Below are 243,793 nucleotides of genomic sequence, written 5' to 3'. Positions count from 1 at the left end.
CCATTAGCATATATCCGTGGAGCAACCATTTGTGGCTGCGCTGTGGTGGAAATGGCACCTGTTAGAAAGCAGATGCCTCTCTGGTGGGGTTTTTAGGGAAGCTCAGGGTTTAAGACCTGGGGAGTCCCCCGGCTCGTGAAGTCATCTCATCAGCTGCATTAGTGTAGCTAAATGTTTTCATATTAAGATAGAGAGGCTCACTTTGTAATGCTCCGCTGCTTTCTGTTTTTATGTTTTAATGATCTCAAAATTGAAATGGTTTAGATGGAGATTTCTTTGCTTGGTGCCACATAAAGTAGCGTGGAAGGACGTAAAGGTCTATAGCAACACACAACCTGCTTTTGTTACAGCTGCATCTACAAGAGTTGAAGTGTGTCAAGCAGCTTTGCATGTCTAGACACTTAAATGTTTGCTTATTTCTCTATACAACAGCTCAAGTTCAAGTAGAGATGGAAAGTTTATGCATTAAACCCCAGCCCTTGTGCTAATAATAAAAATTAAAAAAACAACCTAGTGAAATAAATTGCTTTTAATGTTCTCTGTGGAGGTGGCAGAAAACCTTGCACTGATCCTTTAACCCAGCATTGATTTACCTAAAATGGGATCATTGAGCACCTTCTCAGCAATGTTAAAGATGGAAAAAAAAAAAACATTGAAGATTAACAACAATGGCAGGTGAAATGTATTTTGTCTGTAAAATCGGTGGTTGTGTTTTTCCCCTGTCTAAAATCCATGCTTCCTATCCATAATGGCTCTGCAGAGCAGGAGGAAGCAGCAGACAGGTGGTGACCCTGCATGCAGTACCTGGCACACAGTGTGAGTGTGTCGAGCTGCAGCCAAAGCCCAGAGCTGGCGACAAGAATCAGCTTGCCATCGGGGAGGGCAAGAAGCGAAACAAAATATAAATCACAGGATGTACAGTGTATTAGATTTCATACTGTGAACAAATATTCTGTTTTAGGTTTTTTTTGTAGTTGTGTTTTTGTTTTTTCATTGTATGGAGACACATTGAAATGTTTTTGTCACTGCTTGATATTAAATCAGATTAAAGTTTTCCTGTAAAAGGCAAAATAATTTTCATTTGCTAAATGCTAGAATAATTATCATATTACGGCTTTGCAATTTTCAGTAGGTTTATTTACAACATGTGAGTTACCATTTTAAGGAAACCCCTCAAACATGCTTGTTTGTGTGACATTGTGGGAAAATCAAAAGTAATGAATCAAAATACAGAGGACAAAAATTCTGGACCTTTGGAAAATGGATACAATTTCTTTTATTCTTCACTTAAACTTCAACTTTGGGATTGTCAGCTAAAATATGATTTAAAACTAAATGTAACAATAGGAGCTAACTATTATTACATTAAAAGTCAAAACTTCGATCTTATATTTTTGTCATCTTTTAGATTGCCAAACTTTCCCCGGTCTAAGCTAAACCTGATCCAGCACTGCCTATTTTAACTCATTAGCACATCTAATGCAGGGGTTCAGTGTTTTGCAGATATTTCATCCCATGACCTTAAAAGATCTCCTGATGAGCAGATGGTTGGTTTTATCTGTTCCCAGAGATATGACTGCGACTGTATCTGAATGAGGAGTCATGCAGCTGTCTTCAGTATGTTTAAGGCTTTTTATACATAACACCTGGGGGATTCTTTAAATATTTTCCTCTGCAGAGGCTAAAAATATCATCCAGCTTTAATAAACAATTTGATTATCAACATTTTCCATTAAACCCGTTTTTATCCCTTGTCTCTTTGTTGATGAAAAACTCTGGCTTGACATACTGAAGCAACCCAGAAACCCAGAAAGGACACCTTAAAATCCTGTTGCACAATAGGCCTAAAATCACCCCCCATCCCCCACCTACCCATCCTGCAAAGACATCCTCTGATTGGCCACAGTTTCATGGGCTTGAATCCACTTTTGTGACCTTTCCCAAAATGTCATCTCTGCACCGTCTCGACCATGTTCTGCATCACTTTCCATTTTTACATTGCCTATAATAGGAAACCATAAAAATAATCTTTACTATCAGTGCCGGTCATGGAACAGAATCGCCGCCTCATTACCACTCTTGTCTGGGGGACTGATTATTGGATGAGTGGCAAGGAGCTCTGCAACTGAGCCTGGGGCATCATGGGAGACCCAGCGCTTTTAATGCCTCCGTGGAGCTAAACTGCAGCTCCAGCATCTTCTTCGCATCCCTTCCACTCTCCGCTGCACCTGATACCAAAGGGAAGGAAAAACAAGACACTTAAAAGTGGAGGGCACACTCTTATTTTAAATGAAAAGAGCAGCGACGAGTGTAGTCGAATCTCACTCAATTATACCCTGTTACCTCCCTGGATCATTTTAATGATCCCGCACAGACAGAGCGCTGTGATCCCACCCTGTGATGAAACAAACCATTGTGTGTGTCCTCGCCCCAATATGCTAATCCAGGATTAATTATGGACCAACCCTAATGAGTGTCTCTCTGGCCCTCTTAGATATGTAAATGTACCAGCAGTGGACAGCGCTGAGAGGCTTTTGTTAACTCTCTGTGCTGCAGAAAAAAAGGGGACGAATAGGACAAGGACAAAGATTCGACAGTAATAGGTGATTTTAAAATATATCAGCATAGTTCAATTTAATTTATTTCCATTGCAAGAAATGTAATTTTATTGCATTATATAAAAGCATGGTGAAATCTCCTAATGTACAATGAAATTCAACTGAACTCTTAAATTCTGTGCAGCTAAATGTAAATGTACATATAATCAACTTTATTTTATGCAGCAAGATGTAACATTTATTTAGTTAGTTTATTTTTTTTAAAATGAGTTTTAAAAAGTGTCTAAGTAAGTAATCTAAGTAATTGCACTGAGTTGTTGTCACATAGGATATTGATTATTAAATCTAATCTAATAAATCTAAAAAGAGGATGAGATATGGACAAGAGCTTAATAAATATTACTTAAAAAGCTATCAAAATGTTAGATAGGGAGTCGGTCATTAAAAAATAAACTAATATGTATTTTATACTAATGCAAAGGAACCAAATCATACAAATTTTTTATGTATAAATATATAAAATATGACATAGATTTGTACTCAGACCCCTCATTCTACTGAACTTACAGCTGGAAGTGTTTTAGGGCTTGCTTTTACCAGCCTTAGACATTTAGAAAGTTAAATTGTAGCTCGAACTCTGTCAGCTTGGATGGCGAACGAAGGTCACTTAAGTTTTGCCACTTAGTCTTGATTAGAGTCCAGCTTGGACTTTGACTGAACCATTGCAAGACCATTTAGCCTCTTCAAGCTGAGCAACTGCTCACTGCAAGTGAAATGAATGCTCTTGCCAGGCACTTTGCAACAAAAAAAGAAGAAGAAAGAAGCTCTATTGAGTTTTCTGGCGATTCAGCACATCAGTTTTTGCTTTCTGATTTGTATTTCTATGTTTTTGCAATGCTCTAAAAAACTAATCAAGAGAAGAAAAGTACAGTGGGGCTACAAATCTGTGCATCTAATTTCTGTCCAAGGTGCTGAAATCCGCTGCCCCGGGCACGGATCACATGACTGCGCTTCCTCCTGCTTTCTGAGGGCAGGATGCTAAGTGTGTGCGCGCGCGCTCTCGTGCACGCGGGCAGCTCAGTGCCTCATCATGAGCGCTCGGCAGGGCTGTTCTGACACGGCGTCGGGTCCTCCGTAGTATGCCCGCAGCGTGGAGAGCTTCGAGCGGTTTGGATGCGCCTCTGTCACTCTGAGCGCGCATCAGTTTCTCTCCTGTTCCCCCACTTCAGCGCCACAGTTTTTGGGGGAAAGGAGCGATGAGGGGAACTCGGGAGCGGGCTGAAGGTGCCCACCAAGTCTGACTGTGCTTCGGAGGTGCAGAGTCTGAAGAAAGATGTAAGAATCCGCAGGCGAGCCTCACGGATTCCCAGCCAAAATGCAGAAAGGGATGAGACTCAATGATGGCCACATCACCTATTTGGCCCTTTTGGCGAAGAAGGACGGGACGAGGCGAGGCTTCTTGAGTAAGAAAAGCTCAGACAACACAAAATGGCACTCGAAGTGGTTCGCCCTGTTGCAGAATATGATGTTTTATTTCGAGAACGAGTCCAGCTCACGTCCCTCCGGACTGTACCTGTTGGAGGGATGCGTCTGCGACCGGGCTCCGTCACCGAAACCGTCTCTGTCAGCGAAGGAATGCTTAGAGAAGCAGGTAGGAGACTGATCGGAGGAATAAGAGTTTGGATGGGTTTGTTTTGTTACCGTTAAACTTTTTTTTTCTTTTTTTTTTTTTTATCAAATAATTTCAGCAGTTCCAAAGACTAAACCGCAAACACCGTTGTATTTATTATTATACAAACAGTATCACGTAAGCAATTGCAATTTTGGCTCACTTGACGTGGGTTTACGTAACTGCGTCATCCAGACAGATTGTTTGTGTCAATTCTGCACTAAAACAATCTGTTCAAGCAGCAATTTGTTTAAACTTAGCAGTGATGACTCAAACATCCAAGTTGGATGTACATTTCTTTCCAGTTGCATCGTTATCTTTTGCATAATTTTCGTCTTTAAAGCATTCCGAAACACGCAAAAAAAAAAAAAAAAAAAAAAAAACATCTTTAGGAAAATCAACTGTAGTATGAAATGAAAACTTAAGTTGCGTCCAAACGCAACTTAAGTTTTCTCGTCCGGCTTGCGGACTCATTATCATGAGGTGCTAACGACAGCAGGGGACGACAGCCTAACCATGTCGCATTAGGCTCCCTGTTTGCCTCTCAACATGCCCACTTTGAGTTGTTATATTTTCTTCGATTTTTTTTAAATTTTTTTTTTGGAAACAAGTTTCGAAACATTTTTGTTTCATTCAATGGAATCTGACTGTTGATGGAGGAATTAAACACCGGCATCCAATAGAGAAGTGACAAACCTGCTATGCTACGTCAGCAATCACCTGAAATCCAGCTGCGGTCTCTTTAGTTTTCATGTAAAACAGAAGATAAAGACATTAAAAAATATATGTATTTTTCTATTTTCATGTTGTTCGAGGAAATAAGTGATATTTTTCCCATTGCAATGATATATGCACTTTAATTTTTTGCTAACGCGCTCATAATTATATGTGCGTGCTTATAAATAGCTTAGTCAGTCTGCATTTTTAAACACTTCTTACATTAAACGAGCGCAATACAAAGTGCTTTACTTGAGATCAAAAGAAGATAATGAAAAAAATGTTAAAAAAAAGCTAATGCACCAAAGAAGGCATTAATTTGTATTTAAATTTAAGTACAAATTTACAGAAATTTGTACTTAAAACTGAAAAACTAGGAGATACATTAGTAGGTGTATTCATGGACTAGATAGTTTTGGTGTTCTGTCTGCTCCACTTTCACATCAGCTTCAAGGTTTTCAGGTCTTCTCCACTGAAATTTGAAATGATACCTGTTCAGAAAAAATGAAAACTTCCTTGCATCCATTGCAAACTGACTCAAACTGTTTTAGTAAACCAAAACCCAAAGATGGTGGTGTTATGCAGCCTCTTAAAGTTTGCTTTTGTTCTGATTCTCTTGGGGTTGAGGATTAAGTTCATGTTTGTGGAATATCGTGCTCAATATTTAAATATACATAGGTTTTTATTGGCATTTTCCAATTCTACAGTCGTTCTATTCTTTACATGAAAAGCTGTGAAAATCCAGATCATTAATTTAAGAAAACTCTCCTTAATTGACCTTAATATATACACAGAAGTAGAGACAAAAATTTTTCATATGCAGAAGTATGTGTGTCAAAAGTGATGGCTTATGGGTATTTGGATTACACTTTAGAGATATCATAAAACCCTCAAACCATCACTGCCACACACACACACACACAGTTCTGCATAATGGAAACATGAACAAGAACAGTAACTGGAGGAGTCGTGAGTTTTTGTTTCTGTCCGTGGTGCTGAACATCACGTCCTCTTGCTCCTTCTTTCTGATTTATGTCAAATTTGACGTAATGATCCATATGAGCAGTCAGAAGTTGCTACTAAAGAAATATTAGTAGTCTTTTGAGATTATAAATATCTGCAGATAAGCACGTGTTGGCTGTTTGTTGAATATTATTTTTGGCCAAGCATAGCCTGTTGTCATGCATGAAATGTGTACCGAGTGACGTCTATGACAACAACCTTTCATGCAGACTGCTGCAGCGAATTTATTTCAGCATTAGATTAACTCATTTGGAAAGCCTTCAGTTAGCATAACGCAGTTCAGCTTGTGTTTCCTTATATGTTATGTTGGGAATAAATGTACTTCTTTTTGTTTTTTTGGTTTTCTTTCCATCGTGTATTGACAAATCATCCGATCTCATGCAAACATCTTGAAGTCTCTTTGTATAGTACTGCATGTACCAGGGTCAATCTATAAAGCCCACCAGCTCCATGGAACAGGTGAAACAAGGACACAAAAAGACTAATCGATGTTCCATGTGTGCTTGAGCATACAGATTCCCTTTTCCTTTTCCACCTCTGATAAAAACAGAGGGTGACAGAGGAGTCGATGAGCAGACTGCAGAGGTCATCGGAGGGGACGCTACTGTACCCCTCCTGACATTAAACCTGTTAAAGATTAAAGCAGGTTTCACCTTTTTTTTTTTTTTCTTTTGTAGTAAGCCTTGTGTCCACGTATTGTGTGTGCGTGCGTGTCGAAGCTGCAGGAGGGATAGCCGGGAGGGTTGCTGGATCTTATCTGTGTGTGTCAGGGAGAGTGACAATGCAGCGGATAGATGCCAAGCCAACTGCCACTTCGCAGGGCTACGCTGCTTTTTATAGCCCAGCACTCCTTATAAAAGGCAAAATGATCTCTCCCTCCCTCCCTTCCTAGCCGTCTGTCTCTGCGTTCTCATTGTATTCTTTGGAGTGTTCTACTTTTTAAATGTTCTTATTCCTCATTTAGAAGGCGAGCTACGTTTAAGCCCACAGTTACCATGGCAACCTGTATTTGCATCTGAAAAAGTGCATTTGAAGGGGACCAACGAAATGTGCAACAATATTTCTTAGCATTGTGCTCCATTTAGTGAGCATAGAAAACACCGGGGTATGAAAAATAAGATTCAGGTCACCTTCGTTGCTCAAATGGTGGGTTATGTTTTTTTTTTGTTTTTTTTAAACCAATATGTTTACTCTAGATCTTAATGAATATCGTATCATTTATCCCCACCCTCCACCGTCTAATGAACAATCAATCATTTAAATTTTACTTTGACACTTTTCATCAAAGAATATGCTCTCTCGAATTAGAAAAAGTGCTACTGAAGTTTGTGCCTTGTGAACAAGAACTGCTTTGTGCAACAAACAAAACAAGCACAATTTATTTCGAAATAGTACAAAAAATAAACAGATCTGAGTATTCCAAGACGTTTTTCTTTCTTTCTTAGAAAATTCTAACTTTCTATGAGCATTTTCAATAAATACTTCCTTCTTTCAACGTTGTCTCATTTTACCACAACAAACAATAATTTAGCAATGTATAGTTAAATTTATCCACCTAAAAGGTTTGACGCACCAGCTCACAGGAGGCGAGATGGGAAGCGCATTATTGACGAGGGCCTGTTCTGCTGCTCATCAGGAAATATGGAACATTACTTCCCTTCACCAATGAGTGCTCTCTCACATTTTAAAGGGAATGAAAAAAAAACAAAAAACGAAAACAAATCCAATATATTGGATTTGTGGGGGTCTGTTTACGATGCATCACTGTTATATAATTTGATGCTTTTTTGACGCTTTTTGACTCCAGATAGCCTATTTCTAATATTTGTGCTATGACCACCACTTTATCCCATGAGCCTTTTAGAAAACAGTTCAACATAATGCACATTAAAATAATTGCTGTAAGTGAACCTACAAGGTTGCAAATTGCAGTGAAGGATAGTGAGTGTTTATGTCACTGGCAAATCAATAGAACAAACAAAACAAAATGGCTAAAGCCTGAAGGCTGTTAATTCAGAGGTGAGGCTACACAAACAGTACACACATATTTTATTGTGAACCTCCTGTGACCTTTTCCACCTTCTGTTCATTCACACAAACACACACACACATACACACACAGAGGTGGAGGCAAAGTTTGCTAAAAACTTGTATAAAGACTTAAAAGGAATTCAGATTTTAAATGCATATTTATTGTTTTTTTTTTTTTCTTTTTTTGAAATCCAATGTTTAGTTTGAGTAACTTTACTTCAAATCCAATGTTAGGACTTAATGATTTTTAACAAAAGCAATTGCTGCCCTCTTGTTGATACCCGTAACAATCTCTTTGTAACAAATTTAACTGCAGCTTCTTTTTAAAAAAAATTATGCTTAATCTTTTTAAATTGGTCAGTTTTTTTAGGAGCTGTTATTTCATAATAACTGCTTTACTGAACCGAGGCTAGATGTAAATTGCAAAGGAGGTACAAAACATTAAAAAAGAATCATGGCATCATCAGTTCTCCATAACAGAAATCTTATGCAATTTACAGGCCAAGCAGTTGTTTCAGAGGCATGTCAAGAAAACAAAGACATTTTTCTGCCCTACCATCACAAATGTAAAAGTGTGATTTTGAAATATTGAAGCATTCATTAAATGCTTCAAGAATTGTGCTTGTTTCCCAGAGAGCCTGGGAACTTTTCTGGATCACATGAGATTATTAAATCAAAAATTATTTTTTATTCAACGTCTCATTGTGTCTGCCATAATACTGAAAATGAGTCAAGAAAAATCCAAGAAAAATTATCCAACACAATCAGTGAGACAATGATGGAAATGACTTTCCAAACAGAATCAAACATTGTTAGATGTGGGTATTTTACCCACTAAATAAATCTTTTCATCTTGAAAGTTAACTGTTCTCCATTTCAGTAAGTTTCACCGGAGAATAGTTGAATGCAGCTTACTGTTTTTTCATTTTTGCAAGCTAACTTTTTAGCTTTCTGCCATCCTTCGTATTTTCCAGTTCTACTTCACCGTCACTTTCAGTCATGAGAACCAGAAGCCTTTGGAGTTGCGCACAGAAGATGTCAAAGACTGCGACGAATGGGTGGCTGCCATCACACAAGCCAGGTAAGTTACACACACCACCCATCCACCTGTATCAGCAACTTTGAATAAATTACAACAAAACTGAACTCATATGTCGGTGTGTGAAGTTGTGGTCCATCGCTATTTTAGACTCAAAACTGATTGCCAGGAACCTTTCACGTTCTCACATGTCATTTTAAGAGAAAGTGTCTTCCAGTTTGGACAAGTTTGCCAGGAAGAAAACCTTTTCACAAACAACATATGGAATGACTTAAACTTAAAATATTCTGTACCTGCTATAGATAAGTACAAGTGATGAATGTAAACAGTAACCAAATTAAATTGACCACCTTATGCCCTTGTTCTGTAAACCCCAAACCTAAAATATATTTACAAATGAACTTGTCTGCTATTTACCCTCATTTTGGATTACAATTAATTTTTTTTTTACCAGAAATCCTGTGGTGTGTGTCAGGTAAATATTAGTTCAGCTGAACTGTGTATATTTTATGAGCATAGTGCCGAAGGTGCAATACTATTGATGAAGCAATGTAATGAGAGAAACAGCTTTGAATTAGGAACAGCAGTGTAATGAAAGCAGTCCTCAAATGTTGACAGGTAGCATTTGCTGAGCAAAAGGTCAATGGATTGGACTCAGTCAAGATTATATTGATTAGTGGTCAGTGATGCAGCAGCAGTGACTGTAAAGGGGCAAGCTGACCTGTAGTAATATAGTAAACATCAGGGAGAGGAACAAGTGTTTAGTGTAAAAATCTATATCTATATAATTACTGCTTCGGTGTATTCTTTAAAAGATTAATAACTTGTTCTGTGAAAGTGATAAAAAAATTTATGAAGATATAAACCAGTTTTCCTAAATGCAACATCTTCATTTTTCTTTCACATGAAATATAGCATGTAATACATCCTTCTTTGTGTTTGACACTTCTCAGAACATACTATATACTCCCTGTAGCTCGGGTTATGGAGAACCCCCACATATTCCACTAAAGGTTTGCTGATGCTCTCAGCATGACCAACGTCCATTAAGGTCAAAAAAGTAAATAGCATTAACGTATGTAATATTTTACATTGAAATTCTACCACTAGTTAAGTGTGTTTTCCAGGAACATGTGGTCAGAAAGAAACTCGGATTGAGCCAATCAGCTACTCCTCCCACAGAGTCACAGTCACTCCCAGAAGTGTGAACAACACATCACATTTCATCCCAGCTTGATACAGAGACGGCAAAAGTTTATGGTTTTGTTCTTAAATATGCAGGTTTCAACTTACATTCATTTGAATTTGGGTTTTATTTATGTAGCACTTTTAAAACATGAATGCCACTCACCCAATTAGACACAAAAGTAAACCAGAGTGAAGTCAGAGTGAAGAGATACTACTAAAATCAATTCCAAATCTGTGAAATTCAAAAACATTAGGTTCTTTAAATCAGGACTGGAAATGTCACCGTTTACAGCCTCGTTCTCGTAAACAACAAAAGTTTCTGCTTTTGTCTTCAGGAGTATTTAAAAAAATTCCAGTGCAAAATGCATTAATGGCTGGATGTGTGTGCTTTTACAGTTACAGAAATCTGGCCACAGAGCATGAGACCCTCATGCAGAAGTATCTTCATCTGCTCCAGATAGTGGAAACAGAGAAAACTGTAGCCAAGCAACTTCGACAACAGATAGAGGACGGGGAAATCGAGATAGAAAGGCTGAAATCTGAGGTAAGCTGCCTCCTAATTTCATTTGTCAAACGTATGCTTGTGTATGTCTCTATTTGTTTAATTGCACGGTACACAGTGGGCAGAGTGAGAGTAACAATGCGACTAAAAGTAATGAGGCAGAGAGCACAACGTGTTCACAGGACAAAGGTCCTGACACAGATTTCAAACCATAGTGTTATGAATTCATGATGAGTGGTAGCTTGCAGTGCCCCCTAGAGACTCTATTATACTGTTGAATGTTTTGTATCCTCATTATTCAGCCTAAACTAGATCAAATGTGTCTCTCTTTAAAGTGCTAATGGAGGTTTCAATTGAATCCAGCGTTTTCAATATGCATGAGTCAGCTTTTGTTGTTCATGATACTACAGGGTGCACTACAAAATAAAAATCTGCTTTCTCCCTTTTCATGGCCACAGTATTCACCAGTAATGGATGTTGCTTATTATGAGTTCTTTATCAAAAGTTTTCATATTCATATGCTGAGTGCTGAAAGGGTGAATGTAGCAAGCCTAAATAACGTATGCCAAGCGTTATATTTATGCAGTATTTGCATTCCGTAGGCCTCTAAATTAAATAATAAACCAAAACAAAGTTAATCAAAGTTCATTTTGCAGGACAAAAAAAAAATAAAATAATTTTCCCAAATAGTTAGAACATTTTGTATGATTGAAATAAAAACTCACATTCCTTGGGGAAAAAAAAAAAAAAAAAAAAACTTCCCTGGAAATATTTTATTATTTTGGAATAAATTGTTGTATTAAAACCTGACTTTGCTTTTCGACATTTTTATTTTTTTTTCCAGATTATCAAAAGAAATGCAGTATCAGACAAATAACCTGAATAAAAAACAAAAAACCTGAATAATAAAAATGCAAATGGTAAATGGCTTGTTCTTGTTTTGGACTTTATCAATTCCTGAGGACTTCAGAGCAGTCATTCACCCATTCACACTCATTCATTCATCTTGAGGATCTGAAAAGCTCCAGTTGGACAAAAATACAGTCAGAAGAAATCTGTAAAGGCAAAACTACAAAGCAATGTAACTGAGGTTTAGCTTCTTAAAAATGAAGTCAAGAGGTGGCTGCTGATTTTAAAAAGTTAAATAAGTTGAAGTATTTACAAAAAAAGAAAAAAAGCTGCCTTACCCACATTTTTGTAACCATGTCAGAAATGTGGAACAGGACATAAAACATAGACTTCTTCCCAACCTTTTTAAATGAGTTAATGTCTCCCTTAATTTTTAGATTTCTGGGATTCTGAGGGATAATGAGAAGATCCAGTCAAACCCAGAGGTGCCCCCCAGCGAGGATGACACAGAGATCAAGAAGATCAAGAAGGTAACATGCAGCTGTTCAGTGATACATTTTTTAAGGCTGAAGAAGATTCATAGTTAATTCATAGATTCAACTTATAACTAAAGTAAAAATGTGAATTTATATATACCAGTGTATCATGTATTTGAAGTTCCATGCCAATCAACCCTTATGCAATACTTTTCCCCCACAGGTGCAGAGTTTTTTGCGAGGCTGGATTTGCCGCAGGAAGTGGAAAACCATCATCCAGGACTACATCCGTTCCCCCCACGCCGAAAGCATGCGGAAGAGAAACCAGGTGGTGTTCAGCATGCTGGAGGCAGAAGCCGAGTACGTCCAGCAGCTCCACATCTTGGTCAACAACTTCCTGCGGCCGCTCCGCATGGCAGCCAGCTCCAAGAAGCCCCCCATCACCCACGACGATGTCAGCAGCATCTTCCTCAACAGGTTGCTCCTAATTCTCTTTTAGTTATTTCTTCACCAAGAGAAAGTGAAATGAAAAGTGGTTTACTTAATAAGCATTTACCTGTTTGCCTGCATCTTTTCTTAGTGAGACCATCATGTTCCTCCACCAGATCTTCTACCAGGGCCTGAAGGCCAGGATAGCCAGCTGGCCAACACTGGTCCTGGGTAAGACACTGAGAGACTCTATGACTCTTTACCTCTATATGGATGTATGCAGATGTATTCTGTCAGTGTTTTTCTTGCCCATTCTTTTAATTTAAGCAGACAGCAACCTGTTGGTTGCAGATGCATCATTGTCTTTCCATATTCAATTTCACTGAAGAGTCTTCAGTGAAATTTTCGAAGCTTATTGTATACTCATCCTAATGCTGCTGTTAATTCTCCGCAACTTTATCTTTAAACTATCTCCTTTGTTCCTAAGTCTTCATAGTGCTCTCTTAGTTAGAGAGTGTATTTATATTGAGATTAAATTAAGAAGTTACTTCTAAGTTATCTTCTGAAGGTAACTGTTTGCACTGGTCTTTATTTATGGGTATCAGAGTGAAGGGAACTGGATAAATAGTGCATGTGTGTGAGATGTGACAAAAAAGTGCTAAAGTTTTAGCAATCTTTGGAACTTCTATTTCCATGTTTTCATTTTCAGCTGACCTGTTTGACATCCTGCTGCCCATGCTGAACATCTATCAAGAGTTTGTGAGGAACCATCAGTACAGTTTGCAGATCCTGGCCCACTGCAAGCAGAACAGAGACTTTGATAAACTGCTGAAGCAGTACGAGTCCAAGCCTGACTGTGAGGAAAGGACGCTGGAGACATTCCTCACTTACCCCATGTTCCAGGTAAAATTCACAATTGCAGCATGAGGGGGGAAAACACGTAAAAAAAAAAAAAAAAAATCCACACAATTTTAAAAAGACTTCAATTGAGTATTAGTGGCAAATTAGATTAATTTTGAAATTAAACACTTGTTGTGTACCCGTTGGAAGACACTAAAAACACAGATCGAGCATTTTCCTGATATTTTGTGCGGTCTACCACAGTTCAAGCAACCAACAGAGCCGTGTAAAAAACCCCCCAAAAAAACCACATCTTTCCTTTTTAATCTGTGACTGTATGCCAGTATGTTAAAAATTAGTGAAGAGATGTTTTCAAACTTCATCACAAGCACATCAATCATTCTGAGATGTACTTTTTTATACACTTGATGGCTGCTTACTTTTTTAAAGCTGGTTAAACTGAGTTACTTGTACTTGAATTGATAGAATGTTTAAATTCAAGGAACATGCTAAAAGTCAGACTAAACTGAAACATTTTTCCTTCGTCTTTTCAGATCCCTCGCTACATCTTGACATTGCATGAGTTACTGGCTCATACTCCTCATGAGCATGTGGAAAGAAACAGTTTAGACTATGCCAAGTCAAAACTGGAAGAATTGTCAAGGTAGAGTTATTTGCTGTCCATCTTCTTTTAAGAAAATCCACAATTCAAATAATAACTGACTCCAGGTGACTACAGATTCATTGAGACAATTCAAAGATGTACAGCGTGTAGACTAAGGTGCCTGTTTTCTAGTTATACCTCGCTAAGTCATATTTTTTACTTAATGAGATGCAACTGGTTTGGGCGCCATGCCAAGGAGGTCAAAGTCACTTAAAAACTCTTTCAATGAGTTTTTGTCACAATCCTTTCAAAGCTGCAACAACCTAATGTTGCTTGTGTATTTTTTCATTTCACTTTTTCCTTCCACTGAATGTTCAGCAGTCTGAACTTAAATAAACAATAGCCTGTGAACAACAATATTCTCCAGCAATAACTTTTTGTGGCTAAGCCTCCTTGTGAAGGGTGTCAATGAATCTGCTGGACAAAATGTCAAGTCAGTCGTTGTCCAAGCCACAATATGGCCATTTTATTACAATTAACATAAATCAATTCCTGTAAAATATCAGTCTTTGTATAATCAATATAATATATGGTGTGAATTTCATTTTTATAAATTTAATTTCTGAAATAAATTAGATTTGGATATTGCAATTCAATGAGATGCATGAGTATTTGTTGTTCCTTTTAGAATCATGCATGATGAGGTGAGTGAAACAGAGAACATCAGGAAGAACCTGGCCATCGAGCGCATGATTGTCGAGGGTTGTGAAGTGTTGCTTGACACCAGCCAAACATTTGTGAGACAAGGTAAGGGAGGTTTGATTGCTAGCTTGAAGCACTGATTCTGATTAATTAATAAATAATCCAAAATAGAAAACATACATACTGCACACAACAACTTGAAACACAGAAAAAAAAAATTTGAAAGCCCGCTAAATCAAATAATAATGAATGAATCGTATCTAATGTAGAAAATGTTAGAATATTTGCATGTTAATGTTGCATAACTTGATGTGTGTGTATGTTTGGACAGGTTCTCTAATTCAGGTGCCAATGAGTGAAAAAGGGAAAATCACAAGAGGCCGCCTGGGTTCTCTGTCTCTGAAGAAGGAAGGGGAGAGGCAGTGCTTCCTGTTCTCCAAACATCTCATCATTTGTACCCGAGGATCAGGAGGAAAACTTCACATCACAAAGGTAAAACATGGTTTGGACTTATAAAGGTCTAAAAATAGAGAAACAAAATGCAGATTAAGTAAGTCTGGCATTGATTTAAAACAAATTTGGAGGTTAAAAAGTGGCTTCCATGTGTTTATAGCACATAGTATAGACCAAAATCTGTTAATGCTGTCAATCAAATTAAGTACTAATTTTAGTACTAATCTTCAGAAAAAGTTAAAAAAATTATGAAAAACTTTTACCTGTGGCCTGTCAATCCTATCTTAGAATGGAGTGGTGTCTCTCATAGACTCTACCCTAATGGAGGAGCCCGAGGGAACAGACGATGAGTGTAAGTTACTATTTCTGGTTTATCCAATCGTATTTTTTTAAGCAAGGTAATCACAATGAACATGCATGGGGAAAACACACAGATGCTATAATTTCCATAAAATCTGTAAATTTTTGGGGCTGCAACGTGACAAAATATGAACAAATTTAAAGTTTAAGTTTATTTCTACAAGAGCTTGCATGTCTATAGTAGAATTGTGCTTATTGCATGCAGGTTTATTCTACATAGTGAAAGCTGAGGGTGCACTAGAAACAAACTATTTTGTGAATTTTAATAGTAGAACATCATGTTCGTCACAACACTTCAGGAGGTTTTTCAAATGTATTGTTCTCTAGCCAAGTTCTAATAGATCAAGTGAGTCATAAAGAGAACAGTCAGTAATTATCCATTGTTGGGACACGCTTAGTTTTCAGGTTAAACCTTTTGCAGCAATAGTTGCCATTGCAAGGTTTCTAACATTTTTTGACCTGCTGGTTTGTTGAACTGCAGCCAAAGGGGAGCGAAGCGGCCAGGATGCAGAGCATCTGGACTTTAAAGTTATGGTGGAGCCCAAGGAAGGCCAGCCTTACACTATCATCCTTGTAGCGTCATCACGACAGGAGAAGTCAGCATGGACAAGTGACATAAGTCAGGTAGGTTTCTCCTCAAGGTCCATAAATATTAATCAACCCAGGGGGGCTAAACAAGGAGAGAGAACAGTTTGCCTGTTCGTGGGCATGTTTAATCAGCATCATCAAAACTCTTTGTTTATGGAGACTAGAAAGTCAAACACAAGGATGCAATCAAGGGAAACAAAGTCCATCATACAACTCGTTTGCATCGTTGGTCAAGAGGAAGCAAAGAGACCTGCAGCATCAAAACGTTTCTGTATTTCTGTCCCTCCTGCATCTTCATGTTGACAGACAGCAACTTTCTGTTTACTTTCTGTCTTGCAGTGCATCGACAACATTCGCTGCAACGGTCTAATGATGAACGCCTTTGAGGAAAACAGTAAAGTCACAGTGCCGCAGATGATTAAGTAAGAGTCATGTGCATGACAATGCACATATATGGTACAAACACAAAGTCAAAGACTGACATTAGGGTTAGATAAAAAATGACCAAAGCACAAATAATTTAACTAGGAGTGCAAAAACTGAACTGCATCAACGGCTGTAAATCACCGTATTTTGAAAATATTCATGTATCTGTTCTTTCATGTTTAATGTCGTCGTACTTTTCTTGGTCAAAAAAACAAATATGACATAAAACTTTATTGTTTCCCAGTTGAACTTTCTAGTTTTCAAGCGCATGCATATATAAATATACAGTAAGTACAATGTTTTTAATTTTTTAAGAGTATATCTTTTTTTTTTTTAATTAAGAGAATTAGCTGGTTCACTTAGGTTTTTCACCAAAGCAATTATATTTTCTCTACGGCTATAAAAGACCTTTATGGTTAAGATGAATTTCATTCGATATCACTTAAGACCTAGGTGCGTTTGTCTTGACTATTACCAATTCATCTTATGCTGTCCAATTTTAACTTAAAGCCCTAAAGTCAAGCATTAAATCAAATACACATACAACAAGAAAATTAAGCTAAATAAAGCACCCCTGCATTTTCCAGAAGCCTTCGGTGATTAAGGTTGTACTTTTAACCAATTAAAATCGTGTTAATTTCTGGTAGAATAAACAGGTAAAAGATCAGTTTTTTCTAAAACTTTAGTAGAAAATGCAGTCTGCTTTTGCATTGTATACAGCAGTGAAATCGCTCTCTCCTTTTTGGGGAAATAAACATCTATGAATAAAAATAGATGTTTATTTCCCCAAATAAACATCTTCTAGATCCTACATGGATCTAGAAGCTCTCCCAAAAATTGGGTAGCATTAATGCAGGGAACGTGAGCCAAGAGAGCAACATTTCCACCCTCTAATAATATCTAATGCTCTATAGGTCAGATACCAGCTTGTACTGTGATGATGTCGACATTCGCTTCAGCAAGATGATGAACTCATGCAAGGTACTGCAGATCCGCTACGCCAGTGTGGAGCGCCTGTTGGAGAGGCTGATCGACTTACGCTTTCTCTCCATTGACTTCCTCAATACCTTCCTTCACTCATACCGCGTCTTCACCAGTGCGGACATAGTCCTGGACAAGCTCATCACCATCTACAAGAAACCAATCAGTGCCATCCCTGCACGGTATGTGGGATTAATCCAAAGTACATTTTAAGTTACTGGCAAAGGTTCTATCATCTTTGCCAGATAATAGAATCTCAGTTTGTGTGTTCACTGCTCAGCTTTAAAGGTACTTAATACATAAAAAAACGGGGAGGCATTGGTTGTGGGTTTCAGGGAACATCAGTGTCTCTGGTGGCCATTTTATAAACAATTTTTAGCAGGTGGCAGGGAGTGCAGCTTACATTGTTACTAAACATAGATTTCTGGGTTGAATCTTTGCTTGGACTTTGAACAATTTGTTCTCTTGGATTTTCCAGAGAATAATTGTGTGTTTTCTGTGTTCCTCAGTGTACGCAAAGTCCACAATACACTAAAACATATTGTAGTGATTATTTGTGTTTCATGTAGAATAAACATTTGACACTAGTGTTCTTTCATCTTCTAGTAATGTGTATCAATACGTGTTTGGTAGAGGAATGCCCAATTGCACCTTTTATAAAAAGTTTGTAACTGACTTTTAGTGTAGCCTCTTAACAATTTTACATATTTTAAATAGATTAAAGAAAAATCTATTGAAGACTATTTCCACTTTCCTCACCCAGCCGACTTTTTTTTTTTTTTTTTTTTTTACCTAAGGAGACTAGTAAAATTTATCCTGGGATTATTTGAGTGAAAGCTACAAGATCAGAGTAATGAAAGTTTCACAAGGAGTGGCACGTTAAACTGGGCGGCAGCAATAAGGAAGGCATAGCCGCAGCTCCCTTTGCCAGACCCCACACCACCCCCTACTGTACATCATTATTAACTTCACAAGATGAATTTCTATTTATCTTATAATCAGGGCAAATAAATCAGACTCAAACTTCACTGCACACTTTTGCATTGTTTGGATTTTTGCATCAGCTTTATACGCGTCGTCTTTTATTTGGTCGAACTTGGAGAAAGTGTACGGTTTGGCTATCTTGAACTCTTACTTGGTTTATTGCTGCCCTTGTTCAACACCGTTTGAGATTCCCTTACTTTTCCACCTGAGGATGCAGTAGCGGCGCTGTAATGCTGCAGTGAAGAGGTGGGACTTCCCCAGTGACTGAATTAGTCTTTCCTCTCTCATGGACTGTCTGTGAGAAACCTCATCATGCTACCATGCCCAGTGAGGAGGGACTGAGGAGGAGGCAGTGAGAGGTCACGGCAGCACACCTTCTCTCCGCCATCACAGTTAATTGGATGCTGTGTCTTCCCGGTTCTTCCCTCTCCTTTCTCCCATTCCTCGTCTTACCCTTTGCTGTTCTCTTGCTTTTATTTTTCTTTCCGTGAGTCTGACCATCCCTCTCACTGCAGCGCTGTCACCATGGCAACCTTCTACTCTGCTGCAGGACCCCACCCTCTCCCCCTCTCTCCTGTCTTCCCCATCATCTGCAACAGCTCCATGGTATTAAATATTGATGTTGGTGTTTTGCACCCTGCTCTCTTCTTCTCCTCCTCCTCTTTCTTCCTTTTTGTCATATTCCCCCTCTTGTTTTCTGGTCAAAAAGCATGCAATCTTTGCCTCGTTTTGCACTCTTTTACGCTCTTGACTTTTTAGTTTTATTTCATCTTCTTTTCAGTTCACCTCTCTCTCACCTTTCCTCTACCCCACTCGGTCTCATTGTTTCAAATGCTTTCTCCTCTAACCTCCTCGTTGAAGTGTTTCTTAAATTTCGACACGGAGACACGCTATGACTGCAGCTAGCATCATACAGAGCTGGAGACTTCCCATTCGCCCACTCGCAGCCAGCAACCTGAGCTGTGGTGGAATCCATATCAACTATGTTGCTCCTCTCTGGTGCCCTCCCTCTCTGTTTTCAGCCTTGCTTGTCTTGTGTTATTACTGAAGCCCAGTCTCTTCCTCTCTCTTTTCCTCTTTGTTTATTTGGCTACCCTTTCTCTCCGCTTCTCTATCCCCATGTCTCTGTGGGCCTCCCCTGGGCTGGTTGCTGTTGGCAGCACCCGTGCCTCCCACACTGTCACTTGACATGCTATTTATAGGCCTTCAAGGGGGTGGCTCTCAGAGCAAGGAGGATGCTGTCTTAAACAAAGTAGCTTAAATAAAAGAGGCAGGAGCTCCCAAGGAGCCTCGCGGTTCCTTGTCTTCTGACACCCAGTCCCGCCCCATTATAGCCATTGTTGTTTCACTCTCCTACTGACATCAACTTGTATTCAAACCGAAGTTTAAAATCTAACAATTCACCCTTTGTCTGTGGTCACTTGTCTCTGCCTCTCCCCGTTTCCTGCAGCTCGTTGGAGCTCTTCTTTGCCAGCAGCCAGAACAGCAAACTCCTTTACGGTGAGCCACCCACGTCGCCACGTGCCAGCCGCAAGTTCTCCTCGCCGCCTCCTCTCTCCATCACCAAGAATTCCTCTCCGAACCGCCGACGCAAACTTTCACTCAACATCCCCATCATCACTGGGGGCAAGGCCCTGGACCTTGCAGCACTCAGCTGCTCTCCCAATGGCTATGCAAGCATGCACACAACCATGTCACCCTTCAGCAAGACCACACTTGACATTAACAAGCTCTACGTGTCCAGCACAATGGCCAGCAAAATCCCTGATGAGGGAGAGCCCAAATCTGAGGGCAAAGCTGAAGAGTCCGCCCCTGGCAAGCAAGGTCAGAACTGCTGCCGGATTCAGTTTTTTGAATGTAGTTTCCCATTTGGGCTGTTTAAGTTCAGGGAGGATTGTTTTTAGATAAATATCAACAGAGTTGTTCAAGGTCATTTTAGTTGTGATTTTATCGTGTTATTTTATTTTCCTCTCTTCACATTTTGTGCTCTTCCTTTTATTTGTACTCCCCTTTGAATTCTGGATCCAGATCGGTCTGTCAGAGAGGAATGCGATGAAGAGCAGAGTCAGAGTGATGAGGCAGAATCAGAAATGTCTCCTCCCAAGTCACCGTCGACACCCAAGAATGTCAAGTCAAAAAACTCAGGTAGACTCATCACTCATCACCGTGTAGCTGTTCCTATTCTTGAGCTTGCCTGACTTTGAAGTCAACCAGTTCAAAAACCAGTTCAGCAGTTCAAAAAGAAAAAAAAAAAAAACAAGATTTCCAAAAATAATGGAGCTGGGAAATTGCTGAGGCTTAGGGATGAATGCGAGTGGCATGTCGCGCTTTACAGTGGTGCTTGTTGACACATGTCTTAAACAACATTCAAGAACGTCAGATTAGATTAACTTGGTAGTAAATGCAAATAATACATGGCTATTTGAAAAAACAAATAGCCATGTAAAAAAAACAGTTGGGATGATACCGAAAGGCACCTGAACTTCAAATTTCTTGATTGTTTGATAATTAAATGCACCTCAACAGAAATATTTTTCTAAAACCATTAATCATTAATTAGATTTGTCTTTACAATGTCCACATATATAGAGAGAACATATAGAAAACTACTCTTCAGCAGATACCTAATTATCAGTCAGATTGGAAATATTGCCACAATTTCTCAATTTTATTTAAGCGTGGGCTTTGACTGGACCATTCTAACACACAAATATGCTTTGATTTACTGTAGAAATACACCAATATCTCAAGTTCTTTGAAGGCGCTAATAGATTTTCTTCCAGAGTAGCCCTAGCTCAGTCCATCTTCCAATTAATTTCTCCTGTGAAGAAAAGTGTTCCCACAGCATGATGTTGCCACCACCCTGTTTCACCGTGGGAATGGTGTTAAATTGTTCTCTCATTTGTCCAGAGAACTTTCTTCCACATGTTTGCAGTATCTCCTGCATGGCTTTTGGCAAACTTTAAAAGATACTTGAGTAGAAGACTAGAAAATTTCAAGGATATAACTGCTTCTGCAAGATAATTTAACTGCAATGTGCAACAGTAAAGGGCTGATTTTTTTCAAAATCTGAGTAAAAAAGTTGAATCAGATTCAGGTAATGCCTCAAGTTTCAGGTTCCTGATTTGATGCACAGTGTAAAAAGTCTCATTTTAATGTCATCTAATGCGACAAGACTAAAAAGGCAACACCACTTTTTCTTGCTGCGCAAAGTAAATAAAGATAGCATCAGCAAACTTAGAACAAACTTCTTTTTGTTTTGGAGAAAGAGAAAGACAGGTACAGCCAAATAAGGCCTTGATAAAAACCACCCACGGCATCCTGGCCCTCCCCATGTCATATAGCGAGGGAGCATCCACCCCGTAGGTAGTCAAGCACAATCCATCCCCAGTGTGTTCTCTTCCCACGTTACTGGATATAAGGGAAGCCAGTGCCTTGTGTGAGTAGGTGGAAGGAAACCTTGTACCTTAGCAACGATGTGCGTGTTCTTCTACACCGCCCCCGGCTGAACGGAGGAAGGCAGAAGGGGGAAGATGTGAGTAATGGAGGGAGGCAGAGAGGCAGGCACAGTGGAGCGTTCACCGTCATTGCCGTGAGATGCAGGACACACTGTTCTACATCAGTTTCAGCTCGTGGTTGCCCTCCAACGGTCAACAGTTTGATTATACAGCCTAAAATTAACGGGGCTAATGTGGAAAAAATTCTCTCCTTAGAGAAAACCTTCTTTGGTGTAATATATTTGTCTCTGTGTGTGTTTTTTTTTATTAATTAAATGTTTGTAATTTTAATGTTTCCATATTTAGAGTTTTCCCTGTTTTCCTTCAACAATGGCATGGTGGTATCATCTTGCCGGGAGCTTGAGAATAACCGCAGTGCCCTATCCGCTGCCTCTGCCTTTGCCATCGCCACAGCTGGTGCCAATGAAGGAACGCCAACCAAGGAAAAGTACCGCCGTATGTCCCTCGCCAGCACAGGTCAGTAACATACCATAATTGGCTGGCAGAGCTGCTTCTACAACACTGTCTGAAGCACTTGGATACTGAAAACGATGCTGGGTGCTGACCAAGAACAAAACCCCCTCTTCTTAAATTTAACAAGAAGCACTTTGGGTAGTCCCACTGAAGAAAAGTTCTATGGTAAAATAAGACAAATATTTTTTAAAACACTAAAAATATTGTATCCTCTTGGTGGTGGTGGTATGATGGTTGGGGCTTTCTTGTTGTCATGGCAACTGGTGCATTGCAAAAAGACAGAAGAGCGACTACCTTCAACTTCTGCACAAACCAACAACTACATGGTTGAACATAAGTGGCATCAAAGCAGTGATTCCAAATAATGGAAAAACAGGTAGAAATTGAGCAATAATGCACAATAAATGTAGTAATTTTACAGAGATGAATACTTTGGTAGAATTATTCCAACAATGTGTAGAATAGCAGACCACAACTTCCTGAAAGACATTTGACTAAATTTAAGAGGAAAATATCTATCAATTTGAGCTCATATGTATAATTTTAACCTGTGTGGAAAAGGCTGAGTCCAGTATATCAAAAATGTTGCAGCTGCTTCTGCTTTTATTTAGAAATAAAACAATATATACTTTATAAAATAAGTGGTTGAGACCCTAAAGTGAATTTTGACACTAAGGTTCATGTTATTGGGGAGTGTGTGAATATCAACTTCTGAGCACAACAAGGAAATTAATTAAATAAATACTGCTGGATTGTTTTGTGAACATTTAAAATCTTTATTTATTTCCAACTATTTTACTTGTAGGGAAACATTTTTCATCTGTTTCACGGTTGTTTTTATTTTCAGTTTCTATGACATTTGGGGTGAATAAATGTATCTGACTTTATTACATTCTTACATTTTGGGAGGTTCAAAAAGTTTGAACCAAAACAATGTTTATATTTCTTGTCCTACAGTTTTCTAGCTGCAGCAGAAGCAAATTAGTGAGGGATTAGTGCAGGAGCAGGCTATTTAAGAAAAATAAATCCAACTGTATTAACCCGGATTCCAGGTTTTCCTACAGATCAGAGGAACGGAGACAAAGAGTTTGTTATTCGCAGAGCTGCTACAAATAGAGTCCTGAATGTGCTGCGTCACTGGGTGTCCAAACACTCACAGGTGAACTTTGACCCCTTTCTTTTCTTTTTTTTTCCCTTCTGTTTTTGAAGCAGTACAATAAGACCTGTGTAATAACACTGTGGTCGTTCTTGTGTGTTTCCACAGGACTTTGAGCTGAACACAGAGCTGAAGATGCGGGTAATTGGCTTCCTGGAGGAGGTGATGCATGACCCAGAGCTCCTGACACAGGAAAGAAAAGCAGCTGCCAACATTATCAGGTTGGTTTTCCTTTCTTCACTGCATGATCAGTTACATAGTCGTATGTGATGCATCTCTGTGAAAGAACGGTGTAGAAAAGAACATTTTTGAAAAACCATAGAAAGATTTGATCACCTAATGAATAGCCTAGTTGGAAATCATGGGTAAAATGTTCCTGGATAGTAACACAGAGAGGAGAAAAAAAGGCAAACCCCATTCTGAAAAAAAGGACAGTGTTAACGAACTGACGGGGTAAAGTCAGTCTTGTTGTTGTGGTGTGACTAAAGCTTTTAACATGCAGGAATGCTGAGTAGCTCTTAAGTTGTTGTATAAAAACTAAATCCTCTTTGAAGAAATCGCTGAAGCAGGCGCCACTTCTATTTGCATGCAGGACTCTCACTCAGGAGGATCCTGGAGACACCCAGGCCAGCATTGAGGAGCTCACCCAGATGGTAGGCGTGAGAAATCTCTTTGAATCCGCCAGACGGTTGTTTAGCTATGATTACTGCTTTAGGATTAATAATGACTTGGTTGTGTGTGTGCGTGTGTGTGCGCGCGTGTGTGTGTGTGTGTGTTTAGGCTATGGAAGAAAGTAAGACTGAACCATTTGAGAACCATTCTGCCTTGGAGATTGCTGAGCAACTCACAATGCTGGACCACCTGGTCTTTAAAGTTATCCCTTATGAGTGAGTAGCCTACATGTAAACCTTTGAATAGAAACAAGACAAGAACTACTTTTAGCAAAGGGAGATTGAAGAACACACAGAGTTCACTTGATGCTGAACAAATATTGTGTTTCAATATTCTTTTTGTGACACGTGTTTCTTTTTCTATAGGGAGTTCTTTGGACAAGGCTGGATGAAGAACGACAAAAATGAGAGAACACCATACATAATGAAAACAACCAAGCATTTTAATGATGTATGTGATAACGTCCTTCTTTATAGATTTATAAGTGATCTTATTAAATTAGAATGTCATTAAAATATGTATTTATGCTAGTAATTTGATTACAAAAAAATAATTACATTATTTAGATTCTGCCACCGCCTTCACAACTACAACTGCCGTGGTGTTAAAAATGCCAAGGTTACTTTAATAGCATCCTTAAGTTTATCTGCAGTTTTGCATATGGTTTATTTTGTCTTTCTCTTAACAATAATCCCTAAATTCTCTACGGGTTTAGGGCAGGTGAGTTCGCTGGTCAATAATACCTTGGTTATTAAAGTAGGCATTAGCACTTTTGGTTGTGTAAGCGGGTGCCAGGAACTGCTAGAATCTGAAATCAGGCTCTCCAGAAAGCTTATCAGCAGCAGATCGAGGCATGAACTTCTCTAAAATTTGAACATCAAGTAACTCAGATTCTGTGCCTCTCCACAGTCACTTCAGACTCACATTTTGATTTCCACTGACTCTGGCCACAGTCTACAATCTTGTGTGTCTTTTCTTTCACAATCCTGTCAAGACTGTGTGATCACTGTGGCTTGTGCATTTGTGTAATATATTATTTACAATATAAAATTTTTCTGAGACACTGAATTTGCTAATTTCGTTACCCATTAGCCAGAATCAAAAGTATTACTAGATGTGTATGTGTGTGTTTCTTTTTTAGATCAGTAACAGGATCGCCTCAGAGATCCTTCACTGGGATGATGTCAACCTGAGGGTGGCTGTGATTGAGAAGTGGGTGGCTGTGGCGGACATTTGCCGCTGCCTTCACAACTACAATGCCGTTCTGGAGATCACATCCTCGCTCAACCGGAGCTCCATCTTCCGCCTCAAGAGGACCTGGCTAAAAGTGTCCAAACAGGTACAACATGTGTCTCTGTTCAGTATCTTTTGCCTTTTCTTAGTTTTTGGAGACTTTCTGATTCATATCTGATTGTTGTCAGGGGTTCCTCCTAACTTTAGCATATGAATTATTTAAGCTGAAAAATATTCCTCAACTCAGGGAACAAATTAATGTAGTTTTTAATACATCAAGACTTGGCAAGAAGAAAACTTCCAGAAAGAAAACAGTGTAATAAACAGATACAGCATATTAAAAATCATCTCATAAAATAACATTAAAAATATGAGTTCAAAGAGATTTTACAGGTGGCAACAAGTTAACTGTGATTCACTTTCTAGACGAAAACTGTGATCGACAAGCTGCAGAAGCTGGTGTCATCAGAGGGCCGCTTCAAAAACCTAAGGGAGGCTTTGAAAAAGTAAGTATTTGTCTAATTTTTATCACTTTCTTGAACTTTTTTATTTTTTTTTTTTTGGTTTTGTTTTACACCCATCTCTTTCTGTGACTCTTTTCAGCTGTGACCCTCCATGTGTTCCTTACCTGGGAATGTACCTGACTGACTTGGCCTTCATTGAAGAGGGAACACCAAACTACACAGAGGACAACCTGGTCAACTTCTCCAAGATGAGAATGGTAGACAAAAATTGTCATATCATTTACATTTGAGGCGGAGCCCTTTAATTTTACAATAACAGTTCGCTATAAAATGGTTCAATATGACACAAAACTGTTCCATTTGCCTCCAGATTTCGCACATCATCAGAGAGATCCGACAATTTCAGCAAACAGCTTACAAGATAGATTTTCAGCCTAAGGTGAGAAAACTGAAAAATTAAACATAACATTTATCATTATCATTTATCTCTTTTTTTTTTTTTATATTCACCTGAATGACAAAAAAGTAACTGTCACTATTAGGCAGACAATAATTAAAATCATCTAGGCATAAACATTTGTAAGAAACATAGTAACAAAACATAAGTAACAATTTAACAAGTGAAGAAGATAATATGTAAATACATTTTCATATTTAGACTTAATTCTTAAAATATATTTTCAAATATATTTTTACCTGTTTAACTAAGTTTTAAGTTTGCATTTAAACTATTTCTTTAAATATATATATATTCTCTAAAATGGCAACTTTTTCTTCATGTTAATCTTCTTTCTCCTCATCCTTTGACTTTAATCTCAAAATGGGACATCAACATTTTGACACAAATGACACAAATGACTCTACTACTACATTATATAATTCAATGTATGATCATTTCTTCACAAGAAAATTTCAAAGAAATGTTTACTTATAAGCATTTGTCTTCCTAAAGGACTCCTGACATAGATAAGAAAATGCTACCCTTTAGTTTTAGTTTGTGTGACCTTCTGATGCAACTGTCCAAACAGTTGCAAAGAAAAGTGCTTTCTCAATCACAATTATTCTTTCATCAAATGTCCCTTCCAAAGGAAGAGCCTAAAAGTTAAACAAATTCCTTTCAGTGTACTATGTATGTGCTTTTTGTTGCTGCAGGTGGCAAAGTACCTGCTGGACAACAGCACAGTGATGGACGAGGAGAGCCTATATGAAGCTTCTCTGAGAATTGAGCCCAAAACTTCATCGTGAAGAGAAATGATGTCATGATCAGATATAGACTGCAGAGAAGGTTTCAACGTGTACATTTATCATTATTTGTATTAGACACAATAGGCTGTGCCCTCCTTGTATTTGCTTCCTAATGAATTCTGTGTATTATTGTTATTAGAGACTGAATAGAAGCCCACAGAGGTTTTATTTCTATAGTTATAAAGTATTTATATGTTCTATATTGTCTTAAATGCTCATTTATGACCTGTTTATTTTGCACTAGAGAGCAGATAGAAAGGAGAGTTTACAGACTTTATATTTTAGTATATCTAAATGGGCAACTGGAGTGTAACACAAATTTCTCATTAATGAGAAAACGGCACTTTGTAGGAAATCAAGAGTCTGCGGGAACTAGGCTTCAGGAAAGTTCCTGTTACAAAATTATTCAACTTGTCAAAAATCACACAAATGTGATTTTCAAGTGGCTGTACAATCACAGATTGTACATGGATTTTTAAGATAGCAGTCTACGTTGAACGTGACATTGCATAGCAGTCAACAAAGTATCAAACTTAGAGGTTACTTTCCCAGAACTTAAAGATTCATTTTCCAAACTCAATAAACACTTTGTTGGAACTTTGGTCAAACATTATACTGACTTTCCTAAAACTGACCAGGTGCTTTCTAGGACCTTACTACTTACTAAGCCTGAGCTCAAAGGTCACTTTGTGGAAAATACAAGAGGCTTTCCTAGAACTTTGAGGTTACTTCCCTGCAAATACTAGGTACTTTCTCAGAACTTGGCAGTTACTGTCCTTCAGCTTCTTAGAAATTAGAAGCTACTTCCCAGAAATATGTTTCTTGTAACTTAGTAGTTACATTCCTGGGACTTACCAGGCACTTTTCATAGGTTTTTATGAAACTTTCTGGTTATTTCGCCAAAGTTACCACATACTTTCTGGACGATAACTCAAAAGTAATACATATCGTTATAAACACATGATTAATATCAATAGGTAGTACGTCCAATTCAGTGTTCGCTAATTTCACTGCACAGCATTCTGGGGTATGTATGTGGAGGAAAGGCTTTAACTGCTGAACATTTCACTTCCAGCTAAACAAGTTGAGTGGCATCAACTAACTCACTCACTCTTTGGTTACCTAGTAGCAACTCATTCACTTTTTGGTTACCTAGCAACTACCTGTTGTGCAGCAGCAGTTTATGGTTTCACCAATGTTTAAAAGTTCTTAAAAATAACGAAAGACATAAAAAAGGGCATGCCACCAGTTAGGGAGTATTTCACAGACTTAAAACAATAACAAAAAAAACAATCTAATCATTAATTATCAATATTGACTGATGTGAAACTTTCATATTGTGATACATTTTTCAGCCATATTGTCCAACTCTACTTTATGGACATAGACAGGAGTTTCCAAATTTTAAATTTTACCTTCCAGAACATACTTGGTACCTTACTGGAGGTTTTTTGGAACAAACTAATTACTTTCCTTGAACTTTCAAAGTGCTTTCTTGGAACCTCCTTGGAATTTACTGGAAAAAAAAAACTAAAGATTCTGGGTACTTTTCAGAAACTACCAGGTTCATTTTGGGATTTAGACAGTTTACTTTCTGAAACTTACAAGATTTCTTCCTGGAATGTTCATGGAAATTCCAAAGTACTGGATTTTCCCACTTACTTCTTGAAACTTTGGTTACTTTACTAAAGTTCTAGAAAGTTTCTGGTAAGCTTAGGAAAATAATGTTTAGGTACTGGGAAAGGGTTTCTGAGTTCTTGGAAAGTATGTGATGTATTATGTAGTATTAAAACTACTAATGCATGACTGTTAATTTATATTAATTTTGAAACGTTTTAAAGCTGTTGTTCTCAGCTGATTAGAGGGAAAAGTGGGACTAAGGTAGTAGCAAAAGTTGAATCACAATTTGTTTTATGTAACCACTGGCTGTTTAACATGTAAGAAAAGATTACAGAGAAACAGAAAGTTTCTTTATAGTTTTGGATTTTTTTTTTAATGCTTTGCTTACTTTATTCCCCTGGTGGGCAGCGTCATGTATATACAGTATAAGCACCAGGCAATGTATGTAGCAAATGTAACAGATTTTGAGCCACTTACAGAAGTTAAAATTCTCAGCTTCAATATTCAGACACAGAAAGTGCAGTCTTTCTGGTAAAATCCTCTTTTGTTAGTGCATTATGATTTTTGCCTTAATCATGAAATGGATTATATTCCACTAAAGTATTTAAACTTCTTTGTTCTACAATTTGCCAATGAAATAAACTGACTGCATACGATATAATGTACAGACTGATGCATTTCCTAACATGCAATGTGTTCAAAGACACATCCCTGGAAATGTATTATCTTTATGATTGTTAAAAGCTATAATTACTCTCCTGTCTACGCCACTTTGAAACAAATGTTTAAGGCAACATTAGTGTACTACATTCTATTCCAATGTGTTAGCAGGAGCTACACAGTAGTATTATTGTGCTTCTTGAAATATTTATATGTATTTTTTACAGGCTTTATATAGAGAGACACCTAAAGCTTAAGTGGCAGGCATGTACCACTTTTATGTGTTCACATCAAATCTATATATATCTACAGAATGGTATGTGTATTGTATTTAAACCCTACCTTTGCACCCTTCAATCCGCATCCTCCAACAGGAACACCAGATGTTTGCAGTGAGCAATACCCAGTGACATGAGAATTATCTTTCAGTCTATTTCAACAGCTTGAGTAGTATTTCCAGTTTTGTATAAAAGTGTACTCTTTCCTGATTACCTCTTGTTAATAAATCTGTTTTTTCTCAGGGGGCGAAATGTCTCTGGGCTTCTGTTTGTGCATTTAAATTTGACCTCGACATTTGAACTGAACAATAATGTTTTACTTTAGTACACTCACTGGGGGAGTTTGAAAATAGGGTCTATATACTGGAAGCTGGTTTGAGTTTGCATTGTGGTTATTTATCTACAATTAACATAGTTAAAGACAAAATTTGTTACCTTTAAAATGACTGCAGCAGGGAAATGTGCATACAAAAGTGTTTATACTACAAACATTTTATTGTGGCTATAACAATTTGTCATTTTACACCCATAAACTGTAATGTTTATTGGTATAACATGCAATAGCAGAGACGACTAACTTTCTGTCGCACAATTAAAAAGCATTAAAGGCCTAAGATCCAAAATTGATCATTCTTTGATAAGTCAATTGTTTGTTGGGAACATTCCTTTTTTTATTCAATAAGACAGACTCCTAGAAATGGCATACTTTTCTCTGTTACACCTGGATGATGTATATTAATGTATTATTGTATTTTACTCATTTCCTCTGTAATAATGTTTGATATTGTGTCACATTTTTAGCTGTTTTAATCTCAGACTTAGAAAAACAATCTATGTATTATTTGAGTTAATTTCATATCAGAGAGTGAAAAAAAAATATTTGTGAGGAAATTAATGTAAAATAATAATAAAAGTACCCCCGCTGTTAATCAATGTTGTAAAAACCCCATTTCACTTTAGGACAGTTCTTAGCTACAAAAAAATAAATAAAAAAATTCAAAAGATTGTATCATTCGGAGACAGGCATTTTTCCACAATATGTTTTTCCTGTGTAGTGTCTCTTACATATACTTTTTCACATTTCCGAGGATTTTTTTAATTCATGTTTAGTTGAAATTGTGGAGTGTAAGTTAATTTTGGCAGAGAAAGTCCATTGATAAATGCTTACTAACTGTCCCTTTGCTAGCTAATTAAGACTTCATTAAAAGGACACTGAAAAAACAGTACCTCAGCGCTTAACAGAACAAACAAAACTGACAGCGAGATTTAGGCCGAGTCTTCTTCACCCTCCTCATCATATTCTCCCTCCTCAGCAGTGAAATCCTGTTGCTGCTGGTCAGACACCTAATCATTCATTCTCCACTTCAGTGAACTCCATCTCATCCACACCCTCACCAGCGTATCGTCGGATGAAAACTTTGTGCCTGAACATAGCACTGAACGTCTCAGAGATATGCTTGAACAGCTCTTGGAAGGCCACACTGTTGCCAATAAATGTGGCAGCCATCTTGAGCACGAGAAAAGGAATGCCACGACTTCAGTCTTGAAGTTGTCTGGGATCCAGACAAGAAACACAGTCCCTTGAGTTGCTGTTGTCTTTCTCAGTGCCATTCAACACCATCTTCTAAAAGTCAGCTGAACAGTGCACTCACCTCGAAGTTTGGGATGAACTTTGACAGGTTCTGCATCATACTGGAAAACCTTATCAGTGATGCTTTATCCTGTGGGTTTTGGCATTTCTGCAATAGTTATGATCTTTTCTTTGTGTAGCTTTGGGCCTTCTATGCTGAGAGTATGACCAATATACTGAATTTAAGCTATTCCAGTCTTGAATTTGTCTTTGTTAAGCTTGAGGTTGATTGTTCTTATCCTAAGAGCTGTCTCATTCTTTTGCCATGTTGTTTTCTGTCTTTTTCCCACTACAGAATATTGTCCATGATGTTCACAACTCCTTTGAGTTCCTCAGGTCTTTGAGCAATGCACTTCTGAAAAATGTAGTTACTAATGAGATTCCAAAAGGCAGTGTTTTGAGTCTGCATTGACCAGTGTTAAATGTGCACAATTCAGAAATCTCTTCACAGTTGAATTAGTCAAAATCCATGGTTTAGGTCCAACACTGAAAAACTCCTTTCATTTTGCATCTTTGCAATGATGTATTTCACTGCTCAAAGTGGGAGGTCTTACCTCTATGTCTTTCAAAGGGAATAAATAGAAATCCCTTTGTTTTTGTCTTTTATAAGGCTACCACACTGTCAGGCTCTGTTTGTTTTTTAACAAGTGCCTCCATTATTTTCTGTTCAGCTTTGATGTTTTTCTTAATGCTAAATGCTTTCATGGGTGGATGCACTACTGGAGTGACTGTGCGATCAATCTGAATGTGATGTCTTCCAGTACACAGCCTAATCCCAAAAACACATCTAGTTACTCTTGCAGGACATTTGTTTCTCCTTTAAAGTTCACTTTAAATATTATCACTATCAGTCCATAAGTATTCATGAATTTCCTCCCAATATAGCAGGTAGGCTGGCTTCTATCATCTGAAAGTCCAACTCATGTTCTTTACTGTTGTAGTGACATTTCAACTTTACAATGTGCAATAGCACCATCTTGTGACAAGACTATGTCAGAAACCTAAAGCTAGATGATACATTATCTTTAGTTTCTTTTATCAAAATTGTACCAGGGAGAACATTGCGGTCTGTCCTAGTAGCAAGTCTGAAGATTAAATATATTGGCAAACATACAGGAAGATGTGCAAAAAATATAGCAGGTCAGATATAGCAGATTCCTCAGTAGTGATCAGTGCAGACCTGCTGAGAGGTTTTGGAGTGCAGGAGTCGCTTCTGAATACCTTTTTTTGATTCGCTGGTGGCATTTGTCATATTTTATGATTTAGTAAGTAAATTGAAGTAGCAGCCTATCTACAGGTGAGAGGAAACGGTTAGATGAGCTAATCAGGAAGACCATCTCTGTCATATGATGCTGCCTTGATCTATTGCAGGTGGTGGAAGACAGAAGAACTCTTGATAAAGTACTGAATGTCTTCCACTTCATCCATAAATTTGTTACAGAACTGAAGAGCTCCATCAGATAGTTTCAGCATGTTTTTTTTTTTTTTTCACTTAATGTAAATAGTCTGTTGTTTTGAACTTTTATGGTACTAATGACTTTGTATACAGCTCTCTAAAGGACTGCACAATATTATTTTTCTTGTATATTTGTCCTAACTGTATTCTCTTATTCTTCTTTTTGTTTCCCTGTTTTGTGAATATGGACGCTCCCACTGACGTTATATTAACTTGGTGCTGTGACTCTGGAATTTCTCCACTGTGGGACAATAAAGGATATTTCCATTCCATGCAAAAGTCTAATAGTCCCAGAAGAACAAAAGAACAGAACTAATAAAAAAGCCGTTTAAGAAAGTTTCTGTAGATGTGTGGTATTAGATTGTTTTTTTAAATTGTGTTATTTTTCCGAGTTATTCGATGTTAACTAGATTTCAGAATATAGTGTTTCTTTTTAGCTTGCATGCGCTGATTCCTATTCTTAACCGGTAGGTGGTGGTATTGCGTCAAATTGTTGTTTGCTAACACGGCCATTGCAAAGCAAGAAGAAGCAGGCTACTACTCCTCCTCCTCTTGTTGCACAAGAGAAATGGGAGGGATTTGTTACAAAACTTATACACCGTGTGGCGGCAAACAGTTTGCGTCTCCGTCTAGTGTGAATGTTAAAGTCCACAGCTGTGCAATCAGCTTTAACAGCTGGGATTTATTCACCCAATTTACTGAGTGTAAGGACATGTCTACCAGACAAACAAAACGTGAAGCTACTATGAAGGTACAGTAACTGTCTGTTTCTCTTTCTTTGTGACTCTTTTTATGTGATGAACTTTTGTGTAACACATTTCTCTGCTCACCGGTGAACAGCACTTGACTCCAGATACCAATGCAACAGTCCGACGGTCATCTCGGAGGGCTGTCGCCCCTAAACGGCTCGACTTTTCTCCAGACATGGCAGATGAAACGGTGGCGAAAAAAGTAAGTTCAGGCAGGGAATGGTTTAGTCAGTTATGTTGGAAATCTGTTCGGTAATAGGTCCGCATTTTGTCTCGATAGAAAGCAAAAACCAAAAAGGAAATGCCAGAGAAGAAGAGGATAAAGGACGAAGATGAATTGGACCAGACGGTAAGTACACCAAACTTTTTACGTTTATATCAGATGTAATGGTGGACGTATATTCTGTGTGTGAATGTACGGATGATGTCAATATGGTGTCTTTGCATAACAGAATGATGGAGGGCTGTCTGCATACGAACTGGAGCGCCTTGAGAACATCAAGAAGAACCAGGCTTTTCTGTCCTCCATCAACTTACTCCAGGTAGATCGACTGGTTTGTTACTGTCTTGTGATAACATTTCCTCTGTTAAATCATAACGTTCACAAGCAAGCTACTGGGTAATAAAAAGATAAAATTTGAATTTTAAACCTCAAGTGCATCTAAGCCAGATGAAACATGATGCATTACTTTTGAATTCATATCGGTAGTTAAAATGCATAAAATCAAAGGTATTCTTATAGCAAAATAAAGGCATTTATTGTTGGTAAATATGCAACTCTGGTCCAACATGTCTTTAATATTGAACCCCTGAATCAAGGTGCTTTTCATCTTTTATTGAAGATGTCAACAACTTGCTTGCAGCTTTATTTCAGATTTGTTTCACTGTGACAGTTGTAGAGATTGTTCCAGATGTTCTTTTTGACTAGAAATAAAACTGGTGTTTTATTTTTTTCATAAGGCCAGAGAGGATTTGCATCAGACCACACGACCAAAGCCATCGCAGCGAGGTTTGAGGTATGGTCAGCTAAAACTCTGACTGCTCATTTCAGAATTCAACTTTAAATTATTTTCTGGTTGAAAGAAATTTGGGTACATTTTGGTTCAGTCAGCAATGGTTGCTAAAATGCAAACTTTGTTAAATGGCATGATTTGCCAAAGTTCCATGGCCTTTCAAAGTACTATTCATTTATTTATTTTTTTTGATGTAAAAATATTCTCTGGCAAGCTTTTGCATTACGTTTTACCAGTCCTAGCTCTTTTTTTTTTTTTTTTTTTTTACATTTTTAATTTTAACATTTATTTGCAGGCCTCAGTCAGCTGTTAAGGAGGCACTTCCCCCTCGTAAATCCCTACGCCTTCAGAATAAACCAGCAGAGAAGTTGACTCTTCCCAAAGAACCTATTGATTCGCTTCACCCTGATCTGGTATCATGTGATAAATGTTTACTACTGAAATCCCTTCAGTAGTTGTGTATTGCATTCTGGATTTTCTCTTACTTATTTAGTTTTTTCTTGTTCTTCCACTAAAGGCCAGGGTATTAAAGAAGCCCAGTGGCGCTCTTCACATGAATCCCATAAATCAGGAAGGGGGTTTCAAGCTGCCACCAGAGCTTCGACAGCTCTGCTTGGAGGTAAGAATTACATACGTTTCCTTCTTATTGTTCTGATTTAACCTTTTTTGGAATAGAATTATATGTTTTACTCTGATATCAAAACTTTTCTCTTGATTTTCTTTTAAAACTTAAGAAGCAAATGATTTCAGCTTGATATAAAATCTGAAAAGAAAAGTTTTGTCTTGGTTTTTGGTTTGAAACAGTGACTTTTTTTTAACAGGACTCAAAGGAGGAGCAGAGGAAGCTTGATTTAAAAGAGTGAGATTATGTTTAGTTTTTGTTATTTTAAATGTTTAGTGCATTTTTGACAATTTCTCGGGTGACAAAGATGTTCTGCTCCTGGCAGGAAATGATAAATGACTGTAATGTCTGAACACAGGTACATTTCTGCTCTGAAAAGCCTTAAGATGAGGGAGGACGATGTGGTCAAAGTGGTGAAAGATCGCATCTTCTCTGCAGCCTTCCATCCTTGCAGCAGCAGCCTGTTGCTCGCTGCTGGAGGCAAGTGGGGAAAAATAGGACTGTGGAATATGGTAAGTTGCCCTTTTGCCTTGGTAAGATGAAGATTTGCAAATGTTTTCTCACCCCTTTAACATTTTATGTGTCATAATTTGAAATAAAAGCTGGACTTGCAGCTTTCTTTTAACAACAATTTTCTTCTTGCCAATTTCCCACAAAATCCAGACTTACTACTTGCAGGACTAATTTTAGTACCTACAGATTCTCCCAGCTTAGTGTTGATCATTGCAGCTCCCTATGATTTACCTGAGGTCCTTTGGCTACTTGTTTTTTTTTTTTAGCACTTTAAGAGAATGCATTAATTTATTTAATTATTTTAAACCATTTAAAACAATCATAAGCCACTCCCTACCGTGGATCAACAGATTTTTATTTTTACTTTTTTAGAAACTGTACTGCGGCTTTGGGAGATATCTTTCAGGCTTAATTTATTAAATATGTGTGCATATTTGAAACTCCCTCTGACCTTGAAATGATCTATAATTCACTTTCACGGGAAGCATAGCAGAGGGATGTAATTGTTATTAAATCTTGATTTAGTATTCTCGTGACAATGTTTTTTTTTTTAAGATATTTTAACTTCTTCATGTAGTTCACATACACTGAATTAATTTTTTTTTTCTCACTGCTTGAAGTTTAATCAGATCAAACTTCTCTTGTTTTTTGGATCAGTTAGAATTACAACATTTTTATCTATTTGCTAAGTGCCACAATAACAAGAGAAGGAAAATGTGAAGCATTTCTTATCTTCAAATCCAGAAGTTTATTCTTCAGTGTAGCATTGCCTTTGAACTCTGACTTGGGTCAAACCTTCTGGGTTTCCTTCTACAAGCAAAATAAAGATGTGTCCTTTTTGACACATTCATGCATCGCATACAGTCCCAGCTCATACTGTACGTCTTCAGCATAATCCCAACCACACTCTACTCTCTTTATTTCCAGGCCAATATTTAAACAATTTTCTTCATACATGTTTGATGTAATTATTCATTTTTCTGCGCATCAGGGTGCTGAATGGGGCGATGACGGTGTTCTGCTCTTTGAGCCCCACTCTAGACCGGTGGGCAGCATGGCGTTCTCCAGGTGTCACCCTAACCAGCTGCTGAGCGCCAGCTACGACGGATCCTTGCGCTGCATGGATGTAGAGAAGGCCGTATTTGATGATGTACGTACAGTTATAAACCGTCAAGCACATTTGTTCAAAAATATAATGTTGATTCTGAAGTTATCCATCCCTCTGGTAACTCTACCCTCCTTCTGTTGCTAAGATATTCAGACCTTATGTGAAAGGGTTTTTGTTCCAGGTATATGACATTGATGATGGCCTGAAAACGTTTGCCTTCATGTCACATGACTGCTCAACCCTTCTGGTAGGGAACTGGTTTGGAGAGGTTGCCATCGTCGACAGGCGAACTCCAGGGTAAGGCTTCATTGTTCACAATAAGTGTTCATGTTTGTTTCTCTTTTTTATTTACTGTTTTACTCTTGAACATTGTAATTTTTCTCAGTAAATCGTCTTTATAACAACTTCATTGTCCTTGAAGAAACTCCCATGAGTCTCTTCACTCCCTAAACACCAAGGCTGTTCGCTGTGTAGACGTCCATCCTCTCCAGATGCAGTACTTTGTTGCAGCAGAAAGCAGGTAATTATTGCATCACTGATTTCTTCCATCGTTTTGAGTTTCCATTTTGCTTTTTCACATGATCAGATTGTTTTCTTTTTAAACTTTTTTTTTTTGTTTTTTTTGTCTACAGGACAGTAGGTATCTATGACTGCAGATACTTGAAGAAGACCCAAAGCAAGGCAGTGGCTCACCTGAATGGGCACGCTCTAACCATCACCAGTGCTTATTTCTCACCTTGCACTGGAAACCGAGTTCTCACCTCATGTCTGGACAACCACATAAGGTGAAGCAAACAAGCTGTTAAAGCACTGAGGGTTTTCACATCTTCTGTTACAACCACAAACCTCAATGAATTTTTTTGGGTTTTATGTGATGGACCGACACAATTTGGAGCACTTTTGTAATGTGGAAGAAAAAGAATATCTGCTTTTCAAATGTAGTAAAAAATCTGGAAAGCTACTAGTTTGTAGAGCCACGTTTCACTGCAATCACAGCTTTATGTCTTTTGGGTTGGGCATTCCACATTTAGAGAGTGGAGCTTTTACTTATTGTTTTTTTTTTGTTTTACCTGATGGCTCAAACTCAGTCTGATTGAATGGAGAATGTCTGCAAAAAGCAGTTAAGTCTTGACTGATTCTGCCACCACCGTGCTCCAACATAGAGTGGGTGTGTTCAAGGTAACGTGTAGTGTATGTTTTCTCTGAGGTGGTGAAAACTTATTTTTTGTGGAGCCTACCCTAGTTTAGTCTTTGCCACTGAAATGTTTGGTTTGTCACTTGGTCTTTATGCTAATTGATGTCAAATTTCTGAGGCCTTCACAGAACAACTGTACAATATGCACAAATTATTTACCACACTGTTAAACTTTAATAATTCAGGACTTGTCAAGGCTATTGGATACTCTGATTTTCTGGGTTATATTTCTTTAAAACTGAAGGCAGCGTAACATTTTCTTTCTACTTAACATTTTTATTTGGTCTGATGACAGAAAAATCTCTCAAACAATAAAATGCATTGGGGCTATGGGTTGTAACATGCCAGGAAAATGAAGACGTTTAAGGGGTATAAATACTTAAAATATTCCAGAAACTGTCTTTTATATTATTGTGTTCTTATTAAATTTATAGGATATACGACACATCTTCGTTGACTGCTGAAACTCCCTTGATTAAATCAATCAGGTATGTTCAGGATTTATTTGCATTTTAAATATTTTCCTGTATTTCATGTTGGGTCCTGATCTAACTATGCAGCATGTTTCTACCTCTTGGATTTGCAGTCATGACATGCAGACGGGCCGCTGGCTGTCGAAACTCTCGGCAGTGTGGGACCCCAAGCAGGAGGACTGCTTTGTGGTAGGAAGTATGAAAAGACCCCGGCGGGTGGAGGTGTTCCACGAAAGCGGGCGACTACTGCACTCCTTCATGGATGAGAACCTTGGCACGGTGCTGTCCGTCACCGCCTTTCATCCCACAAGAAATGCTCTGCTGGGGGGAAATTCATCAGGACGCATGCACGTCTTCCACAGTTGGAACGAAGGCCAGTGAGTTTTCAACCATGATCCCTGGATGAGATGAGTAATGTAGGAAAGATGCTGCCAAAAATAATTAGAAGGGTCCTAAAATGGGCCAATTTAACAAATAGTATCTATATTCTGTACTTGGTCCATTCCAGATGTGTTGCACCTTTTTAAAAAAACAAGCTTTTTTTTCTTTTCTTTTTTTTTAGATTGTTGCTCAGACTTTCATAGTCTGACTTCTCAGGGTCTTTTTACCCTTTTGTTCACAGTTCACTGAGTTGCCAATGCAACTGCCTGTGTCCTGCTTCTATGCATCTCATACATGGATTCTTGGTGTTAATATATTAATTCCTTTATTGTTCTCTTCAGAACTTTTTTTTAATGTTGTATCCTCTATAAAGAAGATGACTTCCTCATTCTTTGAAACCTGTCTTGTTGATTTAAGGCTTATTTTGGAGGGAGATTTGACCACATGCCTTCTTAGTTTTACAGAAATGTGACTATTGTGGTTTATTTGTTACTTTGAACAAGACCACCATGTACTTCAGCATATTTAAACAAAAAATTTTGCACTTTTTTTTTTAAGTTACGGAAGTTTGAAAATGCAGTAAGTCAGCTGTTTTGTTTGTGGAACTGTTTTGTCTTTTAATGTTTATATCTTTGACGTTTACATAAAAGCAATAAAGTTATGCAGTGAACATAACTGCTGAAGATAATTGTATTCCCAAATTCTGTGTCACTTCAAGGGTGCAGCAGCTTGACAAATTTTAAACAAAAATTTTCTTATGTGGTTGACCTGAATTATTTATTATAAGTTGGTAATCAATGTTTTTATTCAGTTCTCCATGTTCTTGAATGTTTTATTTGTAAAATTTAAACTGCATTTAAATCAACTACGAGATTTAAAGTATGAATATTGTTTATTCACAGATTACACTAGTCTTCAGTCAAAAATAGGAAAAAGCAATCTTGTTTAGAGGAACTGAATGCAGAACATAATGCTTACAGAGACAATGGCGTGTGCTGGACTTCAATACAAGAAGAAAGATTACAGTAGGAACGTGTTTGACACCTAAATCCTGTCGACATGTTTCAGTGAGAAGAAAGCTAGTAGCTTGATAGCTGAACTGATACTCCAGGTAATGTGCCAGCTCAAGTTTGAAACATTCAATTATCCATTTTAACTTCCTGGACAAATCAAACTGCATTGTACAAGTGGACACAGTAATTTTTTTTTTTTTTTTTTGCAATAAAATATATAAAATTTGTACTAAAGGCAAGTGAGAATTCAATGGGTTCTCCTTTTGAACTCTTGAAAACAGACTTTCACAAAAAAAACATTTTGCATTTAATCAAATTGCATAAATGAATCCGATTTATAGAGAAGACAAAGAACAAAAGTGGATTTTACGTTAAAAGGTTTTTCCAAGAACAGGGACCAAAATCTGTTCCAAACATGCCTCTACAGTATTCTTTGATGCACCGTAAATGTTTAGCAAGCCTTGAAGGCAAATATTTGCATTTAACAAGTCGGACATTTTTACTACAGAATCTGAAACATTTAGTCCTGTTTTGTTATAGGACAGGGGTGTCCAAATTTAGTCGCTTACTTTTAAATGCATTCTTTCTCCAACTCAATTTGCTTGACTAGAGAACTAGACTTGGGCACCCCTGATTTAGCACATTTTATTACACATAAACACAAATGTAAGCAAAAAGCAAATGTTCCTGCTTGATTGGCCATTTCTTTGTTTTTATAATCCTGTTTGGTCCAAACTGAATTAAAGCTTCAATACGAGTAGCCTACTGAAATGTGCAGTTGAAACCAGATGTATACATGGACTGTGTAAAAAAAAAAAAACAAAAAAAAAAAAACAGAATAAATCTTTCCTAAAGGCCAGAATGAGATCATTTTCTCACTTTAACTTTCTTCACAGTCAGAAGAACCTTAAAATGTGGTTACATTGCTTTTAAACTGACATGTTTTCCACAAGCTGTAAGCAGCTTGCTGGGATTTTGGCCCATTCCCCCTGATATAATTGGAGCTACTGAGTCGATCTGTAATTCTCAAACATTGGCTTTGTTTTTTCTCCGGTGGGAACAATTGTCATTATGGCCAAACGGTTCAATTTCAGTTTCATCACAGGACATTTTTTTTATACAAATATGGATATTTGCAAGATCCAAACTAGCTCTCTAATGTTGCTTTTTGAGTAAGGTCTTTTCCCTTGCAGAGTGGCCTTTCAGTCCATCGTGGTGCATGACTTGTTTCACTGTGGATATAAACACTCATCAGCTTCAGAGAAGATCCACACAGGAGCTTTAGGTTTTCATCTGACTGCATGTCAGACAAAATTAAAAGTTTTTTTTTATTTTATTTAGTGTATGTAAACATGGTTTCAACTGCACAAATATCACTGTAAGTATGTTACTGAAACTCTCTAGAGCTACAAAGTAAAAAGCAGCAATTTGTTAATATATATATTTTTTAACCATGTAAAAGCAATAAAATTCATACCGCTGTCCCTAGGAAAGGTTGATTTTTCATTTGGAAAAAATGTAAATTACACAGTAACCATCGATCCTATTTACCTGTATATATCTAGAATTTCTCAAACAATAAAATCATATCGTGTCTCTTTTTAAAGCATAATGTTCCACATCTGCTAATACACTTCACTGGCACGCAGCATTTATGTTTTGCTTTTTTTTTTTTTCATCCTGAGGACAAACACTTGACTGTGAACACTGACTTTTGGAGTTTGTTTTTTTTTTGTTTGTTTTTTGGAAAATAAAGACACATTTTAGGTTTGCTTGCAAAAAATCAGAGTAATAAGGCTGAAGACAGTCAGCAGACTAGAAGAGCGTTCATCTGTTGATGCAAACAGGCTGTGAAACAACAGAGGTTTCTTTGGTAGGTGTGGCGATGAACAACGTGTTGGATATAAACAATGACTGCTTTCTAATGAGTGCCTTAAAAACATTTTTTGTTGTAAAAACATGTCGCAGCCACTGTGAGGAGGCGTCCATAGGTTAAACTGACGGCAATTTGTACAAAAATAAACACGATTTAAATGTACTAAACCTTAAAATAAATGCATGATTTTAGGAACAGCAGGGTAACACAAACTTAAATGACTCACTTCTGTAGGGTTCTGACATAAAACTATCTCTTAACACTGTGGGAAAATAGCACAAAGTTTTCAAATTTTACAAAGTCAAATTTCCTTAGGTAGAAAGTATTTTGGATTTGTAACATTATTGCACATCAAAATGAACTTTCTACAGATTTTGAGAGGAGAACTAACCAAAAAACCTGACTACCACAACATTAGTTTTTCCTTCAAACTACAGCAAAGTGGCACCAACTCTTCACACGGAAACTGATTGTGTTATTTGGCTCCTATTTAATAAGCAGTAAACTTATAACTTGGATATCTTATATGTATTCTTATGAAAAGCTTATTTTATTTTGTAGACTTTGATGGTCCAGTATGGTTTGGACTAAAATGATCATGTGAGAACATCTGACGAACACCTGAACATGGACACAGTTAAACTGACAAACATTGTTCAAACCAGCTCACAGGGTAGCACCCGCATCACTCTGAATCATAAAGTGATGATGAATAACTGTATGTAGTTGTTTTAACTGAGTATAAACAGATTATCTGGTTCAAAACTTGTTTAATTAATCACTTTATGATGTTTCTCACCCCTGCACATGTCTTCTACTGGCAGCCTAAACACCACCGTCAACTTTTATGGGGACTGTTGGTAAAAATGCACAAAAAGCCCTGAAACAAATTTATCTTTTAAGTAGCATAATTTCACACTGAATACGTTAGAAAATCATTTTAATTTGAGGACCTGGAAACTATTGATTATAAATTATAGTTTCCAAAACATTAACCAAAAAAAAAAAAAATCTAAAAGTGCTTCTATTACATTTATATTTTGTAGGGATTATGAGAATTGACAATAAGTTTGGCACAGCTGATTTTACAAAAAATAAAAAATAAAACCAAGTACATATTACAAATGAATTTGTTTTACACTGCTAAAAAAGTGAATTAAAACTCGATTAAACGTCTGATCATGTATAAAATTATGCTAATGCAGTGAAAGATTCAAGGCTTTTTGCACATTTTTATGAAGGATTACCAATAATTATCGAGGTGATTATCATTCAGGTCATTATTGGTTTGATCAAACTAATCACCTGTTCTATTTTTTTTAATCTCTCTTCATAACCATTCCTTAAGTCTCAGGTCATCCTCTCTCACAGTAATGATATGAAGTATAAATTAATAGAAAAATAAAGGCAACTATCTCTGGCTGAACAAGCGAAGCCTGAACGACTTTGATCAAAGCTTTGATTCACCCTGCTTTTGTGACTTTGTGTAAAAATAAAATACCTTAAAATGACCTGGATTTCTAAAATAAAGTGTGATTTTTTTTTTCCTACGTATGTAGTGATAGTCATACATTATAATCACGGCAGTCTGTGGCTTGTGACTGGAACTCCTTCCTGGGAGAAGCAGAGCCGATATAAACAAAGCTGTCGCATTCCTCTTATTTTCTCCTGTACTGCCCCGTCTCTGTCCCCGGAGGTCTGTGTTAAGTCATGGACTCTCCTCCGTCACTTCACCTCATTTGCTAACAAGAAAACCGCCCATCCATCGTAGCTTACAGGCGAACCAGCGCCGGAGAGGACAGAAATACTCGAAGTGAAACTGCTGGAACTCTGGTGTCTTGCGGATGTCCCTCAGGAAGGCTATGTCCAGGTCGGACTCGGTCAGCATGATGAGCAGCAGCAACAGGGCGAACAGCAGTCCGATGGTGACCAGGAACAGGCGCAGCACGCTTAACACGAACTTGTTAAGATCCTCTACATCAGCGCCTTGTGAAGGCCTGCTACGGACCGTGCGCGGTGCTTTCCTGCCGGGCCTGAACTCCCCCCCCCGCCCCTCCTTCAGAGCCCTCGCCTCCGACTCCTTCTCCTCGTCGATGCTGCAGGGTGCGCCATTGAGATGGCGAGCTGAAGGAAGCTCCACGCCGTCCTCTGCTACAGGAGTGGGCAGCACGCTGTCCGAGGGGCTGTAGGTCTCGTCGGAGATCACTCCTGACGTGCTGGCCTCGCTCCCGTCCTCCAGGTGGCCCCGGCTGGACATGAAGGAGTCACCATGGGAGACGGAGCGCACCGGCGTGGAGTGGGCGCTGTCTCGAAGAGACTCTAATCCTGAAAACACGGATTCAGAGATTATCCAATTAAACTCGGTGGTGAGATTTCAATCAAGGATGTAAAGTCAAAATTTCTAACCCTCCTATTTGTTTTTAATTCTTTCACTATGTCCATTAAGAACGGCATAAGATCTGCCATTGCACCACCATTGATGCACCAAATTCTAGCCATGCCGTTTACATGAAAGCTCAAATTAATACCCATCAGACAAGCAAAACTTTTCCAATAGTGCTGGTATGTTTTTGGCTGATTCACTATTTAATAAGAAATTAAACAAATGTATCACATAAAGTTCCTGATAAGTGTACACATGTAGTCTTCTTTTAGTGGTAACTAAAATGAAAAGAAAACACAAAAAGTTGGGTGATTGTTATTTTAGATGATCATGTATGTGGTAATAATGGACTGGTTCTATTGTTTTGCTGATGTGACAAATTTTGATGGCTTAGAAATGCAAAGGAAGTGTTTTATTAACACTTTGGTGTAATTAAAAAGTTATCAACCTGATAATTACAGTGTAATTAATAAAAACAAGGCAAGACAAGGTTGACTTCAACGCTCTGATTTCTTGTAAGTTAGAACATTTTAGCCAGCCTGCAGAGAAACTAATTGCTCATTACAAACCGCTGACAATATTTCCCTTATGAATATGATTACACTTTTTTGTATATTTCTGTGAACATATTCCATCGGTATATAAGTGACATTCTTCTAAAGCACTGATTTTCATCGTTTGTTTAATTTCCGATATTGAATCAAGTGACTTGCTGCAGTTATTGTAAAATATGACTGTAAATGTATTAGAAGGGTTTATTAGCATTTGATAAAAATCACATTTGTATTAGGTGGTTAAATTTTTTCACTGCCTTTAAACTCAACTGCTGCTTTGCACATGGATGATTTCAGATGTGCAGCAGTCCTTTGTCATGACACCAAGTCTGAATCAGATTTGCTTTAGAGCTATAATTAGGCAGTTTTCAGACATGTTTATATTTGCCATTTAAAAACTTGAATGCTCTTATTGTTGGAATAATTGGTCATTTAAAAGATACCAATCTAAACTCTTCCTTTTGGCCTTTTCCTTGTCTGTGGGGAGTTATTTCTTTTTGTAGAAACCCGTTTATCCAAGCAATTTAAAGTTTAAAGTAGCCCCATGGTAACAACTGACTCTGCTGTGTGGCTTTAACACTCCTTTATGGTTACCCTTGACTCCTTTCCCTCCTCTATAATTAATCTTTTTTGCGGTTGCAGTTTTGGCCCAATGTCCTTTTGTGACAGGTTTGTTGTGGTTTCATTTTTCACTTTCTAATGACTTTGATGAAACTCTAGGCATAGGCATTGTGCTTTATTATAACGTATTATTTTTTGTCAAATTAACAGTTTGCCGAGCCTCTTGCTCTTCATGTTATGTCTTTCATATTTCTCATTTTGTTTTTTTAGACAGTGTTGGTATTTAAATTCAGACAGTTGAGATGGAGAATAACCTTATGCATTTGGATCCAAACAGCCTTCAGTTTTTGATTTTTTTCTTAATTTATTTGTCTGTTTATTCTTGTAAATGCTTTGCAGATTATTTGATTTTCTGTCTGAGAAAATCAAATACTGTCTGTCGTGTAATTTAGAGCATTTGAAATTGCGATACAAATACATTTCTGGTTTCATCACAACGTAACATAGTATCTTACAAGGTTTTGAATATTTTAGCTAGATTTTTTTTTTTGAAGAAGAAAATACATCTTTTTAAGCCAACTGCTTATTTGAGATACAAATAACAGGACATTTTTGTCACATCTAGAGTCAGTAGTAAACATACATTTCTGTAGCTTCTAAAGTTCATTTTTTGTCACTCTCCAGGACCAGTTGTATTTTTGGAAACTCCCATTTTCTTTTTTAAATGTTACTGTTCTTCTATACATTCTCCAATAATTAATAACTATTTTCACAGTGCAGTTAATTCTGTGTCTTTTTTTGTAATCTGTTTCCTGATACATGAAATAGATTTATTATAATTTTACTGAAAACATTTCACATCAAATTAGAAAAAAAAATGCAATTTTAAAGTGGGTGTATTTACTTTAAACAGCATCACCAGCATCAGCAACAGTTTTGACTGTTCTTTGTGCATTTGGATTCTAAGATGAGTGTGTTCCCTCAGTTTTTAGTTTCTTTCTGTCTTTGTGTTTATTATTCAGCTCGCTTCAGGCCGCCTGTTTGCTCTCTGCCGCTGCTGTTCTCAGTCCTCTGATCGGCTCAGCTGCATCCAGTGTCATTCTCCATTTTTTTTGTCCCCAGTGGAAAAAGTTTGGACACCACTGCATTGTGCAAAACTTATTTTTCCCTCATTTTAATTTTTGACATGATCAGATCAATCACTGAATTAGTCTTCTTTCATCAGAAAAAAACAATCCATAGAAAACACAACCAGCTGGGTTTTTACCTGCAGCGTTGGCTTGTGGCTGACTGTAGCCATGAAAGGAGGGTGGGACAGCTAGCCTGGACGGAGATTTGGAGTTATGTCCTGACCCAGAACCAGACCCTGAGGTGGAAGATCCTCCAGGGAGGGCTGGGAAGAGTGGCAGCACCCCCAGAGCTTTGCCCAGGAGTCTGGGTCCCATAGAGAGCACACGCACCTTAACTTCCCGATAACAATGGTTGATCATACGCAGGTGAACGTTCACCTTGGTCTTGATCTGGATAAGACACTTCACCATGATTTTACTCAAAGAAAGAACCTCAGTGCAGCTCCTCAGGCCTTCTTTTAACCTTGTCTTTCTTCTTGTTGCCTCTGCTGATTTTATCCTCCTGCAGTCAGACTGTACCTCCGAGTGTAGATGGGAAAGTGAACAGCCTTCCCCCGTCTCTGCTCGGTTGGTCACACAAATTGCCCAGCAAGCTGGGAGAGATAGACGAATCGTAGAGCGGTCAGATAGTGACAGACAAGGCCAAGGAATGCTCCCCGCTTGTTCCACAGTCCCCCTTCCCTCCTCCCTGCTGTCAGCTGGGACATAGACAGCATGACCCCTGACAGCAGGAGCTATTTTCAAGTTGTGATATTATTACCAGCTGAAATACCAGAGCAACAAAACACAGGCGGGTCATTGTAGGAATATTTAGGTGATTGGTGAAACCCTGTAGTCTCTGACAAGAGGAAGGCTTGTTTGATAAAAGACTCAGCACTGCAAATAGACTTAGCTAAAAGTTTATTAACCTGAACAAGCTGATCAACAAACGGAAAACTCTCAATGGAAGCATTAACCAAAGGTTAATAGCCAGTTGGATGGGAGAGGGGGCAGTAAATGGCCTTTATAAAGTGACTGCAAGAGTTTCTCATGGCAAAAACAATGCTTGAGGGAGTAGGTTGATCGGTGCCATTCAGGGTTTTTTTTATGTTTCAGAATGTATTCACAGAGAAAGAATACACACCATGTGTGTGTGGTTTAAAAGGTTGTGTTAAAAAGACCCTATGCTTGATGTAGACGTGTATTACCAAAAGCATTCATCACAAAAGAAGCCAAGAGGCCCAGAGTAACTATGGCGGAGATGCATAAATTAACAGCTCAGGTGAGAGGTTCTGTCAACATTGCCACTATTAGTTGGGTCAGTCCATAAATGGAAGAGCAGTGGGAGGAATGCCATTGCTAAAAGAAACCCAATATTAGTCCTATTTAAAGGCTTATTACAAGCCTTGTGAGGGAAACACTAAACATGCAGAAGAAGGTGACATGAGGAGGATGAAATTTGGCCATCACACATTACGCTGCTTGAGAAAACCAACACTTCGCATCGTCCTGAACACACCAGACCCATGCTTTTCTTCAGCAACAGCAGGGAAGCTGGAGACTATTCAGAAGACAAATTAAGCTAGAAATTTATTTAGCATGTCAACGGGCCTCATCAGTATATACAGCCTCAGCTACAACACAATGAGTTCAGTCAAAGACTACCTATGTGGTCTAGTCTAAAATCTGTGGCAAGACCTGAAAATTGCTGTGCACAGGTGATCTTCATCCAATGTGACCTCAAACTGTTTTGTGAAGAACACTGTGAAAAGTAGTTACAAGTATTAATCAGGCAAACATGATGTTGAAGATTTTAACACAGTAACCAATAGAACTAAACTATCCCTCACATGTTCAATCCTGTTGTTGTGATGCTGTCTGAAGTGTCACTAACTAGTCTATAACCTTTGTAATACTTTAAGTGGTGACTCCTTTTATTTCGTACCACTGCTATGTTTTCCCTCTAGCCTCATGCATGCATGTGTGTGTGTGTGTGTGTGTGTGCGTGTGCGTGTGCGTGTAATTACCTTCCATGATGGAGATGTGTACAGCTCTCCTTCGGGTTCGGGGCACACTGGTCAGACGAGGACCGTGAGTGATAGATGGACAGCTCCTGCTGGGAACCATACCAGCCCTGAGGTCAAAAACAAGCAAACAAAACAATAAATACATACACATAAATATACAAAATCCCATTTACACAAACACAATTAAAGCAACAATACAAATAAAAATGTGACCTGTGGATCTCAGGGGGGTCCCTCTTGATTCTGGCACTTTGTTCCATCACTTCTTTTGCAACCTTTCCACTACAAACAGAGATTAAAATATTGGTTCCATATTATCCTCTCCAGACAGTCAAATGCATGGAGAAGATAATATGCTAATGTAATTATGCTTTTTATGAGTATTTTATTCATAATTACTGTGTGTTTACCTGTATCTAAAGCGACTACCCTTGAAGAAGAGATTGCTACTGGACACAGTACGAACTTGACTTGACTTCTCCAACCTGTGAGCCAATGGAAAAAATGAATCCAATATACAGAGCTCTACAAATGTATTCACACCACTTCCACAGTTTTTTCATATCCAGACAAAATATAATTTTTTTCATATCTTGTCTGGTTGTAACCAGATCAAAGTGCAACATAATTATGCCAGGGAAGAAACAGGATATCTGGTATTTCTTACAAATCGTATTGTAGTGATTCAATAAGATGTGGGGTGCACAATCACCAATTGGTCTGTCGTTAAATTCTCTAAACTGAGGTGTTAATGTCTGCAGCTCCTCCAGAGTTGGTTCCATGGCCTGTTTTGCTAGTTTAAGAGAATAAGTATGTTTGCAGTTGTACTTCTTTCCATCTTTGAATGGTGGGTTGAACAGTGCTCAGTGAGATGTTGAAAGTTTGAAATATTATTTTGTAACCTAACTAACCTCTTTAATGTCTGTCAAGAACTTGTTTCCGTAAGGTTTTTGAAAACAGGGGACTATTTTACTTTACATTTCACAACCGTGTGCTACTTTGTATTGGGCTGTATTATTTAATCTTTCTGCATTATCTTACATGTCTATAACTTGTCACTTACTTATAGAAGGCCTGGTTCTCCACTCCACACTTCCACAGATGCTTGCAGGCTTCTGGTGTGGGTGCGAAGTACGTAAGTATAATCTTTCTGTCCTGTAGCAAAACAAAATTACAATATTTTCCTTCATATCTGTATTTTTAAAGGAAGCACAAGTGAGAAGGGGTGTTTTTAAAAATCTAACTCATTTGACTTTCGGTGTTGCACAGATTGTGTGGATACATTTTCATGGAGAATTTTCATACCTCATTCTGAGTTGCATATATATGGAATGTCTTTGCTTCAAATTTAAGTTTGGTTACCTCCTCCCTGAGGTAGAGACAGAATAAATAAGGGATGAATGGGTAGATAAATAAAGAATAGCAAATTAGGAAGAGCAGACAAAAGCTGAAATGTCAGGGAATAACAGTAACTGTTAAAAGCAACTTTGACGCATGCTACTTTTATTTGACTCCTTATTTATTTGTTGCCTTTTTCTTCTTGAAAAAGGCAACAGTGTAATGCAGCTGAGGAATATAAACTGATTCAAAGTCAGAGTCTAAATGCAATAGTTTCTGTTCGCAGAATTTTAAATAGTGGCTCAGCTGTACTCACCATTTCAGAAAATGGACCCTCCTGTTTCCTTGTAGCACAGTGAATCCAAACGGAGTGAAAGCCAGAAAAGCAGGATTCCCAGACACATCCTGAGGGGAAAACAATCCGTGGTTTAGTTTAAGCAAGAAAACAGAGTGACCGAACCAGTATGAGAGTAAAGAAGAACACAATTTTGAGAAGGAAGCCTGAATAGTTTCATATTTCATCTTTTTTTTTTCTGTAAAGATTACTTTGCATGGATGAGGGTCTACTCCATACGTCTCAAGAGTCTGGGCTTTTTGCAAGAAGTTGAGCTCTGATGTTTCAGGAGTCTGACCTCTGAGAAAAACAAACCACAAAAAAGGGGAAAAGCATGTATGGATGCAATCATGATACTTTTACCAGGACTGATCCTCATAGTAGATACTAGACTATAACCAGCACAGCTAGCAACAAACCACATAAACAACCCTAAATATACCAAAGCTATACATTTAAGTTATAAATAAGCTATATTTTTACTGAACAAGTCTGTTTAAATGTTTACAGTACAGTTTGTGTTCACATTTTGTGTATATTCACCGTCTCTACTTCATTGCTGCTGATGGATGCTGATAGTAGAATCAACTTGGGTTATATTATAAAAATAAAAATAAAAAAACACTCAAATGTCACAACTACTGTATATACTTGAGGAAAAAGAAATAAGGCTTAACCTGCTGCCTTGGAGGTTTCACCTTTGATTTTAGTCTGCTTATTTTGAATCTTGGCAAAATAACACTGAGGAGATTGATGAGACTGTAGGCCTTGTTTTTCCATTTTATGCATCGCTTTTGCTTGAATAGTCATCCGTATATGTTTTTTCCACAATTGTGTTTACAAAGGCAACCAAGGGAAAATGCATTTTATTAATGAACGAAAACTGCAACCATAAATGATCAATAGAGGGCAGCGTAGGACTAAATCCATACCCAGTATTTGTATTCGTCCCCTGGGATAAGCATACTGCATACGGTGTAGTGTGAGTACAGGACTGTGCAAAGCTTTGGACAGCTTAATGCCGTCAGCAGGTGCAGAATGAAACTTATTCCAGAAATATGAACAAATTCAGAATGCTATTTTGGAATGAGGCAATCAGTCCTAAAAGAGTTATATTATAACCAAGTCTTTGTAGAAAAATCTGCCAGTTTCAACTTGTAAGATTAGGAGATTTACATATACAATATAATAAAATGAAACTGTAACATTTCTAAGAATATGTTTCTTTGGGCTTTTAGAGCAATGGGAGGTCATGCAATTTTAGTACATTAATGTCTACCAATATGTAATTGCAGCAGCAAACATTAAAGTGAAGAAATAATAGATAAGGAATTGGTCAGGTGGAAGCTGTGAACTCTGGGTCCCCATGTGATTTCTCTTTTGTGATACAGAGAAGAGAAAGTGGGAACCCAGGTGCACAGGGATCTCGACTGGTGTCACCTTACATCAGCTCAGTCTTGTGAATCTCAGCAATTCGCCGCTCTAATTTCTCCGAGTGCTTGGGGAAGAACTGGAACTTGGAGCTATAGCCTTCAGGGTGTTTCCCAGGATCGTAATCACCGATTTCAGCTGAAGAAAATAAGAAAGGTAATGATAATAACTGTGAACATGCAGCTAATTTATTTTATTTTGAGACACTTAGGTAATATGTTATATCTAACATTATCAATATTAGCTATGTGGTAACTATGTAATTATATTTTGTAAAATCTAACTTGTGTAAAATCAGTCAGCTATCAGAAGTCATTTCAACTATGAAAAAAAAATCTGTATCTCTTCTAAATATTTTCCTTTTTCCTGTGCAATTGTTATGTTCACAGCTGTTTACAGTCAGCTGAAATTAACTGGCACCTTTTGGAAAAATGATGGTGATAATTTGACTTTTTTTTTTTTTTACTATGAGCCAGCTTCAGTTATTAAAAGAGTGCTGAAGCTCTACTGATAATCTACATCTATATCAGTCATGGGCATAAAAGACAGTGAAAGTTGATCCAGATGCCAAAACTAAGATTGGAAAACACAGTTTAATTTTTTCATAAGATGTTGCACCTTATAAAATGTCACTTTGTAACTGTCCTTTGCAATTGTGAAACTGCACATACTGACTTAATATACTGTGGAGCTTTACCTCAAACAATTAAAAATTCAGACCTGAAATATGGCAAGTTAAGGAAAAACAACAAAAGACCCAATGTAGGATGCCACTGTAATGGTAAAAGATTCAGAAAATTGTTCTAATATTTAAAATCTTAATTACTTATACAACTGACATCAAATATCAAATGGTCTCATGCGTTAAAAGCAGTACTAAGATTCAGAAACAATAAAACATATGTTTATTAATACATATTTTGTTTTGTCTTTCCCATTTTTGCTCAGCTGAAAGGCCTGGTAAATAATAATTTGCCTTTGCTACCTAAAATATGTGGGACTACTGGCTGGTAACTTCAGCTGCATTGACACATCTTGAGCTAGCTGCTAAATATGGACACAATGGAAGCGTTCGAGTTGGAGAGAGGCTGAGAGATAAAATCCTGACAGGACAGTTAGTTAGTGAGTGACTATTTCTAAATGTATTCTGACTGTCTGCATTTTAATAACTATGTGCTACATCAGCAAACTACCCTAGTCAGTTCTTTGGGGGTTTTTTGGTGAGTGAATCTTGGGTCTTTATTAAATTTTTTTTCCAGGATGATATTTTTATGTAACTATAAATTAAAAAATGCTGTTTTTTTTAGCAAGTTCACCATAAAACTAAGCAGAGGAAATTCAACACATTTACATATATATTCATTTTATATATGCATGGAGAATTTAGCAATGTAAGATTTTCAAGTAAAAATAAACTGGCTTTATGACAGTTCTACCAATTTATCACACCTTGTAATATGTAGGCAGCTAGCAGAGCCGCATCTGATGTCTTGCAAAGTAGGCGGCCGTGGTAGAGGTCCCGCTTAACCTGCAGGAAGACTAGATATCTGCGGGGCAAAATGAAAACACACATGACTAGATTTATGTTGTCATAGATGCAAAATCTGCTGCAGACACTAAATGTTTATAACTTCAAATGAAAATATTGTTAGGGAGTTTCAAGACGGGAAATTCTGAGGAAAATAGTCTCCATATTGTTTCTGTAACATTCAAGCAAAGCATATGTGTCAATGGTGATTTCTAATTAGGTTGGGTGATTATCTGTTTTTAGATTCAATCTGCAACATATTTTAATGTTTATCTTTTTCCTGGCAAAGATTAATTTATACACCTGAGATTCATCGTCTCTTAAGGCCAAAGCAATAAAACGTGGAGCCGTGAAAATGTAACTGGAAAGGAGCCGGTGTCCCCTGTGGGTTTTAAGAATCTTTAATTCCTGAATATCTATGATGCAACTTGAGGTAATTACCTGCTACAAGGTAATGTGTGTGTATCACCCAAGGAGCTTACCTCAACGCATACCTGACATGCCGAGTAAGTTATAAATGTCAATATAAAACTGGCCGTGGCTGGTATTGTAGATGTCTTTAAAAGCGAACAAAAACAGCTGTAAAATTTAAAGTGGCATTTATCTGCTTCGTGATCCTACGTCGTTGAGAGCCTCCAGTCAGAACAGATGGGTGGAGAAAAAGTGGGGATGTCGCTCTTGCCAGCCTTCTGCTCCATCAAGAAGAGCTCAACTGTGAGGGAGAGATTTTATTGCGTGGCAACGAGTCGAGGGATGTGCTTTTGCGGGGATCTGTGCGCTCGGTATTGCTCTGGCTCACTCCTCACAGCAGTTTGCTTAGCTGTCAGAGATGCCACACGGTGCAACAGCGAAAAGGAGCTCCATCACTACGCAACGTAAAGACTTTAAATCCACTGCACACAGGCTCACTTTGCTGTTCTTAGGACATTCTTAGGATCTAATTTTATACATCTGTAATAAATGTGAGAGTTTTTGCACTTTTAACTCACTACTTAGTAAATAATAATGCCCAAAATTACATCATAATGTAGTCACAGCCTACAATTCTGCCCAGGTGTATGCAAAACAGCCATGCATTATTTATTATTACTCTGCTGACATGCAGGGCTTTTTGATCTCTAAAGTGGGCAAAAATAAGCAACAAATTACCGTCCTGCTTATCACGATGTTCTTGAACAAAGATCCTGCCAGCAGTTAAAGCAGTAGCTTCAGATATGGTCAACCATGAAGCCTTAAGGTGATCTCTAACATGGGCAATAAAAGCAGGGCGATATGTGGCAATGTTAACATATTTATACCCTTTGTAGGTTTTTCTTTGTGACGGATCAACACAAAGTAGTGAATACCTATCTAAGGGAAATGCATGACCTTCAGTATTTATTTCCAAATAAATTCTGGAAAGAGTGACATCAGCTGTTTGAACGTTCAAATACTTTAATCTAAGTCAGTTCAATTTTCTGACCAGAGTTTCTGCAGTTTTCTCTTCATGACTTGTGACAAACTAGAAACAGAGATTTTTTGTGGCTTTTCTCCCAACAATCACTTCCTTCTGATCATTTCTTTATGAGCACCAAATTTGTAAACTGCTCAACTAATAGCTGTCCTGTCAGCCAATTTTCCCACCTGAGCTGTGAGCATCTTCGCTAGAGTATTGATTAAGGCTCTCCTTACCCAATCCATGCGTGTAGACGGATGACCGAGTGTTGCTTGTTTATGCTTCACTATGCTCTTTCCTCCATCAGATGATGGATTAAACATCATCTGATGAATGAATATTTTTGAATGAATATTTTTATAACCTAAACCTGCTTTTAACTCAGCATCAACCGATTCAACTAAGCAAGCCACACTTTTCAAATAATGTAATGCTTGGTTTCCTTTTAGTTCACTTTTGTACTGCAGTCTGTTGGTCCGTCACATGAAACAACAATAAAATACATTGAAGTTTGTGGTTGTAATAACACAAACTGTCAAAGATTTTAATCTAAATGAGCACTCTTGAAATATACTCTATATTTCTATCTGCTTATATATTAAGAAAACCTGCAATGGATCAGTTTCAATGGGTTTCAATGGGTCACAATGCCACACCAGTAATGTGAAAAGCTATATGGACAATCTTTTATTTTCAAAACCTTTTTTCACCTTTTATTCCCCCATGTTTGGTGCTCCTCTGAAGTCCAAATGGACAAGTTTGTGGCGTGGGAGGATATGAGGTCTTTGAAGATTTGTTTTGATCTTTAAGCCTTTCTCTCTCTACTTTTAAATTTATTAAGCTGCAGTCGGCATCAGTCAGGGTCTTAATTTGGGTTGAAGATCTGCCTGTGTCTTCTGGCACCCCGCTAGACCCTTCAGCTCTACACAGGCCACATCATTTCTGGTCTTCCACTTGACTTTCTTGTTCTGGCGCCTTCAGGATCTTTTAACTAATTTTAAATGACTGTCCTGATGTGCCCAAACTTAGCAGCAATGAAGAACTCTCAAAATTCCTTGCAAAGTTCAAAGACAGAAAGCCTTTTTTTATTTTGCCATCAGGGAGTCTTGAGTGTGAATGTTGGATAGAAAACGACACCAAAGCCAGATGTGTGAGCACATTTTGACTTTTTAAGACCAGTGGTCTTAAAAATGTGATGAACAGCCTTTTAAAAAGAAATGAATTACAGTCAAGGCAATAATTGTCTTATAATTTCCTTAATTTTTGAAATTTCTTACTACATCTTGAATTGAAAACGTGTGTATTTTTTTTCGTTTCATGATCAAACGCCTCCTCCAGATAGGCAAAAACCTTTGTAATTGATTTTGTGTATCAACATGTAAACATCACAGATGAACTAACCTCACTGCCCCCTAATTGTTGCACAGCAAGCCGTGCTAGATCCTACCTGGTGATTTCCTCTTTCAGAGCAGCGGGGTCTGGTGGATAAAACTTCACACGCAAACACATGGTGAAAGGTGGCTGGGCTGAAAGAACAGGCCAAAAATAATCTACCGTTACCTCAACATCTGTTTTCTGCATGGACGAATGATAAATTATTACTCTCATCAGTCCTTATTCAGTTTTTTTTTTCCCCCATGGTGGTAAAAATAAAACATGAGAACGCAAACATGAATAAAATACTCACACTTCATTTGTTTGGCAATAGACTTTGTAAACTCCAACCAGTGCTGCAAAGATAGAGAGAAAAAATATAAAAACAGAGTAAACATAGAGTTTAACTGCCTAACTTTCTTTCTTTACATTACATTGCTCAGCAGTCGATTGTGATTTTTATGCCAGCTGGAAGCTACATCAAAATTACTTTTAGTTCCCTGCCTTCTGTTTATGAAGACCTCCTAAAACACCAGCCTGTATGCAGACAGCAGGTCATTCAGAGAAAGCTATCTAAAAAGTAATTAGATGAGCAAGTCTTTTCACACTGCTGAGCCTAATGAGTTGGTAATCAGTAGGGCATTGCGTCGTGAGGTTATTTTCAAAAAACAAACATGCTATATCTTTTACTAGCATTCTACTGATAGTCTTTTTTTTCTTTAAATCTCTGCTGGCTGATGTTCAAACAGGTGAAAGAGAAGCCTCAGAGCGCAAATAGTTCAAGCTCTTACGATCTATTCACATTTCAACAGTAAAGAATAAACTGATAATCAGCAACCCTGCAATTTTATATGAGTCTGTTTATTTTTCTGACTGATTTGTCTATCAGTCAAAGGAGATGACCTTTCTCTGCCATCGAAAATTAACCTGCAGATCTGCCAGCCTGCCCTGCATGTTTATGTGGTGGAAAAATTGTCATTAAACCACTGAAAGCAAGCTGTTAGAGTAATTTATTTATTTATTTATTTTTAGAAGGGACCATTTCTACAGCCAAAACAGACACTATGCGGCTACTTCAGAACATGATATTTTAAAGGAATTTCAAATGCAGGGAATAAAAATAAAGATAAAGAAAAAATAGAAATCGAATTGCCATAGTAGTGTAATGACAACACACCTCTTAAATTTGAGTCGAAAGGGAAAAAAGGCAGAAGACACACAAATTCTTCAATTTATTTTAACTCAGCATACAAAAGAGTCGATATGAAAGAGTTAAAAAGAAAAAATAGCGGGGAGGAAAAAAATAATTGACCATAAGCACACAACTCAGCCAAATGTTATGTAATTTGCATCAACATAGGCAAAATTATACAAGAAAAAAATAATAACACACACCCGCATAAACAAAGACTCTTAATATTTTTCATAAAATAACAGTCCAAAATGAGCCAGGTATGTCTTTTCACTGCATGTGTAGCAATGTGATTGAACTGACAACTAGACTGAATCTGACATCCACAAATTAAACAGCATTTTTTTGTCGTTTGGATCCGGTTTTTATTTAAGATTATGTACCAATCTTTTTAACATTTAGCATCAACAGATGTTTCTCAGAGTAACTTGCATCTCTGCACCGAGACAGATCAGACCATGCACAGGATGGAACACAGTTAGAGGTCTGCACCAGAGTGCTGACATAGGAAATGAAAATTTTTTTTTTTAATGCAAAAAACTAATTTTTCAAAATACAAGCAGCTCTCTTCCAATTTGCACACAGAAATAACACTTTTTAATTGACAACAAACAGACTTTGTAGATGAAGATGTTTCCAAAAAATATGTTTTCTGTTTACATGTTAGCAGGAGGCTTTTTAAAAATCATTTTTAGCCTTTCAATTGAAAAAAAAGCACAAAAATAGAAAAGTACTTACTCTTTGTTTGTCTGGATCGACATATCTGATGCCAAAGTAATCTTTCTCCAGGAGGTTGAGGTGGTGGCAGATGAGGTCAAACAGGTACTGTCCTTTGGCGTCTCGCTGAAAAGAAACATTTCAAGAAATTCATACACTGTTCTTACAAGGGTGCTGTCAAAGAAGCAAAGGCTGATCAATATTATCGAGCTATGTCAACATTTTAAAAAGTTACATTTTCAGACACAGTAAAACTCTGTGAGTCACTATTTCAGCTGTTCAAAGTCTTTTTACTCAAACACCAAAACATGGTTACCAGAGTTTTCCCTAAGCATAGTGTAACAAAGTGCAGCCCTTCCCCCACCTATTGCTGTGTGGTGCCAGTCGACCTGGAATAGACATGGCTTATTGTTGCCAAAATTGCAGAGTCCTTGGGTGGAAAGGAAAGGAGTGCCATGTTTGGCTCTTGTTTTGGTAACACTGTTTTAAAACTACAGTTGGCATGCTAACTATAGCTACCCCCCAAAAATGGTCACATATTTACTTAGATTTTATTTATTATTTATTATCTATTCATGTTATTCTAACTAATTAAACAGCTAATGCCACATTGTTATACTCGTGTCCCTCTATTAAGAGCAAAATGGTAAACATCATCTGACTGCCTCATCTGAGCCCCGTCTACACTCATGCAATTTTACACATTCAGAGAAAATTGAAAATGCTTCAAGAACACAAGTAAATCCATTTCGACATTTTTTCATATCTCAGTGTGATGTCTAATTATTTTGTTATTTATCTTGAATGCCTCAGAAATCTAAATGGCCACCAGAAAGCGCTTTAATATTTCACAGCCCTCAAGGGAGATATATAAGGGCCATCAAATATTCATATCAAGGCTGCAGCCATCTGCGAAGGCTCGAAGAAATTTCTGCTCCAGTAAAGGACCTGGAAAACACTGAGACAAGGTGGAGGCAGGCGGATGAGAAGAGGAAGTGCTTGTAATGCAATGAATGCAGCGCAGTCATCTGACCTTTGTGCTATCTGGTTATTCTTTGACCTTAAAAACTCTGTGGAAGCAGAAGCGGATAATAATGGTGTCAGCCATTTAAAATAAAATCTGAAAGAAAAATAGGCATTTTTTTCACCTATATTTATTTTGCAAGCTTGGACAAAAGCTCCTTTTTAGACATGACCTCAGAAAGTCAACTTGCCTTAACTGAAGGCTACTTCTATTTGAATTCTGCTTTCAAATAGAAGATCCAGACCTTGAGTTTTTGACTTTTAGCCCCATTGTATTTTGGTTCTACATGGGACAAAGATCTATAATACATCTGATTCTGAATGACTCAAAAAACAACATAAAATGGTGCTGTCATGATGTGTGTTTTGATGGTGGTCCCAAATGCAAACTTACAAAAATCACAAGGAGCCAGAGCAGAACAAAAAATCATAAATTCAATGAAAAAGTCAGAAGGGAACATAGGGAAGAAACAGAGAAAATAGCAGGGAATAAAAGGAGTAATCAACAAGGAGTGTGAGCAGAAGAAGGATTTAAAAACTGTTAGAAAAAAGCCTGGGCTGATGAGCTAACGAATTGCAGGCTGATGTTATTTTTATTTATCTATTTTTTTTACGAAGTTGGTACGTCTTCAGTTTCAGCAAAGGCAAAGGACATTCGGTAATGTCCCATTTTGCCCTTTGAAAGAGACAGTGGGTTCTCATAAGTGAAACTGCACAGTCAGAAAAACTGGAAACTGATACGTGAGAATGAGAAAATTAAAAAGATGACTGAGGAAAAACAACAGTGTACAACTATTGTGAGGCACTGACCATTATGCTTCACTGCAGAATGGCACAGAACTACATTTAGAAATACTGTTTTTTTTACTGAGGAAGCATCGAATAATGAATAATTTAAAACGGTGACAAAATCTGGTTTTACTTCAGATCTGAACAGAAATTCTTCTGATGACGAGCTTTAACATCGTCAGGGCAGTTGAGACATGAGCTACTGCCCCGTCATGCTGACAACATCAAATTGCAGTTATTGATATTCACAGGAGTCTCACCATCAAGAGCTAACACTCTTAAAAGGCAAACGCAGTCGTGTTCAATAAATTAGAATGTTAATTAAAAGTTAATTTAATAAGTGAAACACATTATATTATATATCTGAGCCTCTTGGTGGCTTGAGTCATAGATCCTCCTGAACAAATGAACCACATTATCTATGCAGAGCTCTGCTTCAAACTCCCCTTTTTCAGTTATTCAGCTCTGTTCTCTTTTCTGTTTTGTATTATTTTTCCCGGATTATTATAAATTACATTCATGAAGTGTAACTCCAGGACATGCTGGAATCTATCACACTGGTTGAAATATGCGTAATCCGTTCTTGTTGAATTATGCCACCCTCTTAAACTGTTTTGGTTTACTCTGCAGTCACTTTGCCTCTAACATTTCCTTCCTTCCAGTCAGTTCCCAGCCTGTCTTTCTCAGAACATCAAAATTTCCTCTCTGGCACTGAATTTGCGGTTTACATGACATTCTTGTAAAAAGCTATGAAAACAGATGACAGTTCTGGCGCCTTGCAGCGAGGGAGCTTTTTAACGACCTTAGCAAAGTTAGTCCTGCTTATAGATTTGACTACCAATGGTGTGCAGATAAAGGGGATTCCTAAAGTGCTCCTTGTACTACCCAAAAATAAAAATAAAGACTTTGATAGCCCTTTACTAGAGAAGCTTTTTTTTTTACAGATCCTTCATATTTGTAAAAGCCTGCTTTTCAAAGCAGACATAAGTTTGATTTGAACAATCTGTCATCTTTTCGTTATAAAGATTTTTAACATTCTACGCTGACACCATTATATTGCTGTTTTATGATTAGATCATTTTCATTTCTCCAAATTAGACAGAGCAAGCATACACAGCACACAATTCAAACCAACATCAGGCAGTAGATAAAAGCTTGTTATAGCCGTGGCAGTGTGGGGGCACACACAGTGTTATCCAAAGTGAAACAAACCTTGAAAAAGAAATATTTCAAAATGTGTTAACAAATTAATACATATATTACAAACATCACATTTACAGCACAAAAAAGGTCTAGTAATTATACACTCATAAAAAATTACTAAAGTAAATACTAACAGAAACTGGATACAGATGGACTCACAATGTCTTTAAGTCTTCTAGGTTAATTTGCAAGAAATATCAATGGTCAATTTGCAACTGATCACAAGTGAGGTTAATATATTGGAGCAGCTACATGCACCAAAGTATCATTCTCACCAGGACACCTCCAGCATCCCATTGCATTATTTATTACACAGCTGGGTAAAACAAAAGTTTGACATTCTGTATGGTGCAGTTCATCACGTGACATCTGGCCCCATGACTTTGCTGTACATCCTCTATATATCTCTGCATGACACTGATGAACGGGCTGGAGTTTGACCGCCACAACCCCGTCTGAACTGATCATGCTTGGTTTTGCCAAGCTGTGCACTGAGCAGACTGCTCCCAGGATGCAGTGGGCTGACCCTCTATCTCCTCCGTCAGTGTGTCTATATGTCACTGTCACGACATCCACCCTGACTCACCAGGACGGGCCTGCTGACCAGCCCGGCAGCAGAAATAGACACGCACACGCTGCATTCTCTCACTGACTGTCTATGATACACACATAAAGTAGCTTAGATTCTTCTTTTTTTTTTTTTTTTTTTGTCATAAAGGTCAGTCGTACACCTGTGAAACTGTCACATAAAGAACCTTGTCACGCTTTAAGTCTCCTGTTTTCTCTTTCTGTTTTGCATCACAAGCATCCCTTATTACTCAGTGTTACACAAATGAATGTGTGTCTGGACTTTCTGGGGCAAGTGAGGAGGAGAATTATTAATGACCCACATCCGTGTTGGTAGTTCTGAAACAACAACAAAGATCCAGGGTGATTCTTCTTTGTTTAGCACATTAGCAAAAAAAAAAAACAAAAAAAAACACAGGGGTATAAAATGCATTTGGAAAATCCATCCATGAAGACTAACAAACTTGTGAGCACAGATTTCCTCTCACATAAATGATTTGCAAAGTCACAGTTACTGTTTGTGATTGATTGAGCAGCCCTTATGTTAGATTTGAAAGAAGACTCAAGAACAAGCTTCTGATTTCGGCTCTGCAGTTCAACGTTTGTACTGACCTTCTTGATCTCAGTAATTTAACCGAAAAGTGAAGGATACTTTGGTGCAGTTTGTAACAAAAGGAATGAATCACATTTTTTATCTTGACTTGATAGCAGTAGCACAAAGCAGCAAGGCACCCTGCTGCTTGGTGTCTTGCATACTAATGAGGCACAGTGAACATCAGTGAGCTGACCAGGCACCACTGGGACACAAAGGCAGGATCAGAGGCAGAAACACTATTGATCTGTGGATAAGTGTTCTTCAACATCCTTATGAACTTTAATCTTAGATCCGAGCTGCAAGATACCGGTGGTTACAGGGAGGAAAACTAAACGCTGCCACTTAAAGCACAGCTTTGTTATTTTAGAGTAGATAAACTATAGATCTTCAATGTGATTTGAAGTCATGTGAAAACCTCAAAAAGTCCTGGGTTAATGCAACATCTCGATGTGGATTGGTTCTTGAAACTGTTTTCTCTCTCTTGGGGTTTTATTGCTTTTTGGAAATGATTAGTTCTGTGCTGTTTTAGGATAAAAATCCAATTTATTGCCAAAGGATCATAAAAATCCTTTGGCAATAAATGGGACATTAAAACAAATGTCTCCTTTCAAGCATTTACGTAAAGCAAATTGTGAAGCTGGACTACGTGCACCATAAGGCCTTACACTGGCAGCAAATTATTAAAACTGCAAAGTTCTAAAAAGCCCTTAAGGTCTGCTGGAATTGATCTTTAAAGCATAAATGATGAGGTGAGTTTTAATCAGCAAAGTACAATACATCGTATAAACTTGGGTATTTGTTTAAGTTAGTAAAATATTTATATGTCGCAAGGCAAAGCTTCAGTAAATATAATAATGTTCTTACTCACTTCATTCACAATTTGTTTTATTCTGATAAGGATTTTTTTCAGGATTCAGAATCAAAAATTATTACACTCCAACAAATATTAAGAAAGATAAAATCAAGTAGTGCAATAAAGCAATTCATTTATTGTTAATAAATTAAGATATACTCAACTTTTGCAATTAAAATGAAAAACACAAAGAAACAAAATTCAGTTTTACAACCTACTCTTCTCTACTGGTACATACTAAAAGCGACTGAATGTTCAACATTGTTCTATTTAAACTGACAGAAGATATTAGGTAAGTATTCATCAGTCTCTCAGGAGTCTAAAGACTGACAGGCTTACTAGTAGGAGTAATAAGAGAGATATGTCATGTGAGACATCCAAACACAAATAAACATCAAGTTGTTTAAACAGTACTTTTAAAAAAAGCAAAACATTATCCTTCCACCAAATAAAAAGCCTGGTTTTCATAAAAGGATCAACACTTTTTATGTGCAAATAAGTATTGAATTTTAGATTTGAATGACAATTCAAATCTACATCTGATTTAGAATCGATTCAAAGCTTTTAGAGTGTCTAGATTAGCAAAATATAATTCATAAACTAGTATCTGAACAACCTATCAACAGACATTCAAAGTTTTTTTTAAGTATAATTCTTGAAAAGTTGTATACCTCAAATAAAATCTGGAGACATCAACTGAATGAGGTTATTTTAATTTATTTACTCCAGCATTTTGAAGGGATCTTAATTGAAAAGCAGTTTTCAATTAAGGGTCAAATCCAAGATGTTTGGGCAACCTTCAAAGTTAAAAGAGCTAATTGCTTCAGATATCCATTACAAAGGTTTTCCACTGTTGCAAGTTGTAAATCAACAAACTACACAGAAAATAGCAATAGCAATAGCTGCAAAACTTGATTAAAATGTAGAAGATGCCCCCTATAGTTGAACTGTGGCAAAAGGGACAAATGGCGAAAAGGAAGCTGAGTTTGTAAAATTTCTCACAGAAGAACCAGCATCGATTTTCAGCCTGAAATTGTTCTGTGCGCATCTCTTCTGTACAAATGTTCTTTGTAAAGTAAAAGTAGTAGTACTGACATTAGTGAGTGTGCGAGGGGCAGCAGCGATATTAGCCACACTGACTCAGGGGTTAATGAGATTATTGTAGGCCTGTCAGAGGGAGAGGAATGTATTAAACAAGCGGAGCCCCATAAGCGCTTCATGGAAGCAGGCGCAGTGTTTCATCATGGCTGTAATAAAAGTGATAAACGGGGAGATGGAAATAACCCAGACCTCGGCCAAATGATCACTGTGGTCCTTAGCAAAGCGGCAGCACGCCACGCTCTCTCAGCCTTGCCAGGCTTTGCGTTGGATAAATTATTGAGAGGGTTTCCATATCAGCTTGGGAAACACCACATCAATAAATGATGGTGTCATTTTAAGCTAGAGAATGAAAATTGCAACAACTGAGCAAATGCTCTTAAACGGCTACAGGTATAAAGTCATAACAGTTTTGTTTAATTATGATTGATATATGTACATATATATATATATTTTAGTGTTGTGGTTGCACATCACACAGCTCTAAGCATCTCTCTCCCATGTAATTTAGTGGAAAAAATATGTTGGTGGGCTTAACATTGAGTTGGTGGGATATCTCGATGCTCCACTGGATGATCTCTATGCTGATTTTCACCATTCTTAACGTTGATGCCTAAAGGCTGTTTGCAGAAAATCCTGTAAATGGTTTACTACAATCCTATGATATGGTAATGTGTCTTTTTCACATTCTGGATACACAAATTGAAAGAGTGAAACATTGATGTTTCTCTCACTGTGTTGCATTTTTGGATTATTAAGTGTATTTGCTAAGCAGACTTACCATGAAAGTAAGGGAAGCAATAAAACAAATATATGATAATTTATGTGGAGAACAAATTTTCTTCATAGAGAAACAGTTTGAAGGTAATAAAACTGTCTGTGCACGAAAAATATGCTCTTCTTTTCAGGATCATAGAACAAATAAACTGTCATGGTGTTGTAATTAACTATTTTTAGAATAACATCCATTATCCAAACAGATTACGATGAATTTATCTCATAACCCACGAGTGAACTCAAGGTGAAAGTCTTGCATTTTTTATATGAGCCTTTTTTTCAGCACCTTCTTCCAAATGCATAAAATTATTCCTTAAACTATGCACAAAAATGTATCAAATTCCCAGAAACAGTAAAGACATGTTCTAATACCGTATGATTACACTGGTTCCGGATTGAAAAAAAAAAGTAAATTAATGAGACTGAAAATCCCTGAAAAACTCTGCATTCGGTACCTTTTTATGGTTTATAGTCAGAATATAACATCCATATGCTCAAGTGTAACTGCAGTGAGAGACGTAAAAAGTATATATAAGTATAAATTTGTTATAAAAGTATTACTGATTGCACTTTAAAAATTAGGTAATTTTATGTTATTAAAGGTAAAGTTTAAACAGTAATGATTTCCTGGTTAATGTCAAGTTGTCATAACAAAGACATTTTGAATAATGTCAACTTTGTATGAAAAGTGTCAATTTACCGAATGATGCTTTATGACAACAGTCATAAATATTCATGAAGACTTATTCATGTTCATGACATGTTATGTCATGTTTATGACGGTATCATGACAGTCTTATTCACCCCCCTTCAAATAAAGTGTTACCAAAGTCTCCATCAAATAGTGCTGCATGAAAACAGAAGGAGCAGGATCTGAACTATTTGTCGAGTGAGCTATACTTCCAGAGGCTGATGAGTGTGCTCAGTGATTGAATCGTCTTCTTGTTTATTGATGAGCGATTTGTCGTGCTGATAAAATGCAGCAGTAACCTCTGAGTTTCCATGAATATGCAAAATAAATAAATAAATAAAAATTGGATGAGTATTTCTTGATTGTAATGATGCTTCCTGGCAAGCAGTCAAACTGTTGTAAAGGCTATTTATTTTTACCTTCAATAAATGTTACAAGAAATATAAGGGAAAGTCATTTGTGGGTTGAGTAACAGAGTCCAGTGTGTGGGCTGCACCCATGAAAAACCTTTTAGTTCCTCACTGTCACTGCCAAAAAGCTTATTCCATAGTGGAAATCTTGCATTTTTTTTATTATTATTTTTTTTACATTTATTGGGTTGAATGATTGAAGACATAGTGGAAATCTAACAATCTATTCACTTTACAAAAGGACGTTTCAGTAGTGTTTGGCAGAACCACAATAGACTGAAACCTCTTTCAGAGCAGAGGTATGGGATTGCTGATTCTGATTTTCTTTTATAAGTCTTGTTTTTTATGTTAAAGTCTCCCTACACCAGAGGTTCCCAAACTGTTTCTAATATTGTCCAGGAGTGTTTATGCATGGCTAATAGTATGTTGTTTTAACTTGAAAGCACAACCATCTCTTCAGACAAAAGCATAGTCATTAGTGATGACATTGTTTTGACTAAATGCAACACACTCCCTTTACTGTCGTTTTAGATCTCCTCATAAAACATACATTTGCTGCAAGACAGAAAGAAAGTGATCCTTTTAAGTGCATTTTTGTGGTAAGCCGTCATTTTGCTGCCCTTAAGGTGGCCCAGGGAGATTCAGCAATGTTGGGATTATTCTTACAATCTGTGTTTAGTTCAGTAAATACTCTGTCATTCATGCAGAGTTTCAGGCTTTAGGGGTTTCCACAACTGATGCTCCAGTGGAGCTGTCCCGAGATCAGGCACCTGCAGAGGTTTTAGCAGCAACTGTGAGCGTTTACCACTGTTTAAAACAAAGAGACAATAAAATGCATAGAAATATGGCTTTTGAGGTATAGGACAAATGCCTTGTTTCTTTTAAACTTCCTGTTTAAAAGAAACAGAAAGTTCTCCAAACTGAAAGGTTTCTCAGATTATCTGTCAGAAAGAGAGCATTAAACCTCTGTCTGAAAGGTTATACTGGCCGTAAATCATCCAGGTAAAACCAGCCAGCTGACATGATAGAGACAGATGTTTCACCCCTCAGGTGATCGTCTACTTTACACCAATTTTTCAATCAAAATATCTTTGGATCTCACTTTTCAGGCACTAAAATACTATATTAGATCTGTTAAATCATATTATTGGACATTTTTAATTGATCAAATTAAATTTTATTTCCATAGCACATTTCAGTTATAAAGCAGTTTGAAGATTATGCAATTATCACTGCAATAAATCTGGAGTTTTCAAAAAAAAAAGATACATTTATAGTTCAGAAATTATTTTTTTATGAAATTGTCTGTTATGTGTACATAAAAGATATACAGTCCCCAAAATTGATTAAAATAACTAAAACTAACTAAAAGAACAAGTGTTTGAGAAGTTATGGATGATTTAGGATTTTTGCACATGAATGTAATGCAGTCCATAAATAATTTTAAAAAGTGTGGACTGAGCTCCACTTATCCAACTGCAGAAAACAATGCAGCCTTAAAAGAAAAAAGTAACTTAAACATCATTTGTCTCACATCACATCTAAAGCTGAGACTTTCTCTTTTTTTTCTTCAAAACTAAAGGAGCACTCTAAATTAGATGTCTAAAACTGTGACAGAAATGTGTAACATTGCTCCTCATCGCAGGGGAGTTTCTGCAAATAGAAAAGCAATGTCCTCCACACTTCATTCATTTCTAGTTCAGACAGGAACGACTGGGGTCAAGCACAGTCGCTGTGTAGAAGAGATTTCTGATTAAACTGCAGTTCATAGTTCTGTGTTGTGTAACAAGCCTATGCTGAAGCACAACAAGAACAAATACTTATTCTCATCTAAACTCATTTTGAATTATGATGCAGATTGCTAAATTCTGTCAACTCTTGTGCAAAACAGTAAAGGTTGTCTGAGTTGGGAAATTTTGGATCTGTTGGAATATCAGCAAAAAACAAGCTCATTTTTCATCTTGAAACTTGTTCTTTCAGAAATGATCCGTGTTTATCTGTAATCTACAGGACAGGGTCAGAATGTAGATGGACTGGTAAGCTGAGAGTTTGGCATTCGAGCTCATCTCTTCTTTTCACCACAGCTGGCTGGAGCAGTGGATTACTGCAGAAGAAGAACCACTCTATCTATGTGCTTCATTTCCAATGGCTGATACAGAAACATATAGAACCTAAAAACGAAACCTAGTAACAAAATTAGGTGAAATATTAGACACAAAAATATTCCCCACAAAAAAGGGAAACATATGATTGTTAAGCACAAAAAAATGATAAGGATATTTATTTATGTTGAGGATTTGCTTGTGCGTTGGCAGTCCGTCAGAGCCTCTAGCTCAGTTCAGGTAAAATTTTAGGGGTCTAGAATTTATCTTGCTCAAATCGTTCCAGAACCTTTTAAGCATTTTTAAATGACTGTTTTGCTGCATCTAATCTCTGCAGTGATAGAAAATGACATGAAAGCTAGATTTCTCCACTGATTTTGACTTTTTGAGGTTAATGTCTGAAAGTTTTGATCTAATAACCAGTTTGAATTAAATGAGTTTTCAGTAAATTGTCTTTTCAAAACACAGAGTTCCTTTAAAAACCCACCTGTTTAGAGTTGTCTTTGATGAATAATAACTGGAACATTAACCAATATATTTGATGATGACTGTTTTTGGTGATTTTGATGCTGGCATTTGACAAAATGTAACGTTTGTTACCGTTTTATGTTTTCAGTCACGTAAAACACTTTGAACTGCCTTGTAGTTGAAATGTCCTCTGAAAATGAACGCGACTTTCACCGAAACAAAACTTTTGGCACTTTGAAGCTCTATTTAGAAACTGTTTATGATCCAGCAGCCCAAATTCAGTTTGTATCGTTCTCCCCCAGTCTTATGATTTTGATCAGGAGTGTTTCCTTTCAAAAGTGACACCACTTTCTCAGACATTGGAAGTGACCGAGGAACAACCAGAAGTCAGAACTTGTTTCATCTGATCGGATGTGTCGACTGTTTGGATGTCTGGTTTATTTCTATCAAACAGAGAATATCCCATGTGACACTTGATATGTAACAGCTGTGTGAAACCACGAACCTTTGAGAGTAATTTACAGAGGCAGAGAAGCTCTATGTGGAGATTTATTTATTTCAGAGTAATTGGATTGCTAAAAATGTATTTGCAAACGAATATCTCAGTAAACTAACAAGGAATGCATAGTTTTTGATTTGCTCTCCAGAGCAGATAATTTAAGAGTTTAATTTTTGCAAACTGGCAGGAGTTAAACGTTTGACTAACCAGAGTAAATACCCAGGGGGTCACTTTTCCCAACAATTACGATGCGTTTTCAACCCCATCGTGGCAGGTTATTTAAGAGGACAGGGAGCATGCAAATATACAGACGTTATTACCTGGATGATTGAGCATCAGTGGGAAAATCTAAATTATGAGCTTCACAGCATGAAAAGGTCGTGCAGTTCTGCACCTAACGGATGCATCACTATAACTACTAAACATCAAGCATGCTGGGTATAAACGAGACGAGACGTCAGCATATAGCTTTATATTTAGCAATTTTACTCGTATATCTCCCTGAGAAGACCTTGACTGCTCTGAGCAGCACACACGCTGGCAGGGCTGTAAGAGAACGCCTGTGCATTGACACCATGTTTGTTCTTTAGAGAGAGAACAGAGCTGATCCTGTTGCCCTGACCGAGCAGTCAGCAGGTCAAACGTGTTACTGATCATTGCCATGATAGAAGGAGGCGCCCTGAATCTGCTGCGCCTGCATCCGCACAAGGATTCAAGATGACAATGAGTGTTTCAGAGCTCACATGCAGGCACAAACCCTGGGCACATCAGCTATCCTAAAAGTGATGTACAGGTAAGGAAATCCATGTAAATGTACTGTGGTTACACTTTTCTTATCAAGATGGTAAAAAGGCACAGTGAAGCATCAGTGCATCTTCTCCACAAAAGGCTTTTTCATTATCTTTTCTCACAGCATCTGAAAACACCAACAGCACACTTGTGTTTTGAATGAATTGGTTTATTTCCTTTGGGGACAATACGACCACCAGTGTGCAGCTCTAACACATGCAGGCAGAGTGATTGTGTGTGTGTGTGTGTGTGTGTGTGTATAAAAGTGAGCAAGAGCAGCAGGAAAACAGTTGCCTTCTGTACTGATTTGTTGATACAGGCAGCTGAACATCTTTCTATAACAAGCACAAGTTCCTGCAAAACCGAATTAACTCTCATGCACATCATATCTAATAGGGGAACTCAGCATAACATTCAGTATGTGGCACTTCAAAGAAGAACTTGATGGACATATTAGTATGCAATAGAAACCGAAGACTATTCTTTTTTCTCTGTTTAATAAGTGAAATGATCACACATGTAATCATCTATCTTTAATTGTGATATACCAGCTAATATAATAATTGATTGGCTGCTACCTTTTCTTCTTTTTTTATGAATTGGTTAAATGGTGTGTCATCTCCAACACGAATTACTCCTTTGGAACTAGATAAAGATGGGTTTAAAAATGTATTTTCAACTTTGATGTAATTTGAAACTAAAAAAAAAATAACTACACTCCCAATGCAAAGTAGAAATAGTATATTTTCATAGAAGAAATCTTCTTGAGCAATAATCTTGACAGAGTTGTATAGATTCTTTCAGCAGCTCAGAAGCTGATCTTTACCACCGTCTCTCTTCACAGGATACAATAATTGGTTTGACACATTTTGACTGCCCACACACTCACAGCTCCATTCAAGCACTTGGTAAATAACTACATCATGAAGACAACTTTTTTTTTTTGAACAGCTATATTTACATAAAAAAGAATCTTTTTCAAGAGCTTAACCCCCACCCCCAATCTGAAGACCTGAATCTGAAGTTTTGTTCATCTGTTTAATGCAATATGTAGCCAAATGTGAATACGGTGCTTTTCTCACACAATCCAAAGGAGAACAACTTACATTTGAGTGAGACTGATAATGAGAAATATTAAGACACTTTTCTGACTACTATGATCTCACTACTTGAATAACTATTCCCAGTGCTTGGCTATTTCTTCACCTACAGCGAAAGTTATTTTAATGAGCTTTTGGATCTTGCTCAGTGTTATGCTTGGCTGATCTTATGTCTGAATGGTTGTAAAGTTCTGCAGATGCTTTGAAACTTTTTATGTCTCTGTACTCATTAGAACCTCTTAGACATTTTTGACAGAAGTACCGCCGCGATATTCTGAACAACACAGCAGAAAACAGGAAAAATGAATTATTAATTCTGACAAAACTGTAAATCTTAATTCCACAAGGACACAGCTGTTTGACCAACGAGTAACAACGTTGGAGGAACTATACGATGACGTCTTAAAATCCCGACGCATGTTTCTACCTTTGGTTGCTATGGCAATCAGGACATAGTAAAACACAAAGTAAAGACTAAAAGAGATAAATAGCCACCATAACCAAATCAAAGGTTGATCTGTGATTCAGTTAGGAAAAACCTGATGTGTTGCATAAAAATTATTTTTCAGTTTGATTTTATTTAATAGTTAGACTATTTGCACACAAGAGGTGCCAGAGGCAATAGGGTGTGGTTACCAGGCTGTCAGGTATGGAGAGGTTTGCTTAGTGTCAGCCATGCAGCTGTTTGTTGCTCAATGTTTGGCAACCACAGAAATGCTTTTGGTAAGCAAGTGTCATGAATTGTGGTTTGTGGTGGTGAGAGAGAACGCTGATGACCCAGGTTGTGATGAAGATGATGAATTTAATAATGAATGTGGCTCAAAACAGTCCAGATCAGGCAGTACGGCAGAGACATTAGCACACAGCTAAATACCGGTAGCGACTGAAAAACTGAGCTAACCAACACAGGACTTTACAGTACGACTGTGATGGCTGGCAGACAAATGACATACGACGAGGATCCGACAACAGACAAAGACAACAGGTGGACTTAAATACACTGATCACAAACCCTGGTGATCAGGGAACGAGACACACCTGGGAAACAATTAACAGGGAGGGCAGGACATCACAGACTCACAGGGAACAGGATCACAAAAAACAGAAAAAAAACAAAAATAAACACAGAACACTCAAATCCTAACAGTAAGTTTTACTTACGTTTGTAAATTAGCAACAGAAATGTGAATTATTTTGTTTTACTTTACATTTTTTTCTTCTTGTACATGATTGTGTGCATAAACATTTGCTTCATCAAGATTAATTTTAAAAAATATGCATAGAATATTAAGTTCATGTGAGCATTTAATAAATTTCATCAAGGTTAAGTTTGTTGAAGCAAAGACTTGCAATTCAGTTTACGTAACTTTGCTTATTGTTTGAAGGTTATCAACCCATGACTCACCAAGCAACCAGAGGAAAAAAAATAAATAAAACACAGGCAAAGACAAAATAATTGAGCAAAACCTTCTTGAGTGTCCATGTGTGCTATGAGATACAGTAATTCACAATCTATGTGCATGTTTGGTTGATTGTGTGAGAAAACTGAATAGCTCTGGTAATTAGGATGATATGCAACAAGATTAAAACCATTTGTTGCAATTTTCTAGTGTGAAAACCTGCATCCAGTCAATCAAATTTAAGTTAATGTGACACTGACTATCTAACACTTTTGAAATCAATTACAGTTCTCATCTGGCAGGTAAAAATAAAAATAAAAAAATCTGCCCATTCCTCTTAGCTGTGTTATAACTTTATTGATAGTAAAATAAATATCCATGACATCATATGACAATGGATTGGTTTTTTACAGAGGCTTAGAGCTGACTTGACTGAAACGACTGCGTCACAAATTTTCAGCCGCAGCTAAAAGCCTACAGTGCACATGAAGGAAGCAGTCCTTTTCTTGGAAAACCTACTTCAACATGTCAGTGATCTGTTGCTCATCTCGGAGTTAAGACCTAAAGCGATACTATGGTTGTGGATTAAACTGGGATTTGCTAATGGCTAAACTCATTGGCCTTTCTGCCTGCTGCCACAAGTGCAAACCAATCCTGCCATAACTCTCTCAGTTCAATGCATCTGAACAGTAAATGAACACAAGTGGTAGTTTCTAGAAGGTGAGAAATTTAATTTCTCTGCTCCACAACCTACGATGTAATAATAGAACAAAGCATAAAATTATCCTTGATCAAATGTCCTTTAATCCCGGAAGAGTTATTTACTACAAAAATGATATCTAGGATATAAGCTAATTAACAAAAATTGAACTATTTCAATGAGTTAAAGACGCACTATTTTCCGGCCCAACATTTTCTTTTTTCTATCTTTGCTGCAACTTGACCTCCAGCTTTGTCACATTACATCTCTGGAGTTAGAATCAGAAATCTCTGATGACAAGACTCGTGGCAAATCAACGTAAGTCTGGTTGGATCATGTCAATAGTTTCCAACTGCTAGGTTGCATTAGTGGAAGAGTTTTTGAGGAGCACATTCTGTGTCTGATGCAAAAGCAAAAGACATAAACGACAAAGTTAAAGAAAAGAGTTGATTAAACTGGACTGTGCGCAGAGAGTCCGTGTGTAAAACAGCTTCAAAAAGATGCTGTTTGCATGCACAGCACACAGTCACAGTGGCTTGTAAATGCCAAGAGGTTTGCAAAGAAGTCCGGAAAGTGAATGTTGCACAGTCATCAGAATGCGGCTCAACTGCAGTACAGCAAGTGTGCCAGCGAGAGACAAACACATTCAGAAATATTCAGAAGAGAAGCCAGCTAATTCAGGGCAAGGCAAATGCGACAACACAGCCTGCAATATAATTAGTTACTTCTGGTATTTCAGCTTTTAGTTTCTTTCTGACTGCATAAAAAGGCAAATGAATATAAAGTGATTCTCATTTGCATTGATAAATGGAGTGTTTCATTATTCCAGAACTGATTTTTCAACAATATTTTTAACAGAAAAATATGAAGAAGTTGCTGACTGCAGGCAACAAGCTCTATGATGAAAAGTTGGTCTCATTGTCTGTCTTCATTCTGAATAAAATCAGGCATTGGGCAATTTTATATAACTGATTTTAAAGGTTTGTTCTACTGTAATATTAATAAAATAGTTTGATACTACAAAAGAATCAATATACATTTGGTGGTGATCTGAAATGGGCAACCTTGGACACATATTTTAGCCATTCTGGTAAAGATGCATAGGTGAAAAATAATGTAGAGACAAGACTAATAAAATGCAGTAGAACACTTTACACTCATTGTACTACTTATTTTCTTATACCAATTGCTTAAATTTCAACATGTTCTCTGTTAATTACAGAGACACACACAGAAGAAATGTTTACCTCTAAGTTGCCCTTGAACCAGCTAGTGATAGTCTCTGGAAAAGGTAATTGCTAAAAGAAAAGGAAGCAGCCTGCTTCCTCAGAGTGTTGTATCCAAGCATAGTAATTGAATATTGAATGAGACAAAATGTCTCTGTTGGAGACAAGTTCAAAACAAAGAAGTTCGAAACAACATTTCACACTATTTGATATCAGTATCAGTATCATCTATATTGTTTTCTCTATAGTGCAGGGGTGTCAAACTCAATTTCACCGAGGGCCACTTCAGCATATTGGCCACCCTCAACGGGCCACATTGACGGTACAAATCAGGAGTGCATCTCTGCTAAAACACACCCCAGACAAAAGGTTCACTTCCCTCATTCAGTTCTGTAGAGGCTTATAATGAGTCAATGGTCCAGGTGTGTTAGAAAAGGAACCATCTAAAGTTGCAGATGGTAGCTCTGGAAAACTAGACTTGGGCAGCCCTAGCATAAATGTATAAAAATACAATGTTAAAAATACATTAAACACCACCTCATATTAAATTACAATATTTAGGTAAGCAAACAAATAATAAAAACAAGTCACATGGGCAGACATTATAGACTTTATGCAAAGATTTAGTCTCAGAGGCAACTGAAATCAATTAATTTAAAAAATCCTTTCTGAATATCATCTCATGGTCTCTGAACTAAATGCATCTTTCTGACCGGGAGCTGACAGCATGTTGAAGAGTTATGGACCGGACGCTTTGGAGCGTCTGGTTAGGAAGCGCATTACAAACATTTGGTTGAAAAGTAGTTTGTAGTCAATTCGTGCTCAAAACCTATTTTAAGTCAATTATTGGCCTATAAAATGATGGGGGGCCACATGTGGCACACGGGCCCTGAGTGTGCCACATGTGCATTACACCATAGAACTGCCAATTGGTAACTGAAGTAAAGTAGCTTCGATTTCAAAGAAGCCTACATTGAAGTCGATTGGCAAATGAACAATCACAAAAGAGGAAGGCTCTTGTTGTCTCACTGCACCCCAAGAGATGCATAACCTACAAAAACCATTTCTGTCTGGTTTGAACCAGAGACCTTTTGCATGTAAAGCAAACGTGATAACCACTACACTACAGGAACTGAACTTCTCTGCTTTGTTTCAGTTTGAGGTTCCAAAGTTGATGATGTGAGATGCAACGCATGAAAATTTCAACTGACGTTTGCACTCAGATGCCTGGATTCAGAGTATAGACCATGACACCACAGAACCCTTGTTGACCTTTAGTAAACACCTGTGATCAATAGAACATGCAAAATCTGTTTCTGTCTGGTTTCGAACCAGAAACCTTTTGCGTGTAAAGCAAACGTGATAACCAGTACACTACAGAAACTCATGCTCTTTGCAGTGTTCCTGGTAGATGATCCACATTTTGTTAGAGACTAATGTCAACGATGGGCATGGAACAATGTCAAATACTTATACCACAGATCCTCTCAGAGAGCACAGTAACTTGGTGAACAAACTGTCAGACTTATACTTGTGCCTAATTTAACATTACAGTCCATAAACTAAGCCTGGGATCAAAAAATTGTATTGAAGATGTCATTAGCAGAGACAAATGGTTCTACAGAGACTTGGCGAAATGGCTATGAAATAAAATCAATACTTACAAATAAAAGATGGTTCAAAAATAAAATTAACACATTAAATTAAAAAATATCTGTGAAATACAATCAACACTTCAAAATACAAAATCTCTGGAAAATAAAATATTATGTATGTTGTTTTGAAAAACATTGGAATATAAGCACTTTTATCAAATCTCCATTGTGGTAAGATCATGTAAGTTCTTAAATCCATGGAAACTCAACAGTTTGTAAGGTAGGTGAGTTAGCTCAGCAGGTTAGAGCACGGTGCTGGTAATGCTGAGGTCATCGGTTCAAACCCCGTATGGGGTATTTCATATGTAAGGTCTTCAACACTTCAAAATAAATAAGGGTTCAAAAATAAAATCAACACTTCAAAAATAAATAAGGGTTCAAAAATAAAATCAACACTTCAAAATAAATAAGGGGTTCAAAAATAACATCAACACTTTACAATTAAAAAAAATGGTTCAAAAATAAAATCAACACTTTAAAATAAAAAATGGTTCAAAAATAACAACACTTTACAATTAAAAAAATGGTTCAAAAATAAAATCAACACTTTAAAATTAAAAAATGGTTCAAAAATAAAATCAACACTTTACAATAAAAAAATGGTTCAAAAATAAAATCAACACTTTAAAATAAAAAATGATTCAAAAATAAAATCAACACTTTAATTTATGTGAAGTCGCTTAATTTAATTTATTAAAAGTTATTGGGGTGGTTTTTGTCACTACGAGAAAATGTAGATACATTTATCTGCTTAATTTGTGATGGGATCTGGATTCACGGTGAATATTAACTAAACCGCATAAAATGCGACTAAATAGTCGATGTTAATATGATTGTAATTTCATGGATAAAATAGTACAGGACCGATTTTTTTTTTGTTGCCGGTAAAGATAACGTCTAGCGCGACCTGCCGCCCTGACACCAACTCACACACATCTTCATTCACAGTCTTACTTGTAAATCGATTTTTCTTTTCTTGGACGTTTTGATGTTAGCTTGTCAATGTCTCAGTTTTATTCGCTGGGAAAATCAATAAGCAGCTTGAGGTGACTCTGCTGCTCTCTAGTGGCGAGAAGCCGTAATGTTAGCTGGTAACAATCGGAATGCATTGTGGGAGATGTAGTTTGTAGTCAATTCGTGCTCAAAACCTATTGTAAGTCAATGTCGGCCTATAAAATGCTGCGGGGGCCACATAAAATGACATGGCGGGCCACATGTGGCCTGCGGGCCTTGAGTTTGACACATGTGCTATAGTGTTTGGCTTTACTTTTGCATTTATTATTACTTCTTGCTAGTTGTTTGTCCAACTGACATTTTTCCTTTACTTTTATACTTTTGTTGAACAGAAAGCCATCAAACTCGGAATCAGATTTGCAACTGACATTTAACATTTTTGCAGTCCAGTAGTATTAATTCAGTAATTAAGGTTGTCCAGCTAAAAACGTCAGCTTTACTGCTGGAGAAAAAAGAGCTATGAAATTTGCAGTGCATTTAGCATATGATGAATATTGACCACCCACATTTCTTATTAAGAGCCTGTTCATTATTCAGCATTGATCAAGAGCTTTTGAGTTCTCAGTGGCCTGATTACTTTTTTTTCCCTGGAGTGCCAGCATTTTTAATAAATGATAATGAACCCTACATTGCATGTTTATTTTTATGCCACGAATAAAAATGAACAAAACTTCTCTGTGCTTCAGAGTATTTAGGCTTTAATTGGTTTCTTTTTCCTTAGTTCTTTGTGTTGTGTTCTGAGCCACTGGATTAGGAGTGGAAATCCCATCGAGACAACTATTTATTTAAGACAGACACTTGCAGTGCAAGCCTTTCAATTAAAAGCTTCCAGTACCTCAGATAATTCTGCCACTTTGGCTGCCCACTGAGGAGCAGAGGAAGGCAGGCTGAAACGGCGGCTAACTGCTGAGCTTTGAAAAATTTCACATCGCCAAACCTCTAGCATGACATTTCCTCTCTCTGTATGCATTTACAGAATATGACCAATACATTTAAACAGATCTTTGTGGCATCAAGTGAGCAGCGCTTTCCTATTTTAAGTAACAAAGAACCCTGTGGCCAACGGAGGCATCCGGAAAACTTACAGAATCCAGTTTGTGGTGTTTGAAGGAAGCCGCAGTGGTTTTAGTAACAGTGTTTTCGGCAACATTCATCTAAAGGAAATGTGTCAAAGAAACCAAGGTTTTGATGTGAGGAGTGAAACAGGCCACCTGACTGGAAGTAAGTCTGTTTAGCATAGATTAATGAAAGGAAAATTGGATTTTGAGGCCATGGAAATAATTATTAGACGCCTTTCTCTGAAAGAACAGAGCAATTATGGGGCCCCGGAGTTGATAATTGACCTTTAGATTCATTCAAGATTACTTCAGCGTGGCATAGTGTGAAAAGAAAAGATGGCATAATTGTATTTGTGACACACTAAACTACATTATTTTACGGAAGAGGATTAGGGCCACTGGAAAAAAAAAATAAAACAGTTTTGACTTTAATCTCAGAATTCTGAGATTAAAGCCAGAATTTTTTATTTCTTTTTCAGTGGCCCTAATCCTCTTCCGTATTATTTACTGTGACTTTGATGGGATAAAAGTAGGAAACATCGCAAGTTGTTTGTCCATTATATGTCAAGTTTTCAGAACGCAGAATTTTACAATTGAGTGGCAATGTCTTTTTAAGATTTGACATCTTGTCTGGCTGTTTGGTAGTGGTCACTTCTGTCTCCATGATGGTCTTCAAACATAGTCCAAATTAATATTAATATGTGAGGATTCTGCGTCAAGACATAGCAGTTGCATTCAATGAACTAATATATCACTGAAAGCCAACTGATAGAAATAGTTCAATTCAAAAAGGATGATCAGGTGTAGATTAAATATGCAAAGAGTGATGTACTTAAATAGTTCCTTTAAATTTGGTTTTAGCTAATAAAAAAAATCCAAAATTTAGTTTCTAAAAGCGTTGGAATATAAAATCAGAATATAAGGGCATTGATACAGGCTGTATTCACGCATATTAATTGAAAATTGAGTAGAAGGAAAAGGTGTGATTTAACAAAAAAGATTTACAAGCAACAGAAAATACTGCATCCCATTCAAATGTTTGGGAGAGATTCACAAGGTGTGAATGGTTTGAAATTTTTTTGCCTTGATGCAACAGACAGGCAGGTGCCTTACCTTCTCTATTTTCTCTCTTTATTTTCATTGTGTTCACAGCTCTCCTCATTCCATCTCGCCCCTTCCTAACTTCCCTCTTAGCAAGACTCTAGGGTCTGTGGCAAGCTGATGTTCAGCGGCCGAGAGACTGAAGTCAGAATGATGAGAATCAGTCAGGCAAGAAGGTCACTCTGACCTCAGCTAAAGCAGGAAGAGCACACTGCCTTCTGGGAAACGCTGTCCTGTTTGAGACAGTGTAGGCTTGATGAATGATGCAGAGGGATAACGTGAATTTATTAAAATCCCTGCATCAAGAAAGCATAACGAAAAAAAACTGTGCCAGCTGAAGACATGCAGCTGATGTGACAAGTCTGATGCTGTGAACGTTTTTTATATCAATCACAACTTCCTGCTCCGAATGTTCATCACACAACCATCTGTAGGTGTGTTGGCTGTAATGTGGCCATTTATTACAGACACCCACAGGGAGCAGACTGAGTGAAAACTAGGCTAACACACACAGTTAACCCCATTTAAGTAGCGTGAAGGCTTTTTAAGGACTAACCTTCCCCAAAGGCAAAAGGCAAATTGGGGTACAGACAACCAAAAGCCTCAGAAGCACTGAGCAATATCAGCTCCGGTTTTAGTCGTCTGTCACTGTGAACATTTCCTTCAAATTCCTTCAACCTGTGCACAGATATGCTTCACAGAGATGTTCAGTCATTCATTTAAACTGTTATCATGCTTTACTTTATGCCACTTTATATCTAGGTCTTAATGTCTTGAGTTTTACTGGCAGTATTTTTTTGATTTGCAGCTTGTTATGTAAGACAAGTGTAATTCTTATCTTTATAAGACTCAGAAAAGCAGATTAAAAACATTTATATTAAATGTTTCTCCACCAAATCACTTCCACTGCTAAACTGGTCCATTACTCTCTTTGTACTTCACGTATGTCTTTTCTATTTTCACCTTCAAAAGAAAAAAAACAAAAAACAGAGCATATCCTGGCACCAACTCATTGCTTCAAGGCAACAGTACTAACAACTGGGCCATAGTATATTCTACTCAATGAATCAAATATGAATGTTACAAAAATTACAGTCTCCACTGTTAAATATTAAATAAATGTTGTAACAGAAATAGACTTTCCTGTGAAGCTGCACTCATAACTAAAATATGCCTTTATTTATATATTTCCAGTTCAGGAAAACTGAAAATATATAAATAAAGAAAAAAATAACAACCCAAATGTTCATAGTTTTATATGTTCAGTACAAAAACATGAATTAAATGGGCTTTACTTTACTTATTTTTGTACTTAAGTATTTACTAAAATTTGTAGAATGTCATAAATGTCAAACGTAGCTATTGAAATTACAATAAAATGTTGGTTCAGAAAATAATTGGCAGATTAATTGAAAAAAAACAAAAATCAGGTATGCTTTTTATTTTCATGGTTCCCCTACCCTGCACTGTTATTTGTACAGGCTTATATATCCTGCCTGATGGAACATGTTTAATTTCAGCTCTCTCCATTCATCTATTATCTAATATGCATCCTTGCAGCAGTTTTAGCGAGATATGTGGGCTACACCCTGAACAAGTCACCAGTTAATCACAGGGCAACAAAGAGACAGAAAAAAAAATGTATCTGACATTGATTCACAAATATAAAATACTGTAGTTTGAGTTAAAATGATAAAAAAGTCTCTCTGCAGTGCGATTCTCTGCAGCTTGCAGTAAATAAAAAAATATTTCCATTAAAAGTTCTTCGCTAACAAATTATAGAAGCATGTAAGTGTTTGAAACTTTATCATTTCAGTTTACTCAGTTTTGAGAGGCTGCAGCTACCATACATTTATATGGTAGCTACCAGATAAACATATGGCATCACTGACAAAAGTTAGAAGAATGTGGTTCCATAAGGTCAGGTGCCTTTCTGCCAACTTGCACTACTTGTGGCGTGTTAGCAAACATAACCAGCCACTCTCAGGGGAATCAAGCAGCGCCACCTTTGCATGTTGGAGCATATGGCCTTGCTGCTGTAGCTGGAAGAGTTCAGACGGAGGATTTTGGCATGCACAGCTCTGTGTGTGTAATGAGTCTGTGGAGTCACCGTCGGGCTACTGCAGAGCTTGGCCAAGCACCAGTTTGACGGCAGCAGCTGGAGAAAAGTGATGTAATAATCCTGTTGCCATGGAGACCCAGTGGTTCCCCCGTATCTCCAAAAATTTCAAGGGCGGTGGAAAGTCACTGGCTGGCTGGGACACAGCAATGCTCTGACGAGATGCGAGCATGACCAAACAAAACCTTCTCTCATATATTGTAAAAGGAATATATGTGCCATCTAAAGTTAATGACGGGCTTCACGTGCAGCACCAGAGTCAGTAGTAAAAAGCACATTGTTTGTGTAAAATATCCTATATTTAAAAAAAAAAAGAAAATAAAAAATATATATCTTTGATTTAAAATCACAAAGACCTTTGAAATATTATTGATTCAGTGTCAAAGCAGCTGCGCTGGGATTAGTCAAATCCTCAGAGAAGTCGGTAAGCTTTCAGTCCGATGGCTTGCAAATCAGAGGGGGTCGTGGCATGAAAGAAAAGAAAAAAATGCATTTCAATTGACTCTACAATATTTTATTTCATAAAAGATTCAACACAGAGAGATAATAGCAGGATTGAAGAACTGTCTAAGACTGTGAAAGGAAAGAAGATAAAAAAAACAACAACAAAAGGAACAAAGGAAGCAGTTTACTAAAGGACCTCCGTGGTCTGGATTTATCAGCCTGGTGGTGATCTGTTTTATAGAATATAGATAAGGTAATGTCAAAGTCATGATGCTTTGCTTCTGCAACTAAATTCAGCATTTTATCTATATGTTCAGATGTTGATTAGAAGGCAGTGATATTTCAAGCAGTTTTTGATTATTTTATTCTTATTTATAAAGTGTAGATGCGCATTAATTTGTCCTCAGTTAAGTTGTTTTGAGTATATAACACAATGCATAATACATTGGAACAAATTTGAACAAATATTCAGACTCCTGAAACTTTTGGGTTAAAAGGTTTTAACCCAAAAGTTCATTATTCGATTAAAGACATATTTAACTGCAGTAACCTGAGCAGACTTTAAGAAGTTTTCATGGACTGTTTTCTTCCTCACTATTGCACATGATCATAACAATAGAGAAAGAGGTAAGTTGTTTATAAGTTGCTGTAATGCACCTGCTCACGAATCCACTTTTACTTTGGTGCAGTGTTCTGTAAGGACACCTGTGATTCATAACAATATTCGCAAATATGAATTGATGCAAAACTGTTTCCTTATTTGAATTTGAACAAACTGCAACAGGACAGAGGTTTGGCTTCCGCACTGATGATGAAAAAGTCGTGCATCACTTTAGTGAAACAGACTGTGAGTCTTTCATTTACCCAGCCCGATTTGGTCAAACCCACACTGATCAGAACTTTGAATAACAAGAGTTAAGTTGTCAGTGAAGCACTGCTAAACGAGTGAAGTCATCTCAGTTGCATTTGAATTTAATTTTGCATTGCATTAAAACACAACTTAATTTCACATATTAAGCATTAACTTCATCAAGGACATTTTGCATAAATGGACATTATTTAAATAAACGATACACACATGTACCCCATTGCAGTGGAGTAGATGTTGCCTATTCCATATGCATCCCAAATATCACTGCAATTTTAGCACAAACCAGCATTAGAAGCTATATGAGGGAGATCAGACCATTTCTGAGTCATTCTCATGCTGTCCTCCTCTCTGGGAGCCATGAGGATGGAAAAAGAGAAGAAGAAGAAAGAGCTTGAACCGCGCAGGAAGACCTGCTCTGCCTCTTCTGGTTTTAAAAAGGAACATAAACACTCTAAGCAAAAGGCAGTACTGCATAACAGCACAGAATCTCTCCCCGAGATGACATGAGATCACAAAGCGGCCTGTTAGCCCTCTGTTAGTCTGACTCCTATGCTCGCCCTTCCAGAGAATGAGAAAGATACCAAGCATTTGCAGAGACACAAAGAGAAGAGATGGATGAAAAGTGGACAAAAGACTGACCCTGTGTTTATGTCTGCAGTGAAATAGTGCAAGACACAAAGGAGGGAGCCGGTAGGAAGCTCTTTGACTGGCACTTGACTACAGTACGCATTATTTCTCAATATGAGAGAGCCACTGATAACTACGGCTACCCACAGTTATAAAGGGGATGAGCAAGAGCGAGCGATTAGTATTCCACGCACACATAGTTGCTCCACTATAGCAAGAGTTTAAAAATAGACCACAGCAGACTTGGTCTGAGTAGCGTAGCTAAAAAGAGAGGTGCAGTCACAAATGAGAAGGGGGATCCAGACTGGTCTGGAGAATATGACAGTGAGATTTTTAATGGCTCTTTATTCTGTAATCATGCTTACTGCCTTTCTTCAAACAAGTATCCCACATTAAAACATTTAATAAAGCAGCAGTTTCCAGTATTACTGGAGACCTTTAGAGGCTCTGATATGAAAATACATGATTCTTACTCTGCTGAACAAGCAGATATTTTTGCTGTATGACATCAGACAGGAGAACACTGTTCATGGAAGTCATAATGGATGGAGCCCAAAATGTCATTTGTCTCTTCAGTGAATACGTGCATATGGCCAATTATGTTAATTAATGAGATCATTTAGCAACTTCTAGTGACTTTTTGACAGTCATTGGCTATTGTCCTTATTGATCATAACTTCTCCACTGAACCTCACTTCAGAAACTCTGTACTGTTCCTGAAAGTTTTGGTATTTTACTTGTGTTGAGAAAATAAATTTAAACTAAGCTAGTTTTAAAACCTAACATGTCTTGATTCAAATGGCCTAATTGTGGTTTTGAAATTAGTAATGTATTCTGGCCTATTGACCTTTATGTTACCTGTAGTTACAGCAGATGGTTTGCTAGGATCATTTGAACTGCCTTTTGTCTGTGTGGGAAAACATTACAGGAGAAGTTCCAGCTTTTCACACTCATCTGTGAAAGGCCGTAAACACGGCAGGAGTTTCTGGCTTGAGAGAGGGTCAGAGATAGCTCCTGGTTGGATGAGCAAAGATACGCCTTATTTGAATAAATTAAAGATAAAAATACGCCTTAACTATAAAACTTTCTACATGGAGTAACAAATCAGATTTGCTCTTGCAACTCTCCAAAGATGTCTTTGCACGTCTTTGCTTTTCTTCTTCTTTCCATTTATGTCAGGTAAATGAATGTATGTCTCCGTTGTTCTGCAGTTTCTGGTGTAAGTTTATGCATTGTCTTATATTGGATTAAACTCTGTAATTCTGTGACGTCAACAGCAAACATTGCTGTTGTTTTCCTTGTGGCTACACGTGGCTCGCCGAGAGGACCTGGGATCCAGAGGAAGAGAGAGCCAAACTTTTTTCCAAAGTTAACTAATTTAGAATTTCTTCCTTAACACTTGCCAGTTTATGTTTACTGGCCAAAATGCTGTTCATTTCTTGGCTATATGATATGCAAAAAAACAATATTTCACCATGCATAGGACACGGTGTGGTTTCGTGGAACAGGATTGCCATCTACAGACACCATCAATCCTGCAATGAGAAGTCCTGGGTTCTATTGGTGAGCAGTTGAATCATTATCTACTCTATTTTCTTTCTAATCAATATCACATAAAGTTCAATAATGCCACAAATCTTAAAAAAAAAAAAAAAAAAAAAAAAAACTATGCATGTTAGTGGGAGTTTAGCCATCCTATTGCCACTGAAAGCCACGCCATTCTGCCTGTTCTCGATTCAGTGGAGCAATCCCATCTGTCAGATGGCAGGAGATAAAAAATAAACTGTAGTGGTGAGAGCCACGATTCTTAGAGAGGGATTTCTTCTCACATCTCTCCCTCACAATGGTCTCCAAGGAGGCATTTCCTTCTCCGAGATTCTTTCTGCTGTTACTGTCACGTGTTAGTCATTCCAAGCAGTCTTTAAAATACATTATTTTTAACATTTATTTCTACATGTATTGCTTCCAAGCATGTTCCATGAACAGCTGCACTTATTTTTCCTCCTCTGTATATTGACGACCTAGAACAGGACAAAGACCGTCACATAATTTGACGAAAGATGTCTGTAATGATGGAATATAGCAAGGTAAAAAGGTTACTGTGGTGGAAAAGAAAAGAAAAATATAAGTTTTACAAAGACCAGCTCAAGGTATAAATGACAAGACATGAAAAAGCATGAAAAAAACAATTGAGGTTTTTCATTTAATATTTAGAAACAGGTGTATGTTTTAGGGTTAAAATCAATACCTAGAAAAACATGAAAAGAATTTGCTGGTAGTGTCTTAATGCAAAACAACAAAGGAAATCTTCAGAGCTGCCGCAGAGTTCACTCTGTGGGAGATTGGAGCTGAAAAATGTGCTTCATCATCCCGTACTGTTAAAATGGCTCCGCGGATTCAACAAGAATACCAGGCCTTTATTACACGTAACAACACGCAGGGAGGCATTTTCCCTGGGGACAGCAAGCGGGACAACTACAACGCAAACACCCACACGCACACACACACACACACACACACACACACACACACACACACACACACACACACACACACACACCACAGACCACAGCACATAACCTCAGACAGTGGAAGCCCCCTTAATTAGTCCATGGTAAACCAGACTCATGAACATCACAAGTTCATACACAGTGTTTGAGTTTCAGTAGTACTCATTATTCTGGAAGTGTAAAATATTATATCCGAAGCAACATTTTTCTTATGCATTTATGCATATTCATTTAGTCTCTGTGATACAAAGTAATTAGAGGACATTGCATTTCCCTTTAGAAAAGTTCTGAAGGTATTCATGTTTCTGGGGTAAAGCTGTCATTTTTCTGAGCCCAGATCTTTTATCTTGAAGGTCTTGCACAAATGCACAACTCACAGAAGTGGGCTTAGACAAAGGACACTGCTGTCTGCAAAGTGCAGAGCCAGCAGGCTCCCAACAGGACATCAGCATCTGAGTGTAATTAAAGCTTTTTGCCTTTTCAAAGAATCCTTGTACCTCAGTGTACATAGGATACTGCAGATTTCCTTGATCCTGTAGGAATTCACACAAACTGTCACAATCACACAAGCACCTACAGCAGTACTTGTCGAAATGCTAGTTTATAGTGATGTAAAAAAAAAAGACCATGATAAACATTTCAAAAAGTTTTACACACATTATGTAACACTGACGATGCACAATAGACAAAATTGGTAAAAAAAAAAAAAAAAAAAAAATGCTAATCCTTCCCTTTATACACTTTTGGAGATTTAATATTGATTTTTCATTTAAAGTTTTAAGAGCCAGTCTAACAGTTTTCTTAGCACTGCTACACAAGAATAACATTAAAAACTACAAACAAAAAGCACAAATAAGGATAATTAAAACTGCCTCGGTGAACTTAATTTGTATGGCGATAAGATGGGAACCAAGAGAGGAAGTGTTCTTAATCGAACATATGAGCCATGGCTGAGTAAAAATCACACTGCCGAGGCTGAAATCGGTAAACACAGAATCACTGCCGTGCCTCGGCTTGTCCTTTCTGGCGACATCCTCGGTGGATCCTTGCCGTTACCCAACAAGCTTTGTCTCCCCTTTAATGTCTGACATGAAAGAGTGCATGAGAAGACTTGAGTGAGAATGAGAGACAGTTCTCATTTCTGTAAAGCCGTACAGATTTCCCAGCAGTGAATCCTGCGCAGGAGTAAGATGGATTTCTCTGCCTGTCTGATATAAACCAGTGTTGCAGCATTAATACACATCCGTTCTGCTAATCTCCAGAGTGTTGCTGCTGCTGAGTGAAGAAGAAGTATACAAAAAAATGTAACACCCTTCTGAAAATAAATGGAGTAGGAACAGTATGCACTATTAGATGTAAAAAGGTGGATAGGAGAGACACAGAAATAGCGAATTACAAACTATGAACCATTCATTAGTAAAACCTGTTCTTTCCAGCTGTCCTGTTCACTACATAATCCCCAATCTAAAGCTGTTAACATACATCCAGAAGGGCAATTTGGTTTGAGCTGTTAAAGTCTGGCTGTTGCTCGGCTCCTAAAATTGTGCTATAATCTTCTCCGTGTCTCCTGTATATGACAAGGAAATTACATAATTATGTTTCATCTGCAAATTTAAAATGAGCCTACTGGGGACATGTTCACACTACACACAACGTCCTCAGTACTGATTATAACGATTTATTGCAACACTGTGTTGCTCTAATGCTTGAGCTTTCCAATTCTCAAAGACGCAAATTGTTCACATGAAAAATAAAGTAACGGCTAAGTGAAGTTGTGTTTTAGTACGCAGCCTCAAATGCTAATGTTCACATGGTAACATCTTCCTGTGCAGGTGAGATGCTATGCAGAGGTAAGTGTTGTTATTACATTTTTATATATGATCTCTTTATATCAATGGGAAAATTGAATTTATGCACTTTGCAGCAAATTGTTTTTGCTTTTCCCTCATTCTCCTTTGAGCAAAAATGCTAAAGAATTGAGGAATGTTTTCAAATGTCGATTGAATGTCCCACTAAAGGAAATGTGCTAAACCTGGAAACAAAATAACATTTTTGTTCTGTAACTTAAAAATCTAAACATATCTCCTATGGTTACAATAAAACCAAGCTAGCTTTTTCAATTAGTCAGATTCCTTAAGTTGTTCTAAGCAAGTTTTACTTGGATAAAAGGCAAAATGTCATCTGGTTCATCACTGAAATAAGAATTGTGATAATATTTGAAATCATATAAATATCATTCATCTTTACATTTGATTCATTTATTGACTCTGCAAGACTATGCAACAGATTCTGAAAACATACATATTATCAAATATTAAATTTTTTACTTCACAGGCGTAACTATATTTTCAGGCATCAAAGAATCGACAAAGTCAGACTTTCTGAAAGGCACTATGAAGTGAGGATGTGTCTTAAAAGGAAAAGTGGATTTGTTGTATTATCAGAACCAACTGCAGCTGTATTGATAAACTAAACAGACTGTGAAAATAAATGGAAATATGATTGCAAATATGGTAAGTATTAGACTTGGAAACAAGATTTGAAGGCTCCCACACTTCCACAAGTCAAGGAGTCTCAGTTTATTATATGCCTGCCAGTTTTTTTTTGTGGTTTTTTTTTGGAAATAATTGATGTCTGACTTCCTAATAGACTTTACTCTGTACCCATGCAGACAACAATATTTCACCATTTCTACAGTTTCTGTTTAGTTCTTTGAGTTTCAGATACTTTAATATGGCAATGAGGATCTTTTCCCAACCAGAGGGAAACTCAGGGTGAAGCAGGCGGGCTTGAGGTCCGACTGCCACGGGTCTATAACTTAGATATAATCACTAGTCTGCATCCTAACAGTGCTAAAGAAAAGCCTCTATACTGGCTGTCTTTTGTTTAAATGTCCTTAGCATCATTACCAGTGTGACATATTGCATGTCTTCATTGTGTTGTCTGCAGGTGTCAAGCTTACTCAGGCAAAGCTCATTAACTCGCTCAGCCACAGAGTTGCCAGCTTATAGAAGGTAGACAGACACTGAGAGGAAAATAAGAGTAATGAAAGTAAAAAAGGGAACAGAGAGATTTTTTTGGGGAGGAATTTGGGGACCAGGAGCATAAAGAAAGAAGACGGCTGCCTGAGACATCAAACAGAAGGGTAGAAGAGAGACAGTTAAAAGGCAAATGAATGAAAAGGAAGAATAAACAGAATTCGGTTTACTTATGAACCTCATTGAGATGCTGCTGAAGCACATTCTTCCACACCCAAGACTTTGAATGTACTGGAAAGTAGGTTGACGTTATTACTCTGTTGCATTGCTGATCATAGCTTGAAGCCTGACATTAATGACAGACATTTGGAAAACAAAAGGTGGCATAATCCTGATCTTGAACAAAGATATTTTTCATACCTGTCAAAGAAAATCTGAAATTCAAGACCTACATCATTGAATTAAGCTAATAAGATGAACTAAACCTACCTATCTGTCTACTGTCTGTCCTTTCCCTTTTACTAAAGCTGATTAATCCTCCCTGTTGTGTCTGTAAGATAAACTCAACATAAGAATTTTGTAAGACTCTACACAAAAATACACAAATGCAACTTTGAACACATTTCATTCTCAAAACTTACGTTTTCTCTCAATCTGAAAAGTCTTATTTTTGATGGCTTTGAAACTTCCCAGTCCCAGAACTCGTCCCTTCCAAAGAAAATCACTAATTTAGTATTTTCTGTTCTAACCAGCGAAAGTGTTTAAAATTGATGGTTTATGTCAATGAGTGCCAGTATCATCAAAATGAAAACCATGTTTATGTATAAGACAGTCAAATGGTTTTGTCATGTTTTCATTATGACAGTTCTCTTGTGAAAAATGTCATATTTTAATTACACTACTTGTGTCATTATTATGTCATTATTGTGTATTGAAAATGCACAATACGGGACCGTACACTATTTTTACACCCATTCGAAATCTAGTTATTTTACACTTGAGTATTTACAGTTTTCTTGGTTGCTTTCATGCAGCCATCAACTCAAACTCTACATCTTCAAAACAGTTAACACATAGATAGTCAAGAAAAGCTGTAGTCAGCCTTCAGCAGTGTAGTTAATTTAGGCACACATGAAATAAGCAAAAAATAAAGTTATTAAACAGCAGCGAATGGTATGTAAGCAATTGCTGCATGTCCAAAAGGATTTGCAATTCATCTGTGATACTGTAATGCGCACAATAACTAAATGTTGTGGAGGCTGAACAGTCAGTTACAAGATCTTTAATTCTAATCAGAAAAAAATGCACCGAAGAAATGAGGAAATATTGTTATGTTAACTAAAATACATTCAAGCTAAATCAGACTCCAATGTTAGATGTAGTATTATGCTGAGAGCCTTGAGGGCTTACCTCAGCATTTCTACACATTAAAGATTTACATATCATCTTGCTGGCTCTACCATAAAAAAGAAAAGTCACTTTCATATTATAGCAGGACTAAGCTGGTGGTGATGCAGCACACAGAGCACTTTTACTGTATGTTAATGCGTTATCTCTGAGAGAAAATAAAAGTGCGAAAGCGCCATCATTCCCAGTTTGTGATGGTTGCCATTGTTGTTCTTACGAACTAATAAGATCTCATGTTGAATTTGGAAAATGTTGGCTTTGTTAGTATATGGTAAATGATGTACACTGAAGCCTTATGAAGTAAGGCAGAAAGAAAACACACACTTCCTCACACTATTAAAGGTGTTACGTGTAGCACCAAGAACTGTGAGCTGCAATCAAGCCTATTAACATTTTCTTTGTTAAGATGCCTAAAATGTAGAGAATGGAGAGTTAGTGAGCTTTTTTACTTGAAAGAAGTAAAGTTGAGTTTGAGCTAAACAGTGAGGGGCTTGCAAGACCGGTTTGACCAAATGAATGAAATTAAACCAACTGTGTATGAGTTTCAGCAGGGCTTTGAGGTAAAGAGTAAAAGAAACAGGCCCTTGAATGGATAAAAACAAAATATGTTCCAACCTCTGTTCCAATTTTAGCAGAGCACACAAGGAGGAAAAAAACATCATGAGAGCAGAGAGACCACTTTGGAGAAAGGAGCAACCTATTTCAATAATGCATTCACATCACAAATGAGACACTCCGCTTCCAAGTTCTGTATTTGGCTTCAAAAGAACGGCCTTAATTTCATTAGTGAGCTATAAAGAAGCTGAGCTAGTGCCAGGTGACTAAACCACTTACTCACACTGATGAAGTGCCACTCTTTGCGTCAGTGGTATTCTATCATTCATTTTGCTTTCAGTCTCTGAAATTCATATTTTGGTCCATGATAAGAATATCAATTAAACAAAAACCTCTAAATGATCTCCGTCTGACTCGGCAGGTGGATGTGATGGCGTGCTGTAATGTGCTTTAATTGTAAAAACAACACAAAAGTCTGCGACTGACTTTCCTTTCCTCCAAAAGACCTCATTCAAACGATATATCTAATATATTTAATTAGAAACTAATGAAAAAAAATAGCTCAAATAATTAGGTGTGTGTTGGGGGGGAGGTGTTCTGCAGTTTCTTTATGCATTGGGATAAGGTTGATTAACAGCACCAGACTTCATCTAATTAAGCTGCTTCCATGACAACAAAATTCAACCAGAACAAAATAAAAAGAAACTCCCAGGCAAAAACATATGAATTAAATCATCGGGGCGTTTGTTTTTCTGTCACTCAGATAAATAGGAAGATATGAAACCGGATGGAATTGTTAACATTATATGATATTTTGATTGTAAATATGTTTCAGGCTAAAAATATCTCAATTCCTAAATCACTAGGACACAGTGGTATAATTTAGTCACAAATCAATTTCAGAAAATATACATGCTGAGTGCCTTAAAAAACACACTAATGATCAACACAATGCATTGCAAAAGTCTACTCCACAAGCTTTAATGTATTTTTTTAGGACTTATGTGAGATAGACCAACAGTTGTGCAGATAAATAGCACAGCAATGCATGAGGTGAAAGGAAATTGATATATGGTTTTCAGATTTATTACAAAGCTCTAAGGAGTGTGGTTTTCCAATTCGTACTGTTTTCCACTGTGATTTTGTTTCTGCCACCTAAACATAATTATAATTACAGGGCTAGAATTAATACTATGGGTTAATAAAACAAAATAAAAAAGAATCAATAAAGTTATGAGAGACCTTTTAAACGTTCCTGCAAACTGCTGGGACGTCAGGATGAGTTCTAGGATTTAAGATCGATTTAAGAAGTTAATTATTTAATATGACTAGCCCAAAACTGAGAGAAGTGGATGTTAATCCTTTAGGTCCTTCATTTCACAGCTTCCACTGTGTCACCCTTGATTTCTTACACTATTTTCAGAAACAAATAAGAGTCCAGAGGACCTCAAAGACTGTGCAGACTGTAGAATACAAAGAGACAAGATGTAGCTGAAAGAAAAACCATCGAGGATCTACAGTGAAATCTTAAAATCAATCCTGAAACACAACAAACTTTGTTGGTACTATTTTTTTGTATTTCTTCACCTCTACAGCTGCATCCTTCTGCTCGCTTCTCCATCAATTAATCATCTGCCTAATTTCCTTCCTGCAAAATCATTTGTGTGCATCAGCAATAGGCTGGATCATACCAGTTTGTTGCATAAATGCAAGCGCCTGTGGATGTCCTGAAGGGTAAAGCCATGATGAAAGAACTTGAAAGATCAATGAGCATGAGTTTCCCCATGTTTTAGGGATTATAGAGTAATCAGCAGCAGTGTCATTAATGGCTGAGGGGACCAAGTGTGCTGGTTGCATGTAATAAATGGATGTTGGTGAAAGAATTTGATTAGGCTTGAAACCTGGCATGCTCATTTGCAAACTGAACAGCGTGGTGCCACAGTTCGTATGAAAAGAAACACGTTTCACCTTTCCGTCAGCTTCTGTGCTGCCTGTAGCTTTTCCTTTAAGGAAGGTCATATCTAGCATCATTCCCACATGATGTGATTTCAGTGTAAAAGTGAAAAAGGCTAATTGAGCTTAAACGTAGCGTTTGCCCGCTCCTGGGCCTCGTGAGGACCCTTTTCTTTTTTCTGGGCCACATCTCTGAGGTCTCCAGGAAAAGACAGGAACCACACGCTCTCATTTTCAATGCACACACACACACAACACACACACACTCACACACACACCTACACACACACACACCCCCACACACACACACAATGTTTTCCTTCACAATAATAACTCGAATGTCCGGACTGAAGGTGAGAAATGAGATCAGCAGTGTTGGCTTGTTTCTACTGACTCTGTAAAACATGATTATCTTAGTTCCCTGAATGTCACGTTCACAAGAAACATTATGGTGGTAAATAAAACAACAATTGATTAAGCTGATTATCCCATTTATGTTTCCTTTGATTCTCAATTAGAGGTCCATAGTGTAAAATAAAAGCGTCTTTCATAATTTCTCATGATGGGAAAAGCGAACAACAAAAGCTAATCCCTCTCACTGGAAGCTGCACAACACAATTAAACATTCTGTCCCTGATGCTTTCATTTGGAAAAGAGTGGGACCTTCATACCTTGACAGCCGACCACTTTGACTCATGTTGGGCTGATGGAGTTGCTCAGGTGGCCTGGGACAACAAGCAGGGCCTACTTCAGTTCACACAACTCATTAAAAAATACGTCATACGTTTTATCCTTCTTTGGCCAGATAATACTGTGCAAAAATATCCAGTTTTGTTTGTGAAGAAATTGAGTTCAAGCGGCTGTCACACTGTTTTTGAGCACACACACACACACATATATATATATATATATATATATATATATATATATATATATATATATATATATATATATATATATATATATATATATATATATATATATAGTTCTGTCATGTATCCTGTCACAGTGCCTTCATACTGAGATCAGTGGTATGGAATTCAATATTCTGTGGGTCATTACTTTGTACGTTGCTTTTAATGAAGTTAATGTGTTAGCTTAAGTTCGGGAGCAGACCTCTTACCACACCTCTAATTTTCCAGGCAGCCTGTTTATACTCTGCTCACCCACTTATCTCAGTCTGTTAGGTTTCGTCAACCCCACTCTCCCAGACCCTCTACCTCTGTCATTTCATCCATCTTCATTCTTTGCTTCTTTTTGCTGCAGGTTTTGTCTAGGGGGCCCTATGAGGTCTTGGGAAAAATAAGAGGAACCGTTTCCCGAAGCCCAAACCCCGATGCAGAGTCTTCACCTCTCAAGCCCTCCATCATTCTCCCCAGATACCCAAATCATTCAGATCATTCATCCCCTTCATCCCTTTCATCCCATCATCCCCTTATCCCTCCATCCTTTCATTAATAAATCTGTAAACCTATATCTTTGTGGCGTGGTCCTTGCTAGTGAACTGTAACATAAAAACAGTGCCTGTAAAAAGTATTAATTCTCTAGAATCTCTAGAATCACAATCAACATAATTGTGTGTTTTGTGACTAAAAAAATTTCACCAAAAAACTTTAAAGTCAAACCATAAACAGAGTTCTACAAAAAATAATTATAATTGGACACAAAAATTCAACATAAAATAAGTAATAGCATAAATATTCAGTCACTTTAAAGAGATTGAGCTAATTCAACAGAGGTCCAGCCAGTTGGTGCTGGCAGTCTCCAAATGAGTGGAATGGAGATCACCTTAGTGTAGTGAGTGTGTCTAAAGTGATAGTAGTGTAAAGACAGCGGTGGCTGGAAGGTCAGTTCGCTGGTTAATCAGTATTCCTGACTACCACTACAACATGAGGACAAAATAACACTCCAAGTAAATCAGAGAAAAGGTTACTGAAAAGTATAAGTCAAAGCTTTATGGGAGAGGTGCAATGAGAAAATAACTGCTGAAGAAACCTCGTGTGAAGGCTTGACTAGAGTTTGCCAAAAGGGAAGGCGGGAGACTTCATATTTATCCTATCCATTCCACGCGCCAAAAATGGTAAATTTTAGTTTTTACAAAAATGGTTAAAACTTAATCTCATTCTCATGATTCTAATATGAATTATGGGATATAAGTCACGTCTCTTTTGCTGAATGTATTGATGCCCCTCAAGAACAGAGTCATTTCTCCAGCTACGCAGAAAACTATTTGTTTAAAAGAAATGTCATGGAAAGTTCATTGAAAAAACATCCACCTTTACCTCCACTTGTGTTCCACTTACCTTCTTAACAATAAAGAGGAGGGCAAGCAGATAAAGATCTGAAACTGTCATGGAGTCACCTCTTTTTAGTCACACACACTCAGTTGTTGTACATGAGAAACTTGCTTTGCTTTTCCTGTCATTTCCTAGAAATATGCAGGTGTTGATGGCCTTTATGTGCCGTCATCTCTGATTCAGCAGCACTGAAATCCCTTTAGAAAATGAGCATCAAACGCGACTGCAGCAGTGATACAGTCACACATCAAACACAGAGAGCCACTTGTTGCATGAAGCACTGAATATGCATTAATCATAATGTCTCTTAAACTTCAGCACTCAAACAAATGGTCTGAAGTCATGTCTCATCTTTATTCATGTCAATGTTGACTTTTAGGACAACCCTAAACTCGTAAAAGGGTTTTGTTTTCACTAAATATTCAAGGATTTACTAAACAGAATGAAAACTCAGAATAAGACTGATGAGTAACAGGACTGATAAGCAGCAAATAACCTCAGAAAACCATAAAGCAGACCTTCAACAAACTCTAACATTATTCATCTTACACAACAACATAGGTCCAAAACAGAACTTGAAAAGTAATAAAACGGCCTAGTCTAGTAGTTTGTCTATTTGAAGCAGCACATAATTTTTGCAATCAGCAGACAATAATATCTATGACAATGGCATTATGTTGCAAAATATGTTTCTTTTCTCATTTTCCATGAATGTGTACAGTTTCACTGAAGACATTTTACTTGTTATTCATGAAACATAAATTTGATTTTGTTTTTATTTGAAGGGTCTTGCAGATTTTTGTAGGCTTAGATACATTTTGACCCAAAAAGCTCTTTGAATTGTCAAGGTTGCCGACTCCGGGTCTTTGTTTTCTCAAAAATGTACTGTTTGGGGCAACTTTTATCCAAAAATGACGTTTGCATTGTTTGCAATAGAAAGTAAAAACCCTAATTAAGTTCAAGAATACACACGGCCTTTTTAGTTATAGTCTCTATATTTTTAATTTAGACATTTATAAACTTTCCTTTTAACATGACAGCAAAGAATTTTCAATATGAGCAATAATCTGATTAATTGGTCCGTCTGGTTTATCCCCAAACTGTGGTTTTGTGGTTGCACACTCATCCTGCCAGTAGATCCAAAAATCTCCACTAAGCCAACTACTGACTTTGCTCAAGAGCAGATTATCTTGATTTTAAATCCAGCGCAATGCAAGCATAAAGCTGCAAAATATAAGCGCTTATGCATAGATGGATTTTTTTGTGTGTGTGTGCGTATTATGTTCCCAGTTGGCGTGTAGTGCTGTCTGATTAATCCTTTAAATTTTCTACGCAGCGCACGCACAACATGCGGTCATGATGATGGCATGTCCTCACAGGTAATTCTCTGACGAAAGCAGCTTCTGCAGCCCTTCTGTCCTGAGAGGCGTCAGAGCACAAAAACGCAGCCACATCCGTCATGAACCAGCCTGCAAAGAGGATGATGCCTTCTTTCATGTGTTTACAACAAGCAGTGAAAGACATGAACGGACAAACGTCATTTCACCTGATCACTCCCTCCTCCCTTAACGCCAAAAAATAATAGCAAAAAAAAAAAAAAGGCAGTGAGGTGAATGGAGAAGGAGCAAACGTTCGTCCCCACTGACCTGGATCGTGCAGGTGTACTCCGAGTCGTCCAGCAGCCTCACCGTGCAGTTGCATTCCCTGTCCAGACTCCTGACGCTGCTGCTCATCAGTCGGCTCAGCATCTTCTCGATCGTCTGCAAACGGGACCAGAGAGAAGCGCGCGCAGCACATAGATACGGGTCGACTTTCTGTCAGGTTAACGGCGTCCCTGCTCCGTGCTCCTGCACCTGGTCGGTGGCGGCGACTGGAGCATCGTTTTATCATCAGCGTGTGAGTGACTCTTATCAGCAGCAGCAGCGTGTCTTCACTCGGACAGGGACTGGAGGATACCGCATCTGCGTCTGCTGCCCGCGATGACAACGACGGTCTGGTTGGCCCGTCACCCCCTCGCCACACCTGCCCAAGCCCTTGCCATGCCGCTCTCGGTGCTGCTGGTTGCTGAATGAGGAGTCTGCCAGCCAGCTGAGCTTTGGCTGAGATGCTGCCTGCGCAGACATAACGACAGGAGGCGAAATTCCGATAGGCTGCTGTACGTCGTGACGGCAGCCACATGGTCGAGCATAATAACACAGCGGGGCCCCTGCTAAACAGGTCAAACTTTAGACAGATGAGAGTCTGAGTACATTTTTCAACAACTGAAATGTCAAAAGAAAAAGACATAGCACAAGTTAATCACCTCTTTTATATTTATATTTTTGATATTTCTAATTTCGGTTTTACAAACAGGAATTGCAGTGGCTCTGAAAATCTACACATGCCTGTTAAAATGTCCATTCCTGTTATTTGATAAGTAATTCCAAAACTTTTATGCCTTTGCCATGGACTGTGCAATTAAAGTGAAAGCTCATTTATTTGAGGACAAACTCAAAGGCTGTAGTAGCCCGGTTGGAAAGATGGGCTGACAAGAAATGTCAGATTTGGAGAATTTCTAAAGTGACTGTCAAGTCAAGATGTAGCATGTTTCAACAGGACGAAGGCTGAATGATGAAATGAAATGAAAATAAAGTTTTATTTAAAAACTTGTAAAATTGGCTAAGAAGATTTTCTTTTCTATTAACAAAGTTGTTTTTCTTCTGTTTAATGATATGGGATAATTGTTGCATAGGATTCCACATTCATCATATTAACAGAAAGGTCTTAATAAACAAGTCAAGAATAACTGACTTCTGTATCAGCTATAATTTGGTACATGACCTGAGCTCTTTCCAGTTTCGGTATCTTGATGACTTGTTCAGAAGACATGTTAGGATAGACAAAACTGGTCTTTGTCTTCAGTAAGGTGGGAACTGCTCAGGCCTATCAAGAAGAAAAATTTGAGTCAAAAAAGTAAAACTCTTAATTTGCAATTCAACTGCCATTTATTGTTGTAAGATATGTATCATGGCTGAAAAAGCATGATTCTGGACACCAGCAGCTGAAATGAGTTTTATCCACAAAGTGCCGGCTCTCCACAGCTATAAGGTCAGGAATTTGTGATGAAAATATTCAGATTTCAACTTATCATATCACTAACTAATTGCACTGGTAAGTATGATTTTCCAAATCTTTGGCTAAAATCTGTTTTTGAGTTTATAGACTAAATGAGAATGGTTGAGTTCTGCATTTTACAGAATATGCAGATTTTCAGTTTCATGAGCAATGTCTCCCCCTAGTGATAATTTGGGATTAACAGAGACAAATGAACGTGTGCAAAAACCTCCGCCTACAACAGAAATGTGAACTTTGTAAAACAGTTTAACTAAGGTTATACCATACTACACTAAAACAGGTGCATGCTTTTAAAATGCTGTCTTCTAAATGCGGTAAACAACACAATGTAAATCATTCTAAACTTTTCGGGTAGTACATACAACTGAAAATACACATCGCATGACGTTTCTGTACAGTACAATTATGTATAAATTATCGTTACAAATACTTCCCAATCATTTTAGCTTCATCAGAAGTGAAAAATAAAAAATGAACTCATCTGCCGTGACATTGTATCGCAATGCCGTGACCCGGATTCGAACCGGGGTTGCTGCGGCCACAACGCAGAGTACTAACCACTATACGATCACGGCGAGCTACGATGAGCTGCTGGTACTGCGAGCTGAAACTTTCAAAGTGTTTCCTGCACATCAAATTTTTTTTACTCATTTTGTGTTAAAGCTTAAGTGATTTGATGAGTTACTCTTTCTTTGTATCAGTTAACTGGAAAGCAAACGGACTGCCACTATATTACTGCTGTTAGCGAGAATAATTAATTGTAAAGATATAACTTTGTTCATTGCACAATACTACCATCTGGTGGTAGATCCGACGAGGTGCTGCAGAGTTTATTTTATTTTCCCTTCTGTTTCTGGTCTCTGTTTCTGATTGGTTGCGCTTGGATACGTAACCGTCCTTTTCCTGTTTTGTAACACAACCAACGTGCATATTACAAAAGAGAAAATTGGTCATTATCCAACGCCACATAGACCGTGTGCGAAGAGATCCCGGTAGGGGTAAGGTAGGTAAAGCTATCTGTCAGATGTACATTAATCTTCTATCTTTGTATAGCATGCATACTACGGTGGCCACCGTAGCACACACTGACTTGGGTCCGTTGTGTTTTTGCAGTACAGTAGTTCAATTCAGTTTACTATGTAGCGTCAATTCACAACAAATGTCGTCTCGAGCCACTTTACCAAAAAACCATTTCAGTTCAGTCACCAGTATTGAATATAACAATTATCATCAAAAATGAGATTCATTATTCAGTGCATAAAGCGAAATAATAATTTGCAGATCTACATGCAATTTATGTTCATTTCACAGGTTGTTGCTGCAGGATCGTTGTTGCAGCAGAAGTTTCAACAGTGCAGGATTTATGCTTTTGTTGAGATTTTTACATGTGCTATTTGACAATGACATTTCCATCTCTCAATTTTTTTAAATGATTTCTCACGTGTCTGCATTCACAGATCACCAGGAAATGGCTCACGTGTGTATACACTGGTTCCGTAAGGGACTCCGGTTACATGACAACCCAGCACTGATGGCTGCACTGAAAGACTGTAAAGAGCTTTACCCTGTGTTCATCCTGGACCCTTACCTTCACCACGCCCAGGTTGGCATCAACCGCCAGAGGTTCCTCATTGGGGCACTCAAAGACCTGGACTGCAGCCTGAGGAAACTCAATTCCAGGTAAAAACATGGACACAACTTTCAAAGAAACATCCTTTTTAGACATTTCTGATTGATATTTACAACTGTTCTTTTATACTGTGTTGTGATTTGGCCAGACTGTTTGTCCTGAGGGGGAAACCAGAAGATGTGTTCCCAAAATTGTTCAACAGGTGGAATGTAACAAAGCTTACTTATGAGTATGACACAGAGCCGTACAGTCTACGTCGTGATGAGAAAGTGGCCAGTCTGGCAAAAGAACACGGAGTCGATGTCATCTACAAAATCTCCCACACGCTTTACAATATAGAAAGGTAAATGTCAATTTGAGTATGTCCAGATAGATTTTACCTGCTGTTATTCTCAATTTCCTGCACAGTAATTTTGTATTCTTTCTGGATTGCTATTCCTCTGAAGAATAATTGAAGAAAACAATGGAAAACCTCCTCTAACTTACAAACGTTTGCAAGCAATAGTGCAAAATCTTGGTCCACCCAAAAAACCAATCCCTGCTCCAACTTTGGAAAACATGAGAGGTGTGTAACAAACAGAACCACAGTTTGGAATACTTTGCATTAACAATGGAATATGTTTTGGGTGTCAAAGTGTGACATCTTTTCATTGTTTATTTGCTGAAGATGTTAAGACTCCTGGCTCACAGAAGTATGAGGACAAATACAGGATTCCGACTTTAGAGGAGCTTCGGCTGGACTCACAGTTTCTGGGAGAGGAGCTGTTTCCTGGAGGAGAACAGGAGGCTCTGAGAAGACTAGATGAACACATGAAAAGAACGGTATAGACCTTTTACTTACCTACCACTACCTGCAAGACTTTGGGTTAATTCTGCAGACTAAAGCTAATTCATCTTTAGGGAAAAAGACGGCGAGGTTTATCTTCTTTGGCCATAGTGTAGTGAGTCAAATCAAGTGATCCTCTTTTAGTACATCAGGAATGCTTGACTGTCAGAGCCTTGCAAAGTAAATCTGAACAACCTTTCACTGAAATGACAGTTGTAATGTGACACAGTGTGAAAAGGTGGCAGGATTCTGTGTCTGTAAATTTTAATCTGCTTAATTCAGGGATGGGTGTGTAGCTTTGAGAAGCCTCAGACCTCTCCAAACTCCCTGAGTCCCAGCACCACAGTCCTGAGTCCTTACGTCACCTTTGGGTGCCTCTCAGTAAGAACGTTCTGGTGGAGGCTCACTGAGGTGTATCGGGGGGTGAGTGTCACATTGTACTTCTGGTTAAATAAAAGCAGTGGCGTTAAAACGGCTAATTCTTTAACCTAATTTGTGCGTAGAGAAAGCATTCGGATCCTCCAGTGTCCCTTCATGGTCAGTTGCTCTGGAGAGAGTTTTTCTACACCTGCAGTGTGGGGATCCCTAATTTTAACAAAATGAACGAGAACCCAGTGTGCACAAAGGTGGATTGGGACACAAACCAGCAATATCTTGCTGCATGGAGAGAGGTACTGCGGGTTGAAAAGTGTTCATATTCTAATTAGGGATCATTTCGATTTATTTTCTCATTACTTTTATGTCATGATGTTGTGTTTCCCTGAAGGCTCGGACTGGTTTCCCCTTCATTGATGCAATCATGACTCAGCTGAGGCAGGAGGGCTGGATCCACCACCTGGCCCGACATGCTGTCGCTTGTTTTCTCACCAGAGGAGACCTGTGGATCAGCTGGGAAGAAGGACAGAAGGTGTGTTAATTTGCTTTTATGTACAAATCCAATCCCGGCCTGTGGGTGATAAGCATCTCGTAATCTGCAAAACGAAAGCTTTGCACAATGTTTCTTCTTTGCAGCAGGGTTTGCAGCACAGTTGTGACTGAAATAGCTTGTTGTCTCTTCCTAAGGTCTTCGAGGATCTCTTACTGGATGGTGACTGGGCTCTGAATGCAGGAAACTGGCAGTGGCTGTCAGCAAGCGCTTTCTTCCACCAGTTTTTCAGGGTTTACTCCCCCATCGCGTTCGGTAAAAAGACGGACAAAAACGGAGACTACATTAAGTAAGATCATTTCCCGACTGAATGCAAATAAATTGTGTAATTTTTAGGGCTGTTGTAAACGAATATTTTAGTAATCGAGTAATCTATCGATTATTCTTACGATTAATCGAGTAATCGGATAAAAAAAAATTATAAAATGAAATATTGGTAAATCTGGCATAATACCGGTGTTACTATCAGATATCAATATCAGTCCAATTTTCCATATTTGAGCATCCCTAACAGTTGCTTTTTTGTAGTTTAGAAAACTAACCTGTAACAATAATAGCTCACTTTCTAAGTTAACCAGAAGAAAAGTTATAGAAAAATCTGAAATTATATTGAATTTAATAACAAAGAGGCAGGCTCACAAATATGCTTATAAAAATTGTCTACAATCCAGCTTTTAGTTTATGTATTCATCTTCAGTGAGTTTAATAGATTAATTAAACTCACCTTGCCACCTAACCTGTCACGCTTTGGGTTTGAAAATACGGGAAATGCCGCCTGGAGTGGGAGGAGAGGGCGAATGAACGAACATGGGGTGGAGGGGAGGAAATAGACCAGCGGACTGACGAACCGTTAGACCGGGGGACGAACACGGGGGGAAGCAATACGGGATATTTACGACACCTTCACTGGTTACACTCAGAAACTCATCTACCAGCCATGTACGATGCGCTCCGCCACCCGTTTCTTCAGACCGGGATATGAAATTTATTGTGCGGTTCGTCGGTAAAGCTACATTTACACGGTAAGCATCAGCTACTCAGCCGCCCGCCCTGTTCAGTCTATCCGCTCACCTCAGCGCTCTTCCCGCCGTTCGCTTTCAACCAGCAGCCCCGGAGGAGAAATGCTGCCGTACTCCAGGCATTCCCCAGTCATTTTAAGGATGCTTATTGGTTCTCCAAAAACGATAAAAAGTCGGGCATTATCATCAATCAATAAAATCCCCACGGGCCAATCTTGAAGATTGGACTTTATGCCGCTGAGACTTAGCTTTTGTCAACAACTCAGAGGCGGAAGTGAGAGCTCCGCGCAACGCAAATGAAGTCCCGGCCGGAACACGGTGCGCTAACTAATAAAACATAAATTAACGAAGCTTCGAGGCAGGTAAATTTTCCTCGAGGAATTTTAGTAATCGAGGTACTCGAATCATTCGAGGAATCGTTTCAGCCCTAGTAATTTTATTGCAACGGAACAACGTTGAATTTAATCTGTATGCAGAAAGTACCTTCCTCTTCTGAAGAAGTTTCCACCAGAGTACATCTACGAGCCTTGGAAGGCTCCCCGCAGTGTCCAGCAAGCAGCAGGATGCATTGTGGGAAAAGACTACCCACATCCAATAGTACAGCACGAACAGGTCAGCAAGAAAAACATTCAGAGAATGAAGGAGGCTTATGCTAAGAGGTCTTCAGACAACAATGAGTCACCTATCAAAAAGCAAGGTATTACAGGAATATACATCTCTGCAGGCCTTTTTACTCCTCCGCCTTAACTCACAGTTGCGGTAAAAACCCGTCTTCCTGACAACTACTTCTTTTTGTGTTTATCATAGGTGTGAAGCGAAAGGCTCCATCTGTCATTGAAATGCTGCAGAAGAAGAGCAGGAAAGAGTAATGGGACACAATGAAGAAAATGTACAAATCACTTAATAATTACCACAAAGCAATCTTCATCATAAGTTACTGAATATATTAAGGATTTTGGGACCTTGTCTAAAAAATGTTCTGTCTGACCTTTTATTTTGCATATCATAAATCATTTTCCCTTTGTGTTAAATGTTTAAAAGGCAAGTACTGGGAGAAAAAAAAGTTACATTTATAGTTAAGCTGATAAGCAGCGGAGAAGTTGATGAGTTGCAAACAGAAAAATCTGAGCAAAGACGTCTTGCACCTAAAAATGTTACTTTTTCCTCAAATTAATATTTAGACTAAGATTACTGGATATCTTATTATTAACCCTAAAAGTATTTGTATCGTTTCTTGCCTTCTAGCTAAAGTAAGTGCCTTTTATATTACATATTGCTGCAAACCTATTTCTGCCTAAATAAAGACAATGCAAAATATAATTGGTGCTAATTATCTCTTGTCTATGATTCCAGGATTGTTGTTTCGATGTTCATTTTTTGTGTAGATCCACGGTGAGGTTTTCTTGCTTTTCCCACTAGAGGTCACTCTAGATCTGCATGTAGACAGGTAGGCTTCAGCTCACAAGAACACAAATGATAAAGTCCTCATAAAAAAAGAAGTTTTGAAGAAAATTCAGAGCCAGCGGATAAGCTCAATCTAATCTACAGTGCTCATCTGTACTTACTTTGCACCTGCTTCTTCATTTATCCCGTTCAGCGGCTCTGACATTCAATATAATTACAAATATGCGCCACATGCACGATTATCAAAGGTCTAATAAAATATGGAAGCAGAATTGTGCATGTTTAAAGTTTTTGTTTCTGATTGACACAGGACAGTGTGAGATGAGCAGGACTACATGAAAGCAGTGTGTGTGCGTGTGTGTGTGTGTGTGTTTCACACAGCTGTTCATGGTGGTCAAGTCTTCTCATGTTTCTCCTTCCTTGGACGTGACACTGGTGAGAATATCGAGAGGATGATGTCACAGCCTCAGCAGCAGCGCAGACGGTCATACAAAGCTGTGCTCAGTTTCCACAGAGACCAGTTAAACATCAAAACAGTCTTCTGGTCAACACTGTATCCTCATCGGAGTTAATATTCTCACGTACTTCGGTTCAGTCAGCCATTTTTTTTTTGTTTTTAGGGAAATAATTTGTGCAATGAGTGAAAACAGAATATCTTTACAATTCTTCAGATAAATTTGATTGTTTTCTAATCGGCTCAAATAGATCCATGAATCTGTGAATAACAGCCCTTCTGTATCTACCTCTTTCTCGTTCCTCCGCCGGCGTGGGCCTGTTCCTGTGCATCCCTGTCATCACTTCACCACTCAAACCATCTTGGAACCGTCAGATCCCACCTGAATTAGAACAGCTTGTCCCCACGCAACTGGGGATCATGTCGCTTTAATTGTAGAAATTTATCTCTAGTGTATGTTGCCAGCAAGTCCAGACATCAAAGAACTGATCTGAACTCCTGACCTTGCCTGTTGAAGAGCGAGACGATTCGGTAAACCTAGTGTGGACTTTTCAAAGCTGAGACCAGAGGTTTGCAAACACTATGAAAAGACGCACAACCTTTTAAGTCTCACTTTCTGATGTTTAATCAGATAAAAATGTTGTCTTGTTTTAGGCCAGTTAGCGCTACCAAAATTATTTAGATTTGTTTTTTTCTAAATCCCAGAATGAGCAAGATCAGTTTTACTCAATTTACTTCAAAGTCAGACATTTTATGCAATTCCGTGAGATTTGGTGAAATTATCTTTAAATTATATAACTTGGTTGAAATGTGTTGGATATCTTTCTTTGAAATTCTCATAATATCGTTAGCTAGAACTTGGACCCATTCTTCCAGACACAGTTGATGTAACTAAGTCAGATCGTAAGCTACTTCCTTACACACACTTCAGCTCCGCCTCGTCTGGGACAGATATCAGGGAACTGTGATGTCCATGAGCCACATAGCTCATGTCTGTACTTGTTTCACTGCGGATAATAACACTCATCAGTTTTGGTCGGCATCTTCACAAAACATTTTGCTTTTATTCTAGGGCTGAGAGAAGCATTTCACACAAAACACATTTTTTCTGGTACACAGAACCTGTCTCCTTTATAAACAGCAAAATGTTTTAATAGTTTTATTAATTCAATCTCCAAGTGTAGTTTTATTAGTTTGCAATAATTATAAATATATTCTAGTCTTCCTACAGTTAAGAAAAGTATGTTGTTTTTTGGGGGGTGGGGGGTGGGGGGGGGGGTTATCCAAGCATAAGGTTGATTTTTATAAACTTGAATGTCAGAGTAAAAAAATAAAAACTTTCTCCCTTAGTTGCAGGAGACACAAAGGACTAGAAGTCTGGAAGTTGTGGCGACTCATCGAAGGGTCACCTTTTATTTCACATGAAAAATAAAATGTCAGTGAAAATGGAGATCTGCGTTTGGCCAGTCTGCTTCGTGCATTTTAGTCGGTCCTCGTCTCCACCAGGCCGTCCCTCACTCTGAACCGATCCGTGTCCATTATCACTCAGGTTCTAATGACCGATTCCAGCCATTTATATTTCCCCCTCTGGACCTGCGTTCTATTTCTAATTGTGGACAATTATGTTTGCAAGAGGCAGATAATGGCATGGAGTCGGAGGTAGTCATCTCAGAAATGATTCTTCCTAGATGTTCTGGACGAAGAGATTTTAGGAAGTGTTTTATTTATAGCAAAAGATGAAGCAATAGACATGCAGGGCTGAAAACCTGCCCGTGCAGTGCCTTTTGGTGATTTCATGTTTGCACATTGATCATTTACTTGGATCAGGATTTGTCCGCCAGAGATCACTTTAGTAATAAATCAATTTTCTAGACTTCCAAAATGCTTTATAATTGTGTTTGTTTTGAGGTTTGTTTGTTTTATTTTTATATTTCTTTATATGTTAGCAGAACAAAATAAGAGTATTCAGCAACCTGAGAAGTTCCCCTTTTGCTATATTTTATAAATATGTCTAAGTTTAATAAAATGAGAAACCCACAATTTTCTGTTAATTCAGTAAATATTACATCAGCTGATGATAAATACAGTGTTAAAATATAATGATGCACTTTATTAAAATTCAGCACACTATGAAAAATTAGCTCTTTGTGTTATGGGAAAATTTAACCCCCTTAATGTTAGAGAAAACTTAGGTTTTCATGACAATGACTCCTCATCAATTAATCATTTGTAGATCTATAAGATCAATCATGCATTGATGAGTTGCATCTGTTGGTCACAAAAAGTCCAGTACTGAAAAGCCCCCGAGTTTGGATGCCTCTCCATCTCAAATGCACAAGGATCTGAGGCAACTGTTTTCTCCAACACCTTTCACAGGATGAGGCTCTGCGTCTCATACATATCTATCATCATGGCATATGCGTGTGCTTGGATGGGGTGAGGCGAGCGTCCTGCATTAAATAACAGAGTCAATTTTTAGAAATCAGTTGCTTTATCCATCTAAACAGTTGAACAGTTACAATATGTATATGCCACATCCAAAAGAAGGTGGTGGAGGAGGGGGGGGCTCCTTAATTTGTAAATTGAAATCCTGCATTTTAGTCAATTTTGCTCATCAAGTTAAGTCTGAATATCAGCTCCCTGGAAATAAAGGTGGAAAAACTTTGGAGTTACAAAAGCGGATGATGGGTCAATGGAGCAAATCAATTTAAATAGATGAAAGGAGAGCACATACGTATGTGTAACCTGATGAGTGGAATCGGACAGACATCTTTAAACTTGATAGGCAGAGCTCAGGAAGGCGTAAGTCATGGGAGAACCAGTGCCAGTCGGTCAGCAGCTGATGTTGTTGTGGAGTCTGTTTGCAGAGTAAGACAGACATAATATAATATAATATAATATAATATAATATAATATAATATAATATAATATAATATAATTTTTTGTTGTGTTTTGTTATAAGATAGCATACAGATCTACAAAACTCACGTAACACTCATCAGAGATATGTATAATGTACTGTGCGAGTGTGTGTGCATGTGTGTGTGTGTGCTTGGTTGCAAAAAGATAAGAGCCCTTAGCTTTTTTGGCGGCGGCATCTGTCTATATAAGGCTGTTCTATTCCTGCTGCTTTTCCTCTGGGAACCAGTGGAATTGTCAACCACTGGACAATGCAAGCTACAAAACATGGTAGGCTCTCTCTATTCTGTTCTATTTTTAAAAGAGGTGAACTTGGAAAGATCACCTAAAACTATAGAATCTCTGACTTCAATTTAACGTGGGTCGAGTTTTCATTTTAACTGAAAAGCTTCAGTGATTTTTTTTTGTTAACTTTAAAAAGTATCAGTGCATAAGGACTAATCACACGTTTCTCTTAGTAAATTATCCACTACCATCAGAACCGAGAAGAAAAAAAAAATGTTTTCATGCATTTTCAATCCTTTCTCTTTTTTCAGGTAATGAAAAATTAGGATGTTAAAACATTTGGTATATAAAACACATCATGTTTGTGGAAGACCTGATTCTTTTTATTTTGCGGTTCAGTACAAGACTTGCTATTTAATTGATGTCATATAGCATTTTCTTTTTGTTGATGAAGGTTTGACCAAGTGTGTTCTGCATTTGTCCCTATTTGCAGGCCGACTATAAATAGTCCAGAAGGCTACGCATGCTCGTGTTTGATTGGAAATTGCAACTCCTTAAGTCAGTGTGGTGGAGTATCTGTCATAGGAGGGAATGACACTCAGAATGGTGAGTTACAAAATAATATATAATTATAAAGTCTTCAGTGACAATAGCAAAAGGAGCAAAGTGTAGAGAAAATATGTATGTTTGACTCCACAGAGCATCTTGTAAGAATGATCAGTTTTTTGCAGCAAACAAAATCTGATGTTTTAATGTTGTTTCATGTTACAACTTGGAGCAATCTAGTTTTTTGGTTTGGGTAGTATAGTCAACGTTTTTTATGTTTTTCTTTTCTTTTCTCACTCAAAAGGTTGAGTTGATGTCTTTTGGAAGCTGCAAGGTGAAGAAATAAACTCCAAAACCTATTCTGGAGGATATTTTCTTTCTGAACAGCATTTTTTATATATATATATATATATATATATATATATGTAATCAGTAATAAGTAATGGGTTCACGGAGGACATCAGCACTTTCCGCTTTTGGGAACGGACGGTCCAGCAATGGGAATAATGTCAGTGGGAGAAGCCGGCCCAGTGGCTGCAGCTACCTCTCCAACGTGAGGCCAGAAAACAGGTACAGATTCTTGACAAGTTCTCAGCGATGCATCGCTGGTGAACTATTTCTGGTCAGATGAGCTAATGCATCCATAATTCAGGATTTTTCTGAGATGAAGTCAGCACTTTTTATTTCACTGTTTGTTGCCATGGTACCTCACAGTTTAAATAAGCTGCAAATTGAGATTGGGATCTCAGTTATGTACCATGGGCCCAAATTCAAGCATTCGCAGTGGCGTAAGCATTGACAGATTGGCTGGTAGCCCCTGTGGAGTTCTACTTTATTTTTGCCAATAGATAAACAGTGTGTTTCAGAAAAAAGTCCTCTCTTTGGGTAATACAAAAACACTTTTTTCACAATTAGAAGCATTATGTTTGCTGCACTTAAAGACTCAGATAAATGTTTATCTCTTTTCCTTGACTAACAGCTGTTAACATGTTATTTTTAGCTACTTCTAGTCATATTTATATTAAATTAATGCAAATGTTTACCAAGATGCATACCTCAATTTGGATATTGTCTATATGAGCTGTATCTTCCATACATCCACATAGCAATAGTGGCCAATATAGAGCACTTATATTTTATTTTCAGTAGTTAACATCAAATGAACTGCTTAGTTCTCGCACAGAAAACACAGCTGCATACTCACAATTGCAATATTAAGGTTTGATGTGGCATGTAGCAGTTTGTATTGGTAATAATTATTTTCTGTAAGGATTTCAGGAAGGTGTGAGGGATTGTATTTTTTACCAAATAAACAAGAAGATAGTTTTTTTTTGTTTTGTTTTTTCCCTATGGGGAGTTTGCCTGTTGTGCCTATTTGCTTAGATTGTTACTCAGATTTCCCCACATGGTCTAAAACATCTGCTACAACTGCATCTCAGTAAGTCAGGACATCACAGCCTGTATCTTTATTTCAGTAATTCAATATAAAATATGTTATAGAAATTAAGTAAACACTGATTGAAATATTTCAAGTGTTCATTTCTGTTAACTTTTATGATTAAGCCAAAGTTCAGTTTCTTAGAAAGTGTTATACGGGACTAGAATAATGTTTTATGACAAACAAGGCATGGTGAAAGATAAGGCCACTATGTAATGTAGAGTGTATCAACCTAACTCTTTGTCCATTTGCATGAATTACTGCACCAATGCAGATAGAAGGGTTCAGACCGATTATCTGCGTTTTCAGCCTGGTGTGTTATCTTCCTCTTTTAAACACTCTAAACATTTCTGCAGGGTTCAGCTGAAGTGAGTTTTCTCCTAGATGACAGCACTGACCCTGGAGTTGATAAAACTCAGTGGGACAACTGTAACAAAAAACAAAAACAAAAAAAACTTTCATTCCTTAGACTCTTTTGATTCAGGGTTGACACACGAGAACGCAATAGCTGTGTCCTAGACAGGTCTTTGTTCTGTGGCTCTCGAACCACTGACTCCAGTTCCACGACTTTTCAGTCTCCCACAAACGTGCTTCCCTCAAAGAAGGAGTTATTCCTGGTGTTTATGCACCTTTTCTAATTGTTTTTCTGCTCCCTCACTTTCCCATTTCTATGCTTAAATATGTCACTTTGTGGACAGCTACTGTCCTTACAATTTACTTTTTGTAGCTCCCCCTCTCTGTGGAGGGTGTTAGTGACAGACTGTTGGAAAACTATTAAGTCAGCTGTCTTATGTATACTCTATCAGTATACTCATACTAAAAATCCTTCATTGCCTTCATGTAAGATTAAAATGTTTTGGGGTTTCCATTAGCTGTAAGCCATGCTAATTAAAAATCAACAAAAATACACATTTGGAATATCAATCAGTGTGTAATGAATCTAAATAACTAGTTTCCTTTTTTACTCGCATTACTGACATAAACTTTCCAATCATGTTCTAATTGATTGAGATGTATTTATTTTTAAGATTAATGGTAATTTGACTGTGGGGGTGAGTTTCTCCCTGAATATTTGTGTATTTTTGTGTCGGACTGGTAAACGGTTCAGGGCGATCTCTTGGCTTTTGCAGGTGTGTTTGGCTGGATCCGCCGCAACCTAAATACTGTAGAGTCAAACAGGTAGAGAAGGAAATATGGAATATAGCTAAATATTGATGGTTCTTTTTGTTCCCTGCAATGAGAACATGTTCCTTCCTTCATCTTTTTCTGCAATTACAGACATGTCACAACAATGACATTTGCACTCCCCCTTAGGGATGTTGCAAAAATGTTTTAATCAAACGTTGTCTCAGATCTGAACTAGTTTTATTGATGAATTTGATGAAACAATATGAATTAATGAGGTCCTGAGATGACACACTTTGTGTTTTAATTTTAGGTTCGCATTCATCTGATTTGACACTAGTGAGTTTGGACAGCTGTGATTTGGTTTAATTGTCAGGGCATTACTTTTAGTTCCTCTGCCTGAAAACAAACATAGAAACATAATAAGCGAGCAATTTCCCATTTCTTGCACAGGAGCACACTCTGCAGCGTAATGGCACAGTTAGCTGAAGAAATGCCGCCCTCCTTCGTGACTACTTTGAAATCAAGAGCCGTGTCTGAAAGCTGCAATGTAAAGTTCACCTGTGTGGTTACAGGTATACATGGCTTCACACAAAGATACAACATAGTAACAGCGTGTTTAAAACACATTGAGCTTAAGGTGACTGAAAAATTTTAAATTATGAAATTTAACTTGCTTTTTGTCTCTTTTCTCAGGACACCCTGTCCCTCAAATTACCTGGTATAAGGATGACAAGCAGATGGATAGATACTGCGGGCTGCCTAAATATGAAATATTCCACAATGGACAAAATCATTCCCTGCACATATACAAGTATTTATATCCAAAAACACTGTTAAAGTTATTTAATTAAGATATTATAAAGGTCAGAATTATATTAAGCTTTCACACAAAGAAATTATAATTACATAGCCACTGCTCTCCAGGTTAATAAGGACCACAGTATTTGTTTCATTTAACAAAAGATGCTGAAGCTAAAAAGGTGAAACTGAATGTCAAGAATAAGAGCTACATAAAAGTGAAATCCAAAGAAAGTGGAAAGAAAAATTAAGCTGAATGAAACTTTACTCAAGCTCCATGTAATTCCTTATGCAGGGGCTTAAATAGTTCATTCACATATTTTTATGTAAATCTCTGTGTTATTATTGGTAATAATAGCAGAAGAAATATCACCATGAGCTAGTTTAACATGTAAATTCATTTTTTAGACATGTTGAAACAAACTGTTAGCGCCCGTCAACAATTTCACACCATTTGATGCATTCAGTGGTGTTTTATTTTGAAGATAATTTACACATATCCTCAGCACTTCTAGTTCTCCTAGTATATTGCAGTCCAAAGTTAATTCTGCCTCTTAAATAAGACGTATGTGTCTGCTTTTGATGTTGATAATAATCTCCTTGTTCATGTGATTTTAATAAATCCGCAGTTGCACTATGGATGATGCAGCTATCTACCAGGCCTCTGCCATCAATAGTAAAGGAATTGTTTCCTGCTCGGGGGTCCTCGAGGTTGGCGAAATGAACGAGTTCAAGATCCACCAGCGGTACTTTGCCAAGCTCAAACAAAAGGTTGAAAACAAATGCAGGGAAACACAAGGAAAAGAAAACCTGGAGCCCCTGCGAACCATCAGCCCAGACCGAACCCAGAGGAAACGCCGCTCAACAATGGAGGCCTTTGTCAGCATGCCGAGCCCCATAGAGGATGGAGGCAGTGAAGAGATCCATCAGGCAGAAGGTCTGGAGACTGAATGTATGTTGCAGAAGGGCACTGTTGAGGAGGTCTATAACAATTCAAACACTGACATAAAGGAAGCTGTGTGTGCTAAGACAACTGGACATATAAACAATGACCCTGGCAATAAGAGTAGAACATACGCGTATGATCCTGATCATAAGAGTTTTACCTCTCAACAACCAAAATCTCCTTTTGTCATGAAGAAGATTAAAATTTCCGACAGTGCAACACCCGTAAAACCAGAAAGTTTTGGTGGAGGGAAGATGATGGAAGACAATACTTCTTCTGCAGCGGCTGTCTGCACAAAGACTGTACGAGCTAGTAGAAATTCAGATGAAGTCATGGAAGTAGAAAGCAGTGTCAGTCCATCTCTTATAAATACTAACTCAAAAAATATAAAAGGGGAACATGGAATATTAGCGAAAGAGGAGGGATTGTTCATTAAGAAACCGTCAAAAGATGTAAACATGTTTAATAAAAGGAAAGTGCCTTCACAACGAGAAATTGTCCCTACATCAGAGATCTCTGTTCCTGCATCTCCAAGCCCTACGGTGTCAGAAAAAGAAGGCAAGAAAATAGCCAAGCACACAAATGAAGGAAGTTACAAAGAAACAGAAAAATGTTTGGAGAAACAGAAACAGGTTCCTCACTTTGTGCCTGCACAAAACAAGTCAAGCAACAAATCAAGACTTCTAAGCATTACTAAGGAGGACACTGATAAAACCGGACCTGTTGGAACACTGGATACCGACGTAAAGTCAAACACATCTCTGGATGGTTCTGGTTTTAGAGAGCCAGTGGACACACCATGTGACACAGGGGCTGTTTCGCTTCAATGCCCGCATGAACGCGCTGAGAGTCTGCTGCCTGAGAAAGAGACAAGCCCCTGCCAAAAAAAGGAGTCTGCGTCTCAACCAGCAGTGCCAAGTGAGGTGAGTTAACATTTTTCGCATGAGGTCATAGCGGCTTTGTGCCGGCAGCACAGACCCCATAAGCAGCACAAGCATCCTGGTGATATTAATAGCTTTTACAAGCATGCCCTGTTCTGGGTAACGAGCTTTAAATGACGCACATGTTGACAGCCGGAGCAGTTGTGTTGATGCAAGACATGGTCTCATGGTTGGCTTTGTGCTCTTATTCTGATAGAAGTTTTAGTTTTTGTAACCCGTATAATCTGGTAGAGCTCATGAAATGGTGACATTTATGTTTGAGTTGTACATTATCCCTTTCTAAAGAAAATGTATTATTATTATTATTATTATTATTATTATTATACACATGCTGGCAAAACATTGCATAATCCCAACATTCATACTCAAGGACCAGTGAAACATACCAAAAATATTGTAAATATTAAATCTATAGTATATGCCTGTACTAAATTTGTCAAAAATATTATTAAAGTATAATTTTGTTTTAGATTTAATTATAATATTTTTAAGATACAGACATGGAACATAACACAATGAGTCTTATAAGGCTCTGTATATTAAAATTAGGTTTTTATTGTCTTCAGTAAGATTCAAGCTAGATGTTTTCCCTTAAATGTAGCCAAATATACATGTTTAGTTTTTCTTTTCCAAATGAAAATGATAAATGTAAGTAAAAGGAACAAAACACAAAGGTTTTCGTTAACTGAGAAGAATGAATGTCTACAGTACACCGCTTATGCAATCGCCTCAACCTCATCTGCATAGTGTGAGCTGAGACAAAGCACCACATGGCAAGACAACTACTTAAAATAATTCACATTCCTTTGTGGCCACCTTACATTTAAAATAGCAACCTTCCTTCTGAATATGCCTCTAGATGTTAGGAGTGGAAAGATAAATGTAAAGGGTAAAAACTTTGACGTCAGTTCAGAGTTTGCTTCTTGGACTTAACTGGATTTAATCCCTTCATGATACATTGAGACAAGGAGAAGTCTTTAAAAAAAGGAAAAATACTAGATAAAAAACAAAATATGTTGTTACTTTTAAACACTGAATTCTTTTATTGCAATGCTTTATTAATACTTGCACTGGCTGAATCAGTATGTTAAAGGTAAATTTACCAACCTGAATTGGTTTACAGTTTAGACCAATGTAGCACATTGTGCAAATTATTTTCCTTCTACGTTGTGGATTGCTGTGTGGCTGTTTTTAAGTTTGCATGTGTTTATTTATGTCAAGCAAAGCCAGGGATAAAGGAATAAGTATTTACGGCTTGTATTATATCCCAAGGTTACAAAGGCCGACGCAGACATGAACTGGAATGATGCACCTGTCAGCCTTAAGCTACCACTCAACCAGCACAACATATACTCAGAGCTGCCACAAAAGACAGATGACATCCTGACCTCCCCTTTGTCCAGTAGTCCTCAAACAATCACTGATGAAACATCACAGGCTACGTCGGATGATTCCAGGAAACCAAATGGAAGCTGTTCAGCCATTTTTACTCGCTTACAGAAGTCTGCACACGAAATCCCTAGTTGTAGTGGAAGCATCCCGCAGTGTAATGTTGCTGTCACCCAGCAAAGCCAAGTGGATACAGCTATAAAAACCTTTGACGGGACAGAAATACAAGAAGAGAAGTTAAAGGTTAGTGAGGTGGGTAAGTTCAAAGTTCAGACTGTCAAGGGGACTCGAAGTGAGAAGATACTGGAAGTGGAGACGAGTTGTCTACACGAAAAAGCTAACTCACAAAAGACCAAAGATGTAGGGAAAAAAGACTCTGGGGAAAAATCTGCACAATCTCCTATCGCTGATGCTAAGAAGACTCAATCCACACACTGTGAGGATTTGAAGGAAGGTCGACTTGAGATTGCTACCCGAAAACAACTTCCTGAAAACACAAATGCACCTAAAGACACAATGACATTCACAAAAATACCCAAAACTGAATCCAAAGTTATTTCTATTGCTGAACTTTTAAGATCTCAAATAAAGGCTCTCGAGTTGACACAAGACAATCCAGTCTCCAACGTGTCTGTCCCCTGCAAATTAACCAAAGACCCTTTGATAAAGGATAAAGAAGTATGTCAGCAAGCAAGAGATGAATCCAAAAAACGTACACCAGAGGTGAATACTATCAAGACTAAAAATGAACCTGAGACAAGCACTGTCAGAGTACCTGAAACGAACCTAAAGGAAACACTCATGAAGGTCTATCAGCAGCTCAATGAAAAGGAACAGGAACATGTTCTGACTTCAAATGAAACTTCAACAACTGTTCAAACTTTATACACACCTGTTGTGGTCCCTTCTACCTTTTTCAAGGAAACTCACACAGCATCAGATATAAACATGATCCACGGAAGAGTGGATAAAACTAATGAAGATGTTATGGACACCAGTCAGGAAACTGTGGTTCCGTTAAAAGATTATTCTATTACTTCTTGGTCTGGGAGTAAAAATGTAAACAACAGTCCCCATTCTTTACCTTCAGAGAATGGATTCATTAAGGAAATTCAGTCAATTTCAAATCCACCAGAAACTAGTCTTCAGAAATCCGGTTCTGTAATTACAGCAGCACATACGGAGAACAACATTCAAAAAGAGCAGGTTACAGTTGTGGAGCACACTAGAGGAGGAACTGTTCCAGATCCCAATATGGTAACATCAATTTCACAAAAACAGCTCAACGACAAATTAGAAAGAGTTTCTGAGCAATGCAAAATGGAGAAACGTATAGCTAATTCATTTCAGACCTTGCAAGCATATCATCAGTCTGAACATGAATTTAGTTTAACTAGGCAAGTAAAGGATATTCTTCCTACAGGGCAGGAGAGCTTAGTGGTTAAAGACGGTATGAGACCTGACCCGTTCAACATTTTAACTCCAGAGTTCACACCACTGTTGAAGAAGATTGATTTTATTTCACCGATTCCCTCTGCTACTCCACAAGAGCTAGCCTCTGGGGCACGTCGCAAAATCCCAACATCGAATGCAAAAACAGAGGAGGCTCAAGAGTCAACATCACCCACTAATGGCCAAACTCAGAAAAGAGAGACGCCTGGTCAGAGCAGCAAGCTCCCAGCAAGCTCTGTGTCTCCAAGCCTGTCACAACGGTCGCCTTTACTGCGCCCCGCAGAAGAGCAAACATCTGTGGAAGAAAGGCAATCTCCACTTTTGACCAGAAGGAAGATGGCTTCTGAAACTCAAATACAAACCCAACTGCGTACTGAGAAGATCCCCACCGAGGGCAAACCTACAGAGAAGGACAAACATAACCCATTCAAAGGTAAAGTGGAAAATGAAATGACCTAATCTCTTTAAAGGCTTCTATAGTTGCTCTTACAGAAAAGGGGATGCCATCAAAGGTAGTTTTGTAATATAGATAGATCTGCTAGAGAAGTAAGTTCTCACATTTTTTTGCTGTTGGGCAAAAAATATTGCACAGGGATAAACGTGCACTAACAACATGCAGATAATGGTGCATGAAGAGAGTGCCAATTTTGATCCTAAGCTAGCAGCAGCAACCACAGGCATTACAGATGTTGTCACATCCCAGTGAACTGCCCAATAAGAGATTCAATCTCCCTCTGCAAATCAGTTTGTTCAATTTAAAAACTGAAATGATTTCGCTGAATTTGTCCACACAAAAAAAATTCCAGATTACAGTATTTTGCTTGCAAAAGAGCAAAACTAAAAACACATTCAAATCTATTGAAATCACTATCAGCCCTATGCAACACACAAAACTGCCTCATAACAAATCATCTTTTAACTACACGACGTTTGTGTAATTGAGTGAAGGTTGTTATAATGTTTTGTTTTCTATTGGCTTTTAATGATAGTCCATCACTGTCAGCTTACTACTTTTGCACAAAATCATTTGAAATCTAGGGTCATTGGATTCTATGCAGGCAATAGACACGGGTCCATTTTGCGTTTAGTTGTCATCTTAATCGGCACATTTTACGTTAAAAGAAAAATCAATATCTCAGTGCATTTTTCTCTAACTACATTAATTCTTGTCTATTTTTTACGGATTACAGTTTTCACACATTTCGTCACGAGATTGTGTTGCTATAGTCCAAAATGTTTTTTCACACATCGTTGGCAGAAAGGCTGCAAAATGGCTGTGGATCTTCTTTCTATCTCTCTCTCTCTTTTTTTTAGCTCGTTTCCATTGTTTATAAACAGATAAACAATCATGGGCTGTCATCATTAGGATATGTGTGTACCTACAGTGTTTTAATATCTCACAGATGCTTGTTACATTAATCATACAAACATTAACTTGGAGCTTTACATGCTTTAAAGAAGTTGCAACACAGTATTCATGGTAGTGCCGAGCTTAACAATAATCCATGAGCTCACTGCTGTCTCCTGCATGGAGTTTGTATACTATTAACATGGATCTAGGGAGTTTTTCAGTGTCCTCAAGTTTCTTCACTGTTCAGAAACAAGGATGAAATTGTAACTGGTAACTAAAAGATTTTGAGTGTTTCTGCGTTGGTTGAAAATTGAACACCGTCTCTCACCTATAGACTGCTATGAGCAAAATTTACTATGAGATCATCCTTGCAAAAACAAAGATTGCATGTTGCAAACATGCCCAACTAAGGGGGGATTTTCACTGTGTGCTCTGTGTCATGGTTCTCTCCAGCTCCTCAGGTTATCCGTAAGATCAGGGCTGAAGTCTTTGCAGATGGCTCTGGACACTTGAAACTGTGGTGCCAGTTCTTCAATGTTCTTAGCGACTCAAACGTCAAGTGGTACAAAGATGAGGAGGAGATTGCACAGGTTAAAAAAATGTAAGTTCATCACAATATGTTTTTTAATTGTTATTTTGTTTCCAATAGTTTAGAAACATTATAAAATGTTTGTTGTGTGTCTTCCAGTGCAGGGGACGAGACCCAGGTCAACCTGGCCATTGTTCAGGCATCGTGTAAAGACTCAGGAGTTTACGGATGCTCAATAACCAATGAATATGGTTCTGACACCACAGACTTTCTACTTAGCGCTGATAGTATGTATACTATCAAAAGTAATATTTCTATGATAGTTTTATTATTTGCTACAAGACACGTTTAATCTGCCTTGTTTTTCAGTTTTGGCTGGAATGTCTCTGCGTGAGGACCTTGGTGGTAAGATCAGACTTAAATATTTATTTTTCTGTTATTTATTTATTTTGTCAATAAACCTCTGTTTATTACTGTTCATACAGTTGGGGAGGAAATTGAAATGACCCCCCTCATATTCAACAAGGGACTGGCGGATTCAGGCATCTGGGGCAACAAGTTCTTTGGACGTATAATAATGACGGAGTCACAAATTGGAGCTAGCTGTTCCAGTAAAATCTGGAGAGCTAAAGTCATTTACGGCCTTGAGCCTGTTTTTGAGTCTGGTAACACATGCATAATTAAAACACGCAGCCCTATCACCTATGCAGGCAAGGAGGAAAGCTCGCTCATAGAAAGGAACCAGCACATCATGAAACAGGTATCTGAAAAAGTGTAATTTTGCGTATTATTCTTACCATCCTAGATTCAAAAACGTCACACAGTATACGAGGAGTTTTAACATTAAAGGAAGCCAGGTGTCATGTCTGCCACCCACACAGGATTACTGTGATACTAATCTACTTAATCTTAAATAAAAAAATTATACAGAAGGTTTTGCTAATCTTTTACTGGCTGTGATACTATGTTTTCCATACAGGAGTGTAGAAATCAGAACTTGGCACGGGAATACTGCAAAATCTTCAGTGCGGAGGCGAGGGTCATAGAAAACTTTGGACCCCCTCTGGAGTGAGCAACATCAATTTTTAGTCTTGATAATAAACCGTCAGATGCTCTAAAAACTTTCCTTAAAAGTTATTCCCACTCTGACCTTATTTATCCTCACTTCCTACACAGGATAAGTCCAGTGTACTTGATGTACAGACCAGCAAACCCAGTCCCCTATGCCACTGTGGAAACTGATCTGCTTGGAGTCTATAAGAAATACTCTGTCCTGGATGATACGGGGAGAATAAACGTCAAGACCGGTTCTGAAGTAGAGCAGAAGTGCTGTGCATTGCAGCACTGGATTTTTCAGTGGACTTCTGGCAATTTGCTTCTCACTCGCCTGGAAGGTGAGCTGACACTCAACGTCAGTGGTGCATTGTGGAGTTTTACATACAGTCACTGGCCACTTTGTTAGGTATACCTTCCTGGTACTGGGTTTGGACCCCATTTTGCCTTCGTTATTTGTGGATATATTCAGCAAGGCGCCTTTATTAAAAATGGATTCTAGATATTATTGACATCATAGCATCATCCATTTACTGCAGATTTATTGACAGCACATTAATTGGATTGAGGTCTGATGACGATGGAGGTTATTGTTGTACAGTAGCTCATTATTTTATTCAATAATTCTGTGACTTGGTGCATTATCCTACATAAAATAACAAGCAGGAGATGGATACACTGTGATCACAGAGTGAGGGCCCGAATCCTCTGGATTGATACAACAGCAGATCCATGTTTTTGTGTTATTCATGCTAAATTTTGACCCCACCATCTAAATGTTGCAGCTGAAATTGAGTGATCAGATTTTAATGTTTTTCCAATCTGCTATGATCCAATTTTGTGAGCTTGTGTGTGGTCTTGGATTTCTATTCATAGCAGATAGTAAACGCATGTGGTGTGCTCTGCTGCTGCTGCTGCAGCCGTCCATCTGTCTCAGGGTTGTTGTGTGTGATTATATTTTGCATCCCTTCGTTACAACATTTGTGTTTTTTGTGTTTTTTTGCTATGTTTTCCTTTCTATGAGTTTGAACCAGTCATCTTTGACCTTTTACTCAAGTCATATTGAGCCACACAGTTACTGCTCACTGGATTTTTTTTCTTCTTTTTCAGACCACTCTCAATAAAATTCAGCCATTTCAAACAAAAGTCATGCATGCACAAATTCCTACTTCTATTATGCATAACAAACCATATCAGAATTCTTGCTAAAGTGTTTTTTCTTTATACAAACAATCGTAAAGCAAGAACTTTAAGAGAAAATTTTCAAATTTTATTTTAGTAATGTTTTTATCCTCTCACTGTAGAGAGACATGTGCCCAGTGTTTTAATCAAATGTATTATGTTCCACATTTTCCAGTATCATGTCGTGTAGCAGTAATATCATGAGCACATCTGTCACATCTAAACATGCTAACAAAACAGCAGAAAAAATCGAGCTTCTGTTTGGTTTCGTTTTGCAGGTGTTGACACCAAGATCACCAATGTCGGTGTTTCAGTCAAATCAACAGGGTAAATATACGTGTGTAATGTTTTTGCAAATTATGCTCCTTGAGCCTCGTTTTTACAGGTAATTTGCATTTGCACAAATCGTCACTGCAGCCTTTCTGTGTTCTGTGTTATGCTGCAGGCACCAGGGTTTATCCGTTGAAGGAAATCCCAAGGTTTTTGATCAGTTTGTCCTGCAGCACAAGTGCAACTACTTCTGCGGCCTGCTTGGGCTGAGGTCTTTGAAGGTCATGGACTCTTTAAGCACCCCAACAAAGCCAAAAGGCTCCAAAAGCCCCTTACTGCAGCGCAAAAAGGCTGTGCCCTCTTCCAGCCCTCAAACCAGCAGAAAAGCTGCTGTTAGCCCCAGGATGCCCAGGAAGGCTGAACCTGAAGGCAACAAGAGTTCTTCGACTCAAAAAGATCCTGACGCTCCCAAGGTAGTGAAAGCAGTGCAGACCTGACAGAGCAGTATCTTCCCAGAGATCTTACGTTACAACTAGTACCACTTCACAAGTCCCCACAAGGAAGTTAGAATAGTTTTAATAATTACATGTAATAATATTTAATTTTACCATGTACCATTCCTTGCCCTATGATACTTGCTGTGGAGAATATTTGTTATATGCTGCATTTTATATTTTTAATTCAGTTATTTAATAAGAAGTGTAGTCCTTTATGAATTTGTTGTTTTGTTAGTTAAACACCAGATTGTAGAAGCCTAACTCAGGTCAGTATCTTTACTACAAAAGTGTAAAATTAATCAAACTGAAGCTGTGTTACATGTTACACGTTCATGACTGTTACTGACAGCTTAAGAAGTAAAAATATAAATATGTATAGCCTACAAAGCATTAGCAAGCATATGAAGCAGACCTGGAGTCAACCATTTTTTTTCTTATAAAAATTTAAGCTTATTCAGCTTTAGATGGTACTGTTTTACAAAATCAGGCGACGTGATTATTGGGTTTTATTTTGCAAGCTGAGATGTTTTCTTGCTACTCTACTTTGCACTTTGTATTTTTAAGAACTGACTCTTGAATGTAACACACTATGCAATAAAATATATGATGAAATCCATTTGCTTAGAGATTGTAAAAAAAAAAAATACATTACATATACATTTCTACATTTTTATGACTTCTGTTATAATTTTATGGATTTCTTTATAAATTAGCAGTACGCAAAGTTAGCTGTGAATAGTTTGCAACAGACAAATTTATCAGAGTATTCAAGTCATGCTGAGTTCTGGTAAACTCAGTTCAGTCATTGTCACCATCAGTTTATCATTAACTTTAAGAAGCTCATTTAGTGAATGCACAGGTTGGAAATAAATGCAAAACTGCTCAGCTAAACTTGACTGCATTGTTAGATAACTAGGATAAAATTGAAATCCACATGAGTGACTTTGAATCAGTCTTAATGATGCGATTGATTTGACTCTTTTTATATAAGGCCTTGAGACAAGATTTATTTTGATTTGGTTCTACATAAATAAGCTCAGTTGTATTCGTCTGAATTCATTTTTCATATTTTAGATAGGCAATCTTTGTCACTCTAATATTTTTCCTTAATTGCGCCATAGTTCTTGGTGTGGAAGGACATCTACTAAAATAGGCACAGATTATCATAGGGAAAGTCACTGTTGATAAGATGGTCACCACTCAAATGTCCTCTGCACAATCACCAAGTAAGCCTGGCAGGTAAGGACACATTAGAAAAGAGAATATATTTTTCACAATTGAAAAATAGTTTTATGTGAGTTTTTTTTTTTTTTTTTTTTTTTTTTATTTGCTGATTTTAACAGGTACAGTTAATTTGGAGAAGTCTGTCTCTCTCGCTAATTCTCATTAAAACTGTTGCTGCAGCATTTTGGTTTTGTGAGAAGTTATTCCAGAGAGGTGGCCAAGATTTTTTGTATTCCAAGAAACAAAGACTATTTCACACATACATATCTGACATTGGTTCTCACTCTTGATCAGAAATAGCCTAGCAGTAAAAACATGTCCAAATGTAACACCTCTTATAGGAGGAAAGTCGTTTTATTTGGTTAATACTTCCCCCAGCTATTTCATCTAAACCTTTCTAAAGTTTTAACTGGCATATTAAAATAGAAAGATTAGCTAGTCCACTAAAACTGTGGAATAATTTGCAGCTAATTTACCTCAGTCATCTATAACATCTCTCTTCAAAACAGCTCACAAATAAAGGACGCAGATGCAGATCTACTGCCACTAAACAATACAGGACAGAAATTAAAATTTACCAATTTCAATGTGAAAACAACTTTCATTGCTGTGAACTAGTCCCTGTGATTGGAACAAATAAAGGATTAGTGAAATAAAGCAGCTTTATAGGGTTTAGCAACACAAAGGGCCAAATCAAATTCCTTCACAAATATTAGAGAATGAATTATCTTGCATGTACAATGTATTTGCAGGGTGACATGAACTTTATCATGTTAATTATATGTGATTTTCAGTCATTAGTGAGTCATCGCTTATGTAAGTGGTGGCCACACACACACACAAACACACACACACTGACACTGGTGCTGGAAAGTAAAATTTATGCAAAGATGGGCGTGTAGTGTCATGCCAGTAGATCGGTGGATTTCTACACATGAAGGAAATCATATTATTTAGGTGTGAAGTTACCAGTGCTCTATCTTTAATGTTATAGCGACACCTCTTCTCATATTACCATGTTTTTGGTAATATGGAAAACATGCTAGTACAAAAATAGTAGTCAGCTTGTTTTATATTCAGCCTGGCGAGAAATTGAGTGAGCTTCAGAATATGCGTTTCACCAAAGTGCGTAATGAAGCGACATGCAATTTTTCTACGCAGCTTTAACTCGTTCGTATTAGTAAAATGCACCGAAGATTTACAAGGCCAACATTAAAACTAATAAAGCCTTAGAAATAAGACGAAATGTCTAGTTTTTCCCTGATACTTATTTTTACATGTGAATTTCATTGAGACACTTTTTCACTCTGCTTGTATGAAGCTGAAGCTTTGTTACTTTACTTCATTTAAATTCAAAACTGTTTAATACCATTCTTGTTTAGATCTCAGACCTACAACAATTTTACTAGCATGGACTATATTTAATTAACTTAATTACTAAAGTACTTAAGGTTCTAACTTAAGTTTAGTTTGCTTGTTTGTTTGCATGCTAAAGCTCAGGCTTTTATAAATAGAACAGAATAGACTAATCCTTTACCTTCATTTGGTAAATTTAACCATATCAGCAGCAAAGTGAAAACACAAAATATTGAAAATGAAATAAGGATTTTACAGTAAAGTCATATATACAACATAAGAAAAAATTGTGCAGAACTTTAATTCACTTTCACAGCATTTAATTAGATTTATTAATGGTTTATTAATGGTTGGTGTAACCAGCTGTTGAACTCTTCTTTAAATAAACAGAGAGATAGATGATAGATGATATAATGGGTGTTTCGATGGTAATTCCCAAACAAACGATAGCACAGCAGCTTCAAGGCTAGCCTTTTCTCATTTTGAGATTTTTTATTTTGAGATTTTTTTTTATTTCAAACTTTAAATGATTAAATTGAATACCTGTTTAGGGCACTAAAGAAAATGTTTTGAGGTGTGGCAACAGTGCTATCACATCCAGATTTGAACTATCCTGACACAACAATCCTGCCACCTACTGTTGGGTCAGTGACTCTGCTGTTGATGAGGCAAGACAAGTAAAGTGGACACTTAAAAGCGAAGTTCCATGAGATCAATTCCTCACGCCGAGACTCAGAGTTCATCTTGGAAATAAACTGAGAGGAACATTTTTAAATTTTCACAGCGTGAGGAGCAACACCACAAATGAAATACCTTATTCTAGATGTTTCCTGCAAGACATAAAAAGCCAAGATTATGAGGAAAGCAGAGAAATTACTGGGAAAAGATGCACCGTCACAGCTCCTCATGAGTAACGACGACTAAATAGATTAAAGAGATCCAACAGGGTGATCTCAGCATTTATGCTCACGATAAGACGAGGAAAATGAAAGAATTGTTAGTCCTCAATGGCAGGAATCTGACAAGCACATCCAGACCAAATTAATTCTTATTAAATTCAACAAGACTAATAATAATGTTGAGTTTGCGGGATTATCTTGTACTCAGCATGCAAGTTATTATCACATTAAACATATTCTACTGGATTCCAACTCAGATTCTGTCCCATTGTGACGCGGCATGTATAACTATGCTCAGAAGGTTTCTTGCAGATGTCGCCATGGATGATAAAAGCACTTAAAGGAGAGGATGAATGGTCTGTTTTAACAGTAAATTGTCATTTTTACTATCAAATCCATAAAATCTGTAAGATCCAAATATATCAAGTAGGAAAAGCATAAAAACAGAAACACATGAAAGGCTAGCGGTGATTGTGACCTCTTGTTGTTGTGACTAAGTGACCTTAATTACAATCAGCAGGCCAGTGCGGTTGTGACCATTTAGGGAGATTATATGAAAAGGATTACGGGTTCCTAAATGCCACAGACTAGCTGGCATTTGAAAAAAAAAAATTATCTCCACTGTTCCAAAAGTCGCAGGCTGCCACTGGTCTCGGGCCATCACTAGTTGACCGCCAGTGCCATATTAGTGTGCCGTATCATGGAAAGCTTTTGCTGACTAGGAAATAATGACTTTCTGATACAGATCTTCATCATTTTTTCTGCCACAGCAGAATATAAAAGCTCAATCTGAATATGATCTGTATGCTGTGTTTTGATGAGGAAAAAGGTGATGATGCCACGCTGAATCAACGGGGGTAAGCAATATACTGCAACAGTCAAAGAAGCTAGTTCCTTGGTTTGACAGCAGCCGCTCCATGGAGGGCATGTCTTAATGTGAATGAATGAGATACAACATCACAATTTTTTATTAGGGTTTTTATTTTAAACATTATCCTGAATAGGTGATAAAAGGCTTCTATTTGTTTATGTTTTGCTGTTTTACTTTTGAAATAGGTAGACATATTTAATAATTAGAATGTCATTGAAAGTCCATTTGTTTCACTAACTCAGTTCACAAAGTGAAACACATACAGAGACTATGTCAAGCCTTTATTTCTAAGATATTTCCCCCATACAACCAATAAAAGCACAGCATTTCATTTATTTACAAGATTGTAATATTACATCAGACTGAATCCAAAAAAACATTTTGATCATAGAAATACAGGACAGATTGAAATATGTGTTAAGTTTGTTTTTCAATGGATATTTTTAGTCTGACAAACAAGCCCCATCAGAACATATTCTAAATTCTTCAATGTGACTATATGATGCAAAACCTGATAAAAACACAGCAGTTAATCCAAAGAGAGACATTGCTTGAAAAATCAACGTTTCAAATTAAATGATATACTCCTCAGCAGAACTCATGCTGCTGATTTCTTTAAGCGAGCTTGTGAAATAGTTCTGCATGTGTCTCAAATGACATTTGAAAGCTCTTCCTTGCAGTAAGGCTCCATCTTGTTCTTATCACTGTCAAAATGATTGCACACCCAGGACCAATGATTGTGCTGCTGTGTTTTCATGTGTTTGGGATTATTGTCATACAATAAAAGAAAGCTGTTACTAATCAAAATCTGATTGGGCTTTTGTGTATTTTTCTTTGATTTAATTTTTCCAACACCCAGAATACAATCTTTACAGATTTCAACAAAGGAAGAACCACCGTCATGCATTTTGACAACTTTAGATGCTCACTCTTTTAAGACACTGTGTGAACTAGCAATGTTTTTAAATCCTACTGCTATATAATTCAATAAGTAAGCTATTCTCATATCTTTCACCATTAATTAAACAATGTAATCATCATTCTGGTGGTATATTTAATACATATATATATATATATATGTATTAAATATGGTGGTATATTTAATACATATATATATATATATACATATTCACACGCATAAATTTGTGACTCTTTTTGACAATTGCAGTCAAAAAGCGTCACATCTTTCACTCTAGTTCTTTCACTCCACAAGTCTACGACTTGATATTGAACCTGTTAAGAACATCTTACATAAAACAGTGAGTGAGGTTGTTTCATAGAGATAGGTGTGGGAGACTTCCTAAGCTTCAAAAGATGATTGAGTAAAAAGATAAGTACACTCGCGCTCAACCAAAGACAGGTTAATGACTAACTCAACCTCGCGGTGTAAGTAAACTTAGCAGCTGCTGCTTTTTCCGACCCTCTGGTTTCTACGCAGTTAGCACACATTGCATCAAACTTAGAAGTTTAGTTGCAAGACTGCATGTTCATAGTTTCCAATAGAAACTAGAAAGAAAAAATAACAGAACAAAAACCTAAATCAGATTTCTGTCATCTAAAATGCTGCTGTAGATGGATAAAACATTGTAAAACAATTCAAATTTCTACTAGGGATGATTAATTGTATTGTTATGTTTAAATTTGCAAACATTAGGTAATGAAGAGTACATAACTTTTGGATTACTTTTTAAAATAATTAAAACGTCATTTTTATTATGTAATTTATGTCTGTACAGATATAAAAGAAAACATGTTTCATTAAAAATGAATGAAGCCAAAGAAGCAAAATCAGTATATCTTGCAACAACAAAGCCCTTTGAAAGGAACAGGTCATGGAAATACTTTTCTAAAACTCTAATAATGCTTCAGACAAATGTGACATTCGTGTTGCTCATCAGCAATAAAGTCAACAGTAGTTGATATTTTAATGAGTTGTGGTAATCAATCAGGGTTTCACTTATTCTGTCCCACTGGCTTCCTCTCTAGAATATTGGATCTAAGCTGCCATAAAGTGAGGAGGTAATAAATGACACCCAATGTTTCTTGTGTGGTTTTACAGTGTTGGATAAGAAAGGTGTCAATAAGGCTTACAGTGGAAATTAATAGTGGAGAGTAAACTTAACATCCATTTGAAAGTGATTATTAATATGTCATAAATTATTAATTTACGCAGTGCTCGTTGGGTTTATGACGTTCATTTTAAATTATTCTAAGAATCACTTGAACTGGGTTTTAATTGCATACAGGAAGGAATAAGTGGTCAGCCCTAAAAGTATTTCAAGCTATAGGTTCAGAACTGAGAACAACCAGATGGGGCCCTTTTTTATCAACGCTCTTTGTGAGAAAAAACATTTAAGATTTTTAATTTGTCTTTTTTTTTTTTATTTGGTAACAACAGTTTTTCTCTGTTACCCTTGACAGAGCAGAACTGTCAAGGGTACTGAACAATGAGCAAATCTGGGGCAAAATTATAGCTACAGAATTTGTTTCAGAAAGTCAACTCTAAAGCCAAAGCATTTTTTGGTGAGTTTGAATTGTTAGGTTTTTTTTTTTGTTTGTTTGTTTGCTTGTTTGTTTAACTTTACTTTCTATCTGAGTTCAACTCATCACGAAATGAAAAAGGGTCTGATTAGAATTGCTCGAGTCAGAAAACCACTTGTATGGGCCAAGCTTCCCTAACTGAAATCTAATACATATTACTAAATAAAAAGTGGCTTAACAAAAACGGCTATCATGCTATAGCAAAGAAGGAAGACAATCTTATATTTTTGTCTTTTGATACAGCACTTTGTGAGCTTAAGAGCTTTATAAATAAAGGTGGTATGACATGGTAAATAGAAAATAAAACAGACAGAAATGTTCAGTCTGAGCATACCTTTCTGTATCATTATTCTGTGTCCCTTTGCTTTGCCAGTCTGTGGTGCAGTGTATTGTAGGGGATTCACCTTTCACTTTGTGTCACATTAAGGACATTTAGCTCATTAAACACTCAGGTCTTAGTTCACCGTGCCACAGGACGGTCACGCACTTGCGGATGCGGAAAACTGAACACTAGATAATGTGCTGCATTAAGTCATTAGAGGTAACCAGAATGAAAAAGCAGCACTCTCCTTAAGTGGAAAATATTACACCATAAAACATCAAATAAAATTCACTGCTCATGCTGCAGCCCTTTGTCTTTGCTTCTTTGTACAAAACACACAGAGGGAACTGAGGACCATGTCAGTGTTTGCTTTCAATAAAACAGCAATTTGGTGGAATCAGAGGAAAAGCTAACAACACATTTGGTTTCTAGAGGGGCATGTCTGCCTTGCTAGCTCACCATCAAGCACAAATCGCTATGGACAAAAAGGACAGCTAACCTTTTTTCCTTGTTGTCTGAAATGAAAGTAAGCTTTGCATATTTTAGGTTTGTTAAGATGACCAAAAATAGAAAAAAAACAACAATAAATTAACATGTTACAAGGTTTGCCGCAATTGTGCCACACTATAAATTTGAGATGTTGGAGTAAACAAGTGATATGTTTAGAGTTTTCATATTAACTAACCTGACCTTTGATTTTATCACTGACCTTTGTGCTATGCTTTTTAATCTTCATGATTCTGCTTCTTTAGTTTGAAGACCTCTGAGACCATCATAGGTCAGCTGATGCAGATATTAACTTAAACACACAGGTGAAATCTTTATTGCTAATTCGGTATCTATTTTTATCAGTTGGTTTCATTGGATTTTTTTAAGCTGTCACAGTAAATGTTGCTAGATACATTTGTGCCTGTTTTATTTGTAATTTTTTTAAAAACTATTTATTTTTTACTTTACAAAAATATACATTGTATGGTGTTAGTCTTGCATAGAAAATCCTGCAGATGTCATTGAGGTTTGTGACTGAAATGCAAGAAAATCAACAGGTAGACCACTTTTGCAAAGTACTGTAAATGGAGATATGTAGAAAATGATGTACCTCAACTTCTACAACTCTCAAAAGTGAGGTCATACTTTAAGCATAATGCACAGAAGCAGCTTACTAACACAATATTTAAGATACATTTTATTCATCTATTTATTTTATTAGATGTATTATTAAATATTTATTTAGCCAGATAAAAACCCATTGAAATCAAAATATCTTTCACAAGGATGACCTGTCAAGAAAGGCAACAGGACACGTCGTATAAAACAAGACAAAATAGACCCCAGTAACAAAAATAAGCAGTAGTTATTACAGCAACAACTTAAGGTTTAAAAACAGTAACAACTCAAAAAATAAAAAAATAAAAAAATATAAAAAAAAAACGATACTGTTGAAAGGATTTGCGTTGTTGGTTTTTTAAAAATGGAATACAGGGCGTTCTGTGAAACAAGTTCTGTCAGTTTCAGCTCAGACTGCAGAAATACTAAACGCTTTCTCTCCCTTTTCTGTTCGCACACGAGGAACAGAGATGCAAACTGCCATTATACCTTAAGGCATAACATGATATCAAGTTTGCATACCTAACAATAAATAGTGAAAGTTGCTTTTAGGAATCATAAATACCCTAACTGTTAGAGCTGCTTCTGTCTATTTTTTTTTCTTTCTTTTTTTTTTTTTTTTTTTTAAAAAAGCCCCTCCGCTTTGAACTCTCGTATCCAGAAGCGACACCTCGACACAGCGATCACAAGTGGGCGGGACTTCCGGTGAGCGGACCCGGAAGATTCGGATACAAGTTTCGCTGTTGCTCCCTGCATCCATATGCTCGCTACTTTAAACGTATTAATGTAATTTAGACGTTTTTTTTACTCTGTAGTATTAGCAACAATGTTATCTTTAGACTTCCTAGACGACGTCCGTCGCATGAATAAGCGGCAGGTAGGTATCGCAGCCTTGGTTTCCGCTCATGTAACGTCTGCCTCTTTGTACGATGACATACCTCAGAGCTAACCACAACTAGCCGCTTCATAATTTCGCTCTAGACTGAGTTTCCGTTATTAACCACCTGCAAAGTTAACTGTTTTCTGTATATGTGTGTTTTAAATAATTTATTTTTAACGTTGCATAAAGCAAATTTCCACATCGAGAGTAAATAACACTCCTAACTACACTATAACGGGCGATTTCCCCTGGTTGTGACACAATACTGTCGATATGGTAGCCAGATGAGGTTCCTAACAAATCTTGTATAAATTAAACTGCCTTTCCGGTTACTGCTTTAGTCATTTGATTGCAGATATTTGTAGATATTGTATATAAAGACTATCTGTTTCACCCTTGTGACTGTTCTCCCCATTGAATGAGATATTTTTGCTTCCAGCTGTATTACCAGGTGCTGAACTTTGGTATGATTGTGTCTTCTGCTCTGATGATCTGGAAAGGACTGATGGTTGTCACCGGCAGCGAAAGCCCTATTGTTGTTGTTCTCAGGTAAATTTAGCATCATTACTTAACAATGTTCAAAGTTAGGCTGCATCACATTTTCACTCCCTGCTTTTCAAATTGAACTCCTAACCATCTGTTTCTAAGGGTGGGGCATCCTTATTGCAAAAGTTAGATCAGGTGTGTTATCATCAGCTATTATACACCAATTATAAGACATGTGATGGTGTTCCTGCCTGCACCATCCCCTCAAAAGCAGAAACCCTCAAAATATAATTTGTTTTCTATTTTGTCACTGTTGTTGAGGATTATTGCTGAAGTTTGAGACATACAAAATTATGCTTTATTTACCAGAAGTTTTTTAATTAAAAAAAATGGTAAGAAAAGGTGTTCAACTTCATATATGTCAAAAAATAACTAAACAAATCCATTGAACGTGTTTTTAATTAGCCCACAACGATGTGGTTTCCAGCAAGAATTGAAGTTCTTACCTAAACAAACTGCATTTTAACTGTTCACATTGAAAGCTGCAGAATATATTCTTTTATCATTTTTAAATGTTACACTCTGAAATTACAAACTTTCCCTTTTTGTCTAATGAAAGGACTGTCAAAACCTAATTAAAATTTATTTTAACCACTAAAAACATTTAAACTGACGAGGATTAGTGTCGTGCAAAAATAATAAAACAAGAATTCTCACTTTAATCTCAGAGTTCTGAGATCTAACTTATTTTCTCAGAATTTTGACTTTAAGTGGCCACATTAAAAAAAAAATACAAAGCACTTTATTGCTATGTGAAACTAAGAAATGCTATCTTTGTTATGCAGGAGAACCAGACACTTAGTTCTCCTGCACAACTTTTGCAGATTACAACAAAATTGAACAATGATAACAAAATTACACAATGATAATCCATCCAACTATCCAAGTATATCATTGGAAAGCAGAGTTTAAGTATATGCTACCTGAAATACTATAAACATCCAGATAGTTCATACTTATTCTGATATTAAACACATTAGAATTGGGATTTGAAATGTGATATTTGGTGTTACTGTTGATTATTTTTGCAAACATGAGCATAACAAAGATAGCATTTCTTAGTTTCACATATTTTACTATCACAGCAAAAATTATAATGTATAGTTTGATGCATGGCAATGCATTTTATTGTTTTCCATCTTTGTCAGCAATCAGTCAGCATTATATGTCTAATCAGAATAAACTGTCACATAACCTTAAAGAACCACTGTAATGTCTGGTGTGATGCATTGTGATAGACTAATCTGGCATTTAATAAATGTGATGGGAATACAGACTGATCATCGATATAAGTATAGGAAAACAACACCTAAAATTTGCTATTTTGGAAGTGTACCAATTTGTACTTTTGCTAGCGAATTGGAAATGCATAAGTGAAGACCCACATATTTTAAGATGTATTGAAACACATTTAGTTTTGACTACATTTGACATTTAAATTTTTCCTGAAGATACATAAAAATGATCTGGGTTAATAAATGTTTACATTTCACATACAGGCATACTAAATCATGCATGTTAGCATAGCTGGAGAGATATGCTAACACGTCTTTGTGGAATATTCTAATCATAACGTAGGGCAATAACATTTAGAAGTTAGTTTCAGTCTCGTGTGAAAACGGAGCCAACATCCTCTCAGTTATAACCTGCAGTACTTAAAATTACACCAATACCTTAAACAGTTTTCTTAGGCAGTTGGTGCAGTTGCTGCTTTATTTATTCCTCTAATATGACTGTAGAGTATTATGTGGATGGATGTTTTGTATCTCTGTTATATGTGTACATAGCGAAGATTGGAGAGACATTGCTTAATGAAAGTATCATTTACATGTGTAGTTTTATAAATAAAATGTCATTTAAAATAAAATGACATGGATCAGCATGCAACCCATACTAAAAGATCAATTCATTGATTTATTAAAAAAAAAAAGCTAGAATTTCTTTACTTATGAATCAATACTGCACACTATAATGAAAATATTTTATTCTGACTAGTATAGATATTTACTTTGTGGTAATCATTCTAATCACTTTTTTTTTTATCTTGTTTAATTTCAGTGGGAGTATGGAGCCGGCTTTTCACAGAGGCGACCTGTTATTTTTGACAAATCGAGTGGAGGACCCCATCAGAGTTGGAGAGATTGTTGTCTTCAGAATAGAAGGCAGAGAGATCCCAATAGTACACAGAGTACTAAAGATCCATGAAAAGTATGAATTCATGTTTTGGTATAATAACTTTTGAGATTCTGTTTATCAGAATTTTCAATTTATAGCCATCAGAATGACTCTCATTTCACACCAGCCATGAATTGAGGTGGAGAAAAACACATTTTGGATTCTCTTTCTGAACATTAAGCTGGTGTTTTGTTCACAGACAAAATGGAGACATAAAGTTCTTGACCAAAGGAGACAACAATGCAGTGGATGATAGAGGGCTGTACAAGCAGGGCCAACATTGGCTGGAGAAAAAAGATGTGGTGGGACGAGCCAGGGGGTGAGTGGTCATTTTAGAAAAAATAACTTGTGATTTAAAGTAGGTTTGTTCTTTAAAAATCACAAATTCTATCAGCTATTGATTTATGACAGAACAGTTCATAGTTCTGATAATGACTAAATATTTTAGACTTACCTGCTTTCTTGTTTTACTTTGATTGCTTGTTCAAAAAAAAGGAACCATTACAACAAAAAAAAGTAGTTTGTTAATTAATAAATGTATCTTGTCATAATCATCACAGTATCCTTTAAAAGAGAACACACATTAGGAGCACGATGGTGCGTTGTTAAAGGATGTGTTTAACAAACAATAGATACTTCATGCTCAAATGAACAGAGACAGAACAGATTGTTAGACTTGAGCCATTGGTCATTTTATTAGAAGTGTGTACATTTGGGTGGATGTGTAAGCAGAGCTGCATAATGGCTTCCAGGACAAAGTTAAGATTGTCCAGCCAATTATTGGCTGGGGAGTTAAAATTAAGCTGACTGAGCAGCCAACCACCTGGACACACAGATTGGTAATATTGTGTCATGCGTAGTAGGTGCTGACCAAAAAAAACAAAAAGGTGACTTTGTTTTCAGGCTTTCTTTTAAATCTATTGGTATACTTTAAACAGAATTGGGTTTCTCAGTTAAGAGGTGGTGTGCTCCTAAACTGTCCTCTGCAGCAGAGTTTAGAAGCCTGCAAAGCAGTGTGCTGAAAAAGATTGTCCTTCATTCTTTCTCATAAGATTGAATAAAGCAATTGTAAACAAATATACAGGATAACGTGGGAATTAACAAGTAAGGTTAGCAGTGCAACACAGTATTTTGCAATGTTCTACACTATAAAATAGATGGGTTAAGCTGGGGTCACACTACATTACTTTTTTTTTTTTTTACCTGAATTTGATCCCCAATTAGTTTGAACTTCTTGAGGTGGATCTGGATGTTATTTGTTACTGTACAACATCATGGATATAAATGCAAAACAGCACTAGGCATAATACAAACCAGATGGTATCCCATTTCTTAACCAGCATTTGTCTCAAGTCAGCCAATGTGATTGTGTTGGTCTTACTAGTGCAAACAGATTGCATAAAATGATCCTATAAGTGATCAATGAGACCGAGGCCAGAACTGCAGGCAAGCCGTTCTATCCTCCTCACCCTGAATGGTGGAACTAGTTTCTGATAAACACGCTTTGTGGGGCGAGCACTGACATTTTGGAGGATGGGGTTTGGGATTGCCACTCCTTCTAGAATCTCATCTCGATATTTCTTTCCATTGAGACTGTCTGCAACCTTTTTTTTTTTTCTTCCAGTGAGGGACATACTGCCCTACTTCGTCGCACTGCCTCCGAGAATAACTGTTTGCGATTAACAGATAGGATTTGGTAAATGGTTTTTGTGGGCACAATACACACACTGACCCGTGCTGTTCAACCCACAAATACATTTTCCTTACATATGTTGCACAAGTCACGGGGAAGTAAACAAGCTTTCCAATGGTGTGAGGTTTATAACCAAGAAGCATCACTGCAACAAGACAATATTTCACCAAACAAAAATGTTCTTACATTTTGTTCCAAGTATATTTTCACATGGAAACCCAGATGGCAGAGCATTATCCCAATTGGCCCTGATATCGTGATCATTATTGCTTTCTTTAGTTTTAACAAGTTATATCCAAGCCATCTTGTTAAGATTATAACATGAGGAAAAGTTGTTTTATGCTAGAATGGAAATCTAATAGGATAAATGTAGAATTTGAAGTTTTATGTCATCCCATTTGACATAATGCTTAGTGCAGTAAATAAACTAAGATGTTTGCACGCTGGGGTGACTGTGGATCAGTCAGTTGAGTGGTGAGCTTGTAGTTTTAATTTCAGCTTCTTCTACATGTGGAAGACCCTGGGCAAGGCACTTAACCCAAAGTTTCCTTCTGATTGGTTTATGAATATGTTTTCCATTCAGTGAATGTTGATCTAGAGTAAAAGCCTGTTGAGTGATTGGCATGATTAGAAGAGTGTGATACAAATTCAGTCCATGTTTAAGACATTAGTACAATTGCCTAACAGCGTTTTTATCATTTCCAGGTTTGTGCCATATATTGGAATTGTCACCATCCTCATGAACGATTACCCCAAGTTCAAAGTAAGTTCACTGTTCCTTTAAATAAGTTACAGCTAATTGCTTTCTTTAGTTTTAATCATAACCATACAACACATTGTGTCTGAGAATTTGCTGTGTTTGTTTCCTGCAGTATGCTGTTCTCTTCATGTTGGGTCTTTTTGTCTTGGTCCACCGGGAGTGAGGCGCTGAAGCTTCAGCACTGATGATGGATAAACTACGTCCAGAAAACCTCAGTCATGCCTTTCAAAATACATTTGCTTTTCGTTGTCAAACCCAGCTTGATATTTTTTTTTTTGTACCATTTGTTCAAGCATTTTGTAGAAATGTGAATAGAGTGTTTACATTTTCAAAAGTCCAAGCTTTAAAAGTATTTTTGTGAGGGAATTCACTAGGATTAACTTTCAAGTCGATTTAGTATGTGGTCTTCAGATTGTTAAATTGCATTCTTTAAGTTAAATTTAAATTAGCTTTTGTTAATTTCCTCCTTATTTGTTGCTTCTGGAAATATGGAAGTGTTAAAATATATTAAATTGAATATAAAATCTGTTTAGCATTCACTTTGGATTACACAACCCGTCTTATTTCATTTGGCCTTTCACAAATGGATCATTTTCTATTAATGTAAAGAGTTCATTCTTGTGGGGAGACAAAAAAAGAATTCACTTCAGTTTGTAGAATTGTAAGAAAATGTTTAGCCAACCTTTTTACAACCCTATATTGGAAATGAAATTTGTGTCTGTCGTTGTTGAGAGACTTGAATAAAAACAAACATTTTAAAGCTTTTTGGCAAATTTATAATTGATTATATATGGTTATAGTTCCCACTCATAAATATTAAAATTTTATGTAATATTCACATTTAAAACATCTTTCATAAATAGTTAAATAAATATTGTAAAACGGCTGTTAATTATGACTAAATTGTATAAAAGGTAACTGTCAGATTCTGGCAGATTCTCCCTGTGCATGCGTGGGTTTTCTCCGGGTTCTCCGGTTTCCTCCCACAGTCCAAAAACATGTCGGGTTAATTGGCCTCTCCAAATTGCCCCTAAGTGTGTGTGTGTATTGTTGTTTGTCTCTGTGTTGCCCTGCGACAGACTGGCGACCTGTCCAGGGTGAACCCCGCCTCTCGCCCGGAACGTTAGCTGGAGATAAGCACCAGCAACCCTCCCGACCCCACTAAGGGACCAGGGTGTAAAGAAGATGGATGGATGGATTTTTTTTTTTTTACGTTACCATCCTACCCACAATCCTTAGAGACAAGCTGAAGTACACAGAAGTGGCCTGTGTATGGAACATTTTTAAAAAGCAAGCATCAAAGCATTACACAAAAGAAATGGATGTTGAAATACAGATAGCACAGATATAAAAGATTTACATACTTTGAACTATTCATTTGTCAGATTCTTTGATTAAATGTTGCTGTAAAACAACTTTTTTCAGTCTTAATGTAAATGAAGAAAAAGTTTCTGCACATCAGAGGTTTTTGGATAGTTTTTGTTCCAGAATTGAGGAGTAAAAAGAAGTACAAGTTGTCTGAACTTGTATAGTTTCGGTCCTGGAAAACCTGACAGATCTCAATGGTTTGTACTTACCAGACACGTCTTTGGGCCCAAGATCATGAAGTGCTTTATAGACCAATATGAGAATTTCAAAATCACTTTTGTCAAGCACCATCCCTACCATGAGACTCAGTGGTGCCATGACCTGGCCGTGAGGGTGCATTTCGGACAGGGAAGCTCACCAGGGATAATGATAAAATTGAGGGTTTTAAATAAAGGGGAATCCTGGAATAAAACCTATTAGAGGTTGCAAAACACTTTAAACTTTAAAATTAGGACAATCTTTACAAGTCCACTTTAACATTATTTCCTTCCTTGTGTTGATCTACCACATATAATTGAAATTGTTGGTTGCAACAATAAAAAAATAATTTAAAAAAAGACATTTAGGGGGAGTTTTGCAGTGCTCTGTTTCTGATCATGTTTCGAAATCAGCCTTACATACTTCGAAACAAAAAGTAGATTTTCCAAATTCAGTGTTAATTTAGACTCTGTTGGTGCCTTATTTGTAAACCAAAGCTGTTTTTAGTAGCTATAAACCAATTGTTTTGTATGAGGGGGGGAGGAAATGAATTATTTTTGGCACCAATGGAGCCCAATAGCTTTGAACCTGGCCAGCCACTACCTTAAGGCAAGTGTTGCGCCTTGGTTCATTTAACTTCTGAGCTTGGGCAGTGTGATGCTGTGATGTTCAGACAGTCTTCTAATTAGACTGACATTCAGCTCTGCAGAATTTACCAAATCTCAATATGCGTGTTAATGTCAAAGGTTATTAAAAGAGCAAGACAGAAGCTGCTGCTCCTCCACAAGACTTTAGCACCCTGAAGTGACGAAGAGGCCATCTGTCCTATCAGCTCTAAATTAGCGGTGAGAATCAGCGGGTTCTCCTGTCCTCGGAGGACTGATGACGAGCGCAGTAGCAAGCCTCGACTGGCCAAATGTCACGCGGCTTATTGCAAAAAGGGCCAAACTGGGCCCCTGGATGATGGGATCTGGCCAGTCGGTTTTGTTCCTCCGTGACACACCCAAAGCCGCAAAACGGAACATTTATGGGACTGGTCCTTGAAATGGAGTTAAATGTTAAGTTTTCTGAGAAACCGAATGGAGTTTCATTTGCTGTGCCATAATGATGAAAATGAAGATTTGAATATAATATATGATCCTGGGTAATGAATATACGTTTTACTTTTGAACTCAACAACTGAGATGAATACATTTATTCAAATACACCTGGAAGTGAGAAAGTTAAGTCTAAAACATTTTTGATGCTTTGCTTTTTGTTTTATAAAATGCTTCACGTTGCCACTTCGTTTGATGCTTAAATTACGCACAAGCATCACAATGAATTGGCTGATGTCATCTTCATTTACGCAGCCTAGTGAATGAAAAGTAAACGCAGCCCATCAGGAGAGCCCACCCCGTCCAGGAGACCCTATAAAAGCAGGACGAGTCTGCAGCGATCCAACACTAACAAAGAACCACTTGGGGGAAAAAAATTGCGCTCAGGAGGACAGATCCGGAGTTCGGGTTAAAATGAGAGGACTCACGCTGACTAATGTTTGCCACTGTGGCTTCTTCACATATCTCGTTTTTATGTCTTTGAGCGCAGGAGACAGTATCTCTCTGACTGATGGGAGGGGTAAAGTTCCGAAATTCAAAGTGACTCCAAAAGGCAATCTTTGGGCAACAGGTAAGAAGAAACTATTTCTTTTGAATGTTTACCTTCAGGTAAAATCCTATGACATAATATCAGGGTTTTAAACCTTTACGCATAAATAAAATCATGTTCTCTATAGGTTTTTCCTTTCCACTTTTTCTCTCAAAAATGAAATTAAGCAGACTAATTTAGTTTTTTGTTGTTGTTGTTTTGATTTTGCAGGGCATTTCATGGGAAAGAAAAGTGTGATGGACACCCCTTTGCTACGCTCACCCGAGGACCAGGGTGGGAACGAGGTGGACGTCAGCCTCCCGGCTGAGCAGACCTCGCTTTTCCAAGAGTTTCTGCGGGTGGCGTTGAAGGCGCAGATGGACACAGAAGAGAGCCGTTTGAAAGATCAGGTGAGGACAGAGGACTCTGTCTTCGCTACCTTATTTTTTTAATGCACATATTTTTCAGTTTTCTTCATCTTAAATCTAACGTGATGTTTTTCAGGAAGCGGAGCTGCTGGCGAAAATCTTAGTAAACTGATGCGGAGGTCGGAAGAGTGGCGCGTATGGACCGAAGACCTCAAGGGATTAAAATATATAAATATAAATAACAACCAGAAACAACCTATAGTTTTTCTGCTGATTCTGATTAAAATCATCTGCAACATTCCAACAATGTCCCATTTGCAACAGGTTTTTTTTTTTTTTTTTTTCTGTTAATTAATGTTGAATTTATTTCGGCTATTTGTATTAAATAATAAAACATAAAATGAAAATGATGTGTAGCAGGTATTTTATGAAAGACTGAGGTGTTTCCATTTTGACCCTCCAGACAAAACATGTTTTTTTTTTTTGTTTGTTTGTTTTATTTTTTTCCCCCACATCACTCTTTTATTCTTCCTCTGGGCAATGTAAAAAATAATGTCCTAAAATCCCCTTTGGTTAAGAGTTTGACTCATGCTCTACTTTTAGCGAAGAGTTAAACAATTTAACAACAGGGTCTGAAATGAACAGAATTAATTCAGTAATTATAGGATGTTTCAGAACATTTCAGAATCCGATGTTAGATTTTCCTCCACATGGGGTTTAATGTGACCTTTAATCTTATTTATAGACCCATTACAAACATCTATTTGTTTCATTATTTTATGATTCTTCATTCTTATATAAATACTTATGTAGGCAGCTTACATAAATCACGTTGCTTATAGCTCCCTAAGCATTTCAACGAGAAATCAATAGCTTTTTTCTTTCCTCTGCATACAAGGATGATCTTTTCTCTCAATCAATAGAAGCAAAGGGAGATGGTTCATGCAACTTCTTTGCCTTGGGCGACCGACTGTTGGATTAAAAACAGCTGGGCTATTTCAGTGTCCTTCCCACAATGCCCTGTCTGTCTTTCTTTTTATATATTCAAAGTGTAGAATTTTTGCTTCATCAGAAACTTTCAGAGGTCTGAGTTCAGGAAACACTCAGCTGTCTTTGGGTGACACTGCAAAGCCAATCAGGAAACTCTGTTGTGTTCTAAACAGTCTCAAACCGCTTTGTTGAGCATCTGCAAAACCGTCGTTTCTGACAAATGTCTGTTAAACTGTCAGAGCCACTTCTAAAAGCTGTATTCATGGTGCTGATGAGATTTATGACATTGCATTTAAAAAGTAGGACAGTGTTAATCTAAATTAAATTTTCTAATGCCGTACTTTATGACTAAAGTATAAACCTTCAAATTTGCAACGCAAACAGCCGATTAATTCAGTTTCTTACAACCAAAGTCTTGGTTGTAAGGTTGTAAGGTACTTAGAGGTGAGTACCTCTAAGTTACACAAATATTGCTTCCCAAATCATCAGCTTTGAGAATCCATCTACAGGTGCAAAACTAGGAGGAAGTAGGTTAGTAGGCTGTAGGAAATGGCATTCGATTTATTTAATGAGAGGACACACAATAGGTAAGAAAAATGATTTAGCAAAAGGTGTCTTTTTTGTATGTTTGGTGTTCCAAGATTTTCTGTTAGCAAACCAGAATTTTCTTCCTGTCAGTAGCAAAATTTCACCCTCGATATAAAATTCAAGGTAATATTTTCTCATTAATCTAAAATGGCAGGCAGTTAGGCTTGTTGCAAAATGCAATTAAATGTGTTGATAGAATAATTATGCTTTGGCTATCAGTGTGATAGAAATGTGTGGAGGGAGGTGGGGTGGGTGTTATAAATGTGTAATTATGTGTCTCATGACTGAAAGTTGCAGATCCAAACATGTTGCAAATTGTTATTTGTTGAGCTGCTGTTTTCACACGATCTGAACACGTCCTTCTTCGCTCCTTTGGGACTGAGAGAGAAACGGTCTGATTCATGACGATTGACTACACATGATCATTTCACATCTATAGCACTGTGAAATATGGAAATATGTATATTAATCCTTACTTCTGCCATCTTTTCTTCATAAATAAATACCAAAAAAAATCATTCTTGCCAAGAGACAATCATCTTTGAACTGATGATCTGTCCATCCAATCATTCTGCTACCTAAGTGGGGAGGAGCATGTGTGAAATATATGAAGTAAATATAAATCAGATGAAAGGAAGAGTTTTTTTTTTCTTTGACACAGTTAAGGTGAGGACAGGGCACAGGTTTTTATCAGAATTCAGTTTTGGCAGCTGTTGATCAGAGAGAGTAGACAAATAAGTAGAACCAGTGGCCACCTGCCTTTCAGGAAGGTTGTCAGTTTGATGTCACCTTTTTTTCCTCCACATGTCAGACGGTGCTTTGTTATCACAGTTAAAACCAGATTTTCTCATCCTGTGCATGAATAGTGATTAGAAAAGCACTCCATGAATGGAGTTTCCATTTGACCAGTTTGCTTATGACTGAAACAGAAAGTCAATATTTTAAAAGTCCTATGTATAAAACAGACATGCAACAAACTGACCTGATAAAAGGAGACATCTTCTCGTGTGGTGCAGTTGCAACTGTAAGTCTTGTTTTTTTGTTTTTTTTCCGTCTGCTGAGCACATTTAGAGGCTGTCGTTTTTTGTTATAGTCCCATTTTCTTTGCAGAATAACACTAGCTCAGATGGATTGGATGGAGATTATCTGTAAACAGTAAACTTTAATATGCAGGCTTGGCTATCCAAGAAGAAAAGAAATCAAGAAAATATGTTAATGTTTTTGGTTGCTGCTTTAATGTAAAGAGAGGAACGTTCATATGTGTTGTCGTCACTCAGTATGCCATTTCAAACACAGTCAAATGGATCTTAAAAGGATAATTTCATGTCATGCAGAATCTCCAGTCCCCATGTACACATGTTGCTGCTTGCTAGTGTGATAAATGACCTCCTCTCCTTCACATTTTAATAAGTAATAAAGTGTAAATCGTATTAGTGCGAGTTTCCTCAACAATTTTGTTTTTGTCTAATCAAACAGATTTTTATTTCACCTGCTTGTGAGGACATGTGTGATAGCCTTTGCTTTTAAATAGTGAGCTGCTTTCTTATAGGTCTGCCTTTATGTTGTTGTGATTGAGTGAACTAAACATCAATGTTAATATATTAACACACAAAACTCTGAATTCTACCTTCTGTGGGTGCTTCGGTGAGACTGACTTTTAAATTTAATTTCAAAGAAGTTGTACTTGTTTGTCTTTGTTTGTGGGATCCCGTTTTATTTCCTTTTATCTAAGCTTGTCTGCTTTTTGCCATTGTTTTAATAATGAATCTCATAGCAGCCTACAGGTACATGTCATGCAATGAGACTCTGTCAGCAGAAAGGCTCGGCTCCTGGTGTTTGTTAGTTTCACTCTTGTTCAGTTTGAACACCAACAGCTGACAGAGACCAATGTGGCAATAAAACCGAAGCTTTGGGCAGCGGCTCAAGTCATTATTGACTTGTGCCACAACTCTTTTACTAATGTGTTAGTCTCAGAAGGGGTGCACGACATGGATGTGCCATGAATGTATTCACATCTAAAAGATTTATGCTATTTAAATGAGAATCCCTGACAGGCTTGTTTTCCCAGCATTCCAAATCTTCATCATTCAGTTTCAACCCTACAGTAAAACTAGTGATGATATACTGCCCCCCTCTGGCATAAAAAAAAAAAAATACTAAACTGCATTGGTGCTGACTTTCTTTGTTGATTTTTGTGGTATAAATATGATGTGACACAGATATTTATTACGTCTTGCTGTATATTCTGTTGAAAATAGGAAGACCAGAAAACCAGCCCAAACAGTTAGTCAGATGTGTATTGATGGTTAGATCATATCCACATATCCAAAGTCATCTCTCTTCCATGGCCATCTCAGTCTGCAGATATATTCCATAGAAAACCCATGGATGATCTGAACAGTGAAATCATAAGACATGATCTTCTAGGAGATCATGCAAAGATGATCGGATGAGTGAAAGAGTAGGACATGGCTAAAATAATCTGTTACAAACTAAGACACTATTCAGGTCTGATTTTGATGAAAACTGGCACTTTAAATTAGGTATTTTACTTTCTGAAAAATGCACTGAAAGGCAAAGGTCGCACTTTAAGTGTTCAGTGTAAGGCTAAGCAACTGGTGCCAATTCATGTCTATGGTGCTATGTGGTAGCTCTCCCCAAACAGGGAAATATATAGTAAAAATAGAAATAAATCTATTTATCCAGGTGCAATAGAGATCTACCCAGGATGTTGCTTTGATATTTTGATCATCCCAGATATTTATAGAGCAATTTTAATATGCCTGAAACTGAAGCAAGATTTTGCAACTTTGAAACAAATAGAACCATTTCTTGCATGTGTTATTATCACAGAAACTTTTAGATTTCTTGTTAAATGTTCTCAGACACACTAAAATTCTTGAATAAATACAGCATAAAAATGTGTCAGGTACAGCTGTTTCTGAATTGATATGGTTAACAGTAATGAGGTTGCACATGATTTTCTGTAAAAATATATAGTACAGTGATCTGCCCCACTGAACAAAAAATATGTGGTCTAATGTAAGGTTTTATTATTTGGGTGTAAAACTTAAAAAAATAAAAGACTAATTTTAAGGCTTTCTACACATTTTCCAGTATATGGTTGTTACCTAGAGTGTACAACCATATATACGTTATATATGGTTGTATATACCATATATTTTATGAAATATTAAATGGAATATTTAATAAAATATTCCATTTTATTAAGTGAAATGGAATATTTTTTCCATCGGGATTTTGAGAAGAAACTTTTAAAACACTCTTTCTGAAATGTTTGAAAGTATGTGTTACAAATTTACAAAGAACTTTTGCAATTATTCCCGACTGCTTGAATACAGCAGACTGAACAGGCAGTGTCTTTACCAATGGCCTGTTCTGAATTTGATTTCTTGTGGAGGATGTTCATGCTGGACAGCGAGTATTCTAGCCATAAGATGACCATAGCATATCATTTCTACAATAAAAAAACATGTTTTATTAATTTATGTAATATTCTAATCTTCTGCGAAAGTGAACATTAGGTTTAAATGAGCTGAGTTCACTAAAAATAATAACTAAAACATGTTTATTGGGATAAACCTGCCCACATTTCAGTGCAGAAAGCCTCCAGGCTGTTTGTTTTGAATGATGATGTCAGCATGAGCACGTGACCTCCAGCCTCTGTTTGCAGCGATTTCATTGGTCGAGCCCGGAGGAATCTGAACGGTGAGGCAGACCGAAGCCATTTTATTATTTTAACGGCAAAGGTGCAGGTGCACCGAAAATTGTCACCCAAACTAACAATAATTACATAGTTCCTGTTTGAAGCGCTCGCGTTACAATGGGACAGTGCGGGATTACGTCGTCCAAAACCGTCCTGGTTTTCCTCAATCTCATATTTTGGGTAAGAAAACGACAGATGGTGGAACAATGTGCAGCATCCCGATGATGAGGCCGGGGATTGGGAGCGTTAGCAGGGCTGCCGACTGCGCCAGAGGAAGCGAGGAACCGCTATTTTATAAGGCGGGGCCCAATTGAAGTGTTGCGAGTTTTAGCGTCACCGTGGGGTCGGTCGGGGTTGATTGGAGGCTCGGTCATGCTTTGGGCAGCTTTGTGTTGTGTTGATGCAGCTCTAGTCTCAGCAGCAGTGATGTAATGCATGCAGCAGTCACCGGCAGGTAGCGACAGCTGACTTCACCTCTAGCATTATGTGATCCACAGAGCATAAAGGAAAATTAAGTGAAATAAGAGAGAAATAATCCCTTTTGTGTTACCTATTTCTCTGAGTAAAATATTGCAGAGTTGCTCAGTTATTGTTCTTTTAGCATATCAACTATTTATCCATCCTCTGTATTAGAGCAAATCTGTTGTCTGATTTATTATAAAATACACGATTGCCCTAGTTTTTTGGCCTGCCTCTGACCCCTGTCCCTTTGTCTCTTTCTCTGCAGGCTGCTGCTGGAATCCTGTGCTACATCGGAGCTTATGTGTTCATCACCTATGACGACTATGACCACTTCTTTGAGGATGTGTACACTCTGATTCCAGCCGTGGTGATCATAGCTGTAGGGACTCTGCTGTTCATCATCGGTGTGATTGGCTGCTGTGCAACAATACGTGAGAGCTCCTGTGGCTTGGCAACAGTGAGTTTCGACAGCTTTGACTTAAAAAAAGAAATGGCAGAAGAGATGTAAATGTTTTCATGTGTATTTTGCGATGCTGATGAATAATACTGATGGACTGAAACGGTAGCCTGCATCTTTTGAGTTTTAATCCTCAAAAAACCCAAATATATTCCTGAAGATGAGAGCTTTATAAGATTTGTTTCCTCATTCAAGGATCTAAAGTCTGAACTCAACTTGACCCAGACCTCAATCTCTAATCACTTCCTCACACTCTTTTCTGCACTCCTTCCCCGACTGCTGATTCCTCACAAATAGGAATTGGGTTTTTGCAACCCAATTCCTATTGTTTCTTGTTGTGGGCATAGACACGTTTACACTAACTCTAAGGCACATTACAGACATTGGGCCACCACTTCCTTCTTTTGTTGGCCTTTATAAGCCTTTCATAAGCCTTTATTTGTCTAAGTTCCAAATTATTGTTGCATTGTGGTAAGTAAGCATTGCATCGGTTGGAGAGCAGTGCAAAAGCGAAACTGCAAACACGTCCTCTCCAATTATCCAGCTACTCCAGCATGAGAAGGTTCTGGAGTAACTAGTTTAGAATATATGATTTGTACCGCTGGTCAGCTGGCTGAAACAACACTGCGAGTTTCTTTTACTTACAGGAACAATAACTTTTCCTGTTTCTGAATATTTCTTTTCACGGAAAATAAACCGGTTCGGAAATTCCATCATATGTCTGCAGGCTCCACTCTAACAGATTGAATAATGCCAGCTTGTTGTCTTATTTTGCGATACTAAATGCAGAATAATGCAATGGTATAATATTCCACTCAATAAGCACTATTAGACTTCAACTCAATTTTAGTGGGAGTTTAGTTGTTGCTTAGTCTACATATCAAACTGCAGATATTTGTAACTTCAGTGACAGATTTAATCAGGTATCCATGTTGGTGATATTAAAAAAAACAACACATTTTTAATTTAAGTTGTCAGTCAACTAAACTTATCCATACTAGAGTTAAATAAATTGACTGTGTTTAATCATTTAAGCCTTTAATGACTAAGAGCAGTTAAGAAGGGAGTTGTTTTTTGTTTTTTTTTGCTGAATTTCAGCTTGTAGTTTTCACTTAAAGAGTGAGAAAAATGACTGGCTGGTAGGATTTAGAGGCGGGGCTGTTGCTGGGTTCTCTTCTGGTAATTCTGTTCCCTGGCAGCATTAAGTACCGCCTGAAGGTGGCGCAGTGGTTGGAGGAGCTCAGGGTCACTTTGCTCAAGCTTAAATGCAGAAATGAGTAAGGTGCATAATGTAAAAAGCCTTTGATTGCTGGGAGACGGCCAGCACCTCTGATTACTGCTGCTGTTGTTTAGTCAACACAATGACTTTTTCACATTTTGCCACATTTGTCACCACAAAGTTCAGTCTAGTTTATTGGAAACCAACAGACCATTGAGTTAAAGCGGAAGACAAATGACACATAGTTTTCAGGGTTTTCTATGTCATTTTATATATATGAATATAAAAAAACAAAAAATCTTAAAAAAAAAAAAAAAGGATGATTAACATCTTTTCAGTCCCAAAATATGATACTTTGTAATACCTTTGGCAGGTATTATATCTTTTTTAGAATGTCTAAAGTAGCTTAAAACATCTTTAACCCATGAACTTTGCTGCACTTGCTGTTCATCTTAGAAAAACCTAACAAATTTGATGTGCAGACATCAACAAAATAAATAAATTAGGAGTCTGTACATACTCCAGTTTTGTGGTGAGAAATAATTTGAAGTTATCTTGAGATTTCCTTCTCCTTTTGTTCAGATTCAGTTGACTAAGACTATTGTTTGCTTCTCGCCGTTTCAGTTCGCGGCGATCCTTCTGCTGGTGTTTGTGACGGAGTGTGTGGTGGTTGTTCTCGGCTACATTTACAGGGCGAAGGTAAGCACGGGCTCGTTCTCCTGCAGACGGGTTTCTATAGGTGAAGGATTGCATTTCTCACTGCTACACTGTGGATACAGTTGAACGATATCTTGCTGATAATTTGTGGCTGTCTGACCACGGCAGGTAGAAGATGAGGTGAATCACTCCATCCAGAAGGTTTACAACGAGTACAGCGGCCCCAACACGGATGCTCCCAGTCGGGCTATTGACTATGTACAGAGGCAGGTGAGGAAATGTGCAAAATTTGGAGGACTTTTTTATTAGTTTATGAGCATTTTATAGACATTGGGGAAGTAAAAATCAAACATTAATGATTTTTTTTCTCTTTTTCTTGATTATTTCTCCATAGCTTCACTGCTGTGGCATCCACAACTACTCTGACTGGAGAAACACACGCTGGTTTAAGGAGTCTAAGAACAACAGCGTCCCAGTGAGCTGTTGCCAGCCCAACATCAACAACTGCACCGGCACTCTGACCCGACCAGCGGATCTCTACCAAGAGGTACAAACAAGAACTAACTACGTTTTCCCTTCAGGATGCTGCTAGGGAAATAGTCCTGCATGTAAAACCTCGTGCCTCGTGTCATTTATGTTCTCTCCTAGGGCTGCGAAGCACTTGTGGTAAAGAAACTGAAGGAGATCATGATGTATGTCATATGGGCAGCATTAACTTTTGCATCAATACAGGTAAGATGCACAATGCTGAAAAGGCAGAAATGTCTAAGAATGACTCCAAAATGTCTGTTTAAATGTTAGTCTTTGTGATGTACAAAAAACAAAACTGCGATAAATCTTTTCAAAATGTTTTCCAGGTACAGTTCATCTACATTTGTGTGTTACAAATGTGTTAGAATACAAAATTTAGCTCAGAGCTCTGGCATGGCCTTTCATCAACTGCTGAAATTGGTCCAGTTCATCCTTTGGTTTAAAGTTACCCTAAACCAAAGGACGATGTTTCAGTGGGGCTGTACAGAGGTTAGGCACCACAACCGCTGAATACTGGAGACTCCCTCTTAAAAAACTCTTCTGACTGCCCATTTTAGTAGTTTAAATACCAAATATGCATTGGTATGCATTAATATGCACAGTGTAAACCATCAAGAACTCTTATTTGTCTCTGCTCTTGGGGATACAGCCAATCCGCTCAAAGGAAAATGAATGGTGCTCTTGGATTAGCTGCTTTGCAAACGCCTGGCAATAGCATGTGAAGTAACATGGCTCCTGAGTATTTCAGCATCCCAAACTGGGATTAACAGCATCTTATATTTTAGATATGCTCTATGAAAAAACATCTATGTCTGGGAAAATTTTCCATGAAGTTGGGTTACACAGAAACAGATTTCTGGAAAATCCAGCGGGGAAAACCGAACAGCAGATTATTGTGGGGGGTTTTTTGTTCGTTTTGTTTAGTTTAGGTGAATTGTGGTGGGTAAGTTCATCTGACAAAATAATTATTTATGGAAAAAGTTTTGAAATGATTTATATTGGTCTCAGTTTTTACATCACAAAGAACCTGGTGTTTCATCAGGGGTGTATACACTTTTGCGAGCTGCCATATATTAGCCATGATGTAGAATGTATTTATGTAAATTTTTTGAGTTGTCCTTTATTTCCTATTCCGTTTTCTTGGATCCATACTTTATGTAATATCTTAAAAATCGCATCTCAGGAACGACATCCTCAGTTCTAAGCACAATTGAATATCGCCTCTTCTAGTCCTCCACCTCTTTTGTGAAATAATAACAACACAAAACATAGTAATTTTTGCCCTCATTTTTTTAAAGTAATCTGAGTCAACAAAAAAAAGAAAAACACAGTCGTAAAATGTGTTTGAACTTCTGCGTTTCCTGTCTGCAGATGCTGGGCATGCTCTGTGCCTGTGTGGTGCTGTGCAGGAGGAGTCATGATCCGGCCTACGAGCTGCTGGTTACCACCAACAGCTACGCTTGAAGGACACGGCCCAACCGCTTTCAGTAAAACAAAACAAAACAAAACAACAAAAAAAATGTCCAGGAGCTTCACCAGACATGTTCACACTAGATTCAGCCGTAGTTACTCAAGCTCAAGCACACCTTGCACAGCTCATGAAACGGTAGCGAACACTGGCGATGAGGTTTCAGTGGGCGATGGCTTCAAAAGAAAAAGTGGTTATTTATTAACATGCTCTCTGAGTTGCAGTTTTGTCTTAGTCTTTTGTATATAAGCCAAAGCTGTAAATGGCTGATAACTCAAATTCATGTTGCAGATATTTTACTTGTGTTGAAATTTCAATTTATTCAGTGATCATGATGATGAAGAGTTCTTAGAGCTCGTCTATAAAGATAATGATTGTGAGTATTGTAAGGGACGTTTGCACAATGACAGGAACCCTTGAGACACTTAGTTGTTTAGTTGCATAAGCTATTTCTCGACTTCTATAACCATACAGTAACTGTTTAAAATCACTGACTGTAAGTAATATTAAAAGCATAGTGATTTTTTTTTTTGTTTGTTTGTTTGTTTTTATCTGTTGTGTTGCAGCTACGTATCCTTATTTGTTCCCAGATATTTAGGTTGTAGCTAACGTATTTTCTGTTTGGGTGTAGATGTTCTCTGAATCAGGCTTCACTAGTGAGCCGTTGCCAGTATAAACTGCAGTGCCATTTGTACCATTCATCAGCAGTGTTACATAAACGCTTCAGTGTGCATTCAGCTTGTTAAATTCACAGGATGACTTCAGTTTGTTTTCCTAGTTAGAAACCTGATGCGAAGAACTTTGACATGTTATTTTATACCATGTTTGTGACGTCGTGTACTGTTATTTTTTTATTGGGCTGCTAAGTTGATCCCGTAGATATGACTAGTGCTACAAGAGAAATGTGAGACACTTAAAAAAGTTGTGTTTGACTTGAGAACACACTAGAAACAAATAAATTCAAATATTTAACCTGGACTGCTTTTATTTGCCACCTCATTCACAATATATTATATACATAGCAAATGCATTTAAATAGGAAATGAACTATGTGTGCAGCAAAACATTGGTTTAAAAGATTTAAATGTTTAAATATCCACATTATTGTTCATATATTCACTTTCCCCACAAGTTATTTTGTATTTCTGTTTTAGACTGTCTAGACAGGCGAAGCTAATTGCTGATAGAAGTGCAACTGCTTGCACTTGTGCTAGCAAACCGATTCAGAGTATGTCTAAGCAGAACACAAAAGAAAACAATACAGCCATTGCAAATGCTCACAAACATTCACCGTCTACTCAAAAGTAATTTAAAATACCACAAGTCAAACCTCACTTCCTTGTACCAAAATATCAGATCTGCCTTTATGAGCTTTTAAAACTTCCCGAACACAGTTTTAAAACCACCTAATAAAAGAAAGTAGTTTGTTTTTCCAGCATTAGTCCAAGCACGTTATTGTTGCTAAACAGAATGAAACCTCTTTAATTAGTGCAGCTAGCAGGATGGAAGTGTTATCTGAACACAGAATGTGCTGCCCAGTCAAGAAATGCATTGTGCCTCATAAGTTGTGTTGCCTAAATGGGAATTGAAACTGTTTAAATACATTTCTTCTGTGATTTCCTCAACCTTCCACTAAACATTTTTTCTAAAATCTGCCTTTTAAAAAGCGGTCACAGTCGTAGAGCCTCTAACCATAAAGCTTAAAGATGTGTCTGAAAAAGAAGACTTAAGAACAGAGCCGGCCAGAGGAATGAGTGAAATATGCGGCTGTCCTGACACGAGGCAGTGGTCTTGTACACGACTGCCAGACTAAATTAGTCACATAAACAACCTTTTTTTTTTTGTTCAGGGATAAATATTTACCTGCAGTGTCTGGGACTTGCCTCCTGTTACAGCCTGTAAACAGGCTTCAGTCACATACATAATCATATTTTTGATTAAACTTATGTCAGAGCTGCAATAAGGTATCTAGAAGCTATCATTGATGGAAACTTGTCTGTATAGTTTGGGTTGGGGTTAGATTTTGTCCAGATAGTTTCCCGGCACCAGCCCACTGTACCCGTTCCTCTCCACTGTCCACCAGCCATCTTCTTCTTTCACCAGGACCTGAACTATGTCCCCTCTGCTCACAGACAGTTCATCTTGCTCCTACAAATCAAACAAAAAAATAAATAGAATTGAGCAACCAGTAATACAAAACTGGTTGCGAATCATTTATGTTTGCGTCCTACGGGGATCACCTGTGCTGTGTACTCATAAAGCACAACATAGAACTGTTCGTCCTCGGGGGCAGAGGGTAATAAAGGAAGGGGCGCATATCCATTATCATTTGTTTGGCCTGAAAAAGAAGAAAGAAATTACAAATGAAAACCAGAAAACTTAACAGAAGTAATTTGCCGTTCTTTGGTTTTTATCACAGGATTTAATTTACCGGTAGATTTCCTAATGCAAACTGACCGATGAGAAATCGGTTTTAAAATGTTTGCATAAAAATAAACTGCACTTACTTTCTGCAACAGACGGCAGGGTGGGCCGTGAAGCTGTGGGGCTTTCGGTATTGCTGCTCACAGACCTTCTGAGTAAAGACTCTGAGCTCCTGTGTGATCCACATAAACACAAAAGACATTTAGGAAACACACAGTGGCTTCCTCAGATTCACCAAACCGCCACCAAAAACCTGGCACTGGATTAAGGCGGTTTCAAAGGGGCCCTGCTTTGCATCTATTAGGTGTCGTACCTTCTTGACATGTCTTCTTGAGGAAAAAAAGCTTGCCCATTGCTGTTCCTCTTCATCCCAGCTGAGTTGCAGCTTTCAAACACTATGGGATCTGTTAGAAGAAAAGGGAAGTTGCCCATTTGAGAAGTGTCGACTGTTTTCTTAGAGTGAACTGAGAGGAAAGAAAAGGTCAGAAGTGGAGCAGCACAGTAACTCCTGCTCAGTTTGTTTTGCTACTTCTCTTTAACTCACCTGGTGGCTTCGATCCCGTCTTTTTCATCTCTATAAAACAGTTGTTGTCCGTGGTGATGTCACACAGCTCCAGAAGCGTCCTCACCGCCTCGTACAGCTGAGTTAGAGCAAGCAGGAAGTAAGGAGTGAGCGATGCATCAGTGTGAACCAACCCGCTCTGTTGGGGTTTTTGTTTGCTAAAACCCCAACAGAGGTTGGGTTTTTTTGTTTTGGCAATGGTCAGAAAGAGTGAATGTTGCAACAGCTCAGTGTATTGTTACACCAAGTGCACAGTAATGAGAATATATCTTTGGCAATTATCCAGACTTAAGGTCAGTGTGTTTTTTAATGAGTCCTCCAACCCATTAGGCCACAGCATTGGTTAAAGAGTCTCCTGCTGTTCCACTGATAAACTTATTCTAGAGACAGAAAGGTTTAAAATGCACTGCTATGTGTCCAGGATTTATCCTGCTCATAAAGCCGTTAAAACAACTGCATTCAGTACCTTTGAAATACTGACAAAAGTTCTATCTCATAGAAATGACTATTAATATTAATAAAATTGTATTTCATTTCATGATGAAAACTTGTCAAGGCCTAGAAATCAAAATTTTGGATCTGAGTGGTAACCTACATGATATTTTGAAACACTAATTGACCATACATGCAATTTTGAGTTTTTAATATTATGAGTTTTTAATATTTCCTCTGTATTTATTTATTTTTTTCACAAAAGCATCATCTTGGTGAATGTGAGATTGAATGGTGGTTTTTGTAAATAAGAATGATTAAAAGTGTGACTTTGAGCCAGCATCATTCAGACACATTGTGGGTAATGGTAAAGTTTGACAGCTCTTCAGACTGAAGCTGTGAGATCTAGGTGCAAAACAGAGCTAATATGACCTTTTATTAAACTTTCACAAATTAAATAAAGGTCTTATGGTTCACAAAATGCGATCATAGCAGTGTTTATGGGAGAGTTTGGTTGTCTTTATGTAAGGGGATGGTTGAGTTAAGAATGGCCTCTCATAAATCTGCTGTAGAGGAGAGACAGAAGTGTTCATACCCCTGAACCTTTCTACATTTAGTTAGGTGACAACCACTAAATTCTATGTTTTTTTTTAGGAGGATTCTCTGCCATTAAACCAACAGTAAATGTGTTATAAGCATGACACGGAAGGAAACTGATGCATGGTTTTCTGAAGTGCTTTTTTTACAGATCTAAATCTGAAATTCTTAGTATCTATTTGCGTTCAGCCCATTTTATTCTGATACCCTTAAATAAAATTCAGGGCACAGAACCTCCTTTAAAAGTCACCTAATTAGTGAGTCGACCTGCGTTTAGGGTAATTTCCGTTTAAATACAGCTATTCTGTGAAGAGTTCAGAGCTTTTAACATCTCAGAGAGCACTCCTCAATCCATCACCCGAAAATGGGAACTGCAAGACTGCAAATCTATGAAGACTTGACAGGCAGGGCAAAGAGGCCAACGCAACTTTGGAGGAGCTGTTTAGGTGGGAGAATATTAATTGCACAGTCTACAAAACCTACAAATTTGGAAGAATGGCAAGAAGGAATCCATTGCAATGAGTGTTTAATGCATTATGCATAATGGGAAATAAGGCAGACTTAATGAAAGCTGCTCTGATCTGATGAGACCAAAATCACACTAGCTGTACATGCATGCTGTGTAACAGAAAACCGACTCTTCACACTACCCTGAGCACACTTTGCCAAAAGTAAAACTTAGTAGTTGGGCCATCCTTTTCTTTGGCAGGGTCAAGAAAACTGATTATTAATGAGAAGATGGTTGGAGCTGAATACAAAGTAAATACAAAAAAGACTTAAGATTGCAGTGGCGCTTCACCGGCTAACAGGACAATGAGTTTAAATAATGCCAAAGCTGCACTGGAATGGTTTTGATTACAGCATAGTCATGTGTTAGAATGGTCCAGTCAAAGTGCAGACCTAAATCTAATGCTGAATCTGCGGTTAGACTTGAAACTTGCTCTTCACTGACATTTTCCATCTATTTTGCCTGAGCTTGAGCTAGATGTGTCCCTTGCCATGCAAAACATTGTGAGATTTTCATCAGTGAGGAATGTTAAAAGCTATGCAGTATTAGTCTTTTTACACAATATCTCCATAAAATGGAATTAAGATTGAAACTGTAGTGAGACAAAATGTGACAACTATATTAGCAAAATCCTTTATACCAGGGGTGTCAAACTCCAGTCTTCAAGGGCCGCTGTAGGTTTTAGATATGCCACAGGTACAAAACACTGGAATGAAATGGCTTAATTACCTCCTTGTGTAGATAAGTTCTCCAGCGCCTTGCTGCAGATCTAATTATTCTATTCAGGTGTGGTGCAGCAGAGGCACATCTAAAAGTTGCAGGCAGTGGCTTTTGGGGACTGGAGTTTGACACCTGTGCTTTATACCAATTACAGTGGTAGAGAACTAATGACTTTGGCCTGTTTTGCAGGCACAGCACTTGGGGTCCATTGATTTACTCATGGCAACTTTGTTAGCCAAAGCAACCAAGAGTTGAGTGAAAGCCCATCTGTGTAACAACTAAAGCTTTGCCCAAATTAGGTCACAGAAAAAAGATCACAATTTCAACAGCAACCCTACCGCAGAATGCCTGAAATAGAAATGAATTAGGGTGCTGCAATGGCCCAGTCAAAGTATATTCCTCAACCCAATGGAAATTAGTTGTACAATATCAGGAGAACTAATGAACAAAGGTGCAGAAAACGAACATAATTCCACCACAAAAATCAGAGACAGATCAGGTTTCGTAGACGTCTTCAAGTCACTGCTACTGAAGGAGGTGCTACAAGCTGCTGAATCATGGAGTAAGTTGTTTTTTTTTTTGTTTGTTTTTTTTGTCAACACCAGCTTCTGCATTTTACTTAAAGAGGTAATGAACCATTTTCTGGTTGAAGATTCAGTAATACGCTATTTGTAAATATCTGTTTTGTGAAATCCAAGCAGGACACCTTTTGGTCATTTATTTTTGATTAAAGTAGAGCAGATTACCTCGTCGTCCTTGACACACTGCATGGAGAAATGGTTGCAGTGATCCCAGATGGCACACCTCAGCATGTTGATGCGGTCTCCCTCCATCTGCTGGAAGACCTGAAATGCAGTGGACATTTTATTTTATTTTTTTTTTATTTTGTAAAACGAGGAACAAGAAATGAGGAACAGGAAACTTAAAGAACATTTTTATAAAACACCCAAGCTACCATATAAAATAATTGTGCAAATAATATAGTTTTTCTATCAGAATAATTCATAACAATTCATTCTGTCACGTTCTGTGCAACATGAAGTAAACTTCCTGTCTGGTCAACACACAGAGTGTTTTATTTCTTCTATAGGATGTGGTTTGAGGTTCGGTCTGGGAGTTAAGATCTTAATGGTGGATTAGGAGAAGGTTAAAGATCTGCTAACAGGAATATGCCGTCTACTGTACCTCACATGTGCTTTTGTGGGTTTCTTCCCAGTCTCGACGAACGGTTTCGAGCTGATCGATGTTGGTGAGGTACATTCTCTCTGCAAGGAAGTCAGAATGTTATGGTGGGTGGTGGTTAAAATCAAAACTATGGAATGAAGCATGCAAGCACACTGAACACATTTTTCTTTTTCTCAAAAAGCTAAATTTCCACTATGTGGAATAGATCCTGAGCTTCCCTCCTTTTAATTATATTTTAGTTTAGTGGAGACTTTCTTGGGAATTAACTGACTTTGTCCAAGGAACAATAAGAGACTGAGATTCAGTGACAAGGCAGCGAAACAATAATGTTACTGCATGTTATGGCCATGTATGGCCTACACAGTCATGATAAAGACTGGGTTGAAGGTTGAGCAGCAGGTGGTCACTGACGAGGAGGATTAGCTACAAAGGTCACTAGTACACAAGCTGGCAGATCCCAGAGTGCTGCATGCAATAATATCAACGGAAAGTGAAGCGAAAGGAAAATGCACAGTAGAGAAAGGTGCACAAGTAACAACAGCAGACAACAACATGCAAATGAGCACAAAACAATGCAAATGAACTAAAGGTTAGTATACTGAAGTGCCACAAGTTGGTCACATTCTCTCACAATGCAACAAACGGAGTCCGAGCTAAGTATATTGAGTGCTTACACTGTACAACAGGCCAACATTTCTGTGTTAAAAGGCATTTTTAATGTTGATATTTAAGGTTTTTTTTTTTTTTTTTTTAGAAACTAAATTTTGATTATAGCTGTAATCCATAATCACCAGAATTGGAAATAAGCACATAAGAGCTTTTAACTTAAAGCTGCAACAGCTGGAGCAGCTGAAGCACGCTTGGTTTTCTCATGTCCTGTGTCAGATTGCTGCTCTCTTCCTGTTTCTTAAGGACACTCGTGTCAGAAACTGTTGAGTCGCTTTAGGTAGTTATTCAAAGCTGCCACTTCTTCTTTTCTCATCTGCGTTTTCAGTTTCCTTAATTTATGAAGTCAACGCAGCACGATGTGCAACACTTTGTGGCAGATCTCAACCAGTTGGACTGAAACCAATGAATGAAGCGCACAAAGCACAAAGACAAACGTCACCGATGGCTCTGAGAGATTATAAGAACAGTTACTCTGCTGCTAAAAAGTAGAAACCTCAAGTTATGAAATGTGACTCGTACCTGCTTCGGTGGCAGCTTGTCGACACTGTTTGACCTTGTGACGCACCTGTGAATCAAATTTTAAACAGGAACGTTATGTACATGCAGCCTATTTGGGTTTTTAAAGACGACCTGACAGCTGACAGACTAAATAGAATAATTTGCCTGTGAGTAAATGCATTCATAAGGAGCTGACGTGAATTCGCACAGTTCTGCCCTTTAGTTGTTTCCATCTCTGTTTTTCTTGCAGTTGTTCTCTAAAAGGATTGCTAATACAGATCCTCTGCCTCCATTTAACCTCATCTCTAGTATCCTCTTCTGTCATAACAGCCTTACCTGTGGTCTTACACCTTCCTACCTACACAGCCACTGCGTTTTTTGTCGTGCGACGTCCTTCATACTGCGCCTTGCAGAAATCTTAACACCTCTTGCAGTTTTCGCATTTCATTACATAAATACAACAAACTTATCATTTTTACTACTGTTTTTTTAATCATAAACCTTCATACAGTATGAAATAATGCATGATTATGAAGTGGAAGAAAAAAATGATATGTAATTTTCAACATTTTCTATGAATAAAATCTGAAAAGTGTGGCACAAACTTTTTATTCCCTAACCCTACCCTGAGTCAATATTTTGTGGAGCTACCTTATTTTTTAAATACAGCTGCATATTCTGGAAAATGTGTACGTCTTAGTACAGTAGTATGCTGCGATCCAAACCTCTCCATCGTAACTCTGGCTGTAGATTTGTGGTTGTGACTTTAATCCCAGTCTCAAGTCTTTTGCAGGCTTTGTAAAATGCTTTTTATATTATACATTTTAAAAACTGTCAATTCAAGACCTATTTGATGTGTTGCTGTGGTCTATATGATGTTTTTATTGATTTTAATTGGGGTATCAGATATTTTGGACAAAATACTAATTTGAAAATTATTAAACCTTCCACCACAAAGTTATGTGGTATTTTGTTATCCATATTTATACGATGAAATTCTGGCAACCACAGCCATAAATTAGAGATGTTTGGGGGGCGGGGGGGCGGGGGGGGTTGTTTGTTTTTTCTTTACAGTGCAGACATAACCGCAAGATATTTTCACCTTTTCTTATCTGGTGACTTTATCAGAATATGAACAGAACTGAGTTCATCATTGATTATCATAACCAGGGAAAATGTTTGCTTAACAATTTTTGATTTCAACATATTCTGCAATCTGTGTTTTACTGTATTTGCTGCTATAAGTCTTAGACTTAATAGAGAAATGTTGTATATCAGTGAGCTGATTTATGTCTATAGGTTACCTTTTCAGCATTTTTGGCTGGAACATTTGTTTGCTCAGCTGACTCTGCCTCGTCAGCCTCTCTGCACTTTACTTCATAGGTCTTTTTAGACTGGGGAAACAGAAACAGAAAGGAAACACAACAGCTAACCACAAGAACAGACACAAAGCTTATTTTGTGATTCGGTTTTGTTGTATTGATGTAAAATTATATGTTGTTCTCGCATTTAGAGCTCATTACTCTTAGAGTTTTGCAAGTTAGCGTAACGAGTAACTGTAACTTGTCAGGGAATAAGTTTTCTGAGTTTATTGAGAAGTCATTCTAGTGTCTTACCTCCATGGTCTTCTTGTACAAGCTGACCTTCTTCTTTTGAACTTTCTCCATGATGCTTTCAAACTAAAAAAAAAAACAGATATATTTTCAGAACCTAAGATTAACCTGTGCTAACTAAAATGCAGAGAAGAAACAGGTAGTTACAGCAACCAGCTAAGTTCGTGCAGAAGGATTTGAACGGCATTGGAGGGAACCATTAAGGGAAGTGTCAGTGAAATATTGATTGGGCGGAAAACATTTCAACCACTCACATGTCAGATTTTAGTTAGTCAGTTGCAAGGAAACAACTTTCACCCAGTACCTTTTTCTTCTGCTCTTTTTGACGTTCTCGGAAAGTCTCAATCTTTTTCACCTCCTCTTTCAAGAGATCAGATAATTGGATGTGAAAGTTGCCAATGTTCTCTATTTCTGAAATAAACAAAAATGCAGAGAGCAAAACTCAAATAGTTTCACTGTCATGTCCCAGCACAACCTGGCAAGGTGATTCTGCAGAGAACACAGACTTACGGGTTTTCAGTTGTTCAAAGGACGATCTCAAAGTGCTGGGAAACAAATCAAAGTAATGATTATGAGATTATTTGGTCAAACCATGTAAACATAGTTTGAAGGCTGACATTTCAGGAAGCATAAAGTGCAGGTGAATCAGTGAAAAATTACGTCTCTGAAACATCCTTGGCTTTGTTGGTTACTTTTTCCACTGCTGTTGCTCACAGTGAACAGGAAACTGATATGTAATGCCTTACAGTACTCAGAGAGGCAAACTGTCAAGTCGATACCTTCACACACATGCGCACAGACACGGCTATGCCTTTTTTCTTTCTTTTGGGCTCATGCTGTTCTAAAAAAAGAATGTGACTCAAAGGTACGAGCCGAGGTTTTGTATTTAGTGTTACTGGTCAGTTCCTTTAGCATCCATATCTATCACTAACTGCTGTGACACTCTGGTTTCATAATTATCCATGGTTAATATGTCAATATGTGCTGTGCTCGATTTAACATTGATTTTTTTTGTTTGTTTACCTGATTTCTGTTTGTCCTCCGGCTTTCCGAGCAATTGTCACCAGTTCCTTCCCGTACTTTTCCTCTGCCACTGCCCTGTGTAGTAAAACACGTAAGAATCAGTAAGAATCAGAGAACTTACACTTGGTTTTTATTAAGCTGCACCACCTGGCTAAAATAAATCCGATGCACGCCGTTGCTTCACCTTTGTGCACATATTACTCAAACGTGTATTAATATTATCTGTCAAAAGTGAAGTTAAACATAGGTTGTTGTATCTATTATTTTAAACCTGACGGTTACCTTAGATAGAATATTTTTTATAAAATGATCTTATAAACAGAACGTGACCTTACTGTGTTACAGATTAAACTCACGTGTACATAACTGTATTTCAACCTGTCCATTTGATCGAACTGTTTTGGGTTGATGTCTTTAAGCTAAAATCGTGTTTTCTTTTTTTTTTTTTTTTTATAAGATTCTGACCGTTTTTGTCCTGTAAAGTATCTTGAGATGTTTTGTTCTCTCTGTGTAGAATTATAAATTAACAAAGCATCTGAACTGAAGTAACTGGGTGTTTAGTTTTGCATCTCACAGTTATAATGAGCTCTAATTTAACATTAAAAGTCACGCATCACAAGTTGTATTATCAGTGTGTGTAAAGTGAGCTGCTTTTACAGTAGTACAGGTATGAGTTATAGTTTGAGTTTAGTTGGTGTGTGTGATTATGAGTCATATGCTCCTTTCAATCAAATGAACAGTTATGATTCCTTTTTTCCAGATCTTTTGGAGGTTTTTTTTTTTTTTTTTTAACTAATGTGATAAATAAAAAGCTGAAACTGCTAAAGTGATCAGATTAACGATGAAAGCAAAGTCTTGTGATATATTCGGTATTCTTCACAATGACTAATTAAAATGAGATCATTTTACAGTCTCAGCTGTTTTAATGGGTGCAGTTTAGTTTCAGTCACTTGAAGAAGAAAAAAATCCACCTCATCTTCAAAAGCTCCTCCATATCTTTGCACATTTGCCTCCCATCGCGGAGCCTCTGGATCATGGCGTCGTACCCAGCGTGGCAGGTGAAGTCTGAGCTCTGCATTTAGAAGACAAGCTAAAGAGAAATGCTTCAACAAAAAGCAAAGCTCAGCTGCTGTTACAAAATGTCCCTTTTTTTTTATCTTGGACTCTGCGAAGTAAAAATGCAGAACTAACATTTGTACTTGGTAAAAAGTAGAAATATGTCACCATGTAACCACTTTCCTGAGCTGTGCTTAGACATTAACAGAAAAAGTCTAAATTACAAAGTTATTTGCTACTATTGGAGCAAATAGCTTTTAACTTCTCTATGTGATTAACATCAGAGTTGTAATGATGTAATCATTGCTCCTTGTACATTTAACTGTTTAGGATATTTTACATGCTATAAAAATGCAGCGCAATTAATTCAACAAAAAAAATATCAGAAGATGAAAAGGAAGCATAACTTAAATCGCCCTTCTCTGTCTTAAACAATGACAAGACCACAAGAAGTGACTTACCCAAAACGCGTCTTTAAACATCAAAGGAGCCATCTCAGCAGCCACTTCCTCAGTTTGCCCTTCGCTTATTTAACTTCTTATTTTAAATAAGGATTTGTGTGTTGGCAGCCTACAAGCAGCAGATTGAGGCTTTGAAGACCCTCGGCAAGATAATCTGTGTTTAAAACCTGCAGAAGCCCGAATGCCAGCGAGTCATTTTGGGTGTTCTGAATGAGGAAGAGCTGCGTCCCATGATGTCACTGACCACAGGCAGCTCGGCCCCCCCTCCTGAAATGTAGTTTCTTTTACTATCATTTGCTGTAAAAAAAAAAAAAAAAAAGATTGCATGACACTGTACAGTTTCAAAGTTATTAGGCAGATATCTGTGTTTTATCAATGTGTTCAAATCCTTCAGTGTTGCTTTAGTTTGACTATTAAAATAAAAAAATATATATTTAAAGTGTAGTTTCGCTCAACTTAAATAACTGTAGTTTTATCACACAAGGCTTTTTAAGGTTGTTTTGCTCCTGTATGTGTTTTATGAATTCAAAGTTTATGGCTCAGACAAAAGGAAATACTATCTTTTTACAGGTACATCTCACTCAAATCTGATATCATTGAAATGCACATTCAATGATGTGCCCAAATCCAGTCCTCAAGAGTCACCATCCTGCAACTTACATGCATCTCTTCTCCAACACACTTGAACCAACTGGCCGGACTTCCTCATCAGCATTCAGTCATTCAGCTCTTCAGGTGCCTGGCAACAACCCATCCGTTTTATTTATGCTTAGTGGACAAACATTGCATCTAAAAGTTGCAGGAAAGTTGATTTTGCGGACAGATTTTCGTCTACAGTCACGGGAGAGAGACTGCTGTCTTGCAAATTGTCCAGCAGCCAATCATTGAGCACTTCAACCAGGCTCACAATGGTAAGGAGAAAATTACATAGTTTGAACTAATATCATCAGAAGCATAGATCATTTACTATCATAAATTCACCAGTATTCTAGACCTAAATATACCAGGGGGACAAATAACTTTTTTAAATATCTAAATACAATAATAATAAAACTATTTATGTATGATAACCCGGCTTAATTGCCTTTCCTTTTCTCAAAGTATTTCTTAACTCATCCGTTTTTTTCTGTAATGGCCACAAGAGGGAGACATAAACCAGAACATCAAAGCCGGGCCTGACAACATTAGGATCAAACCCACCTTTTGCACAGAGACAATAGTTCCTAAACCTCCAAGGAGGGACGGACATCAGAATCCCAGATCTCCTCAGTCAAGCTCAGAGGAGTACAAATCTGTGCCTCGGGCATTTTTTAGGGAAGACACCGATACACGTGAATGAGCACACGGAGGCATCTTATTGATTTTCAAAGTGAGGAGGAGAAGGACAGACAGTGGCGTCTCTCACCAGCCGTTCAATGAGATGTGTGAAAATCTTTGGGGCTCTCAAGAAGTCCAGGGATCGTTCTGTCACACACCAAACAACATGTTAAAGGGACAGTACAAATCAATACAGCCAACTGAGAATAATGGCTAAAGTGTTTTTGTTTATTTGCTTTATTTATTTTGAATACATATATTTTGGGGATAACGGTCTCATTTAACTCTGAAAGCTTTTTCAAGAAAGTTAATTTTCACAAATGAATAGAGTTTTGGTTAAAGTAGTGTTATAACACACCAGGTAGTTAATCCTGTTTTTATTTATAGAGCACTTTCTGATTCATTTATGCCACACTATGTGCTTTGCAGAAATGAAAAAGGACACAACAGGAAAAGGGATTAAAGTACAATAATAATTAAATTTTAAAACAATCAGTGGAAATATAAAAATCTAAATTAAAAAATAATTTGAAAAAAATGTTTAAGAAAAAGTACTTGAGCCAGAAGATTTATAATATAGCAGTCATAAAATGTAAACAAAAAATAATAATGGTATTAAAATGAAATAAAACATGCAATAGAACTAAAGACTGGCGAACATATAATAAAATGAAGTGAAACTCAAGCTAGATATATCCTCAATTCATTTTTAAAAAAACTCAACACTCACATAAATACTATGTACAGGTTTAACTGTATCTGATGTACATCTAAATATGACTGTGTTTCAATGAATTGTGAACAAATATGTCAGATTTGAATTGTGACTTTTATGTTCTTTGAAAGTGTTTTTATTTAAGCACAAGCTGCAGGCCCCATCTGGCAGAGGGTCCAACTGTGGAATCCTGCCCAAGGTTAAATATTTTATATTGCAAAGAAATTTAGTGAAATATAAAAATAGAAGAACTTAATACATTTTTAAAAATAAATATTAACGCTACCAAGTACTTTTAATGTTTGAAATCTGTTCTTTAAACGCCCATATAACCATCCTCCTGCATTCAAAAATGCAGATTTTATTTTGGTTTCACCACTTGATCAAAAGTCTCGGCTTGAAGTTTGCCATTATTCTAGAGCAATGATCTTTGGGTTCAGAAAGAGAGTAACTATTCCCTCTTGGAGAACCAAACATCTACCACTTAGAAAGGAAAAAAAAAAAATTCCTTCCAGGTCAAGGCTTACACGTTTTCACTTCTCAGTGTCTGAGTCTGTGGTGCTTGGCTTTTGCCATGACCCTGTTTGAGGCCTCAAATGGAAGGACAAGCCCTGGGAATCAGCTGTGCTTCCAGGGGTTGAGCACACTCTCACTCACCAGGGTTGTAGCTCACATACAAACACACACAAGTACACGCACACAGCTCCCCGCCTTCTCTCACTCATTTTTTTTGTCTCTCCCTCACACTCCCTGGAGTGGCAGTTATTGAACTGTGACAAACGAGCCATGTCAGACCAGCCCCCCCGTACCTGGGGGATTGGGTAAATGACCTTTCCATTACCCAACCGCTGCTGTATTCCCCCTCCACAGATAGAGTTACCCACACAGCCCATTTGCTGAGACCAGTGTCACTGTTGCGACTATTTGTGGCTACATCTTATCCTCCATGCATCAAGACGCAAACATGTATGAACTACACATTTATTTTAAGTTTTCTTAACTCATGTTAGTCTTCAAGTTGACATTAAAAAATTGTATCAAATGTGCAGAGTCTGCATTGTGAGTGTTGAATATGTGATGCAAGAAACCGAATGTGGTTAGCTGCTTTTCTGTCTGCGAAATGTGTGAATTATCTGTACTTCTGAGTGCAAACTGGTTCTCGCACGTTTCCCATCCTCTGTGCTTGCTAATCTCCTGCTGACCAGCAGCACAAGACCCAAGTCTACTTTGGGGAGGATGTCTGAGGGAGTGAGAGGAGTGCAGAGAAAAGCTTCAGCTGGATGAGAATTGGAAAGAAAAAGACGGGTTACTGTGGATAAAGATGATGCAAGCGAAAAAGGATGAGGTAAAGACGAATGTGAAAATGACAGAAAACAAGGATTTCAACTGGAGAGTTCAGAGTTTAGCTAAGAATGTAACAAACAGAGTCCTTGGCCACTACAGTGGGAACCTGTTGGGGAGCTGACAGATGGAGAGCTAATGATGTTGAGGCACTGGCGCTGGGTCTGTAATTGTGAACGAGACGATCTGTAGTTCTTGTCATAATACAGCTGAAAGCCAACAGCGGAATGAGAAAGAAATGAGGCAGAAGGAGGAGCAGGTGAGGAAAAAAAAGAACAGAATCCTCTCTTTTGATCTCCACGTGGCGTTAAATGAAACATTCAGCTGCTTTAATCCTCAGTAGGACGGCTAAGAACTTCGGCCCTAATCAATCTGATCCTCACGGGTTTCGCTACTCCCTAATGGGTTTCTCTGAACACTGGGATGAAAGTGCACGCAAATAGTCAAAATCCATGTTTGTATGGATTTTTTTTCTTTTTTATAAATATTTAATTAGCTCTGATGCCATTTTTTTTCTTCAATTCATTGTATATATTTCGTTCATGGGTTAAAAGTGCAGTCATATAAAGCATGTTTCTTTTGGTAAACAAGAAAAAAAAACTGTGAATGATGACATGTAAGTGTTTAAACATTTTTTGGTGCCAAGTGCAGGTCCTGACTCTGATAAAATGAATGGTATTACACTAATACACCCCATAGCCAAAGGATGCTTTAATATTGCTCCAATCCAAATTGCATGACCATCTTCCTTTTCTTCACACCTCAGCTTCACAGTGTGATCATTTTCCTTTTCTTATCTCGCCTCTCTCTCACGCCCCCCCTGCCCCTTTTTCTTCACAGATGGGTCTCTCAGGTCCAGACCTTTTACCACCCTGTGCTGCTTGTTTGTGGTTGTACATGTATTTACCTTTGCATACCTGGCGGTGTATGTGCACGGTATGTGCTCGTACATTTGAGATTTAATATTTCTTCAGTTCACCCAAAAAGGAGACCGGCACAATGCAAACCGGCTTCCAATTTTGGTCTGATTTTCTATGACTTCAAAGAGTGCAAATGGATTTTTTCACTGTGTGTATCTGTGTGTGTTTGACTGTGCATCTAGGATAGTGTCCGGTTGGCTGCGGATAATGGATTGCATGTGCATCCATCTGCTTGTACACTCTCTTTTGTGTTTGTAATGTTTAAGGAGCCATAAAGAGAAGAGCAGTCCATCTTTGACAAAGTGTTAAAAGGTATCAGGTTTGTTGTTTTTGGCTCTGAGTGTGGACGAGCCACCTTACGGTGTTGACCACTATCTCACTTGGTTAACTTGTCTCTCAAACTAATCTGATCTGAGTTTTAGCAGGAATGCTGACACCATTTTCTGAAAATAAATAAAACCAAACAAAAAAGAGACAAGAAAGTGTTGAAAATGCACTTTAACTAACTTTTTACATTGTCTGAACAGTTTTTAATCTATAATTTTAAATACTGATTTTGCTGTCATATAATGAGCAAAAAGATAAAAAGATGTAAATAAGTTGTGTATGGCACTATACTCACATACTACATATTTACTATATATATTACATTTCTCATAACTAGTGGTCCCACTACAAATTGCCCAATATAATCATAAGCTAAACCATCAAAAGCAGCAAAGTATTTTTGTATTGTTTAGAAACTGCAATATGTAACTTTTATTAATATATTTTTGCATACTTTTTAACACTGCCACTATGTCATGATGTAAAAAGCAGGTAATCTGTTAAAAATTGAACTCCTTTTCCTAATCACAGTGTGCTCAGTGCTAATTGCAGAAATACACTGCTCGATCAGAAACAGCCAATCAGAGCCAAGAGAAGAGTCATACTGTCAATCTACATGTGTATGCGCTGCTCACATGTTCCCTCTTCTTCTCTGCTACACCACAGCTTCTTTCTGATAGCAGAGTCTGTCATGAATGCTCAAGGTAGTTATATGGGCACCAATGACAGAGAGTAAGCAGTTTTCCTGGGGTATGTTGTTTATCCGCCATTAGCACATCGAGCAGCAATGTCCTTTGTCCTTTGTAAAAGGACTTAAATAAATTGTGAATCATAATGCTAAGACACTTCTCAACATTATTGTAGATTATTGAGCAGCTATTTAACCCAAAACATCCTTTGTGTTTTAGCGTGTTTTACATTTTATTTTTCTATTTTCTTATTCATCTGTTGTATCAATTCACCTTTCTTTTTAGTTAATTGTCCATTCTGTACCCATTCCTCTAATTTCTGAATTTTATTTGGATACTTTTTAGTTTTACTGTCTTGGGGTTTGCAAAAAAAAAAAAAAAAAAGAAAAAAAAAAGGTACTTCCTACATCCGGGTATTGTGTCGCCATCTTGACGGCACGGTAGCTGCTTTCCATTTCATTGATTGCAAGTAGGAGAACTGCAGTGGTTGGATATTGTTGGATTCGGTGTAAAAACAAACGCGATAAAACAGTAAAGCAAAGTTCTCATTACATTTCATAAAGGTGAGCAAACTTTGCTACCAAGCATCGCGCATCAGCAAGTGTGGCTGGCTAATATTCAGAGGAAACACATGTCTATGTCACGGGTTTGCGCCGATCATCACTTCATTTACGGTAAGAATATTTTCAAAAGTTCCGAAAAATATCCCAAACTGTGATGCTGTTATTCGATGTTGTATTAAACTTATATGACAGGTTCATTTTCACAGAGTGAGACGTTAAATACAAAATGCAAACATTCATGTCTTGCTGCAACACTTAGCTCGATCACTGCTATGGCCATATTTACAATCACAAAATGTTAGTTTGCTTAGATTTACATTCCGATTGTTATGCATCACACATTTCAGGTAGTCGAGAAGGAGGCAAAATGGCAACTTCTGTTGGGTAACCACATTTTAATCTTGTTAATGTTTTAGTTTCATTTTTTTTCCCTTTTTCTGGTGCTTACACTTTCAATATGCTCGAGTCCTAAAGTGTGCATCAAGCTAATCACATTATTTCTCAGCAAACATAAATGTTTTGTTTACTATTTTCATAAAATGTGATATTGCTAGACACTGAACTAAAAAAACCGAACTTAAGCATCGGAAATCCTGCTCATGTTTAGCGATTGCTTACCAAGACAAATACACTTTAAGACATGAATAAGAGTACACCTCCAAGTAGTCTTTCTCTACCAAGATGGCGCGTTGCCGGGGTAACTTACTTCCGGTCCGGTCTTGTGAAAGCTATCCATAGTAGCTCTAGGTGAAGGTGGAGGAGCTTGACTTTTTTCCACAAGTGATCCGTCTCATATCATACTGACATGACATAGTGACAGTTTTAACAAATATTTTTTAAATATATATTTTTTATAAGTTACATACTGGTAACTTTTGCGATTCTGTGATTTATTGACACAACTAAACAGCATTATTTATAAATTTTCTTTGTGCTGCCTTCTGTTAAAAAGATTGATGAAACAATATATACCATACAAAAAGGTTTTCACATCACTCAAATCAAGTAAAGATTCAGGTTTTTACTGTTTTCAGTATCAGGTTTCAAAAAGGACTGTGTTATGTAAAATCACAAAATGTCAACAAGTTCACACTGTGACATGCTCAGAGCAAGGTCACAAATGACAATGACAGAGAAAATGTTCTCTCCCTTTCCTGTGGTTACAGCAGGAATCTCTACTATGCCCTCTATGGTATTTATAGCCATCTTTAAATCATCTTGTTTTAGTTTTCTTTATTTTTGGTCTTTTTTGGGGGGGTTCAGTTTTATGTTAAACATAGGTGATCTTTTCGAGCACTTCACTGGACATAATTAGTCTATGAAACAGCAGGTGGTGCTGTTGTTTTCCAAATTCACAGATTGAGTTTGGCGTCGCATCTTCATCTATTCGTTTAGTTGTTTTATCAAACCAGATGATGAGCCCTTCTCTGCTTCTGCTGCAGCAGACAGAGGAAAAAACTATCAATCTAGATAGAGTATGTAATCCTACTTACAAAAAATAAGCAGTTGAGATAAATAATACAGAAAAGCCAAAGGTTTCACTGTGGCATCTCTTTAAAATCATACATTTCTCTCTGCTGTTGTATTATTTTATATTAGATATAAATTATAACAAAAATCTAAATTATTGTGCATGTCATACATGATTTGCATTAGTTTTTTTTTTATTTTTTTCAAAATGTCAAGAATCACATTTTAAGAAGTAGAAACACATGTACAATCCTAAATGAGAAATGGATGTCCCTGACTGTCTCACCCTGTAAAAGCATTATTTTAATGTGATCATATTTTGGTCATGTTTGAGAAAAATGCATAATAATACTCGTGTTCGTAGATGAAGGGCTTCTGTGTCAGCAGGTTTGTGTGACAGTTTGTCTTTGATGCTGTGCTGCAGTGCAAGGTTTGTAGGTGGTGATCCATCAGACGTTTTATTACCGTGGTAAAACAAAAGGACGACACAGGTTGCATTTTACAGAATGTCAGCCTGGAGAGAGATGAAGGCAGGTTCTGATTACCAAAGATTCAGAGATGTTTGGCTGTTGTCTGCGGTCTTCAGTTCATTGTCTCCTCCTTTGTCAAGTTTGTTAGGAGGTATGTGTCTGAAAATTAAAGTATATTGTTAGTATTTTTCCAAGTATGCAGTGTGTTTAACAAATAAGTGTCTACTTATTTGGCACTTTTATGTTCTTTAATGCACATTTCACTTATAGTAAAACTGAAAGAGGAAAAACATGGATGTGTGTACGCCAATCTGCCTTAAGTGGTCTTGGTATTGTAGACCAGTTGTCAGAATTAACATCTTTCATCTTAAAAAAAAACAAAACATTTTGCTGAATATTAGTGTGTGCACACCTATATTAGCTTCAAACATATTGATAATTTATGTTCAGAAGCTTTATATTAATAATATTAGGTTTTTAATGGCAATGTCATAATTTGTTTGGGGGAATCAAACAAATTATATTCATTTAAAAATTATTCAGCAATTATTATTTAAAAAGTTAATTTGATTGCATTTTAAGACTAAGTGTGCAGAGAAAAAGCATTCTAATTGAAATGAATGAATTTTGCACAGCTTTTTATTCCGGCTTTAAATAGATAAATAAATACTATTAAATAAACATAATGCATTGGGAGAATTCTGCTTTCTGTCTTACGTTTAGGTTTCTAACAGAGTAAACTTCATAGGCAAAGTATAATATTTCATGTACAGCCCATATTCATTCAAATGGCAAATCAAAGGTTTTACAAATGTGTCCTTATTTCCAGGTTATAAATTACTCTTAGGGTGAGCTTGGCTCCGTCCAGCCGTGTTTGTTTATGCAGGCAGGCAGGCAGGCCCAGGTATCGTAGTTACAGTGATGTTGTGCTATGCGGTGGTGTGCATGATTATCGACCAGCGTGTCATGCAGGATAAAGCCCAGTGTGCCTCTGTTGACTGCTTTGCGGTCAGAACTGCAGGGAGGAGGATTGTGGTTAGCCTACAGACAGCCAAGGCTGTGTAAGAAGATCGGCTTGGCGTGTGTGTGTGTGTTTGTGTCTGTGCGTGCATGTGTGTGTGTGAGTGTGTACGTGCACCATAAGTACTTTAAATGTTGTCTTCAAGTTTTGCCTCTGTGACTTTGCTTTATTTGTTTTTAATATGGGACTTTACCTTTTGATTTTTTTCCCAGTTTTTTGAGCGAGACATGTTTTGCTTTTGCATATTTGAAATTTGTCTCATGCTTTGAACAAGCCACCAGCAGTGTTGCACCGTTTGTGACCAATCGCTATGCTGCTTGGGTACATCCACACACAAAATATAATAAATATTTGTAATCTTGTCTATTATCTTTCCTGTTGTTTTGAATCTGCCTTCTTCTTCTTCTTATTGAAGCGACTGCAGATGCATGCAGAAGTCGGGTCTCTGAGGCTAATGGATGTCTCTCATAAATGGCCGGAGCTGTGCTCACTAAGGGCAGAGATGTGGTCTTTGCCATTCTCTGATTCTTTCCTGCCCCGATGATAGCACCATTCCAAAGAGCTTCATCAATTCTTCATAGATCTGAGCGCTAAACACAAACAATATCTGATGGAGGTTTGCCAGGGGCATGCTCAGAGCAAGCCCGACCTCCCCTCTCCCTGTCCCCTCTCAATGCGTTTTGCAAGCTTGAGCGATTTCAGTACACTTGTGGTGGGATGGGGACATCTTATTTAACATCAAGTCAATTGTTGGATGCGATGTATTTAAGCTTGGTTTTACCCAACTCTTGTCATGACAAGTCAGGACTATTCATTGTGGTTTTGTTGCTACTGTGACATTTTTACAAGGAGTCCGGCGGTTCCCCTGAATAGATCTACCAAAAAGCATCCTCTTCCTTAAAGACCTTAGAATAAATGAATATACATGAACCAAACCTGCTTCATAAGTCTGAAACAGCATTATGCCATATTTTCTTTTTTAATTGACACACTTTTGTTCACTTATCTGCACAGTTTTGTCTCAATTCACACTATTACATTAAGGCATTGTATTGAAGATACAGTGTCTTACAAAAGTGTCCCTGCCTCTTGAATTTGTCACGTTGCAAAAACAAACTGGAATGTATTTTATTGGGATTACACATGATAGAAGATCAGCACAAGACAGTGAAGAACTCTGGAGGGGAAGGAGATGACACGTTTTTTTTTTTTTTTATTGTTTTACAAATAAATATCTGAAGAGTATGGTATACATATTTATCCTGAGCAAACCTTTTTATTGCACAAGCTTATTCAGTCTGATTGGATGGAGAGTGTTGGTGTTTCTAGTCTTGCCACAGACTCTCGTTTGGACATAGTGAATGACTGGACCATTGAAATCCTATCAAAGTGTGCAGTCTTTAATTGTAGCTCTGACTGTACGTTTAGGTTAGTTCTCTTACTGGATGTTGGATAGACAAAAACAGAGTAGTACTGAATAACTGTCAGATCATTCATTACTCGTTTTTTTATTTTTTTTATTTGATAATTTAACAGCGATAAAACTAAAACGTTATTGATTGGAAGTTAAAATATTCCTCAAGACATAAAATATATTTATCGTCCCCCCTAAAGAGTGTTGTTGAATGTCAGAATAAGCTGGGCTTAATTGCTTAAAACCCACGATCTACCAAATTGCCAATAAAAATGAGTTTTTGGGTTTTAACATGACAAAAAGTAAAAAGGTTAAAGCAGAATGGTCTGTTTTAGAAGGCACTATGTGATGCGACCCCAGTTTGAGGTTATTCTCTTCTGTGCTTGAGCAACGTCAGCAAAAAAAAAATTCAGAACTAGATCAGTTATGTTTTCATCTACAAATCTTGTCTGCTGACAAGCACAGAATGATTAATGCAAATGTTTGAATAACACAACGACCACTTTGACCCAAAGCATGAATGGCTAATTTGTTTTTTTTTTTTTTTTTTATCAAATCCATCTCTTCCATGGCTTTGATTTATGTCACCTCGTGCATTAAACGGACACAGGCCACCTCTCGCTGTCTTGTCAGGCGATGCTATTCGCTTAATTTGTAGCAAAACACATCAGCACTGCATTGGCCATTAAACTCATCTTCATTCCCTCCCAGTTAGCAGGATCTTAAACCTGCTCAGGTACTTTGATTGAGTATGCTCACTGATAAGCAGCGCAACTTTGTCTTATGCTAATAATAAAAAGCCTCATTCCAACAGCTGTCTCATGGTGAAAAATAGTAACGGTATTGATTGTGGGTCCCCTGTAGTGATTCTGTTCATTTGTTTCTGCTGCTGATGGCTGGTGATGAGGAGTGCGGTGAGATCAGATGTTTTCCTCATACATTTTCGTAGATGAAGAGGTAATTTCTTTGCTTGGATGCCTGGAAGGCTCTTAGTCACTCAGAAAGCAATCTGTAGAGCGAAAGAGCTACATGCGATTGTCTTACAAGTTGTACTTTGGTTTTAGGCCTTTCATTAACTGTTTTACAGTGATGTTCCTAAGACTGTTTCTTCCTCGCTACTTCTCACTTTTTCCACAAGTATTTCCTGATCATTGTTACAGCCTTCAAGCGTCAGTCTTCCAGGGCCAGTGTCCTGAAGCTTTTAGATGTCTCTCTGGCTCCAATATTAGCTCTGTAGAGCTTCACTGAATGGTAAGTGAGGCAGTTTCGCCATTTAATTCAAGTGTGTGTCGGACAAGGGACACATCTAAAAGTTGTAGGACTCTGGCCCTCGAGGAATGAAGTTTGAGACCACTGATGTAAAAGGTTTCATTTTTACAACTTTTTTCTTTTTACTAGACAAAGACGTGATAGCAAAATCTCCTGCTCAAATTAGAGTTCATAAAGTGAAGATTTATTTGAGGAGAGAGAACACCAGAGAAAAGGTCAGGAGAGGAATTGACTGAGTGGAGGAGATAGGGAACCTAATAAACCTGCACCCTTTGGAAGTATTTAAACGTGATTACTCCCAAGAATTTATCCCAGAATTTACTCGAGAGTAAAAAGGCTTCTCAAGTGCTAGGAAAGTGATCAGAACATCTGATTTAATATTTATGATGTCATCCTACAGACAAAAAGTATAAAGTACATAAGTACAAAATAACAAATTAAGGCAAAAATAAACACTTTTTTCCAAAAGAAAACTTGTTAAATTATTATAGGATCATATGTATGTTATCAGGGTAAAGTACTTCCAGTTCCAGTTTTTTTTCTATTAAATTTTGAAGATAATTCTTTTTTTTAATCCTAAATTTATCTTTGTTTGCTCACATAATTAGGTTCGACCATTTGACAGTTTATGATGTTTCTTTGTTCTGAAACAAAGCTTGTCTGAAAATATGTGACATTGTAATTTGCTGCCAGGCCGCCAATTGTTTCCTAGTATCAGTCCTCCTTTATTACCCGATGAGTCTTCTTCGGGCATGACCCTCTTCCCACTGTTAACCAGCATCCATAATAAGGAGGGTGGCAGGGCAAACATTTCTCAGCAGTCGACTTGTCATTAACTAAAAGCATTGTGGAGCTTTACTCCCAATTACCACTCCCCTCACAGCTCACATAAATCACGCATTGTCGACTTTCATGAGCTGCGGTCTTGTCTGATTCTCTCTGCCTCTCACAATCCCATTTTGCATCGTCTGTGTTCTATGGAAAACTTTTGGCACTGTAAATGTTATGCAGCATCGTCACGAGGAGTAACTTTATCTCCCAACTTGTACTTTTTTATATTTTGTGCAAACAAAGCTTTGATTGCAGAGGGTTTAGGCTAGAGCAACAACAGAGACCTCATCATTTAAGCTGTTATGATCTTTTAATGGTCTTCTATTACTGTATCGTTATCCTAAAAGCCAGCAGTCGCTGCCGTGGGCTCTCACTTTGATATCGCTTTCATTAAGAGGAGGCCAGGATCATTTGTAGTGGCACTTAAGTCATTTGTTGAAAGTGTGTGAATGTGTTTATGAATCGGTGTGTGTGTGTGTGTGTGTGTGTGTGTATAAAGCAGATGAGCTGAGGTGCAGTGTATTTTTATCTGGACCATCGATCTGTTTCAACCTCTGCTTCTCTACTCCTGGGTGTAGAAGTCTTGACCTTCACTGTGGGAGGTATCAGTGAGCCATGTGACCTCTGCTGCTGCACAGTTTGCAAATGCACACATAGTCACACTGCCCTGCATTTGCATGGAAAATGGTTCTAACAATGTACATCAAAGGAGAAAAGGTTGTGAAGGTTTCCACTTCACAGCCTGCACTCCAACTCTGTCACTCCAGTTGCTGCTTGTGAAGAAGAGCTTGCATTTTGGTTGTTCTATATTTATTTTAAACTTACACACACACACACACACACACACACACATATGCACTCATGCAAATACACACATCGATGGGGTCAGGGTCTCGAAACACAAGATTTCAGTTGTCTTTGTTTGTCGTCAGCACCTTCTCAGGCGGTTGGGGTTTCGCTCTCTCCGGAATCAGCCGAGCGATGCGAGGGGGTCCGTCTGTGTGTTTGCTTTGGAGAGTGTGAGTGTGTGTGAGGTATTGTGTGTCTAAGTGTGTGTGTTGAGGAGGTGAGGAGCTCAGTAGCTGCAGGGCCCTGTATTGATGTCCGCTGCCTCCCCCCGGGGCCCGGCTCTGTGGGATAGTGTGTCAGTAGGACAAAGGCATGGCGCCATCCGTCCTGCTCTACGGGCCAGTAACTAGAATTAATTACAAACCAATCGAATCCGCTGCAGCCAATTGGTAAACTAATTGGTAATTCCAGCTGCCCATCTAGTCACGGATGGGCATCAGGCTGTGCTAGCTGGTGCTGCCGTTCTAGCTGGAAGGCCCTCAGGTGGAATTTTGTTGTCTGTAGTTGTGCCCAGATCAAGTTGACCTTTGAGGTTCAGGTTGGCCAAACCAGGAGCTTTGTTGATACAGAATTACTGAAATCACTGAGGACCACAATGCTTTCCAGCAATTCAGAGTTTGGTTATCTTATACTGCTGAGAATAAATCTTTCCTTGTTATATTCAGATTTGTAGCAGCTGATTATTTAGCACTTGTATTTTACATGACCGCATAGACCATAAAAACATTTAAGATCAGGAAAACTTTTCCAGAGGGACTATAGGTCTAGTAATGTTTAACATATTAGAACACTAATACACCATCCTATTACTGGATATTGATCAGTTTTAAGTTGACCTCACCCAGGTCAAAACTTATTTCATGTTCATATCTCACCTGCTCATGTCCCAGGCTCAACATGATCTAGCTCTTGTTCATTCATATTTTTCATTAAATCTTCACACATTTTTACGACTTTCAATTTTTTTTCTGTTCTTTCTTTACTCACAATAAAACTGTAATTTACAATACTACTTTTTTGACAGAAAACCACAATGACTTCAAAGTTTTGATAGAAATGTGGTTCTTTGAAGTTACATTTTTTTATTTCCATGCAAAGTTAACACCTGTGTTTTGGTATGATTCTCAGAGAGAGGTGCTAGAAACGACACAGTGCATAAAGTCCTTTTTACAAATATGTAAATAGTATATTTAACCAGGATATCTATCTTGGGTTAGTGGGCATTAGTAAAGTACTTAAAAGTGATAAAAAAAGATTTAGAACTTTAGTTCTCTTATTCCCTTTGGAGCGATGCACATTTACGTGTCCCTTAGCGATATATAGTCATTTGTGTGATTTGACATTATGAGCTGGCACCAATGAAACGGTCCCATTGGGACCTCAAAAGAAAAGCTTACCCCACCACTGAACACAGTGAGTTACAGAGATTTTCCAGATCCCTCTCGGTCACATCTTGAGCAAAGAGTACCGGTCTAGACATGCATTAGTGGAACTTTGTCTGCCTGAGCTTCTTGTTGGCCGTGTTGTAGAAGTGATAGACGTAAGGTTCAGGTTACAGCCCGTTCTGACACGGTGTAGTGATAGGGAACGTGATAAAGCTACTGGCCCTACTAAACCCCTCCAGACATTCCCCACAAATTGCCCTATTAGCTGAGACTGATGCTCTATTCTTTAAAACCATTCAAGGATGCTTTTTCCCTTTCCGCATTTTCGTAGTGGAGAAGGTAGGGACTTAAATTGGTCCTGCAAGAACTCACTTTCATTAAACTCTCTGATCGTTTAGACACTAGTGCCATCCCTGCGTGTGATATGGCTGACAAAGAAAAGTCATCAAAAAGGACATTTGTGTACGTTTCAGTAAGTCGTCAATGTGTCTGGCTCTTGCTGTGTGGGAGGATGTGCACAAGGAAGGATGAAAGGCATGTCAAGGTGCCAGGTTCCTGAATGAACATCAATCTCCCAATTAGGCCTAAAATAACCTGGCCTACACTGACACTTCCTGTCTGCCAGAGCGTGAGAGGGGGAGAAAAATAGAGAGATGTGGGCAGGAAAAGCAAAAGTGTGGCAGATGAAAAATGAACCTAAAAGGAAGAAAACTTGGCATTAGTCCTCATTGAACTCATTAAGACACTAATGTACAGTTCTCCCAATTAACATTTTTTTTAGATAAAAATACAACAACACAATGATCCTCCAGGCTAAAATATTTATTTCAAAAATGAACTTTTTTATGAATATTTTTAAATGTTGGAAGTGTCTTAAGTGAAGACGTGGTTCACATGAGATTGAGAAACACAAGGCAGTGCTTGCTGGTGTGCAATTTAAATTTGCTTTATATTTTTGCCTCTTTATTTTGTTGTTCTTAACACAAGCTAAAATCTCCACTTGGGTTTGTCCCATTGATGTGTCAGTGTTCAATCAGATTTAGGAATTGGCGAGAAGAAACATTCTTTCAAAATTCACAAGAGTTTTGTGGTTGTATTCTGACTTTCAACATGTAGTGAGTTTTGCGTAGGATGTGTTCTTTGTGTCTGCAATCCATTTCACAAACTGCACGAAACTGAACCACAACTATGGAGCTTTTCTACAAAACGCATAGATGTTTCTCTACAACTCTAAAAACCTGAATCACAAAAAAATAAAATAAAATCAGATAAAAATCACTGACATGTTTTCACAGTTAAAAAGATTGATTAGCATACGTGAAATATACATGACTATAATGTGTAGTCTTGTAAAGGTGTGGGTATTTTCTCTTATCAGAAAAAAAAGAACAAAAATCTTTTTTTTTTTTTTACTTTAGCCTAAAGTAAACAAATGCTGTGATTTTTATGCCAAATGCAACATCAGAGCCAAAATTATTCACAGCACTCCTAAAACATCAAATAATCCAGTAGAAACCATGGGAGGGTTATACCAGGAAGTTTCTTGGCATAATTCTGAACGAAGCGTGGACGTCTAAAACCACGGCTAGTCGTATGGTTGTAGCTACAACTTTAAATTGCAGTCTACAGCTCAGTTGGTTTTATATTTTCAACAACAGCTTAACTTTGTATTTCAGAATAAATTATAATTTACTTGCTTGTTGTTTTCTTCTTTTATTACTGATGCAGTAACATCACCTTGAACGTGTAAGGTCATCTTTGCTCAAAGGATATGAGAAGTCATATGAAAGTATGTACCCGTATGTCAGAACTCTAGCGTAAACAGAATAAACACACTCCCATACACACACGACCGCTACAACTTCCATCATAAACACAGGTGGTCAATAGGCAAAGCAGTATTTCAAGGTAATCCACCGGTTTATTGGCTTAAACAGAATGACCGGTACACCCATAAATTGATTAAAGCATAAAAGTGAAGGCTTTTAAGTAGGTACCCCCTCCCCGAACTTTTGCTTTTAGCACAGACTGTACATTGATTGCCCTACTAGTGCTTTGCATGGGTTCTGACCTTTTTGTTTCCCATAAGGGAAATAACTTAGTTTACTGATGTAGAAATGTATTTTACATGAGCTGGTTGGCAGTATTACAAAGATCCCCAATGGGCAGAGGTGGTAATGGGGCGCTCCACTCACCATCATCATTACCTCTCTTGTGTTTCAGCAAAAGCTTCCTCTCCACAAAATCAAATTTTCTGTCGTCCTTTAAAGTGGGAACTTACTTGAACAAAAATGTATGGCACTTCTTGGGTTTGATCTTTGACTCATCCACACAGGTAGAATCAAGATGACGAAATCTGGACGTTCATAATCATCCAGATTTACAGTACTTACCGGCGAAAGAAAATGAGAGTTGATTGACAATAAATTTCACATAATTAGTGCCAACAGAAAAGGTTCAAAAAGTTAAGTAGCCATTATTTAAATCCCAGGTGAGAGTTTCCAGTTTCAGGTGAATTAATGTCTCAAATCAAAAGCCTCTATCATGAGCAAAATACGGAAATTCAGTTTTAGGGTGGGACTTCTCACAGTAGCAGCTAGACCAAGACTTTCCAACAATTAAGTTAACTCTGCTGATCTGTGCAGGATAAACAGGAATCACAAACCACATTAGAGGCACATTCGCTTCTCAGATGCACAGTCTGCACTGTTAGGATCTCCCAGTTAGGCCAGTAGAGCAAGATGGATGATCAATGACTTTCCTGAACATCATTTGTTTAATTCGATTTGTAGGGATTTTCTCTCCTTCAGCAACGGAAACGGTGGACGTTTGGGAGAGGAAAAACTGTGGTGGGAGTCTGCTGAAACATCGGTTCAATATGGACATTTTTCTGAAACCTGACACTACAGGAAATAGATATTGATCAAGATGACCATTTACTCACTCTGTGGCTACATGGTGGGCAAAGTAAGAGCTGTGTAGAGAGGGAGCCATAGAAAAGACAGTTGTGAAACTCTACAGCTAAGCAAGGATACCTTCATTAAGCATATGACTCACACTTGCTTGCTTGCTACCCATGTGGACCTTTAACAGTCTTTTCAAATGTCCTATTGAGACTACAGAGTCAGAAGGCAGACAACACAGTGCTGGCATGTGGTGTAGGAACGCTTTCTTTTACACACATTTCAGTTCAGGAATGTAACAGCTACAGGAAACGATGCAATGATGGATCACTTTTAAACCCCCATTATGGCATCATATGGCACATAGGTGCAAAAGCAGGTCTGAACTCACCTGTTATGGCCTTGTAATTTATGCCACACACACTCGTAATTTATGTAGGTGAACAATTGCAATTTTCATATGGCTAACAAGAGTGTCATTCCATTAAGGGGTTGCCAGCACACTAAAAAAACCCCAATAAGTTAGCCTTGAATGTGTTTTTCTTTTTATTGTATTCAGCTGGAGAATCAGTGCTCTCTCGTGTTGTGGGTGCTTGTTCATGTCTGCAGGATGCTAATAACACTGAACTTGGTATCTAAATCATCAATATTAGATATCATAGTTGGTGTCTGTGCATGTGATATTTCTGTCTGAAAACATAAAAAAAGTGGGTATTGTGTACACAAATAATGGACTTGCCCAGGCAACCGTAATACTACAAAAACGGCCACTGATTTAGAGCAGAAATAGCTTAAGGTACTGAGCAAAGTGGACATCTCAGTTAACATGTAATGAACTGTATGGGTCTTACAACCACTAATGAAGTGGATTGATTTTCCTTTGGTACTGAATGTTATTGATGTAACGTATCTTTACATAAGCCTGCACCTTTATGACATTGATCCCAATCATGACCAATCATGACATGCATTGACTACAAGGAGGTTTGAGATTTTCTCATATATTTATATGTTTTTCTTAGGCTTGTTATAATCCATTGTACAAATTATATTTTTTGTTCTGTTATGGTTGTGTTATTCAAATCTCTGGCAGATGTTTTATCAGACACTGGAAACGTGCTGATATCGGCTTTGGTGATATTTACGGTTTTCTATTTGAGGGAGTTGTATGTCTGTGATCTTAAAAGATTCATAGAGGATCCAACTACTCAAACTAGTCAGGCATATAAAAAAGAAAACAAAAAACTAGTTGACTACCCCTTTAGACGGTCTGGCAAGTCTTGTTGAAAGCAGACTATTTATTTATTCATTCATTTATTTAAGGTATTTAACTCTCAACTTGGCTCATAGTTTTTGTTTTGTATCTGCTTTCTCACATGTATGGATTATCCCAAGTTTTTGCGGTCATTATTTCGAAATCCAGTCAACAAGCAGTACTGAGAACACATTCATTTAGCCCACGAGGCTGGAGATATTCACGTCTAAGTGAGGAAATGTTTCCTCCAGTCTCATCCTGGGAATTCCATCAGCATTGATCTGGTTAGCAAATGAACAGCATAAGTGCACGAAAAGGCAAAGTATTCAAGAGCGTTAATCTCAGTTAATTTTCTGTTTGTAATGTTGACTAAAGGGGGTTCATCTGTAATAAATGACAAAATATGAGGTCATAAATGTGTGTGAAAAATCAATACAGGAAGAAAAGAGGTGTCTTTTTCCTGTTTGGGTTGATCCTTGGGAACATGGCTCCTTGTGAAAGCTGAGAATTTCACACACTGTTCACAGGGCAGAAAGTGCGGTCTGAAACATTGTATTGGGTTCAAGAACAAATCTGCATCAGGGTTTCCTATGACATTTAAGTGTAGAGAGCTTGTCTTTAGCTTCTTTGTTGACTAATTGTCAATGAAACGTCTATGAGACAGGAGGTTGTGTACAAATCGCACACCGCATCATAGAGAAGCTGGTTCACAGTAAAATTTGCATTATGTTTTTAATTTGTTGTCGGCTTAAGAGGGAGCTCTGACATTTCTTGCTGCATAGTCCGCAAGTTGATGGTGGTATATGATATACTCAGCTGTCTTCATATCACCTTTGAGTGAAAGAAAAGTACGTCATTCTTTTTTTACAGAGCCAGTGTACAGTGTTATCCGCATCATTTTCACAGGCTGCGTTTTGTAAGTCCTGCTCTTCCATCTGCTCCCTTACAATATTAGATGTTTTAAAAACAACTTGTTTACAACTGGAGTGTGGCAGTTTGTTTTAATTAACATTACGGTAATCCAGTTTTAATATTTGTACGTTGATTCAGAATAAACCATCATGACAAAAAAAGATTTTATACCCTATGATTATATGCATGACATGTCTCTATACACGTAGAAATATTTCTACATATTTAGATTGTGTTTTTCCACATTATTAAATGAGCTAAATTGGGGTATTTTTTTTTAAGCTTTAGCATCTTATTGCGGTTCAGACAAAAAATATAGTCTGTTTACTCTTATTTTTTCTATATTATGAAATTTCAGTTTTGCAGATGGTATTTTATTTTTATTTTGTTTTATAAAAAAATGAAACCATCCCTCCCCCGGGTAAGGGAGGGATGTTCAGGGAAAAACCTGAACTTTGTTTATTCCCTCACATGTCACACACTGACTCCATGAGGCGGCTCCACATGACAGTTTAGAGGTTAAATTTACTCACATCTTTCAGAAGGCCGAACTGTAATTAAAGTGTAGCTTTTATTAAGAAAAAACAGAAGTTTTCAAAAATCTTGGTATTTCGAAAGTGCCTTGTGCAAATGATGTTGAAGGTTGTTTTTTTTTTATCTTAGCGGTTTTCCAAAACTGATGTTAAAATGATTTTCAAAACACTTACTAACGGCAGACTCAGGTGAAACTTAAGACACTGTAAAGGCACTGCTTGAGTCTTCAGTTGCTGCTGTGTCTAATTACAGAGTGTAAATGATAACATCTCTTAAACTGTAAAGTAAATGGAGTCTTACAGTGTCATGAAACATATATAAGCAAACACCCAAGCTGCTACACAATAGACCCCTTACCACTGGGCTGCTGAGATATTTCTGTCAAAGTGCGTAGAGAGATGAGGACTGAGGCTGTGTGGGGGTTGAGTTCACTCCCACAGGAGACTGTGACGCCTAAACAAATTCGATAACCTAACCTTGTTACCCCAAGTCGCATGGCAGTGGCCCCCTTAATACCCCCTCCCTTTTCAAAACAATAGCTTAGGTAGACAGGCAAGACAAGTTGTGCATAATTTACACAGTGATGTGCACGCCAGCTCACACACTGAAAGCCGCAAGGGCAAACACACACATGCACGTTGGGGATAATGAATGGGCGGTTGTGAATGGATGGCAATGTGCACTTAGTGCTGGGAGCAGCTAAATTCAGCCATAGATGATGAATTGGCAGCAGCTTGTTGTAGAGGCAGACAGGCCCTGGATCACAGGAAAGAAGAGAGGATAAGCAGGAAAAAAGTGGAGAGGAGAGTACTCACTACTGTCCAGGGCAGGATAGCTAAGGAGAGAAGATGGTTGAGGGGAGAAATTCAGTCGAGAAGAGTGAGGGAGGACTCCGCGGGGAAGGTGATGAAGCATGCAGCTCAGGTTTCCTGTCTCTGATGTAAGGCCAGTCTGGATCGATGGCTCCGCTGGGGCCCGGCCAGCACACTCCAACCTGCCTGCTCTCTACAACTCTCGCTCTCACCCTCCTTTGTCTCAATCCTTATCTCTTTTTCTTTTTCCCTCACTGTTGTCATCTGTCTTTAGCTCCTCTCTCTCCTGTCTTTCTCTCTTTGTGATCTCAGTCATAGCACACGCTCCGAAAGCCCACTGGTTACTGCATCATCAGAAACACACAAAAATCACTTTTGCATTGAATGTGACTGGATTTCCAGCACAGTACTAACTTTAATGTAACTCTTAAGGGAAGGTGCAGAATTTATTCTCATAAATAAGACCATCATGCTTTGCAGGGGTCTAGTTATTAATTCTGCTTGAGCAATCCAGCAGAATTGAGCAATCATTTGGAGCAGCCGCATAAACTTTGTGTCCTCTTCCTAAAAGAGTTGTAGTTCTCCCTTGGCAAAAGTAAGTAAAGTCGGTAACACTTTATTTGAAGGGGGCTGAATAAGACTGTCATGACACTGTCATAAACATGACATAACACCTGTCATGAACATGAATAAGCCTTCATGAATATTTGTGACTGTTGTCATAAAGCGTCATTCGGTAAATTATGACACTTTTAATACAAAGTTGACATTATTCAAAATGTCTTTGTTATGACAACTTGACATTAACCAAGAAATCATTACTGATATAAATTTGTTATAAAAGAATTACTGATTGCACTTTAAAAGTTAGGTATCTTTATGTTATTAAAGGTAAAGTTTAAGTCATAAATATTCATGAAGGCTTATTCATGTTCATGACGTGTTATGTCATGTTTATGACAGTGTCATGACAGTCTTATTCAACCCCCTTCAAATAAAGTGTTACCGTAAAGTCTTTATTGCCATTGTACATTTCCGTTCAGTGTACACAAGCACAACAGAATTGGGGCACAAATCTCTCCTTAGAGCAATTATATTAAATAATTAATAAAAACAGAAACAAAAATAAGTAATAAACACACCATAGACAAAATAACATTACACTTAATAGTGTCAAATATAATTAAAATATTCCAACTTTTTATAATGCTGGGGAAAAAGTGTTTCTATTTCAGACACTATTTTGTTCAGTTGAGGTGAATTCTGATTTTCATGTTTATATGAACCTACCCCATCTCTAATGAAGATGATCAATCAATCAATCAAGTTAATTTGTGCAGCACATTTCAGCAACAATGCAGTTCAAAGTACAAAGTTCTGTGTAGCAAATGTGCTTGCTATCTCCTATTTTGGGCCATAAATGGGTAACTAACTACATAGCCGTTCAACAGAATTCTATCAAAAAGTCTTTTTTTTTTTGTCAAGAAAATAGTCTATTCTGTAATTAGCATGAGAAATTTTAATGATGCTACCACAAATGCTATTTCTTCATTTATATAATATGGTGGTGCCATCAAGTTATTCTGGGCATGACTCCAAAGGCTGTTCCTTTTAGAAAAGTGTTTTAAAATGACCTAAGAATTAAATTTATTGTAAATAGCTGAAGACTGATTTGGATCTATTTATGTTTTATACGTTCAAGATTTAAACATTTTCCAACAAGAAAATGACAGCGTGTAATTGTAATGACATCTGCTGCCAAAATGCTACACAGGTGATCATAAAAAAATTATAATCTAAGCAGCACTTTTAAATTGGATTTTGTTGAATTTTATGCAATCTCTATAAAAAAGATTCAGAATGAATCTTTTTTTATATGTGTCTTTTTCTAAGTTCTTTTCCTAAGAACTTGTGTAAGAAATACTTTTCACCAAAAACCTTAATAACGGCAAATTTGTAGAGATCTTTAAAATAAATGTATCTGTTGTTTTGTATTTTTAGATCATGGATCTTTTGTAAAACATAAATAAAAGGGCAGGAAATACTAACTGATGCTTTTCACTGTTAAAACATCACAGTATTAAAGCTGACATACTCTAAAAGGCTAAAATAAAACAAGTAAGTCTTGATGCACATATCACTGACTGCCATTTGTATTGAGATAAATAGCTTTTTAATAGCCTTCAGGGATTGATGCTAATCTAAGGAGGCTGGTCTGGCTCTTTCTCTGTGGGATAAGACTCCTGATAAGGTGGCAACAAGGAACGGCAGCCTATCACTGCTTTAAGTCACTGTTCAGACCACACTTTTGTTGTATCACCCCAGCAAAAGTTATTAATGTCAAAAAGCAAGCATTGCAAAACTTTTATACTAAAGGTTTCAATAGATGGGATGAGACCCATATTGCTAAACATTTATGATTATAATTTCGACTGGATTCAAACATTTATGCAGAGGTATAGTCTGTTTTCCTCCAGATTTAGCTTTTAAATGTCTGTAGTTGCTCATATATTTAAAATAAAAGATAAAAGAACATACTATATTAACTTCTATCTTATTTCTTGTGATTTTATAGAAATTACTATTAATAAACCAAAACTGTAACACCGATGAACGTAGTCGACATTAACCCGAGACCCGTTAGACTAAAAACCTGATTGGGTTTGGCAGACCTTCACGTGTAAATTTAGTTTGAGTAAAAACTTTTCAACTCTGATGAAGGTCAAGGTGCTGAATGAATCCTATCTATGCTTGTCCCTACAGCTAATTAACAAGACAAGTTCAGTCTGTCAACTGGGGGTTAAGAGATTCAAAACAAAGCACAAGTGTCTCAGACAGCCAGCGTTCTTTATTTTGTTTTATTTTGAGAATTATTTCTTAAAGTTTTGATGGCTAGAATGAGGCTACTTCAGTTATTGTAACTGAAAATGATTCTGAACAACAATAATAGAATGTTGTGCAGAATCAATATTCTGCACCGCATTCTCGTATTTAGATGTTTTTTTTCTTTTTTTGGGGTAATACTTTGATTCATTGAAAAATCACTGATAAGTTCCCCTAACTTATTTCTCCAGTCTTATGTGAGTTTTCAATTTTTATATCTTGTACATTTGCCAATTTATCAAAAGCATCAGCAATGATAGTTAATAGTAATGACCTATATATATATCCTCAGTTTCTGTTATTTTGTTATACAGTATGACTCCCTCTTTTCCTCTATGAATAAAATGTAAGAAAATATTTGAATATAGCAGAAGATATGGTCAAATCTGGTAAAAAAAAAAAATCGTACATTTCAATGACGCATTCAGTAATTACCAATGAATTCCTGTCCTCATATTGGAACATTATTTTATTTATTTAATTTTGAAGATATGAGCTTTCACCCGGGGCAGAGATGATATTAGCCCTGGCAGACTGCGGCAGCGTGAGAGGGCCTATCCGTTACAGTTTGTGTCTGAGAATGCCCTCTCGTCAGAGCCTAATCTAAACCTATCTGACATCCAACATAACCATAGCTGACACATCGGAGCTGATAACGCATGAGAGGCCAGTCAGAACTCATCTGTGTGTTTATGGTTTGCCCTCATTCATTCACAAACACACAACAGAAAAGCCAGGCGACCATCTGCACTGGCTAATGCTGGCCTTATAAATATTTTACCTATAGGATAAATTCAAAAACTAAGATGGCAAGAAGTGTTGGAGAAGAGACCCCAGCAAATAATTCATGCCATCTGATGTCAACCACTTTCTCCATACACGTGGTTCCACAGGGTGGTTCTGAGAGGCACCAAGGACAGAACGACAGAGAGATGCATTCTTTACTTTGGGTTGTGTTTGTGCTACTGGTTCAATCCTAGAGGGTGAATGGAGGCAATTAAGTAAGGTGAACGTCAACTCACAAAACGAGGACTGTGTTGACTTCTCACCTCAGGATGGTGGTGTCTTGGCCACACGTTGACAGCGCTATGGATGTCCTGTCTGTTGCCAAAAGTCTAAAGGTACAAAAGCCTATGGACAGAAAGGAACTGACCCTTTCCTACCCTAAAGTTGGTGAGTGCATTGGCATCATCAGCTGAGAAGCAAATGCTTCTCTGACAAGTTTTAAAAAGAAGTTAAGCTAAAACCAACAAAAGAGGCAACAGAAAACATATTCACTGCAAGTTGGCTTGCAAAAGGAATTTACTAAAACATCTAACTGTCTTTCCTCTTACTGCCCTAACGACACAGCATTCCAATACAACATTATTTTACAGGAATAAGTGAGATTTCTAGTTCTGATCATTGTACTAGCATTGTTTTTTATAAAAGAAAATATTAAAACATAATATAAAGGAGCAGGACCTTACAACCACAATGAAGGCTCATCATGATGCTTGATGCTATGGTGTTTATTTTTTCTGCCTTTTATGTAATGGTGGAGGAGACAAAAGCACTTTTTAAACATACGAGTTAAAAATGTGAAGGATACTAAAAAAGAAAATAAAAAGTTGCCACTACTCATAAGAATAAAACGGATGCAGTTTAATTTGAGGCCATTGCCTTTATTGAAAGAGACAAATCAGAAATGATCTGAGGAGTTTCTCACTTTTTTTGTTTATAGTATGTTGAATGGCAACATCGTAAAACCATATCTAGTTGACCAGAGATTTCAGTTAAACACTCACAATAATTATCTTATTTTCCAAATGCCATTGTAAGTTTTGTTAATATTTTTTCCACAAAGAATATGATGTAATGTTTGGTAAATTAATCACAAATAAGATGAAAATATAACACATATATATATATATATATATATATATATATATATATATATATATATATATATATATATATATATATATATATATATATATATATATATTAAGATTTCCATTCCGAATACAATTAATATATATGTTACCCTTTTAATGCTCGGAAACTTCTTAAAACTTCAGTTTTGAGCTTTAAATTATTTTATACAAGTCTTGTTTTAGAGCAGTGCCTGCACCCTTTCCTCCTGGACCATTCAGCCTTCAAACGTCCACTGGGATATTTCAGTTTATCGAGCTCTGGCTGAGCTATTCACACTTCTGGTGGCTTCAGTCAGGCATGCAGGTGTGCTAAGGGCCTTTGCACAGTGCTGATGTATTTCTGAGCAAACCTCTTCTGGACGCAGTGGAGAGCACAGACAGCTCTCAGTAGCTGAGGTCTAACAGATATCTGTCCTATCTGATTGGCTCACTGGCTGACGGGAAATTAGAGATGTCGTTTCAAACATGGAGAGTCGTCTCATATGCACTTCCTGCTGTGGCAGAGACATTTCTCTGTGTGGTAATAATCTGTCAAGGCCTCATTTTGAATTGTCTTTCTCATCGTTATATCATAACCCACCAATATCTAAACACACACAAGATAGAAAATACTTAAAAAAGATAGAAATAACTGAATCTATTTGTTGTATTTTGTAACATATTTCCTTTTTCCATCAGAACCATGGGGCAGTGGCCTTTGTGAGCCGAAATATTTAAGCTATCAATATTTTCCAAGCCAAATGAAGACACACATAGATATACATTGCATTGACTCCTATTCATCTTTCACTCACTTTTCTGGCCTAATCCCATTGAAACCCTACAACAAAGCTTAACATAAACTCAATGGGCAGAAATGGACATGCAACATAAAGACACAAGGAAAGGTGGTTTTCTGAAGCATGGACAAACAGGGCGAGCGAGGGGGTTAAAAACAAATTCAGGATGTAATTTAAATTTTTATCATATAAACTTAACCCAGTCTGTCCCCACAACGCAATATATGTTAGGAATTGTCCTTACAACGTATCAAATACAAGGCCACACACACGCAGGGTGGTGGCTCTGCCAGGCAGAAGCACCCAGTCACTAATGTGTTTCAGCCAGCCAACTGGCCAGGAGACAGTGACCAGTGGAGCAGATAATCACATCAACTGAGTGAGACCTGCACTGCCTGGCGATGCCTCTGATGCTGCTGCTGCAGATCATGTAGAGGATAAAATGACCTCTGAACGGTGTGCATGTCTGCAGGATGTAAATTTTGATACCTGTATTTCTATTTGACATCATCCTGTACATCTTTACTTCTTCTGATCTCTGAATTTTGCAGTGCAGTTCAACACATTCAGTAAATGGTTTTCTTTTGTTGGCTTCATTTTGTGACACTCGAAATTATTCATACCCTTAGCAGACTTGCATTTAACATGCTTTCCTTTTGACAGGAAACGAGACAGGCATCTCTAAAAAGATAACAAAACAACATGAATGGAGTAAATCATTTCTTTGTTTTCATTTAAATCGATTGTCTAAAAATGATTCCTACTATTTATAACCAGTAGAAAAATATTTTTGGCATTACATCAAATGCTTCATATAACTGCTGAAATACTTTTTTTAAGTGTATGTTAAATGTCTTTTCTAGAGTAAAACAAAAGTAATTTTGTCGTCCCGGAGAGAATATTAATTATGCATCTGTTCAAAAATCATATTTTAAAAAATTTTGATTTTCTGGATGAAAAAGATGAGAAAATGTGTTGCTTGTAATCTAAAAGTTTGCCAGTAATACAGTATCCCACTTCAACCCATTTGTCTCACAATTATCAGCAGTGTTTGTGCAACAACAGAGTTTTCTGTTTATTTGTATTTTGAATACTTGATCTGACCTGTAGGATGGTCCCTGTACCCTTGTTATTGTAGAGAACATATTTAAATGAGTATTTAACTACATTCAAGCGGTCAGGGTGACAAACAACCCTTAACATTTATACGCATAAAAAGGAGACGGCTAACCACAAATCAAAGCAGGCTGAACATTTATCTTCAATAGAACTAAATGGAATGGGCGAGACAATGAATGTCACCCACCATCTTGCTGATTAAAATGATCCTGTAGACACCGGAGTAAGAGGCAGGACAAAGAGAGGCATAAACAGGACAGAGGAGAGCGGATGTATAGTAAAAAAAACCGAGAGCAACAAACGCCTGACAGTGAAATATTGTTCCAGGAGACGCGACGGATAGAGAGGATAAAATGAGAGAAGCGGGGAAAGTGCAACAGAACGCTTGGAGGATCAAATCTTGTTAACACTGTGGCATGACCTTGGCCAGCAGCTGACTCCAGAGATCATCTTTAGGTCACAGTCACTGAGCCACTCTGTTTAATTGACATTAGCCACAGCTGCATAGTCACAGCGGCGAGAACTCACACCCACAGCGCTCCTCCTGTGACCACGCAAGGCTGGGTTTCCACCATTTTTTTTCTAGAAACTCTCCAAAGGATAATGAGCAATTACGACACAATGAATATTACTAATGTCCATTAATGTATAGTTTATGAATGTAGTTTTCTGCAAACAAATGTTAGCATGATTTTTCTCCGGATTGGATTGGTTTTCTTAGACGGAAGTCGGAAAACTTCTAGTTTGTTTGTTGTGTTTTTGGAGGAAAAAAAAAAAATTATTTCCGTTGCGCTAAATCCATTCCAAATGGCACATTTTTGTAGTTGAATGATCCTATCAGAAACTTCAAAGTTTTGAAGAGCTAAATATTAACTGAAAATGAACTGAAATAAAAACTTTATTTGTAGGCATTACTAGTTTATGATGAGAATATCCGATTACCATAGCATACACACATCAATAATGCACTATTCATGCCCAATATGTGTTCACCACCATATATACTTTCCTTCCTTTTTACTTTTTACATAATGAAAGCTAAATTGTCAGAAAGGAGACACAATAGACAATTTTTTTTCATGTTCCTACCCAGGCTTTTATCATACCTTTACATATTGATGATGTCCAGCATATTTAATTTTACTAAATCAAATACAGATGGAACAAAAAACATCTAAACTAGACTAATCTCTAAAATTGTTAAGAGTTTTGATGATGAGTGTTTTTGTTGTATTGTTATACAACAATATTCAAAACTCTTACCGTATTGATGTAGGGCGAAGCTTTTCTGGTTCATGTTGAAATCATGCATCATGCTTAAGGAAAGCTCAAATCTGTTTTAAAATCAGCTCATCTGTTTGTGACAACAATAGAGAAACTGTCTTTCTCTTACATATGTGTAAATATTAAATTAACTACCACTGAACTTACAGAATCAAATGAGCAGTGGTGGTTCTGGCACAAAATGACACCCTAACCTAGCCATTTGGGATACAGATGCATTTTGGACAAATTCATCTGTATCCCAGAAGAAATTGAAGTAGCTCTTTAATTTAATTAAATCAGAAACAATTACTGGACTCCAAGGTAATTTGTTGAAAGAAAAGAGCAAAAGTTTTCCATACTCAAAAAAATAAAAACAGTGGAATCATCTCTTTATATTCAACAGGGATGCTTTGGTACTTTATATTCAGCAGTATCAACAGTAAACACAAACCGTCCCTGCAGCAGGAAATTACACCAGAACAACGCCCGACTTCCGAAGGCTCCTCAGATTCCCACGTCTGTGTTTAGTCATCATTTATGACTTTGTCAGTACAGCTGTACTCTGTGTAATGTTTCTGTGTAAGAACAACAACACGATGTGTCAGAAGAACACAGAGCCAAAGCTTGATAGTTCGGGAAGGAGTTTGTTATTGACGGCCTCTGTGTGAGTCAGGCTCCATGACTGACCCCAGTGTCTCTGTGCAGTTTGCATGTCTGGAAGCAGAACTTTCTTTGATGACCACCAGATTTATAGGGACGCTTTTCTTATCGCACCTACGAGGGCAGCCGAACAGGGTGGGAGAACAAGGTCTTTTAGAATTTATACCTTGTCAGGGTGTTGGGAAAGCTTTACATTCAAAAGGGGAAGGATCAGATGAACAAAGTGATTAATCTTGCATTTATTCTACTTGGAGGAAGAAGAAGAAGAAGAAAATAAACTGTCACTGCTGTTTTTGGTTTAAAGACGGAGCATGAAGTCTAGTACAACATCACGTCGAAGGGAAATGTAATTTATACACATTTACATAATTATGATAAAACATCTTGTGCTTTGAAATAAATATGTTTTAAAGTCATAGAAACTACAAACATTGAAAGCATTAAACTTACATAAATCATGATTGGGCTTCAGATGGCTTTTTAAAGCAGTCATTTTTCAAGGTTTCCCCAAGAAATACAAAAAAAAAAAAAACTTAACTTAATTATGCTGAATGGATCTGTGGCTGCTAATAGACAACAAAGAAAAAAATAATAGAGTGAGTACTTTTGCAACAAAGATACATAAAGTTACTCTGATGAGGAGAGATTTCTCTTCCTGCACATTTTTTTTTCAACTAGAAGTACATTTTGCTCCTTACTGAGAAATCATAAAACATCTTGAATTTAAAGGAAGGAACAACCCAAAGCGAAAGGAAAATAATCACACACAGTTCATGCCATAGCTACTCGAGGAACAGTTTGAACACAAAGACAACGGCCACAATGCCCAGGTGACCGCAGCTGTTGTCAGCATCAGGTTGTAAAAATGCTTGCCTTTGTATCCTCTGTCAAAACAAAATTTCTGCTATTACGTTCGGATCATGTTAATTCAAAAAATATAGTTAGCTTTAAATGTGATTCATGTTTTTCCTCTCCAGGCCACATGAAGAAGAGAATTGCATATTCTAATAGTATAACAGCATTTTAGCTCATTTTCAACTCTAGACAAAAACATGTGGTGGCAAACTGGCATGTTAAACGGTCTATACAGAAAACTTTTATACTTAGATGACTGTAGTGCAGTTAAATCTTTGTAAGACAATCACGGACCGATTTTGTGGAGAAAAGTGAGACTTGCACAATCAAAAACATGGCTTGCAGAGCACGCTATTCTGGTCACACAGTAGCCGCCAGGAACATTTGACCCATGGTTGTGCAAGTCCAGCTTATCGGTACTCCTCAGAGCCAAAGGGGAAATGTCAACTTCCATGTTAGCGCAGCCAGACTTTAACTGTGTAAAATACAGTTTTTTTAGTAAATATTTATTTGCACTAATGTGAATTGCATGATGCATTTGAATCAAAGCATGTGGTGCTAAATTATCAGGACTCCCAAGATTCAGCTCGTATAGGTAACATTTTCTCCTGGGCACCTCACTGGATACATCAGGATTCTTCACTTTGTGAGCTCACACACACACACACACACACACACACACACACACACACACACACACACAGGTAAAAGTGCACGTTCCATCTTGCTCAAAACAGGCCTTTTTGCAATAAACCGAAGTCTCTTCACTTTGTTTTATACTAGAATAAGCAGCGCTTCTTAATCAATGTGCATAGGTTGTCTGACAAGTGTTGGTTGTATATGCCTCACCTCTGACCCTGCAGTTGCTCCTCAGTGAAGCCCTCTCTGTTACCTAATCTCAAATGCCTTCCCAGCCCCACTCTAATTCATTACTTCCCCTTCCACTGCCCTGCCAGGGTCACGGTAATGACATGCAATGCACCGGACCCAGTTATGACCAAGGCCTGCGTTTGATCTTCCATGCACCCCTCTGATATATAAATGTTTTTGTGAAGGCACCGCTATGTGTTGTGCATTTACTCTGTCTGTCCTTCGGTTGTAAACCTGCACTGTATTTATGCTAATTAAAAAAACAGTCATTCCCAGACGGATGTTTTACTCCTCCTTTCTGCTGAAAACAGTGGGCAGTGTTACTGCAGTGATTAAGGCAGGAGAACAATGGCTTCAGCAGAGATGAGTGTGTGAGTTATGGTGTCACTGGGAGGACCTTAGTCTATTAAGGAGTAGTGGGAAGTTTGATGAAGGTCTTAGGAGAATGAATTTGAATAAAGATGACAGACTGAAACAATTCAGTTTCAGAAGATAAAAATAATTTTTGATGAAAAAAAAAAACAACAAAAAAACAGCAGGAGAACCAAACTATAAAAACTGACTTCGATTCCCAGACACCTTGAGAAATATATGCATCTCTGTCTTGTTCCACAAGGTGATGTTATCTGAGGTTTAACGTTCGCAGGCTCACTGCAAGGTCAGTTAGTTACGTCTCATTTATTGGTATTTAAAATGATTTGCAAATGTGGCCCCCACATACATAGTCATTAAACACAGGTGTCTCGGATTACTGCCGTGGTTCACATATTGCAGATGAAGAATAGGGCTGGTTTTATATTCACTCGTTTGCACAGACATGACATAATAAGCAATGAGATCAGGACTAATTTGACAGTTAATTTTCTAATGAATAATCTGTCCTGTGTCTGCTGAGGAAATCTTTACTCCTGTGCCGCCATTAGCTTTCTCCTACTTTCTTGGGTTTGGTCTACACACCAGGGTGACGTAATAGTTTTAGCCTCAGTTCTCATCTGTGCAGACCAGATTATAAATTCACCATGTGTCCTGATGAGTTTTCACTTTTGGCTTATTTTTACTCTAAATTTAGTTTGTCTGAATCAGTTGAATTTGGAAAATTAATCCAGCCTATGTCAAATTGAGAAATCACACTGAGGAAGCATTTAAACACATCTGTAGCAGCAGTAGCCCTTAAAATTAATATTTTTAAAGAGACTGAGGAAAGCATTTTCTTTTAAAAAAAGTTAACACATTAAGAAATCTTTTTAATATCACGCGAACTCTTGCCAAAGTATTTCCATTTTAACTTTTAGTGTGAACCTAAATCTGCTGTTGCTCTTGCACCTGAATTTCTCCTTTGCAGGACAATAAAGGCTGTTTCTGCTTCTATCCCTTTAACTTATTCTTTTGTCATGCTACAACCATAAACTTCAAGATATTGTATCTAGATTAACATACTGTTGCACTTCTGTGTGAAGTCTTCTGGGGAACATCTCTTACTGGAGCTGCATATTTATAGACTAAAATTTTTTCACATTCTTTGTTACTTCAAGGTGTTTCAGAATGCAGAATAGAGAGCATCAAAGTTACACATGCTTTTATCTAAGACATTTTGTTGAAGCTTTGACCCTTTGTTTTAGGCTAGCAGTATCAGAGCTGCAAACTTAAAACAAATAAACAACCTGATGAAGAATGTTGGTTCTGTTCTGGGGACTACTGTGGAACATTTGGAGATTATTGTGCAAAAAAGGATTGTTCATAAAATGAGGAAAATTGCAGATAACCTTGAACATCCTCTTCATGAGACAGTTCCACAACAACACTGTCTTCAGTCAGAGGCTTCTATGTTATTTGCAATAACACAGACCGCTACAGGAGAGCCTTCCTGCCCACAGCCATAGGCATCTACAACAACTCATTTTATGAGTTACAACATTACATTTCTTTTTGAGATGAATAAAGTAAGTTTTAACTGAATTTAATTTAAATGTTTAGGGTATTTTCCTGCAGGAAGGAAGACCTTCTCTCCAGTCTGATGTTCTTTTCAGTCTCTAGCAGGTTTTTTTACATGATTTATTTATTATTAACTCCACCAATCTTCCCATCAACTTACAATCAGCTTTACTGCTTAAAAGACAAATTCCAGTCTCATTGTGGAGATGGTGTATTCAGTAATACCTTTCTCTATGTAGGCCGTGTAGCTCTATTTTAGTCTCACCTTACCAGAACAACTTCTTCTACATCTCTGGTGTGCTTCCTGCATGGCTTATGACAAACTATAAACAGGAATTTTTTTTTTGGCTTACTTATTCCCAGAGTTACATAAATGTCTAATTTGTGTAAATCCTTGTCTAATTATTGTACTTTCAGACTTTTTTGCATAAGCTCTGGATATCTGCTCTCGAGTAACATGGATCCCTGAGTGGAGATCTCCATGCTTGATCTGCCAGCTCAGGTGGATGGTCATGTCTCCTTAGGTTTGCATTGCAATTTACTCTTTCTAATATTTGAAGAAATATGAAACATTGCATAGTCTCGTGTTTTGCGAACCTCCTGCAATAAGTTGAATTTTTATACCTTTGATATTGTGATAAGAACCTAAAAAACACATAACAGCTGTGTTTGCTAATTAGGTAACTTCTGAATGGAAATGGCTGCACTGTAAGCCATGATTTGCATTTGAACATGACCCAAATGCAGACAAGTGAAAGGGAGGTAATCGATGTCTTAATAAAAACTGAGAAACCTAGCAGCAAAACAAGGACACATCTGAATACTTTCTGGTGTGTGTTGTTCAACACACCTGAATTAAATAATTAGATAATTAAGACTCTGTAGTAGTTGGATGCTGGCTGACAAGGTCATTTGTTTATTTTATTCAAGTATGTTGGAACAGGGTGAAATCTAAAAATCTGAACTGACGTTTGATGCCCGTATCGCAAATGATCAAACCTAAGAAAGTAAAACACATCAAACCTTTCAGTGAATTTACAGGTAAATGTAGCTCTCAAAGGAATAAAACTCATAACATTAATGAATTCAATAAAATTTCAGTCTAAACAGTGACTCGGTGATTTGTCTTCAATAAAACTTGTCTTATATAGGAAGAAGGAATTCTTGCTGATAAAAAGTGCAAAGTCTTTAGGAACATATGTTTCATAAAGTATAATAAAAATTCACAGCCTTTTACCGGTGCTGCCAAACTTCAGTTTGTGTTTGCAGTAATACATCTAATTGATGCTTGACATCATGTTTCAGGTTGAATAAAAGGCAATATATGAAACGCATATCTATAATAGTCCCTCCAAAGTCAAAGATCTCTGCAGTGAAAATTATTGGCATAATGCAAAGAGCTCAGGTTAATGACAGCTGCTCCCATTATATCACATAAAGTTTCATAGTTTCAATAAAGTTGTCCACCATTACTGTGCATGGGCTGCCCCCTTTTTGGGAAATCTAATCCTCGTCATCCTCGTCACATCCGTTTGATGGAGCCGTTGCTTACTCCGTCCTCGCGCGCAATTCCTCATGTGGTTTTTTCATTCAGGCGGCTGCCAGAAGCCCTCGCTGTGCCTTCCATAACTCTTGCGTCCGTGAAAGATTTTTAATTAAAATGAAGACAGCTGGCTGAACTGTGGAGATGTCACAAATAGTTTTCGCCTCCAAAGAAGCCTATCATGCGCTCCAGACGTCAGATTGCAGGCAATTCCAGCTTTTTTGAAGAACTTGTTAATCACGTCTTCTGCTTAATTCAATTATCAACAGCTGCAGATTGATGCACCCACAGACAGCGAAATAGGGAGAAACAGAGAATTCAATTGCTTTCCCTCAACTTATGGGTTGTCATATGTCCCCTTTCTGTATTATATATTGGAATGATGGTGACCCCATGCATTTACTGTATTGGATTTTTTTATTACTCACCTTTGAGCTTGTGCTAAAGAATAGGCAGTGACCCGTCGGAGTGAGCATAAGTGACCTGTTCTTGTGAGTGCGAGTGTGTGTGCATTTATACCTTTTATAAATACATATGTTACACAAATATGTTTTTGGAAGAGTGACAGTCGGTTTTGTCTTGTCAAGACGGTGTGTTTGCCAGGGGTCAGATGGCCAAAGGGGATCTGAGAGTTGATTTGATGTAGCTAAGACATGGGAGAGGTTGACTGCCAGGGTTGAGTGTAGGAGCTGGAGAGTTGGAAGGTCATGTTCATAAATTGTTACCAGTGAGCCGAGGCTTAATTGAAAAAGCTGGAGACGGAAGAGACCCTTGATCTGCGGCCCAAGACCCCTCCTTTGTGACCTCTATGTCTTCAGTCATTCAAGTGTTCTTGGTTAGTCTTTGACTAATATACCGACGTTTTTCTGTGGTTTCACATATTTAAATAATTCGCCGTCTGGCGTTCTTGTTTGGTTTGTCTTTTATCTTTCAGTTTTGAATGCATTGTTGCTCGCAGTTTTTCTTGCGAATTTCTCAAATCGTTCCCAGCATTTGAGTAACATTAAGTGCAATTCTCAAAACAAAATGTACAAAAAGGAAAGTACCAGGCATTACCTGCAAAAGGCATCTCTTTCTCAAAACCGTTGTTTCGGCCTTCATAAAGAAATATTTGTGTCGATGAACATGCAGTGCCTCAGAATGACAAGTCCTTGTTTTATTGTGTACAGAGATAAGACAGTCAAACCTGTTAGTTCTGTTGTCAATATAATTGTGTGATATTGATGGATAGTCCTCCGGTTGTTGAGGAAGTGACATGTTGAATATAATAACTAAGACATGGAAGTGGAAACATTATGTTTTAGGCTGTTCTTCTGATGAGAGCACAAGAACACTTCAGTACTTTAAAAAAAAGTCATGAACAGGCTCACTTGCAATAAAGGATCCTTCCCCTCTGAGCCAGAACTATGAAGATAGGTAGAGAATGGGTGTCCCAGAATATCAAAGTCACAAAATTCGCATTCAGATCACTGAGAGGCTAAGCTAACCTCTGGACTTCAGCTCTACAGAAAATCTGTGGATGGAGTGTCCAATCAACACTCAAGAATCCTCAAACATTTAGAGAATTTCTTCACCCAAATCCACTTATAAGTTTGATGTCACTTGAGTTTTCTGCTTTTGTGTACCTCCATTGAAATTCAGCTCCTATAACATTTTAGAGCATAAGGAAACAAAGTACTCTTTCTTCTCATTGAAGAATGTATTCTAATGCGAAGCGCTAACATCTCCGGTTTGTAGTAACATTTTATTCCTTTTTATGCCTTCGTACCTACAAGATCTCTGACCAAATACGTTGGCCTTACTGATATTCATCTGACTCCATCCGTCTTTCAGCTGCTGTTTGAGATAACCCCACTCCTGTGTTGACAAAGCAACGGCTCATTTATAAAGCAGAGCTCCCAGCTTCCCATCCCCTATGGACACTGAAATCTCTCCACCAAACAAAGCAATCATAAGCATGAATAGGTGTCTGCTGTGAAACTCGATCCAACGTGTCTGTACATTCTACACAGGTGATACATAGTTGCCGTCTTTTGAAGAGGACCTGTTAGCCGACTGAACATTTGGCAAGAAAGAAGGAAAATCAGTCATTTTGCAGAGGGAGGAAATTTATCCCAGTGTTCATTGTTCTGAATGATAGGCAGGAGATGCTTTAACATATCATTTTGACACGCTGGGCGTTATGACACGAACAGTTTTACTCCTGCGTTCAATGAAGGAAGGAAAGTTCTTCTCATGTTACCAACAGGGTACAAATGCGGTTGTTCTTTTTAAATCACATATTTTAAATTGTTGCTTTTGTTTGAAACGGAACAAAAATAGCTGTTCTCAAAACTTTTTTCCAAACACAAATCTGGAAAGTGTGGTTATTTTTACAGGAAAACAAGGAAGGTTTTGAGCAATATTAACTGCAAAATAGCTCAAGTTCAAACAATTCCAACATAATTGTTGGAATCTAAAGCCATCTGCTTTAGATTGGTTCAGATCATGTATTGATCTGAACCAATACATTGATTGGTTGGCTGTATTTTTAGAATCCTTGTTCTTTTCACTGCTGCCATGCAGCAAAAAAGGTCCTGGGTTTGAATCCCGCAATGCTACATTCAATTGAATACTTTAAATTTCCTTTTAGGTGTGAGTGACTACGTTGCCAATCGATGTACAACACAAATTATTGCACGGACCTCAGTGCACAAGTCTGTGTGCTGGAAATTTTTTATTTTTTTTTCTCATGCTTTCTAAACCCAGCCTAAGTGCACCTGCCTGGTAAAGGATGATTTGAGATCTGAGCATGAACCAAAGGAAAAGATACCGATCTTTGTTTTTTTTCTTCTTCTTCAAAGGCAAGTGCAACAGACCGATAATGTAGCACAGCAGCCCATATCCTCCAAACATAAGCAAACCACAACCGATGAGTCAATGATTTAATGATAAAAACAAATCTTAAACAGAGACATGCCCCTATCTGAATTACCTGCAACCAAAAATTGATAATACTGGAACAGTAATCTTTCCGTGTCATACAGACTATTTCTCCCCAGACAGCTGACAACCTCCGAAGCTCTTGTAGTTGCAGAGAAAAATCTTAACAAAAAGTTTGTACAGAAACTACAGGAAAAGTCTTGTTTTGGGGCTGGGGAAGTGTAAGTAATCCTACTTTTCAACATTAGATTGATCAATATTCTTTTGGTCGTACGACTCGCCAAAGAGTGTTTCATTAAATCAGACAGAAACATCCCTGTTGATAATACCTGTTGGAATATTGTGCACTGCATGATAGGTCGGGGCATTGTCCCTGCATTGTTTGGTGAAGCTTTACTTTAAATGAGCCTGAAAACACCTGTTTCTATTTCCATAAAGCATGTCTGTTATAAGAGAGATACTCATGCCTCCAGTTGTCGAAGGATTTTTACACTTTTCAAGTATGTTATATTTCTTCCTTGTCAGTATGTCAGCCATCTGCTTTAGAACAGTTTTAAGCATGTGGTGGGTGGGACCTGGGACTGTTTCATGACTCAGAGGTGTGAAACTCACCCCCTCTTCTACCCCAGATGCTTGTATGGCATCTCCTCGTCCACTGTGTCCACCTGAGGTCCCAGGACAGCAGTTACGGAGGGTGATTGCTCAGCTCTGGTCTGCTGGCTGCCTCTTCGTTAGGGTGCAACAGAAACAATCCCATTAAGTGGTGGATCGCCTTTCACACAGATTACTGAGCATCTGGCAGTCCTGCTGGAGAGGGGGGACAGAAACAGATTTTAGATCGTGAGGTCACAATGTTGGGGTGGAGAAGATGCAGATTGAAAACCTGCATCAGATTCACCTTTTATAAACGGAAAAATTAGATTTAAACAGATTTTAATTACTCAGGCTCATTTAAATTACTTTATTATTAGACTCCTATATTTAGACATAAGGCAGGTGGATTTTCTTACATTTCCCAGCTTTAATAATAAATTTATAGTTAAAAAAATAAATCTAAATAAAGTCAAACTGACTTGTAGTACATTTTGCTAAACATACTTTATTTTAAAATAATTATTACTATTTAACAAGAAATGGTGCAGAGACTACAATAACCACGTGTCATATAACACGCACATAAACGTTTTAGATGAAAACAACTTTTTCTTTTTAAAATCCAAATTCTTTAAATTGTCCAAAAAGAAAAAAAGAAAAATTCCCCAATGACCACAAGAGTCTGCCAATATTATGCTGGTCTCTTTCTTTTTCTCTTTGTTGTCTCACGTCTTTCAATGCGCTGCCGATGCTTCATACAGTCCAGTTCTTCAGATTGGTGTTGTGTTCTGGTCTCCGTGGGGCTTTGGGCCAGAGTGATGCTGACTCACTTTAACCCCGGGTGAAAGGTGAGAACTCTGAGAACAGAGCGTTCTGGTCTGCTAGAGAAGACCTGCGTGCTCTGTTCTGCATGCTTGAGTTTGGGAAAAGGGGGTGACACGATGATGAAGAGCGAAGAATAGGTGACTAAAACAGAGTAATGAGAGAAAAGGATTAGTTAGTGAAGATAAATGAGGGAGATTTAATGGTATATTCAGGGAGAGTTTAAAAAAAAAACATTAGTGGGTAGTGGTTAAAAAGTTTGTATCAACCACACTGTAACAAATTTGTTACTGAAGTACAAAAAGGCTCATGCTCCCATCCATCTCATTCCTAGATCAGATGATGTGCAGAGTGAATTTGTTCTGTAGAATTTCTGGTCCAGCATTTTAAACGAACTGCATTTTATGAGGCAAGTTAAGGTAAAAACATGTAGGAACATATATTTTTTACATCATAAAAGGAGTAATATTGTCATACCAATACCTTCATCTTACATATTGGAGAAGAAGAAATGGAATCTGAACACGTACCTCAACATGCTTACATGTGGCAAGACTGGGATGTAATTCAGAAATTATTGATAAACCGATCATGGAAGGACATCACTATGTTGCACCCCATTTTGGTAAAATAAAAATAAACAAATAAGTAAATCTGCTGTAAGTAGTGCTGTTGATCGTTTTCTGAACCCAAAGTTTCTTCTCTGCTGGCTGATCATAGCCCAAAAATTTGAATGGAGATTTTCAGCACCCCTGACGTTAGGGTTCACCTTGGAGGCTTCTGGTTGTTGCTTTAAAATTAGAATTGCAGCCACGTTCATATTGCTCTCTTCTCCATTGTTAACATAAAAAAGAAAAAAAAAAAGTTTTTGACAGGAATAATCTATCTCTGATACGCAGCACCTGTAAGCACAAGTTAAGATTTGCCCAAATAAAGGTGCATCTGCAGACAGCAGGTCATGGTCGGACATCTCCACAGGTTTGTGATTGTTGCAGCAGATTCAAGGGTGTATGGTCTTTTGTTGAGTAGCATTATTGAGTGTGTTGAGCACCTGCCAAGTATCTCGCCTTTGTTCAACCTGGCACATCGCTCACATTAATTAACATTTCCTTCCTCGTGAACCAGGACAAGGTCCCACAGAGGGGTTCAAATGTCTCACTCTTCCCAAGATCCATTGTCCTCTGTACCACATGTGTTGAAACACCAGTAGGTACAGAGCACATGATCTTACATGTAACATGTGGTCCACCAAATCCAACATGTTCATTCTTTTGTTGCAGCCACAGATGACTACACTGACCACATGGTGATGAAGGCCAGGAGAAAAACCTTCCCTTGCTTCTGGTAACCAGGAACTAATAACCAACAAGAAATTATTGGTTTTAATATTAATTGTATTACTATTGTATAGTCGTCTTTAAGGATGTCTGTGTGTACTGATAATTAGATCATTCCTGCTCCTTAAGAGGAATTTTGCCAACAGTAAAAATTCAAAGATCCCTCTCCCCAGAAACACTCTGCTGCTCAAACTTGATCATTTCAAGCTGTTTTAAATAAGCCAGAAAGCGTGAAGCTTTTGCTGGGTCCAACCTGGGGTCCCATTCCAGCAGGAAAACCTCACAAGTGACGCGTCAAGCATATATGTTGGAATTATGTCAAGACCTCTTACACAAATTTCTGTGGCTGAGTCCAGCCCCACACAGGAAGGTTATTTCAGCTGCTTGTGTCCAGGATCTCATTCTTTCTTTTGTGATCCATATTTCATAATCATTTCGGTTAAGCCCCATCTTCACCATAACAAACCAAAGCAATGTAGTAGATATTCATCAACAATTATAAGATGTCTTTCCTTTCAAAAGGCCAGGTAATATTTGTGCATCTAAACCTGTTTTATGTAACTAGACTGAGGGCAAATAAATGGATCTGTAGTTTGTAAAGATCACAAACCCTTGATCTGTGGAATAAGAGAAAATTGTTGCTGTCAGTGTAACTCGGAAGATTGGTTTTGAAGACTCGTATCAATTAGGGCTCATTACAACTCATTAAGTTTAACATTTTCATTTAACTCACAATTATGAAAGGAATTACATTAATCCACCTGTAAATAACCACTTAATTTTTTTGTTGAAAAATAAAACTTTTTTTTTTTACACCTACTGCAGTTTATGTTAAAACCTCTAAATGCCGCCACTAGAAAATTTTGAAGCATTTTCATCTCCTTATTTTATGAATAGATCTTTCAAAACTAACTTGAGTGTATGAGCTCCATAGCTGTCAACCACAGCTTACCGTAAATTACTTCTCACTCCCATTTCAAATTCATATGGTGGTTAGACAGGTTAAATTATTTTATATATGTCACACTTTAACCACGCTGTTATTTGACACTTGTCCTTTTTTTTCTGTTGAGAAATGATGAATAATGTGGCGGCTATTTTAGAAGCAAGGGCTATTTGAAGAGTAGAGCATACCTAAAAATAAAATATGTATAGCAAACTAACAATATAAAGTTGCCAACATGCCTCATGGCTGTCTTCAGAACAAAACAGATGCGCTGTAATTTATGGCCACTTTCTGTGATTGGAGGAGAGAGCTTTGAATCGATCTGGGACCTCTCTCTTTCACCTGTTAAGAGCTTTCCTCGTAATTGGCCACCGCCATCATGGCTACTGCCAAATCCGCGGCCTCCTCTGTTGCACAATAGTATGTTAGAGTATGTGTAAACTGTGCCGATTTTTCTTCTGCTCTGACTATTGATTTTTAAATGAAGTATCAAAGAAAATCAATAGTAATCAACAAATAGTAGGCAACACGCAGTAGTGTCAGATCCCCGGGGCAGAGCTTAATCATTTTAGATGCCTGCCACAACATGGGGGACAAAGGATGCACAGAAAAGTTGGGGACCCGGTAGAAACAGAAAGTGAAGTTGGATGAGACATTTGTCATTAGAAAAGAATGACAAACCCCAACATTTCCTTTTCTTCCCTTTTGCTATTGCTACTTTTCCCTGGACTGTGACAGATCATTCACCCATAGTTTGGGGCGATTCGTGTAGAAACATTACAGTATCCCTCAGGCTGGAGATCTAGTTACACCAAAACAAGGCTTTTGCAAAGGAATCTGTCAAAAATACTTAATCATTTTCTAAGTGACCTGTGAAGCTAGTAGACTCCCTGCCGCTCACTGTCAACACTTAGTCATCTATCAAAGTCACATGTATCTGTACCTGAATGCTGAGTTGATGTTAAATCCAAACAAGTGACAAAGTGTGACCAAACCCTAAGTGAGTGACACACAAAATTGCTACCCACATGTTAAACTTCCTTAGTTTGCAATGTGGGTATAACAATGGAACCACTATCTGTTCGCACGCTTGTTTCATAAAATAAAAGAAGTATATTCATGAACTACTTTTTTTTATTTTATAATGTTGACTGCAGTAAATACATGCAGATGCAAAAACACAATTCACTATTATTTTTTCATCGGTTTGCAGTTCAGCCATAAACACAGTTGTAAAATTTCTCAAAGATGTTGTATTTTTTTTATTAGTATTTCAGTCAATGAAGAAATCAAGTCCTACTGAGCATTCCCCAAAACTTTAAGAACATTTGAAAAGACAAAGTCCGTCCAAAGAATGATTCCAAGAGCTTTAGTTCATGTTAAGTCCGCCTGATCTGTTTCCAATAAAATAACAAAAAAAAATGTAAAGCTGTTTTTATGAAAAACAATATGGGAGCAAGTCACTACTCATTTGAGTGAGAGGAGTTTATTCTTTAATAACCACACCTATGGTACCTGTATCTCAGCAGCTTTTGAGTCATAAGTAGAACAAGACTTTTAATTTCAGGATTGTGTATAGTGATCAGATCAGTGCTGTGAACTGTAGGATTTCTTCATGAGACTGTGGCATGTAAACATTCAGAGGTAATAGGATAAAGTTACACAACAACCCACAGCTGCTACTGTCAAAGTGCATGTCATTGCTGGAATCATTTCCTGTACACTGATGGTTTGATAACAAAGTTGACTCTCGCCCTTTTCTGCGGAAGTGAGAGAAATTTAGGCAACACTGACAAACAGAATTATAATTTCTCATAAAGGTTAAGGAAGACTGAAGCTTTGGTATATATTTGTTTAAAATTCTTTAAAATAGTATCTAAAAGGTACATCCAAGTGTTAAAAACTTCGGGTTTTAAATAGTACAGTTTTCCCTCATACAGTTTGAAGCCTGGAGAGTGCGTTTGGCTCTATAGACGACAGTGTAATGTAACGCTGACCCTCCTCCTCTTGTTGTTTTGCATTGCTGGTCAGTTGGGTGAAAAAAGGGCTACTAAACTTTTCGCTCAGGTAAAAAAAAATCAGCTACTGGGAAAAACATAGACTTAGTCTTTATGTGGAAACCAATGAGATCTCTCAGCAGTTTTATTGGAGCAACTGTTTTATTTGAAATTACAGTTAAATAAATTATTGTCATTTCATATTATTTCAGGGAACAGTATTGCTTTTTTCTTTTAGATATAAACTAATCCAAACTGAGTTATATCTAATTTGTATTTGTATTACTGTATTTTTATTTCTTCTTGTTTTGCACCATCATTCTCTTGTGTATGTGTGTCACACTAAGTGCCTTTAAATGAGCTCAAAAATAAATTTAGCTTCTCTTCAAGTACAATAGATTTTATTGTGATTTGTTTTTTTGTTTTATGTTTTTCCAGGAATACTGTGAAACTGTGATATTTGACTGAAAGTTATCAATTTATAAGTATCTCGCTCTGGCCCATGCCTGGTTCTGATGACATCATAAAGTTAGAAATTATTTCAATAATATAGTTTTAAAAATGTATTAAAACATTCACTAAAGAATGCAAACTAAACAATGGTATGAATGATGAATTTTTTACAGTGGTTCTATCCTCCAACAATTTCAGACCAAACATTAATAGCTCTAGATCATGTTATATATATAAAATCCCTTCTCACCCTCCGCGGGTGGTCTCTCTCTCTTTTTCATCCTCTGAGCTCGGGTCCTCTACCAGAGGCCTGGGAGCTTGAGGGTTCTGCACAGTATCTTAGCTGTGCCTAGAACTGCACATTTCTGGACTGAGATGTCTGATGTTGTTCCTGGGATCTGTTTAAGCCACTGCTCCAGTTTGGGGGTGACTGCCCCGAGGGCCCCGATGACCACAGGCACCACTGTGGTCTTCACCTTCCAGGCCTTCTCCAGTTCCTCTCTGAGGCCCTGGTATTTCTCCAGTTTCTCATGCTCCTTTTTCCTGATGTTGTGGTCACTTGGTATTGCTACATCCACCACAACGGCTTTCCTCTGTTCTTTATCCACCACCACAATGTCCGGTTGGTTCGCCATTACCATCATCTGTCTGGATCTGGAAGTCCCACAGGATTCCATGTAAATTTTAGGTGAACCTAAGATGCCATCTCTGATAAGTTTCGCGGTTCAAGCCTCGATGTCTGTCCCTCCAGCCTCCCCTCCCTCTCTGTATCCACCACCGCCCACCTACCACCAGAACTGCAGTGCCAGGCCTCCCTCCAGGCTACAGTGCTGCAAAAGTGACAACATAAGGTCCATTCTGTTCCCTGTCACTCACAGCCTCAGGCCCACTGTTAAATGGAAAAGGCTTTTAGAGGCTGTAAATGGGGAATGGAGGGAGAGAGGTAGGTGGGTCACAGTGGACATGTTGGCCTTTGTGTGCCTGTGTGTGCCACGCACAGATGCATTATAGTATATGTGGACTTTTAGGTATGTGTGTGTGTGTGTGTGTGTGTGTGTGTGTGTGTGTGTGTGTGTGTGTGTGTGGGTGTGTGCGTGCGTGTGTGAGCAGGCTCGCACCAGGGAGTTGAAGAGATTTGTGCGTAAATGAGGCTGGATTAGCCTGTAAATTAGTCTTTCAGGGTGAACTGTGACTATCCAAAGACTTTCAGTGTTTTAGTATTACAGAGCTGTGTTTTTGTCTCATTTTCCATGCATCAGTCTTTTTATTTCCACCTTATAAGGAGCACCTGTTGGATGCTGTTAGCATTATCACAGATGTATTACTTCTACTAAAAGTAATGCATTTAAAAGTGTATTTATTTTCTCTAACATTAACATCTGTAGTTTAGGATATTATATTCTCCCTTGGCCAGAACAGGTAAAGAGAGAAACAAATGTCACTGTTTACATAATCTATGAGAAACAATTGGCATTGTCTTGTAAGCAGCCTTAACAACCCACTCAGTCAGTGATTTCTTTGTGACAGAGACATACCACACAAAGAGGTGAACGTGAGGACCGCTTTGATTAATTGATTATTGGTTGTATTATTTATAAGGCCTGGTTGGTAAAGTCTACTAATAATGTATTACTTTGCAATCGGTGCTGACTTACTGAGCCTGGGAAAAGTACTCGTACTACTTGCCATGTTTCACATTTTGCCCCATTAAAATCACCAAATTCTGTACATTTTATTCGAATTTTATGTGATAGATGCAAAATAGTTCATAGCTGTGAAGTGGAAGAGAAAGGATACATTGTCTTCAAATTTTTGCAGATAAAAACATGTGCGGTCTACATCTATGTTTAGTCCTCTTGACTCTGATATGCTCTATCAATTTCCTTTAGAGGTAATGGAGTCCACCTGTGCGTAATTTTACGTAGGAAGGCCTTCTTATTTATTCATTTTAGTTGCAAAATAATCAATGGTGGTGCTTGTTTAACAAAGATGTATTGTAAAATTGATACAAATCAGGTGGTAATTATATTAGAGTCAATTCACTTGTCTGGTCTTAACTTCAGAGTTCTGTTTCCACGTTGATTATTATGCAAAGACAAATATGCCTGTTCTACAAAATGAAATACTTTTTGCTCCTGATTGTATTCGCTAAAGTAGTTACACTAACCAGCCAAAGCATCATTACTACTAATTTGAAGAATGAAGAAACTCTCCCTTTTCTTACCAGGGTCTGGGGAAGGATTACCCGAGTACAACCTGGGGAATCAGATGTTTGCAGCAGAACCTCTCGGTGTGGTCTACTGAGGATTTCAATCTTTTAATATTGTCAGATGCAATCAGGGGCCTGTTGGGTGGTTGTTTGTATGTATGGGTAATGTTAAAATGGTTAAAACAATTAATTATACTCATATTTTTCCTACTGAACGTTGTGTTGTTGCAACAATACTAATCACATTTTCAAGTCACTGATTTACAGGAAAGCCAGACCGCCAGTGATTCCACATTCTGGACTTAGACCTGACTGAGTCCACTTTGTAATTGGGAAAAAAAAAAAACAGTGCAGATGAAAAAGCTACTTTAAAAAAAAAACAATTTCTTGCTAATTCATCATAACCACGCTGGAGGTGGACGTATTTTTGCATGAGAGAATGAAAGATTAGCTGCAGCATGTCGTGCTGTTGTCAGCGGTAGGCGTGATGATCGTCAGCTGAAGGCTCTCACCTGTCACTGCCAAGGCAAAGTTTGGGGACTGCTGGCGCCGGCCCAGTCTAAACAGGAGTCGGCCCTCTATGCCTCAACAGGTCTGCTTCAAAGAACGCTCCTCACAGGGAGGGTAAGAGAAACAAAAGTTCAGTTAGGATTTTCACAAGCACAGGGTCACCTTGATCTTTCACTCTCCCGCATCTTGTTCATGCATCCTGCTGCATGAGTGCTCGCCCTGTTTGTTTGTGACCGGTTTGAAACTTTTAACACCCTGTTTATCCTGTTTTGGGGCTTAAGCAAAATGTACTGTAGCTACTTACCGCATGCATCTGCTAATATTTGTTGCATGATGTGTTAATATGATGGTAAACTAACAAACTGGTGTGTTTTGTGGTATCAGTCACTAAGACAACCCCTCTTCTTCGGCTTTGTCTCCAGCGTGACCCTTCAAGGCTCCGCTTCTGGCTCCTGCCCTGGTGTGTGTGTGTGTGTGTGTGTGCGCGTGTGTTTGTGTGTGTGTATCTGAGCTAGATGTGATAGCGGAGAAAAACCATCTGTTTGGCTGAAATCTGTGTGCTTGATATCCCCTCTGTCTCTGTGGCTGCCCTGCAGATGTTTTGGTTGTTTTTAAGCACCACTTTGTTTTTGATTCCTCGTCGTCTGTTTAGAAATGAAGGGATTACTTTCCATCCACTATTGGACATTTGAAGAAGTGTAAGTTAAGCCCACGTGTTGCACCCATGCCATAAAACCGTCTAAACTTTCCACTCATTTTGTGGCACCGCGCACAGATTCGCAGTCATGTCTTTGGCGTACAGGACAAAATTCATCCAAGTGCACAGTACTGTAAGGATTCCAAACGTGTGCAAGGCAGATACTTATGATCTGCTTTTCATTGGCGGCGAATAAATTTCCTCTTTTGTAGTCACCAGTGAATGCATGGAGATGTCGACGTACTCTGTTGGCCTTTTTGATTGTCATTGAAATGTTCCCTCTCACCAAGTAATATAGCTACATGCCACTTTTTTTCTTTTGTTGTTGTCTTTTGTATTGTTAGCCTTGCACAGAAATTAACCTAATAAGGTTTCAAGCCCTATCTTTCAGTTTTATAATACTTGGCGTGCGTGCATCCTGAAATATTTCACTATTATTTTAGACATGTACAGATGCAGATGTGTATCTATGGAGCAGAAGTGCAGAATGCATAATTCTGTCACACAGCTTTTAAAAAGAAGACAGGTGAAGTGACACCATAATGGAAGAATAGGACAAAGAACAAAGGGAAGTTAAGGGTTGAAGACTCTCCCTTATCATTAAAGTGTGCTCTTTGGTATGGATGCACTTTTTCAGTCAGCTGCAGTGAGAATATAAAAAGAAAAGTGGATCAAGTAAAAGCTTTATAAAATGAAATATTGATAAGGCATGTAGTTGAATCTTTGTAATATATCACTTGAAAGGACACTTGTAACAAAATTGGGGCGAATAAAAACAAGCTGAAATCCAACTTGGTTGCTAAAAGCATTCAAACAGACCTTCACTTACAGTTCGCATGAAACCAAACCCATAGCAGTCACCGCAAAAGTGTCAGTAGCAACAGACGTTCAACTGTACATTTTCAGAAAAAAAACATTTTAAAAGTGAAAATACTAGAGCTACATCACAAAGTTCCCTCTTGACAGCAATTCATCCAGGGACTTAAATCAGTGATTCTTGAGAGTAGGGACAAAATGGGTTTTAATTTTCCCTTTTTTAAATTTTTTTCAATTATTTCTCAACCTTATCTATGCAAATATGACAAATAATGTTTTAGAAATGTAAAGATGCTAAGGTGCAGGCTCCCAGTTGCAACATTTTTTTTTAAAAATTTAATTTTTAATCAACCTGACTTTGTCATCGCCATCTGACAAAAATAAATATAAAATGATTTTTAAAATACCCTATTAGTGATATTTTTACTCATTTTACAGACAAATGCTTCTCAAGAAACAAAATGAATATCATTTAAAACAAAAAACAACAAAAAGTCCATCTGACGGAGTTGACAGTGCATGACGAAGTTGACACAGAACTGAAGGTGGTGACAAACAAGTGAGTAAAATGAAAAACTTGATACATGTGAAGTAATGTAATTTATGTAAAATGCATTAAAATGAATTAATTGCACAATTAAGTGAGATTTGACAATAATTTCACTGAAAGAATCACAAAAACTGATGGAGTTGACATCTGACGGAGTTGACGAAATGCCAAACTACCTCAATGTACATGATGTTATTCTGAAGGAGGCCATATTGTAGCTCATCAGGCCCATGAAATCTCTACAGTTTACCAAAATTAAGCTTTTATTTCACAAAATTTCATCAAAGTTTTGTAAATTGTCAGTTATGGAGTTGACACATCATGGTTGTGACGAGCAATTTAGGAATAACACAGAAGAAAAAACTAAAGAATAACAAAAGCTAACCAGAGCTAACTAGCCCTCCTAGCAAAGGAAGAGAAAAGATGACGTCATGGGGTCCTCAGAAGTTCTGGTGCCCCCCAATAATGCCTGATTTTTTTTACATTCTTTTCATGTCTGATGGTGTTGACAAAAACTAGGAACAGATTTCAACGGAGTTGGAAAATATCTAAAAATTATTTTTAATTCAATTTATTGATACTTTTATAATTATTTGACTATTTATACTTAATTGTCTCAATATATAATTTTTGTGTTTCTTTAATTGTTTTAAACTATTATAATGTGTTGAGTTCTGCTTCTGGACAAGGGATTTTACAGGCATCATCCACCGACTACAATGTTTAAAATAAAAAAAAATATTCAGCAAACACCAGGAAAATATACATTGTTGTGCTCACATGAACCAGGTTAGTTTAGTCAGATATTTGAAAAAAATATATTTTGTATATATTCAAATTTTGTGCTTTATCCATAGGACCTGTTTTGTCCCTATTCTCAAGAATCACTGAAATACGTTTTATATAAGCTACTGTCATGATCCGTGTTTCTGTGCATTTATTTTAAGGTTTTTCTGTGTTCAGTTTCTGTCCTGAGTCTCTGTTGTTTCTATGTCTTCCCCGTTGATTGCTTCCCAGGTGTCTCATTCCTTGATTACCCTCCCTGTGTATTTAGTTCCACCTGTTGTCTTTGTCTCTTGTCGGATCCTCGTCGTATGTCATTTGTCTGCTTGCCACCACAGTCGAACTGTAAAGTCCTGTGTTGGTTCAGTTCTCGTTTTCAGTCCTCTGTCTTTCAGTTGCTACCGGTAATTAGCTGTGTGCTAACTCTCTGGCGTGCCGCCTGTGTTGGACTGTGTTTGAGCTCTCTTTATTAGATTCATCATCACCTTCATCACTACCTGGGTCGTCAGCGTTCATTCTCACCACCACCAACCACACCCCATGACAGCTACAAGCTACAATTGGTCAAAGCTTCTGGTGCAGCCCTATCTACTCATCCTAATGTTAATGCTAATATTAACAAATGCATCAAAAGCTAGTTTTCTAAATATTTATCCAAGCCTGTACATTTATTACATTTGCTTGCAGATATTGGTTTCATACAGATAGCTTATTTTTTCTTTTTGCATTTGAACTTTATTTAGCGTTGAATAAAGAAAAAAATACAAACATTTATTACCTCAATACAACTGTGCTGAAAAAGAACAAAAGATCTACTACAGACTGAGGCACAAAGTTACCAAACTGTCATTTTGTGTTCTGCTACAACCCCAAACTCTGAAATACTATAACTACGCTCATCATTCACTTGTCAACTTTCCTCATGTTTTAAACTCCACAATGAGTTTTCACGATCAGGAACAACAACTAGTCATAAAATATGGAAGTGCTTCAAAATCTGAAGAAAAATTGTAAGAGACTTAAACAAATATTAATTACTACCTCTACAAATATTATAAAGACACCTGTCTTTGTTATGGAAAAGTAAGCCTGTGTATTTTCAAGTTTTACCACATACTCTTACATCCAGACTTTGACTGGGCCGTTCTACCACATGAATATGATTTGAACACAATTTCAGCTCTGGCTGCTCCAACCTAAAGTCTACTTAAGGTTTTCTTCCAAGACTTCTCTACCTCCTGAAATCCATGACCAGAGCATGATGCTGCCACCAGGGATTCTTACTGTGGGGGATAATATGTCCATGTATTATCATTTTGTCATTTATTTTCATGTACGGCAGAAAATTGAGTTTTGCAATTCATCTGACCAGAACACCTTCCTCACAAGTTGTCATGAGAGAATATGCCATTGTTTGCATCTTAGGCTTAGAAGTCACATAAAAATTTTCACACTTCTCTGCTCTTCAAGCATCTGCCTTTTGCTATCAATCTTTGAAGGGAATAAGCAGACCGGGCAAATCCTCTGGCATCTGTTGGATCCAGTTTATCTTCCTTAGAGCCTCTTTACCTCAATGTTAGTGGGATCTCAGTGAAAAAGTCTTATCTGTCAAAGTCCAGGCGAGGTTATCAATCCTGACCTGTCTCAGGCTCTGGGAGCTCAGACCTCACACAGACCGGTGGAAAGAGGGGATGCTGCAGTCAGAGCTTGTTATTCCTTTGACTAGAAATAATTTTACAACATACTAACTAAGCTAAAAGAAACGCATTTAAAAGTAATTTTGATTTTTTTTTTCCAACCATCTTCTGTCACTTTCATTTCATCAGACAGGCTTGTTTTAATTGAAATTCCCCCTACAGTATCTGCGCTCAGCTTGACTACCCAGGTACAAATTAGTCAATTGTTATTCTTGTCAGAGAGAGGTCAGAAGCCTACACTTGCTCCATGTGTTTTGAGTTGGCCTGAGTGGCGAGCGGGGCGGTTAGTGTTGACTCTCCTGGTGAAAAGTGGCCTTGATCCATCTCAGCGTGGTCACTTCCAGGTCAGGCTGTTGGCAGAGTCGGCGCAGGGCGTGGAGGGGGGAAAGCAGGATATCAGAGACAGGCCAAATAAACAAACCCGTCAGCCGTAGCAGGGCCCTTTGACCTCCGCTGTCCCATCTGTTTTCTTATCTGCACCGCTGCTAATACTGAGAACAAGTGACACCTCTCTCTGGCAAGCACCAACTGTTTTTCTTCCACTTAGCTGCAGCAGATCTGCACTTGGTGAGGAATACAATATCCTATAACATGTGGAGACGGAGTTATGTTGGCATAAGAAATCGTTCTTATCTAGAATGAGAAAAACATCATTAGGCTTTTCAGATTTTGTCATGCAAATATGCTATATAGCTGAAATGAGTTTCCTTCTTTTTTTTTTTTTTGAAGACTTAAAGTCAAAGACAAATAAATCCTGTTTGATTTCATTTTGCAACATGGGGATCTTAACAGCTGGTGTGACATTTCAATAAAAGACAGCAGATTTGTGATGAATGGGAGGTCTCGTAGGCATTTTTGTGAAAAAGCAATAGATGAAATAGTTTAAAAAAAAAAAAAAAACACCAGCTGGGCCACTGGACAGTAACATGATGTGTGGCCAGTGGCACCAAAACCTTGTTACTCCCGTTTCCACCCTTTGTACTTTGTCAGGAAGGTCAGACAAGATAGATTACTATTGTGTTTGTACCCGGACACTTTAACCTATCCTTCGTTCTCCACCCTCTCTCCAGCTGTTGCTTCAGATTTGCTATAAAAGCCGCTAAGAACATTCTGCATGTGGAGGGGTGGAGAGGATAGGTGGCTGATGGTGCCAGTCAAATTTCGGGGGAGGAGTAGGGATCTTTTAATGATTCTCCCAGGAGACCAGAAGGGACAGGCTGAAGAGCCGGACCAGTGATGGGTACGAGATGCTGGAGGCAGAGGTTTGTGTAGTCGGCAGAATGAAGAGCGGGAAGGGAGGATGGCGGAAAGGGGGAGGGGGGGCTAAAACAAGCTGTCACATGGCAGGAGAAATCTGCCCCAGTTAGTCACATCTGCCGATGGGCACAAGGACGATGCCTGAGGGCTGCCAAGTCAAAGGTCAAAACATGGCCCTGCAGAGCATTCAGATCGTATATCAAACCCAGTCAATAAACTGGCTGCTGTCACTGTTACAGACACCAGTACTGGTGTCTTCTTTTCTACAAACTCCTTTCAAATGGAATCACTGCGATTTACAGTTGATTTGCTTCATTTTCAGGTTGCTTTTCTGGTTGTATTCTGTTTGTGATCTTTCTTTGATTATTTCATTCAATTAGCCAGTCTTGCCTTACAACAAAACAAAACAGACAAAAAAAAAAAAAAAAACCTGACAAATGATGGTTAAGATCTCATTTCTGTGAACTTACACTTCAGTATGTTGGTTTCAGGTTTGCTTGGGTAGCTCAGAATTTGATTTGTTTCCTTTTGAAGGCCGTTAAAATAGTTTGGCTTTGTAAACTTCTGAACTCCTTGGTCTCCAACACACCGTTTTTGCATTTTTCCTTTCAACACATTGAGCTTATTGGGAAGATGATTCCTTGTTATGCAGCCCCTTGTCATGTTAAGATAACTGGCAAATCAAAAATAGTTATCTCATTTTCCTTTGGCCAAACGGCAATCTCTCATATTCTGGAGCCCCTTCACTGTGAAGTTTATTTTTTCTGGATTATCTGATCTTGTTCTCCATTTCTACTCAAAAGTGAAGAATGCAGCCAACCCCCACCACCACCACCACCACCACCAGCCCTCAACCCTCCGGTCCTTCTGACCCTGTTCTGCTCTACCCGTCTGCTAGTCGGGCAAAGCCCATGACCCCCCAGTGCAGCTCCCTTGGTGACTAGTAATGGTTTATTTTGTGTCAAAGTGCATTTTGGTGTTACTCTACTCAGACTTGCAGGACAAATTCAGCAGTTGTGCAACCTAAACCTGTCATGAGCTCACATGTTTACAACGCTGGCATGCTATTGTTTGTGACACCTTTCAAATAAAAGGTAGCCAAGATGGACAGTGTTTACAGGATGCTGGGAGCTGCTAGAGGCTGTGGTTGGCAACTTTGTCTGTTGGGTTGGTGTTTGGAGGCAGATTTGACAGCTGCTGAGCCTATCCGTGCCTGCCCTGTGCAGCCCAAAGGTACCTGGCATGACACTTCAGGGTCGCCATGTCTTCTACTTTGTTATAGTAAAAGGTATTGCTTTGAAGAATACACAGTGTTTTGCAGTTAGTGCCCTTTAACATTTTACATATTTTATCGCATTACGGTCACACCTACATCTCTAATTAATCGAGACTGTGATTGACCAGCTGAAAATACAGCTGAAAGGAAAATGTTTGGTATGAGCTGAAAATCTCTGCTGTTTTTTTAGAGTTGCCAAGGGCCCCATTGACTGCTTCTCTCAAGTGATGGCCTCATTGGCCAACCTGTCAATTTCAGTGGATGGCTGCGTTTTGGTGAGTCTGCAGTTTTTCCACGGGTCTTTCATCTTCAGATGGTTAAATTGGTTCATGACATATTAGGAGTTAACCCTGATTTAAAATTCTCAATATTTCATGGCTCAGCTAGCTGGTGTCTGGTGGCCTTGATGACGTCCACTGATGCTTACAAATGTTACTCTAACAAACTTTGTCCTACTAAAAGTGTGTGGTTGCAACAGTAGAAAAAAAAACATAATAGTTAAGGAAATTTCAATACTTTAAATAGAAACAGATCTGTTGTCTGAGCTGCACATTACTTTGTGCACTGCGGCATTTGTTTTTGAACCTCGTCGTTGAAACACGGATTTAAAACGGAATACTCTTCTTGATGTGTGTTGAGTATGAGCAGCTCTCTAAAATGTTGATTCTACTCACATTTCCAGCACTTCCTTTCCAACTCAGCACCTCTAACACAGCAAAAAAAAAAAAAAAAAAAACAATCCTACCCTGATAATATAAAAGAAAAATCTACAAGAGGCTCTCTAGATGCAAAAAACAAAACAAAACAGTTTTTTGTTGTTTGTATCATAGTTATTTTTTGGGGTTTGCATTGTTATCATTATTTTAGCTACATGTTGAAATATAACTGACACTGAGTCAGTTTCCATCCCCCGGTGTGTCAAATGTGCTGTAACAGTAGCAGGTTTGCCCCCTTCTACGACTCCCACTGGTCTGCTCCCTCTCTGTTTGGTGACCATCTGTTGCCTGAAATCTTACAGGATGATCAGCCTTTTCTCCTCCTTCTCCTTCATCATCTGTCCTCTGCTCTCCCATTTCTCCTCCTCCTCCTCCCCTGTAGTTTTCTGTTCTATATCTCGCTGGCCTTCCTCTACTTCCTCCACCCACAGTGTCAGCTAATTAGTAAGGGGAGGTGGTGAAGAAAGGGCAGTACAAAGACCTCGTCTGGCCCACCCACTGGCTTCTTTCCACCTTCTCCTTAGCCCTCATTTTTAACTTAGCCCTGTCTTAGTCATTTGATTACAGCCACGAACAACAGGACACAAAGGGCTAATCATAGGATACAATGGGCTGAGTTGTGTCGCTCACCTTTGGGACAGTCCCCTTCCCGTCCCACCCTGTCCACCTTTGCTATTATTCTCTGGTCTGCTGCTCAAGAACTGGGTCTTTAATCTAGTTGCTGGTCAGTGGAGCAAACGGTCTGTTTCCTTTGCCTTTCATTAAAAGAGAGACTGATTTTCAAATTTGCCCTTCCTCCGTTATTTTTTGATTATATCAGATACAAACTGCTAAGACATTCATTTCATGACATCACAGAAAAATTAAAAGCACGCAGTTTATTAAATAGGTAAAAGAGGGTAATTACATTACAACAAACTAAAATATTTAAAATTCAGTTTTGTCATTCTCTCCAGAAAATGGAACTCATAAATAGACTCTCTGTCGACCGAACAGGACACAATCTTTTTAAAGATCGGTAATCTGTGATCGGCTAGAAACTGCAATCGGTGCACCCCTGCTAACCCCTGTAATCAATATTTTGAACATTTGTTTCTTTAATTGTTTGGCTTTTCTATGGCCTTACAAAATGTTTAGCTGCTTTTTGTACTTTATTTACTTATTAACCAGTGTTTTTTTTCTGTCTTGGTTCAGTTGAGTTTACTGTGAATGAATCCCTTTGTGTTGATATAAAAACCTACAAAAAATGTGATTAAAATTGTACAAAAGGAATAAAACAATGCAAAATAATAATAAATAAATAATGAGCAGTTTTGAATTAGACAACACACATGCAAGCTGGAATTGAATGCAAAACAGAAGCTTTATGTTCAGATTAGGACAGTTAGATAAAGCATACGGAGAAATAATATCAAGATTATACCTCACCACTGAACTCCTCCACCAATAACAGAACGACCAAGCAGTTTTTAGAGAAGCCTTCATGTTACATTTAAACTCTGATCTGTTCTGGATAATAATTAATATATTAATCAGTTATTTGTAAACTTATTATTCACCATTGTTGAGGTAAGTCTGAAATCTAATCAGAAACACTGCAACTGTGTATGTGTGTGTTTTTTTTTAAATAGGTTTAAAGTTATTTTCAAGGTCAAAAATGTCAAAAAAATCAAAACACATTGTCCAAATTAGAAGTTGGATGTAATTGTGAAATCGGGCCAATAGGCTTGTTTTTCACCCTGCCAACATGCCATTCCTCCTGCATGATTAATACACTGGGCAATTGAAATGATGGCCAGCAAGCCAGTTGGATCCAGCTGAAGGGAAAGTTGGCTGTGTTTTTATCTAAAATGTGTTGAGACTTGCATGATATTGGAACAAAGCACCCACACAGTGAGGATGTCATACCGTCTCATTGAAGTCGGCAGACTAGAATTACAGCATGCACCTTTGAAGCTTTGGAACCGTTGAGCAGAAAACATAGCTATCATCAGAATACTTTCCATAACAAAAGAAAACTAAGTTGTCACAAAACGTACCACCTTAACGGATTTATAGTGAAAGAAAATCCTCTTTATGAACATGACAGCATATAATTTGTTGTCAGAACTGAGTGCCAGCAAAGAAAGTTAAAAAGAAACTCTTCTAAACTGTCAAATCCAAAATCAAAACAGGATGAATAAATCAAGAAACTGTTTGAATCAGAGTTTATAAAACTGCTTTCTGACAGATTCCATATCATTTGATGAAAGTTACTCATTCAGATGTTGGGTTACTCATTGTGTGAATCTTTGATGCAGTGCTTTATTCACCTTGGTCAATCCTGCAGACAAATCATCGAAGGTAAATCATTGATAGTCATGATTCATTCAGATGAAGAATATTACATTTCATTAAAACAAATGTAGCTGGATCCATGCTAAAGGTCGTGTTCAAGGGTCAGGGCGCGTGGTTAACCATCTCCATAAACATAATAAACTGTAGAAACAGAAGAGTCCTGCAACGGCCTTGAAATCAGCCATAGAGGACCAATAAAACAGGGTGTATGAGGAGGATTTGGTAATCCATACCTGTTGTATTCTGACCAGTCACAGACCTTTAATAAAGACTTCAGTAAATCATGTCAGTTTGTGAAAAAAACATGTCTCCTTCAGGGAGAAAATGGGAAACGTGATATTTTAGGCTTTGATACGAAACTGACTGGAGACAAAGGTCTTTGTTTGCCGTGTCATGCATGCAATTTGTTGTCTTTCACTTTTGTCTGATCTTTTATTTGTCCTTATTACCAGCACAACAACGGTATAATTTGTATCATACAATTTGACATACTATTTTAAAAGATATTATTTCCTGGACCTTGTATAACGTGCAGCATGTCAATGCTTTTGTCAGGGTGTTTTAGCTTGCGTTTTTAATTGTCTCCTAACTTTGCTTTGCCAATGGGGTAGAATTGGAATTTCCCCATGTTACGCAATGACTTAATGTCTTGACGAAAAGTGACAAACTGGAGCTCGATACCTAAAAGACAAATCTTACAAGAGAGAGAATAAGAAATATTGAAAATAGTAGGAGGAAATGGAATCAAAAGCCACAAAATAAATCTATCAGCTTTTAGAAAGCAATCTGATTTATGCAAATTGATATCAGCTGTTTTAGTGCAAAGTGTTTTCAATACTTATTCTCTGTTATTCCATTGTACAATTTAATGTATTGACTTATTTATGTTGAGTTGATTTTTGTGTGTGTCTGATAATGATAATGACAATGATATATATATATATATATATATATATATATATATATATATATATATATATATATATAAAATACATTTTTCTTTTTTAAATACCCGAAAACAGTACATTTCTGGGAGGGACGAAGTGGGCTGATAAAAACTTGCTTCATATCTTTTGTCCAGCCCTCCTTTTTCTTTTTTTTTTCTTCCTCTGCAGGGTGTGACAGAATGAAAATTTTGGCACAGATGAAGTAATATGCAGTTAAATTTAATCTTTAGAACTGCAGAGCAGTAAAAGGGTTTTACCTCAGTTTGATCAGATTCTGAACCCCTGAGAGGGAACAAACCGTGTTGAACCAACATCACTAAGGTGGACCCTTCAACCACCTGAACAGAAGGATACACTTTTAATTTTAGTTTCATTTTTACATAGAAAATCTGACTCTTGCAATTGTTCTGATGGTGTTCCATCAGAAAATTACCCTCCTTTTGTGGAACCTGGACTGAATTAAACTTCCGTGTCGCTCAAACAGACCTGCTTCTTCTCAGCTTTTCCGTCTCCATCCTGCCTCTTGTGTTTACCCCGTATGTGCGTGCGCTCAGTTCGAGCAAAGCATACGAGTGCGTTTCAGCTTGTACACAATGCTTTGCTGGTGTGTTTTGAGTCTAAGATGTGTGTATCAGTGCACCTCTGTGTGTGTGTTTGTGTGGGTGGGGTTGAAGCGGGCGAGCTGGATTGTGAGATTAAGCAGGAATGGCTTGGGGATCACACTGCTTCTCAGAGGAGGAAGGGTGGGAGTGGGAGGGGAAAGGAGGACTAGAAGGTGGGTAAACGAGGGTGGGCTGGGAGTGGGGGGTGGTGCTGTAAAAGGTAAATCTTTGGTCCCTCAGAATAATTTGATCCCTCGGCTTGGCTGGCTGTTCTTGACTGTGTCTTGTTCCGTCCATCACTGAACAATGCAACTGGAGTAACGTTACAGGTCGGAGGGGAACACTGATTCTCCAGATTGTTACTCACTGCCCCCATCTCCTTCCTCCCCTCTCGCCACAAACACACAAGCTCCATCTCTTTCTCACATTGTAGCTTTAACTGGACGATCTTTCTCCCTCTTTTCTCTCCCCCGCCACCCCCCCCGTACTTTCATTCTCATTGTGCTTCTCTGCCCAGTTTAATGTTGATTCAGTAGACAGGTAGTTCACCGTAACCCCAGCTCCACCACCCACCCTCTCTTCTTTTTTTTTTACACAGCCCCATGTGCATTCCTTTGTAAAGCTTCAGTATTAAGCACAAGAGTCCTGACCCCTCTAAACACACTATTCATAACACACTGTTCGCTCTGCTCCTTTGTTTAAAGTTCTGACCCTTGTCGGACCTTTTCACAAGAGGGCTCTTCGTTTCACAATGCATGTTTGTTTAAACTGATTCCTCCACAGCCGAGTGGCATTTTTCCCGTAATCTCCTCAGAATTGGTGTACTTCTTGTTTTTGTGACGTCGACGAACGAAACAACCAGTACCTCTCACCTAATAAAATACGCAATGGTTGAGGGATTCTGATCAGTTTTATGTTGCACACGACAGTTACATGCAATAAACTGACTTGTCATAAGTTATTCATAATGACTGGTGACAGAGCAATAATGTGCCAAACCAACTTAATTTTATTGTTGGATTTGATTGCTGCTTGTTCAAGACACACACTGCCTTGTATCGGAGTATCTGGTTTGTCTCAGCCCTGATTAAACTTGTCGGAAAAAGTGAAGGATGCATGAACAGATGAACGCATGAACGGACGGGCACCTCGCCCATTAAGTTTGGGAACTTTTCAAACTGTTTGTAACATCAGCAGTATAACTTTCCCTTCCCTCATAAAACCTTCTTCTCATGTCATGCATTGGAAATCAAATCAGATCCTCAAATGAATTGAGTCTTTTAAGTTTACAGCAACAAATACATTTTCCTATTTTGCAGCTTTTTTCCCCTCCTCCGCTCAAATGCACCGATAGTCCATTAGTACCGTTCATCATTAACCTCTCTGTGTGTGAGCTGTGAGTCCACGTGGCTGTGTTAGTTTTTCCTCCCTGCAAAAACACAATCATTTCCCAGCGCTAAGAGCCCTTAATGGACTGGAATGGCCACTCTGAGGCTCATTAGCATTAGCCAGCTTCCTACTCACCATTAATGGAGAAATGCTCTTTATATTTATAATGCTTTTACAGAGCAAGACGATCAATATCATAATCTACACGATTGTAGAATATGAAGCGAGCTTTTTTTTTTTTTTTCCCCTTCTTGCATTAGGGAGAAAGTATTGGTTTGAGCTGGAAAACATGAAAATACACTGGTGAGGGTGTGGTAGTTTCTCAGAGGGGAATGAATGAATCCAGGCATTATTGAATTTTAAAACTTTTGACTAGTTTTGGTTTCTTGCATCAGAAATTGAGTGGCACCCAAACTTACTTTCAAAAAGTACATTTTTGAAAAGAACGAATAAATAAATGGAAGAAGATTGACACATCATGTGAGTTTATTTATGCAAAAATAAGATCTGTACTGTGTCACGAAAGTTAGTTTTGGCTTTGGGTAGCATTCCTCTGAAATTCTCCTTTAGATCTCAGTGAAAAATGTCAAGAGTGTGTATAAGATAAGCAAGTGGGCTCCGTTTTCATCTGAAGGGGGTTCCCCAGCACCTCTGCTTCCCCAGTGTGTGAAAGTGTTTGTGTGTGCTCAGGAGGTGTGTGAGAGATTTCTCCTCTTGTGTTATCGCTGGTGTTGAGAAGTGGGAACCAGGAAGGGGGCTGCGAGACCCCCGTGAAGGATCCCATCATTACTGCTTGCAGATCACTCATATAGACCTAATCTCGGAGCTTAGACTACGAGAGTCCAACCGTGCACTCGGAAGACACGCACACAAACACACGCTACAAAACAATTGGGACTGAAGCACTAAATGCAGAGAATCGCAAAAGTATCCAAATCCCTTCAACTTTTACATGTTTTCCCCTCCTTCAATGATCAAATCAACTTATTTTATTGGAATTTTATGACATATGAATGTTTAGTGCATAATGATAAAGTTGAAAGAATTTTTTTTTTTCTTCTTACAATTCTTTACATCTACCTAAAATACTTTAAGCATTAGTCAGAGAAGGAGTCAGAGGGACCATGGTAACTTTGGAGGAGCTGCAGGGTTCCAGAGCTCAGGCTGGAGAATCCGTTGATATAATAATTATTTGTTGTGTGTTTCACAAATTTGAAACACACAAATAGAGTGCCATGGAAGAACTATTTATGAGACAGACATAAGGTCCAAATAAGTGTCCACTTGAACTGTAGAGGGAATATAAAAAAATATCGAAGACACGATCAAAATTGAACATTTTGGCTTTTATGTGTGAAGGAAAACTTAACATCTCTCATCACCATGATCATCCCATTCTACGGACAAAAATTTTCAATATTTGTAAATCTGGAGGAAGTATCCCGCAACAGACTGGCAGCTGTACTTTCAGCATAAGGCGGTTTTACAAATTGCCTCAGTGGGATTGAATACAAATGAAACAGGCTCTTCTCATATTTTTGTTGAAAACGGTCTCATTCCAGCCGCTTAGCATTTATGCACTAATTTGTGTTGGTACATCACATAATTCTCCCCCAGAGGCCATACATTTTGGGTTGTGACATAATGTGAAGGTTTGAGGGGAATACGTGTGCTATGCAACGCAGCTTCACAGAAACACACCTTTCAATATGTTTCAGTACAGTTGCAGGAATATTTAAAAGGATGGTGACACAAACACACATGGCCCTGCTGAGAAAAACCAGGAAGCTGTAAAAGCCCACAGCAACCACGGTGGTCCACCATGATATGTTTTTTTCTGTATCTGGTTTTACTGTAATGGACCACAAAAACCACATCACTCACCACGACTCACACACTACATTTTTTTTTTTTAAATTATGATCAGTCAGTTTTTCCCTTTACATGCAGATCATTTGTTTTCCTCTCTCACCTTCCTGTCAGTCTGCAGCTGTTGTGTTTGTTTTGGTCTGCTTCACTATTTTTCAGGGTCTCTTCTCTCCATTTTGCTTCCATTTTGTGTTGACATCGTCACTTAACACTCATTACAATATTCTCATTTCCTCTTCATCACCAAGGAGATTCATGTTATGTATGATATATTTGGACCAGCTGTGTCGGTTCCCCCTGTCTTCACTTCCTGTGCGGATAGTAACTTCTTCAGCAACTTTGCCTCCGGTGCGTATTGATCAGTGCTGCTTAAATAAGTCATGTCATTAACCTAAATGACTATGGAAGCAGAAAAGGATACCTGGAAAACAGAGACTGGCCTTTCAAGGAATCCCCAGAGCTTGTTAACATGTTTATTCCTCAAAGATTTAACTCGGATGTTTTTTTTATTGTGATGAAAATGTGGGTTGATGGCAAGATAAATCACATCATTAAAAGTAAAGTGCGATTACTTTTGCCCCACTTGTCACTTGTTTCTGTTCTCTAATAGCTCATAAGTAAGTAACATCATTTTCTCATAAATGTAATGCAGAGAGAAACCAGCTTTGTTCTTGTGCTATTTCCTTTAATCTGTTCGTTTCTTCTTAAGCTAAATGCAATGCTTTAAATAGCATCTACTAAACTTTATAATGGTTCTAAGTGATAACTACCCTCATTTAGCACAATGTAAACAAAAATTAAGTCAAATTAAAAGTATTAAAGCCTAGCCCTGTGGTTTACTCTTAGTGTTTTTTGTTTATTTTACATTATATTTATTCACAAATGTTTTGAGGGTGGGAGCTTGGACCAAATCTGATTCAAAATGATCAGAAACGATGGAATTATACAATGTTTAATATGTATCAAAGTTCATCTCGATAAACTTATTTTGATAACATTCTGAAATTGCCTGAAAACACAAGCTGTTAGTTGATACATTTGTGGACCAAAAGGAGTGAAAGTTTTAGTTTTTAAGCATTTGATTAACAAGGGAAAAGTTGTGATCTTTTAGTGTTGGATGCATCAGTCAGAGGAGGCGATCAAGAAAAAAAAAAGGGTCATTCTGTCACAAAACTGCATTGTGCCTGTAAGAGCGCTCGTCAGTTTTATGTGCAGGTCTGCAAGCAAAGCACATTTATCTTGTTCTGCACTGAGGAATGACTGCAGTGCTCAAAGCAAGAAGTCTATGCTTTTGTTTACATCACATCAATAACCAGCTCCTCAACCTGCAGCCAAAATATGCATGTAATGTGCATGGACAGTCTCTAAGACATTGACTGTAAAGGTCCCTAATAAATAAAGACAAGGTTACACATACGATATTAGTAGCTTTTGCCATTTGTCTGCATGCTGTCATTCTTTCAACCTCCCTCGTTCCCTCCCTTATTTCCTAATTTTCTCCTTTCTCTTTCCTTTTTCTCCTCTCTGAATGCTGTATCCCCGTCCATGTGTATTCTGGACTATTTAAATACACTATTATGTAAAACTTATTTTGGATAAATCTTCTAATCTTTATGAGGAGTTAACATGTTCCTCTATGCAAAACTAAGACTGAACTCTGACTGGCTCAAGTTTAGGCTAAAACTGCAGCAGTTTGTAGGACCAGCTGCGTAAGTACAAATGATTATCAAGTGTATTTTCTTGACAGTATTCTAAGTTATCATTGTTTTGATGGGTTTCAATGAGCTATCTTGTATTATGTTCTTATTGTTACAAATAATGAAAATTAGTTGAAGTATAAGGTATATATTGTATGTCCCTATAAAAATAAAAATATCCAGGTCAATTTAATTTTTGTTTTTTCCTGTCGTTAAATGTAGAGAGAGAGAGAGATCTTAGTTTTTCTGTTGTTTGCAAGTTCTTGCAGACACCAGTAGGTGCTGCTGAAGAGCAGCAGTGGTGTAACTGGTGTGTGTCCCCACAATCTGGGCTGAACACCAGCCTCCTGTCAGCAAACCAGACCACAACTCACCAAGTGTGGAGGGAGACACTGACAGAAAAATACCCACAGCGAGCACTAAGTGCTGGTTCACACCTGAGGCAGTGCTTTCACAGTACAGACAAACCACCTCGTCTTTCTCCTTCTGTTTGTGCCTCCCTCTTGCACCTGAATAAAGATAAAAATAACATAGTAGGTGCAATAATACATGTTTGTCTAAAACAAAAAACAAGTTCCGTTTAGTGATCCTTTAGTTATCCTAAAATTGTTGGCAACTTTTGTGATCTTAGGTGGAGAAACATTCAAGTCCCTATTAACTATTTGTAGACAGTCGTAAGTGCGGATACATTTTTGTGTCCCATTTTTCCCATTTTTAAAATAGGTTTTCATTTTAATTCTGTGAAACTTGAAAGATTAAAATGGAAATTCAAGGTGCCATCAAATTGTGCCTAATTTCTCCACTTACATCTGATTGGCATCATTACTGATGCCATAAAGTGCCACTCTGCCGTCCTTATGATCCTTTCTCAATATTAGATATAATCTCTAAAGTTATTTATTAGGCTGCCTCCTTGCAAAATCTGTAATATAATGTAAAACTGATCATATTAAAAAGGCCATTTCAGCTAGATGTTTTGTGTGTCTTTAAAACGTACACCTCTTTAAAACCTTTTGATGTAACGTGATATCTTTTTACCATCGCAGATGCGACCTCAGCAGAAAGTTTCATCCTGCGTACAAATCAAAGGACGACACCGTGTATATCATAAGTCTGCTGAGCACTCTCCTGATCTTCCAATCCACCTTCTTATTTTCTGTATTCGCTGGGGGGGTCCACTTTGAACTCGGGGATCCGAAGGTTGGGTGCATGGCCCTGAGCAGGCTAATCCCCCATGATCCCTCACCACATGTGGGATCTTTTGTCTTTTTACTTGAACTCAAATTTTACTGCCTGAATATATTGTAACTCTTTCAAGTGAGCTCGATATCAGTTTCCACATTAGCTCTGGACAGTTAGGATTGACTGCAGATGCACAAAGAAATTGTGAGATTAATGATAGGTTGAGATAGGTTGAGAGAATGGTGCATATAGGCAAGTAAGGGAATTGTCTAAACTAAAAAAAAAAAAAATGTCATTTGCAGCTTCGCTAATCCTCTTTCACCTCACTCAGATGAGCCATCTGTTGAAGAATTCAGATTGGACTTCAGGAAGATGTTAAATAAGATCGACTACAGTGCCATGCAAAACTGTTCGTAAGCCTTAAACCTTTTCACATTTTATCACATTGCAATAATTTCAAAAGAAAGTTGCTTTTTCTTTATTATTGGGGTTGTGTAGGAATAATTAAAACTAAGTGGTACTCTTAAGAGGGGAAAAAAGTTATGACTTTGCATGCATGTTGTGGAACTTGCGGAACCTTTACACTTACATCTGCAAGTTTTTTTTTGTATATTTCTACCAGCTTTGCATATCTAAAAAATCTAAATCTTTGCACATTATTATTTAATCTTAATCTCAGCCAGTTTGGATGGGGGATCATGTGAACTGCATGTTTCAAGTCTGCTAATATTAAGATAGTGATTATGCTTTGTTCTAAAACATTTAATTCTGATTTCTGACTGTATGTTCAGGATCATTGTCCTGCAGGAAGGTGGACCACTGCCCCACTCATAAATCTCCTGCACAGATTGTCTTTCAGGATTTTCCTGTATCTCGCTCCATACGGCTTCCTATCATCTCTGATCAGCTTTCTTGTAACTGCTAAAGAAAGGATATCCACAGCATGATGCTGCCGCCCTTTTTCCCAATGGGAATGCGTGTTCATGGTGATGTGTAGTGACGGTTTCCCCATATTTTGATTGTTGAGGAATTCGGTTTTGTTCTCATTGAAGTGCAGCTTCTTCCACTTGTTTCCTCCTCTACATGATTTGTGCCAAGCTTCGAACAGGATGTCTTATTTTAGTGAAGCCGACTTTTTTGACAGAGCTGGTAGTTATCCTACCAACATGTCCTCTCACTTGCTATGGATCTCTGCATCTCCTCTGGCATTAACATGGATGCCTGATAATGTTTCTTCTGGTCTAGCATGTTAGTTTAAGTGGATGACCACGTCTCAATAGGTTTGTAGTTTTCACAACACTCTACATTACAGATGATGACTTGAACATCCTCTATCTATAATATCTGTGAAGTTTTTAAAATTCCTTAAAACCTGTTCCTGCTTTGAAGTTCTCCACAACTCTATCCCGAAACTATTTGCTATAATCATTGGTCTTCATAGTACTGTTTTGGTAATGTTCTCTGACAAACCTCTCAGGCCTTCGCTGATCAGCTCAAATTAAACTTCTCACTTCCAAAGATGGTTGCTTGCACTACTGGACTTTATTTAACGGTGGTCCTAGATTATGGGTGCTAAATAGATGTTTCGTTGCCATGAATAAATCCAAATTTCAAATACTGCATAAAGTGTTTCCTAAAACTACACACTTCCATTTTTTTTTTTTTTTTTTTTGTATTTCTTCAGCCTGGATTGCATCCAATAATTATTAGCCCCCAGTTATCCCCTACCAGGGTGCCAGTGGACCAGCAGCCACTGACAAGGTTAAGCTGTTTAGAGTAGGTGAAGAGATTACACAGCTTATTATCCACATCTCTCTCTCTCTCTCTCTCTCTCTCTCTCTCTCTCTCTCTCTCTCTCTCTCTCTCTCTGAGTCTGTCTCTCTGCCCCCCTCCCTGCCCCATGCTCCCCGCCCCCAGCATGGCTGCATGGGGCCACTCCGAAATTTAATACCATGTCTACAACCAGATAAGGCTTTCTTACGGACAGATTAACAATATGCCCATTGTTTGTTTCCCCTGTGCAGTCTTGCAAGCAGGCAAATACAGGCAGCTGAAGCTCGAAAGCCAAGGAGTCGGGTTGTCCGAAGTGAACTCTAGCAGAAAGAAAGACAAACGTTTGAGAAAAAGGGGCCAAGCAGAAGAAAAGAGGAGCAAAAAGATCGAAGGGAAGGCAATGACAGAAGAAAGACAGGCAAACAGTGGGGGAGAAAAGAGGAAGGGGAACAGGGAGAGGGAGGAATTTGGCAGATAGTCTGGAAGTACCGGGTCAAGCGCTGCATTTTTCCTCGGTAACAAGAGACTGGGGAAGGCATGTCAGCAGCCAAATTGCCCCTCAAGCCCACTGACAAGAACTGTCAGCAGAGAGAGAAGAGGGACTCTGTCTGGCCTGCTCTCATGCCAGGGTTAATCACTGGCAATTACAGAGAGGAGGACCAATCAAAAGGCCATGATGGTGCGGCGCCAAAGTGTGTGGCCAGCGGTGCTTAGGTGTCATAAACCACTGAGACGTTAACCAACTCTCCATCCAACGCCTTAGGAAAAAAAAAAAAAAATGGTGGAGGATTTTACATGTGATTTAAAGTTCATTCGAATGTTTGAAGTGGACCCAGCAATGAACACGACCACCGCCTGTGTGTGTGTGTACAGAGGTAGTAGAATTACATGGGTGGGGATTCAGAGGTGATGAGGCTTTAAATCGGAGGGGTCCCCAAAGTACCCTGTGGTCCTGAGCACCTGGTGTCAGATCATGTCAGAGGGCGCGGGGCCAAAAATTTCTAAGCAGAGCTGTGAATCTGAGCGAGTGATGAAAATGAAACAGTGCAGATGGATGCAAAAAAAAAAAAAAATGCTGCACTCTTACAGGGTAGAGAACCTTGAGCACTATTCAACACCATCCACTTCACAAAATATAAAATATTGTGAAAATTATAACCTATAGTGGATGGTATACATATAGAATAAAAAAAAATGCAATAAAATTTGTGATTGTAACATGTAAAAATTTGAAAATATTCAGGGATTGAGAATACTTTTGCAAGACCACTTCATAAACATTCGTTTTTCACATAAAAAAGTTTCTAAACCGCAAATCAGCTGTGACAGTGAAATTTGTTAGATGTGAAAATTTGGCAACAGATTTTATGTCAAGATTACTTTGCAATCTTGACATAAAATCCATCCATTTTCTTTACACCCTTGTCCCTTAGTGGGGTCGGGTGCCTATCTCCAGCTAACGTTCCGGGTAAGAGGCAGGGTACACCCTGGACAGGTGATTTATGCATTTGGAGAGGCCAATTAACCCAGAGAAAACACACACATGCACAGGGAGAACATGCAAACTCCATGCAGAAAGACCAGGGACAGGAATCAAACCCAGAACCTTCTTGCTGCAAGGCAACAGCTCTACCAACTGCGCCACTGTGCAGCCTGTAAAACTAAATCATTTTATTAAAACATTGGCAATACTCCTTTGTTTATTCTTCCTGCTGCAGTCTTATAATATTACAACAGTTTGTTTTCATAGCTCAGTTTTCTGCAAATATCTCCTGCGGTTTGTATGTGAATTAATGACACTGGTTAGATTTCAGCCTTACACATGCTGAATATTCATGAGGTTTGCGTCGAGTTGCTGAGCAGCATAGACTTCTTTTTGTATTCACGCGGTGACAGTTGACAGCTGTTTTTCCCTTAATAAGATTAGGCTAAAGAAATTACTTGTGCACTCTTTAATCTGCTATTTAACGGAGGGGGCCACCTGGGGCCAGCCTTATCCCATCCACTCTGAATGGCTAATCAAAGAGGGCTTGATTCGCACAGGGACAGAGGCAGCACTTGAGAGCACATGAAATCTGTGCCCGTAAAAGGGTGATAAATGTATGATTCCCAAGTGTTTCATTTTTTGTGTTTTAGTTGACGTTTTTATTTTGTATTCAGTAGTAAAAGTGGGACATTTTCCTCCATTTATTCCTGTGCTCAAATAAAGCTTGCGCAGCATCTCCAAGTGAAATCAATGAAATTGGAGATATATTTGTGTTGCAAGTAATGTTTTACACGGTAACGTTCCCTCATCCAAGCTGTAATGAGAGTCAATACACAGTTACGGCAAAAGATACAAAAAGTGCCATACTTAACACATTTTTGCTTATTTGAGTAAAATGAAAAAAATTGAAACTTCAAATCTTGTGGCACCGGTTATACAGCAGGGATAATACATATTAAACAGACCACACTTTTCTTTCCACATTTTGCATTTTTGATAGTCTATTTTCATGAACTGAAGCAATATTTGACCAGTTGCATGAATCATCCGGCCCTAGATTCTCACACAGCCAGTTTATTTATAATGATTTAAAAGAAAGACAAGTGGAAAATGTGGGTTGATCCTGATGAGCCGCATCGCTTTCAAAACTGATATTTTCTTAATATTGAACAGCCCCGATCAATATCACTCAAAGTAACCTAAGTATTCTCAAATTTAACTCAGGAGTTCTTTATCCACTTAATTTATTTACTAATATGGATTTATTTCCTTGTGTAAATTAGTTACTTGAATGAATTTCATGCAAGTAGACCAATTAGAAATGCAAGTTTGGAAAAAGTGGACATTTTCAGAACTCCTTTTCTGTGCTATAATTTCTGAGCATTAGGATGTCTGTATGTACCTCATGTGAAACTGTCTGAGTCCTAACACACACATTTTGCATCCACACATCCTTTGTTTGCTCTCAGGATGGCGCTCACCATGTTGGTTTATGTGGTTTGTGGAGTTGTTTTGGGCTGGTTGGATGGAATTAACACTGGCACAGCTGCACAAGTGGCTTTTATACGGGCCAAATTCACAGACAACTCCAGGCTTGGGCCATTGCCCAGAAAGCACAGTTTGGTTTTCGAGAAAGAGTCTCACCTTACCCATGCGTGCTAGCCGACAGGAACCAAAATTAACACTGCCCAGCGCTAACAGTCACTTCCTTCTTTCCTTTCATATTCTACCACCTCTTGCTGTTTCTCCTCCCATCATCCATGTCCTCTTTTCCTCTGATGCCGTCGTTTTTCCTCTCTACTGTCCTCCGCACTTCTCCTTTTCCTCTCATGCTCTGCTGCCCCTTACACACCCTCCAACGTAACAGATTGTTATCAGCCGGCTGTGATCTGAGCAGACATGTCACATCATCTCATGCTATTGGCTGTGTGCCTCTCAAATCAGTTGTGACAGTTTCCTATTACATTGTTTACCTGGCTGTAAGGGGAAGCAGCCTTAGTTAACCGATGTTCAAATCTGCTCGATCTGGGCCAACCGCAGCACCATGCAGCTTCTTTAGGCTCATGCATTTTGTGGTTTATGATGTCTACTGTTATTCCAGAAAGGATTGCTTTGAGAATTAGTACCACATGAAGAAAGCTATCATGGACGTTGAAATGTTTATGACAAAGAATGGAGAAGCTCTTTGCTTTAAAATATCACAGACCTGAGCCTGATGGGCGAAATTCAATTTCAGGTCGGAACGTTGAACATGTCTTGTTTTGAGTGAAGTTTGGATGATATTGGACCTTTAAGACAGAAACACAACAGATGAAAAGAATTACTGCATCCCAACTAATAGATCTGAAAGCTGACGGTCCTCAACAGGTTACAATTTCGCATCCGATCTAAAACTTTGTCTTGACTTAATGTAGGACTTTTAGGGCGGTTCGAAGGGCACGTATAATCATTTTAATTTTTCCTCTTTGATTGAATTAAGTTTTGCAGTAATATACATTTTTATGTTGGAAATTATGAAATAAATTAAAAAGTGGGAAAGAAAAAAGGCAAGGAGATGGTGATTTATCAAAAAGCCATTTTGTTTCAGGAAATTAAACATTTTGAAAAGCATTGGATAGATTGACTGATTTATTTATGTAGGTTTTCTGGCTTTAGAATAAGATAACTAGACACTAGACTTTCATATATATATATATATATATATATATATATATATATATAATTTTTTTTGCTTTCCCCCCATAATGGAAATTACACTGGTATGAATAATAATATTACAGGTAAAAATAAAACTGAAAAGTTGGCTTAGCAAAAGATAAAGCTTTTGCTAAACCTCACGAGAAAGTACAGAATGTATTAAGGTGCATAATTTAACAATTCTCAGGCCAGTGGCTTGCTGTTCATGGGAACTCCCTTCGTCCCTGCCTGCTATCTCTGCAGATAGGTCATCAGGTCAGAGAGATTAGATTGGGGATAACATGACAGAATTTGGCATGTGAGTGAAACGGTTTCTGTCTGCTCCTTCCCCACTCATTCCAACTTCTTCTTCTGCTGCTGCTGTTGCTTCTTTTAGATGTTCAGTGCTGCTTTGCAGCTTATGTTTTTACTAAGTTTTAGATAACAATGGACAAATTAAACATCAACTGTTAATTTTAAACAGGTGACAAGAAACAAAAGTGTGTAATCTTGTGGATTAATGTGCTGCATTAGTGAATACAGTTTACTGTTGTGTCGTATTGTAATGGAGCTGGTAATGCATCACACCAGCCTGCACTTCCTCCTGAAAGTCAGTCAGATTGAATGACTGTAGTGGCATATGCTTATTACAGTCCAATGAAAAAGTATTCATACCCCTTAAAATATTTCACATTTTGTAACAAACTCAATGTAGTTTACTGAGAATTTACCTGACAGCTCAATATGAAGCAGTGCATAATTTTAAAGTAAATGTAAAATTCTATGGCTTCCCTTTCTTTCTCCCTTTTTTTTTTTTTTTTTTTTTGCCAAATCAATTTTGCGATGAAACAAAATGTGATAAACGTAAAAGGTTTGAAATGTGTTTACAAGACACTGTGTATCATCAGCAATACAAGTTTTCAACACCACCTCCTTCTGTCCTTTGTACAGATATGCACAAGACAAACATCCATTGAAAGAGGTTTCACAATATTATGTGGAACTGTTTTCATCAGACAAAAGCTGGCAGGTGTTCTGCTGAGTTGTACAGTTTAAAACTACAGGAAGAAGAGCCCTCATTGATTTTTTTTTTTTTTTTTTTTTTTAATGGTGGTAGTGCATGAATTTCCTTGATGTATATCTATCTTCTTGGAGTGAAAAAAAAAATCCCAACTTTGCAGTTCATAAAAACCAAAGACAGACTTTTTAATCTTCAGTAAGTGATCTGAACATTTTGATTGATGTGGTGTTATTTCAAAAGAAGCTTTCGTTTCGCTTAATAATTATTGCAGAAACGGCAGACTTTTACTGAAAATTCATGGACTCATAAATGGATAGCAATCTGTTCTAAATTGGTCTGGGATGCACACTTTTAAAAGTTCATTTTGCTCTCTTGAATATTTATTCAATTATTTGCTCTTTAAGTCTCTGGAAATTAACAATGCAAGGGAAGGATGACTCTCCGTGGCTGCTGGTGACTTGTGCCGGGGCGGTGGGGTGAGAACCCATGTTTGCTGAAACCTCCAGAGTCAGCCGATTAGTTAATTGAAAAGTTATGTACTTGGTATGAATAATTGACCACAGGCTCTATGAAATTAGCACAGCATTTAAAGGCACAAATGAATTCTTCACAGATGCATGAGTGTAAAGTGAGTGCAGCTTTTGTTTATCTACATAATCTCTTCCTTTTGTGAATTGCTCCGCAAGGCTGCAGAGAAATCCCAAGAATTTCCTTCCAAACTGGATGGACAAAAGTTGTCAGAGACCATGAGTTCAACTGCACCATTTTTGGCTAAATGTGGAACTATACCTGCGAGAGGAGTAGTTTCACAGTACATACCTCCATGGTACAACAGATGTTAATGATAAGCCAATTTGTTGCACGTTGCAGTAATGTGTTTTTTTTTTTCACTTGATCGAAAGACAGCCATGATGTTGAATTTGTCACATTTTCATGTAAACGGAACCGTGCAGACTAAACAAGCTCAACTTGTCAGAAATATTCACAACATGCAACACATGTGGTTCATATTAGGAAGAAGCCCAAATCAAATGGTTTCCCTGTTTCACTCCTGGACTCGAGTACCTTACTGCCACTTTATGGTAAAAATGATTCAAAATGCATGTAGCTTAAAAAAAAAATAAATAAATCTAACTGTATGTTTTATAATAATGTAGATAGAGATATACATTTATAATTGATGTACAATACTTTTTGTAAATTATTATTTATTTATTATTATTATTTTTTAATTAATTTACAATTTTTCTCTTGTTCCAAGTCCCTTATGTTGTCTTGGACACTGGTTGTGTCCACCAAACCATTTCCTTTTCTAGTTTTGAACTAGTACTTGCCAAGTTTTTTCTTGTTTCAACCATTCAGGAACTGAGCGACAAAACAATGTTGCTCAATCTCTTTTGTTCAGGCAAACTATGTCAGTGAAAACTACAACACTGTACTTTTCTTTAAGAAGAAAAAAGTTAACATATCTGCGGGAATACCATAAGATTGCCGTATGGTTATATCACTTGTTTCAAAATCACCTGTCATTATATAACTGCTGGTTGTTTAAAACGATACCAATGCAATAAATTTAACTGTGCCCATCATCACCGCTTTTTGATAAGTCTGTTAATAAACTTTCCAGATTCTTGAACACACATGTTTTAATACCGGCAGCTGGCACTCACAGATCCTGTCCACAACAATTACTGACATTCCTGTTTGGAGGAAATCCTCTTCTGGACTCAAAAAGCTCAAGAGGACGAAGATTTTTTTTTGTTTTGTTTTGTTTTGTTTTTTCGGCAACCTTTTGTGGTATCTTGTTTTGATTGATATGGTTCGTTGTCCATTCCTTCAGGAGGCTTAAAGAGTGCTCTGTGGTGGAAAATGTTATATTTTCTAAAAAATAAACATGTGTAGTATGTCTGTTAAACAAATGTAACAAAACAAATTGTATGTTTATTTGTAGATGCAGTCATTGGAAAGGGATGCTTAAGTTGCCATCTGATTTTAAGATTAAGAAGTCCAAAATCTAAAACAGACTTGTCACATTCAGACTATTGTAATAGAGATACTTTAAAATGAGTGCAGATCTTTGCTGTTTTTGTAGATGCACAAAAAAGTATTTATTAAAACTGTATGTTTTTATGTGCACTTTGAAAAAAATACACAATCTTTTTTTCTTGCCATTTGCCTTTAAATCAGACTTAAAATTTCCCGTCCAGCCATTACTCATTGCTTTTTGCTAATAGCCAAAACTGAAAATGTATTTCAAATGTTAAAAATTACATACATTCCATTAGTATTTATCTTTCATACTGTGTAAACATTTTGAGTATTATTCTTCAAGCTCAACTAAATAGTTTACTGGACCTTTAGCCAATTCCATCATGCTACCATCCCCATACAGGCTTGAAAGCTTGCCCTTTTTTATCGCTCAACATTTTAGGGACTAATGATGGTCAAACAGACCACCAGGTTTAAAGAATATATGCATTTGTCCCTATTTGCATTCCCAAACTGTAACTAGTTTGCAGATCCAATAGCACTAGTTTGGTGCTATTGTGGTTATCGTATAAGTTCTATGTTTTGAGTTTAGTCACGCTGTTGGGTGCGCTATGCTAAAGCTTCCCTCTGTACTGCAGCTCTCTGCAGAAACTGAGAAAAGCTACTCGCATTCCCTGACATTTTCACATTCCGTGACATACTGTAAGCACAGACTGTACACGGTGATTGCAAACAGGACCGAACTCTGGATGTTTCTCGACGCGAAGCCTCCCCCGTTTCGCCTCAGCCTTTAGCAGTGGTTATCTGAACACAGCTAACATGACCTGCACGGCTCCTTTACACTCTGCTGCAAACACTTCCGAGACTTCTCACTTGCCTCCGCTTGGCAACAGACCAGAAAGTATCTGTCACTGTGTCTTTTCGAGTCCAATTTTATCCCCGAGCTGATTAATAATACAGAGAGGTGCTGTTATTCATGGCACAATGCTGAGAGATTCTCTCTGAGACCATTCTTCTCTGTGAGGATAGGCTAAAAGGTTCAATTTAAGTTACAATGTTTTTCATGAAAATTAAAATTTGGACTTTATTTTAGATTCTGTCTGTAAAAATGTTAAATGTCCTTTTGAAGATTGTGTTTATAGGTTCTAACTTCACAAACGTTACCCGTATTTTGGAGAATGTGTTTTTTTTTTTATTATATGTTCTGGGATCCCTGTCATATTTATTATTTCATAAATTCTATTTTTCCACCATAATTCTGTGTCTTTCAGCAAATCTCTTTTTCACACAGGGCGACAGTTAAATCAGTGCTGTTCAGGTCTCTTCCTGCTTCCACCAGCTGATCGGTTACCGTACAAGCATGTGGCCAAATTTTAGTTCTTCCATTTCTATGTTTGCTGGCACGGTGAAGTGCTGCACTGGCACCGTGCCAGTTTAAAACTGGCTGGATCTGGAATAAGAGCGGAGCATAAAGATCCCATGACTGCGCTGTATTTACAGGGAACATTTAGATTCTGATAGTGTGTGCTTGGAAGTGGCTGCATCATTTATATGGATAATTTGCTGATAGATAGTGTTTAATATTTATGAAGGACTTTTAATTGCTCCCACTTTTCACTGGCAGTTGGCAAGGACAGAGGCTTCTGTCAGTGCCCAGTGGTGTAAATGATCCTGCAGAGTCACACAATGTAGAGTCCCCAACTGCTGCCATGCACCATGACAACATGCATGTCTTACAAAAAAGTACCGATGCATGTCGTCATGGTACATGGTGCATTGCTACATTTTATTGCAAGTTCACGCGATGAGCACAGTGCAGGATTGTCAAATAAACTGTTTTTAAATATGTTTAAATCTGCATAAATATGTACCCAAGATCCACAGCCCAGATGGAAGAATCTGTCAGCCTTTAGAGATACTTTAAAATTTAAAAAATTTTCCTGTCTTCTACTAATTTAGTCACAGCAGGAGCACCGCAGTTGAGAGAAATCCATGAGAAATCCAATTTGAATTATTTTAATGAGATTAGCTTAAAACAGAACTTTTTGGTCGACCTGTGAAACACTAAAAACTAACACTGCATATAATCCCATACGCACTATCCCACCAATAAAACATGGTGGTGGCAGAATTATAGTATGGAGAAGCTTTTCGTCAGCACATAAAAAGAAACAGCTGAGTTGAAAAGGAAAAGAAGGAAGCAAAATTGAAGGCAATCTCAGAAGAAAACCAGCTAAACGTTAGATACATTCTGGCTAAATCATACAAATTCAGCTAGCTAGCTGAAGTGAGCAACACAGCAAAGAGTCTGCCGACGAAAGGTCAAAATCAGATGGCGTTTGATAAATAACAAACACCAACATTAATTGAGTTACTAACAAAATTAAATGCGGAACATACTTTATATAACCTTTGCAACAACTGCAGTGATTCTGGAGTCTGCCTGGCAAAAGTTTAGTCTACTGTAAAACCACGTAAGTCCACACTGGTCTGTTAAGTGCAGACTGACAAACTGACAATAGATGCCTTAGTGAAGCCATTTAGAGGGAGAATGTCATAACAAAAAGCTTAGGTCTTTGTGACATGTGACACAGCAAGTAAGGAGGCTGTGAGTGGTTCGAAATTGCAATTACTGGTTTATGTAAAGTCTGCACTGACTGACAGCTTTAACAAAGACGTGACAGAGTGGGATTGTCCCGCAGAAGAGAGTTTAGCTCAAAAATCGCTGTTTTAAATGCTCTTAGTGGTGGTGATCGACTGCTGCTCGGCCCCCAGAAGTGACTGGGAGAATTTTGCCTCACCGGGAGGTCTGGTGATGGACAGCTCTCTCTGCAGGGTAACCCTTTAAAATGAGCGTGCTGCAGTCCCTCAGGGGGAGACATACCTGAGCCACTCAGACAAGGTGAGACAGATCCCCTCCGCTGGCTCCTCATCCGGGCTGCAGAGAGTGAGCACTGGGGCAGATATGGCGACAGAGTAATAGGCCAATTACCAGTGATTTGTACTGCAGTATGTAGAGGGGAAATGTTCTCTGGACTTGTCACTGAGGGACAAATTTGACATATCACATTAATGCACTGGCCTGTTTTAAAGCTTACGGGTTAGAATTTCAGCCCCTCTACTCTAAGCAGACTTTAGGTTTATTCATGGTCCAATGTTCCTTAGTTTCAGGTTACTGTGCATCGAATACTATGAAGTCACATATGTCAATGTCTGCCTCACTAAAATCTGGGATAATTTTTGTGATCTAAAGAAGCTAAACATGAACTTTTGGATGATCGTTTCCAAAGGTGATCTCACAAGAGCACCACCTTCATTAGCAAGCATGAGGTTGGCAGAATCATGTTATGGGGTTACTTTTCTGTGATGAAATAAGCCTTTTCTGATGAAGAGTAACCCCATAACATGATAGAGTTACTTGTAGTGTTAATTTAAAATAAAAAACTAACCAGAAATTGAAATTTTTCTTTCAATTTGTTTCTTTCTAGGCTCTGATTTGCTTCCAAATTGAAGCAAATTAGTTCTGTTCCATCTGTCATCTTTTACACCAACATTTAACGGACAAATAAAACAACTTTGTGAAAGATTCCTTGTCTGGGTCAGAGTCAGCACTGCTTGTCCGCTGCTGCCATCCTCCTCATCCGCCCCAGCTGCTGCGCTCTAATGACCGCCAGTCGTTTGATCGGCGGCTCGCCTGTCATTGAATATGTGTGAGAAACCTGCCGCTCATTCTCTTCATCGTTCTTCAGCCGTAGTTTCCACAGTAGTCGGTGAGTGGAAGCCATGGTCATGGTTTTGGGGGGGGGGAAACGCAATATCAAAAAAATTCTTAATCTGTTTTCAAACGGAGGAGAGGTTTTGTTGTGCCTTCGCTTTTCTTGTCATCTTAGTTCAAAGGAACACTTTTCACTTCTCTGTGGAGGAGTCCATCTAGATTAGCCTCAAAGACACAGAGTGGTGTCTTTTCTAGAGCTTTCACAACTGTGCTCATAATACAACCATTTTTATAAGATAAACTGTATTAAACTCGCCTTTTAGCTTTTGAAGGGAATCAAAAAAAATCCATCCCTTTAAAAGTATTTTTTTTCACACTATGAAACTTTAAACTTTAAAGAGGAAACAGAATAAATAACAGCAAAGGAATTTGATTAGATTGAATCGATTTCCTAGTGGTTCATGTTTAATGTCGTTCTGATAGAAACTGCACCATTTCTATCAGAACAACATGTCGTTTGTTGTTGATTCTTTTATCATCATGTTTCTCCATGAATGTTGTGCTCAGGGTGATTGGTAGTGCTAGTTTTTCTCCACAAACAATGTTGTGGATGTAAAGCAAAATGTTACATTTTGTGCTCATTTTTGTTCTACTTCCTCATGTGTGCAGACTCACCTAAAGGACCAGTAGCAAATTTTAAACTAAACATATGGCTTTCTTTTAAGAAAGGATTGCTTCGCGCCACTCTTCTATAAATGCCCTATTTACAGACTGAACATATAATAGTTGTTTAGTCCTGCCAACCGATTCTCCCAGCTGAATCATGGATCTCGGCATCTCCTTCAGAGGTACCATCCAGCCCACTTCCCTGATTAATGCTCTCCTTGTCCAGTCTGTTAGCTTAGATGGGTGGTTGTTTTGTTTTACTCTTTCCATTTTCACATGATGGATTAATAAATACTTTGTTCAAATCATTTGATTTTTCAAGGTACAAGATATCTGCAGTTTGTTCAGCAGCCTTCTCTAACAGGCTTGTTAGGTCTTCGTTGACCAACTGTAGATTCAAACAGGTGGATGGACTCTATTTACTAATTTATCTGAAAGATTTTACATAATATGGTATCAAATTAATGTGTACACACCTCACTTTCCAAATTATCGTGCAGCATGTTTTGGAAGCCATGAGTTATTTTTTTCCGCTTTATATTTTTTTACATGACAGTGTATATCCGGCATATAAAATCAAAATTAAATCCACCGACATCCTTTTTCACATGTAATAAAATGTAAAAACCTTAAAGGGGTGTGAATACTGAGGTACTTTATGACTGACATGCTTCATACTCAGATCCTAAGTGTGAAGAGGGGACCCACTCACAAGCAGGCCCTTACATTTGTGTAGGTATTGACATGCATGTCTCCAAACCGTGCCGAGCACACTGATGACTATGTGATACCTGCCCGCGGTGTTTATAGGGAGAAGACGGAAAGTGGGGTAAATTTGCTGTGAAAATGTTTGCCGAGTCATTATGAATCCTGAAAGCGGCTTTCCCCGCAGCCCTTTGAGAGATCACACAGATTTGTATTTGTCTGGTGTCCTTGCAATGAACATGGCTGACATTTATTAGGTTGGATGTGGAAGCTAAATTACATAATCAGAGATAATTGTGTTCAATCACATAATCATTTTTCCAACATGTCGCTCCCCCTCCTTTCATCTCAATACAGGGATTTCTTTGTAAGATTCGAAATTCAGCAGCTAAACTTAACTTTCACTGCCTTCGTCTGATTTTGCACATCATTTGGGGGATTGTATGATTAAGAAACTTCATGGAGTCAGTCTTTCATAACAAAATGTGCTAAAATTTGTCTGTGAAATTTTATTTTCCATATCGAGTAACATTTGACACTTGGGTAAATAAGCACAATTTTCATAAGAAAAATATATGCAAATAAAGTTTTAAGCTTTCCTAAAAAACAAAAGTGAGCGTATTCAATGTTTAGTTGTAATTCAAATGTCAGATCTGAAGTGCAGCTTTCTGTACACATATTTCTGTGCTCATACTACACATATTGGTGAACATTCAGTTTATACCTATAAATTGTCAGGAGGAAAAGCTGTTTCCTCCACAAGAACGAACGAGTGTGACCTTTGGCCTTCTCACATTCGTCATGGAGTGAGATAAGACAAAGCCACGACATTGCATTGTTGCATCAACCAATCTCAGCAGACCTGCTGTTTTTCAAGCATGAACCCCTAGTAATTTGAGAAGCAAATGTGTCTATTTGCTTTAGGTCCTCCAAGCAGAATCTGCAAACCGCTATAATACACAAGGCAAAATTAAACAAACCTCAGCTGAGAGGTAGTTCATGCCTGCTTTACTACCGACAGCTTTTTTCTGTTATTTAACTCAAAAACAGTGACTCAAAGAGCCTGAAAGATTATTATTTTAAATTGAAATGGTGGACTGTGCATCAGTGTTTCAGATTTGATTCATCACATGAGTCTGATTACTATTGTTCCCTGGAATGCCTACTACAAACGTCATCACATTAGCAAAAGTAAATACGTCTAGCTTTGGTCAAGATGCTTGGCCATAACTCGGGTGACACATTATGTGCGTAAGAATGAAGACTAAATCTTGTTGTTCCTGGAGCTAAGCTTTTATGATGCGTTTGTGTTAAGCACATACAAGAAGAGTCTGCTATCATTTACCACAATCCCCACATAGGTATTAATCTGAGTGAGCAATATAAATTGTGACCAGTGGTTTTGGTAGTCGCTTAAGGTAAATGCACAAACTGTCTATAAAAGGTTCATTGGTGAAGCTTAAAACTCTCCTCTCATGTTTTCTTTAACCTGCCCATTGAAATGTTTTTTTTTTCTTTGCCATTGCCATTGTTTACCTATTTTGTCACATTACCACCACTTCAATGTATTGCATTGTTTTTTTTAAATTACAATACATTGAAGAACAACATAAAGTAGTGCATAAATGTAAAGTGGTTATATTTGATTTCTCACACTTGTTATACATACAAGTCTTAAAAGTGTGGTGTGTTTTTGTATTCATCCAAACTCGGTCAATACTCGACCTTCTTCCTGCAAATGCAGCTCCCAGCCTGTAGGACGTGTCTCAACTAGCTACAGCTTTCCACTCTAACCCTCCGCATGTTTAAGAACACTTTCTAATAATAACAAGGTATAAAGCTCGATCAATTCTCTGATCAGCTTCTCTTAAACTGCTGAAGAAAAGTATCCCGAAAGCATGATTCCACCTCCACCATGTTGCCACCATGAGTGTTTTTCATGTGAGCCAATATGTTCTAGTCTTATCTAACCAGAGGACCCTGCTCTGTCTCCACATTTCAAACTTAATCTCGTATTCTTTCATAACGGTCAGATTTGTGGATCAATAGTCCTGTCAGGATAGTTTTTCCATTTCCCACGGACTTACCATGAGCCCCATGACTGCCTCTCTAATTAATCCTGCCTTTGCTTGACCTGCCAGTGGAGGTGAACATCTCTGTCTCTGTTGTCATATTCTTCTTAGTTTTGACTGATAAATTAAACAGAGTTCTGTGAGATGTGCTGTATATTATATCCATATTTTATCCCTAATATATCTCTGGTGTATTTATTGGTCTTAATGATGATGGGGTTTTTTTTTCCTTTACTATTGTTCTCAAACAAACCTCTAAGGCCTTCGCACAGCAACTGCATGTGTGCTGAGATTAAATGATACCTACCAGGTAACTCCTGAAAGCAACAGGCTGTACTGGGTTTTATTTAGGGGTATCAGAGTAATGGGAGCTGAATACAAACACACACTTTACTTTTCATATTTGTTTGAATTGATTTCCTTCTACTTTGCAAATACACAATGGATAAAATCAATCCCCACGGCATAACGCTACCACCACCATGCTTACTGATCTGTTTTTTTGTAAAACTTTTGTTTTATCATAGGATGGATATTGTATATTTAGGGGAAAAAAATGCTGACGGAGTATGGAAGTGACATAGAGATGTTTCAGACGCACAACGTCCAAGTCTAATGGGAATTACCTCATAATGATTACAAAGTAATGGAAAAACTGTATTAAACTGACTGAACACAAGTATGTTTATGCTGTGTGTAAGTAAGGCTGCCATACATATAACATGCAGATAATGTACTGCAAAGAAGACGCGCAGCGTAAACAGTGACCAGTCTGTGTGCACATTTAGCGGAGATGTATTGGAAAAGGAAGAGATAGCAGACAGCCTATCGCTGCCGTGAATGTGTCAGTTTACATGTCTCGACATCCTCACTCCGACTCTCTCCCACTTTAATCTACTGTGCTCCTGACCTACTGCTGTTCTGTCACCCTGACATGTTTAACAAATACTGTCTGGCCGGAGCAGGATACGCCGCGGCATTACGGAGGTGTTGTTGTCTGTCTGCGCAGAGAGTGATGGATTACGTAGGATTCGGCCATCCTCAGACTCCTTCAAACTTCAAACACCCCCGCGCATTTCTTCCCTCTAAGTAAACTTCATTTGTACACACACAGATCAGCTCGGGATAAACAATGTTATTTTTAAAGACAAGAACTGATTTATTTATTTATTTTTTTTTGTCTTTACCTTTATTTTTTTTTCCCCCCAGTGACTTCCTTCCCTCAGCAACAAGCCCCAGAGAGACTGTCTACACAGCACCCTTCAATCATTCAACACAAAAGCAACAAAACACGCCTCTGTAAATATTTCAGTGGCCTCAGCACCCCGTCCAGGGTCCTGCTGCTCGCTGTCTGCTGGTCCTTGGAGGGAGCCATTGTGCGCCCCGCTGCAGCCCGTTGTGCGCTGGGCTGCTGGACATTGCTGATCTGTTGTGGAGAAGCAGCAGTGCCTGCATGCATGCAGCAGCAGAGGACAGGATTAGGGGCTGACGTTTCTCTGTGTCTAACTGGCTGCCAGGCATGCTCTACTGCACTGGCACGCCTCACACGTTTTACATCATCTGATTCCGATTACAGCTGGCTGAAGAAAATATACTCAAGATTGTACAATACAGCAGAGAATTACAAAAAAAAATATACACGTTTTGGTATTTATTCTGTCCAAAAGTAATTCCTGTTTACACGCTATGATCCTTGCTGCCGTAAAGGAGAATCCTGTTTTGGAATGGCTTTGCCCTTGGTATGGACATTCCCTCTGCGCTTCACAGTGCAAGTCTTCAGGGAGCACTTTTCAATAAGAGTAATGTTCCCCCTGTGTATGGCCACCATTCAGCAATTTATGGGCATATTACAGATTCTAATAAAATTTTTGCAACCTTAATTAAAGAATCTCCCCCCTTCTTACTTTACGATAGTTAGGGTAGCCCCTTTCCCTACCACCACCGCTGTCCAATCTAATTATTCTGATGTACATAATTAGCATGAGCTGGCCATTGTTCACCTCATTTGCATATTATATTGGATAATTGAATGAGAGTGGCCGATGATTAAATTAGGGTGAATGACAGATGATTCTGCTCGCAGTGTGGAAAAGTTAACAGAATGAGCAGACTGGGAATACGGCATGTACCTCCTGAATATTTATACGTCCCACGGAGCCTGCCCCTCCCCAACACTCTGCTAATTTAAAAAATGTGCAGCAGCTAAATTCTGGTGAATCCCGGTCAGGAGATGATGCTTCTTTATCTTCAGCTGCATACGCACCTGCTTGCTGCACTTTAAAAGGAAATATTCTAAGCCCATAAGAGACATTTTCTGTCAGATGTTGTCTTCCATAAGTGAAGCAGCACATTTATATGCTGATAAGACAAATGAGAGTAGTGTGGGGAAATTCAGTTCCAGGCACTTCCAATGTAAACACAGACTCCTGGTGCCTGCCCGCTAGCCTGCCTGCCTCGTTGGGGACAGGCAGGACTTTGCTGATGAACGAGTTCTCGTGTGAAATATGTTTCAAACCGATTTGAAAACGGAAGAAAAAAACTCAAAAGTTTCAGCTAATGGTGGCTACAGGTTCCCGTTGAGAAACTCATTCATTCTTCTGTTATCTGGTTTGTTATGGCAAAAGACTTACTTGCATCCTGGATTCATGCCGGTTTCTTGATATTTACTTTTTTTTTCTCTTTTTTTTTTTTCATTCAGCGTTAAGGCAGAATAAATGTTTAGAGGGAATATTTGGAACAGCTTTTGCCTTTCACATGCTAACGTAAGCACTGGGCGGCACAAGAAAGCTGGCCTGACCCGGGAGGCCAAGCGGTGACACAGTCTGCTGATTCAGTGCCG

At 37.9% G+C, this 243,793-nt stretch overlaps 9 protein-coding genes and 1 non-coding gene across 10 annotated transcripts; 7 read left to right on the top strand and 3 right to left on the bottom strand.

Annotated features, from left to right (window-relative positions):
* The first annotated feature begins 3,520 nt into the window (after positions 1 to 3,520).
* On the top strand, positions 3,521 to 29,970 carry LOC106930645 (ras-specific guanine nucleotide-releasing factor 1-like). The gene is made up of 27 exons (XM_088004392.1): positions 3,521 to 4,209; positions 8,973 to 9,079; positions 10,622 to 10,769; positions 12,014 to 12,106; positions 12,276 to 12,529; positions 12,633 to 12,712; positions 13,191 to 13,384; positions 13,876 to 13,985; positions 14,614 to 14,732; positions 14,959 to 15,119; positions 15,369 to 15,432; positions 15,928 to 16,064; positions 16,368 to 16,450; positions 17,369 to 17,617; positions 19,870 to 20,243; positions 20,448 to 20,564; positions 22,223 to 22,393; positions 23,443 to 23,549; positions 23,655 to 23,767; positions 24,139 to 24,199; positions 24,327 to 24,433; positions 24,584 to 24,668; positions 25,360 to 25,557; positions 25,878 to 25,957; positions 26,055 to 26,172; positions 26,286 to 26,354; positions 27,068 to 29,970. The coding sequence occupies exons 1-27, from the start codon at positions 3,934 to 3,936 to the stop codon at positions 27,158 to 27,160; spliced, it is 3,768 nt and encodes a 1,255-aa protein (XP_087860518.1). The 5' UTR covers positions 3,521 to 3,933; the 3' UTR covers positions 27,161 to 29,970.
* A 3,364-nt stretch (positions 29,971 to 33,334) lies between these two features.
* On the top strand, positions 33,335 to 39,546 carry wdr76 (WD repeat domain 76). Its single transcript, XM_015008323.2, has 15 exons — positions 33,335 to 33,555; positions 33,645 to 33,755; positions 33,834 to 33,902; positions 34,006 to 34,095; positions 34,514 to 34,569; positions 34,862 to 34,979; positions 35,084 to 35,185; positions 35,388 to 35,425; positions 35,547 to 35,700; positions 36,693 to 36,851; positions 36,991 to 37,106; positions 37,231 to 37,329; positions 37,442 to 37,594; positions 38,439 to 38,492; positions 38,591 to 39,546. Exons 1-15 carry the CDS (start codon positions 33,373 to 33,375, stop codon positions 38,856 to 38,858), a joined length of 1,770 nt encoding a protein of 589 aa, XP_014863809.2. The 5' UTR covers positions 33,335 to 33,372; the 3' UTR covers positions 38,859 to 39,546.
* Positions 39,547 to 39,731: 185 nt separating this feature from the next.
* Positions 39,732 to 96,797, bottom strand: frmd5b (FERM domain containing 5b). The gene is made up of 14 exons (XM_015008324.2): positions 96,256 to 96,797; positions 57,752 to 57,856; positions 56,135 to 56,177; positions 55,895 to 55,973; positions 52,934 to 53,031; positions 51,499 to 51,622; positions 50,266 to 50,353; positions 50,036 to 50,124; positions 49,687 to 49,750; positions 49,445 to 49,536; positions 48,792 to 48,866; positions 48,595 to 48,663; positions 48,382 to 48,488; positions 39,732 to 44,072 (listed from the first exon to the last, which is right to left on the bottom strand). The coding sequence occupies exons 1-14, from the start codon at positions 96,355 to 96,357 to the stop codon at positions 43,483 to 43,485; spliced, it is 1,725 nt and encodes a 574-aa protein (XP_014863810.1). The 5' UTR covers positions 96,358 to 96,797; the 3' UTR covers positions 39,732 to 43,482.
* Positions 96,798 to 98,226: 1,429 nt separating this feature from the next.
* trnah-gug (transfer RNA histidin (anticodon GUG)) lies at positions 98,227 to 98,298 on the bottom strand. Its single transcript has one exon. It is a non-coding gene; the product is annotated as a tRNA-His (tRNA).
* A 286-nt stretch (positions 98,299 to 98,584) lies between these two features.
* cry5 (cryptochrome circadian regulator 5) lies at positions 98,585 to 103,443 on the top strand. The gene is made up of 11 exons (XM_015008327.2): positions 98,585 to 98,726; positions 99,181 to 99,403; positions 99,502 to 99,696; positions 99,800 to 99,918; positions 100,021 to 100,175; positions 100,462 to 100,602; positions 100,683 to 100,850; positions 100,946 to 101,086; positions 101,242 to 101,393; positions 102,600 to 102,820; positions 102,931 to 103,443. The coding sequence occupies exons 2-11, from the start codon at positions 99,192 to 99,194 to the stop codon at positions 102,990 to 102,992; spliced, it is 1,566 nt and encodes a 521-aa protein (XP_014863813.2). The 5' UTR covers positions 98,585 to 98,726; positions 99,181 to 99,191; the 3' UTR covers positions 102,993 to 103,443.
* A 4,177-nt stretch (positions 103,444 to 107,620) lies between these two features.
* Positions 107,621 to 122,049, top strand: LOC106920788 (alpha-protein kinase 3-like). The gene is made up of 13 exons (XM_088004391.1): positions 107,621 to 108,241; positions 110,688 to 110,809; positions 110,931 to 111,048; positions 111,665 to 112,904; positions 114,195 to 116,196; positions 117,568 to 117,715; positions 117,803 to 117,930; positions 118,013 to 118,048; positions 118,129 to 118,403; positions 118,623 to 118,711; positions 118,820 to 119,037; positions 120,157 to 120,205; positions 120,324 to 122,049. The coding sequence occupies exons 1-13, from the start codon at positions 108,114 to 108,116 to the stop codon at positions 120,643 to 120,645; spliced, it is 4,875 nt and encodes a 1,624-aa protein (XP_087860517.1). The 5' UTR covers positions 107,621 to 108,113; the 3' UTR covers positions 120,646 to 122,049.
* A 7,603-nt stretch (positions 122,050 to 129,652) lies between these two features.
* sec11a (SEC11 homolog A, signal peptidase complex subunit) lies at positions 129,653 to 135,783 on the top strand. Its single transcript, XM_014992025.2, has 6 exons — positions 129,653 to 129,842; positions 130,285 to 130,394; positions 132,450 to 132,599; positions 132,766 to 132,885; positions 134,965 to 135,022; positions 135,132 to 135,783. Exons 1-6 carry the CDS (start codon positions 129,792 to 129,794, stop codon positions 135,180 to 135,182), a joined length of 540 nt encoding a protein of 179 aa, XP_014847511.1. The 5' UTR covers positions 129,653 to 129,791; the 3' UTR covers positions 135,183 to 135,783.
* Positions 135,784 to 137,676: 1,893 nt separating this feature from the next.
* Positions 137,677 to 138,935, top strand: nmbb (neuromedin Bb). The gene is made up of 3 exons (XM_014992026.2): positions 137,677 to 138,253; positions 138,443 to 138,621; positions 138,716 to 138,935. Exons 1-3 carry the CDS (start codon positions 138,097 to 138,099, stop codon positions 138,749 to 138,751), a joined length of 372 nt encoding a protein of 123 aa, XP_014847512.1. The 5' UTR covers positions 137,677 to 138,096; the 3' UTR covers positions 138,752 to 138,935.
* Positions 138,936 to 143,891: 4,956 nt separating this feature from the next.
* tspan3b (tetraspanin 3b) lies at positions 143,892 to 149,656 on the top strand. The gene is made up of 7 exons (XM_014992029.2): positions 143,892 to 144,064; positions 144,612 to 144,803; positions 146,647 to 146,721; positions 146,848 to 146,949; positions 147,074 to 147,226; positions 147,328 to 147,411; positions 148,582 to 149,656. Exons 1-7 carry the CDS (start codon positions 144,002 to 144,004, stop codon positions 148,672 to 148,674), a joined length of 762 nt encoding a protein of 253 aa, XP_014847515.1. The 5' UTR covers positions 143,892 to 144,001; the 3' UTR covers positions 148,675 to 149,656.
* Positions 149,646 to 160,746, bottom strand: LOC106920791 (proline-serine-threonine phosphatase-interacting protein 1-like). The gene is made up of 15 exons (XM_014992027.2): positions 160,427 to 160,746; positions 159,881 to 159,981; positions 158,910 to 158,984; positions 158,397 to 158,431; positions 158,191 to 158,297; positions 157,890 to 157,952; positions 157,578 to 157,667; positions 156,295 to 156,340; positions 155,107 to 155,186; positions 154,668 to 154,766; positions 151,647 to 151,743; positions 151,416 to 151,506; positions 151,186 to 151,274; positions 150,919 to 151,016; positions 149,646 to 150,826 (listed from the first exon to the last, which is right to left on the bottom strand). Exons 1-15 carry the CDS (start codon positions 160,457 to 160,459, stop codon positions 150,695 to 150,697), a joined length of 1,236 nt encoding a protein of 411 aa, XP_014847513.1. The 5' UTR covers positions 160,460 to 160,746; the 3' UTR covers positions 149,646 to 150,694.
* Between the last annotated feature and the right edge of the window lie 83,047 nt (positions 160,747 to 243,793).

Source organism: Poecilia mexicana, unplaced genomic scaffold (genome assembly GCF_051168715.1).
Source record: "Poecilia mexicana isolate PSO_F unplaced genomic scaffold, ASM5116871v1 scaffold_3, whole genome shotgun sequence".
NCBI classification, from domain to species: domain Eukaryota; kingdom Metazoa; phylum Chordata; class Actinopteri; order Cyprinodontiformes; family Poeciliidae; genus Poecilia; species Poecilia mexicana.
This window is presented reverse-complemented; position numbering and strand designations above follow the sequence as displayed.

Bases quoted from the DNA above. Each gene is read 5' to 3' on its own strand.
- LOC106930645 (XM_088004392.1), top strand. From the start codon at position 3,934: ATGCAGAAAGGGATGAGACTCAATGATGGCCACATCACCTATTTGGCC. The intron at 15,120-15,368 runs GTAAAACATGGT...ATCCTATCTTAG, and splicing joins GAAAACTTCACATCACAAAG to AATGGAGTGGTGTCTCTCAT. The intron at 16,451-17,368 runs GTAAGAGTCATG...AATGCTCTATAG, and splicing joins ACAGTGCCGCAGATGATTAA to GTCAGATACCAGCTTGTACT.
- wdr76 (XM_015008323.2), top strand. From the start codon at position 33,373: ATGGGAGGGATTTGTTACAAAACTTATACACCGTGTGGCGGCAAACAG. The intron at 35,186-35,387 runs GTAAGAATTACA...TTTTTTTAACAG, and splicing joins TTCGACAGCTCTGCTTGGAG to GACTCAAAGGAGGAGCAGAG. The intron at 38,493-38,590 runs GTATGTTCAGGA...TTGGATTTGCAG, and splicing joins CCCTTGATTAAATCAATCAG to TCATGACATGCAGACGGGCC.
- frmd5b (XM_015008324.2), bottom strand. From the start codon at position 96,357: ATGCTGAGCCGACTGATGAGCAGCAGCGTCAGGAGTCTGGACAGGGAA. The intron at 56,178-57,751 runs GTAAGTACTTTT...CTATCTTTGCAG, and splicing joins TCGATCCAGACAAACAAAGA to CACTGGTTGGAGTTTACAAA. The intron at 50,125-50,265 runs GTAATCTTTACA...TTTTCCCCTCAG, and splicing joins TAGACCCTCATCCATGCAAA to GATGTGTCTGGGAATCCTGC.
- cry5 (XM_015008327.2), top strand. From the start codon at position 99,192: ATGGCTCACGTGTGTATACACTGGTTCCGTAAGGGACTCCGGTTACAT. The intron at 99,697-99,799 runs GTAAATGTCAAT...ATTCCTCTGAAG, and splicing joins ACGCTTTACAATATAGAAAG to AATAATTGAAGAAAACAATG. The intron at 101,087-101,241 runs GTGTGTTAATTT...TCTCTTCCTAAG, and splicing joins GCTGGGAAGAAGGACAGAAG to GTCTTCGAGGATCTCTTACT.
- LOC106920788 (XM_088004391.1), top strand. From the start codon at position 108,114: ATGGGTTCACGGAGGACATCAGCACTTTCCGCTTTTGGGAACGGACGG. The intron at 117,716-117,802 runs GTAAGTTCATCA...TGTGTCTTCCAG, and splicing joins ATTGCACAGGTTAAAAAAAT to TGCAGGGGACGAGACCCAGG. The intron at 117,931-118,012 runs GTATGTATACTA...CTTGTTTTTCAG, and splicing joins CTTTCTACTTAGCGCTGATA to TTTTGGCTGGAATGTCTCTG.
- sec11a (XM_014992025.2), top strand. From the start codon at position 129,792: ATGTTATCTTTAGACTTCCTAGACGACGTCCGTCGCATGAATAAGCGG. The intron at 130,395-132,449 runs GTAAATTTAGCA...GTTTAATTTCAG, and splicing joins CCTATTGTTGTTGTTCTCAG to TGGGAGTATGGAGCCGGCTT. The intron at 135,023-135,131 runs GTAAGTTCACTG...TGTTTCCTGCAG, and splicing joins ACGATTACCCCAAGTTCAAA to TATGCTGTTCTCTTCATGTT.
- nmbb (XM_014992026.2), top strand. From the start codon at position 138,097: ATGAGAGGACTCACGCTGACTAATGTTTGCCACTGTGGCTTCTTCACA. The intron at 138,254-138,442 runs GTAAGAAGAAAC...TTGATTTTGCAG, and splicing joins AGGCAATCTTTGGGCAACAG to GGCATTTCATGGGAAAGAAA. The intron at 138,622-138,715 runs GTGAGGACAGAG...GATGTTTTTCAG, and splicing joins AGAGCCGTTTGAAAGATCAG to GAAGCGGAGCTGCTGGCGAA.
- tspan3b (XM_014992029.2), top strand. From the start codon at position 144,002: ATGGGACAGTGCGGGATTACGTCGTCCAAAACCGTCCTGGTTTTCCTC. The intron at 144,065-144,611 runs GTAAGAAAACGA...CTTTCTCTGCAG, and splicing joins TCCTCAATCTCATATTTTGG to GCTGCTGCTGGAATCCTGTG. The intron at 144,804-146,646 runs GTGAGTTTCGAC...TCGCCGTTTCAG, and splicing joins GCTCCTGTGGCTTGGCAACA to TTCGCGGCGATCCTTCTGCT.
- LOC106920791 (XM_014992027.2), bottom strand. From the start codon at position 160,459: ATGGCTCCTTTGATGTTTAAAGACGCGTTTTGG. The intron at 151,275-151,415 runs GTACGACACCTA...TGGATCACACAG, and splicing joins CAAGAAGACATGTCAAGAAG to GAGCTCAGAGTCTTTACTCA. The intron at 151,017-151,185 runs GTAAGTGCAGTT...CTTCTTTTTCAG, and splicing joins CCTGCCGTCTGTTGCAGAAA to GCCAAACAAATGATAATGGA.